The sequence below is a fragment of the Pantherophis guttatus genome, chromosome 1, assembly GCF_059756535.1.
Source record: "Pantherophis guttatus breed Tessera chromosome 1, ASM5975653v1, whole genome shotgun sequence".
NCBI lineage: Eukaryota > Metazoa > Chordata > Lepidosauria > Squamata > Colubridae > Pantherophis > Pantherophis guttatus.
Genome location: NC_142063.1, coordinates 303307355 through 303559759, shown reverse-complemented (window position 1 = coordinate 303559759; position 252405 = coordinate 303307355). Strand labels below are relative to the sequence as shown.

General features: G+C 37.1%; 4 protein-coding genes and 1 long non-coding RNA gene across 7 annotated transcripts; 3 read left to right on the top strand and 2 right to left on the bottom strand.

The window, feature by feature from the left end:
• Positions 1-11635: 11635 nt before the first annotated feature.
• On the bottom strand, positions 11636-38637 carry DYNC2LI1 (dynein cytoplasmic 2 light intermediate chain 1). Its single transcript, XM_034427673.3, has 13 exons — positions 38536-38637; positions 34991-35108; positions 33827-33861; positions 32860-32929; positions 29020-29108; positions 28248-28434; positions 26342-26410; positions 23152-23229; positions 20824-20900; positions 20312-20382; positions 18656-18753; positions 17118-17210; positions 11636-12381 (listed from the first exon to the last, which is right to left on the bottom strand). Exons 1-13 carry the CDS (start codon positions 38547-38549, stop codon positions 12319-12321), a joined length of 1062 nt encoding a protein of 353 aa, XP_034283564.1. The 5' UTR covers positions 38550-38637; the 3' UTR covers positions 11636-12318.
• Positions 38638-43381: 4744 nt separating this feature from the next.
• PLEKHH2 (pleckstrin homology, MyTH4 and FERM domain containing H2) lies at positions 43382-104115 on the bottom strand. Of its 2 annotated transcripts, XM_034427675.3 has the most exons (31): positions 103829-104010; positions 102852-102982; positions 99275-99404; positions 87330-87392; positions 83942-84091; positions 81920-82003; positions 80942-81023; positions 79468-79650; positions 77163-78130; positions 76422-76497; positions 75537-75631; positions 74468-74609; positions 72690-72826; positions 72124-72234; positions 68492-68578; positions 66538-66696; positions 64591-64671; positions 63419-63598; positions 62172-62280; positions 58364-58476; positions 56804-56983; positions 55929-56026; positions 54768-54945; positions 52159-52314; positions 51616-51713; positions 50709-50850; positions 48756-48901; positions 47987-48116; positions 46574-46660; positions 45384-45521; positions 43382-43748 (listed from the first exon to the last, which is right to left on the bottom strand). In XM_034427675.3, the coding sequence occupies exons 3-31, from the start codon at positions 99395-99397 to the stop codon at positions 43578-43580; spliced, it is 4467 nt and encodes a 1488-aa protein (XP_034283566.1). In that variant the 5' UTR covers positions 99398-99404; positions 102852-102982; positions 103829-104010; the 3' UTR covers positions 43382-43577. The 2 variants fall into 2 exon arrangements, with proteins under 2 accessions (XP_034283566.1, XP_034283565.1); XM_034427674.3 differs by lacking the exon at positions 102852-102982 and having other exon boundaries at positions 103829-104115.
• A 6696-nt stretch (positions 104116-110811) lies between these two features.
• On the top strand, positions 110812-225875 carry THADA (THADA armadillo repeat containing). 2 transcript variants are annotated; one of them, XM_034427676.3, is made up of 38 exons: positions 110812-111028; positions 114923-115019; positions 115772-115866; positions 117704-117834; positions 118637-118785; positions 118878-118910; positions 119878-119926; positions 120367-120557; positions 121570-121664; positions 122355-122575; positions 124708-125399; positions 126056-126207; positions 126290-126445; positions 126951-127073; positions 127981-128104; positions 129700-129851; positions 130109-130322; positions 131633-131762; positions 132771-132907; positions 134182-134328; positions 139481-139638; positions 144096-144205; positions 147085-147217; positions 148198-148311; positions 148632-148754; positions 154917-155008; positions 176031-176120; positions 179352-179483; positions 189970-190138; positions 196526-196641; positions 199384-199469; positions 207050-207465; positions 207716-207837; positions 208235-208307; positions 210363-210507; positions 212283-212414; positions 222521-222687; positions 225106-225875. In XM_034427676.3, the coding sequence occupies exons 2-38, from the start codon at positions 114944-114946 to the stop codon at positions 225430-225432; spliced, it is 5772 nt and encodes a 1923-aa protein (XP_034283567.2). In that variant the 5' UTR covers positions 110812-111028; positions 114923-114943; the 3' UTR covers positions 225433-225875. The 2 variants fall into 2 exon arrangements, with proteins under 2 accessions (XP_034283567.2, XP_087739356.1); XM_087883230.1 differs by lacking the exons at positions 176031-176120; positions 179352-179483.
• A 4558-nt stretch (positions 225876-230433) lies between these two features.
• ZFP36L2 (ZFP36 like 2 zinc finger CCCH-type) lies at positions 230434-237231 on the top strand. The gene is made up of 2 exons (XM_034427681.3): positions 230434-233123; positions 233710-237231. The coding sequence occupies exons 1-2, from the start codon at positions 233073-233075 to the stop codon at positions 235219-235221; spliced, it is 1563 nt and encodes a 520-aa protein (XP_034283572.1). The 5' UTR covers positions 230434-233072; the 3' UTR covers positions 235222-237231.
• A 925-nt stretch (positions 237232-238156) lies between these two features.
• On the top strand, positions 238157-240689 carry LOC148116922 (uncharacterized). Its single transcript, XR_015731551.1, has 2 exons — positions 238157-238219; positions 240439-240689. It is a non-coding gene; the product is annotated as an uncharacterized LOC148116922 (long non-coding RNA).
• The last annotated feature ends 11716 nt before the right edge of the window (positions 240690-252405 follow it).

The following is a 252405-nucleotide window of genomic DNA, read 5'->3' as shown; positions in this document are numbered from 1 at the left end:
GAACATATAAAACTACACCTTAGAAGTTTAATTTTGCAAAGATCTATTTAGAATGCATATTATAATTTACTTTAAGTTTTTAAGGGAGGAACTGCACTATTCCACATCCAGATGGTCCTAGTTTTATGCTTATGGGGAAGACCATCTAATAGATTGTACTTGATTCCTTTTTGCAGTAGCATAATTCAGAATTTTTTATAATCATGCTTGAGAAAAAAGGAATGTCCTATAACAGAGAAATATTGTCAAGATTATTAATATGCAATGCCTTGACCAGTAAATGGTAAGTTAACGTTTGTATGATGGAACCATGGAACATATGATTTGGAAGAGACTGTATACATAATTTAGATCAACCCTTTCCTCAGTGCAGAAATCCACGAAAGCATCTCCAAGTGGCCATCCAACTTGCATCTGAAAACATTCAGAAACGGCCCATCCCCACCCACTAGCTATCTGTAACTCCAGCATGACTATAATGCCCTCTCCTAAATGCCTGACATTTTCAATCCATCAAACAGTTCTTGTTGGATATTCAAAGTTAGATCCAGAATACCGTGTCTCCCCAAAAATAAGACCCTGTCTTATTTTTTTTTAACCCCAAAATAAGCGCTTGGGTTATTTTTGGGGAAGTCTTATTATTTTGGGGCACATGGAGCAAGATGGGCTCCTCTTGCCGTCTTATCTGATTTCCAGCTTTGTATTTAAATATTTTTGGGGAGGGCTTATTTTTGGGGGGAGGTTTATTTTAGCGCATGCGCTTAAAAGCCTGATTGGGCTTATTATCAGGGGATGTCTTATTTTCGGGAAAACAGGGTACTTGATATGCTTGTTTCTTTTTCCTTCTGATAACTGCCATTATCAACAAAAGATAATAATTAACAATCAATATCAGTGGTGGGTTTCAAAATTTGTTACTACTGGTTCTGTGGGTGTGGTTTGGTGGGCATGGCATGGCTTGGTGGGTGTGGCTTAGTGGGCGTGGCAGGGGAAGGATACTGTAAAAACTCCATTCCCACCCCATTCCAGGGGAAGGTTACCCCAAAATCCCCATTTCCCTGATCAGCTGGAACTTGGGAGGCAGAGAATAGATGGGGGCGGGGCCAGTCAGAATTTTTACTACCAGTTCTCTGAACTACTCAAAATTTCCGCTACTGGTTCTCCGGAACTGATCAGAACCTGCTGAAACCCACTTCTGATCAATACCCTTCCCTGTCAAGAAACAAACTCAATTATATTTATAAATCTAAGATCCATTATGGTTTTCATATATGAGTAGGATATCATCAGAGGTGGTATTCAGCTGGTTTGTACCAGTTCAGGCAAATTGGTAGCAGAGATCGTGCCCACCTGCCCCAGCGCTATGCCATCTTATTTAGGCATGTTTTTGAGGCCAGGTGCATGGGTGGAAGGTGCGTGCACACGCGAAGTGAGTGTGCACGCACGGAGTGAACCGGTAGTAACAAAATGTGAAACCCACTGCTGGTTATCATCTGTCACAACCAACTGGAACACTGTGAGTCAAGTAGTACTAGTGACCATGAGGCAAACATGGTTGTGTATGCTTTGGGGAGATGTAAGTCAAGAACTGAAAATGTGTTCTTTCTTTGATCTTTCTGGTTGTCTCTTATACCCTGCTCTATTGACTTTTGGTAGAATAGTGTCTCCAATAGATATATCTCAGCATAAAAAAAAATGCTCAACTTGGATCAGCTCCTTAAATTATATCACTGGTGTTTGATTTCTTCAATATGTTCTACTCTGATATGCAAATAGAACAGTTGAAAGCTTATGATCATGATATTTTCTCCAGGTATTGCTCTCAAATCACTCTTGAAAACTTGAAAAAACCTTTCATCCATTCCATTTGCTGATGTAATATACTGATTCCATGGTGCTGATCAGGGGAGGGTTCTACTTACCTTTACTACTGGTTCGCAGCAGGGCCACACACGTGCTTGCTTCGCTCGCATGTGCGCACGCTCTTCTGCGCAAACCGTAGAAGCTTCTGCACATGCACAGAAGCATTTTTATGATGTCGGGGTCGGTGGGCGGAGCCTCCCACCAGTTTTACTACTGGTTCTATAGAACCGGTGCAAACCGGGGGCAACCTACCACTGGTGCTGATGCAATATATCTGATGTAATATACACGATTCCATTCTTTTTTGGAAATTTCTGAAACTTCAGCTACAAAATATTATCTATGCATTATCTATCACTGATAGTTGTGGAAAACCTGCTCAAAAGAACTTATCAATGCATCTATGGTTTATGTGGTGGTTATTGAGTTAATTGGAAACATTTCTGTCAACTTTGAACATATGTCCAAATTCTATATTAATTTTGTGTCACAGAAAAACAGGCTATTTCCATAAGTGAAGTGCATTTCTGTCACAACTCATTCCAAGCTGTTCAATTTATTGGTCTATTCATGAGTTATTTATTACTTTTATCTTTAGTACTCTAAGAAGTTCATGTTATGGCTGCTCCACACAAATCTATGTTCTCAGCTTTAATAGTATGACCTCCAATGCTTACATAATATAAGCACTACCTGGTGTAAATTCAATATTGGGCTAATAAAATTCTGTGGAACTTAAAAGTTAGATTTTTAATAAAGTAGATTTTCTTAGTTAAGATTTTAATTTTTGTGTTTAAGTCTTGTTTTTTCTGTGGAATTGGGCATTCTTTGACTTTGCAATTCAGTTTAAAGTGGCAAATAACAATAATCTTATCAAAATAGTAAAAGGAATGTCTATCATTTGGATTAAGAAATGTCTACTAGAGTTGACAATAAGACTATGGCAAAAGTCTCAAGGCTGGGTCTAGTTGGTTACTTTATTGCCAATACAGACTTGGCTTCTTTCCTGTCCATGTAATTTATTTAATTCTCCATGATTGTTGATGCACCTCTTTTATCTCTGATAGAAATGTTGGCCAGTTTATTGTTGGGATTCACTGACTTTGTTGATTGTGACCCGGGGACTCTCTTGTAGGATATATGAATTTAAAAAAAAAATTGTTTCAGATATCTATTTATTTTGTTACACACTTTAGTGAATTGCAACTTGTCTACAACTATTCCATAAATAGTTTCTATCCCAGAGTAGTAACTATATTGAATTCTAAGGTATAGTGTAATATTAATGTAGTATCAGGGTTTTTCAATTCAATTGTATAGAATGTGAAGGATGTGTGTTTTTGTTTTATTTTTATAGTTTTCTTATGTATGATGTACCCTGAAGATGGCATTTAATTTCGTTGTACGAGGTGCAGTGACAATAAAGTAAACTAAATTAAACAGATATTTTTGTGGTGCGCTGTCACCATCCTGTGTAGATTTGGGTTTTGACTTAGCTCTGATGAGGGAAGAGAGAGGAATCAAATCAAAGAAACTCCTCCAATGTGGATTTTTCAAACTTAGGGTTATTCTTCCTATGCAGGTCTTATGTTATAGATTCCTTGATTGTTTGTTGTCTTCTAGCACTTTGGTTTGTCATGACATGAATAAACAGGAAGAATAAACTTTGGTCATTCTTCCATCAAGTCCTTGCTATGGAATGAAGACAGCAAACTTTCAAAATAGCTTGCTTCTGCCCCACCAGCGGCACTCAGCTATTTATGAAGAAGCATTGGCATCTCCCCATAATTGTCCATGGTTCTCTTTTAATTTTCCCATTGCTGAAAAATAAAGCAAATAATCCGTACAAATAAAAGTACAACAAATAATCATTGTCAGGCTCTCTGCTGCATTTGATTTTATTTAAGACATGCATTTGTAAGACAACATTTAATTACACAATCACAATTTTCTGAGGTAAATCTAGGTTGTATGGATCCAACCATGAGTATAACTTTGCACTAAAGTCTTGGGGTGATAAATCTGGTTTCTTTCATCAAGTACCAGAGGGTGTGCCAAACGCAGGAATATGGCTTTCTATTGGTGGTGGTTTGCTGCCATCTAGTGGCTGATTCAAATCATGACAGCAATGAATGTGATATTTATCTTTGTTAAAGGTAGATCTCTTGACACTTGATAACTCCATAGATTGTCTTGGCAACAGTATGGAAGTGGCTTGCCCTTGTCTTTTCCCAGAGAGTTTTTCTGACTTCCCTGTCTAGTTTAGAATTTATGGATGAACCAGGTCCAAACCTGTAGCTTTGTTGAGATCTGCCATAGCTAACAAGGTCATCTGCCGTTACGGTACATTTCTTACTTTGTTATATTTTCAGAAACAGTGATCAGAGTTTTTTAAACATTTTAAAGATTTATTTATGGTAAGGATTAGATATAACATTTAATCTGCCAATGCACAAGCTTGTCTTTTCATACCAGTTGTGAATATATGGCATATATTTCCTGGCATTCACAAGATTGACAGATTATCTCATCTCCCATTTCAAGCAAGAGCTGTCTGAGGAAAAATGCCCCCATCTCTCCCTCCCTGTCCAAGTATAAAGTGTTTAGGTAGAATGGAGACATACTGAGGTAAGTTAGGGTTAGAGAGAAAGAAGGCCTTAAGATTCTAACCTCAGACCAAACTTTACAAAAAGAAGGATTTTCTACTTAACAAAGGTTGCTTCTGGGCCCAGTTCAAGGTGTTGGTTATTATCTTTAAAGTTCTATATGGCATGAGTCCTGTATCCGAGGAGCCCCAAGGAACTAGCGTGCCTCATTTGCACCAGAAGAAGAGGCTGCTACAGACCCCATCTGCTAAGGAATTCAGCAGGCAGGGTCAAGGAGAAGAACCTTTTCTGCTATGGCCTTGGCTCTACCAACAGAGGTGGGAACTGCCCCTATCTTTTTAAGCTTCTGGAAGGGTATGAAAACTTGGTTCTGCCCAGTGGTGGGATGCTGCCGGTTTAACAACTGGTTTGTAAAGCTGCATGCACAGATACTAATCTTCTGTGTTACCACTTGGGAGTAACACAGCTGAGGTGCGGCAATCCACTCTGCCGTGCCAATCAGCTGAGAAGATAAAGGTACTGTGTTTTCCTGAAAATAAGACATGTCCAGATAATAAGCCCAATCGGGCTTTTCAGTGCATGCGATAATATAAGCCACCCCCACAAAATAAGCCTCCCCACCAACTACTTACACGTATGTGCAGCCGGTCCCACCATTTCCTCTGGTTGCTTGCCGCGCAACCAAAATGAGTTGAGGAGGCAAGGCTGGAGGGGGGGAGAAGAGGGGGGACATGCCCTCCCCTCCCTGTTCTTCATGCCAGCCAAGCGGCCCAACATGTCCCACCCCACCCCAATGGCAACAGCAACCTGGCTGTTTCCCTTCCTCGCTGTCTCTTTATCGAGAGGGGTGGCAGGTGGGGCGTGGGAGAAACAAGACATTTGGAGTGAGACATGGCTCCCTTTCCCGTCTCTTCTTCCCCCCCTCACCGGGCATGGCAGGGCTCCTCCTCCTTGCTTAGCCACCCACCCCTTTTAGGGATGCAATTTGGGGGTGGCAGGTGGGGCGGGCAAGAAGCAGGACATAGGTCTTACCTTTCAAGTTCCGTTGCTTTCCTCGCCATTGTGTCCAGGGAAACACGTTGTAAAAGAAAACCTCGCAAGTTCAGGAAGTTTGATTGAACTCATGAGGTTTTCTTTTACAGCGTGTTTCCCTGGACACAATGGTGAGGAAGGTAGATGTTTATCCTGCCTTTGCTTCAGGAAGTCAGTTATCTCACTGAAGCTTCAGGGGATGGGTTACATGTCACAAAGGTTGGAAAAAAGGTTTAGCCAAAGCATGGCACTGTTGACCAAAAGAGCTGTGATATGAATCCTGGATGCAGGATAAGATTGGTGCTACCATCTTGACATTTCTAGTCATATCCTATAGACACCCCTGATTCATACAGTCAGATTCATACAGCAGCTTGGAGCACCATTGGACCACTGCGACTAGCTCTTGCCAAGCTTTTTGCCTCAACTGCAGTTATTCTTTTCAAAATGTTCTACTTAAAAAAGAATCTGATACTTTGCAAGAAAAAGGGCCAAATTTTAAATATTCTTCTTTCCAAGAAAGCAGTCATTCTTAGTGCTTTGAAGAACAAATGATGTAAGTTGGGGGTGGGATAGATGTATCCTGCTTGGTGCTTGGTGAGAAACGTTGCGGTAAACTTTGGAGTTGCAGTGCTTTCAAAAAGTTGATTTGGACAAATGTGTTTATGAATGTCTTATGGAATCTCTGTGTATATCTGCACCTATAGAGTTTGGGCATATTGGAGAGAAGAAGTGTTATTACTGAAGTTCAGATTGCTTTTTTATAGGATATAAAATACAAAATCGCATCCAGACCATCTTGTTACAAACTTCTATTTTTCTGACAAGCATCTATATTTACATCTAGTTCATCTATGAGACAGAAAGGAAAAAGGCACCAGAGCATCCTGTATTTGCTGGCCATCAGTAAAGGCAGCCATTAAGAGCTTATAGCCTATGATTTAGTTTCCATGACAACATGTCACCTGTAATTTATCTAACAATAGATGTGCATTGACAGTAGGATTCAAGCCCATTAAACATTTTTAGAATTTCTGAGTTAGAAGGGTTCCCAAATGTCATTTAGTCCGGCTCCAAATCTCATAATATTATGTTATTAAACTTTATTCATAAAGTAGTTTAACATTGTGCTTAAAAGGACATTTATTTGGAAGTAAATCTTGCTGAATGTCCTAAGTAAGAGTTGTATAGGAATGCAGCATCAGGTGCAGATAGGTAAGTATGAAATGCATCACCATATTTCTTAAGTGTATAACTTATAATTTAGCTAGGAAATTAGGGGAAGGGACAAGAGGAGGCAAATATATAATGGTGTTAACCTGCTATGGGTGTCTCAGAGAAATTCCTGAACATGGCACTTGTGTGCTGAGGTCATTGCAGGTGTATACTTATTGTCATGGTATCACAGTTTATTATAGATGCCACTGAAGATGTGGCTTCACATGTTGTCAAGGGATTGCCAGAAATCTATGCTCTAAATCTGCGATAATCTTTCAAGCCCCAGTTGAATTAGAAAGCCACACTGGAACAGGATAGGCAAAAGTAGACAAAGCATACAAACTATGAACTTTAGGACAGGGATGTCTACTTTCAGTGCAATGGTGAAGAACCTGTCAGGTGACTGTAGAAAAACAAGACTGCATAGAATTTCATGAGTCAAATGAAAGCTGGAAAATACTTGCTTATACAAGAGCTAATGAAATGGCAGAATGAGAAGCACACAGGTTCTTCTTAAATGTATTGTAATGTACTGTAGCTGAATTGAATAAGAATGTTCTCCAGAGATAACATTAATCTGATTTATAAAAACAAGGAAAGCCTAATTACTTGCTGACAGGGAGATGCAGTTATGTTGGCAACACCCATCCTCTGATCTTCATCCATATCTACAGTTTTATGGACTTATTTTCTGGAACAGAATTTAACTAATCGGGGGCATTGCATTCACATCCTAGAAACCCTGAAGAGTTAACTATAAATGTGCCCCCTTTAAAAGGAAGGATTTTTCATTGAAAATTTAGGCCTTTCAACTAAGAGGACTTACGATATTTACAATTAAAAATAATAAAAGAATCTTGGTCATAGAAAGACTTTGTTGGATAATATAGTGCCCTATTCAACACAATCTGGAAATGTTATTTTAAAGATTGGGAATCTTGGAGTGTACTGGATATGCTGATTTATACATAGAGGTACAAACTTAGAAATTGTTATGTTCAGCCTAGAATCCATGTGTTAATGAACAAGGGCAAACAAGTATACTGAATATCCTTATCTGTGAACTGGATTTGGACTAACAATGTTTAAAATATTGGATGACTTCAAATAGAAATGACTGATTTTAAGGATGGGAAACTGTCCAATCATTTAAATAGTGAGCATCAATAGTGGGGATTAGTTATCATTATGCTGACAAATCCTATGATTATGCTTAATTGTGCAAATTACCTCTCAGATATTATTGATATAAAAACTCTGAAAGTCAGATTACATTTATAGGTGAAAAGCTAAGGAAGAAGGTTTTATTTGAATATTTATTGTAGTGAATTTATAGCCAAAATAAACGGTGCCTTCATCACTCCAGAAAACCAAAGGATCGGATAATGATAATAGTGCTAACAGTTTAGTAATTTACTGAGTAATGTATTCAGTGATGAACTAAGTGTACACAGAAAAATGTCTAAAATAGCAAGCTGCTTCATTTTGAAATGTACAAAAATTGTACATTTCTAGGTCTCCTCTTCTCCAGGACATAGCAACTGGGCAAGTACGTAGTCTTTACTAAGGGTTGAGACTCAACCATGTAACTAAAGTGAAATTGGTCTCTGTATTTGAGGGGGGTTTCTGATGTGGAGAGATGCTGTGCTTTCAATCACAACAGATATTACAAGATCTGGGGGACTACAGTGACTAGCTTTTCAGCACAAAGTAAACACTCTGTCCTTTTTTATTAGACTGCCACCTGGTACACATACCTACCACCTACCTCTAGCCAACATTTTTCAATCATACTTTTCATCTGTCGCAGAGGTGCAATCTAACAAGCTTCATTAACTTCAAGAGGAGCTCAACATGCCCTCCCCCACCTGGCAGAAATTTAGCAAAAGCTGCATTGGAGCTCAGCTTGGGTTTGATGGGATTTGAGATTACAGCCTCCCCATTCCCTCCCACCACCACCACTCCAGTTTGGTTTAGGCGTTACTTACAATAGCCCATATCTCTACATAGCATGGGACCCTGGTACCAAATATAAGAAACTGCTTTACAGCTCAGTGAGAGTTTCAGGGTGGGTTCAAACTGATAGATCAGAGAAATGGATTGAAAATGGCAGAAAGGAATTTAACAGAGAATTATGGAAGTTCTTCACTTACAAAGAAATAATAATTAAAAAAGACAAGTATAGAGAGGGGAAATATTTGTTTTGGCCATAAGTACTAACAAAAAGGATGCCCAACTGATTTTTCCCCTAACTTGCTAGAGTGTTAGAGTGCCTTAGTGGGTTGCATTGTCATGTAGCATGCACGGATGATGGTGCTGATGTTTCAGTTTTCCTCCCAAATATGAACCACTGCAGAGGAACTTCATCAATGCCCTAATGGGCATTGGCTCTGGTCCTCCGGATGCCGCTAAGACTCATATCTTCCCAACAGCATATTCAACATCCAGCATGTCCAGCATGCAATCAGCAGGCACTCCATTTCACTAGCCCTTAGTGTAGATTTCAAAGAATGGGAAAGCAAAGGCCTCCATTTCAATCATCAGGAGTTACAAAATACCAGATATTTTAATGATTAAAAAAAAAACCTTGGCCAGATGAAGCTTTTAAGGATATATCTGGAAAAAATAATGTACAGTAACCCCATTTTAATGTCCAGGCAGAAGTGGGTCTTTTTATAGTATTCCTTCTACTTGAAGCTCAATTAGCTTTAACTTTTAGTGTAAAATGAAGAAATGTTCCAGCATTCACATTTTATTTATTTGATGCTATGACTGGATCCAACTTATTTAAAATATACATTACTTTTTTCTTGTGTATTAAAATGTGTGCTTTTGGTTTTTTTTATTTTAACTTGTTAGCTCCTCTGATTGCTTAAAAAAAAAAGTGGGATGAAGATATTTTAAATAAATACATTTAAATAAATCTTCAGTCTGTAACCCAAGCCTTACAAAAACAGATTGAACCTGTTTAACTTGTGAAAAGAAGATTGAGGATATATGTTAGCACTTTTAAAATAGCTGAAGAAGGGGCCCACTTTCTTTTGGAGAAGTTAGGAAGGTACTGTAAATTCCAATTGAATCATAGAAAAAACATGATTAGAATAGTTTACCTTTTAAACCAACCAGTCTTTCCCCAGTATAATATACCTGAGATGTTTGGAGAATATGACCCCCAGAATTCCCTAGCTTTATCAATCTGCTGCATATCTGGACAACAAAACAGCTGTTCAGATTTATTGCTGATTCCAGAACTTGTTCATAAGAGCAATGTAAGGATTTTTACAGTTCATCAGCTGCTATTAGAACTTTTAAAAGTTTAAGAATATCAAAGTTTGGTCTTGAAATTGTTATATGAGGTTTGCCCTCTCCTACAAATTTGGCATTTTTTAATACTGCACCTGCTCAAAGTCAATGAATACCACCCCACTCAGCAATTAACACTGAGCTGAGAAGGACATGCTTTATCTATATATAACTTTCTCAGCAGCATGTTAATTGTAAGGCATGAAAGTCACCCAGCTAAAGCAAGCAGGAGCCTGTATCACACTGCAGTGCTTTGGAAGATGCTGAATGAGAACAGCAAGGCATCAATTCACACTGTGCGGGGAAAGGCAATGGTTAACCAGGCTTGTATTTTACTAAAGTAAGCACATGGTTAGACAAGGTAAAGCAATGATCTTGTGTTAGGAGATGTGTTCTTTAGGTCAGATGGCACAATATGCAAGGGAGGAAGAGTTTAAAATGTTTTGGAGGATTAAAGATCTTTATACTGTGGCTAAATTAACCCATTCAGGACATTTACTTGCTGATGCTGCCAGGCAAGAAGAAACTTAACAAAAGGAGCTGTTAGAACTGCAAGATGCAGCATTACAATATCTATAAAGATACTGATGATGAAACTGGCTGGAAAAACAAGAAAAATCTTCCAAATGATCACAGAACTCAGGAGATTCCAAACTCAAATGTACTAGAAGATGAAATTTGATTGGTAATCTGGTCATTACCAAATCTCAAGGTTATGAGAACTGATGAATATCTAAAGAACTATGGCAAGTAACAAAAGAAGAATCTGTAAAGATTCTAACTAAACTATGCCAGTCAATCAGGAAAACAACACAGAGGATAACAGATTGGAAGTGGTCAGTCTACATACAATAGCAAAGAAAGGACATTTAACAGAGTGCAGACACTTACATTATATCCTTAAGTTACATGCTAGCAAAATAATGTTTAGGATCATTCAATACAGATTTGATCCCTAAATGGAAAGGGAGATGCCAGATATTGAAGCTGGATTTTCAGAATTGGTTGAGAAACAACAAAGCTTTTTGATGTAGACTGGATAATTGAGAAAGCTAAAGAATACAATATGGGCTCTACAGATTATAGCAAAACCTTTAATTGTGTTAACCATAATAAACTGTGGAATTCCCTTCAAAAAATGGAAATGGAAAAACCTGCTGTATATCAGCACACTCACTTATAACAACAGGTCCAGTTGAGGTTGTTAAGCAAATCCTGTGTGGTCATTAGGTGTCATGTCATATGATTGCTATTTGTGACCTCCTGCTGGCTTTCTCATTGGCTTTGCTTGTTAAAAGCTGCCAGGGAAGGTCACAAATAATTATCATGTGACTGCAAGATGCTGCAACGGTCATAATTGTGAGCTAGTTGCCAAGTGCCTGAATTGTGATCATGTGACTATGATGACTGCAATTTCAAGGACGAGCTGTAAATGTCTTCCTTCAGTACTGTCATAACTTGGTATGACAGTATGGTAGAATGGTAGCTGAACAAATAGTCACTAACAGAAGACTACTTGTATTGAAAAGACAAAGTGGATTGATGTAATTGATGCTAGTTGTATTTTACAAATCAGTTAGCCATAGACATAGATTATGCATGGACAAGTGAAATGAATTGGAGTTACTTTTTATTGAAATTGTTATATAAAAATGTCATATATATGCATTTATATATGCATGAGAAATCCTTATATATACAATTTATCTTTTACTGAAAACTTTATTTAAAATGTAAATATTTTTCAATGCAGTTTAAATTGGCTTAAACTATTGATGTCTGAAAACATAAAGATGAATTTCCTTATTTTCAAGTATACTTTCACTAAAATCAATAAAATCTGTGCATTCCTCAATTTAAACAAAAACAGTCTGTAAGAAACAGAACTAAATGTGTTAGTTCTGGACTACTCATTGTCCAATAGTTTAAAACGTATCATTTATTGCATGCGCTGATGTATGGAAAAGTTATGGATGCTTACGGCTGAAGTGATAAACAACATACCACAATGTTATACAATTGCAGGAATTATTTACTCAAACTTTTGCTTCAATGTAGCCAACAGATAATATATACGTATACAACTTTTCAATACAATGGCTGGCTATGCTAGCCATCTGGGCAGTAAGACATCAATTTGCTGTTGGTTGATTTTTCAGGTACCCTTTCAATTCTTCTTGAAACAACTGATCTCATGTCATATATTAAATAGCTCTTAAAACCTTATTTGAATCCACTTAAACATATGAAATATAGGTTTAAATTGAAAGCTGGATGAAAGGTAAATAATTCTCAGTCAAGAATCAAATTCTATTTCTTTCCAGGTTTTAGCAGCATTTCTTTTGTACTGTTCTAATTCCTGAAAGGGAAACGGATAGATTGAAACATTAAATCGCAAGATCTCAACGACTGCATTGTACTTTTCAGCTTGCGAATATTATGAATCCAACTGTGCATCTCATTTTATATTCTACTGCAAACATTCAATCATTGAACCTTTCCCTTTGTATCCTACAAATATCTACATACTATACTACTAAAACTCTTGGTCTGATTGTTTATAACCATCACTGGGCAAATTGGTGCATCAGTTTCATTTTTGAAACTGCAAGTGGTGCATAGAATAAGCCATGGTTAAAGAAGTTTTCAGGTACCTTTTTTACTTTAAGCAAACTGTAGTTTTATTTTTTAATTTCATATTGTTTCTGTTTGCCATTCAAATGCCAAGGTTTGCTAGAAAACTACTGAAGTATATTACTGTAAGAGCACTCATACCAACCACTTGCAGTTTCAAAGAGCCCTTACCCAGTGCTATACCGAGGCATAGAAATAGCTTTTTATTTAGTAACTCAAACAGTTCAAAAGTGAATTGATTTTGAATTTTCAAAATGGAAAAGTATAAATGTGGACTAGACGATTTATCATCATAATGAAATGAAAACATTTTTCTTATGGTGTAGGAAGTTAGCACCCACCCCTCTCCTGGAAGAGTGAAATATTTTAGGAAATATGAAAAAGGCAGAATATTATATTTCCCTGGGATAAGCATGTTTTGAAGCAGCTCCCATCTTCCTGCCCCCACCCTTTGTCAATGGGCCATTAAGGCCTGGGCCAGTCTATTCTACATAACAAAGATCTACCTCCTTCAGGCAGAGCCATAGTAGGAATTGCCAAAGATCCAACAAGGATTAGCCCTCTACACAATAGCAGCAGAAACTCACCACATGTGACCTGGGAAGCACATGTGACCGTCAGCCAGCAAGGCCCCCACCCCCTGGGAGTCTGACAACCAATCAGGGTACTCTTTTGGGGCCCCAAGAAATGCAGAGCCAGAGAGAGCATAAAAACCCGAGGATTTTCTGTATCTGCCCCTTTTCTGTTCAGGAACTCAAGCCATGTGATCCTGTCCACCATTAAACCATCTTTCCAAGCAGTCTCCATGTTTCCAGTGTCTGTTTCCCCACTTGGAGCAGAACCCAGAAGGATGTTTCTTCCAACAATGGCATTTCATAAATTATTTGTTTGTCACATATCTTTCTGCAAATTTTGCAAAATTGTTAATTAACTTCTCAAATTGAGTGCATACATTTTCAGCCCCTTCTTGTTCTCCAGATGCATATTTACTTATCTGATCAGATAAGTGGCTTGAATACTAACAACTGTGCAAACAACTTGAAAAATATCAACAATTGTACTAAGTACTAAACAACTGAGCTATAATTGGTTTTTAAAGTAGCCAGAAATTAAATCTAGTGTCATCCATTTCAGGATGTAGCACTAAGATTAGTTTGAATTCTTTTTCAAATGGAAAAGGATTATGTTGCAGCTGTGATCTCCACTGATCAAATAAGACTTAATTCTGAGTTAACTGATTGTGAACCATTCTGAAGAGTTAGGATTAGGAATAGGGAATTTCCTTATTTTAAGTAAAGGTTACCAAAATTACTTTCTAGTAGCAGTCTGATAATGATATAAATAAACATTAATTATTGCATAATACCTCTGAAGTGCATAACACTGACAATATAGGTTTATTCTATCAAATTAATTGTATTAAGAAAATCTAAAATAAACAGAATCTCAAATCCTGTGATTTTAAGTATCTTCTGATAGCAGAGCTTCTTCATTGTCACTACAAGTTAATTTCATTGAAATTTAATAATTAAATTTAATTTAATTATTGCATTCTAGAATAATGGTAGGCTTTTTCCATGGCAGCTGAGCATCAGTGCAAAAAAAAAAAAATCCAAACAGTTTCATTTTAGGACAGATTTTTCTTTGACTTTGAGAAAGATTTGGTTAGAAATAGAGATCCCTAGTACTGCTTCCAATCCGTGGTCCTTAATGTCAGCAGCAATATGAGAAGTATATAAAACTCTATAGATAGACATTCTGAGTCCAAAGAACAACATGAAATGATCAGGGAAAAATGCACGAACTAAAATGCTACCATGCATGAATACCTCCAAGAAACAGAATACAAAGCATTATATTTGACAGTATACCTTTAGCATAAATGCTCTTCTCTCTATAAATGCTTTATCTTTAAAAGAATGTATGGAACAAAGGACTAAAAAAAGGGGCGAAAAGATTAGCTTTCTGAAGCATTTAATACTTATTCTTAAGATAACAGCCATTTCACTCTCAATTTTCATATAATTATGGGAAATCCTAATGCATTTAAAAACTGAATGTAGCTAGGGAATTGTTTTCTTACAGATGTATTCAGGGTTATCTGGCAGCTTTTAAAATCAAATGAAATATAAAAATCCCAAAATGTTTTCATAAAAGCCAGTTCAAATGTTACAATAATCTTATAATAACTGAACTTCAAGTGGAAATTTTAGGGAAATAACTGCAGATAATTTTCTTTTGACAGAAACTTGTCTATTACCATATTTTTCCTGCAATAGTACCAGCAACAAAAGCTGTAGCAACATTCAATGGCATCAATAACGATAACAATCTTTCTAAAAGAAAAGAATGCTGCAACTAAGAAACTCCTAGAAAAAGATTAAATCATATTGAAAATTAATCTTACTGCTACCCTGTTTTTCCTATTTTGTTAATAAAAGCAGCACCCAATCACATTTTGAATGAATGAAAAGCAAGAATGTATATGACAAGCAATTAAACTGAATGCTCTATTCTAAGTGACAAAATAAATTCAGAAACATATCTGAGCTCTATGAAAGTCATAATCCAGTGGAATGTACACACATTCATATACAAATCAGGATCACAATTAATGACCTAAATCTGTCATTTCAAATTTATTTGTAATCTAGTGGAAGTACCCTAGAATATGTATTTAATTGCAGATGATTTCAGCTCCATAAACAAACATTGTATCAGTTAAGATAATAATTTGGTTCACTACTAATGATGTGATCCCTAAGATGCATTTATGTTAAACTAGGTCTTTAAATATAGTGTGGAAATTCAGAATTCAGAAAGTTTTATAGAAAATATGCAGATCTTTAAGATTTTAAAATATGTTATATGGACCTATTTTTACAAAACTAGCTTTTATTTAATGCTAATGCAGTCCAGGCAGTAGTGGGTTCCTCCCGGTTCGGTCCGGTTCGGCTGAGCCAGTAGCAGTGACAATATGACATCACCGAACCGGTTCTCCCCCCCGCCCTCCCCCCACGTTATTCTTACCTTTTATTTGGTCCCACCCCCAATCTATTGCTGCCTCCTGAGTCCCAGCTGATGACTAGAGGGAAAAAAACTGTTTAAACTCTTGCTGCGGGGCTTCCAAGGGCCGTCCTACAGCTGATCAGTGTTAAAAGCAAACAAATGTGTCGGGTCGTAAGTGTGAGGACTGGTCGTAAGTGCGAGGACCTTCCAGAAATGACTCTGACCAGCTACCCACGCCCACCTAGTCACATGACCTCCAAGCCACACCCACAAAATAAGCCACGCCCACAGAACCAGTAGTAAAAAAATATAGAGCCCACCCCTGAGTTCAGGATATTGATCTAGAAACAGTCAAATCAAGGCTAGGAGACTATAATAGTCCCTCAGAATAACTGAATTCAAATCTGACATTTGTTCATACAAACAGATACTCATACAGACATTCTTATTTCATACAAATAAGCACACACCTTTAAAACAATTGTTCATTGTAGAGCCTCCTTAACAACATTGATGAAACATATACTGTATACATTAATGAAAATGTCTCAAATTAATAAAGAGAAAACTTAGATGTTGTTATGGAGTTTGACAGAAGGTGAAAAGCAATTTGTGAATTGGCTAATTGGCATTGAGTTTACTGCTAAATATTTAGGAATCTTTTCAAAAATTATTATTTCCCAATTCGGAAACATATAATACTCAATATTTCTAGATAGGAGAAATAAAATTTGTCTTGGTTACAAAGAAGTACAGCAGTTTACCAAGACTAAAATTTCTATTTCAAATTATTTTAATCTCTATTGAGAATAAGATACTGAACGAATGGCATAGACAAATAATGGCAGTCTAACAAAACATCAAGAAACAAATTCAAGAATTTGCAAGATTCGGAAGAAAGGTATGGCCTAGCAATTCTAAATGTCAGACTGTACTATCATACCAGTTACCCAATGTGGATTTCAGAATAGACTATTCTTATTTATGATTCTATCACCCTAATGGAAAGGACAGACTTTTCACAGGGATTACGTAGATGTATTTGGGTTAATATACATATAAATAAACAATTTTCTAGAAACTAATATTAAACTATCCAATGATAAATATATCTCAGAGAGATTTCGCGGGTCTGGTCTCCTTGCTGGTCCTTCAGTTGTGACATTGAATTTTTTGCTGCTCCTTTGGAGACATGCTAGCTCACAAATCCTCATGTAGAAGTCTTTATCTGTTTTCTTTCTATAGTAACTCAATTGTTGTGTGTTATGTTAGGAAATTATTATTCACAGTGATTTGGAAAAAAAAATTCCTTTGTGATTAAAAGAGGATCTCTCACCAGAAAAGCTCAACTTTACTGGTTGTGGACATATTTATAGCAGCTGAGGACCACCAGATAAATTATCCAGGTTTTATTATAGAAAATATGGCCACAATAGTAGCATAACAACATACCTCATTTTTTTGACTTCGCATAGCATCAACTTCATATTCAGCATATTGTGGATCCTGAGCTGGATCCCTAGCTTCTTTAAAAATGTCTACTTTCTGAAAATATAAAGTAAAAAGTAGAAAAAGTAATTCTATTTACTTGCTTAACTTAAGTGTGCCTTGAAATGTCCCTTAACAAGCGTAGAAAAACATTGTCAGCCCAAGAATCCCTTTTTCCTCTGTTAATTATTTGTTGTGGACTTTTTAGTTGAAAGGCTCTTTATTTGATATTATATTATGATTAATTATATTTATTATTATTAAATATTTAAGTATTTAGTATTATTATTTAGTATTAGTATTTTAGTATTATTTTATTATTATTATTATTATTTTCATTATTATTATTTTATTACCAATCTATTTGATATCCTAATTGGAACTATCTAATGCTGTGAAGGAAGTTACCATTTTTTGCTGCTAAAATAATCAAATTAGAGCCTGCTCCCCTTTCCCTTCACCTCTGAATACAGATTTGTCCATCAAGGACACCAGAACTGTAACACCTCTGGGTTGTTTCAGGCAACTCTTATTAGTAGAGCTAGGTGGCTTGGATGCACCACGTGTGATTTATGCAGTAATAGGCAGAAAAGCAGCTTTGTCTCCACAATATTTAAAGCAAAATGCAAGAAGGTATTCAGTCCACAGTGAAGTTAATACTCCTATAGGAGTATCTGTTTTTTTCCTTTGCAGTTCATTCATATATAGGGCAATTTATGATGAAGGCCCTAGGCCCGTGATGGCGAACCTATGGCACATGTGGCACGTGTAGCCATATCAGTGGGCACACGAACTCAGCTCTGGGGTACGCAGTTGATTTTTGGGTCTTCTGGGCCCACCTCCGGAGGGCCTGGGGGGTTGGGGTGGGGAAGGCCCATTTTTCTTTCTCAACTGGTTCCAGGGCCTCTCTAGGAGTCTGGAGAGGGCAAAAACGGTCTTTCCCATCCCCCCAGAGGTCCTCTGGAGGCCGAAAATGGCCCGTTTAACAACTTCTGGTGGGACCAGAAGGCCCATTTTTGCTGTCCCCAGCCTCCAGGGCCTCTCTAGGAGTCTGGGGAGGGCGAAAATGGCCTTCCCCACCCCCCCGGAGGTCTTCTGGAGACCGAAAATGGGCCATTTGACAACTTCCCAGCCAAGAGGGGGGGTCATGTGCGCATGCGCGGGGCACATAGAATTATGGATGTGGGAACGCATGTATGTGACCCTCCTGCCCTCCCCCCGGCATGCCATGGCAAAAAGGTTAGCCATCACTGCCCTAGCCTATGATGGCTGTGGCCAACTAGGCAGTACTGACTGCTAATAGAACATCAGCTAAAAGACTGGGTTTCCATAGGGATTCTTAAATTCCTTTATTCTTAATGGGATTCAGTTATATTTTATTGGTCCAAACTGTGGTGAACAGAACTAATAATTTGGGTTAATTAGAGGTAATTTAATATATCATTAATAATTATTAATAAAAAAATTATTTATTCTAATATATAAATTAGAAATAAGCCTACCTTTGGGGGAAATATCTTTCCAAAAACCTTTTTCCATAAATCCAAAGGTGTTTGTGCATGCAACTTTCCGATGTCACTATCAGAAACAGGAGGCGGTCCTGACAATTATTAAAAATATTTGTAATAATATTCACTCAACAGTTTAAAAGAGAAGTAAGCCATCTGCCATCTGCTGCCTCTTCCCATTTTCTCCAGGATACCCCTGCCCATCTGAATGTTCACTGGATGATTTGAATCAGTTACTTTGTCTCAGCCCAGCCTACCACGTTTCCCCAAAAATAAGACCCAATCAGAAAATAAGCCCTGGCATGATTTCTCAGGATGCTTGTAATAATAAACCGTACCCCAAAAATAAGTCCCAGTTAAAATTGTCAGTTAGACAGATGCATTTAGTGCCATATTTCCTTGAAAATAAGACCTAACTAACAAATAAGCCCTAAAGTGTCTTTTGGAGCAAAAATTAATATAAGACCCGGTCTTATTTTCCGGAAAACACAGTAGGCTGGGCTAAGAGACAGTAACTGATTCAAATCACCTGGTGAACATTCAGATGGCTGAGGCAACTCAGAACATTAAAACTGCTGTACCACAGCTAACATCTGTTACCCATCTGACTGAGTGTAATTCTTATTGAACTCAATAAGACTTACTGCTGACTAGATAGCTGTAGGATTACATTGTAATTTTTATAATTAGAGTAGTATTGAAGATGTTTGAATCTTTCAAAAAAAATTTGCAAGCTATTTCAATGATATTATACATAAATGCAGTCTTTGATGTTTCAGAACCACTTTTATTTTGTCTGTTTCATCCCTGTACCCCAGGGTGTCAAACTTGATTTCATTGAGGGCCGCATCAGGGTTGTGTTTGACATCAGAGGGCCAGGTTGCGGTGGCTGGAGTTGGGTATGGTCATGGTGATCATGGTCATGGTCATGGTGGGTGTTTGACACAGACTCAAGATGCATTTTTCCTCCTTCTCTTCTTTCTTTCCACAGTTCTTTACTATAACTATTTTCCTATCTCTTCTACCAGATATTACTGGCAAACATTTATTACTTATTCTTCATATTCCACTAAACTTTTTATTTCTAAATTTATACCCCATTGTTAATAATAAATTGCTTTTCCAGGCAGAAAAGCTATTTATACTATTGTATTTTATTATTCAACTAATAATAAAAATACAATAGCATAAATAACATGATAATACAAGATCTAACAGCAGAGGTAAATTTCCAGGAAAGTAAATAGAAATGGCTGTCAATTATACATTGCTGATTGTAGATTAAATGGACTAAAGTATGCAAAATCTGACATTAAACTTCAGTATTAACATAGGATGTTGCTTGATTTCTGTCCATATCAGGCACTTACTTGAGGGCACATAATTGTAATCCAGTCTAATTCAGTCCTCCTGCAGCACTCTGCCAGCCAAAAACGGGCTGCAAGGGGCTGCCTGTGGCCCCCTCCCGGCCCATTTTGGCCAGCTGAGGCACCACGGGCTGGTTCATTGATATTTCCAGGCTGGCTCTGTAGCCAGATCTAAGCATCACGCGGGCCTTGATTTTGACACGCCTGCTGTACTCTCTATATTTTTAAATCTGCATGGGCAATAACTAAATTATAGTCAACCAAATTAAAAAAGATTACCAACCTATTTGACTAAGGGAGTCCATTCCTGCTGGAATAAAAAGTGGTTTACTTGGATCCACTGACATGGATTTGCTTTAAAAATATGAATAGAATAAATTAGTTATAAACATTGTTCAAGAGTTTAATTTGCAACATGTATGAGCAGGACTACGCAATTCTTCATATTCAGTTCCAAAAAGCACTCTGAAGTATGTGAAGGCATAAATGAAACTCCTGCTACAACTCTTTAAATAAATGTGGTTTTCCTGGGATTGCACAATGCAACAAATGCCCACTTGTTACAAATGCTTTGCTCATTTAAAGGAGGAAAATATTCTCTAGACAAAACCTAATTTAAAAACATTTTCAGCACTTGCAACTTTGCTTATTTCATAAATCTTAATTGGGTGGCCAATACAGTATTTGAGAGCAAGGGTCCTTGAACATATAGAAGAGTTGCCTTAAAATCTATTTGCATTTATTTACTGAACATTTTGGACAGGATTGCCATTTGTATAAAATCATATAACTTACCTTCTATCAAAACCAAAGGCCAAATGGTTAATAAGTGCACGTGTTTTCAGCCACAGAGCTTCTGATTTGCTAGTAAACTGAGAGAAGAACATAACAAATTATATTCTTCACATAGTAAAATGTCATACCCAGCCCATTCAAAACTTGCCCCTCTTTTAACATGAATACACTGATTTCTATGACCCATACAGGTAGTCCTTGACTTACAACAGTTCGTTTAGTGACCATTCAAAGTTACAATGGCACTGAAAAAAGTAAGTTATAACAGTATTTTACACTTATGTCCGTTATAACATTCCCATGGTCATGTGATTTACATTCAGATGCAACTGACTCATATTTATGATCGTTGCAATGTCCTGGGATCATGTGATCACCTTTTGTGACCTTCTGACAAGCAGTCAACGGGGAAGCCAGATTCACTTAACAACCGTGTTTCTAATTTAACAACTATAGTAATTCACTTAATAAATATGGCAAGAAAAGCTGTAAAATGGGGCAAAACTCACTTAACAAATTTCTAATTTAGCAACATTAATTCTGGGCTAAATTGTGGTCGTTGAGGAATATCTGTACTTTGATGTAGACATAATATTTCTAAGATTTTAAGAATTCATTTATTCTTAACACAAATAAGATTTAAAGTCTAGTTCACCTCTATCTCCTTTAAAGAGTTAAATATTATCCCTTTTTAAGATACATATTAATTTCTAAAAATCATTATTATCCTAATGTTAATATTTTAAAATAATATAGCATATGTGACAGGTTCCCTTGAAAATAACAGAAAATGTACGGGAAGAGGATTTGGGATCTGAATTCTATAAATGAGCTTGCATTTCTTTATAGCATAAATCTGTCATCCATTTATTTTGGAGAATTGATCATAAAAATCAATTATGATAGTACATTTGTAATTTGCAATGGCTAAAAAAAATAACATGGTGGTAAAATATTTTGAAGAACAATTGCAGCTTGCTTTAATGAAATCTATTTTACATTTTTAACTATATTTTCCAATATACCTAAAAATGTGTTCTAATGTCTTCATTTATATAAAATCATTTTGAGTAGACAGCTGGGTATGGAAAAGGTCCAATCTGAATCTTTTTAATAGAAAACTTTAAAATATATCCATTTTAAACGAATATATTTATCTTTGTACTTCTTAATATTATATAATCGTTTACATACAAATACACAATGGTATCAATGTTGCCAAATGTATACATTTGTTTCTTTTTATTTATTTTTCCTTTTCTACTCTTGTAGTTTTATATTTCTGTATTAATATGTGTCTGTTTCAATAGTAACTTTTAACCTTGAAGGGACCTCTGAAATATACTTAAAGGTGACATCAGAGAGAAGGGAATCCTACTGACCAGCGGTGGGTTTCACATATTCTTACCACCAGTTTACCATGCACGCTGGCTTTGCGCCTTCTGCGCGTGTGCACCCAGCATTCCGTGCATGCGCCCAGCATTCCGCACATGCTTTTTGCTCACACGCGTGCACCTTCCATGCATGCTCTGAGCCTTGAAAATGTGGCTAAATAGGACAGCATTATGCCAGGGCGGACGGGCGGGGGTGGCCCACCCGCAGTTGCTGCTACTGGTTCGCCCGAACCGATCCAAACCGGCTAAATACCACCTCTGCTACTGAGGATCTGCTGGGAAAATATTGATTCTGAAGCATGTCATGAATAAAGTATCTATGCCAACAGATTGATACACTTCACTGAGATTGGTTGGTCAATTAAATATCAATTAGATCCAAACACAATAATGTAATTCCAACTACAACCCAGTAATTTAATTCAGAAGCTATTAAGTGTCCACACAGAAAAAACTAATTCATTGCAACATAAAAATAATGATTTTTTAAAAAATACATTAGAATTTTCTTTATTGAAGAATACTTGAAATAACCATAACCTTTCTACACTTTAGATTTAGACCCATACTATTCATAGTGTTACAAACTTATTTTTGTATTTATTTTGATTGTATTATATTTTATAAATAAAATGTGCCAGTTTTTTCCATCTGGCAAATAATTGAACTTTTCATTCATTTATGTTCCCTTACAGCATATCTTTTTCAAACCTGGCAGGCTCAATATTAAGCAGCATTCTATATGTACCAGTAATTGTATTTGACATTTATATACATATATTTTATAGGACTGTTTTAAAATATATATTTTGTAAGATGAGATTTGCTTTTTTCATTCCTGCTACACAGTAAGTTTTTATTTTCAGTGAAACCAACAGACTCAAAAAGATTAAATAACAGTTGGATTGTACTTCTGAAATACAATCATACATACCGCTAAAGATGCACCATAATAATGAGCAACAAATCGAAGTGTCTTGTATATTATTTTTTTCATCTCAGAGTCAAATTCCTAAAAAAAATAAATAGCATCCTAGGAATTTTACAGTATATAATAGTGTTACATTACATATTTTTAAACTAAGAGGTAACTATTTAAAAATTATATCAAATGTTAACTTTCATCTCAGTATCAGCAAAACTGTATTATTATTTCTCTGAAAGGTAGCAAGTAACCATGGTGTTGTTATTAAATTATCAACATATCTGAAAGCAGAATTATAGAGATGGATTATTTTTATCAACTTTTGGTATAATAAATTGAAAATGATCCTAAGCATATATGGACATGTTTAAATGTATTATTATTACTAGAAATAAATTAACGTAATGAATATGCCAATGTATATGGTGAACTTTTCCAATAATGGCCAATTATTCAAACTATAGCTAAATAATAGAGACAGTTTCCAAGCATTAACTAAGATCTGATCTACATATAATTGTTCTAGTCCAATAAGTCTTGATTTATTAGGCTATGAATAAATATCTGTACTGCTTGAGGGACTCCCAAGCAAGCAATGTAGGAGGGCTGCAGGAAGGTGGGAGACCCCATGCAGGCCATGCACAAGTTGGGGGAGGAAATGTTGTGGTATGAGCACAGGGAAACTGGGGAAGGAGGGCATGGGGTGCATGTGAGGGCAGAAAGGCAAGGGAAGGAGGGCACAGATGTGGGCAAGCGTAGAGATGCCAGGGAAGAAAGGTAGGGATTATGTGTAAGTAATGGAAAACTGGGGAAAGAGGGTGTGGGGTACATACAATTTGGAGAATAGTGTGAGTGGCCGTGGGAAGGCCAGTAGCTGCCTCACATAAGGCCAGGCTGGGCAAGCCTCATCGCAGTGGAAGACAGTAAAGGTTGGGTGGGTGTGGCAGAGCCTGCAGAGTGCACAGTCGTGGTGGTCAGTGGTGGGTTCCTCCTGGTTCGGCCTGGTTCCCCCGAGCCGATAGTGGTGACGATATGATATCACCAAACCAGTTTTGCCCCTGCGCCCCCCCCGCGTTATTCTTACCTTTTATTTGGCCCCACCCCTAATCTATTCCTGCCTCCTGAGTCCCAGCTGATGGCTAGAGGAAAAAAAAACTGTTTAAACTTTTGCCGCGGGGCTTCAAAGGGCCGCCCTACAGCTGATCAGTGTTAAAAGAAAACAAATGAGTAGACCAGTGCCTGCAAAAGTACATGAGTAGATCAGTGCCTGCAAAAATAAATGGGTAGACCAGTGCCTGCCAAAATACATGAGTAGACCAGTGCCTGCCAAAATACATGAGTAGATCAGTGCCTGCAAAAATACACTGCTCAAAAAAATAAACGGAACACAAGCAGAAGACATCTGAGATCTGAATGAATGAAATAGCCTTATTAAATACTTTGTTCGTTACATACAGTAGTTTTGTGTTCCCTTTAGTTGTTTGAGCAGTGCATAAACTACTGTATGTAAAGAACAAAGTATTTAATAAGGCTATTTCATTCATTGAGATCTCGGATGTCTTCTGCTTGTGTTCCCTTTATTTTTTGAGCAGTATACATGAATAGATCAGTGCCTGCCAAAATACATGAGTAGATCAGTGCCTGCCAAAATAAATGGGTAGATCGGTACAGCTCTGCAAGCAGTTAAAAGCCTGGTAGACCAGTACCTCTGCTAAATCCTAAATAATTGTCAAATGACCATCAAGCCACGCCCACAAAACAAGCCACGCCCACAGAACCGGTAGTAAAAAAATTTAGAACCCACCCCTGGTCGTCGTGGCTGGGGCTTTGTGTTGTGATGCTGGGTGGCTGGCTGCGGTGTGAGGCTTAAGGTGCGAAGGAGTGATGTTATATACAGAGGCCGAAAGGGTAGAGATGGGGAGGCAATAGAGGTGAGGAGGATTTGAAGCACTCCTGTGGCTATGTGAATGGGCTGTCAAGCACCTGAATTTTGATCATATAACTGCAGAGGGGGTGCAACGGCCATAACCTTGGGGACCACGTGTAAATGCCATTTGTTCAGTATTGCTGTAACCTTGGTTGCTGAACGAATGGTCATAACTTCGAAGATTACTTGTATTAAATCATAAGATAAATAAGAATAAAAGAGGGATAGCATGGCTTCAAGATGATTGTGCTTTAACTAGCGTGTAAGTGGGTAAGTTATGGATATTTCACTAATGGACATTTGATCATAATTACACTATTTCTGCTGAAGTTATAATTCTGATCAACTTCAGCTGCCTGTCTATATATTTCAAACTTGTTTTAACTATATCTCATCAGGGCCTGTTCATTCTGTTTTTGGAATATGGCTGAATCATCTTGAAGGAATATGATTTCTAAAGCAAGCTATTGAAGGAACCTAGGTTTACAATGCTAGGAATTATGTATCGATTTGGTATGAATGTTTTATCTTGCTACCAAAGTACTAAGAATGAAAGCTTTCTAAAATATACCAAACCCTACCAAATAATGCTTAGAAATTGCATAACATTTAAGAATGCAAAAGGAATGTGTTTATTTTTGTTTTTAAATGCATTAAAATGAGATCGTGAAAGGAATATGTGTTGATGGTAAGCTATATAATATTAAAAGTTTAAGGAACACACAAATTATGAATCATATTGAGGCTTAAAAGATTTCTTTAGGAGGGAATTCGTAGAGAACAGGTCTTTGTTACTAATTTATCTCATTTATCTCATTTTAAGTCTTATCTTGTTACTAATGTATCTCATTTTCCAGGGCTTCTTAAGCTGATCAAGATGGTCCTTCAAAAAAAATCATGGCTTCAAAAACTTATTTTATAAATCAATGCCAGGACTTTAGAAAGTGAAGCTATCATTCAATTCTGATCAGAGGAACACATCAATTGTTAAGTGATAAAAGTGTACATTTGCTACAGAAAGAAGAATATACTAATGATTCACTCTTTTTAAAACAGATACTATACTGTTTGCCAGAAACTTCACTGTTACATAAGTAACTTATTCATTTCCAATGGTAACCATACTTATTACATTCCTTGGCATCAATAAACTAAAGGGAAAATAATATTTATCACAAAAAAACATATATAATGAAATTATTTTAAAAAATAAAAATCCAAACTCACCAAATTGTACATAATAGAAAAAAAACTTAAATGAGCATTACTTACATGAAATAGATCATATTTGCTTCCAATTAGAACTAGTGGAATTGGAAATGGGTCAATTAGCTCACGATCCTAATAAGAAACAACAGTACTGTTATCATCAATTGCAAATGTAATGACAATTTGCTGAAAAAATAAAGCTCCATATTATATAGACAACTATCATTTCTCAATATAAGCTTTGAATAAATAAAATTTAAGACTGCACAGCAATTAACCTGTGTGATCAAATGGGGATGGCTATAACTCACTAGTGGCTTAAGCTACTGCTTTGAAATGTGAAGGAAGTTACACAGTAGCAGAAGCTGGACAGGAAGAAACTGACTAGGTTCTGAGATTGGTGGGAATGGTTTCCTCTTGTCCAGGACACCTTACCTTTGCACTTACTGTATATGTGTGATTTTCATAACAGAAAAAGTGGGAAGGTGCTGGGGCTCTTCCTACTCCAGAGTGTTAGTGAATTGGAATCAATGTAATAAATGAAGCAAGACAGGAAATATATTTGTCATAAGAACATATATAGTACTGTGATGGATAGATCTTTAGTTCATCTAGTCCAGCACTATCCTCACAGTGGCCAGTCAGTTGCTCAAGGAAGCCTAATAGTTTCGCAGCAGATGAAGTCATACTTCCATCAAGCTAACAGCCATTGATCTCCATCACTTCCATGAAATGAACTGGTCCGTACCTTATTTTTTGAATCCAGCTAACCTTATAGCCAGCACCACATTTCATGATAGTAAATTCCAAGGTTCAATTACTTGTATAAAAGAAATATTTGATTTTGTCTGTCCCAAATCGTCCAGAATTAAGTAAATCTGGTTCTAGTAATTCAGGAATAGGAAAATAGCTTCTTCTTGTCTACTTTATTCACACCATGCATTCTTTGTATACCTCAAAATATTCCCTCTCATTTGTCTCCTTTCAGCCCTAAAGGTCCTAAAAGTCATAATCTTCCCCAATAGGGAAGTTGCCCTAATCCCTTGATCATCTTAATTACCCTCTTCTGAATCTTCTGTAGTTCCACTACATACTTTTTGAGATGCAGTTACCAGGACTATTTCAGATGTGGCTCCACCATTGATTTATAAGTGCATTATGACACTAAAATCTCTATTTTCACTGCCAGAGTCAAAACTGGTTCTTCCCCATCTAGACCCACACATTCTCTAGGCACTGAGAAAACACTTTGACAACATTACTTAAATGGCCTGGGGCAGAGATGTACAAGGGAGTATCATCAGTGTCATCAGCATAGTAATGATACTTAATCCCACACTGAGGAATGACCTCACTCAGCATATAGAATATGCAAAACTTCTATACAAGACAAAAGCACCAGGTATATTTTCAATGACAGCTTTGGCAATCTATTTTACTTTCTTCAAGAGAGCAAATTACCAATTGAGTGTCAAGGGCTGGTATTAACTTCCCTAAAAATTCATATTTAATTAGTTGTCATGTTATCAAAAGACACTGACTTTGTGATAGACACTTGAATAAGTGCAAAGTATAGAGTTGTATTGAAGGTTGTTGGAACTACATTTTTTCCTTAAAACTATAGCTTCCTTGAGTTGCCTTGCCAGGTAACAAAAATGTATAGAAGTTATTACCCTCATTTGAAAAGGAGATTATAAAACCAATATCAAAGTGCTTCTGTAAAATCGTATCTCCTGATTGTTGTAACATGCCATAACAATAGCATTAGATGTCTAACTCATAAGAAACCTTATCTCCTTTCTGCTCCTGCTAAATTTTCATTAAATTGCTATAATTTTCCATTGAACAACTTCTTTTATATCTAATAAATTTTCACTCATGCGTGAAAATATAAAAGAATTGTTTATGATTCTCAAAACAATTAACTTTGTATGAGATTGTGACATATGAATAAAATACTAGTTCTTACAGGATGATCCTTTGGCACATTGTTCCACATCTTCCGCTTAATTTCAGTAGCTATTTTGGAATTGTTTTGTCCCAGTTTTGATATAATTCTGTCTACATGCTTTCTAGTGACTTGTAGAAGACTCTCCATGGTTGGCCAGAGTTCATTTGGTTTGGAAAGATCCAAGACAAGAATAATAGCAAATGTCCTATAAAAAGAAGCCTTATTTTTTTAAGATATCACCTTAATATTTCACTCATGAGAACTTCAATATGAATCAAAACATCCCTTCCCAAAGTCTTAGCAAATTTACCTAAACATTAAAGAAATACATTTTCCCTTGAAAATGGCTTAAACTTTACAGAATCTTTTACTATGCTGTTTTATTAGTTGGATTAATAAAACCTGTTACTATGGATTAGCAAATGGTCCAAGAGTATCTGAAATAGCAGTACTGGCAAAGATAAAAAGACAAAAATTAGATTCTTTCCAATTTAAGAATATAAATCATACTACATTTTTAATTACTCCCACAAATAGCTAAAACTAGCATAGTTAGCTGTATTATAATAAAAATTGATGACTCCTTGGATGATGTTAGAATCGCACTATTTAGACAGGATTGATTATACAAATCTCCAATTCTAACATTGGCAGAAAACTTTCATGTAACTAAATCCAAACTACTATCTACAAGAAAAATTACTGAGCACTTAAATACAAATAAATTTAAATTTGAAATACTTTCTGTAAAATGAAATTACTTTTGATAATTAAGCCTTTCATTACTTACCTTATGTTAACTGCCATTATTGGTATAGGGATTAAATCCAACAACGAAGTTCCACCACCTAATTCCCAAAAGTGAGCAATATCTTTAGGCTGAAAATGTAATAGGAAAAAACCCTCACATTGTAATGTCTTGATGCATTAGTAGCATTTAAAAAATTTATATAGCTGTGTTTTCAATTACATAATTTCTCAGGTGTCAAAAATGCTAAGATACCAGTAGGATTATTACATAAAATCTAAGGCATTTTTGGTTCTATCTAAATAGACTTCAATTAAATATAAATATTATTTATGTATTTATTTTATTTTATTTTAATTTATTTATTTGTCAAGCATATATAAGATAACAGGTAAAAGTATAAACTTAATTTGAATACATGAAAACAGTAAGGGTAAAAAGAATATTAGGACAGGGATGGTAGGCACGCTGGTGCACTGATGCACGCCCCTTACAGACCTCTTAGGAATGGGGTGAGGTCAACAGTAGACAGTTTAAGGTTAAAGTTTGGGGGGTTTGGGAAAGAAACTAGAATCAGGTAGTGCATTCCAGGCATTGACCACTCTGTTACTGAAGTCATATTTTCTGCAATCGAGTTTGGAGCGGTTTACCTTGAGTTTGTATATATTATTTGCTCGTGTATTGTTGTGGTTGAAGCTGAAGTAGTCATTGACAGGTAGGACATTGTGGCAGATAATTTTATGAACTACACTTAGATCAGACAGAAGTCGGTGTAGTTCTAAGTTGTCTAAGTCCAAAATTTGAAGTCTGGTGCATAAGGTATTTTATTGCGGGTAGAGGAATGGAGGACTCTTCTCGTAAAATATCTCTGGACTCTCTCAATTGTATTTATGTCTGATATGCAGTGCGGGTTCCAGACAGATGAGCTGTATTTGAGAATTGATCTAGCAAATGTTTTGTATGCTCTAGTTAGTAGTACAATATTACCAGAGAAGAAGCTATGCAAGATTAGGTTAACAACTCTTAATGCCTTTTTGGCAATGTTTTTAGAGTGGGCTTTGGCACTTAGATTTTTAGAAATGAGTACTCCAAGGTCCTTGACAGAGTGAGGGTCATCTACAATGTCATGTCCATCTAATTTGTATTTTATCTTTTGTTTTGTTTTGCCAATGTGCAAGACAGAACATTTGTTGGTTGGGATTTGAAGTTGCCACTTGTTAGACCAATCTGACACATAGGTCTTTTTGAAGGGTAGTTGAATTGTCAGTGGTGTTGCACAGTTTAACATCATCAGCGAAGAGAACACAGTTTTTTTTAATATGATCGCAAAGGTCATTTATGTAAAGTATGAAGAGTGTTGGACCTAAAACACTGCCTTGGGGAACACCACTATTAACAGGTACAGGATTTGATAGAGCGCTTCCTATTTTGACCACTTGTTGTCTGTTTGACAGGAAGGCAGCTATCCATTCATGTAGGAGTCCAGAAATGCCATAGGATTTTAGTTTTAGAAATAATTTTGTTGTGTACCACTGAATCAAAAGCTTTACAGAAGTCTATGTAAATTGTGTCTATTGCTTTGACCTGATCAAGATGTGTAGTCCATATGTTTTTGCAATGTAGTAGTTATAGATTACAGGATAATTTTTTTCTGATACCAAATTGTTTGTTGGAGAGTAGGTTGTTTGTCTCTAGGTGGAGTGTAATAGATTGGTTAATGATTGATTCCATGACTTTGCAGGTGATACAACATAAAGAGATTGGTCTGTAATTTTCAACTAGGCTAGGGTCTCCCTTTTTGAAGATAGGGATGACCGTGGCTTGTGACCATTGGTAGGGCAAGGAGCTGGTACTGAAAGATTTTTCAAAAATTATGCTTAGAGGTACTGCAATTGCAGTGGAAAGCTTTTTTAAGAAGTATGCACATAGTCCATCAGGTCCAATAGATAGAGATGGTTTTAGATTGCATAGTGCCTTTTCAACGTTGTCTTCTGTAAAATCGATATGTATAAGATCACCGTAATCGTTGTAATTGTCTGTATTACGACTGGGAAATATTGGGTATGTGTTGTTGCTGTTTACAAAGACTGAGACGAAGAATGTGTTAAAGAGATTGGCTTTAACGATTTCGTCAATACAGTCTTCGTCATTTGGTCCTTTTAGGGGTGGGATGGATCTCGAGTCTTTAAGTTTGTTGTTTACAAAATTATAGGAGGCACGTGTGTATTTTGTGCGAAGAAAGTTTTCCTCTAGCTTTATGTGATAATTGGTGCATTCAGTCTTTATTAGTTGGCATAAGATTTGTAGCGGTTTTTACCATACCAAAACCTATGATTAGCAGATATAGATTGCAATGTACTTTACAAACAAATAACACTATGAATAAGTATAAAAAACACTACCATTCTTGCTGGAGTCAACATAAAGAAACTGCTTTATTGCCAAGAAAGACAGAGAATATGTCCAGCTAACCTTACACTACCTAAGCTCATCTGGAACCTACTTAACAGAAAACATATTGTTGCTGGCACCTGTAGCATTAGGAAGTAGAGGAAGTGAAGTCAAAAGTATATTCCTTTTTCATATGTAGCTAATATGAGGATCAGGGAGCTAAAATATTACTTCACTAGTCCTATGAGAAGACTTTGTTCTCATATTAGCAGACTTTCATCTGATTCCTGAGGTGGCTGGATATGTTTATCATATTATAATAGATGACAAGGATGACACTGGCATCTTTTCTTTGGAGATTTGCTGAAATTGAAAATTGTGCAACTATATATTTTGTGATGTTGATGAGAAAGAGAACTGCCAGAACAGCAATCAGGGTTTGTCAAATAACAAATCTACTGCACAGACTTAAAAATAGAAGAAGGCAAAACTGAAACACTAGATTAAGTGAACTACAACTGAAAATGTGACTTATAAATGCAGATAATAGATGAGACAAAAACAAGAAGAAACTAATATGGGCAGATGAATACAAGAAATATAATATAAAAGTGGGAATCAATTTATTTACTTTATTGGAGATAACTATATTTTTGTTGAGAGATGATATAGATACATTGCAATCTATATAGCAGTGATGGAGCTGCGATATCCTTTTCCGGACTGAATGCCCAAAGTGTGTGTGCACAAATGCGCATGCGTGCAGCCGCTCCCCCAAAATGCAATGCACGTGCAACCCCCCCGCATGTGTCCCAGCCCCCACACATGCACGTGCAGCCACCTGCATGCGCCCCACCCCATGCATGCATGCATGGTGCCCCGCATGCACCCCGCTCTCCCGCGGATGCGCGCACCACCCTTGCATGCGTGGCAGAGACCCGAAGACCAGCTGGCTGGCAGGGTGTGCACACGCATGCGCAGCGGAGCTGAACTGGGATGACTGCTCATGTGCCATCAGAGAGGGCGCTGTGTGCCACCTCTAGCACACGTGCCATAGGTTCTTCATCCTGGCTATATAGTATATTCATTTACTCATAAGGCAGAAAGAAACCACTCTAAATCTGCATTGAGGCAATACTTTCCAGACCTGGGAACCTCACATGATTATATCAGACAATAACTGTCAATTTTCACTAGTTTGATGTCAATTGAAATATGGTCAAAAAGAAAACTACAAATTTACGAAGACTTACGATGCAAATACATAATACTGTTTCCAACACTGCAAAGTAATTTACTGAAAATACAAGTTTTTCAAAGCTCATTATAATATTAATGTAAAGTGGCCAAAGGCTTTTACTAGATAGTGCTCAAGATTTTTGTGATATGAGATGTAATGCACTGCTCACTATACATCATGCTGCAATTCTCAAACCCTAAAGATTAATACAATAGCATTCACAGACAACTTTACCAAATCAATATACTTACTGTATTATGCCCCTTTGCTCTTCTTCCAAAAGTATATTCCAAAGCTAGGGTTGGTTTTGGAACTTCATCTCTAAAAGATTAGAATATCCCACCCACCAAATTTGCAAAATTACTGACAGGCTAAGAAAAATTATATTATAATGTTAAATATTATAAAAACAAGTAGTTTGCACAAAACTTTCCACTTACATTCCACAGAAGAAAAACTGGCTGGGGAAAATTATTTCTAATGACTACATTGGAATGAAATCTCTATGTAATAATTAAATTTAAAACTATTACAATTTCCAGTAGATTATTTCTAATAACTATGCAGTTAAGAACAAAAATCTAATAAAGCCGAATAGAAACTTAAGGAATCATAAAGAGTTAAATATGTATATTTAGGAATGTTTACTCTTTATATTTGGAGTTTTAAAAAAAAGAAAATTTGGCAAAATGAATATACAGCAGAAATAGAATTTGCCAATACAATGTCTCTAGCCGCTAAAGAACTAATAGTACTACTTAATGACTACCAACAATTTAATAATAAAAAAGCAACATTTCAAACAAGAGTCAAATATCTTATGGTTCTTGCAAGATATATTGATTTCATAAATATGTTGGTGCTTAAACTGCCACAAAAGCTATTGGTTATTTTAAAGCACATAGCTAGTTTGCTAGAAATCAGAAAAGATAAGGTTCAAAGCAAGTGGGAAATGGGAATACATTCTGAGTTTTTGATAAACTCTGAGGGACCCAAAACAAACCGTAACACTGAAGTATCACTTGTTGAAAGGTAGGTGCATGTTAAATCCTATAACACTTCTGCACAAACACATTTAATCTGATATTAACTATACAGTGCTCTTTATATAGTTTCTTCTAGACTGTTTGAAAATAATTTATTATATTGTATTCCTATGAAGATATTGTTGATAAATACTTTGAAAATATAAAATACTTTCAAAGTTTAAACACATACCTGTCAAGGCACCTCAATATAATACTAGTCTTACCCTAGAAATTAAAAACAAAGAATGCTACTGAAATGTCAGTGATTCATACATATTGTATCATTCTACATGCTGTAAAGTATTCTTTAAAATAATTTCTAAGAAAATATTTGAAAATTACAAACATAGCCAATTATACATCATATGATTATTGGAAAGTTAGCTTCTACTTTTTATCAGAATGTAGCTGTGCTGGTATTATTACTATTAATTATTCAAAGTATTGGAAATGACATTATTAATAATAACAACAGGACACTTAAATGCAAGAATGACAGTAGCTATCTGTCTACCAATTACATTCATATGAGGAATCATTGGTAATTGTATATAGAAGGTTAATCAAATAATGTGTTTCTACAGGAAGTGGTTTTAACTGATGAGATGGAAATAAAAAACAATGCATGTAATATACATAACCTTCAATATATAATTTATTACTTTATGCTATAAGGATTAAACTGTTGGAGAAAACAGTCTATTTATGATGTGTTGTTCTTGCATTTCTATAAAAATAAATACATGATTGCTTAGGTTTTAGAATGACTTTTATTTTTAAAATGCTGATTCCATTCATTTTGGGTATTCTCATTTAAAAAATAAGGCCCACTGAGATTGGTTATACTGAGATATAGCAGAATATGTCAGCAGTTCAAGTTTAAGTTTGTTCACTAAGCCAGCCTTCTTCAACTTGATGTCTATCAAACTGACTCAGACACCTCCCACAACGTAAAATATTAAAAACTGGGAACTGAATCCCAAAATATTTGCAGATATGGGCTGGATAAAGTTACAGGAGGCAATCATTGTCACTAGAACACACAAGTAAGAAATACACTTAGTACAGATAGTCTTTGTTTTGCAACCACAATTGAGACTGGCAACTTAGTTGTTAAGCAAATTGATCACTAAGCAAAACATCACAATTTTACAATTTTATTTCAGCTTCCCTTTGCTTTATGAACTTACATTAAGCAAAATGCAAAAATTAGTCACAAGGTTACTTTTTCATCACGGTGGTAACTGTGAAAGATTGCTAAACAAGTTGACTGCTAAAGGAGGACAACTTATTTTATTATATATTTAAAACACAAAGTATTCTGCTTAAATAAAAGTCAAATACAGATCATTACCCCATTTTTATTTCCTAAAAAGAATAACGATCTTTCACAACATTCCAGAATGTCTCTGCCATCTTCACTGTTTTCTCTTTTCTCAACTTCCGCTTTAGCAATATCCCATATAGTGTCACTAGTAAAGAAAACAAAATACAAATATCTTCAAACAGAATATGTCCCAATAAGTGCAGTTAAAGAAGCCAGTTCTGAATTAGTAGTTAAGCATTGGACTAGAAACCAGGAGACTGTGAATTCTAATTCCACCTTAGGCACGAAGCCAACTGGTGATCTTGAGCCAGTCACTCTCTCTCAGCCCTAGAAATGAGGCAATGACAAACCTCTTCCAAAAAACTTTGCCAAGAAAACTTTGTCAAGCAGTCACCAGATGTTAATACTGATTCAAAGGCACACACACAAAAACAAAAAATTCATTTAAGAAGCTTCTTTGACAAACATTTCTTTTCTTTCTTCACTGAAATTGGGAACACTAATAAATACCAAATACTAGCATATTTTTAAACTAAAATTATTTATCTTAATTGGCTATGATATGAATTACTGGCTACAAATATGTACTTATTAAAATCAGAATAGCACTGAGAATCATTAAAATCATTAAAATGCATGAGAGTAGTTTGTGAAACTTGAATTCTAAACTGTACAGACTGGCATTCAGTTTTGCTCTGTTTTCACATTAATACATTTTTCCTTTATTGTAGGATAAAGGCAGGAATGCCTCTTTTTACTGATCGCTAACTCACAAGGGGTTACTGGCTAATTGACGTTTATAAATGATAAATGACTATACATTATAGTTTTTCTCAGTAAATAAAAGAACAAGAAGAATGCTTTTGACTCATTTGTTTAATTGGATTCTTTATCTAGTTTTAGGCCTTGTGTGGAGAACAGATTACGTTTTGGGTCAATTTAGAGTTCACAAACAATAACATGGTTGCGTTAAGATGCACACTTAAACTAATACTCTGTTGAAGCACTTGTTGTTTTTATAACAGCATTCAGTCTTTTGGGGTAGAAGCCTATCAGCATGGCACATCTTGCCTTGGGAATCACTATAAATGAGACTTAATTCAGTAGGACTTCATTCTAAGAAGTATGCACTGATCTGTACTCTACCATGGTAGTCATAAAAGTAAACACTCTTTTAATCATTACTCCTTCATGGATGCAGTGGATATACAAAGTCTACACACCCCTGTTAAAATGCCAGCTTTTTGAGATGTAAAAAAAGCCCAAACCTGAATCCTATAGAACAGGGGTGTCAAACTGGCAACCCGCAGGCAGGATGCATCATGTGCAAGCCACGCCCACCCTAGCTCCATGACGAGGAAAAACGTCACAATATGTCACATGACGGCAACGTGACGCGGCGAGTTTGACACCTGTGCTATAGAAAGTCTGTGGGGATAACCTGAAGAAGGCTGTGCACAGGAGATGACCTTGCAATTTGGAGCACTTCTGGAACGATTCCCAAGGCAACATATTCTATGTGCCAGGCTTCTACCCCAAAATACTGAATGCTGTCATAAAAACAAGTGCTTCAACAAAATATTAATTTAACGGTATGCATTTTAATGCAACCATGTTAATATATGTTTTTTTATTTTTATTTTTGCTACCTAAATGATTTGTTTGTTTTTCAATTGAATTGTACAGCTTATGTGTTATATTAGCATGGAGAGCACTTGCCTATAAAGTCACTAAGAATCAGACACATGCTATGATAAAGGTAGAAAAAATGCAGAATTGGTCTGATTTTTTTAAAATGGAAAAACCTAACATTTTAACAGGGGTGTGTAGACTTTCTATTTACACTGTATGTCCAGGTAGTTTCTTTGGCAACAGCATGGAACTGGTTTGCCATTGATTTCCACGGGAACTTCTTCATCTCATTAGCAGATACAGGTAGTCCTTGATTTACGACCACAATTGAGCCTGAAATTTATGTTGCTAAACAAGACATTTGTTAAGTAAATTTTGTTGCATTGATGACTTTTCTTGCCATAATTGTTAAGTGAATCTGGATTACTCATTGACTTTGCTTGTCAAAATGTTTCAAAATGTGATCACATGACCTCAGGACACTGCAAGCGTCATAAATACGAGTCAGTTGCCAAGTGCCTGAATTTTCACATGATCATGGAGATGCTGCAGTGGTCGTAAGGGTGAACCTTGATCATGTCACTTTTTTCAGCGCCGTTGTAACTTTGAACGGTGACTCAATGAACTGCTGCAATCGAGGACTATCTGTAATTCCGGCTAATAAGATCATATTTGAGTTTCATTAAATTTCAAGTGCGTGTGTGCTTGTCCCAAATTCCCTGACAGCATATCCTGTTCCCATCCCATAGGTCTTTTCAATTGCCAAAAGCACAGTGACCACTTGACTAACAAAGCCATGTATGGTGATGATGGCAGAATCTGCAAGGAGAAGCGGACTTCTACTTAGTTGTTATTACAGGTAGTCCTCAATTTACAACAGTTCACTTAGTGACCGTTCAAAGTTACAACAGCACTGAAAAAAAGTGACTTGTGACCATTTTCCAGAGTTACGACCTTTGAAGCATCCCCATGATCATGTGATCAAAATTCGGATGCTTCGCAACTTGCATGTATTCATGACCGTGGCTGTGTTCCAAGGCCATGTGATCCCCTTTTGCGACCTTCTGACCAGCAAAGTCAATGGGGAAGTCTGTTTCACTTAACAACCGGGTTACTAAATTATCAGCTGCAATGATTCACTTACCAGCTGTGGGAAGAAAGGTTGTAAAATGGGGCAAAACTCACTTAACAAATGTCTCTCTTAGAAATGTTGGGCTCAATTGTGGTCCTAAATCAAGGATTACATGTACAGCAGGTGGTGGTGGTGGTGGGGAACCTGGATCCGATCACAACAGATCGCCGAGCTGGCTTGTCGCCTGTGCGAGTCAGCATCTTCTGAGCAGCGCAGCGGGAAGGCAGACCGCACTGCTCCCGGTCGCTTCCATTTTCACCCTTTGCGCCTCTGACCGTTTGAATCAACTTGTTCGCCCGCTTTAGATCCAGAGGGTGGGATCCCACTCAGTGATCGCGCGACACCGTCGCTGCTCGTTCGCCACTTTTAGGGCGGAAAAGTATGGAAAAATGCATTTGTGGCTCCTGCCGCCGCCCCGAGACAAGAGTTGTGTGCCGTCAAGATGCCCCTTTTGGCAACAGCACCCTTCTCCGCCGGCGAAGGGACGAACAGCGGCCCAGCGAGCTTCACTCTCCCTCCGAGAAAGAAAGCGAGCGAAAAGTGGCAACTTGGGCAACAAACGGCGGGGATTTTAGGCCGCGATCTACTCCCCGATAACCATGGCAACGGCGCCTCAGAATCCCACTTGCCGTCGCTTTCTCTCTCGCTGGGGCAGCGAGGAGGGATGGGGTTCCGGAATGCAAAATAGTCCGGCCGATTATTGATATAAGGCACAGGACGCACAAGTCTCCCCAGAGCAGGAATAGCCCGTGTAACACGTCACGGGTCCCCACTAAGGCAAACCCAACCCGAAAGGTCTTCTCTTTACCTGGCCCCAGGCATCTCTTCTCAACTTCGTCAAAAACGGCACCGACAATTGTAGGCCTTGATCTACTCCCAGATCGCCATGGCAACAGCGCCTAACCTGCGAGCGGAGCTTTATGGGAATTGCAGTTCTTGATGGGAATTGTCAGAGAAATCTTTCTGGTCGCCACCAGAGAAACCGCGGGGCTTACTTTTTCTCTATGCGTAGCTCTTAATCCTGCCTGCTCACTCGCCCAAAGTTGTTAACGTGCTAGAATCGGTACTACCGGACTGAAGGGCTTGTAAAACGCGGGTCATTAAAAGTTTGGTTAGCGTAGAATTTAAGATCGTTAGGGGAAAATGTTTCCATAACACGTGCAGCAGAAATTTTTCTTCAGTCAGAATCAATCAGAATAGACCTGGAAGGGACTTTGAAGGTCTTCTAGTCAACCTTCCTGCTCAAGCAGGAGACTCTATATTGCTCCAGACAAGTGACTGTCCAGTCTCTTCTTAAAAATCTCCAGTGATGAAGCACCCACAACTTCTGAAGGCAAGCTGTTCCACTGGTTAATTGTCCTCACTGTTAGGAAGTTTCTCCTTAATTCCAGGTTGCTTCTCTCTCTGATCAGTTTCCAACCATTGTTTCTTGTCCTGCCCTCTGATGCTTTGGAAAATAAGTTGACCGCCTCTTCTTTTTGGCAGCCTCTCAAATACTGGAATAATACTGGAATATTGCATGTTCTGCTTTCAGGATTATTCCATTTTACTAAATTTCTGGACCTCTGAAAGCCGGTCAAGCAAGCCCCTCCCTAGAAACTGTTATACCTGGTTGATTGTTGCGAGTTTTTAAAGTTGTGCAGTGCAGCACTCTGCAATCAATCTGGAAGCAAACCTTTTGGATTTACTTGCTCAAATGAGCAGAACCAATTACCCCTAAAGCCAATCTGTGAAATATTTAGGCTGGACAGTACATTGATGAAGATTCTCAGTCGTCCAGGTAAAGTTGTCTGGAAGCTGAGTCATGGCAACAGGACTGCTTTTCTTTTTGGTTTGAAACATTTCGCTGCTTATCCAAAGAAGCCACTTGGTTAAGCAGCAAAATGTTTCAAATAAAAAAAAAGTTCAGTCGCTGGACAGCATGGTTTAAATGCTTTGAATAAGTAAAAGGGGAAAGAGCAATGAGAGCAAGAATATTTTGACTAAATAATGCTCTAAAGCAGTGCTTCTCAAACTTGGCAACTTTAATGGACATCAACTCCCAGAATTTCTCAGCTGGTCATGGAATTGAAATCCACATATCTTAAAAGTTGCCAAGTTTGAAAAACGCTGCTCTAAAATATGGCATGCTATCTAACCCTGAATCTATATGACAAAATACAGACTACTTCTTCATTTATTTTATTTGTTAAAATGGTTTACAATTATATAAAAATACTTTATACAAAAGCATAACTAGATTAAATAAATATAAATATTCTAATATACATTAACATTTTGTTAATTTTAAGGACAATTTGAAATAACAGAGCCATTAAAGTATTTCTTGATTACATTTATATAAATTGCATATATTTTCAGTTTTCATTATTTTGGGATGGGGCCCATATTTAACATTTGAAGATAAATGTTACGTATGGCTAGTTGTACCAGTATACATATAGATAGGATGCATCTAGAACAATACAAAGGGACAGATGTACATTCAGATGTGCAATCCAGTTTAAACTTAGTTTATTACAGTAGTGAACATTGCAAACAGTAAGCTGTTTATGCATACACATATCTTTTACAGAATCACAGTAAGAATAATGGTTGCAAACATGTCTCTTTTTAATAAAAATGTACAGTAATTGAAATATGATTATACATAGCCTCTATAAGAGTATCAGGGTACCACTATTAATTTTACATGGAGACAGCAGCAAATATAGAGCTATGTTGGGCTCTTGCCCAAGTACCTTGAAAATTTTAAAAAAAAACCACAGGTAAAAAATTCAAGGTGATAGAATTTTATGCAGTTTTTATTTTCCAGCATGAAAATGGATCTGCTAATTAAATGTAATGAACTTGCTTTGGAAAATGCTGATCCCACTTCTAAAGTCTAAAAAGTCTTCAAAAATAAATTTCCCAAAATTTGTCCTAATTAGCAGCATAGTATATCAGAAACCCTACATATACAGATTTGCAGAAATTTATTTATAGACGTGCTAGTTGGTTATGCAACCATAGTTTCTTTTAAATCAGTACTTTCTTTTTTAACAAAGGGAGAAATTTTGCATAGGTGACAAACTGTGGGAGGTGAGAAATAGTTCCTAGGCTGTAATCATTTGTAGTATCCTCTAGAGAATGTCTGTCCAAACTTTTGGCTTGCCTGGGCAACACTGAGTGAAGAGGAATTGTCTTGGACAGCATATAAAGTATATAATGTAGTTAATATATAAAAATGCATATGATAATTTTCAAAGTTTACAATCTTGTGGGGCTGCATTGCTATCTGTCCAGCCAGGGCCAGATGTGGCCCATGGTACCAGGCTTGGACACATCTGCTCTAGAGTCAACCATTATTGTGCTGATGAAACTAAAGAAGAAAAGCTTTATTGAGCTTTTATTCTTTCATTCAGCTTCAGCATAGCTTAAGGGTGATACTCTAAGATGCTCCAAGGCACCATAAGAGAGGGGGTGAAAATGACTACATCTATCAACATAAGAATTATGAGAAATAGTTTTTCTCTGCTAAACAACCAGGTTGTTTTTTTAACCTCTAGATGCTCAGAACAATGCAAACAAGATGATGAAGCAGGACAATATTAAAGTACAGCATGATTGATGGACTACATCTGGCTGAGATATTCAGTTCCTCTTTTTTCTGAATTTCCTTTTTATTTTAGTGGAAGAAAAATCAGCATTACTAATTCCGTGCTGGGATAGTAACAGCTTTTATAATACTCAAATTGTCTGTACTTGTTTTTAGTGCATATTTTATCCTGTCCTATTCGTAAAGCTCCTTTCCACCAGCAGGATACTTCCTTCATAGCCCAAATAATTCCAGCAAGTATTGAAAGTATAGAAGTTGTGTCTATCTACTGTATACCAGGGCATTATGGCAGGCTTAGCCACTAAGACACATTAAAAAAAAGTTGAGAGCAACCATGTGATTCTCTGTGCCACGGAATTCTTTAGTAAAATCTATTAAAATTATTCTTTCTGTAAATTTTACCACATATTTTAAAACTGAAGAATGGCAAGTTTTGCTCAGAGTTTTGATATATATTTATCAACATTCAGACACTGCACTCATATATATGAGAATATAAGTGGGTAAAATTATTTTAATAAATAATAAACAATAGTGATAAAATGGTTTTGTAAACTTGTAAAAAATAAATGACAGATCTGTGAATTGCCTTAGGAGTCAATAATTAAATCAATTTGGCCAGGTGTACATTGACTAGTAGATCTAACAGCCAGCTTTTTGAGTGAGTGAAGTAGATTGGCAAAGATTTAAAATAATCTCTCCCTTCCCTATGCTACAACTCTTCAATCGATTATCTACTACACAAATGGAAAATAGAAATGGTAATAATAATCAAAAATTGATATTTTTAATCAGATATCTTGAATTCAAAGTGTACTTTTTTGCATTGCTGATTTAAGTTGTTAATAATTGTACATGTAGTCTTGTACTGTTAACTAATATTATGCCACTCAGAGAGAGTTGTCTTTTGTTTAAACAGTATTGCTTATAAATTCAATTAGAATTAATTTATGAGCAACACTGTTTTAAAAAAACTAAAACTACCTTCATACATGTATGCTTATCATTAAATGATATAACATTATGCTAACTTGCATGTGTAACAATTGAATAGTATTTCACAGTACCAACAACAGATATTGTCCCTAAAGCAAAATTTCTATCCTGAGAGTTGCAAGCCAATAAAATAGAGCAGAAGAAAAAAATGATGGATAGAGATCTGTTTGAAAGTACCAGAATGAAAAGATTTTTATGAAGTTTTATCAGGTATTTAAATGCAAAACAGTTTTCTCAATAAGTAGTTTATAAGGTTATGTCTAGATCAATTAAGACTGAAAGCACATATCTTTATGACGGAGCACTCTTTCAACCTAAATGAGTTATTGTATATATACTATATTCACATATCATTCCAAGATGTAATTACTTGTTTTTAGCTTAAAGTGATATGCAAATAGGATCAGCGAATAAACCATTAACTTGTTTTAGAGAAGTAAACTACAGATTGAAACAACTATTTGCTATTGGCTTAATCATTATAACTATGAGTCATGGAAGGCTTCTCGCAATCTGGGTTATTCCTAATATATTTTCTGCCTTGCCAAACGCTTAACTTATCAACATAGATCTAATATAAGTGCAGTTAAATGAGAAGAAACAAACAATGACCTGGTCAAAGAATTATAATTACTATCCTCATTGCAAGAATTCTGTCATATTTTACAAGAGATGGTTTAGCATGATAAGTGGATGCAGTCACATTTTTTAGAAGTTCTAAGTCTAGGAGCTATTTAGAAAAAACTGAAAGAGTTTAGAAGAAAAGGAGGAAAGAGAGCCTTTGGATGAATCTTTGTATATAAAGATTATTATTATTTCTCCAATGTTTTCATTATTATTTCTCCAACTTCTGATTATTTTTAGTTACCCAATTCACAGTGTTTACTCAGAATAATTCTATTTGGATTACCATATATACTATATATATTATTTTGTACTTTGTACATTATAATAATTATGAAGAAAAATGCAATTTCTTGTGTACCACAGCTTTCAGCTTGAGTAGGACTATTACTTCTAGGATGCAAAAATCCAGATAGTTATCAACGCAAAAAAAATAATTCTTCTATATTTTTATTGTCATCCAGAGGTCACCTGGATTTTTACAGTTCACATCTGAGAGTCCCAAGCTTGGTAGAAGAATAAACGTGCAAGAGTTATTCTTAATTTCTAATTTACAACACTGTCCTTTCAAAATAATAACCTAATATAAATGACATACATTTAGCCTCACTATTCATAGATACTTGAATTTTTCATAATAAAGTAGGTCCCTTGGTTGGTCTGTTTTGCAGTAAAAATGAATGACATTCTATATCATTAGATTTTGGATTTCTTGATTGTGGAGCAGAAAATTCATGAATTGTCTTCTTCTGTTGATGAAAATTGTTAATATAGCTGGCAATAAGTAGAGTAATCTCAAGGATCTGAAACAAAATGCATGCAGTTAATAGTAATTATACATTTAGAACACCTTTAATATATCTTAATTGTCTAACTGGACTACACAGAATGGGGAGCAAAAAGTAGAGTGTGTCTTAAAGTTCCAATTCAACACTTTCTCCAATGCACTGATAATATTGTTATCAAAGTGTATCCATCAATCAAAGGATATGAAGGAGGGGATATGGTGCCTTTGTACCAGTTGATGTAACTAGCTACAGAAATTGTATCAGCTTTTCTTGTTGGAAATGCCTCCACCCATTTGGAAAACATAATTTTGCATTTTGAAAATGATACTTCAATAAAGATCAGGAAACACTATTATAGGTCAAAAATATTTTTACAACAAATACTGTAAGGGACAAGACAACTCAGAATCTGACTGTTTGAGGATATTTTCCTAAACATTCTTGGTTCTATCTTCTTCTCATTTATTTCATATATTGCTTTCATAACGATTGTTGTTGTTGCTAGTTCCAAAGTCATGTCTGACCCATCGTGACAACGTCCTCCAGGCCTTCCTGTCCTCTACTATCCTCTGGAGTCCATTTAAGCTCATGCCTACTGCTTCAGTGACTCCATCCAGCCACCTTGTTCTCTGTTGTCCCCTTCTTCTTTTGCCCTCAATCTTTCCCAGCATTAGGCTCTTCTCCAGTGAGTCCTTCCTTCTCATTAGGTGGCCAAAGTATTTGAGTTTCATTTTCAGGATCTGGCCTTCTAAAGAACAGTCAGGGTTGATCTCCTCTAGGACTGACTGGTTTGATCACCTTGCAGTCCAAATGAGTCTTCTCTAGCACCATAGTTCAGCCTTTCTAATGGTCCAACTTTCACAACCATACATTGCAACTGGGAAAACCATAGCCTTGACTATACACACTTTTGTTGGCAGGGTGATGCCTCTGCTTTTTAGTATGCTGTCTAGATTTGCCATAGCTTTCCTCCCCAGGAGCAAGCGTCTTTTAATTTCTTGGCTGCAGTCCCCATCTGTGGTGATCTTGGAGCCCAGGAAAATAAAATCTGTCACTACCTCCATTTCTTCTCCATCTATTTGCCAAGAATTGAGACGGCCGGATGCCATGATCTTAGTTTTCTTACTGTTGAGTTTCAAGCCAACTTTTGCACTCTCCTTCTTCACCCACATCAAGAGGCTCTTTAGTTCCTCTTCACTTTCTGCCATTAGAGTGGTATCATCTTCATATCTGAGGTTGTTGATATTTCTCCCAGCAATCTTAATTCCAACTTTTGATTCATCTAGCAATTGTAGCCAATCACAAAATACACATATAATAAAAGGCCAGTCCTAGTCCTTCCTGCATGCTTTTTGCAACCCTTCCACTTACCTTTACATTTTGTTTAGGTTTAAGCAAAGGATTAGTTACAGCCATCTAAATACCTATGAGACCCATCTGAAAACTAGAGATGTTTTTTAAAATAAAAATGGTGCCAATCGTTTGTTTTGAATCATGCCAACCTTACATATTAGATGAAAAGCATTTTTTTTAAAAAAAACTTAAAAGTCAATTAAGCAGGGAGATTTCTATGAGTGTTAGATGTCTACTTTTGTTCTACATATGCAATATCATTTAAAGTTGGTAAACAATTTTGGTTAATATACTAACCTTTGGTTTGGCAAAAGTAAACAAGAATTTTTCAGTATGCTTCTCTTCTGTACTCATGTTGTTTACCACCAGCATAAAGTCTTCTTGATAACCTCCAAAGGTCACTAGGTTCTTATATAAATATGTCAGTATTAACCGCTTAGAAGTCCAATAGAAATGATGTTCCATGAAAGAGAGGGAAAAGAAATAAAGAGAAAAAATAATGTCTATTTATTTTCATAGGCATGGCTTTGAACTCAGGAATTACGTAGCGTTTAGAATGGATCATAAGGGAATGTTTCATTTCAGTAATAATCTGTCAGGACTGCATTCTAAATCTTTGTTACGAAAGTGACCGACACAGAATCAATTCAACCAAAATACTGTGCAACATGCTCACTACATATTATCTCACATAGACATAGAATACATTTATAAATAAACCAGCATATATTCACAATCATAATGTTTATTGAATTATATGTACCGGTGGATTGGATCCTGACTAAATCATACTTCAAGAATATCCTATAAAAGCAGAGGGGCAATATCTAATTAAATTCAGCCCTTTTGATTTTAATTAACTATATTAAATATGATTAACTCTGAATCCATTCCAATGAGATTTATTTTTTAGAACAAGTATTTGGCATTATGGTCTAAGACATACTTTCTAAGAAATAATCCTTTGTAATGGGGTGTGAGAATAACCTTGAAGAATAGGAGGAAGAGCCATAGCCAAAACAATGGTTAGATAAGACCAATCTTAGTCCAAAGCAGAAATATAATTTGAGAAAACATCTCAGACTTAACCCTGAGTTCTCTGTAGGGTAAAGGGAGGTGGGTGGTCATGTTCATACTTGCAACATATTGTAATACTGTATATATTAGCATTCATATATTAGGGTTTCTTGTCTGGTCTACCTCAAAGGACTGACAACAATATTGCAAGTCTGAATATACCTCCCCCTTTATATTAAAAATTGTAATTGCCATATTAGTACTAGTTAAAAAAAATTTCAACACTATTTTCTAATAGTGACAATTTAAATCAACAATAACCAGTTGTACAGGATCCTTTAGCGCACAGTTATAAGTGTGCTGAATTCTGATTTTATATAAGCTGGTCTAATACTGTAAATAACCTTTGCAGGTATAAATACCATTCATTTACAGGTACGTATAAAGCATTCAAACTACTTTCTCCTTACCATGGAGTTGTATTCAAGAATATTAATACCATTTTCAGAAACAGCAAGCCATATCAATTTGCTCTCTGGTGTGGATGCTGTCAAAAGCTAAAAACAAACAAAACAACACAATAAATATACATATGGTACCTACGTAACTGTAGTTATGACATTATATATAATAACAAACTGTTTTACATTTTAAATTAATAACTGAAACAATGAATAATTCCATAAAAAGAAACTACCTGAAGGTAAGCAACAAAATTTATTGGTGTTTCCTCTGGAACCACAAACAATATTACAGAGACATGGGTTCCCCTTTTCTAAATGTATTCAGGCAGAGACTAGATAATCACTTGTCATAAATGCTCAAATTTGGATTCTTGCCTAGTAACCTCATTCCAACTCTGCTTTTATTATAATCAATTTTTCCTGCTTTTGGACTACTCTATTATGCTCAAACATAAAGTGATATCAAAACAACCATACACACATACAATTTATATAGTTCAGGTAAGAAAGCCAGTGCAATGTATTAATTTAAAAGTAGGCCAGAAACTGGGAGACTATAGCTTCCATTCCAATCTTAGGTACAAAGATAATTGGGTGACATTTGACCAGTCACTCTCTCTTAGCCATAGGAAGGAAGAAATGGCAAACCTCTTCTGAAAAACCTTGGTAAGAAAACTGAAGAATTGGGCAGATAATGCAGGATGCAATCAGTTTTGTCTATAGCTATATCACTCAGCAGCCTTAGAAGATCATGGGAGCAACTGTACCAGTGATGAATTCAATTTTTTTTACTACCGGTTCTGTGGGCGTGGCTTGGTGGGTGTGGTGTGGCTTGGTGGGCGTGGCAAGGGAAGGATAAAGCATAATCTCCATTCCCACCCCATTCCAGGAGAAGGATACTGCAAAATCCCCATTCCCTTCCCACTCCTGGGGGAAGGATATTGCAAAATCTCCATTCCCACCCCACTCTGGGGCCAGCCAGAGGTGGTATTTGCTGGTTCTCCGAACTACTCAAAATTTCCACTACCGGTTCTCCGAGCTGCTCAAAATTTCCACTATCGGTTCTCCAGAACCTGTCAGAACCTGCTGAAATTCGCCCCTGAATTGTACTCTACACTGGTTAGATTGAATTTTGCAATTAAATAGTTTTCCTAGAATAATGATGGAGTCACCCTCACTGGAAATTTTCAAATGTGGATGGCCATTCCTGAATTGATTAAAGTGTTGATGCTATGATCATGATCCTTACCCATTGAATATTTCCTGCTCTATTCAATACATTTATAAAACACACATAAGATATTAATTACTAAATACTTTAATTATTTTTAATGGCAAGGGTAGAAAGTGCAAGGAAACAGTATACAGGCAAAAAATTTTTTCCTGCTAAAGAAGAAAGTGAAAAACTATTTTTCTTACTTTTGCTGCAAACAGCTTGGCACCAAAGAGAGGCCACTTCCGTACCACAGCAAGGTAAATGCGCACACAATCTACAGCAGTATGCCCACGAAGAGCCATCCATTTGGTTGATAATCTCTGGTAAAGCTGTCTTTTAACATGAAGCATAAGGATAAAAATATAAAATAAAACAATATGGGATAAAATGAATTATTATTTGACTTTTATGAAGCAAAATATGTATATGTATATACAGTCTCTCTCTCTCTCTCTCTCTCTCTCTCTCTCTCTCTCTCTCTCTCTCTCTCTCTCTCTCTCTCTCTCTATATATATATATATATATATATGAAATGAGGTAGCATTGTTCTGTAACTTTTTAAATTTTGGATTTAGTTAATATGATTGTGATATGAGATAATTTCCAGTTTACTGACAATAGAAATGAAAAAAAATCTGTATGATGAGAAAATGGAGCAGATAGTCACATGTACAGTACTCTTCCAGTTTACAATGTATGTTTTACCTTTTGTTGCACATTATTTCTTTTACCATCGTATATTCAGAAAACTGCAACTACAATAATTTTCATAATAAATATAAAAAATGAAACTATTAAATATTAAAAAAAACAATAGTGTACATTTAATTTGGGTGTTAATCACATGTTTTGAAATAATTATCCAACTTGCCTAGTCTCTGTCTAAGAAATGAAAATTACTGAAACATTTAACAGGACCTTTATGTAGTTCTATTTGCAGCTTTTTAAAAAATATAAGTATTAGTAACATACCTTAATTGTTCTTCTGAACAATTATCTCTGTATCTTTTGGGGTAAAATTTCTCTACAACTTGTTTTAAAGTTTGATTAGATTTTGACAGGGAAGTTACTTGACCTGCTGGAGTTGAGAAAGGTCTTTCAAAATCTCCTATTTCCACCTTGTGAATAAGCAGCATAAGGAAAAAATAGTGAACAAAAAAATGATTACAAAAGCATTTTAGTACCTCAGCATACTTAAGCATCTATAATCTAATATCTATAATGTACTGTGTATGTTCTCGGTAATCTTTTAAATAATCCTAATAAATCTAATTGTTGTAAACTTACTTTTAGAAGCTAAAAGTTTTTGATGCAGAAATTAGGAAATAGGTGTGTTGGATATGTTTGCTGCCTTGCATTATTTGTAAAAATAATAAAGGTGAGATACAATACAAATAGAAATAAATAAAAACAGTCAATGAAATCATATACCGTATTTTTCCGACTATAAGGTGCGCTGGTGCATAAGATGCATCAAGATTTTGAAGAGATAAGCAAGAAAAAAAAAGTTTTTTCCCTCCCCAGCCCACAGGAGCACTCTGCAGGCCTCCCAAAGCCTCTGTGTGCCCTGTTTTTGCAAAAAACGGATCCGTTTTTAGTAAAAATGGGACACATGGGGCGGGGCTTTGGGAGGCCAAAAATGGCTGCATTCAGTGTATAGGACACACCAATATCTAAATGCCAGTAGAATTAACTATAAACATTTGGTGTTTGTGGTATTGTGGTGTTTTGTGTGAAGAATAACCATCATTTTCTTTAAGTAGACTTAAACTCAGATGAAGTCACTATAGTATTTTTCTGCTCTTGGACTATATAAGGCAGAATGTTGCTTTCAAACCCAACAAACACTGAATTTGTGATATGGATCACTAGATGTTGATATATTGCATATCCATAGAGAAACACTGCCAGGCCATTTATATTGTGACCATATAGGTCAAACTCTATCAGCAATCAAGAGATACTGGTCTGGATATGGACTGAAAAATACTTCTATTCATACCAATGTTCTGTCTGGATCATCTCTACCACTCCAGTTATTTATGAAATAAAAAATTTCCCTTTAAGGCAAATTATGTCTGTTTTTAAGCCATTTTCCTGTATTTCATAAGACATTGATATATTTCATCATTATTAAATGGGATTCAAATGCATCACAAAAAGTTAATTTATGGCATGTTAATGTTTCTGCATTAAAAGTATTCTGTGGAAAAACACTTTTTCTTCCTAATCACAGTATTTTGCTATTCGGAAAATGCCATTTCCCCCCCTGTTTGAAAAAGCCTAAAAGGTTTAGTACTTCCCATAGACTACTCAAGCACTCCTTAAAATAATAAAAAGGAACTTGTTTTTCTTATCAAACTGTCCTTCGCATTTCTTGAACCTTTTTCTTTTTGTTTGGCTAACGTATTTTTCTAATGTATACCTCTCAACTTTGCTAGAATTGACACATTCCCTAAACATTAACAACTAAATTAACAAAAAATATACATAAAGCATACTTTATAAAAAGCAAGGTGTCAATAGAGTCTCTAGAATTGGAGTAGCATATAAACCAGTAATAAAATATATATATATTAAATCCTCCTATACATTATGTGGGCCTGGACAACTCTTATTATAGGTAGCAAATTTCGAAAATGTTACTTAGCATTAACATTAAAACTTATCATTTGGAAAGATATTTAAAGATCAATTCTCCAGCATCACTGTTTTACTTTCACAGTTTGGCTATTACCAGAAAATAAAATGTTGAATTTTACCGATTTGATAAGGCTTTGGGTTCAGATAAAAAAAGAATTATTCCAAGCATAAGGCCTAACATTCCAGAACATAAGAGTAACTGATTTATCTATGCTTTATTATATCATCATAAAAGAAATCTACATTAAAGGCAGACAACTGGAAAATCAGAAACATAATTACCTGGGCCAGAAGTGCTGCCAATTCTAGTGCCAGATCTTTATTTACAGGGAAGAACCCATTTATAATTTGATCATTTGTCTGATACATTAACAGTAGCTTTTCTCTTTCTGTCTCTCCCCGGATTTGTACTGAAAAATAGAGCCTGTAAAAGAAAACAGTGATATGTTAAATGCTGATAATCACATAGTATGTGCAGTATGTGCAGGGAATAAATTATAAGGTACTGAAATATATATAAAGTCAGTTCTAGTAATACACATTTTAAAGACTACTAAAAAGAAATCTGATCATTTTAAAACTGAATTCATGGAAAATTATGCCCTCTGTAGAAATATCAAAAGAGAGAAATTTTAAGACTACAGTGGCACAATGCAATAAAAGAAACATTTTTAATGTGATATTCACATAGGCTCTAGCTAAATGTCAGTATTATAAACCTTTTATAGGAAAAGAAAATATAAGGTAGCCATGCAGCAGGAAAATCACAAGAAATAAGGCAAGGAGATAAAAAAGGCAACCAAGACAAGGCTAAAATAATAATCTGAATTTCGATGTTCAGCAGGAAATCTCCTTTCTCAGAACAGAAGACTGTAGACAGGAGGACCAGTTTCTACTTGTTTCTCCTTGGTGCACTACCATCTTTGTTTACAAGTTGCTTTCAATATGGAAATGACTTTCTCCGATGGAATCCAATTAAGCCGGTAACTTTAGTTTCCTCTCTCTGAATTTTTGCACATTCTTATTAGGAGATATGCAAGCTAAGAAAGGAAGTTTCTGGTGGATCCTCCTAGATCTTTTGTCCTTAAATCTTAAAAAGTAGCTTCATGCAGAAAACAAGATATAAATCTATTCTAAAGTGCAAAGTTTTATAGTGATAGTAGATAGATAGAAATTCATTATTTTATACCTATTTTTGTAGGTAAGCCTAACTGTTCTTGTGCCTTCACATTTTCCTGGATGCTGCTCTTTAGAGGCTTGCTCCCATCTAGAAATAATGTCACAGATCTAAAAGGAAAGCCATGAAGAACAGGTTTATTCCATGAATTGCCCTATATTGTACATTTTGGTTAAAAATTCTTTTATTGTGCTGAAAGGATATTTGCTTAAACTTATTTTGGAATAAAGTAAGAACAAGGGGGGCATTGTTTTACTGGCTCTTAACAATGTCATGCAAATCAGCTGTGATAGAGTTATTACACTCATATTAGACCGAAAGCACTGAACATTTTTACAGTTATTCTTTTCCAGTTATATTTTAATGAATGTTATGAAAATTATGAACAAAATTTAACAAATGTTGACAATTTAACAAATACAAAAATCTTCACCATTTATTATACTACTTTGTTTGCATCTAGAAAAAAATTAACACATTATAGTTAAGAGAATCTTAATTCTCTTATCTGTAATATATATATAAAGTAGCTAAACTATTAAAATAGTTGCTCACTTTGATGTTTCCTTGAAGACAATGTTCAATATCCTTGCCGGAAGGATCATCAGTAAATAGGGCAAATCCTGACTGTGCAGGTTTTCTCATTCCTGTATCCTGATTAAGTGTGCTCAAAAATTCTTCAACAGTGGTAGAAGCATCAAATCCAACAACCTGTGCAGACCACATAAATTTTACATCAATTAATTTTGCACCAAACTTGAATATTAGATTTTAAAGTAACAACTATCATGCTGAAAGTACAAAAGTAACATGTAGAGGACTGGATTCAAGGATGTTCTATCTCCTTCGTGGGATTCAATTTTTTTAACAACCGGTTCTATGATGTTATTTGGGTGGGCGTGGCTTGGTGGTCATGTGACTGGGTGGGCATGGCTATGTGTATAGGGACTACTCAGAGGGCTGAAAAAGTCATTTCTGACCGGTCCTCGCCCTTTTGACTGGTCCTCATACTTATGACCATCCTCACATTTATGCCCATTGCAGCATTCTTAACAACAGTGTCACTCATTTCACAACTGCTTCTCTTCATCATGGTGACAAGATAGAGCACAAAACATAAAATGTGAGGACAGTCGTAAGTGCGAGGACCGGTCAAAAGTGTAAGGACCGGTCAAAAATAACTTTTTCAGCCCTCTGAGTAGTCCATATGCACAAAAGGACTACTCAGAGGGCTGAAAAAAGTGATTTCTGACAGGTCCTCGCACTTTTGACCAGTCCTTGCACTTATGACTGGTCATCATTTACGCCCGTTGCAGCATTCTTAACAACTGTGTCACTCATTTCACAACTGCGGTGGTTCATGTGACCTGGTGGCCATGGCCAAGTGGTCATGTGGCATCGCTCCTTTGCCCTAATGACAGTTTGCTGCAATGGTCATAAGTGTGAAAAACGGTCATAAGTCACTTTTTCCAGTGCCATTGTAACTATTGTAAGTCAAGGATTATCTGTACAAAAATACAAAAAGCTTCTTTGCTTGCAAAAAGCTGCCCTAAATACCAATTATTAGATTAGAAATACCTGCAAACTGGAGTTGCAAATCAGGGAGGGTGCCAGAGCACCTTGAGGGATTAAAATAGTTAAAATGCAATGATACTATCAGCAGCCAATTCTTGCTCATAAAGTGAAACCCTTTAGCAGAGAGATCATTTAAGCTCTTCAGAATGAAGCAAAGGAGCAAACAGAGTATCTGTTGCTTGTTAAACCAATTGCCAGAACAAATAGACACAGAACTAGTCAGATTTCCAAAGCTGCTTTTTTTCAGGAACAGAGATTAACATTTTTCCTTCCAAACAAAGCTGAATAGGGAAAATTATCTCATCACTAAACACAGGATTAAAGATCACCAAGCACAGAATTAAACTTCACCAAAAACCAGTTTTAGAGCAAAAGTCAGAAAGGGTATGTAAACTCACGTTGAATGTCAGTCTTTCTAGCTAGCCAATAAGCCTTGCTTAATGTCACTCATCTTAGTTCCTTGTCATTAAAAGCTTCTGCTTCGTTATTCAATTATTTCTTCAAAGTGCTGATCATTGCACCCTGGCTGGAAGAACTCCAACAGGGGAGTATTTTCTCCCAACAGCGGTGTAAAAACCCTTCCCCTTTAAGAAAGTCAAGCAAAAAAAAAAACTCTGAGAACCTCCGGAACCTGAAGCGACAGTAAGTCTAGGCATACTGCCGGAGAGGCAGTTTCTGTAAGCAGGGCAATAAAGATTAGGCTAGGAAACAACACCGAATGTTGTAATTCCTTACAGGATTAACCCTGTAAAGTGGAAAAAAACAAAAGGAGATTTCTTTTAACAACCGGTTCTCCTAACTACTTAACAACCGGTTCTACCGAACCAGTGCGAACCGGTAGAATCCCACCACTGCATCTATGTATCCAAATCAGACTGAAAATACAAATATATGATATAAACCTAAGGAAAATTATACAATGTAAAAATAAAAATATGGGTAGAATCAAAGAGATATATTTTCCAAAATAGCACCACCTGAGTCCTACAATTACAATTACATATATATGTTCCATTGTAAAGCCATAGACAATGAACCAATGAATAATAAGCTTTTGAGTCTACAGTAATTGAAAGATATATTACTGAGCCTGTGGGCACTCTCTTCCTCCTGTAGATATACCCTATATTTGCTTCTTATTGTACTTGCTTGGTTGCAATGGATTTATTTTGGCTAGATGAAATCACCAATGCTCTGATTGGAAACTTTAGAAGAAAGAAATTATGTCTACTACAAGCACCACACAAAATCACTAGAGCTAATTATCTCTTCTGAAGACCACACCAGCCTCCATGGTAATATTCAGAAATCTTCAATACTATAAAACAACTGCACATAACACCAAAACCAGCATGAATAATTTATTATAAATTGCTACAAATTGTTTTTCTAATTAAAATGTATATTCATTTTATCTGGTCAAATTGTATTTATTGAATAAAAATGTGCACACATAAACTTGCATTCAGATTGAAAACTATCTGTTTATCAGTAAGGGGGCAATTAAGCCTTGAAATCTTTAAATATCTGTGGCATTTGTGATTTTATCTTCCCATTATAATTTTACATTATTTTAAGCTTAATTCTACCTGGTATATGCCATTCATGAAATGTACTGGAATGCTAAAAGGCAAGGAGTGATGGTAGGGATTTCTTAGAAGTGTTGAAAGAATTTCCATTCTCGATGGTCTGGCTTCTCTGTCACCATTCTGTTGTGTTCTTTCTACACATCGTTGACAGTAAATTGCGTATTTTCCAAATTCAGTCCTGTAAACACAAAGCTAGTCTTTATGGCTTCATATTTTAAAACAGATTTCAAATGGTCATGTTAATGTTTAAAAGTGTTTAATATGTCATAGTACAGATCTGTGGATTATATACATCATCATACCAGACAAATACAGTAAAAGAAATGCATACTTAATAATACATGTGTTAACAGCGGCCGGAATCATGTTCACACATTGGAAGGGCGAGGAGATCCCCACAGAAAATAAGATAATAACAAAAATGTTAGAATGTGCAGAAATGAATAAACTAACTTTTGAAATTAAAGAAAAGGAAGAATATTTTGAGGTATGGGATCTGTTCTATTGGTGGTTGGATGAGAGAAACGAGTTAGAACTTCGAAAAATACAAGAGAAAGATTAATTTTATTATTAGGATTGTTTTCTGTAACTTATTAATTTTGATTAGTATTAACAATTAATATATTATGAGGGAAAAGCACTGTTATTATGAGATTACTATTGGAGAATGCTATTATTGTTACTATGATGAATGTTACTCAAAAGAATTGTAACCATACAACACGCTGTTTATATGGATTTTGAACATGTTGCTCTTTTAATCTATATCAATATATATATATATATTAAAAAAAACATAAAGGCTAGAAGGCAGGACAAAAGATAGAGCTAAACTGGGAAATCTAGCCTGGGTTCATAGCCTTAACCAAAATATGAATGCAATAACTTCATCTTTCTTGTGAACTATGGATGTTAGCCTTAGCCTTAGCCATTAGCTGGTCCTTCCTCAACAAGTCTACTAAGTTTCCAATTTGGAGCCCAAGTTGGATTTTAAATGTGAAAAAAAGAATGCTGAAATGATAGCATCCGAGGTTATTTCACTGAGGTCACAATAATAATTAAACTGCTATATGTGATAATGTTTTATGTTTCTATGTTACATTCCATTCCAATATTTCAGTAATAAAAAGCAATTTTTATTTTATTTTTCATAATATATACCTGGAATCTGCATTCTTCTTCAAATGAAGTTTGATGACCCAAAGGAATGGGTGTTGTGGGAGGAAGAGTCCAACACAGAGTGCTAAAAGCTGCCAGGCCTAGTCAAGAAAGAAAAGCAGAATCATCGCCTCAAGTTTCTTTCAGGATCAAATTGTCTTCAAGCAAAGCCTATGATAATAACAGACACCAACCTCTGAGAATTCAGTTTAAAGCCATTAGTTTTGTGTATACTTTTGTAAGATTAGAGTGAAGATAAACAAAATCAGACAATAGACAGGAGAATACAATAGAAAGGAAAAGGGAAAATTGGTAGATACATAAAACTCAGATAATGCAAACTCTCAAGTCTAGTATTAGAAATATAATATGTATTTGTTTTAACAGTTGGCTTGACAATCCAAAACTATTTGTTACATATTATATAGTAGTATAATTCATCACAAATTCACAGTGTAATTACATTCTTCAAATGAATGTAATATATGTTGAATTAATATAGCCAAGACTCAGTCAAAACAATTTTTAAATGGCAATATTGCATTCACACAGTATGTTTGTGCCCAGTTCACTTTGCTATTTCATAGGTTTTCTATACTTCAGCTTAATGACAGATAATAGAGAAAACAGTATATAACAACTGGAAAGGAAAGTGACATTAAGGAATTATCTGGAATGAAACATCTTTGGAGATGAAACAAGGTTAGTTACTATTTAAGAGAAGAAGTGATACAATTAAGAAAGTAAAAGCAAACTATTTTTATCACAGTCTATTGTATATTTTTAGTGTTCTTATTGCACACTCTTTTAATAAAAAAACCTATACCATCCATCCTCAGTACAGGAGTGACTGATATTTGCTATAATATGTTTAGCACCTGAACTGGTCCTATTTGATTTGGTGGCTGCCGTCTCCTTGTTTGCTTTATCAACTGACAACATATTTCATTCTGAAGCTCTGGATGTGTGAGACAGACTTGCAATGCACTTTGGGCCAAAGACACATGGTAGTCAATAGCCGGGGAATCCACAGCAGCATTGATAAACAACTGGCATGTCTAGAAAAAAGCATAACACAGAGGAAATTCAGTTGTGTATTTTAAATTTCAAAGTGCTACATCAACTCTGATTTCATCACATTAAGAAACCACTTTGAATAACAAATCCATATCAGCGGTAGATAAAGAAAAAAGAAAAACCAGTTCCTTGTTTTTTACTGTCATGGTGGCTAGCAGCTAATGTTACCCTTTCTTCTTATTCCCACCAGACTCAGAGAATGGTGAGAAATAGTGAGAAAACAAATCCATTTCTACTGGCTCAACTAAGATCAGTTGCTATTTAAACTCCTCTCACCTCCCTGGATCATACAATTACCTTATGCAATATTATCATATTTGTTCATTGAGAATCATATTGTCTATCCTGATTGACAGTGACTGAGCCTTTTCATATTATTACGTCCTAATCTGTTTGTCACAAATATAATAACTGAAATACACTCTTATTAAATATTGATTATATTCCGTTCATAATAAGGGAAACAGTTTGGTGCAGTGGTTAATGTGCTAGCCTAAAAATGAGGAGACTGTGAGTTCTAGTTCCATCTTAAGCATGAAAGCTGTTGGGCTAGTAACACTCTCTCGGCCTTCCCCACCCTCCACACACAGGGTTGTTGTGGGGCAATAGAGGAAGAGGAAAGGGTATTATGAATGTTTGCTACTTTAAGTTACTTATAAAGTACTAAAGGTGGGATAAAAATAAAATAAATAAAATAAACCATATTCAGCAGTTGCATTAGTTACAGTGCAGTCTGTAAATACTTATTCAAATTAAGTACAACACTTATTCAAAACCAAAGCTTGGCCTTTAGTAACTATCCTTTCATTGTCTTGAATATGACAAATAATTGCCAAAGGAGAATTTCCTTTGTGGACATGGAGCACTCTCACTGTGGAAAGTTGTCAAAAATTATCTTTAGAAATACAGGAATGATCATCTTTCAGCATTTAAAAGCCAGAGTTGAATTTTATGGTGGAACTCTGAACCTTTGCTTAAAACAGATCTTCCCTTATGCAATTGCTAGTACATGCATTCTGGACGGTTTCTTCAAAAAGATTTGGATTTTTATAATTTAAGCTTCTTTACACAGTTATCTTTTGATGTATTACACATCTAACGTTTGCAAAACAGCCTGAACTGTAACTTCCAATAAGTTAAAATTACCTAATTTGATATTTTAATTATAAGTAAAGGTAAAAGGAAATGTTGGAAGCAAGAGTTAAGGATTTTTTAAAAAAAATTATATATTTTTACAAGGCTTATAAATCATTCTAGTCACAACTTACTATGATTAAGTGGCTGAATATTTAAACAGGATATTTTAAGGGAAAAATTCTGAAAAAGTTATTATTGAAAAGGAAAAGTTGCATCATGCTTACCTTGAATAATTTTATGGCTTCTGTTTGCAGCGCCTCTGATGGAAGGGTTGTAAGAGGAGAAGTAATTCCATCTTTGTTATGACAAAGAGTGGGATGCCTCCAGATCTGAGAAGCTGGAAATTAAAAAGGGAGCCAGAACAAATTACTACACATACCCATGTACTACTTACAAGTCCTCAGTAAAGGTGTAATAGTAGATTGACCTAATAAAATATTCTGGCTCAAAACTTTGCAAACTCTTAGTGTCATTTTGGTTGATCCTATTGACACAATTGCCTTATAGAAGAAATTGGATTTTCTTCCTCTACATCAATGCTATGCGTGCTTTAGAGAAGCTGATCTCCTACAACAGTGCTTCAAATTAATTAATACATAAATATATATTGAAATCAAGAAATATCACAAGATTTTAGGGATTCACCCTGGAATCTTGCAAGAGTTTAGGCAAGATTTTATATGAGAGAATGTTGTCATAATCTGCATGATTTGCAATTTCATGGAATAATGACCATTTTAAATAACTATAACTACATACACTGAGAGTTAACTGGCTATAGATCACCAACAGTAACTAGCTACAGATTATGAAGAACTGAATTAAGAAAATCACAAATTACTTGGGATATTATAACATGCTGATATGTTATACAAGTCTGTGGATAAACTTCAGCATATATATGTATTTTTATGAAAATACTTATAGTCTAGTATATCAATACAGACTATTATGAAGCACACAAAATTAATTTCCATGTTTTTGTCATATTATTTCAGTATTGTATTTCAGTATTTCAGTATTGTTTAATACTTTACATTTCTTGCAAATGAGTACTGCCCACAAAAAATATGCTTATTTGGATTGCAAAGTAGATAAAACTTCAATATGCACTTTAAAGTTCCAGAGAGCAATATATCACTCTTACTGAAAATGTTAATATGCTCCTGCTGCACTCCTGTCTAGTAAATATCACGATGCTACTGACAATGTCAAAAGTTTAAAGATTTGATTAGTTAATTGGGTTGTCTACTAAGTCACACTATGACAGCTAACTTGAAAGGCAGTTTAAATAACCCTAATATGGCTATGTGAAAACTAAAAGAAAAGTACTGACAGCATTCCATATATATATATTTTAAGTATTCATTTAGAAATATTAGTCTAGTGCTTCCACTGTTACTCTAATAAATGATTTATAGATGAGAATAATGCATTATTTCCCAATCTGCATGCATCTGAACAATTAGAGATCAAGAATAAAATTTGTTGAATTACCCAGATGTGTAAGTTTCTAGCTATAGTATTTTATGCTATGTAACATTTATAATATTTACAATAACTGAAAAATTAATATACTGTTATAAATACATACCATGTTTTCCTGAAAATATGACATGTCCTGAAAATAGGGCCAAGCCTGATTTATGGGGTGGGTGTAAATATACGCCCTCTCCCAAAAATAAGCCCTAGTGAAGGGATGGGTGTGGGCAGCACAGGAGGCAGCCCTTCCCTTCCCTGGTCACCTTATGGAAGCTCAGCACCTTAATTGCAGCCTGCGGATCAGCTGAGCCAGCAAGGGCCAGGAGCTGCCTCTCTGTCTCTCTGCAGAGGCCTCCCATTTCAATGCTCTGCCACAGCTTTGGAGCAAACTTCTGCCTTCCCTGTGCAGGATTGCAAGGCTGAAGGCTTCAGAGGGAGAATTTTTGGGATGTGTGTCTGTGCAGAACTCTCCAAGGATAGAACGATTGGCAAGGAAATGGTGGGGTGGGGATTTTCCTGCTGATTGGAGCAAGGCGAAGCCTCCAGCCTTGTAATCCTCTGTAGGGAAGGCAGAGATTTGCTCCGAAGCTGTGGCAAAGCATTGCACTGGGAGGCCTCCGCAGAGAGACAGAATGAGAGGCAGCTCCTGGCCTGTGCTGGCTCAGCTGATGGAGGCTCCCTCGTGGGGTGCAATCGAACTTCCAATCCCATTGGACCCGGTGGGCACGAGCTACCCCAACTCAGAAAGGGGAAGGAGCTGATGGGGGTGGGGGGGGGCTGTGGTAAGTTCTGGGAGTTGAAATCCTCAAGACTTTAAATGGCCAAGCGGCTGCCCATGCTGCTGCTGGCCTCTTCACCCTCTTGGCAGCGCACTGCGGGACTGCTCCTGCCTGGCCGGGTTGAATCATCCCAGACTGAAAACCTCCGAAAACGTCCTGAGCACCACCAGCCTGCCCGGGCCCCTTCGGAAGTGGCTGCCTGTGTCGCCTTGCCCGCCGTCGCCTTTGGGCTGCACACCTATTTGGTGCTGCCATCCTGCACACCTATTTGGTGCTGCAGACACTGGGCTTTCCGTACATCTACACTGAGCCCAATGGTCTTCAGACCCTGGTGGGCGCTGCAGCTCTCTTACCAGCTGTGCAAGGTGACACAAGCAGCACGGCTCCACCTGCGACACCAGCAGCATGGGGCCTGCCGCAGCCGAGAAGTATCCCAGCAACAGCTGGGCCAGCAGGCAGGGTGGGTAAGAAGCTTCCGGCCGGCCAGGCACTGAAGCTCTGCCACTGCTGCTGGGGGGGCGGGGGGGAGAGATCTCCTTTCCGGCAAAGAGACTAAAGAGGGCCAGGTGTGGGGGAGGGGGCGGCGAGGGGGGAGCGAGAGCGAAGGCGAGGAGCTGCATGTTAACCTGGCAGGAGGTGGAAAAGTTTTTGCGGGCACAGCACATGGCTCTGCCCTCGTCTTCCTGGCCGGGCTCAACAGCTGAGGGACGATGGAGCAAACTGTGCACAGACTTTTGCCCGTCTCTTTCTGGGCGTGGCGCTTATGCTTGTTGGGCTGCTTCCTGAAGCTGTTAGCTCCGTGACCAGCCACTTTGCTTTTTCCCCATGGGGTGCTTGCGGGAGGCACTGGCAGCAGGTGGAGGCAGAAGCAATCCCAACCCGCTGCCCAGTCTGTCCCTCTGTCTCTCGGCTTGCCTGCAGCTGCACTGAACAAGCAACACCATAGAGTGTCTGGATTACCTGCCTCCCCCATGCTTCTGCCTCCATCTGCTGCGGATGTGACCGTGCAAGCCTCCTGCAAGGCAGCTAGGATCGCTTCTTTCCCTCCTCCCCCCTCTTTCCCTTCCACTGCTGCTTCTGGGGAGCAGATAGCATGACGGAGAGAGCAGGGCCAGCGGTAGCACTTTAAAAAAGTAAGATCTCCCTGAAAATAAGCCCAAGTGCTTATTTTGAAGCCCAAAAGAAAATAAGACCCTATCTTATTTTCAGGGAAACACGGTATTTAGATATATCCCATATTCATTCTAATGAAAAGAACAGTTAAGAAAATGGCTGCCACATGCAAGGGGGCAGGTAAAGAGAGTAAATGATGCAATAAATAACATGATGCCACAAATTCTATTCCTTTCCTCCATGTGCCATAGTGTCACATGCATATAGATAACAATGTGGAATTTGCATTACAATTTGATTCTATGGACTCTGAGATACCATTAGCTGATAGCCATTGATGTTTCCTAAAGAAATAGCTAAGGATTATGCAGTTTGACAAAAATTCCAGTCAAATTTGTTGCTTATAAACTATATTGTAGAGGCTTTGAATAGTATTCTTGTATTTGTGATTTTAAAAAAATAGCTAATGGGACTGCACATACTTTGCAACTGATTTTAAAAAGAGTTTAGGAAACTCATACAAGTATTTCTTTGCTCTTCATTTAATCAGCCTGAAAAAATGATTCTGCTACTTTCAAGGAATCCGTTCACTCTTAAAGCAGCAGCAATTGTACATCCTGATAAATAAGGATCGATAGCAGAAAATATATTGGCTTACTGGGTTCTCCTTCAATATTTAACAGTTTGCAGACAAGCTGTTCAAACTCTGTCCCAACATTTATATTTGTGCTTCCAGCAGCAATAGTGAGATAATAAAGCCAAGTATCCTAGGAAATCAAACATAATTTGTTTCACTTAAAGGTCTTTTTTAAAAAAAATATATGAAAAACTGATCAAAACATTTATACATAACTTTAATTGAAAAAATATATTATTGTTCTACAATTCAATTTAATCAAAGTATTAATTATGTTTATTTCCACCCGGAACATCAACTGAGATCATCCAATTCAAATTTACATCACAAAATGCAAAATAAAGTACATTTTCTTAATTAAATTACATCATGATTAGTCTTTCAATATACAATTTATATAGAAATAAATTAAACTAAATGGAATCTTCTTCTCAACAGTGAAATTTTCTCAACGAATATTCCATTATCATCAATTAGACAAGTGGTAGTGCAAACAAATTGGCAACAATGAAGAAAGTATAAAACTGAGTGAAAGTTAAGAAAATATTACTGTACCTCTCACTCCAAATAGCAATTTAATTATCAACTCTTAAGTATGTGTATGTGGACAAAATATAAAATGGCAGAAGAAAGGAAATATTAGATAGAGATATATGCATCAAGTGTGTTGCTGAAAATGAAAAAAACTAAAAAATTAATTTCAGAAAGTCTTAAAAACCTATTGGTGAGTAATCATATCATTGTACATCTTCCTGACACATAACTTTTCAATGTACTTTATGGCATACTTTAGTCAATTATCCAAATAGAAAAAAGTTTAAATTCATTTTAAGGTAATTTAGCAAGTTTACTATCTCACATAGTCATTCTGTTCATATGTAAAGGGATATACAGTTACAAAAAGGAACTTGTCTTCCTCTGGTCATGTATACCACTCCCAAGTATAAATTCTACTTCTACTTTAGCCAAAGTAGCTTAGTTATGAATTATACAAGCTATCTTCATAAATGATAGTTTATCTATCTTTCTGCAACTTTCAACTTCTCCTTGCAGCTAATGAAGGGAAAGCTCAATGCTCATTGGAACCAATTCCTGCTATTGTAAATTATTAAGTAGAATTATTCTAAATCTGTTAAATTCCACTTTATTTATTAGCTTTGTCCAGATGTTACTTTACCCCTGAATATACAGGTTTTTAGTTTTTTTTTTCCTGTAAGTAAGTGATGAAAGCTGGCTGCAAAATCTTGGGACAATGGAACATTTGCTACCTTCTCATACTTGGATCCTATTAGAAGATACGTAGGTGCTTGTTCCTTAGGATGGATGACAATGGTAAAATGTGTTGATAATAAGCTACGACCACTGGCTTCATAATCTTCATCTGAATCACAGGATCGATCAACTTCTTCAACTTTAGCTTCTAATAACTTTATCTGGCCCAAGGGAAACTAGAAGTAAAGGCATTAATATTAGGACAGAACTGTATTAAAATCTAGTTCATATATCTTGCTATGATCAAGTTGAGCATACTTCTCATTCCATGACTGAAACTGGACAGACTTCGTTGAAAACGTGATTTGTATTTATTCTGCTTATTTTAGTTACAACTGTGCATAATTAATGGGATGGGGAAAGTATTAAGAAATGATGAACTTCTTTTTTCAGTGTTCAGCTGGCAAAAGTGGTTGCAAATATGTGTCCATGGCTCCATTTATTTATTTTTGTTTTGTTTTCACTCCTCATGGAGGAGTGAAACCAAAAAACAGAGGGAAAATTAGCCTCTTCTTCTCCCATTGGAATCTATATAGTTCAGATCGCTATCAGCTTACCTACCTAGAAACCAAGAGAAATTATGGCTGGCTGATCACCACAAAATAGCTGAGAAAGATACTCTGAACTTCTACCTCCAGAAGCTAGTAAACCAATACATCTCTACTCTGCTATATGTAAACAAGATAATTCTCTTTAGTTCCGCTATGGCATTCAGAAGAACACTGAGGATCATTGCTCAATATTTCAAAGAAAATCACCTAAAAAAAATTATTATAAATCCAAAATAATGGTCTCTGCCAGGAGATCTAACATACATTTATGGCATATAAATGGGAATACAATTGAGTAGCTCTCATAGCAGGATGTAATCTTGCAGGTATTGACTATATGAAGTTTCATGGATGCTTTGTGACTCCAAATGATTTTTTTTTTTTGGTGGGGGAATTTATAGTAGATTGAAAACAAGTGAATCTGAATAGATGTCTGGATATATGTTCTTACACATATAGACTGCATGTGTGCATGGGAATTTGTTTAAAACACACTTAAATACAAAGTACACAGTATACAGAACTAAAGGAAGTCTCTGGAAAAAAACAGGTTAAGAAATAACCTGATATAAAATCATAACTCTAACTTATAATTTCTTAATACATTAAAAAAATACCTTGTCTTCATGACTGCGGAAATAATATAATATTTTCCCAACTAGTATACACCACACTGTTTTGGAATATCCATGTTTCACCTGCAAAAAATGAAATATTTTATGCAAAAGGGCAATGAAAGATTCTTTTTTTATCCTGTATTTAAAAGCATTATAGTACTGGGCTACAGTACAGTAACAACAAAGCTGCAATTCTTCAGCAAAGTACTGTATTTCTAAAAATTTTGATGAAAGAATGAAAAAATAGACACACAGGTATATAACTGAGTTACTTTTATACCTGAACTTTCATATACAGTTCATATAAAACTGATATGAAATATAAATAGTGTAGCTGCACTTGAACATATAAGAAATAAGCTCCTTAGCCTCTTTCTGGATTGTTTTTCTGCCTAGACATAATTCAAACCAGTAGTTTTCAGTTCTATTTTAAATTAATCTTCAGGAAAGTTTTTTCTTATGAAACGCTGGATTTGGAAGACACAGGACAGAAAGAGTGTCAATGCACTTGAACTTCATGTACTAAAGAAATTTTTAAGGGTATCATGGGCAGCCAGGAAATCAAACAAATGGGTTGAAGAATAAATCAAACTGGAATTCTCATACATAGTATTAATGGCCAGACTTAATGACTATCATTTTGGACATATCATGTGGAGACCCAATTACCTTTAGAACTTTTCATGTTGAAAAAGTTGAAGAAAAAAAAATGGGGAATAGCCAGTGCCAATGTAGCAAACCTAAGCAATCTAAATTTAATTATGGTCACTTGAAAATAGATAACCTTGTTAATAGAGGCATTACATCAGTTCTTTTCAACAACTACCGGTATGCTTTTTCCAAGTTCAAATGAAATGGCAAAAAGTTTCCGAACATAGTTGCAACAGAAGAGGAAGAAAGATCATGGGAATTTAGGTTTCATTTAGGTTATACTTGGGGAGCCTTATAAAAAGGAGATTGTCATTACAATGCTTTTGAGTGTATTTTTTTAAATCCTATCTCCCTGGTAATGTTTTACTCCTATTTTTTGCAAGTCTGCTTGGAACACAAAGAGGGATTTCAAGTGCTAGGTTAATCTTAAAACTTTTCCAAAAACTGGCATTTTATTAGCTAACTTTTAAAACTAATTAAAGAGTAATAGCTAACTAAAAAGAGCAATGAATTCTTAATACCAAACCAATGGATACTTTCCCCCAGAAATAAATAGCATTAGAAGTTTTCTTCATAAAGGCAGAAAAAGAAGCATTACATTTTGTACCCATGCTTGCTGATATCCCAATACCTAGCTGATATTATCTGTATTTTAAAAAGGTTCCTGATTAAATGCAAAGACATATTAAATGGTACCAAATTTAGCCTCCAGAATGATCAGGAAAAACCTTAAGTATTCCAAACTTATCCAAGTGTAATGAAAAACAAAGCTAATCCCCAGCATTATGGGGATTGTTTATGTATCTATTAAAAAAAAACTATTTTACCATTTTCTGTATCAAAGCAATATTGTGAAACAGAATAGGAAAGTTATTACCACCAGAGGAGCCATATATAGTACTGTAGTTTCTGAATGTTCTATTCATTACATTTAAGAAATATGGGGACCAAAAATCCCACACATACTGGTAGCAAAGAACATAAATAAAATTAAATCCTATAAGGTTTTGCTGTCCGAAACAAAAAATCCCCAAACGCACCCAAACCTGCATATTTCTTTAGCGCCCTTCTACTCCCTTGAGAGTAGTGAAACTTTCATGAGACATAGGCCTATAAACACACACACCCCTTTTTAAACCATCCCTATTTTTGGATTACTAATCTACCAATTTAATAGTAATTTAGAATTTTTTTGATGTAATTAATAAAATTAAAATACCCAGTTTTCTAAACGAAAACTCTTGAAACATAAAAACAAAATAGAAATATCAAGAAAAAAGTAAAGTTGTCTTTTACCTTAGTAAGCAAGCCTTTCATTGCTGGTTTAACATCTGGTTGAATAAAAAGTGGGCTTGCAGCTTGTACTTTAAGGACATTTTGTAATACTTTGATCCATTCTTCTAAGATATTTGGGGAATCTGCAGTCATGTAATAAGTTCGTTTTTCTGTAGTCAGCTGAGGAGCAACAGAAACAAAACATTTTGACTGAAGATAACTGAAACGTTTTTACTGTTAAGCTCCTGATTGGTACCAATACAAGATATTATAATAAATATAGTCTAAAGGTTATTAATGTATTTATAACTAAATCTTTGATGGGAATTCAAGATGACATTGATATTTCTCAACAATATTTTATCCTCGTTAAAACCATGAGATACAAGCTAGTCCTTGACTTATAACCATTCATTTTGACATTCAAAGTTACAACGGTGCTAAGAAAAATGACTTATGACTTAACACAGCATCTTTGCAGTCACATGATCATGTCTATGGAGATTCTCAGTCATCCAGGTCATGGTTGTCCCAAAGGTGCTTTTTAAGAGGCAACTGGACTTTCTAGTTTTTCTTTGAAGACCTTTCGCTTCTCAACCAAGACGTTTCTTGCATGAGAAGCGAAATGTCTTCAGAGAAAAACCAGAAAGTCCAGCTGCCTCTTGAAAAAGTAACATGTTCGTGATTTTGGTGCTTTGCTACCAACATGTATTTGCAACGGTTGCATTTGTCCAATGTCATATTATTGCCATTTGTGTTCTCCAGGTGGCTTTCAAAAAACAAAGTTATTAGGGAAGTCAGATTCACTTAATGGCTGCATGATTGGTTTAATGACTTTGGCAAAAAAATAGTAAAAACAGATGCAACTCATCTAATGATTGCATCACTTAGTGTCAATAGTTCCAGTCCCAATTGTAGTCATAAGTTGAGGACTACTTATAATTAAGGCTGGTGTGAATCATCAGGATCCTGCTATAAACTTCACCGCTGAGTGAGATTTGAATTTGGGTCTACCTAGTCCTAGTCCAAAATTCTAATCCATAGGCAATTGGTAGGAATTTAAACTTATCAAAACCATTTATTATGGATGTCTTAATAATGGTTTTAGATCATAAATTTATGATTTGTCTTCAAAATTGCCATAGATGCCTAACCAGGACAGGAACTCATTCAGGTACTTTGAAAGCATTAAGGGTCAGATTCAGAGGAAAGATCTTCACTGGTTCTTTTTTGAGTATAGAGGTAGGGGGATACATTTGGAAAAGGAGATCAGTCTATTTTCATCCCTTGTGCCAAATGGTCAATACTCTCAAAGATAAACTTCTGGAAGAACGTGACAGACAGTGGAAACAGAGTTGCCCACCTTCTCTTTATTCACAACCTCATTTTGAAATGAAAATGTTTTCCACATAAACAGAAAATTTATTCAATAATTCCAAGAGTATATATGTCCTAACGGTGCTTTTTCAAAAGGCAAGTAGATTGCCCCATCTTTGCACAGCAAATTATTTCTTCCTAAAGTTAAGGAAGGAAAATAGATGCTATTCAAGTCCAAGACCCCATCCAAATACCTTATCTCTTTACCTCCTTTTTCCTCAGCATAGTTCCTACCTATTACTGATTCCTTTAATTTGTCTGAGAAATCACAGTTGGTGCAGATTTCAACTTCATTAAGCAGCAGCTTTAATGAAGCGCTATCCATATAAATACTGTACATATATGTTGTGTATCCCAATGGGTTGCTCAGGGAGCACTGCTAATGGGGAGGCTTGTATCAGTCAAACCTTACTTTCCTACAAGCACAAATGAAATCTGGAAGCTTGTAACTGCCCAAGTGTCTGCCACTATCTATTTCTTCATGAAGAGTTTGTAATATGATCACAAGTCAGTAGGAAGAAAAAGGGAAAACTACATCCTGGTGTACACATGACTGCTATTCTGTTGCCCCATGAAACCTCATAAATTAAGGAAATACCTGAACTGTTTGCTTTCCATCACCTCTTACAATATGGCTGGATGCACTTAATTCAATTTGACCTTGGGGTTTTCTTATTACATCACTCTATGGGACAAAAATGTAATAAGTAAATTTTCATGTGTAGTATCAGTAATCATCAACCACATATCAGAGCAAAAAACTGAAATTCACTTTCAGATGGTTGGACATCATAACCCCTTTTGGACTGATGGATACATTTAGAATGCTTTATATTTTGCATATTTTTGATATATAAAAATAATATAAGCTTATAATGATTTATAATTATACAGGGGAACCAGTGGCTCAGTGGCTGACACTGAGCTTGTCGATCGAAAGGTCAGCAGTTTAGTGGTTCGAATCCCTAGTGCCGAGTAACAGGGTGAGCTCCCGTTACCGTATTTTCCGGCGTATAAGACGACTTTTAAACACATGAAAATCTTCTCAAAAGTCGGGGGTCGTCTTATACGCTGGGTGTAGTTCTCCTGTAACCAGGCAGACCAGCCCGAAAGGCTCTGACGAGCCTTAAATGGCTCTGGCGATCCCAGCTCTGGCGATCCCAGCTGAGTTCCCTGCAACTCAGCTGGGATCGCCAGAAACCACGTAGAAGGAAAAAAGTTTTTTACCTTTTACTCTGAGGATCCCAGCTCTGACGATCCCAGCTGAGTTCCCTGCAACTCAGCTGGGATCGCCAGAAACCACCTAAAAGGAAAAAAGTTTTTTACCTTTTACTCTGAGGATCCCAGCTCTGACGATCCCAGCTGAGTTAACTGCAACTCAGCTGGGATCGCCAGAAACCACCTAAAAAGAAAAAAGTTTTTTACCTTTTACTCTGAGGATCCCAGCTCTGATGATCCCAGCTGAGTTCCCTGCAACTCAGCTGGGATGGCCAGAGCCATGTAAAAGGGAAAAAGTTTTTCCCCTCCAGCTTGCTTACCTCAGCTGCTAGTCGCAACGCTTGCCTTGCTTTGCTTGCCTGAATCTATTCAGGCAAGCAAGCAACTCCCTGCCTGCAATCAAGCAAGGAGTTAGTTGTGGACTTCAACTCCCAGAATTCCTCAGCCAGCAAAGCAAAGCTGGCTGAGGAATTCTGGGAGTTGAAGTCTACAAGTCTTAAAGTTGCCAAGGTTGGAGACCCCTGTTCTATTGGGTAAGGTTTTTTCCCCTTTGGGAGCTTTAAAAAAAATAGTCAATTGGGGTTTTTTTAGTTGTTCTTTTTTAGACCTAGCCATTTAAAGTTTAGGAAGTTTTAAATTTAGCTTTCATATAAAAATAAAAATAAAATAAAATAAAACAATATTTGTGCAGCTTTCTGAGATTTAGTGTGTTTCTGTAGTGTTTCACTCCAACTACACAAACACACAAAATCTCACAAAGCTGTATGTGGAATTTTGTGTGTGTAAAGTGTGAAAGTTGGTTTTTTGGACTTTTTGTGGCTGTGTGAGGTTCCTGCTTGTTGCAGGGGCCATTTTGGGTCTAGCACAGCTGCTTTTACATTGTGGGTGAGCCAGTTGTGTTGTGTTGTGTGTGTTTAGAGTGTGAAAGTTTTTTGGGGGGGCTTTTTGTGGCTGTGTGAGGTTCCTGCTTGTTGCAGGGGCCATTTTAGGTCTAGCACAGCTGCTTTTACATTGTGGGTGAGCCAGTTGTGTTGTGTTGTGTGTGTTTAGAGTGTGAAAGTTTTTTGGGGGGGCTTTTTGTGGCTGTGTGAGGTTCCTGCTTGTTGCAGGGGCCATTTTAGGTCTAGCACAGCTGCTTTTACATTGTGGGTGAGCCAGTTGTGTTGTGTTGTGTGTGTTTAGAGTGTGAAAGTTTTTTGGGGGGGCTTTTTGTGGCTGTGTGAGGTTCCTGCTTGTTACAGGGGCCATTTTGGGTCTAGCACAGCTGCTTTTACATTGTAGGTGAGCCAGTTGATGTTTTTTAATTTTTATTTGGTGTGCATTGGAAGAGGGGCAGTCTTATATGGCGAGTATAGCCCAAACCCTATATTTTAACAGGAAAAGTTGGGGGTCGTCTTATACGCCCAGTCGTCTTATACGCCGGAAAATACGGTACTTGTCCCAGCTTCTGCCAACCTAGCTGATCGAAAGCATGTAAAAAATGCAAGTAGAAAAATAGGGGCCACCTTTGGTGGGAAGGTAACAGCGTTCCGTACGCTTTTGGCATTTAGTCATGCTGGCCACATGACCACGGAGGCGTCTTTGGACAGCGCTGGTTCTTTGGCTTTGAAACAGAGATGATCACAGCGGTAAAATGTAAAATTTGTTACTACCGGTTCTGTGTGCGTGACTTGGTGAGGGGGTAATATGACTGAGTGGGTGTGGCCAACTTTTTTTTTTTACTTTTTACTTTTAAAACCATTTTTTCTATAACCTCTTCGGCCGAAGTTGTAAAAAAATGCTTTTAAAAGCCTCTGACGATCCCAGCTGACTTGCCTGATCTGCAGAGGCTTTTTCTTTTTTTTTAAGCCTCTGCCGATCGCAGCTGACTTGCCTGATCGGCAGAGGCTTTTTCTTTTCTTTTTAAGTCTCTGCCGATCGCAGCTGACTTGCCTGATCGGCAGAGGCTTTTTCTTTTTTTTTTAAGCCTCTGATGGTCGCGTGGCTCAGCTGGGCATGGGGGAGGGGGTGCAGGGATTTTTTTCTCTGAACCACCCACTGCCATCGCTACCGGATCGGTGATCTGGTCTGAACCGGTAGCATTTCACCCCTGGGTGATCACTACCCCCTAGAGTCGGGAACGACTAGCACATATGTGCGAGGGGAACCTTTACCTTTACCTTTATAATTATTTATAAGGAATTTTTGGAGGTTTAAACATAATCCCTTTCTTTCCAACCTGCATTTACAACAACCTTTTGAAGTAACTGAGAAGACTGAGAAGTAACTATGTAGTGGCATAGCTCTCATTTTCTCAGAGCATACAAGTCCCACAACCACATCAAGGTAAGGGATATTATTATTATTCCACAATAATTATCGTGATTCATAACAATCACTGCTCACTGATTCCTAGGCAGCTTGGATAAATGGAAAAATAGGGGGAGAAAAGGAGAGTTCCATACTTGATTGAAGAATACCACAAAAAGAATGGAGAAGGGGATAACTGGACAAAAAAAAATAAGATGGTGTGGAAGAAATATGATAATCTAAATGTAGTTAGTGAATGTCCTAAGATCATCCATGAGTGTGTGAAGATTACAACCCTGGTTTCTTAAACATCCCTGGATTCCAAAGTCATCAGAGGGCAGAGTCCAGAGGAAATTATACTGAATTGGTTCTAAGAGCATTGAGAGTCACTAAAGTTTCATATACTATATTAAAGCATTGACTAGCAACAAGATTTCTAGAACTCAAAACTGCTAGATCAGACTTCTGCTGTAAATGTTTGGATTGCAAGAATTATTTCTATGCAGCTCACAGAATTAAAAACACTGCCTTGTTTACTACTCTGATCAAATTAAAATTTATCACATATATTGTCTCATAAACATGGCAGAGAAAAGAGATTTCAGATAATCCATTATTATACTTCAGATCAATTCAAAAACAAATTGTTGCATAATAATTCAGTAAAGAAACACAGACAAACACAATCTTAATGATCTAATCTTATAATTTGCACTTGCTTACCGGAGATTTATAATAAAGCAATTCACCCCCTTTGAGTACAAACCATCGTCGTTTCCATGTTTTTACTTTACCACTCATTTTTAACAAATATCCAGATTTCTCTAGCAGTTCCTATAGTTTATAAGAAAAAAAAATGCTAAAATTATTTGAGTAATACCCTATGAATTGATACACAGTATTTCTAACCAAAATGATGTTTTAGGTCCTAATACAAAATTAGGAAAATTACTCATAGACACATAACATGTTTTCAAGTAAAAACAATTAAGAACCAGAATTAAAAAGGCAGCACACCCCAATGGTCTCAAAAACTACTGACAGGACCACTGGAACCAACAGACATATAACCTCTGTCCAGTTCTTTATGCATAGATTCATACATAGATTCATATATTGTATATGATTAACAGCATGAGAAAGGAAAAGAAATGTTAAGATATAACATAAGTAAAACGTAATCATGCCATACACAAAATAACCGGCACCATCTTCTAAAAGAAGGATCAGCCCTATAGTTCTAATGCTTGAAGCCAGATTGAAATAGAAAGATGTTATAGCTTACTTACATTTTTTCCATTATCACTAGATGATGAACAGGTTTTAGGCAATTTTTGTTCTGGTTCTGAGTAATCTGTATCAGTTGAATAGGCATCAGGAGGAATGGCATAGTCACCTTCTGAAGTCATTGAAGACAGAGAGACCCCTGAGTACAAGACAAATGAATATTAATATGATTAAGATCCTAACTGATGGATTGCATGGATAAGCTTCATTGCATTATGAAATACAGAAGAAATTAGAGTTTCACAATACGCATTCCTGAGGAAAAGGAAAACATAAGAAGAAACTCAAAATAACACTACTCTGACTGTGTTTGGCTCAAGATAAGGCTGAGAGCAACTATGACAGGATTTCAAGTTTCTGTTATGCTATCTACAACAATGAAGTTCTGTGCCTTTCTTAAGTGGTGGAGAATATTCTGCTTCTGCCACCTATTTTCCAGGTGGTGCCGGTCCTGGAGTCTTTCCCCTATCCCAACATGTGTGGCATTCTCCTGCTGGCTGTGGGATTCTGGGAGTTGGTCCACACCAGGGGTGGGTTCTACTTACCTTTACTACCAGTTCACAACGGGGCTACGCATGCACACTATCCTGCGCAAGCGCAGAAATTTATGCGCAGGGTCAGTGGGCGGAGCCTCCCACTGGTTTTACCACCGGTTCTATAAAACCGGTGCGAACCGGGGGCAACCCACCACTGGTCCACACATCTTCAAGCTGCCAAGGTTGCATAATACTGGCTTAGAAGTTTCAGCCCTCCTTAGTAAACTGATCTTCACAAGAGATAAAATTAAATTCATTTTTTTCAAAACAATAAAGCATATGAAGCATATTTTATTTTTAAACACATTTACAAAGGTACAGGCAGGGTTCCAGGCAGACCCTGTGGATGATGTTAGTCTGCTACCAATGAATGTTTTCTCCCTGTGAGATGGAAATCGTTATAATGTGTCAAATGAAAAGAAGAATATATATAAAATCAGTACCTTCCTGTCAAACCTAAAGAAGCAAATGAAAGGCTGAAATACGCGTTCAATTTTTTAAATTATACAGAAAAATAAAAACATTAGATTGCATAACAGAAAATTAAATTAACAATAACTGATTTTTTGAAAATTTGAAACTATATTTATATAGATAGCATTTTTCAGATGGAAAAGTTCTGCTTATTTATCTCTTAGATTCCTAGAAAATTCAAACTTTAATCATAGGCTGTTTGTTGCAATGTTGAATCTTCTTGTCTTCCTTTGTTCTCTTAGAGTTCTGTCTTTGCCTTTGCCTGTGTTTATGGAAGAGAGAGAATCTCTTCCTCGTGAGCGTGTGGTTTCTATAATTGGCAAGCAGCCTTATGAATGTCTAGCATAAGAGGCTAGCTACATTAACATCTCTCCTATGAACAGCAGTACTGTGAGTTGGGAAATATTGCTGTGGATTTGTTGATCACCTCGGTACTTTTGTAATATTATTTTCTAAAAAAGGAAAGATTCATCAAGTATTTCTAATTTTTAAAAAAATGAGAGTCAGCATGGTGTTGTAAGTAAATTTTGAACTGGCACCAAGTTCCCACACAGCCGTGGAAGCTCATTGGTACCTTGTGTCAGTGACAGTCTCTCTACATCACAAGATTGGTATTAGAAATTCATCTTGCAAGGTAGCAATTTAAATGAAATTTTCCTTTTCTCAATCTCTAATAAAAACTATTTAATGTATTCTGTTAATAATAGCACCATTTTAACTTTATCTGTCCTAAAGGTTAAAATAGTTGTTTTGTTATAAATTCTGCCCACCTCGTTTCATAGCCCGTGGGCTACCAGGACCACTTCTGCTTCGAGAGTCTGATTCAGATGTCCGTGAACTGGATTGGGAACCATCTTCTTCAGATCCAGAGGAGTCATCTAAGAATGGGTTGTTACTGATTTGTGTTGCTTTCTGATAAAATCAACAAGCCATTATTTAAAACTGTTTACTGCAATAGTCAAAAAAAGACAGCATAATAATAATGATATATATAGTATTCATATTTCTTTTTAGATGAGAGGTTGCTTAGAGTAGACTATGGTTATGTAAATAATTTTTGATCATTAACATACTGTTTTAAAAATATGTTATAGGTAGATTAGATTTGCTGCTGTATTAAAAAAAACCCATCTATTTCATGTCTTAATTATATTTGCTAGATACAGTCATAGCCTAAAGAAATCTACACCGAGAGTTGCATTTTCATTGGTATACAGGCGGTTCCACATTGTTAACGGATGTCACATAATATTGTGCTGTATGATAATATTTGGAACTTGGCTCCTTCTCATCTCTGTCCAAAAAGAGACATGGAAAGACATTAACTCCCTGCATTGCTAGATAAAAGTTTTTTTGAACCTAAGCACACTATTGAAGATTGGTATCCAATATCAGTTTCTTTGCATTTCTATTCTTTTAGTCAATATTTCTGTCTCTGAAATGTCATTCTACTTCAGGTTTCATATTTGGCATATTAACTAAAACATGCATTCTGATTGCATGTCAGCTCTCTGTAGGTACCTCCAAGTTAGTGGAATGTAGACAAGAGTATGTTGTACCACTGCAAGATAGTTTTTAGATCACAGAGATTAAAATTTAGAGTTAGAAGTGCTTGCAACTAAAATACACCATGTGTGAGCAACAGAAACACATTTTGGTTATTATTAAGGTAGCTACTTTATTACTCTTTCAAAGGAACAAGAATTATTTTTCCAGTTTAAGGAGGGGAGGAGGGAAGGAAGCAGAATATTTTGAGTAAACATAAACAGAAGAAGCCACATTTTTAAAGTGGACCTAACATAATATTTCTCCAAGCATAATTGTAAAAAAATGATTTACCCCTTTAAGAGTGGTATAAACTGGTGTAGTCATGTTCTTATATATTAATGATGTGTAGAGTCCTGATGGAGAATATGAAGATGAAGAAGAGGAATCTGAAACAAAGTTTTTAAAAAAATAAATTCAGAGAATACTGGGTGTATATTTCTTTTTTAATTTAAAAAGATCAGTTAATTTGCTGAATAGGTAGACTGGGAAAAACTTATATAAGATTAATTTATATCTTTTATTTAAATATACATATTTAAGATAGAAAATTCAAATAGTGTGTGTGTGTGTGTGTATATATATATATATATTTGTTTTCTTCTCTTATCGTAGGCCCTTTATGTGTATTTCTCCTCAGCCGGGTATTTTCCTACATAAACTAAGATTTTAAAATGCAGCCATAGCTCAGTGAAATCACATTTCAATTCCAAAATTTATATTTTGCTGATAAAGAAATAAAGGGAGACTAGTATAGATCTATTTCAAGCTTTTTAGCTTTCATCAGCTAGCCATACCCTTACTCGGATTCAAACTTGGCCTTCCTGCATGTTAGGCAGTTGAATTAACCTTCTGAGCCACAAGTTCTCCTCCCTTCACCAGCTTGAGCCAGGAGAAAGATTAAGTGTTTTTTGTATCGAGACACCTGGTCTACCCCAACATGTGGGAGGGAGCATTTTGCTCCCTTTTGCCTTTCAGCTGCAATCCAGGAGCCCTCAAGCAGTCACATACACAACAAACCATTTTATACCAAATTTATATTTTGCTGATAAAGAAATAAAGGGATTAAAACACTTAAGAAATTCTCAAAGAGAGAAACCCCAAAGTTTTTTCTTCCTTACAGTATTCAAAGAGATTTGCCTCAGCAATTCAGTTTAAGTAACTATTCTAATAACTTACTTTTATTGAAAGAGTCCATATTGAAGACCTCAGAAAAGCACAGACCTGATTTGGCTACAGCATAAATTCTGTTTTCCTGAAGAACAAAACGGAGCTGTTATTATATTAAATTTATATTTCTATTGTAAGCAGTGTGTTTCTCTCTAAGCTGTTTACAGAGTTAGCAATCTGGCTTCTCATTTTACCAACCTCAGAAGGATGGAAGGCTGAGTCAACCTTGAGCCAGTTACAATCAAACTGCTGGCAGTTGGCAGAATTAGTCTGCACTGTGCCACCATGACTCTGTAAATTAAGCTTGTAAATTAAGGACTCTATGTAAGGGTAAAAATTATCTTTTGTCAAGCTTGATTCCTGATAATTACATGGACATGCCTATACAGTTTTTTTTGGCAATGACATAAAAATGATCTGCCTTTGTCATCTTCTTAGATGGTTTTTATAAATCCAAGTGCTGGGATTTCCTGATAACATCCCATTCAAGTATTAACCAGGTTGACCCGTTTAGTTTTTCTGAGAACAGCCAAAGTCAAGTAGACACTGCCATCTACTATTTGAAGTTGATTTTAATAAATGAATTGCCACTAAGCTTTTCAAAACAAACTGTGAGAAAAATTATCTGCCACGGTGGTTAAAAAAAGGAAAAATCACACTTATAAAACAAAATAACAGAGGAATATGAGTAATCTGAAGTTGAATTGACAATCTGGAATATTATTATTTTATTATACCTATTTCACTTACCCAAGAAGGGAATCGATGTAGTGGAGGAGTGGGAGGTTTACTGTTAATCATCTTCCCTGAATCGCTCAAATCCACAGTTTCTGTATCTTTAATTTCACAGCAATCATAAGTAAATGATTCCTCATTACAACTAATCTCCATCTTCTCAAAAACCTCTGCATCATCTCCATCTACCTGATCGATGTCTGTTTCCTGAGGCTTAAAAGGACGTATCATGCTTATAGCATTCCTGTTTTTGCCAAACAGTTTATCTGAACACAAGGAAGGCTGGCTAAAATGTTTTTTTGCCAACGCTGTACTTAGAATAAAAGCACTAGGAGTCCTCAGTTTGGGTGGTGGCAGATTAGATGAAGAATCAAGCTGTTTGCCTGACTGACAGCTGGCTGCCAGCATCACTGATGGATGCTTAGGAGCCAAAGATGGGGTCAAAATTGGACTTGGAGTATTTGCTTCACTAGAAGAGGATGAATAATCTAGCCGGTGGGATTGAAATCTCTTATTCAGTTCATCCGAAAAGCTATCGTGACTTTTTTTTTCACTGAACGATTCCAAGTTGCTCTTTCCAATTAGATGGTTCTGATTTTTCCATGAAGACTCTTGTTGCCAGGAATACAGTTTATGTACTTTTCCCTGAGCTTGAAAACTTTCTTCTTCCAACATGGAACTACTGTCATCTGATGCTGTCAAATACATTTCGCTCCCTATTCTGCTGTACCCTGTGCCTTCTTCAGATGTGTGGCTTGAAAAAGTAGATACACATCTGGATTTCGATCTTCCTTTGCTTCCTTCTTCATCAGAGCTCCAGTCACTTACTGTAATGCAAGAATTCTTTGATATGTTATTATCTATATCTTTTGACTTTGCTGCCATCCTTTGTTCAGGAATGCAAGTGTTTTGTTGCAATGGTTTCAGACTTCTATTATTTCCATGTATTTGGCCAGCAAGGGATGTTTCCTGAATTTCATTCTCTAGACACCAGGAGACAGTAACAGCATTGAACAAAATTGTAACAAACATCTACAAATAATAAACATTAAAATCCATTTTGTTTTCAGACAAAGAAATAATAATAGTGTATGCAAATAACATATGGGATTATATAATATTAACCTCTATTAGGTTAATAGAGACAAATATTCCCCATACCAGTAGAACTTAGCCCAGAGTGGGAAAAGCCAGATTTTTTTCCCAGATATAAGTATAACCTTTTCTTAGTTTCTATTTTAAATGAGAAAATGTTCTAAATTCTACTCTGTAGGTGATGTGTTACAATCCACTCTGCTACATTATTTTCTACATTATGAAGACTAGTCCTGCTTTCACATAATACTGTAACAACTTTCATGTTATAGCCATGAAAATCATTTTTGATGAATGATGAAAAGTAATTAATTACATGATACCTGCCATGGAAGAATATCTTCTGTGCTTGCGTTAAGAATAAACATTGGAAACATAGTTTATCAGTAACTAGTGAAGATGTAATATTTTAAATACTAATTGACCTACTCAATGCTCCTGAACAGGAGTAAGGACGCTGATTGTAACACTGGTTTTATTATTTTAAATGGTTCAGTAATTAGAATCTATTTCTAGATCTGCAGCAGACCTAGAGAACATGGTCTTGTTCCCTTGTTTAGAGAACATTGATAATTATACTAGCACAATGTTGCAAAATAAGACATTTTCCCAGTGTTGTGGACAATATAATTATTTAGTAGGCTGTTTTTCCTGTCAACATAAGGCTTTTTAGTATAATTGATACAAATAAGAAAGCCAAATTAGAAGTATTAAAGTGTTGGACTAAGGGACAAGGAGACTCAGATTCTAGTACAGCCATGTTCTTTAGTAATAGAGGTTCACTGGTAACCTTGGACTGGTAACCTTCTCAGCCCAGCCTACTTCACAGGTTTTATTGTGAGGAAAAATAGGCTGGAGTGCTGTATAAGCTATACTGAACAATCAAATCAATGATAGGCTATGAATTAAATGTTTAAATAACCTAGTAAGCATTCCTGCTTTTAATAAAATACTGCATATCACTCTTTTTGCCCAACCAATTCCCCTAGAAACTGAGGGATCTTACTTTTTTCCCCTAGGCATAGGTTTTCCAGTGGAAAACCCTTAATTTGCAGGATTAATATAGATTCATTCTGGAGAAAAAGGAATTTTACATATTCAAATCCTAAGCATTTAGGATGAGGATTGTAATCCAAATAGGAATTCTCTTAGAAGCAAGTTCCATTTAAATAAATGGAAAGTATTTTTTAGCACACCTAGAATTGCATTCTAGAACTTAAAATACCTTGACTTTTATGGTTTTCATTAAGATCAACTTGTTTTGAGGTAGAACTGCTTGCATCTTCAGGTTTAGGAACTTGTTGAGGACTTCTTGCTCTGTTCAAGAAGCATCCAAAAGTCAAACTGCTTAGTCGTTGGCCTTCTCCAGGTTTTTGTGATGAAGAAACAGACTTCTTTCCCTGAAGCTCTGTTTAAGTAATAATTTATGTAACAACATTTAATGTGTTGATAACATTAGATTATTTATTTTAAAAGCTGAGAGGCTGAATTTTTGATATTACAAGTAGTTCTCAATTTATGATGGGAATTGAGACCAGAACTGCTAAATGATGTGGTTGTAAAGCATGATGTCACATGATCATGTCATTTGCTCATGTCACTTAGTGACAGCAATCCCTGCAGTTCTAATTGCTGTTATTAATTGAAACCCACAGTTGTTAGGGGAGGCAGCTTCCTCCTTGCTTCTCACAACCAGTCAGTTAGGAAGCCAGCAGAAAGTTGCAAGTCCCAGGCCTGCAGGTGAGTAAAGGGATGTCTGGGTGGGTGGGTGGGTGGAAGAACATGGGGAGGATTGAGGAGGATATGCAAGAGTGATAGGGGGTACAACAGGAGTTGGAGAGGGGGTGCAGGAGTGCGGCTTGGGTCAGGGAATGTATGTACAGATATGATGTGAGTCAGGGTGGATGTAGTAGTAGGGCGATATGAGTGGCAAGCCCAGCGAAGCACAGAGGGGGTTGTAGGCAGGTGTGTGGGTGGAGACTTACCCAGCAATTTATTATTTTCTTTGCCAGATTCCCCATTGACTTTCCCCCTAAATCAATGAGTAGACCAGCAGGGAAGGTTGAACATGGCGATCACGTGATTGTGGGGCACTGCAACCGACTGTAAGTGTAAACTGGTTGTTGAGCACTCTGATCGCAATCATGTGATTGTGGCAACTTTGGTCATTGAACAAATGGTCATGGGTTGAGAACTATTTGTAGACAACCCTATATTTATGATATTTCTGTTTAATACAATGTATCTTCTTAAATTTAATATTGGTTTCACAGTGTACTTTACCATAGTTTTAGAGAAAAGAGGTAATTCAGAAATAAAGATTGGGTTCACCATAATCTGTAGTTTAGAAACCACAATGACTGGGTCACATAATACATCAATCCAAAAACAAACAAAACTCAGTGGAGTAAACCCAAACACTGTAAATTATTTCAAATGGAAATAAAAAAGGCAATTTTATTATCCCTTCATCCTCTAGCACATTGTAGACCTCTAGACCACCCTTTAGAAAAACCTTTACAAAGTTATGGATGGTGATACTGTGGAATAATGTTAGATTTAGGAATTTCTGGGCACAACTGTTTTCTCTGCCTGCTGTGGTATTGGATACAATCTACAATAAAGACATACTCAAAGAGTTAACCCCAAGTTCTTTAATTATGGAACACAGCTGTATTTTGAGAATTTGTACCCCCTACCTTGTAATTTAGTCTGCAACAGTTTAATCTCTTCAGTTTGGTTTTGATTGATCGTACGGAGGTTCTGATTCTCTGTTTCTAGCTGAAAACATAGATAAATGCCCCATTCATAAGTACAGTATTGAAAAAGATTGCATCCAAAGGAAAGCTATACTTTACTTACATCTTATATGGTATTATTTCCAATCTCACATCCATTTTCCTGGCAATAAGTTCACCAACTTGATTGGGCTTAGATTTAAGTATATTTACAAATGATTGCAGTGTTAAGCAGTATATTTAACTCAAATGGTTTTGCTATATTTCGGCATAAGACTATAGAACTCAACCTCAGATCCTATTTCAAAGATCTTCTATTTTAAGTAGTTTTTATATGTTATGGCTATTTTTAAAAAATAGAGAAAGTTATCAGAATATTTTTCTTCCACAGAAACAAAATAAAATTTATTATGCTTTGTAGACACAATCAACAGAAAAAAATTACTTGAAAAAATTGAAAGCACAAATAATAAACCCTGATTATAGGCAACTTTGCATATTTCAAAGCAAGGCATGTAGGAATTCACAGCCTTAGTCTTGTGAACAACTCCACAAATTTTTTTAAATGAATTATTGACCAGATAACATAGAACTGGAAATTATCCACTAATAGATACTAATGAAATGAACTTGTCTTGAGCTTTAAGGTATTATTTTGTTAGCAAAGGAACTGTGCATTTTAGGGTGAAGGAACCCTCACTGTTACAGCAGTTTGTAAAAGGAAGGCTTACTTACATATTTTATTTACTTCCTACCTCAATGACAAAGCTGAGAATTCTGTTGTTCATTTACAATCTACAGTAATATGTATAAATGTCGGTCATGTTGTCTAGGGCTGTTGAATGTTGTTGTTCAGCACATGGGGTGACGTTATTTCCACATCATTCTTACACTAGAAGAGTTCCATTGAGTTTAAGAGTTGTTACTTATGAAACTTACCTCATGAAGCTTGATAGTCACCCATTCCTTAATCTTAGCTGCTTTTTCTTCTATAATTTTAGCTTCTTGTATTCTGATTTCCTTCTGAAAAAAGAAGATGGGCTTTTGTGTAATTTGCATTCTTGTTCCTAACAATGCACTTTATTCACTTAAAACAGAAGGCACAACCTTTTTCAGGCTAAGGACTGTACTTAGGCTTTAATTTATTAGTGATTACCGTATTTTTTGAAGTATAAGACGCACCGGAGTATAACATGCACCTTAGTTTTGGGGAAGGAAAATAAGAAAAAAGCTGATTGGCAGGTGGCTCAGCCTCCAGGAATACGCCCAATCAGTTGTTCCAAGAGGTGAATTTTAGCAACAGGTTCCTTGGTTGTGAGTTCTGTGCCTTGCTTTTTTTTCTGCCTCTGAAACTTCTGAAACTGTTTCAGAAAAAACTTTTTTTCCTGCCTCTGAAAGCCTCTGAAACAGCTTCAGAAAAGAAGCCTCTGAAGCTCTGTTTGGGGGCTTTTTTTCTGAAGCTCTGTTTGGGGGCTTCTTTTCTGAAGCTCTGTTTGGGGGCTTCTTTTCTGAAGCTTCATTTCTGATGCTTTTTTCAGCCTCTGAAAACTCCGTTTGAGAAGCTGGGTGGGGCTACATTCGGAGTATAAGACGCACCCAGATTTTCACCCTCTTTTTTGGGGGAAAAAGATGCGTCTTATACTCCGAAAAACACGGTATGTTGCCTCTTCTTGCAAGTAAACAGCTTACAGTAAAAGTGATAAAATAACCCTAAAATTCATATCAATCATGCAAAGTTAAAAACCATGGGTAGTATTAATAAAACGAGTAAAAATACTGCAGTAAAATTGTTATTACTGATGGACTGATCTTCATTGAAAGGCCTCTTGAAATTCATGTCTGAGTTAAAAATAAGTCATAATGAATATTTCTCTCTCTCCATAATCATATAACAAATATACTTATCCATCTAGTACAATGTGATGAGATACCTATTTATGGCATCTTGGAAAAAAGTTATCTAAACTTCAGTATATACTCTAGAGCAAGTGGTTCCCAATCTTTTTTGGCCATGCACCACCTAAGCATCTCTAAAATCCTGATGCCCCCCCACCAGCCCGGGTGACATATAATTCTTACTATTCAAAAACTGAACTACTCATGCGGAGGAAGCCTAAAAGGCCATTAACTTGGTTTAAACAAGGTTCCAAATTGCCCCTATTAAAAATCAAATTGACCCCTATGGGGCGTAGGCCCCATGTTGGGAACCACTGCTCTAGAGCATAATTTTAAGCATTAAAAGATGAAGCTAAATATTAAAAATGGTTCAACAAATTAGTTTTGACAGTGCTAGGTGATTTTAAAAAAGGCAAAGCCTTCCTGAAAATAAAAGAAAGTCTGAATAAAAAGAGAGAACGAGAGACACAGCAGCAAAAAACAACAGCAATGTGTTACCTTTACAATTTCTAATACAAAATATTTTGCATTGCTCTGTGAAACAGCTAATATGAGTGCCTCCAGATCAAAGAAATATAACAATAAATAGACAGTAGAAAGTAATGGGTTTAGGCTCATGTTCAGAGAAGCAGTTCTTGATGGTGTAGCTGGAGGATTTTTCAGAACACAACTTGCAGCATCTGTGATTTGGCGGTTCCAATTTAGGGGTGGGGGGAATATTTTATGGCAGCAGCTCTTCTCCAAAACATGAGAAAATATGAGTTTTCATGATTTTAAATAGTTTGCTTAATTATACAATTATGGGTTGTCCGTTTCAGGAATCTTCATATTTTTTCAGATAAATGGCTGTATGGTATATATAAACAATTTATACATTTTACCAAGATTTGCTATGATATTAATAGATACCTTCACAAAATCTGTTTTTTTCCCCTCAACAAGAGTTTTGCTGCACAAAAATCTAGGGATATTACTTTTTTGTAGGCTCCTTCTTTCACTCTTTATCTCTTGTACATACTAATAAACATATTGATAATTGGGTAAGAAAAATGTTATTTTCCCGACCTGCTCTACAAGCTGTTGTTCCAGATTCTGGATAGCATCATCTTTCTCTTGAACCAGAATCTCCAGATCTTGACATCTCTTATATAAGCGTGTTTCTGACTCACTTGTTTGGACATTAGCAGCTTTCAGTTTCTCCTCCATAATCTGCACCTAGAAATTAAAACACAGCTGTGTACACAAAGTCTGTAAAACTCCAAAATTAAATACATAATTCAGAATGCTGTAATGTTTTATTCTTCTGAGATTAGTTAAAGCATATATACATTCCTCAACCAGTTTACTGATATCTCTGGCAATCTGCGATTTTGCTCATATCTTTCATATGAATCTGTTATTCCCAGCTGAACAATTGTTCAACCCTATAATTCAAACAACCAGATTTAATGACAAACAAACTGCAGTAAAGACAGTGGCTTGGATCCAGAGAGTTCTATTTATACAAGGAAATGTCAAAAAACCCTCATTATCTGTCCATTCTCCTGCTTTTGAGTTTGTTACCCATCATTTCAAGGATCACTTAACCTTCAAGGGCTGTTTTGGGCAGGACGCTGTACTACAAGAGTAGAAAAAAGTCAGAAAAACCCCAGCCAAAATGATTTCATACTAAAATTATTTTAAATGCAATACAATATGTAAACACAATAGAATAACATAAATTACAAAACCCTGTAAGTCATACTGATGTCTAATGCAGAATGTTTTTTCTTTTGCACATTTACCCAGGCATTAAGATTAAATAAAATGTTATTTTAAAGTGATGACACAAGAAATCTTAAGAAAGAAACTCATGTATTGCATTTTTTACTTGCGGGTGATAAGTCTTAATTGTTTTTGGAAAACAATGCAAAACTTACAATAGTTCATTTAGTGATCATTGGAAGTTACAATGGTGCTAAAAAAAGTAACATAACCATTTTTCACACTTAGGATTGTTGCGGCATTCCCATGGTCATATGATCAAAATTCAGATGCTGGCAACTGATTCATATTTATGACGATTGCAGTGTGCTGGGGTCATGTGATCCCCTTTTGCAAACCTTTGACAAGCAACATCAATGGGGAAGCCAGATTCACCTAACAACTATGTTACTAACTTAACAACTGCAATGATTCACTTAACAATTATGGCAAGAAAGGTCAAAAAATGGGGCAAAATTCACTTAACAACTGTCTCACTTAGCAATAGAAATTTTGGGTTCACCTGTGGTCATAGGTTGAGGACTACCTGTGTAATATAAACTGTTTTTGAAGTATTATATCTTACTCTGAATTCTCATAGCAGTGCTAAAAGCAGGACAGAGAAAAATCAAAACTTACCTGAGTCTCATTGAACTTATGCAACATCTTCCCCGCCACTTGTACACCCTTCCTGAGCCCTGCTGCGCTTGTGCTACACTATTCCAGTCACTCGTGCACATTTATGCATCCACTTCTACCTGGAAACACCCACTCCAAGCCCCGCCATGTTCACACGATGTCTCGTCTGCCACTTGCACACCTACCCTGGGCCTTGCTGCACTCACACCACACCTCCCCAGCCACCACATACACTTACACACCCACTCCCATCCGGCAGCAGCTACCCTATGCTCATGCCACACCTACCTGCCACTACACACGCTACAAAATGTGATTGTACTACATGTCCTTCATCACTTGCGCATCTCCCCCAGTCACTCGCACAACCTTGTGCACCCTCCCCCACTCAGCAATAGTCATCCCAAGCCCCACCACACTCATGCAGTGCCTCACCAGGTGCACCTCTTTGCTTTCCCTTCTACCCAGCAGCATCCACTTACCTGCCTGACAGGTGTGCTTGTGAGCTGCCTAGGTCTCCTGTTGTCTTCCCCAATGGTTTTGATTGTTAGACATCCCAGGACATTGTGAAAAGGTGCTCGTTTAATGACTTTTGTTAAAGTATAGCACCAGGGACTGCAGGGATTCTGTCACTAAGCTATGTGGTCATGTGATTACATGCTTTATAACCAAATTGCTTAGCAATGGAAATTCTGGAACCAATTGCCATCATAATTCAAAGACTACCTGAGTTGTGCACAAACAACACATAAGGCAACCTTAATCTATAAATAAATTCTGCTACAATTTAAAACATAGAAAAAGAAAAGGGACTGGCAGAGAATGAGGTGGCTGGATGGAGTCACTGAAGCAGTTGGCGTGAGCTTAAATGGACTCCGGGGCATGGTAGAGGACAGGAAGTCCTGGAGGAACGTTGTCCATGGAGTCGCGATGGGTTGGACACGACTTCGCGACTAACAACAACACATTGGAAAATATGTTTTGAATTAATGCTGTACTGATTTTTTTTAAGTGTTCAGCAATTTTGGAGAATTATGAAATTGCATTAATCATTCACACATGCAAAGGTGTTCTTACATCTATATGGCACCTTAAGACTATTCTCAAAATTAATTCAATAATCAATAATTAGCAAAAGAGACAATATATTAAGAATAACCAATCAGAAATAACTATTATTAGGAGTTTCTATCCAATCTGAGAAAAACCTGTTTTTTTTCTATAACAAATCAGGCAAAATCTAATATTTTATAGTTGTGTTAAACCTTATGTAAGAAAATATGGTACAAGTACATGTACAGAGTTATCATCCAAAGGTAATTACGATCATAATTGAGCCTAAATTTATAGTTGTAAGTCATACCGGTTGTTAAGTGGGTCATCATGTGGCCAATCTGATTTTACTATATTTTTTCCCCAATGATCATTAAATGAAAACACTATCTGTCATCTGTAAGGTTTTTTTGCTAGAAACCAAAAGTAAACACTGTTTCTGACAAAAGAAGTAAATCACTGTAATATAGTTCCTGTAAATGTGGATGTTTGCCAACACCCAAAATGTAATCACATGACTGGGAGGGTCATTGACATTTTGAAACAGGATAATAAGTACTTTTTTGTACTTTTTTGGAGTCAGTTGTAATTTTGAATTGCTGCTAAGTGATCAGTTACACATCAAAGATTACCTGTATGGCAGTGGTGGGTTGCTACCAGTTCGTCCCGGATCGGGTGAACCGGTAGTAGTGGCGGGAGGCTCCGCCCACCCACCCGGACGCTTCTGCACATGTGTAGAAGTGTCACATGCACGCATGAGTGAGCGCACGCCCACAAGCAAAACGGTAGCGACGGGATTTAAAACGCACTACTGCTGTATGGCCATAAAAGCATTATAAACCTGAGACATCAAGATAGTTCATTGTTAATATTATTTTTTTTAAATTCCTGTGAAACTTTCCTGAAAAAACAGTTTCTGATACTTTCTATTTGAAGATCCATCTATCTGGAGTACCCCATACTTTATACATACAGCTTCAGAACATTGCTACTACATATCTCCTTATTACAGTCATACCTGCTGAAAAGCCTTTTCTGCTTGATGATCTGCATCAATAACTTGTTTTTCAAGTTGCTGCATCTATATAAAGATATAAAATATGAGATGCAATCTTTTGTGACAGTTCTCAGTGAAAGTATTAATAATCATAAATAGGTTTTGTATGGAGTTGAAGATGTCCAAGGGGTTAAACTACATTGCCTAAATAATCCTTAAAACAATATTATATAAAGTATTTGTTACCAACGTATATAGGTAGATGAAAGTATACATCAAGGTCACCCAGAGGGTAGAATCCAATTCTCACTGCCAAGGGGAGGCTCCTATTAAGGAGCAAACTTAATTTTTAGGAAAGTCCCCCTCTCTGTTTTGTTTATGGAAGCTTTCCAGTGGATTAGACAATTAGTTGAATTCCTTTCAAAAAAGGCTGAGAGAGCTAAGCAACATACGGCACTAAAACTGTCTGTTTAATTTAATAGTGGATGGGGAGAGGGAGAATTCCAGCAGAATTACATTGTGAAAACTTTGTCACAGTTCTGTGAAAGATCACTCCTTTGTGTTCCTCAAAGCTTTAGGGAAAAAAGTGCTGTTGACAATGGAGGTTCTTAAGAGCATTTGTGCAAAGACATTGAGGACATCGGTACTTACTGCACCTAGTATTTACATCCTGAAATGCTTCCATATTTTTGTCCTTAGCTCAGATTTTAACAAATTTCTTTATTTGGAATCTGGAAGTTGCAGGAGGTCAATGGCACTTATTTCTGATATACACAGAGCATGCATAGGCCTACTGGCATACATAGAGTTTTGCTATTATATTTTCAATAATAATCTACAATTACTTGAAATGCATCAAGGGATTCTGGGTACAATTCAATCCTGGTGCTGACCAGTTAAGTTTTATATGGCTTGGGTCCTGGTTACCTAAGGGACTATCTCCTCTGGATAGAACTGGAGCATATTCTATAAACTGAGAGGAATGCCTCATCACTTTGGAACAGTTTGTCATTTGTTTAGTTTTTTATTTTAGCTGCTGATTAAATTTGTATTTGTAGAGGGTAAAGGAAGATGACCTTGACAGAACTATGCTGGCTATGTTGCTTAGGCAGTCCATGAGATAACATTTCAAAGTAGCTCAGAGAAGTACTGAACGATAAGAAGGAGGACAAGGAGGTAAAGTACAATCAGACTTGCAAGATTCTTTTATGTAGCTGTGTGCAGCTGATTTTCTGGTCTGGACTACAACTGAGGCTGAGAGTAATACTGTTATTGTTGTACGTTATCGTATTTTAAATTGCTGTAAGCTGCCCAGAGTCATGAATTTGAGATAGGCAGCCATACAATATAAATGGAAATAAATAAATAAATAATCTCAGAGAATCTGGAGATCATGTGTTTCTCGTCCTTACATTAGATTTCCCATGGTCACTCTGCATGATTCAGCTTTCCCATCCAAGGTTTCAATGTAATCCCAAATTTTGTTATAGAAAAAAAATCACTCTAGTGCGTGTATTTCTGTGAGAATGAGTCATGCAGTTAAACTGCACATTTAGAGTTTAAGGTGGAGAAAAAAAAAATGTCCAAAACAGGATCCAGCTAAAACACTGAACAAGGTACATAGTCAGATAATAGACCTCAACTAGTTAATAAAAGAAACATGAGATTAAAGAGTGATTGTGTCAAGTAAATATGTTAAGTAGTTTTGCAGGAGCTCAAAGTATGCTTTCCTTAAGTCAGCTTTCTGGCAGACTGCATAAAATGTTTTGTGTAGACTAGAAATATACTTGAGTACACACAGATCTGTCTATGCCTCCTTGTAAAAATAATAAAACATACAAAGTGTTCAAACTGTGTACCTCCCAAAAACTCTGACAAAAGTTTTATTATGGATAGTTGCCCTGTCATAGGAACTGACGAATGGGTCTGAACAGGCAGACTTAAAAATTGTTAAGGCTTCTGAGAAAGAGACTTTTGAAATAGTCTGCTGATTCTATTAGAGTAGCTTAATGCCAACAGGTGGATGAAAGTATTTCAAGCTCAAATCCATTTGTGTTCTTTTTGCTTTATGCCTCTTCAGTTAATGGATCAAATAAAATCATTGCTGAGTATTATTCTTTAAGTCATGTAATTAACTTCCTAAGCAGAGTTATAAACAGTATCAAGATTTCCAGTTCTGGCCCACCCACCTGATAAATATAATTATTCTATATTTGTGGTCTCTGGCTTTAGCCCCTTGCACAAAGGAAAACAATAAAAATACCGGTAGACTGCTAAATAATAACTGTTTTTAATCACCAGAGACAGGTATTAAATGTACCTCCCTAAATGGAATTGTTTATATATCAGTTAGATCAGAAATACCTGCTTTTGAATGGTAATTCCTATGTGGAAAATTGTATATTTTTATTAAGTCTTTCTTGACCATCTTTTTCTACTCATCCTCCTGTGTAATTACCACACGTTATGATTTGGGCTTCTTTTTATTAGTCTGCTTCTAATAATTTCCCAATTACATTTTCATTTTTAATCTTCTCTTATTTATATTCTTGCTGGGTTTCTTTTTCACCAAACCAGCCACATAATCATCTTCCATTTTAAACAAGGTAAACTTTTATTCCTATCATTCTCCATTACTTGTTCTTTTATGTCTATGTTTTTTCACCTGGAGAGAACAGAGACATTTACAATCTAAAACCACTTCAAAACAGACAAGAAAAGAAAAGAAAATTGGATTGTGATCAGCTAACAGTCAAATAGCCAATTCACAAAGGTGGGCAGACTATATGTGGCACATAAAATTCTACAACATTAAATGTGATGAAGTCATTTTTGTCTGACAGCAGTACAGAAACATAAAATTGCTCAGATTGATCTGAAAACACAACAGGAAAGGTGTGATGCATTTGTAATATACATCTAGAAGAGGTACATCAGAGGAAACCACAAGCAGCTTCTTTTTGTTTCCTAATCAACAATTATAGATACATTTCCTACATAAAATGATTTTAAATCTGCCCTGTAGGTCTGCTGAAGGAAGCACATTACATCTCATTTTGTAAACGCTCTGCGTTTTAGGAAATAGAAAAGATGGAAGATCATTTCCAAGTGTGCTTAGAGACTTATAAACTGTTCTCTAGTTTCCTGAAGACGGGCTATGTTTTCATTTGCTATAGGCTGCTTAAAATCAGAAAGATTTGGGTAGCACCTTTTAAAAACCCTTTAAAGCAATAAGTATCACCACAGGCATGGAATGATTTGCTTATAACACAACAAAAATAATATTTAATTTGGGAAGAGACCAAGAAAAAAACCTCTAGACGTACAGCCTCATTCCACCTTGCCTAAAACTACCAAAGAGTATGTGTGAAATCAAACTGGGGGAAAGAATTTATTCTTCAACAAATAGTTGGCAAAAAGTTTTTTATTTAAGTTTTTCTTCTGTTTGAATATTTATAGCAATAACAATAGCACTTATACTTATATACCGCTTCACAGTGCTTTGCAGCCCTCTCTATAAGCAGTTTACAGAGTTAGCATATTGCCCCAAACATCTGAGTCCATTTTACCGACCTCGGAAGGATGGAAGACTGAGTCAACCTAGAGCTGATAAGGATTGAACTCCTGGAAGTGTTGAATTAGCCTGCAGTACTGCATTCTAACCACTGGGCCACCACGGCTCTAATTGAAAATATATTGTTGTCAAACTAAGAGCCAGCATGTTATAGTGTTTAAGGCTTTCTTAAATATTTTATTTATCTTATCAAATTTTACAGTACAGTAGACTGGGGATGCTACAATGGCAGCAATTTTCAGAAGCGGATGTAAATCTCCCTTTTCAGTGCCATCATAATTTTAAATAATCGTTGAATATGTAGTCAGTACATGTGTAGGTAAAGTGAGGACTTACTGTTGAATATGTAGTCGGTAAGTGAGGACTAAAAGTGGATTTTAGTTTAGGGTGCTAGATTAGGAGGAAGGACATATAGGTCCTAGCCTACTAGGTAACATTGGGCAAGTCACCAGCTCTCAGCCCAAAAATAGGACTGGGCTCTATAACAAGTTGGCTGAAGAACGAAGTCCCTGATGTACCATGCATTATTGGTTTCACTGTGTAAACTAAGCATAATATAATCAAATACTAAGAATAAATACTAAGAAATAGAAAAAGACAGTGTGTCAAAGCAAAATTTGCTAGGTCATTATACTCCAAGTGCACTAGGAGTAAGTTTTGCTAAGACGTAACTATGTCCATTATACCATCTGGAATAGTTCCTAAGACTATAGGCATGCCATAGTCTTGTGTGTAGTGGTTAAGGTGCTGGCCTAGACATTAGGAGAAAGTGAGTTCTAGTCCCACCTTAGGCATGAAAGCTGGCTGGGTGTCTTTGCACCAGTCACATTCTTTCAGCCTAAATCACCTTATAGGATTATTGTTGTGGGGAAAATAAGGAGTATTAGGTATGTATACCACACTGAATTATTTATAAAAATAATAAAGGTGGAATAATCTCTATATATAAAAGCGAAAACCACTCACACATTAATCACGAAATCTCCAGAACCGTAAAGCCTACAAACTTGAAATTTGCCACGTATGTTCTTCTTGGCTTCTAGGTGCTCACTAAGAAAGGATTTTTTGGAATGACCATCAGAGCATTAGTATTTCCGATATTATTATAACACGCTCTGATGCTAATTAGTTAGACATTCTACTCCCCTTCCCAACTTGAAAATAACTCTGGAGAGAATGGGATAGCATAGGACAGGCTTCTGTGGGGCAAGCCTCATGGAGAGAAGAGGCTAGAAAGCTTGAGGGAGAGAAGGGGCTAGGATAGGAGATGTTTCTGTGGGACAAGGCTGAGGGAAAGAAGGGGAGAGGAGAGGCTTCTGTGGGGCCAGCCTGAGGGAGAGAAGGGGAGAGGCTTCTATGGGGCCAGCCTGAGGGAGAGAAGGGAAGAGGCTTTTGTGGGGCCAGCCTGAGGGAGAGAAGGGGAGAGGAGAGGAGAGGCTTCTGTGGGGCTAGCTTGAGAGAGAGAAGGGGAGAAGAGAGGCCGATTGTAACTACTAATTAATTTTCAAACTCTGTCGATTTATCAAGCCCAATCACATAGTTTCGTAGCGGAGCACGGGTATTCAGCTAAATAAATAAATAAAATTGCAGGAAGAAATATCAATAACGTACGCCAGGGGTGTCAAACTCGTGATGTCATGTTGTCATCATGTGACGTATTGCAATTTCCCTTCGCTAAAACGGGGTGGGTGTGGCCAATGCATGACACATCCAGCCCACAGGCAGCGAGTTTTATACCCCTGATGTAAGCTATGATGATGACACTACTCTGAAAATACAAAGCATGTTCAAAGTCTAGTATAGGGGTGTCAAACTTGTGGTGTCACATTGTCACCACGTGATGTATCACAACTTTTCCCCCTTTCGCTAAACTGGGGTGGGCGTGGGCAGCACGTGATGCATTCGGCCCATGGGCCACGAATTTAACACCCCTGGTCTAGTAATAAGAGTCAAGGAGCATAGTGAAAAAAATGGATTAAAACTAAATATAAAAAAGATCAGACTAAAGACAACAGGTACAACAACCAGTCTTAGAATTGATAATCAAGATAACAGAGTTATAGATAGCTTCTGCCTTTTAGGATCAACCATCAACAGTAAAGGAAAAAAGAGTCAAGAAATAGACAGAAACTGAATTTTTTGAGCTTGTAAAAAAAAAACTTTAAATATTAATTATGTTGTAGCTTTTTAAAAGCCACTGAGATAGTAATGCTTTGCATGTGCACAGGTTTGTTAATTTAATGATTTAAAAGTATGATGTGTAAATCCATAATTTTAGTTAATAAGAAAAATGAATTAAAAGAAAATTCTTTTGATAAAATGTACAGGTCAAGTTATAATAGGTTCATTTCATGTAGACATTATGGTTTATAAACCATGCTTTATGACAGAATGGCAATCTTTAAAATATGATTATAAAATATATGTTTATAAAAAAATGATTATAAAAGTCCAATCCAGCTCAATACCACTGAAAAAGAAAAATAAGAAACCCAGCATGGTTTCACAAAGAACTCTCTGACAAACTGAAAGATAAAAAAAAAAATACCAACAAATAGCTCAAACCTGCAAAGATGAAATCAGGAAAACTAAGGCACAGAACGAAGTAAGATTTGCAACAAATATCAAAAATAATTTTTAAAAAGTCTCTTTCAACGCATAAAAAGAAAAAAGTCAAGGAAACAATCAGTTCACTAATGGAAGAAGATGACAAGGTAATAATGGGCAGTAGAGAGAAAGTAGAACTGCTTAATTCATTCTTTGCATCTGTTATCCATAACCCAATCTACCAAAAACACACACACATCCCTCCCAAGCTCTGTTCTCGTCAGCAAAGTTTTTTTGCAAAAATGACCGAAGCCTATAGGGATGCGATCTCTCAAACCTGTAGGCCTCGGGGTAAAACTACAGCAGAAAGGCTGGAGAGGAGACAGCTCCATTGATCATCGAGATCTACATAAGGTAAGTGACCTGGTCGGGCAGGATGTGGGGTGTCGGGGGGAAAGCATGAGATATCTCAGTAGGTCGGGGAAAGCACTAGGCCCTCCATGGCTTTCCCCACCCTCAGAAAGCTGATACACTTACTGACCTGCGCATTCAATTAGCAAATGCATGGACGAAAGCAGGGAGTGATCATGTTTAAGTTACGTGACTCACTCCTACGAATCCTTGGGTTATGAAAGTAATTGGCAGGCTCCATTACTGCCATCTTCCATTAACTCGAGGGTCTATTCTATTCTATTCTATTCTATTCTATTCTATTCTATTCTATTCTATTCTATTCTATTCTATTCTATTCTATTCTATTCTATTCCTACACCATGCCACGCCACGCCACAACTGTTACAATAGTTACAATATAATAATGAACTGGGATTCTGTGAAAACAAATTAAACACTGAGAAGTTATCCTCTTTATTGCCCACTGCACTAAATCAATTATCAGTATTATATGTGAATTGAGCCAATGAGTTATTAGAGTATTTTCATATAGGACTGTGCCATGATTGAGAAATATTTGGAAAATGTGCTTCAGAGCATGTGGGATTACAAATGTAGCATCTGTCTACAAGGTGTTGGCATCTTGTCCAAGGACTACATTTCTTACCCTCTGCACCTGCAATAGAATCCCGGGAAAAGACGCAGCTGCTTTAAAGAGTTTCAGATAGGAGGTATATTCATGCTTCCACATGCTCCAAAACACTTTTTTGCAATCAATCTGAAGCACTGGGCAACTTTATTTTGTATATTTTTACTTGACTGGAAAGCAGTAGAATATTATAAAATCAGCCAAAATATTCTTGGCCAAGGAAATATTTTTTACATTTCTCTATTGTGATCTATAACAATTCTTGCCAATTTGTTTTCCTAAGCTTTGCAATAATGTCCCTGATCACAATACAAAAATTACAATAGAAAATACTAAGTGTATGGCTATTATCAATCATTTATGACCCAAAAGAATTGAACCGATAAACTTCCCTGCCTAACTGATGGATGGAAATCCATACAAATCAAGGGCAGTCAAGTAGGCAGTAATTTACAAGTCCTGCAGAGGACTTAAGGTAGAATAAAATTTGAATGTCCAATAGCATATTTTTATAACGTGTCCTTAAATTGGTTTAAAGACTTATGAAATAAAATTAGTTAGAGACAGGCAGGATGTGACATTAGTGTTGTGCACAGACTTGATCATTAACAGCTAAAGCAGCAGAATGTAAGTGGGTTCAGCTATTTATGTTTATGGACAATGCATGTACAGTATTAAACACGTAAAACAGATTTCCAAAAAGTAGAGGAAAATATGCCAAAGTTCAACTATTCCAGCACAGCCGCTAATTATTAAGCAAACATTTTTTCTCTAAATTTAGACATAAGTTCTTTCCTATAGCTAGCAATATAGTATAAACATGTCCATTCTCTCACTTGTCTTCCAACCCCTGCCTTACAACAGATGCCTTTTTTCTGTCATTTTGAGTCTTCTCCTTTAAAAGACAGAAATATTATTTTAACCCACCACTTTTCCAATTTTCATGTAGTGAATAAGTGATATTGTTCTCCTTCAATGCCAAATTGTTCTCAATGAGAAAAGATAATCTAATGCTAACTAAAACAAACTGCAAGAAAATATGGAGAGTAAGTTTGAGGGAGAAGGAATGCTGAGATGCTGTCTTTTTGATTGCATCCATATTTGTTATTTATATCATAAGTCATCAAAGTAAATGTTATTCTAAAACAATGAAACAAAATTATACAAAAATCAACTGAGAAATAAATTTAACATATCCAACCCAGCTGATACACATTAATATTACTAGCAGTTTAAAACCAAAGTCCATGAAAGTCACATATGCAAGTTATTTTCATCCCTGAATATGGTTGTTAAAAGAATTATTCCTAAAGGCCGTTCTTTTCTGCTGTTTACTAATTTATTTTAATTCATACAAGCATTATACAATGCAAAACAAAATCATAATCTAATCTTTAGCTTTACATTTTTAGCTATTAGGGTATGGCCAGTAACATATGGGTAGCTTTCATTTAGTGGCCATAATTTTGATGTACTATTAAATACCTCACATGTGAAAAGCATAATACATATCTTGCCAAGTGGAAAAAGAGACAAGAAGAGAGTGCTTGTGTCATAAGGCATTCACTTAATTTTTATACCTTTCCAGATTATCAGATGTTCATGATCCATTCCTGACAATTTAGGAAAACATATGTATTAAACTGTTTAATAAGATTCACCTGGATAGCATAAACATAAATTATATGAAGGAAATAAATAAATGGAGAATATTACCTTTCTTTCAAAGAAAACAAAGTTATTGTGCAAAAATTTGACTGCAAATTATTGATAAAAATGACCAAAAAAAAAAAAAAAAAGGCAACAGAGAGAAACCATAAGAATTTTGTTTTAATGTGTATGTTTATTTTGTGGAAGCTCTCATTAATGTTTTTTATGTCTGTTTGTCCTGAATTAAGAAAAAAATAACATTCTAAAGCTTACACTGTGTCTGATTTAGATTTGACTAAATGTAAAGTGATTCCCTTTGATGTATTTTTACAGCCTTAATCTGCTTATTCAGTTTAATGAGTATCCAACAAAAGGCTTATTTTCTCAATACTTTTTAAAAGAATAATTTTAATCTATATGTGAACAGAATCATGATTTTCTTTAATCTTGTAATAAATATTTAGAATATTTTTGAAGTTATATGGAAGCTTTATTACTTTCTTTGTAATCTTTTGCTGCTTTTCTATGGCACATTGTTACAGCAGCAATTCTCTCCAATAATCCCATCAGACGGCAACAGTAATAGACCACCACTGTAGTTCAAATGACTACATAAAATCCTTTCTATGGAACAGGATATATTGAACAAATCCTAATGAACAACTACACTGTTCATGAATAAGTAAACTATTTGAAACTTTTTATTGTTTCAAACGAATCACATTTATTACAAATTGATGCTCCCCACTTATCTCAATTCTGTAGCAGCACCCCTACAACTAATTCAATTGATGGCATTACCTCAGATGAAAAAAATCTCGCCGATCCTCTGGTAGTCTCTGTATTGCTTTCATTGGAGGATAGAGTTCTGTTAACATATATGTCCTCCCAGTGGTGGAATTCAATTTTTTTTACTATGGTTCTGTGGGCATGGCTTGGTGGGCGTGGTGCGGCTTGGTGGGCGTGGTGTGGCTTGGTGGGGGTGGCAGGCGAAGGATACTGCAAAATCTCCATTCCCACCCTACTCTGGGGCCAGCCAGAGGTTGTATTTGCCGGTTCCCCGAATTACTCAAAATTTCCACTACCGGTTCTCCAAAACCTATCACAATCTGCTGAATTCCACCTCTGGTCCTGCCCCCTAAACAAGGATGCTGTCTGAAGTAATGGATACTATGCTATCACCAACATTGAATAACATTCAATGTTAATTCAGCAAAGTTCTGTAGATAGAATACAAATGTGGTACATCTTCTTTTTCTCCTTTCACACCTAATCGTTCGATGCTTGACCTGCAGCTTTCTTCCTTCCTTCCTTTCCTTCCTTTTTTCTTAATGTATACATTTATTCACAAGAATAACCTTATTTCATTTCATATTAGAACCTAATGTTTACACTTATCTTACAGCAATACATATTTTCCAGGCATTTTTTCAAGACAAGTTATTGCAAATGCATGCCCCTTTCTCTATAAAAAGTTGCTTTAAAGTAAATATAGTGATTTTTTGCAAACATATAACATATATTTTAAGCATGCCCTGTCAGGGCAACCAGATATATATATATATATATAATAATCCAATCCAACTCAAGCTATACTGAAAATGTAGGCATAACCAGTTGTGCCAGAATGTGCTCTGCATTTTTTTGTGCATCTTCTTAAAATAAAGTCTTTACACACACTGATGTTCTCTGTTCCTGCTATATATGTAACTGATGAGTCAGATTTATCATTTGCATATATTCCATCTCCATAATATCCATATTCCACAGAAAAGAAAAATACTGCAGGTACTACAAAAGGGCCATGAATCATCAATCTCTTTGCTTTCAAGATCACTGACTCACCAACCATATGTCCAGACTCCTTGATTTAATAAACAACATATGTAACTGCTACAAACATCAGGGGTGGGTTCTACTTACCTTTACTACTGCTTCTGTGCATGCACAGATCACCTATGATGATGTCCGGGTCAGTGGGTGGAGCCTCCCACCCATTTTACTACCGGTTCTTGAGAACTGGTCCAAACCGAGGGCAACCCACCACTGACAAACGTGTATCCCAATTAATATTTGGCTATTCAAAAGGACGCAGGGGGAGCATGTTCAAACACTATTCTTTAGTGAAGAAGGCAATCTATTTGCCTTCCAATAATAATTATTTTGAAATAAGGAAATGACATATTTTTATATTGAGAATTACCTTGGATTCTTTTATCCACCCTTACATGTACTGCATGTACAAATGTATAGGGGCATATAAATATTGCTGGGGAATGTTATTTTCCCCCAGATTTTGAGTTTTGAAGAGTTGCTGACTTTCATCTAAACAGCACTTATCTGGGGTTGGCTGGGCAAAACGTAATTAAGCAGGGATGAACTATCACAACATTAGTTTTCTGGGCATGTGTGGCAGTGGTGGGTTTCTCCTGGTTCCGCCCAGTTCCGCCGAGCCGGTAGCAGTGATGATATGATGTCACCAAACCGGTTCTGTCCCCCCTGCCCCCCCTGCATTATTCTTACCTTTTATTTGGCCCCACCCCCAATCTATTACTGCCTCCTGAGTCCCAGCTGATTGGCTAGAGGGGAAAAAACTGTTTAAACTCTTGCCGCGGGCTTCAAAGGGCCGCCCTACAGCTGATCAGTGTTAAAAGAAAACAAATGAGTAGACCGGTGCCTGAAAAAATAAATGGGTAGACCAGTGCCTCCAAAAACAAATGAGTAAACCGGTACAGCTCTACAAGCAGTTAAAAGCCTGGTAGACCAGTACCTCTGCTAAATCCTAAAGAATTGTCACATGACCATCAAGCCACCCCCACAAAATAAGCCACGCCCACAGAACTGGTAGTAAAAAATTTTAGAACCCACCCCTGATGTGTGGGTATTTCAAGAAAACCTTGGCTTAGTACCTTTTGAGTGGTTGTGGCAGTTCATAACTTTGAAGAATAGATTTGAGAAGCATTTTTAGACACATGTATATTTTCCTACAATGGGTAAAAGCATACATACATTTCTAGTGATCACTATGGCAAGATTAAGCTAATTAATCAAAAGGTATCTATTTAAGCAAATGTAATTAATCAATAGGTATCTATTAAGCAATCTATATTGCTGAACTATACAATAAATTACATTGGACTTTCTAAGACTTACCTTCTCTGCAAGCAGTTCTCTAATTTTGCTGGCTTGAAGGCGAAACTTCATTAGTTGAGATTCCATAACCATGCATCTTTCCTTCCAGTTTATTATCCTTTCTGGCTCTAGGAAGTCTGCCATATTTAGGCTTTGAAAAAAAAGGAAATATTCAATAAGATTTTAACTGTTAATATACATACATTTACATGTATTGTACAAATTAAAAGTATTTTAATTGTCAAATAAGTATGCTTTGATTACTTTAATACTTAGCATAAGATTATGTCTTTATGCATATTACAAATTTATGATGAGTGCAATATTTGCCAAATTGTACATTCATGATATCAAGAAAAAATTAATTCCAATTCTGATTCTAAAATGTCAACATGAACTCATTTATATTGCAATAATACAGCAATTCATGGATGAAGATTAAATATATACCATACTGTTTAAATGCAAATCATCTTTCCTTTTTTTGAATTAGGAAATCTGTTATAGGAACAATTCATAGAACATCTCAGTGACTCAGAAGCTTAAGAAGTTAAGAAATAAGTTAAAGATATAAGGTAGCAATCATACACACTTACTGGGTTCAAGCCAGATAAATGGGCTTTATTTAATTAGAAATGTATAGAATTATATCATAAAGCATTATGTTTCTCGTTCAACTAATATTTTTTAAAAAAATGCATTTCTACTTTATCTGGCAAATCACACAATATTAAAACACATTTTATATAATTTAAAACAAAGCACAGAAGCTGAAATTTATAAGCTATTTTAATATATGATATATAATTTTATAATTTCATATTTTATAAATAATTTTTAATAAATTTTAAAGTTAAGATATTAAAATGTATATTAAATCAAATAATTGACCACAAATAATATAGCAAAATCTTTCTGAAATGTTATAGTCCATGATGATTAAAAATAAAATATAAAATTATTTTGCTGATTCAACTTAAAAATGATCAATTCTCTCTTCTCAATTTTTGTTGTTATCCTTTTGAATAATCATTTGTTTTATTATTTTTAGAATGTAATATAATGTAAAAATGTCAATTGCTTAATAACAAAATTACCAGTGACTTTCAGTTTCTGTGTAGATAACCACTATTGTATTGGTCATACAACATTCTGATTTCCATTATTGTAAAGGTTTGTTTTTTAAGTTATAATTCCCGAAAATCATTTGCTTTACATTTTTGCAGAAGGCAAAGGACTACAGAAATATTTGCTGGCACAATACATGCTGTTTACATTTGTGGAATGAATGATCTTATTTATGAGTCAATGACTTCCCGTCTCTTATTTGATTCCTCAAGGGAAAAATAAATGAGTTCATCACTTTGGCTTGCTTGTGTTCTGATTCAGCATTATGAACCTACACACATTTTCCCTCCTGTGCCTTTTTTTGTTTCTTTCATTTTAAAGTATAAAGTAACAGCACAATCCCATTGAGGCTTATTGAATTTATTTTGAATTAAACTTGTATCTTTGCTTAGAATGCACAATTGTATGTTTAGATTTATTAATACCCCACAGAGTATTAAACTTCACAAGTCTGATAAAATTCTTTTTTGTTTACATGTAAATAAAGTTTATTTCCATTTGATAGGTAGTAGTTTAGCTGTTTTTATTTAAAGAGATTAATTCCCATACTTTAACATCATGATACAGGATCTAATGTTTCACTGTTGAATATATTAACTGATATAAGGCCCTTATGAAATAATTCAAAATATCAGTGAAATTAACAGTGTCTTTTCAGATAAAGTTTACATTGTACATTCAAGTGAATAAAAACTTGTTCTTTTTAAATTGCAAGAAACACCCACAAAGTTCAGGGAGGTTAGGTTTTGCCCAAAATACTTTCCCAACACGTAAAGTAAACAAGCATAAAAAGGAAGAACTTTGTTTCTTTTCTCTATAGCCAATTATTTCCCCCTTTTACAGTATCTGATACAAAAAGAAATCACCTTTTTAAAATGATGTGTTAGCTGCAGGTTTAGTTGTTACTTTTAAAAACTGGAAAGGAAGATTTTAATTTTCAACCAGCACTACAGAAGGTGAGGCAACCCTGGGCAGAGTTACCAATGGAGGGAAATGTTGAAAGGTGTGGTACAGCCATCACAGGAGAGCATCTGCAGGTCTGAATAATTTACTTGAATTTGGGAAATTCAGATTGAAAGCAAGGTTTACATTATATGGTAAGCCAAAGCAATATAAAACAAACAAACCAAGATGTCCTACACATTATGGCTTAGCACCCTATAAACCCAGCCATTACGTCCCACATTAATCTGGTCTTTAGGTTTAATATAGGGATAATATAAAGGTAAAGGAAAGAATGATTTAAGCTACCTTTAACTGTTGGATGAAGCACAAGATATACTTGTAATAAATCAGTAAATACAGTATTCCGTAGAAACATTTCTGGTGTAAAAAATATTGGCTATTGTATTTCCTATACTGCAAATAATGTTTACGTATCATACTATGTTGCAGGGTGTTGAATAAAGTTAGTTTGCCCAGAGTTGTTCTGTGAGATTGGTAGTTTTTAAATTTGATTGATAAACAAACAAAGAAACAAATAAACAAACTACCTGGGTTCATACATTGCATTAATGAATGTTGTAAATGTAAACCATTCTTTATTATCCAGAATTGACAGTTTCATATATCATACTAAGCCAATAGCAAACAAATGATGTAATGGTTTAGCACTATACCATACATAAACCCAACCATTGTCTCATAGAAGGCTGCCAAATAAGCTGCAATACAATTACTGATTGGTGGCTATTATCTAATTCCATTATTTGTGCAATGATGTATTATTATTTATTTGTATTTGAGCACATTTAAACAACATTGCAGCCACTTTTAGGGACATTAGGCTTATGGTATTAGGCTTGCCATGTTTCCTTCATCATCAGAATATATACTGTAATGCATTACTATTTGTATTGCAATATTTTTATCCAGCAAGATGTTGGCAAGATATGTTACTTTATAAATTTGTATTGAAACCTTCTCATTCCACTACTGTACACTCATTAGAAAGGCCTATTTCAGAGAATGATCCTTCTGGAACATGCTGTTCATTTCCTATAGTGAGCTTCTTTTAAAAAAAAATTGCAGTCCAAGGCTTTTCCACTTATCACAAGGGAAAAGATTACTGACCATATTTCCAGCTCAAAAACAATTTAGCATTCTGGGAGCCTGGCCAGAATGAAGAGCAAAAGAATTTCAAAGTGGTTTTCAGGATATGGAGCAAGAGTGGGTAGGCCTCAAGGGCAAGGGGCTTTTTAAAAAAAGAGAAAAAAGAAAAATTACTCCCAATTATTCACAGCCAGGTATAAAAGGCACACCTTGAGAACTATGAATTCTTAGCCCAGGGATTTATTTTGTGTACCAGTTCTGAATGGAGCTCATAGTTTTTCAGTAAATTCCATTCCTGGCTATTCTATGCTTGTTATATTTCTGTAGGACAATGTATGGCAAGGAGGAAGAATGTAATATTGTTGATACTATTGTTAAAACAGTCTGATGTCAGAAAACTTTCCTGATTTAGCATTACCATTCAATTCCAGTTCAATTCAGTTCATGCAATTCAGTTGTTGTTATTGTTGATGTTATTATTTTTTAGCTTCTGTCCGTTCCTGGTAAGTAGATATTCCCATGTATGCCACATTTCCCTTCACTCTTCTCCTATTTGTAGGATAGTGACAGATGAGACAGAGAGAGAAAAACCACTTGCAATTCAAAAAGTATAAAACTTCAGAACAGTACTTTTTCTAACTCTGGGTCTAAAGCCTCAGAAGAATTTAGTTCTTGCATGGTGGTGAGGAATGATAACACTGAACATACACCTTTTCCTCAGGACAGCTAGTACTCAAGTTTTTGGTTCTTGCAATGTAAAAACGTCATTTCATGGAACTTAGATCTGAACCCAACATATCTCATGGCATCAAATTTAAGATGTTGATTTCCCTTTCATTCAATTACGGGACACCTTGGAGAATTTATAACCATACCAAATATATGTAACTTGACATATAAGTAAGCCCCATTACCTGTAATGTGTAAAAAAAAAAGAAAAGAAAAGAAAGAAGTACCCCTTTTCTTCTCAGAGGTCTGTTAACAAGATTTGATAAAAAGAAAGAAACATAGGGAGAAAAACACTCCTATATCTGATAATCTCTCATTCCTTCAGATACAGTACTCTACTTAGTGGAAGCCCTGGGGTAGACGACACTTTGTGACTCAAAAGCACGGTATGACTAGCAGCATTAAGAACTTTGGACATCTCTGGGATGACAATTGCTTCCCATCCTTCATCAAGTAATCCCCCCCCAATTTTTTTTTTTTTTTTGCTGAGCCAAAGAAGGAAAAGGGCAAAGACGAGGCAGGACTAGGGGAAAGACGGCTCCTGCTTTCCCTGCTCCTATGGCTCCTCGTCGCGCCGTCTCAAGCTCGCTCAGTGTCTCTCCCCGAAGAGAAAAAAACCGAGGGTCCCGCACACTCTCCCCCACCGCCCCCAAACTTAAGGCACACCTGCGGACGTCGTCATGAAGTTTCCGGCTCTTCAATGACTCCACTGACGGGCCCGCGCCCCACTCCCCAAGATCTCAGCGCCTCTCCCGGGCAGCCCGCTCTGCGCTAAAGGCTTCGGCGGCACCATCTCCTCGCTCGCCAGGACAGGCGGCGAGGGGCCCGGGCTGAGCGGCACTTCCCCTGGCCATTCAAACAGCCGCTTAGGCGGGACTTGCGGTCCACTCCGGCCTCTCCGCAGTGGGGGTGGCGTTTAGGCTTGCAGGCTCGGTGTGTGTATATATGTGGGGAGGAGTGGGGCGGGTGTGTGTGTTTGTGTTTGCATCCATCGCCCAGAGAAACGAGTGAAATCAAGTTGTGGGGCAAGAATACCATCGGGCCTCCCAGTATGTTGAAATCGTAGAGGCAGAATTGGATGCCCCTGGCTGAAAAGTACTGTGCTATGAAAAAGCAGCCTGCTTAAAAAGCCCATTGCCCTCGACTTACATAGATGTGGAGGTGTCAAATTAAATCCCTCGGTCCTTGGTCTTCATTTCCGAAAAAGCAAAAGGTTTCAAGTTTTCAGAAATCTCAGCTCAAGCATGGGAACGAGGGAAGTGCCAATCATAGATTGTTTAGCAAGCTACCAGGGTGGTATACAATTAAACAAGAATAACATGCACATAGAGTAAAGAACAAATAACATCGATCAATACAGACACGCCAAACAACCGTAAAACAATTAATTATAACCATCAAAACCAGTTATTAACAACTGATAGAATACCTGAAAAACTGAAAAGTCTCATTTGCTAGAAACATACCAACATGTTAAATTGGGGACTGTGCTGTCAGTAACACATCTCCAACAGAATAGAGTATTTGTAGCTCAAGGATTGAGTGGTGGAGCCTTTGATGCTCTCTGAGCTTGACTGTTTGTTTGCAGACATTTCATTACCCAACTAGGTAATGTCATCAGTGCAACTTACAGGGAACAAATCCTATATTCACTTGATGGGTAATGAAATGTCTGCAAAAAAAATCCCACAAAAAGCTCGAGAGCATCAAGGACTCCACAATTAAACACCTGCTTAACTGTAAGGAAAATCCTCCAACAAAGGTGGCATGATTGGGCAGATTGGGAGGGTGAGAAAGAGAACTCTGTCCAGGTTCAGAGGTTGGTCTTACTCTTCCTTCATCAAAATGTTACTGCTCAGATAAGGGCCCTTCTGCACAAAAGGGATCCTTAAGATTCTGTGCTGCTTATGTGGTGCTACAGAGACTCCCCGTCCTGTCATCTTGCCTCTTGGGACACTCCAGGTACCAGGCCCACTCCTTCCCAGTTTTTCTCAGGAGCAGCCAAATGGCCAATTCCCCCCCCCCTTCTCCTCTTTTCCATCCTTTAATTGGCTTTCTGGGGAGAGAGAGCACTACCTAATTCAATGAAGCAATAAAGTACCTTAGTGGGGACACTAACTTGGTAGTATAAATTATGTTCCAAGGATTTTAGAGCTGAGTATGATATCTGTGTGGAACTTAGAAGTCCTAAGCAGGGGTATCTGTAAAAAACAGAGCTTTTTGGCAAAATATGTGCATCGTTCTGCCCATACACAATTGCATACTTTTCCTTTGATCTTAAGACACAACCCACTGAGGAAGAATTATTTGTTGTTTCACTTCTTTCGGTAAAATGTCATAAATTGTCCCCACCACCCACTAATCTGCCGCTCCCCCCCCCAAACCCTGATAACTCCTTCATATACTTGCCCCTTTTAAAATGTTGCATTTTTGTACTGGTTCTAATACTGGTTGTGATTACATTGTCTAATTTAATAATGGCTTGCTGAATAAGACACTACTAGTTAGATTTATATATTGCACTAAACCATGAATCAGTGTTTAAAATAAAATTCCCCTGCCAGCTGGCAGGACTCAAAACATTCTCAGTTATACATCTTCTCAGGCAGACTTCCTCAAATCTTTGTGAGAGTTGTTTACTTAGTATGTAGCAAAAGCCTTTTACAATCTCTCTCTTTTTAAAAAAGTCTTGTTTTATCTCTTGGAAGACCAGTCTGATTCTCCACATAGGAAGGGGGATGGGCTGATTCTGCTAGTTATACATTTTGAGCTTATAAAGCCAGGTCTAGGATGTGACACTACAGCATTTATTTCATTTATTCTCATTTTCCTCATTTTAAATTGTGAGAAAGTTACCCAGCTTGTTCTGTTAACCGAAGTTAGAATGTTCTGTGAAGATAATCAATACTAAATAGACAATTCTGTAAGCAAGTCCCTTGTGAATGTTGTTATGAGATAGAAAGCATAGTATTTATATATAACAGATTAAAGAATGTTTTGTATTGCCACCTTCTGTTATCCAATTGCAAAATCTATATACAACGAACAAATTATCTTCCACTTTAACTTCCACATTGCAAGCATTTATATGTGCAATAAATAGTGTGAAAGGCTCAAATGGATTGTGCAGATGCCTGAAGATAACAGTTTTAAAATTGAATATACATTTGTTGCTATTGTGATTAAATAAATACCATAGGCTTGGGGAATTCAAAAGAGCTTTTAGGGCATTTTTTCCACAAATAACATTTAATTGTATCTTTTCCTGTTTGTGTCAATTGGACAATTGTTCATGAAGGACAGAATGCAGAAGAAAAACCTGAATACACATGATTCCCAATGCTGCCTTTAAACTGCTGCTGCAAACCAATTTAAGCAAATAATTAAATATTTAAAATATTTTAACTTGCTTTTCAGTAGGTGTCTAGGGAAAGCAATTAAAAAATCAAGATGGCAGCCATTCATGAGATCAACCCTGATTATATGTACATTTAATTATCATGCAGTAAAGTAACATTGACTGATATATTATCTGAACATAATGGGGGTAAAGGGGATATTTCTGCAGTACAATTGCTGTTTGTTTTCCTTTATTTAAAAAAAAGCTATAGAAAGGCTACCTTAAAGTGGAAAATTAAAATTCTACAGAATCACAAAGGATGACATTTTTATTGTGTCATTTAATTATTTAGAATGATTTTTGTATCACCCTATCCAAAGAATTTGAGTGGTAGACAATAAAACATGAGTATAAAAGAACCATTATAATACCCCATAATTAAAACATTAAAACACTAATTAAAACACACAGATCAAACACTAATGAAAATGATCATCCAAGAATTGCAACTGGATATCAAAATAGCTGGTTTTTTTTTTCAAAAAATGTATTCAGCTCCTGAACATTTGAAGTGCTGTACAAATCTATTGCCCCTAATCTGCCATTTATTTATACTAAGGATTTATTAATAGAATACTTGTTAGGTATAATGACATATTGAAATTATACAAATTAATAGAAAAGAGTGGAACAATTGTTCTCAACTTGACTTCTCATAATGTGGTATTTTGGATATTTAACAAAAAGATAAGTAAATAAATGACACCTACACAAAAACTCAAAAGGAATTATCAATTTGGCAGTTTAATTGCTTAATATAGTACTTTGGCGCCACACAGTGGAGAAATCCTGAAATCGTAAAATTAATTATAAAAAATACTCATTTCGTGCAAGTTTTTTTTACAAAGTGTTTTTCCTACTTTGAAAAAGTGAGTATCTCAATGGATTTCAATGCATATTAAAAATGAAATAAACAGCCCCTGAAACACATAATAAAATGAATAATCTTACAAAATGCACCTATTTAAATGGTCTTATAATGCTCTATTTTAAATCAGAAATCAGAATGCTATTTTAGGAGTTGAACTGTAAAACTATCCTTGAAAAATTTATAAACATTTATTAACTTGTCTGTCGGTTGTAATAAAGCAAGAAATGAATCTTTCGAATGAGAATGTTGAAAAGATTGTTTTTCTCCCACATCATTTTTTAAGGTTTCTTAAATCCTACCTTTATTGTTTTTATAAGTAACTCAAGGCAGCAAACCTTATACTTCTAATTTCTCCACAAACACAATGAGTTGGGCTGAAAGAGAGTGACTAGTTCAAAGTCTTTTACGCCTAAAGCAGGATCAGAATAATGCAATAATACAAACTATTACTGTGACATTTGAATAATGGTAAGTAAAGAATACTTGACATAGGCATTTGAAGAGTTGTGTGAAGGTTCTGTTCCATTTCAGCAGTACTTCTTGCATCTTAATTAAGCATCACTCCCTTAAATAAGTTGTAAATAAGTTGGCTTAAAATTTGTATCTTAAAGTAATGGATGGCTAAAATGAAAAACAAAATATACACCTCATTAAAAGGGAGCTCTAATATCTATTAAGTACAAGCGAACAAAGGGGATTACAAGAATCTTATCCAGAACACCAAAACTAATTGAAAACAAGTCTCTTATGGATTTATAGTACTTACAGTAGGTCTTACTATATTAAGTCCAGGATCTGATCTGAGGTTTGTTACAAACTCAACACCCTTCCAGCAATCACAGAATTAAATTCTCAGTTCTATTAACAGAACTAAACCAGATATTAACTGGAACAGATGAAAAACTGATAAAGAAATTATATTGGTATTTATTAAGTATTAAACTTGAAAGTGAGCAGGTAAAGGAGACAATGATCCCTTGGGCTAAAAACTTTGGATATGCAATAGAATTAGATAAATGGCAGAAACTATGGGATAGAAATATTAAATTGACTATGTCAACTGCATATAAAGAAAATTTGTATAAAATGTTTTATAGATGGCATTTTGTACCGGCAAGACTGGCAAAAATATATAAAGATAGATCTGCTAAATGCTGGAAGTGTAATCAATCATCTGGTTCATATTACCATATGTGGTGGACATGCCCAAAAGCTAAAAAGTATTGGACAAAAATATACTTGGTTGGAAAAAATGATAAAGCAGCATATAGACTTGAAACCAGAGACATTTTTGTTGGGCATCCTACTGGAAAAATATGATAAATATATCTGGTTTTACATATACTAATTGCAGCCAGAATTGTATTTGCACAGCAATGGAAAAAGGATGAGATTCTGTCAGATGAGAATGTAATTAATACTAGAATGCACAGAAATGGATACATTAACCCTTACTATTAAGAATATAGAAGAAACTGAATATTTTTTGATATGGAACATATTTTACCAATGGCTAGACAATAGAAACAGAAGTTAGAAAAGAGGAAACATAAAAAGAAGAAATGTTAAAGAGTTGTTAAAGAAGATAATGTTAAGTATTATTGTTATTATATTATTATTATTAATAATAATAATAATTTTATTTCTATACCGCCCTTCTCCCGAAGGACTCAGGGCGGTGTACAGCCTAATTAAAAAACAGAATAAACATCAATTTAAAATAATTTAAAAATATTAAATAAATTTGGCTTAATTTAAAACCCCAAAAATTTAAAACATCCAATTTAAAATTATATTATATTATATTATCAATATTATTGTGAAGAATACTATAACAAATATGTGGATTATAACTGTTTAAAAACAACTGTACTCAGATCACATTGTTTGATGGGAATTGAATTTTTATGTTATATAAATAAAATAAATAAAACATGAAAAAAATTAATATTCTCAATCACAGCATTAATATTATACCAATAAAATTTATTTATTAGTTAGACTTCTAAGAGAATAGAAGAGAATATTTGTAGCTCAGGGTTGAAATGAGGGGTCCTTGGTGCTCTCTGAGCTTGGTTGTTTTCTTGCAGATCGTTCCAAAGGTGCTTTTTCAAGACTTTGTTTTTTCTTTGAAGAAGTTTCAAAGTCTTAGAATAGAAAAGAATAAGAGTTGGAAGGGACCTTAAGGTCTTCTTGTCCAACTCCCTGCTTAGGCAGGAAACCCTACACCACTTCAGACAAATGGTTGTCCAACATCTTAAAAACTTCCAGTGTTACAGCATTCACAACTTCTGGAGGTAAGTTGTTCTACTGATTAATTGTTCTAACTGTTAATTGTTCTAATTGTCAGGAAATTTTTCCTTAGTTCTAAGTTGCTTCTCTCCTTGATTAGTTTCCACCCATTGCTTCTTGTCCTACCCTCAGGTGCTTTAGAGAATAGCTTGACTCCCTCTTCTTTGTGGCAGCCCCTGAGATATTGGAACACTGCTATCATGTCTCCCCTAGTCCTTCTTTTCATTAAACTATACACACCCAGTTCCTGCAACCGTTCTTCATATGTTTTAGCCTCCAGTCCCCTAATCATCTTTGTTGCTCTTCTCTGCACTCTTTCTAGAGTCTCGACAACTTTTTTACATCATGGCGACCAACACTGGATGCAGTATTCCAAGTGTGGCCTTACCAAGGCGTTATAAAGTGGTATTAACACTCCACATGATCTTGATTCTATCCCTGTTTATGCAGCCTAGAACTGTGTTCTTCAAGAAGCTTCTTCAGCTCTGCCTGGATGGTGGGCAATGGAAGGATTTATGGTACACCTTGCAGGCAGCTGGTCATTTGCATTCTTTTAGCGAGTCGTTAAGCACGTTAAAAGTATGCAAATGACCAGCTGTCCACAAGGAGTATACTCCACCATCCAGTCAGAGCTGAAGAAGCTTCTTGGATGAGAAGCGAAACGTCTTCAAAGAAAAAACCAGAAAGTCCAGTCGCCTCTTGAAAGAGAACCTTTGGGACAACCTGGAGGGCTAAGAATCTCCATAGACATTTTCTTGCAGATGTTTCAATACCCAAACGAGGTAACATCATCAATGACTTGGTACTAATGATGTCACCTAGTGCGGATCATGAAAAGTCTGGCAAGAAAACAACCAAGGTCAGACAAGATCAAGGACCCCTCAATATTCTAGCAAGGCATCCTAAATCCCACTGAGGTTTATTGCGCGTGCGCGTGTTTGCGTGAGATAGGCAAGCGCTGGACCCCAGCAAAGCAACCTCCGACAGCAGAGCGGCCGGCAAATCCCGCCCCTTCTTCGAATCCCTACCGCGAGAGCCGCTCTCTCGCTCTCTTTCCTGATTGGCGGCCGAAGCCGTCAGAGAGCCGTGGAGGCTGGACGAGCCCAAACAGAAGAGTCGCGTGGCTCGTGGCGGCGTTGAACGCCGCCCTTTCTCTCGTCTCAAGAAAAAGACGTAGCCGGGTGGGCTTGCCCGTTCTTCAAGCTCCGCCCTTTTCGGCGGAGAGGCGGAGTTAGCAACCGGCTGGAGAGAGAGAGAGAGAGAGGGAGAGGGAAGAAGGTCGTGGTAAGGCCTCTCTGGAGGGGTAAGTGTTGGGAGCGCTTGCTGAGTGTAAGCAAACAACGCGGTGTGAGGAAAAACACGCCTTTCCTTTATAATCGGCTGTGTGTTCTCAGCGAGGGTCCGCAGGATGCACTGGGCTGCGAAGTAGCTCCTTCCCGGGGAAGCGTGTGAGGTTCTCGAGCTCTGGATCAGTGAAGCGTGCAGACTGTGCCTGGCTGAAACAGGGCGCCTGAACCTAACCTTTGCCTTTGGAAGAGTCAAGTCTACGACGGGATGCGGAGCTCTTTCACCGTCAGATCTGTAGCGGCGGGACATCTTTGGTATAGCCTGGAGCCAATACATCAGAGGTCTTCAAACTTGGCAGCTTTAAGACTTGTGGACTTCAACTCCCAGAATTCTCCAGCCAGCTATGCTGGCTGGAGAATTCTGGGAGTTGAAGTCCACAAGTCTTAAAGCTGCCAAGTTTGAGGACCCCTGCAATACACCCTCAACAAAAAAAAAAGAAAGAAATGCAGGCAGATTTGGAGCCACGAAGTGTAAATCAGCGCTGTCCTTTTCGGGATAATGTAGCTTACAAACCAAAGCAAAGTATTTACTTTCAAAAGAAACGATGATAAGGGGCGTGCATAAGTGCACCAGCGTGCCTACCATCCCTGTCCTAATATTCCTTTTTACTTACTCTTTTCATGTATTCAAATTATGTTTATACTTTTACCTGTTATCTTATATAGGCTTGACAAAATAAATTTATGACTATGACTTATGACTTATGATGAGGTTTCTGATAGACTAGTGTGAGAAACAAAAAGTTTTTTTTCCAAATGGAAAAAGGGGCTTCTAACACACAACCTGTCCACACACCATATCTCAAATCTGTAAGAATGGGATCAGGAAGATTAAAGGTTTAGAATGAGTTTTTTGCCTTGTACTGAGTGCCAGAAATATCAAACGCTTTAAAGATACATATGAAACAATTGGAAAATAGCTGAACTGCTTAATTCCTACTTTGCATCTGGCTGTTTTGCAAAGGGAAAAAGTGGCCCAACTTGTCAGAAAGGATGCCATTTGGGGTGGGGAAAAGAAATGTGGCTCAAAATAAGCAAAAACGTGGTGAGAGAACTCCAAGCTGCTTTGAATAACTTCAAATCACTTGGTCACTAAGTGAACTATTGTAAGTCAAGGACTACCTGTATTTGTGTTGTTATTTGCAACCAAGATTCTGATTCCACCGTCTTGGTCGGAGGCTTTAGCATTAGTATACAAACCAAATATTGAATGTTTGTCAGGTTCTTTTATCATCTGTCTGAAACGCAATATTTATTTTTCCAAATCAAATTCTCACAATAGCAAATTTTATTATGGATGGAATTACAAGAATTTATATCTACATCCAGTAAACCCAAAATATGTTAGGCTGGAGTCTCCTAATTTTCTTTTTACTGCCTTTCTGTGAACTTGCCAACTATTTACAAAATCATTTTCTGAATTGCTACCATTGAAACAGATAGTTACAGGTACCTTTCTCAAAGAAATTTAAAGTTTTAAATTTCTGGGCATTTATATCTCGAAGGATCTCTCATGGACTATGAATGTTAACATGCTTGTGAAGAAGGCACAGAAGAGGCTGTATACTTCCTGAGAATGCTCAGGAAGATAAATCTGTCTCAGCATCTACTTCTGTCCTACTATCGCAGCACCGTTGAGAGTGTCCTGACATACGACATTCTTGCATGGTATGGGAGCAGCTCTGTATTGGACAAAAAAGCTCTACAGAGAATCATTAAAACTGCCCAGAATATCATCGGGCTCCAGCTACCAGCCCTGGATGACATATTCGAATCTTGCTGTTTGAGGAAGTTGCATAACATTCTCAGAGACTCTTCCCATCCTGCTTACAATTTTTTTGGACTGTTGCCTTCTGGCAGAAGATACAGAACAATTAAAACTCGGACCACACATTTTCTGAATAGTTTTTATCCCAGAGCTATAATTGCACTCAACAATGAACTAAAGGGCCACCATCAATGAACTGTTGGACAGCATTACTTGGTCTGTTGTGTGGATGTTTGGTTGGTTTAGGGGTGGGGAATTGTGGGTGGGAGTGTGTTTGGGGATTGTTATGTGTATTGGACCTGGTCTTTGGGTGTTAAGTGAATTTTGTTGTATGGGTATACTGTGTATACACGTACAATGACAATAAAGTTATTATTATTATTATTATTAAATGATGGCTTGAGATATTTTCAAAGCTTTTTTGTCTCTTCACTTATCATATCCTACTTCTAACATTAGCTTTATTTCATATATCCCTGGAGAGAAGTTGTCAGGTGCTAGTCAACATGGTGCCTTGCTAGCTTCTGGTTAAGGTCAGCAGCCTTCAGGAGTGGGTTCCACTTACCTTTACTACCGGTTTACTACTCCCTTCGCTTGCGCGCACGCACACTCTTCTGCGCATGGGCAGTAGCTTCTGCGCATGTGCAGATCACCAATTATGACGTTGTGCCGGATGGGTGGAGCCTCCTGCCAGTTATACTACCGGTTCTATAGAACTGGACAGAACCGGGAGCAACCCCCCACTGGCAGCCTTGCTCCAATTTGTTTCAAGTAGAGTTTGTGTCTCTTGTACAGCTCTCATGAATTCAAGAATGTTTGATAAATAACCTTGGGAGGCTATAAGAATAGAATTCTTATGTTTGCTGCATTTCAAGCACAATAGCCACAACAGAAATAATATCTACTTTTTTTTGCAACTCTTTCTGGTACCTGCTTTATGTATCAATGTTACTTGAAGAGAAACTAGTTTCTTTTTATCGCTTGGTTTTACAATGATCATGATTATATTATTTTTTTCATTATTTTTGTAAGAACTAACCCATGTATTTTGTGCATGCATTTTGGGACTTTCTCAGCTAGTACAGGTAGTCTTTGCATAATGATGACTTGTGATGGCTTTGAATGAATGGTACTTATGACTGGCAATCGGCTCACATTTAATAATGGTTGCAGTATTCTGCAGTCATGTGACCATTTGTGACCTTCCCTGCTGGTTTCTCACAAGCAAAGTCAATAGGGAAGCCAGCAGGGAAAATCACATTCCAGTAAGCCATTCACACTTTTTCCTGCCCAATAGCAGCCACTCCCAATGTTGCTATTCCTTGTAGGCTACCATACCCCCTTCTCTGGCTGGCAGCCTCCACCTACTTGCCTGACAGCCTGCTTGTAAAACATGTTAATGACCAACAATTTTAGTTTAGTGTTAATCTTTGTTTATAGGCAGCAGGGAGTGCTGGTATTGCCTTTGCTAACCTATGCAGTCATGTGATGTCATGCTGTATAACTGTTTCACTTAGCAATGGAAACTCTGGTCCCAATTATTCCCATTAAATGAGGACTATCTTAGTCTCAACCACATGAAACAGGAAGAAATAGTAATGTAAACCAAAGGTAGAAATGGAATGCTATGGCATAAATCAGAAAATATGATACTTCCAAACAGCGTACATAGAGAAATAAAACAGGATAACGTGTAGGCTTTCATTTTAGCAGAAGCTTGTTAATAAGTGTTTGTTAAACCTAAAAATTAGGTAATCTGTATTGATTAGTTTTGTATTATATTGCTCAGGTGGATTTACTCTTAGGAATACGTTTCAGAGGTAAGATGCTGATATCCCTATCTGGAGTCTTGGCTCGAAACTTCTGACTGCAGGACTTTTGTGGATTTTTCTTGATTGAGTTTGTGTATTTCAGGTGAAATAGTTGCTAATGAAGTCTGAATGAAAACCTTGCTTAAACCTTTTTCTCCAGAGTATATAGAAAAAAGGTAGACAAAGTACAAGTCTGAATTAAACAGACCTCATTTTAAAATTTTGTATTTAAAACAATGTTCTAATATATCAAATATATTATTCTTTAATAGGTAATTCTTTAATCTACCAAAATGGTTTTAAAGAAGAAGAAAGAAATTCAGGTTGATAGCTTTGTTCTTGAATACCAACAGCTTGAAAGACTTCGTTGTAAGTATAATTAAGTTGCTTAATTTGTCTCTGTAGATATATTTTAGTAGTGCCATAATGATTTTTTAAAACTAATTTCCCTTGAGGTACATTTTGAATTACAGACAAGAATATCAGCCCTTTCATGTCTACATGTCTATATGTTTTTTCTACTTCAATTTGAAAAAAAGTTTTTCCTTTGTGAAAAGCAAATTAGAGAAATTACAAAATGTTTGATGTTAAAAAAATGATTATACATTAAAGATGTGCTTGAAATATCCCTTTGACTTTCTGGTTTTCTGAAGCAAGTTGGTCGTTCAGCTTTGAATGGGCTCTTTATATTAGTAAGGAACAAGTCTTACTCAATATTGTGTTGCGCTTAAGTTCTATTTCTTAAGGGTAAAATTTGGGCAATCAATTCTGTCTATCTGAACTGAAGTGTTGTTTGCAGAGCAGTGATTTCACAAGGGCATACATGCCCAACAATACCTATGGTGGTGTTTTCTGGATCACTTCTATCTTTTAAGTGGTTTTCAAGTACACCCTGAACATTAACAGCAGTGATAATTTAGTTAGTTGATTTGTGTTGAATTCTACACTGTTCTGATGGGTTTATTCTCAGGAAAAATTTCAGGAAAATAAGGTGATGAAAAGGTGTACTGTGTGAATGCAGCCCTGTATAAGGGAGGAGGTTGGAAATAGCTTTTGTCATGTGTACTATTGGACTATTAAATATTGGACCATTAACATATTTTTGCTTTCTAAATGTGCAGCTTTTGCAGACGTTGAAGGACAAAACCTGGCTTCTCTATTATTGCGGTGTGCACAGTTGACGGATGGCATTCAGCAAATTAATTTGATCAAACAGGTTTGATTTTAGTTATACTAGTAAAAAGAGTAATATGGAATAGTCTTATTTATATACCGTGTTTCCCCGAAAATAAGACCCTGTCTTATATTTTTTTGAACCGTGAAATAAGCGCTTGGCCTTATTTTCAAGGAGGTCTTATTATTTTGGGGCGCGTGGAGCAAGGCGAGGCTCCTCTTGCCATCTTACCTGATCTCCAGCTCTGTCTCCCTAACCAGAGGAAATGGCGGGAACTGGCTGCACATGTGGTTAAATATTTTCGGGGAGGGCTTATTTTCAAGGGAAGCCTTATTTTCGGGGAAGGGATTATTTTCAGGGAAGGGTTTATTTTCAGGGGATGGCTTATTATCCGGGGAGGTCTTATTTTTGGGGAAACATGGTACAAATAAAAAATGAGCACAGTTGTGCATGGAAATTTTACTTTGGCCATATTCGTTGTCTTTCCTACAAATGAGAAAATCAGATTGTTATTCCTTAACATTTATTTGATGCTTTATTTATTAAACATGTATTTGTTTAATTTGAGGGCTACATCCAGCATTGCATGAGTAGACTTTACTGATGACATAGAGCAGGGGTGTCAAACTCAAGGCCCGTGGGGTGCTTAGATTTGGCCCGCGGGGCTGCCCTGGAAACGGCGAAGGACTGGCCTGTAGCCATCCCGAGCTCTGTTTTTGCTGGTAGAGGGTTGCAGGAGGCTGTCCCAGCCGAAAACAGAGTTCGTGAGGAATCTGCTTTTTATTCTTTGTTGGACAGCAATGTTGGATGCAATTATTACTTCACAATTTAAAATTGAATGATGGATACAAATGTTACTTTTAGTCTCCCATCTAAAATTCAGGGGGACCCTTCCCTCTTAGCTTTCTGGAAGGCCATGAAGACCTTGGCTTTTATACTAAACATGGTCTACGATAGGTTTGAGTCAAGTGGTTAACAGTATGGTTGGTTCTGTTTCCTTGGTAGACAGTATGATGTATTTTAATATTATTGTTTGCTGTGAATATGAGATAGACAGCCATATAAGCCAAGTAAGTAAGTAAATAAGTAAGTAAGTAAGTACATACGTACGTACGTAGGTAAGTAAGTATATTTTCTATACTGGTTAGCAGCTAGGTTCATATTACAGATGTTTCATATAATGCCTGAAATGCAAGACATTTGATTCATGAATTGCAAGAATAAAAGTCAAGAAGGATCAGTATCTTATCTTTTAAGTTTATCCAAATCATTATGTAGTCTGGCCTTCCCCAGCCTGGCATTTGCAGGTGTGTTGGAAATATTGCTTCCATATTTGTGACTGTTGAAATTGTTGCTTCAGCAAAGTTGAAGGATATCTATTAGGAAAAGGCTGATAAATATGAATAGCAAAATTGAATTTGTTAATTTGCTAAAACTAATAAGAGACAGAAAGTTATTTCCTTGCTTGGAAGAAATCTGATACAAGTGTTAAATTAATATTAAGAATGTAAAAAGTAAAAGATTACATCCTCTCCTGAAATGTTCAATGAAGATTAAGAATGCTCAGTGGTATCCAAGGGATTGGGAGACAGATGGAAATTTATGCAGAAGGAATTAGAAATAAATATTCTGAAAATAAGCTGATTGGTTAGAACAGTGACCTGGAGTTTCCATACTCTTAAGATTTTGTGGCAGGTTATGTTTCTATTATACACTCTGTTATGCATTATGTTATACATACTGTGCTTCTTACTGACTTTTATATAAACCTGATATATACATTACGCACAACACACGAACACCTATGTATATTTTAGTCTGTTTGTTTGAAAAAAAAAATGCAAGTTACCTTGTTTTTTTTATTTTTTGTCATCTGCAGATTGTGCCTTTACTGGAGAAGATGGACTGCAAGTCTTCATGTAATGACATCATTAAAAGTTGTTTAGATATTTTGGGGATAGTGTTCTTATCTCTGGATATAAAGAACCCTTTGAAAAAAGTCCTAGCAAGGTACTAGTCAAATGTGCTTAATGTTTCTTGGATGGTCTGCAGGGGAACATGGATATTGAGAAAATGAATGATACAAATGGTAGTGGACTTTGTATGATATAAAATATTTTATATGTGATATAAATTTTAAAATGATTCTTTTCTAAGTATTCTTGACTTTATAATCCTATTCTTTACTTTCAGTATTTATATGTATTGTACTCACTATATCTTAAAGGTAGAGATATTACGTGTGGTATAGTAATATAAACCTTAGTTAAATTTTTTTGTGATATCCAGAACATTATGAATGAAGGCAAATATATGTGGATATCCCAGGATAATGTTGCAGGATCCAATCTGGGTCAGTCACTGGGACCAGAGGTTTTGTCTTTCAAGCTTTCGGACTCGTGCTGGAGCCCATCTTCGGGGAATTCTTCTCTAGCTAGCAAATTGCTTGTCTTCAGATAAACTGCTGATTGTAGTTCCAAATCCTGTAATATTTATGTTTGGGGGCGAAAGTGTAATGGACCGTGTTATTTCAGAGATGCAAGACAGTAAACATTTTGCTGTGAGCAATTGGCTGTCTCTTTCTTCTTACAATCCATTCTTTCTTCTCCCAGAAATAATGAAATGTTTAATTGAAGATCTGCTCTGTAGATGTTCCATTTTCCTTTGATTTCTTTTGAAGCCTCGTATCAAAATGAATACAACAGAATAGTGATGAGAGATTGTGGTGCTCAAAAAGATCCATTTATGTGGTTTTTAACTTAAACCTTTTAGTATTTATATTTTTATTTGGCAATGCTTTTTTTGTCTACAGTTGCCTGAATGACCTTCCAGAACTACTTATAGCAGAAGCTACAGACAGTTTTGTTGTCTGCCTTAAAGAAGAATTAGCAAATACAAACTTCTCCCACATTAGAAAAACTATAGATAATCTTGCTTCTTGTGTGGAATTTATACATATAGGTATGATTTATTTTAAAAATACATTATACATTAAAAATATATTTTTTGATTATTCAGTATAAGATGCTAAAAGGTATACTTGAATTTTTCAGGTAAATCAAGCGTGACTATACTATTCAAAGAAGGTAAATGCTTTGTACCTCTTCTTGGGTTGGAATGAGAGAAGAATGTGAGATGAAAATATTTCATACCAGTCTATAGGAAGCATATTTTTGTTGCTAAGTAGGTCTATAATTAAAAGCATTTTCTATATTTTGAGATATTACAGTTTTTAAATAGAGACAGGTGCTTGACTGGAAGGGTTTTCTTTCTGAAAATCGGCTGTCTGTGTTCCTTCAGCCAGTTCTAGAATTCTCAAATTCTGTAGGGAGGTTCAGGTGTGGATTATGGGTGCAAAGAAAAGACGTATAAGAGGAAATGCTATTGCATGACCTATGTCTGCTTATATAACATTGGATTTTATCTGTTCATAATGGGTAGATTTATAGCAGCAGGCAGTCTTTCAGATATTCAGATGTTGTATAACTGCTCTACTACAGGTAGTCCTTGCTTAACAACCATTTGTTTAATGACTGTTCAAAGTTAAGACGGCACTAAGAAAAGAGACTTATGACTGCTCCTTGAAATTGTGGTTGTTGCAGCATCTCTGCAGTCACATGATTGTAATCTGGGCACTTGGCAACCAGCACACATTTACAGTGGTTGCAACATCCCATACTCACTTGATCACCTTTTGCAGGCTTCACAGCTGGCTTCTGACAAACAAAGTCAATGGAGAAGCTGGCAGGAGTTGCAAGTCATGAACACATGATGTTAACGCTTGATGAACTACGATGATTTGCATAACCGCTGCAGGTGGAACTGATGTTGTAAATTGGCACAGTCCTGTGATGTTTTCCATGACCGTGCTGCATAGCAACAGAGTTCTAGGTCCCAATTGCCGTTGGTAATTGAAGATTATCTGTATATACAGTACTTGAGCAATGAGTTCTGTATGAATATGAGGCTATTACTGTTGAAGGTTAAGGATTAGGATATTGAAAGCTCTCTCAATTCTCAATTATATTGTTTTTTTAAACTTTATTTCCATAGCTCTTCAATTTCTGTTGAAATCTGTGCTTAAAATAGAAGAAGAAAACCGGTAAGTGCCAGTACTCAAGATACAATGTGGAGGCTGATTGACTCTTTTAACAGCAAATAATTGTTTTCATACATTCAAAAGTTTTCTTCTATTGTCTAGAATAGATCTATGGGTAAACAGCATTTGCCAAATCAATACTTTTAATCAGAACTTAAGTACCATGTGAATATATAATAGTTTTTAATTTTAAGAATTTTAAGAAATTTTAAGATACTGGAAAACATAATGTTCATGAAATATACAAAAAGAGTGTCACAGTATTTGTAATGTGTTCTTATTGATTAAGTAATTTAAATTTATTTGTAATGTACATATATGAATCTGTATCCATTGGTCTACTACATGTACATATATATGCATGTAGATATTGTTATGATATATAAAAGATCCTCACAAACAGATTTGAAACAGTAATTTGTCTTATTTATATCTTTTTAAAGGAAATTCAGTGGAAATCACATTGCTCAAACTCGGCTGATGCATGATTTGCTTATGGGAATTAAAGTTTCCATGACATTGATCCAAAAGGTTCTAGAAAATATACAGGGATGTTTTTGGAAAAAATTGGATTCTCCCATTTGGCAATATATGTGTGGGCTTCTGAACTGCTTTATATGCTGCTTAAATAATGGTAAATACTGCTAATAATTTTAATTTTAAATTTTTCTCCCAACAGTTTATTTCAAAAGAGAGAAAGCTAAAATAATGTCACTCTTGCATATTTTTTTTAAAATGTGGATTGGATTTAAAAATTTCTATGAATGCAATTCTGCTTGCAAAAGGGATACAGGTATTGCTTACCAACTATCTTTTTAGTGACTGCTCAAAGTTATATGTGACTGTTCAAAGTTATAATGGTTATAACAAAAAACAGCTTTGAGACCAATCTTTATAACAAGCAGAATTAATAGAGAATGCAGATGTAAAATTGCACATCTCTGTCATGCAATGTCTCGTTTAACGACCATTGTGATTGCTTAACAATGGAAGTCAAAGTGATGTCATACGTCTGGCACAGTCATGTGCTTGTTTGCTTAGTGACTACAACGCTTAGTGACAGAATTGCCAATCTGAATTGTGATCAGTAAATAAGGAGTACCTGTAATTATTTCCTCCAGCTTATATAAAACCCTGTGAAAATCTGCGCTCTGTGTTTGGTTGTTTGCCATAGGCATTAAGTTGAATGAATGAATGATTTAGAGCAGCACAAAAGATGGTTTGGGGAGTTGCAGGAGAGTGAGTAATTGTTAAAAACTCTCTCTTTCTGTACACAGCAGCATATTCTGATTGGTATTATGAAAATGGAACAGCTATTCCATTTATGGGAAGGCTACTTTTGGTCCTAGTTGATATTCAATCAAGGGTAATATTAGTGGTTAGGTTCATGCATCATATACAGTTACAATTTTGACCATATTTCTACAACATTAGGAACAAATAATAATCTGGCATAATTTTATGGACAATTGAGGCCACTGTATGTAATAATGTTGATGATTTCTTTGGTATGATTGTGAGAATTAGTATGTTAAATGCAATAGAAAAAATATAGTAGGAATTACCTTATTATTTCAGAAAAGCAGAATGGTGCTCAAGTACTTTAAATGCCATTTATAATTCTAGTATCTTTTTCTTTTATTTAGAAGACCTTCTACAAACTGTCCAGACTTCAGCAGGATTGGCTGTTGTTCTTTTTATTAAGACAATGTTTCAACCTGTTGAGAAGTTACCTTGTTTGGTAAGTGTGTTTCTTTTGAAAAAAGTAAAAATATGTATACAATTAAGGAGAAGGGCGGTATAAAAATCTAATAAAATAAATAAAATAAATAAATAAATTTTGAATGTGTATTTGAAATATCAAGCTAATTTAAGAAAGAGAAGTAACTGAAAAAGTAGCCATTTCAATATTAATTACAACTTTCATGTTTTATGTAAATTCTATTACAGGAAATATTGCCACTTTACAGTGCAATAAAATAACATTTAACTATAAGCAACTTTGGGACAAGATAACATTTACTTGGAAGTTAATCCCATTGAATTCACAGGGACAATTATCAGGTGATTTTTAAAAGATTGCAATTATAATCTTGGTCCCACAGATTTACTCAACCTATAAATCTGAATTTTTGACTGAGTAAATACAATCCTATAAGGATTTGGGGATAGCCTATAATGCATCTTGATAAAGCATGTGTTTTGGATGGTAAAAATGGAGATAAATAGCAATCTTAAATACCTTTGGAAACATACAGTATGTACTATTTGAAGTTTAGCTCTCATAATTTCCATTTGGTGACAGCTGTAAAAGAAATAACCATTGCATTTTGCCAGTTTTGTTGTAATGTCTTGCCTTCCAGTGATCTAGTAAACCATACTTTTTGATTTTTTTCTCTTATATTAGTTATATTACATTTCTTCTTTGCAGATCAGTGACTTGATTTGTGGCTTATTGAACTGTTCTGATGTGCCAAAGTGGTTCATGGACAGCTGTGGTGGTCTCTGTACTGCTGAACTTTCTGACTCGGTCCTCCTTTTTCTTTGCCATGGAACACTTGCTATGTTAGATTGGAAAGATCACAGCATGAGAGAGAATGCAGAGAAGCTACTCTTGGATATAGCCTCTGTTTTGTTGATCTTAAGCACACGGTAAAAATCTGTTTTTATTTTTTATAGTTTTAATAATATAAATGAAACTCAGATTCTTGATTGACAAGGCTCAACCTGCACTGTAAATCTTGTGAGTATTGAAATACAGCATTAAATAGAACATTTAGAGCCAGTGTGAATTTAGTAGTTAAAGTTCTGGCCTATAAACCAGAACTCTGTGGGTTCTAGACTGCCTTTGGCTTGAAATGTCACATTCTCTCAGTCCAATCCACCTCATAAAGTTGTTATTGCAGAGAAAATGGAGACGTATTATTTATAAATGCCTCTCCATGGCTACAGTCTTGTGTCTGCTTCTCTGGAACTAGGCACTGTTAACTTCATGGGAAAATGATTCTGTCTAAAACAATGAGGCCGATTTCACCTATTGTTTTTCTTTCTACCACTTCTTTTCTACAAGGTTCCCTAATCTTCTGAAGTACTTTAAGCAGTCAGAGAGTAAGGGAGGAGGGAGGGAGAGCTGTATCTATGCATTCATATTTTTCATTAGCAGCTGTGCACAACTGAATACCCAGCCATGATAGAACTTGTAGGAAAGAGACTTGCATAAGCATTTTTAAATTTCATCTTCAGCCAGAGTTGGACTTGAAACTAGTCTGAATAGCAGTAGCAACAGCACTTAGACTTATATACCACTTCACAGTGCTTTACAGCCCTCTCTAAGCGGTTCACAGAGTCAGCATATTGCCCCCAACCATCTGGGTCCTCATTTTACTGACCTTGGAAGGATGGGGTCAACCTTGAGCCAGTCAGGATCGAACTCCTGGAGTGAGCAATGAGTTAGCCTTGCAGTACTGCATTCTAACTACTGCACCACCATGGCTCTGAAACCAATCTGAAGTTATTTATAGACTGGATTGTTTGCTAACCTGGGAGAATTTTACAAATATGTGGAATCATATGCTAAAGGGAAACCTTAGAAAAATATATACACCATTTATTATATTTTTTCAAACATATTTGTCTGATCTTCTGTTAGAAAAGCTGTCAGAATATGGGTGTCTACATTGAGGGTAGGGGAGGGATCAATTGATCTTCCAGGTTTCAGCTCTTATTTTAAAAAGTGCCGAATTCTAGTCCTAGACAAGGTATGAAGACGGCAAATGGTAGGTTATGTCAATAAAGCAGTAGTGCAGTATTATGCAATCTCCTGCCAGATGAATTTTTAAATGGAAATGTGAGTGGGCAGACAGGTTAAAGCTGACTGCTAACAAAGCAATACATTAAGGACTTGGGGAGTTTTGTTTATGTATACATAATATTGTATATATACAATATTAAGCAAAACAAACTGCATTTTGTTTCTTTCTGGTGGGGCCCTTTTTTAACATTCGAAGCTGGGTTCTGCACTAGTGATCAACAGTGTCTTCATAGAATCACCCAGCTATTGTTGTAGTGCCATAAAAACTGTCTTTGTTACTGTTACATGAGCACAGTGATATTGGATTTTTGTAGAAAATACCATGTGGTTGGTCAGAAGTTATTTTTTTCTCAAGCTGTGTAAAGGACTTTATAGTGAATATTTCAAAGTCACTTTTGTTTCACCTGCAAAACATAAAATGGGTGGTAGTGTATAGTTAAATGAAATCAGGAAGTATTTTCATTAGCTTTATTAATTGTCTCTTACTTTGTAGTGGCACTTAAGATTGTTCAGCAATTGTTTGAATTCCCTTTTTTTTACTTACAAGGAGCACCTTTACCAACTTACGTTAAGCATCAATTTGTTTTCCTTCATCCGGTCTGTAGAAAAAGTTTTTAGGTTTTTAATAATGTAAATTAGATTCACATCTCCCATTACAGTTTTCCCTACCATTTAGAAATATTTCTGCATCAAAAAGAGCAGCTTGCATATATTCTAAAATATATAGCCCAGAAAGAGAAATTGTGATGAAAAGAGGAAAAAAAGAACAGACATTGAGCACAGCTAAAAAATAAAGTATGAAGAAATAGTTTTATTATAAATCAAAAGCATTCAAATAAATGTAAATAAGAGGTGGAAGAAGAAAAAAAAATCTACATCTGTGACACTTGACAAACATTTCAGCATTGATATTCAGTTTGTTTTAAAATATGCTCATGTATTTTTTTTTCTTACTTTACACTGTTTCTCCAAGGTTAAAAGATTCTGTAATGGCAGCATCTCTATCCAGAATTCTAGCTATTTGGACCAATGTAGCAATGGATTGTCTTCAATCAAGTTCTAGAAATCTGAAATTCAATCTCAATGGAAACTCGGAAACCATTGGTAAAATGTTGGATTATGTGTATGCACATTGGGAACATCCACTAGATGCAGTTAGGCACCAGACCAAGCTAATATTTAAAAATCTTCTTCAAATACATCAGACTGCTGTGAAAGAATCCATAATAAAACCAGACCCTTTCTTCTCAGAATTAACTGAAAGCCTGCTAGGTTTAGAATGGCATGTTAAAGGCAAATACTCATCACTTGGATATCTTGTGGAGTGTATTGGCATTGACCATCTTTTGGAAATTGACAGAACAATTCCTGTACAAATCTTGGGTGTAATGAATGATCAGTCTTTTGCACCTTACGCAAGTGATTTATTGGAAATCATGTTTGTGAATCACAAGAGGCATCTTATATCCACTTTGGAAAGAAGCACTTGGATTGATAATTGGCATGAGACATGGGTTTCTCCTCTGCTTTTGATTTTATGTGATGGAAATCCAGAACAAGCCACCTATGTAACAGATTATTACTTACCAAAATTGCTAAAATGTAGCCCAGAAAGTTTGAACTACATGATTAAAATTCTTCAGATTTCAACAGAGTCTAATGTTGGTAAGATTTTTTTAATTTTATACTTAACATGCTGAGTTTGTGGGTGGTGATGTTGTTTATTTATTTATTTATTTTGAAATGAATTTGTTTGAGGGGAAGGATAGAATTCCATGTTCTCAGTTACTTGAAGGATAAGTAAAGACTGGGAACAAACTTTAGAATTTCTATTCTGAAGCTTTCTTTCAATTAATAATACAAATTTTATTTTCTTTATTACAAACTACGTAAAGTTGGTCATTTCCCCCTTGTATTAGTTTTCTTCATAAACATTATTAAAGGTAACCATTTTCCTCAACTTTAATTCCTGCCACAAAAGGTCACATTTTTATTGAAAGTTTGGCTTTCATATTATGAAGGACTTTCAAATTATTTCATAGAAAGTTTTCCAGCCATTAGAGTAGCCATGTCATTGGTCAAGTTCAAATGGTTGCTTTATAAGCTATTTGTTTCCAACAAAGCGTTTTTATATTTATATGGCCTTAATATTTAAATGCCATGATAGTGCTTGTAATATAGAGTCACATCTGTGTGTATCATAAAAATTATGCTGCACTAATCTGTTTGGTGGATATGATTTTTATGGACATGTTGAGCTGAGAAGGAAATGAGTGACTAACCACTAACTTTGTTAATTAAAATTTATGTATTTTATTAAGGATCTTTCAAAACCAGAGGAGCTCTTGGAGCCCTGATGGCATGCTTGAGAACGGCCAGGTCTCATGGGCACTTGCAGTTTGCAGTCATAATACAAGATGGCCTTGTGCCTGTGAGCTGTATAAAACAAGGTTTGGTTCACCAACATGATGAGGTACATGTCTCAATGTTTTAAACATTAGAGTAAGTATTTCAGAGAGAAACCAGATAATTAAAACTTGCTTCTAATTTTAAAGGTCCGAATAGATGCTTTGGGTTTACTGTGTGAAAGTCACCGCAGCACAGAAGTAATTTCCATCGAAGAAATGCAACTGATACAGTTTTTTATTAGATATAACTTGAACAACCAATCAGCAGCAGTGAGGCAACAGATTTGTTCCTTACTGAAAAAGGTAATTTCAAAATGTGAATGTAAAACATGCCCTTGTTTCTCAAAGTGCTATAAGGAAATACAATACAAATGAAATTTCATAAAGTCTTTATGGATTTTTAAAATATGTAAACTACTGTATTTTTCACTTCATAAGACTCACCTGACCATAAAATGCACCTAGGTTTAGAAGAAGAAAACAAGAAAAAAAAATCAGGTGGAGCCTGAGAGGACCACAGATAGGTATCCTCTCATGTGCCAGCTCTGCCTATTGACTCCTGCACTGTGGAAAAGAGATAGAAGAGGCGGGCAATGACAAAGACAGAAGAGGCGGGGTTCAGCACTGTAAAAGGAACCCATCGCCGCGCCCTGGCCTGTGATGCAATATTCGTTCCATAAGACGCACAGACATTTTCACCCACTTTGGGGGGAAAAAAGTGTGTTTTATGGAGCGAAAAATATGGTAATTTGTAATGCCATTTTTTAATCTTTTTAATTGAATTCTATTTTGCTCTTTTTTCCAAAAGCTGTTCTGCCGGATATATGAAAGCTCCCAGACAATTCATAAAATGGAGCAATTGAAATCTAAACAAGGTCTAATTAATCAGTCACTTATATGGGATCCATTAACAAGTTTGCAACAGTATAAGGTAGGTTTTGTAAATTGCTTTAATCTAAGAATTAGATTAAAGAATTAGATTAAAGAATTAATATTTTTGTGTAAATTTCAAATAATTCAGTTACCACAGAAGAGGAAAGTAAAATAAACAGTTGATTTTTGGTGATTTATAAAATTGAGGTATGAGATAGAAAAAAAGCATGTAAAATTATCTAACTCTTAACATAAAGGAAATGATGTATGATTCCTCCAAGAAAAAGTGATGGACTTGTGGAATTTCTAAAAGAGTAGGGCACTGCACTGAAGAACTTACATAATTTGGCAGCTGCAGAACATACCTCTCAAACTCTAACGGGATGGGATGCCTTGACTGCGCCTAATATTGCCTGCTTTGCCTGATGAAGACTTGTCCATATTCTGGTCACACAAAGGCTGATAAGAACCATGCAAAACTCATGATTTGTATTCCCCAGAATGGCAGCCATTCACCTAGTTATTGTGTTACAGGTTCAGAGGATAAGGAGGGATGATTTGGTTGATGTGTAGTTGATATGAATCAGGATAAGAATTTTTCAAGCATAGATTTCAAATGTATGGTGTTATTTGGCGCAAACAACCAGATCCACTCGCGAATAGCCTCAGTCTGAAACTTTATCATTCGTCACCTATGTTTCAAGAATCTCAGCAGACTGCTTGCCTTCTCATGGGAACATCCAGATAAGACTTTTAAAATTTTTTTGGGAAGTCATGCATATGCCATTTGCAGTTCTACGGTAACTCCAACCTTAGCTCATTTGGCCCCTCTCTCCAGCTATCTTGACAGTTTCACCACAATAATCTATGTATATGCATAAATTAAAAAAATGTACTCTATACAAAGTAAAATAGTATTTGATCATTATCGCAAGTAAAAATGTAGTTGCTGTTTTTATCTTTAGGATTTCATCTCTTCCATCTGCAGTATACTTTTTGAATCCTTGTTTCCTGGCTCATCCCATCCAAGCAGATTTACTGCACTGACTCTTTTGGGAACAATAGCTGACATATTTCCTAATTCAGAAGGTAGGTTACCTTAAAGAACAGAATTATATTAAAATGATTTTCCAGGAAATACTAAAATGAATTTAACAGTTTTAAAATATTTTTTCATCCCAAAAGTAAAATGGTTAAAGGATATGAACATGTTTATATTATATGGTAAGAACTGTATTTGGATGATATAATGTTACCACCTGGAGGGTCTCTTCCGTAAATAGCATAGCTGCTATGGTTTAAGTCGCCCTTTTATCCACTCAAAAGTGATGACTGCTTTCATCAGAAACAAATCTGAGCAAGAAGCTATTGTTTGTTTTATAGTTTTCTTTTTGAGTTGACATGCTTCAGTTAAAGAAACAAAGTGCGTGCTGAGATCGATTCAGATCAAGGAGTTGATATATTTCCCACTAAAATATATGGGTCATCCTTGGCTTACATTCATTCATTCAGTGACTGTTCAAAGCTCCAATGGTGCTGAAAAAAATGGATGTATGATCTATCTTTGAAGTTCAGTTATTACAGCATGTGATCATGATCCAGGTGGCCTTATGCCCAGATCACAATTATGATTTTGCAGAGAGGTACAATCACATGAGACAGCCATTTCTGGCCTTCCCTGATTGAGAGATAACCATCTATCTTCCTCATCCATAGTTTGAGATGGCTTGAGAGAGGCGTGAAGGAATCCATTTATGCCAAAGTGGAAAATCCCCCACTCTCAGTTAAGTGGAGTCTTCAGACACAATCTTTTCCCCCTTTTTGATGTTGCTCATGCATCATCCCCAGGAAGATAAAGACCACTTCACAGGTTCATCAGGGAGGCCACACTTTTGTCCTACTTGGAGAAAGGATTTAGGAGCAACTACTCTTAATAACTCATCTAATGAACCTATTCAAATAAATTGAGAAATGAAAACCACCCTGGAGGCTATATATGAATTCCCCTAACCAATTTACTCAAACTGAAGAAACTACTTGGATAAGCAGCAAACAATTTCAAACCAAAAAAAAAAAAAAAAGTCCAGTTGCCATGACTCAACTTCTAGACAATTCTAGTGAATGACTGAGAATCTTCATCGACAGCCTAGTTTTATGCTTTCCCCTAACTATTAGTTAGGCATTTACCTGGAAGAGGAAAACAGATGGCTTCATAAAGGCTAAGATCCTTCTGCAATAAATACATATTGATTTCAGTATCAGCAGCTGATATTAAAAAAATCATTTGAACATGCAAGTCTGAATGTGCATATCCATATGTTATTGTAGCGGTGGTTACGGATGTCAAATAAGCAACACTAATACTGGTGAAGTGTACATGGAAAGACTCTGAAGATTGTTGTAATTCTCATATTAGGTCCTTTGAAACCAGAGATGGTATAACAATGAGATATTGTTTTCCTGTTGCTATTATTGATAATGATACCATGTGGCATTTCCTTACTGCATAAGAAAGCTTTTTCACAGCATTGTCTAACATATAATATAGTAAATTTAGGTTTTTAATATGATAAGTAATTCCAGGTAATAAGATGCATTAGAAAGGGTATTGTTCATGGTTGGTTGTTGTTTTTTTCCAGTCATGCTCCAAATCAGCTGTCTATAAATATTTCCATTTTTAATAGGCCAAAGCCAAGAGTTATTCCAAATAGCCCAAGAGGTTGATTGTTCTCGTGCCGAAAGTTTGTTGCGCTGTTTTGCCAGCACTTTTGAGGAAGTAAAGATCTTGGCATTTGATCTTTTAATGAAGCTTCATCCTTTCTTACCTTATTTTCAGGTACAGGCACAGCTTACAGATTTATTTATTATTATTTATTAATGACATTTATATAATCACTCAACTTACTCATGGTGACTAGATATTGACAGTTTCAAAATTACCAGATATAAATTCCTCTAGCACTGATTAGATATTGATTAACTATGCTAATCATAAGCCAATATTTCTGCTTGGATATTCAGATGACTGAGCATGTTACAGTTTGTACCCATCAGCTAACATTTAAAACTTTATTTTTTTCCTGCATATTTCAGGATCCTGAAAAACTGCAACCATTGTTTCAGGTAGCTATGCAGCTCAGCCGAAGTTCCAAGCCATATGACTGCGTGACTGCTTCCTATTTACTGAACTTCTTAATACATCAGAAGGGATTGTTGAATATTTGTTCAGAAAGTTATCAACTTCTGGGCATGTCTCAGCCAAATGAAGATCTACCTGCTGACTCTTTAGAGAAGAACACTTTATCTGGTCATTATTTTACATTCTCTAGTTTAAAATTTCCATTCTGTATTGAAAAATGATGCCATTATGTCCAGAGAAATTACATCATGTTCAGATGTAATAGCTTTCTGTTTTTTATAATAATTTAACAAAGTTGGAAGGTACCTTGGAGTCCAATCCTCTGCTTAGGCAGGAAACCCTACACCACTTCAGACAAATGGTTATATAATTTCTTCTTCAAAACTTCCAGTGTTGGAACATTTACAACTTCTGGAGGCAAGTTGTTCCACTGATTAATTGTTCTAACTGTCAGGAAGTTTCTCCTTAGTTCTAAATTGCTTCTCTCCTTGATTAGTTTCCACCCATTGCTTCTTTTTTTACCCTCATGTGCTTTGGAAAATAGTTTGACTCCCTCTTCTTTGTGGCAACCCCTGAGATATCGAAACACTGCTATCATGTCGCCCCTAGTCCTTCTTTCCATAAGACTAGACTAGTTTTAATCTAAACTTTGTGTTTTCAGTCTTAGAAATTAATTCATGTAATGAGTGCTTAAAAGTTTTCTGTGTTTACTTTTTTGAAATTTTTATTGACCTGGGAATTTTCTTTGAAACTTATAAGACATAAAAATATCTGCAACAATCTGTCTCTCTAATTCTCTGGGCTTCATAACTAACCTGATATGTGTGCCGCTTTACATATTTTGACTTTGAAAACCTGCCACAGCAAATTTCATTGATTTTACTGATATTTTGCCTGCACAACATGCATCTTTAACCTTTTTTTCATTTTTATTTTCTGTCTGTATACTTTCCAGTCAATCTATATACTATTAAAACTCTGATTCCTGTAACCTATAATTGGGCAAATCGGTGCACCATAGGGCAAAGCTTTTAAACAAGGTACCTCAAATAGGCTATTTTACAGAGTGCGACTGAATCTGGCATCCATGACTCCAATGGAATTGAAATCTGTCAAATTTTATAAAACATTTTACAACATAAACATCATAAAACAGATTATGACATAATACAAAATGTCATTAAATATTTCCTGTGCTGATGTTTGATTGTGCTATACTGTTCAGCATGGGCTGTTTTCAAGGCAGATACGTCTCTGAATGAATCCCAGCTTTTCTAGTGAAGGCTGTACATTAGAAGTTCTGTCATTGTTGACCCAAAACTAGACCTATGGTGGTCTAGTTTTATCTCTATAAGTGGCTCTGTCATCAATTTGTTGCTTTTTTGTGATTTGCTTGTCTATTTAATATAAAGGTAGGATTTGGTAAGGAATGGTATTTACAAAGACTTATACCCTTCTGTCTTTTTATTTACATATAGTTGTCAAGTACTTGTTGGAAAATCTTGAAAGAGAAATATTGCAAGCCGAGAAGTCTTTACTTCATGCAGCTGCTTCATTCCCAATGTATGGCCGAGTACACTGTATAACTGGGGCTTTGTGTCAATTAAAGTGAGTAATATTGAATATTGATGTGAATTGCAATGACTTTCATTGATTTCTTTGTTGCTGTAGAGTAAGCTGAAGAAGTACTTGGTCTTGAAATGGTGGGCTGGCAATTGTCCTTGAAAAAATAAGGGGAACCAAAACAAATGCTGCATGAAATTAAATTTTAATTAGAATGTAAGTCACTTTCATTCAGTGTAATTATTTTCCACATGTTATGCATTTTGCCTTTTTGCCACAATAAGTAATCTTCGTTGGTAAAACTTGTGGGCAGATCTAGAATTTGTAGGGCCTGTATAGCCTCTCAGTGAATCCTGTAATAGTTTGCTTGGGAAAACTAATAAAAATGTGCTCTTAATTTGGACTCAGATATGCTCTTGACTTGAGCTCAGTTCCATTGAGTACGTGGTTTTCATGGCAACACTGTGTAAATAGTTTGTATTGCCTTTTGGAGTGCTTTCCAATTTTCCAATTGGGACTACAGCCTGGATTCTATGGTGCTCTTGTATCAAAGGCATAAGCAGACTGAACTACCTGAATCTTTTGAAGAATATTCTGTGTTGCTTCCTCAGTGAAAAACAATTGCTCCTAATCAGATTAATCCTGTCATACAGCAGGATGTAACCATTAGTTTCAATAGTGCCAGAAGGAAATATAGATGAAGGATGGAAATGCTTTACTAGGAGGAGAAATTTAGATTGTACTTCAGACAGCAAGACACCTTGAATAGATACTGAGAAGTATCCTTTTCAGTATATCATTCTGTGTTTTGGGATTCCAGTGATGTGTTTGTTTATATATCCTCCTTCATTGAGAGGAAATATGACATGTAATAAATTATAAGAATAATCTTGCATGCAGTAAAATAATTCTGTAGTTTTAAACTGTAATTTTCTGTGTGATGAATTTATATTGAATAAGCATTAATTTCTCATACTTTATTTTATTTTTAAACTTTTAATTAATTTTAGGGTGATTTGATTCACAGTGAATTTCTTGATTTATTTGTTACAGTCATATGACGCTGACCAGTGAATGGAAAGAAGTAGTGAGAAAACTTATTCTGATGTCCTATAAACTTTCTGCTGTAGTATCTCCAGTAGTTCAGAGTTCATCTCCAGAAGGCCTTATTCCAATGGATACTGACTTGGGTAATGCAGGAATTCCTAAAATTCCTGACTTTTTTGATGCACTAACCTCAATACATTTTATGTATTTTGTTTATCAAAGTAGATGTCTCTTTGCTGAATCAAATAGTTTCCTTTTCTAAGCCCCCAAGAACCGTGCATTCCAGTATTCCTCTCTCTCTCTCTCTATGTAGTATTTGATGCTGAAAATGCTGTATTTTCAGTGTCAGTGTAAAATTGAGGTATGAGTGTTTATAATTTATCAAGAACATGCAGCTATTGATTATAGGCCAGTAATGTTTACTTGGTATTGTCAATGCCTTGATCAAATTTAAGCATGGCCAAGATAGAGAGTTGATAAGCCCCCATATGGTTGATATTCAGATTTCCAAACATATACGGAAGACGAGGAATGGAAACCAGGACTGGCAAATTCCTTCCAGTTTTTCTCTTACGCATTTATTTTTTAAATTATTTCTGCCCCTAACATGACTGAGAGGCCATTCCTTCCTTAAAGTTGCTATGACTTTTCTTTGATGAAGTAAGCAATGGATACGGACACACCAATTTTTAGTTAGTTTGGGAACGGGACAAATGGTTCTCACTTAAAGACTGTACTGAACTTTTATGTGAAGTTTTTAAAATTAAGCAGAAGGCTGCCAAAAATTAGTCGCAGGGCTATCTATAAACCTATGGCTCCAAATAGTCTGCCCTGTATTAAGACATACAGACAAAGCCTATGTAAAGTGCAATCTGCTGGTGGTGCATATAAATAACAATAACATGCTGTTTTTAACTAGAAAAATGGGTTTGGCCTTGAGAAAATTTAATTAAAACCAAGAGAGAGAAAGGGTGACAAAACCAGGGAAGAATTTGGAGTATATCATCCTATGGATTTAGAGTGGGATCACAGAGTGCAAGGTTACATGGCCTGTAGTTTCCAGGTCTTTCATATTACATTCCTACAGTTTCTTCCATCAATCAAGCTGGCTGTTTCTGAAGGAGTAGAAGTGTAACATGTCGGGAGGAGCATAACACTTCCATTTGAAGTGTAAATAAATTATGGCTAGATGAAGGTAAAAAAAATTGACTGATCATTAGGATCAAAGGAGAGAGTGGCAATGTTTAGAGCAAAAGAATAAAGAGATCAGGAACTTTAAGGAAACTGCATTGATTGAATTGGAAGAGTTATATTACATAACCCTAACAAGAACTTCACACCGTAGTGAGGCAATCCTGATATTTTGATTTTGTGTAGTCATTATATATTTTAAAGTAAATTTTCTATTTGCTCACAGAAACATCAGAGAGATTGCAGTCTATTCTACTTGAGATACAGCCATGTGATACAAATGATTACTTCACAGAAACAAAATTGTTAAAAGAATATTACAGACCAGACTGTGGTGATGGGAGAGCTCCAAGTGTTTCTACTGAAATTAAAGGTAATTAAGGATGAAATAAGTTTGTGTCAGGGAAGACTATGATGAAGATTAGAGAATATCAGAAACTTATTCCAATAACTGTTATTCACAAAAGCCAAGGGTAGCTTTCTCATTTATTTATTTGAATTCAACTGATCTTCTTTAATCTGATCCTAGTCTGTTGCCATAGCTATTCCAGAGAAATTTCATTGGGGACTGCTGGTTACTTGCTGCTTCTCCTATTCTCTTTCCTCCCCAGCATAATTGTAAACTGTTTGAATCTGGGACTTGCAACTTCCTAACATTAAAAACATTAGAACTATCAACATCAAGGTCCTTGCTTAACAATACATGAATCTTGCTAAGTGACAGTAACAGGGACTGCCATTGCTAAGCAGTGCAATCTTGTGAGTTTGTGCCTTGTGAAAACATTGCTTAGCAATGAAAATGCTGATCCCAATTGCCACTAATATCTGAGGAATATTTGTATAGAGATTGCAAGTTAATTTAGGGACCCAATCCTGAACTTTGGTTCAGCTTGTAGTATTCTAGAGGTAATTCAGTCTAAATCTATGACCTGTTTAAAAATAATATTTTGGAAAAAAGCCTTCTTCCATAAGGGAAAAATACTGTTTCAATTTTTAAAATTATTAGTTTCAATTACAATGGATGTGATTTGTAGGAAAGCTTGATTGTTATGAGGAGAAGCATGGTACTTTCCTGGGGTGCAAATCACTCTCCTTTCCATGTGCTAATGTTTCTGAGACATATCTAATGCCCCCACTTTCTACTTTCACATTAACAATGCATGTATTTATCTTTTTTGCATTATTTTGGATCTTCATGGTATTAGATTGGTGTTGGAATTTTATAGAGTCTCAGAATTTGAACAAAACAGATTCGAATGCATCCACTCTATTCTGGAGAAGTGACAATCAGTCCCAAATGTTATATTTTATTGCACAGACTAGCTGATGCATATCGATTATTGCTATATTAAATAAAATTGTAAACTTTTTTCAAGTGTTTTCTGAAAGTTTAGATAAGATTGTGAAATAGATTTTTTTTCCAGTTATTGGTGTTCTGGTGATTCTAATTTTTTAGCATTCAGATACTCTGAACTTATTGTATATCTCACCTTTATTTCTGTTTTGAATAAAGAGTAGAACGTCATCTTATTTCTACTAAGTTTACTATTTATAAGAAGCCACTGACAATGAATATCCAGAGATTTGAGGCATTTTGTCAATAATATTATGATGGGAACAAATGTGAGAGACCTAAAAACACTGTCTAATACAATTGTTTGATGTTTTCTTCCCCGTAAATAAAAAGTTGGAATCTAGTGCCCTGCAAACTGCAGCCAAAAAAATTATAGATCTAGTATGCATAATACTCTGAGCTCCATGTCAATATTAGTCAGAATAGTGACATGGAACAGCCAAACTGTTTAATGAACTATATTCTTGTGCAGAGGTTTAACTAAAACACACGCTGCTGAATGTTTCCAGTGGAAATGAATATTTGAATATTGGGGAGCTTCTCGGTGAATAAGGACTGTTTGAAGAGGTATCCATGAACAGTGGAGACAACAACTGTTGTAAAGAATCTATTCCGAGAAAGCGAGATTACATTCTGAACAACAGCTCCTCATGAAAGAAAAAACAATGATCTCCCATGGATTTGAGTGCCAGAAGCCAATTGAGCAGCAGCGAACCTTTTATCAAGAAACTAAACCAGCTAAAATCACTTCCTAATCCCATTCAGAAATGTTCAATTTAATACTTTATATATATTAGAGACTTTTAAAATGTTGAGCTTAACTTGGCACCTGGTGAGTTTTATTTCTTCAAATTTAAGGAATTTTAAACAGAGAATATACCATTGGGAAAAAAGCAAAAAAAAAAAAAAGGTTTTGATTTCAGATTCAGAAAGCTTTAAATGGACCAGGAGACTAGAGGGATTGGGAATATTGGCTATTTTTGCTGTAAGATTTACTTTGCTGTAAGATTTGCTGTAACGAGTACATAATATACCATGGGAAGCAGAACTAAACTTATTTTAAGAACTGAGGCTTGTTGAAGGTAGCAAATGGACACTAGAGGGAACTAAAGCACCAGGTAGAAAGAGTAAACTAGTTATAACTTTTATAGTCTTAAAAGACTCCTTCAGAATGGACTGAGGCATTAATAATATCTCAGAAGTGGTACAGATGCCAATGGTTAAACTTCTAGACGTCGTTGAGCAAATGTGGATAGTTAAAGTGACCTGAGTGTGTGTGAGACCTGAGTGGGTTGTAATGGTAGTTAATTCTTTGAGTGAGGGGATTGTTTTTTTTAACCTCTTACAGAGGCCTTGGTTCACCCCCTTTTCAAGAAGCCATTGTTGGACCCCAGTATACTGGACAACTTTCATCCAGTAATTAAACTTTCCTTTTTGGGAAGGTGGTTGAGAAGGTGGTTATGCAATAGCTTCAAAAGGCCTTGATGAAGCAGATTAGCTATTTTTTTTTGCAATCAAGATTCAGGCCCAGATGTTTGATTGCACTTTGGATGATTCTTGGTATGTGAGATGGGGTGGTTCATCCATCCTTGCCATGTTTGACCTCTCAGCAGCTTGTGATACCGTCAAACAAGATATCCTTGATTGATTTGGAGGATTAGGGGTGGGTGGCATAGTGTTGTGTTGGAGTGCTTCCTTTTTTCAGGGTTGATTCAGTCAGTGGTGATTGAGGAGAGGTCCCGCCCTCAGTCCCAACTGTGGGGTGCCACAGGTGCTCCTCTCTCCTATTTGGTTCACATTTGCTGTTCACATTAAGAACATTTGATGGAATAGTTGAATTTCATGGATTTATCAGAATCTGCATTTCAAACAAATAAAACAGTAAAGAGAGGGAACTTTGTGTGAAAGGTTTCAATTTTGCTATCTTCCCGGTTTGATCATAGGGATTCATGTTTATACATGTAGATTTTAACAGATATTAATATGGTAATAAAAATAATGATCTTTCAGTTCTTGAAAATCATGAGTTTGATAGTACCTTTTTTTGATAAATTTACAAATTAAAAAGGTCTAAGGTTATAATATTATGAATCTGACAAAGTAAGCTGCAGCTCACAAAAACTTACACTTTAAAATAAAACTTGTTAGAAAAGGTGCTACCATAAACTAACAGGGCTGTCCTACAGAACTAGTCGTTTTTGTCATTTGTATACAGTGGGTCAATATATTTCTCCTAATTAAACATGAGACTTCCTACATTAGGAATGTCTTTATACATTGCAGATTTTTGCCACAATGTGCTGATGCACAACAGATGTGACACACTTTTGGTAAGGAAAGAGGAGAGAGTGTTTTTGATCAGGGTAGTCCAGGTTTGCAGATGTTTGATTTACAGAGATAAGTTGAGTGGTGGTGGTGGGTATTTCTTTAGCTTATGCTGCTGATCCATATGAGTCAGTTCCAAAGTGAAAACAAGATTTTATGATTTCATTGCTATTTTGGGTACATGGATGTTGAAGAAAATGAAAACTCTATATTTAGTATCAGGACTTTATCCATGTAATACCAAATAGATCAAAATAATTTTACATCTAGGAAATTCTGATTACCTGTTCAAAGGAATCTGTCTTGAGGAAGCATAGGTCACTCATCTGGTCAAAGCTAACATTTGAGCAGCATAACAACCAATACATAATGAGCTTTTGCAGTGTGAAATCATATACCATCAAAAAATGAATTACATTTCATAACTTGACACTATTCGGAAGATGTTGCTTGATGTTAATGTGCATTCACTTGAGATGGTTGTAAATCCTGTTTCTTGAAAATATGCCTGGATTTTGAAACACAGAAGCTATCTTATACCCACCTTATATTCACCTAACAGAAATATCTACACCAGTATTTTATTTATTTATTAAATTTATATCCCGCCCTTCTCCCCGAAGGGACTCAGGGCGGTGAACAGCCGAGAATTAAAATAACATACAATATAAAAGTTAAGATAATTAAAAATAAATTAAATTAAACGGCCTCCCCAATTTAAAATCCCTAGCTATACAATTAAAAAACTAACCCATAAAACCTATTCAGGCCAGGCCAGCTTGCTGAAATAAAAACGTCTTCAGGGCCTTACGGAAAGTGCGGAGATCCGGAATCAGTTGTATTCCGGGAGGTAGCTCGTTCCAGAGGGCGGGTGCTCCCACAGAGAAGGCTCTCCCCCTGGGGGCCGCCAGCCGACATTGCTTGACTGACGGCACCCTGAGGAGGCCCTCTCTGTGAAAGCGTATTGGCCGGTGGGAGGTTATTGGTAGCAGAAGGCAGTCTCATAAATATTCTGGCCCTAAGCCATGGAGCGCTTTAAAGGTGAGAACCAACACCTTGAAGCACACCCGGAAGACCACCGGGAGCCAGTGCAGCTTGCGCAGGAGAGGTGTTATATGGGAGCGCCATGTCGGTTCCGTAATCACCTGTGCGGCCACATTCTGGATCACTTGGAGCCTCCGGGTGCTCCTCAAGGGGAGCCCCATGTAGAGAGCGTTGGCGTAGTCCAGGCGAGAAGTGACGAGAGCATGAGTGACTGTGCATAAGGAATCCCGACTCAGAAAGGAATCCCGACTCAATTAATGAAATTAATTTCATTAATTGGTATCTTAAACTTTTCTAATTTAGCCCTGTGCTTAGGAATTTTGAGAAATGAAGCTTAAAATGTCTGAAGACCACTGGATTAGTTGTTTTAAGGGCCAACAATTTTGCAAGATTTAAGATGGCAGCATTTTCCTAACAGTTGTGGAATCCTTGCAAGGCTGGTATATGTACAGTACTGCTTTTGAGCTACAGCCCAAGCTCTAATCTCTTAATTGTTTTCCAGGCTAGTTAGTTTGCTATCTCTTGCATTTTCAAACCTAACATCTAATTCTAATACCTACTTGTCTGGTTTTGTCAAATGCCAAGACTGAGTTTGTTGCGTGCAAACTTACATTTCATTATTTGATTGAATTAAATTATTTAGTTGTCTTGACAATGTATTTAATCTTATATATTTCATGAATAGTGTTAATTTACCATTATTGCTCAAAGATTGCATTGCTAAATAATCCTGGTGAAATCATTTCTAAAAGATTGTTAGAGCTGTTGTAAGAAGTTTTGCTTTGTGTTTTATTTTTTTAAGGTAAAGAACAAAATACAAGTGATGTCACAGCTCAAATGGTGTTGGTATGTTGCTGGCGAAGCATGAAGGAGGTTTCATTACTTTTAGGGAAGTTATGTCAACTTCTGCCTGTACAGATGCTTCCTAGTTGTTCAGATGCACTGATAACAGTGGACCAGGTAGGGTATCTAAAATGTTATGATTTGTTCATCCAGAGAATTTCAGTATTTACTGGATGAATTATTGGAATCATTTTATTCTGTCACAGTTCTGTAGTTCCCTGTCTGGTGTATTCCAAATAATAGCAAAATAGATAGGAATAATTTTTGAGGAAGATATTAACAGCAGTGCGCTTATTTTAAAATGGGGATCTTATTAATTGTTCCCTTTCTCTTCATTTGACTTTCTTAATTAGTTCAAACAACTTATTTAAGCAATGTTCTAGGGCAGCTCATGAATACTTAACATTAACAGAAATAGTGTTGAAGTAAAGAATATTATAACACTGCAAATTCTGACATTTCTATTTCAGTATATCTTACTTTATTACCAGATATGGAATTGTCTTGGAAGAGTTTCCTTTAAAACTAATAACCCATGCCCTATTGCAGTGATGATTAACCTTTTCTGGACCGAGCGCCCAAAGCATGTGTGTGTGAATGCGCGCCCGAACCCCCCAAGTGCAATGCGTGTGCGGCCCCTCACATGTGCCCCGCCTTCCCACGCATGCACGCATGGCCCCCTACATATACCCCCCCACGCATACACGTGCACTTTCCCCAATGCGCCCCACCCCTGCATATGCATGCACCCCCCCTGCATGCCTCCCACGCATGCGCAGCAGAGACCTGAAGACCAGCTGGCTGGTAGGCGTGCATGCATATGCAGCAGAGCTGAACAGGGGCAATGGCTCACGTGCCATCAGAGAGGGTGCTGCGTGCCACCTCTGGCATGTGTGCCATAGGTTCGCCATTACGGCCCTATTGGGTCATCATTTCAGAGATTTTTTTTTTCTTAATAGAGAAAGAGAATGACCATGATAAGCAAAGAGGCAGTGGGAGCAAAAACAATTTCCAACTTCCTACCTGCTCCCCCATTGAATTTCATTGTAGGAAGCGAGCAGGGGGCCTTTGAAATCCTGCCTATTTTCTACATGCAACATAAATTGGTGAAGTGTGCAGAGGGGTGATATGGACCGGGAAGGATGCAAAGGTGTCCCCTTCCCTTCCCTTCCCTTCCCTTCCCACCCCTCTCCTCCCCACTAGTAAGTGGTTGATGCTGAATTGGAGAGGAAAAGAGAGATTGCAAGACTATTTTGGAAAACTGTCACTTAACGTTGAAAATATAGATGCTTTCCTCTGTATTCCAGCCATATGGGCTTAGGAATCTTCTATTTAGGACAGTGCTTATATATGTATATATTAAAGTTCATTTACTGACTTCCACATTTATGTTTTCCATTTGGCAAGCAGCAAGGTGAGATTTGATGAAATATGGTCTGTAATTTTGGATAACAAACACATTGATTGATTGAGGATATCATATTCTCTGTAGGCTAGATGACAGAATTATGCTCACTCAGACCTGTTTTTAAACCTTTCCCCTCCCATTTTTTTTAAGACCATGAAGGCAAGCACACCATCTGGGACTGTTCAAGAGAATGGACTGCAGTGTTTACAAGAAATTAGCTTACCACAAGTATTTCATTTGGAAATATTTTGGATTTATTAGATTTCTGTTTTTAATTGATGACCTTTTCCCTTTCCCATATGGTTTTAACGAAGTCAGTTTCCAGCCTATACGTGATATAGACTTTTTTATCTTTTTCTGGGGAAAGTTTATGATGAAAGTTCAAAAATAAAACTCTAATTTTTCAAAATTATGATACCATTTTAGACTGAAGAAGTATTGATGTCGTGCTGAATATAGAGTTTTGGAAATAATTCTAACATGTTTATTTACATGTCTCAAACAGATGTTTTCAGCTGGCTCACAGCTGTGTGCGCAGTCTTGCAACGTTTTGGAAGTGCACAGAAATGACCACCAATATACCATTAAGCTCCTTTTCTGTTCCAAGTCAAACAGGATTTGGTTTTAAAGACTTACGTTCACCTTTTAAAGCCAATGTCATGCATTTTGCCTGAAAACATAGCTATAAATATTGGCTGTTTGGTCAATAGCATTTTTAAAAAAATCTCTTACATTTCCTCACACTTTATCATGCTATAACCTTGATTCCTGTTTGAAGATAATAAATCTGAGTAATTATAGATAAAATAATCCTAATAATGTTGATTTTTTTTTTTGTCCATTCAATTATATGCATTGAATGTATGGCTTCATGAATCTTATTTAACTCTGTTCCCGAGTTCATTCCACAAGACAACTGCATGTGCAAATTTTTCTGGTATAGAAAAGCAGGCATAGTTACTTGGCATGAGTGGTCAGAAAAGAGAAAATATTAAAATTTGATAATTTGAATGTTCAGATATTTGAAATTCTCTATAAGGTTACAATGTTTGTATATATATATAGTAATGATTCTTGAAATACATTTAGTATGTTGTGAACTTTTCAGAGTGCATATTAATCCCCTGGACAGCTTCTTCCCAACTCTTCCCATCTTGCCTTCATGTGTACCACATTATACTTAGTTTTCTATCCAGTATGTGATCTCTAGAGAAGTTTTATATTTTGGAATTGTGGCTCATACTACTAAGCTTAAGGATGACTATGGAGGTAGAAATGCAATCATCAGCGTTCCAAAACCCCCCAACTCCATGTAAAACTCTGAAGCAAGCATTTTTCAAAGTTCTGTTTACTAGAATAGGTAAACTGGCACATCTGGGAAAACCCAAATCTGAGAGGTCTGTGTTTTCCCTCAGTAAATTAAAACCTCCAAAACTATCCCCTCACTCCTCAGATGATCACATGCTCTAATCACCAGCCACCCCATCTCAAGACATCACTCTGACCACTCCTTCTCCAGATGCAGGATTGGGCTGACCTTGACCAACAGGAAGAATGCTATTATGTCTAAAGACAACCCCTCTACTAAACCCCCCCTCCTACTTTCCCACACATGAGAAGGTGGCAGCATGAAAACTTCCGGCCTATATGGCTTCCAAAGCTGACACTTAATTTACTTGCTGTAAATATTCTTTAGAGCAGCGCCCCCCAATCTTTTGGGCACCAGGAATTGGTTCTGTGGAGAAAGGTTTCCATGGATTGGAGGGGTGTGTGGTTTTGCATGCTGCCTGCATCCTGCGAATGGGGCTTTATTTTTTTGTGCAGACTGGTTGCATCCCTGGTTTAGAGCTAGTTTGATGTAGTGGTACCTTAACCAGCACCAATTAGCACTGGGCTAGAATCCAAGAGACTGTGAGGTTTTTTACAGTGTTCTCTAAAGGGAATCAATCAATAGAGTGATAATCAAAGTAATATTCTGAAATAAACCTTATTTATTTGATTAAGGCTTCATTTGTTAGAACCAATTTGGTGTTTTGATTAAGGCATCAGGTTAGAAACCTGTGAGTTCTAGTCCCAACTGTAAGCACAAAATCTACTGGAAGACCCTGAATCAGTCAGCCCTGGAAAGAAGGCAGTGGCAAACCACTTCTGAAAACCTCACTGAGAAAACTGCAGGGATCTATCCAGTAGTCATTGGATGTCAAAAACTAACTCAAAGGAACACATTTACACAAATATTGTTTATATCAGGCTCTACCTATATTGCATCTATGCATATCATGTTGCTGCTGATTGCAGCAAGAGTACTAAGAGACATTGAAAGGAAAAACTTCAGTGAACTCATGTAATGATTTAAGATTCCTAAAGTCCATTCCTAAATTATTACATATTCAATTGCATTACAATTATTGCATTTCTAAATTATTGCATTTCATTACAATATCCATTTAACAGTTACAGTATTACTACTGCTACCATTATGTTTTTAAAATTCAAATTATTTATAATCCAATTTCCCTTAAAACAATTGTTAATGTAATTAATTTAAAATGAATGGAAATAACATTATTAAGATAGAGGTATACAAATTCATCATATTTGTTAGCTGAGGTACTTTACACTGAAGAAAAGTGACAAACATGTAAGGCTACTCTTTGTAGAGTATTTAGAACATTTATAAAATAAGCCTGTTCAAGGAGGATTTAAGGCAAGAACATTTTTTTCCCAGTGCATGTTCATTTGTGAAGGAATGTTTAATTTTTGTTGTTTTGATGTGGAGAAACATCAAATTTGATCTCACGCCTGTCTGAAGTGGCACATTTTAGCCATAGAGATCATGTGGGCATTTGTCAGCATAGTTCTGTATTTCTTCCATGAGCTAACCTAAATGTGGTTTTGAAAAGTTCAGTTCTGAACTGAAGAAGCTTCTTGGATGAGAAGCAAAATATTTTCAAGGAAAAAACAAAGTCCAGTTGCCTTTTTGAAAAACACTTTTGCAACAATCATGACCTGGATGATTGAGCATCTCCATAGACATTCTTCCATGAACTATATTCTTTTATATATATGCAGAAGATTCTCTATATGAACTTTTATCATTCACAGTTTGTCAGAAGTGTTTCTGTGTACATGGCATAATTTTTCTCATTCTTTTTCCTTCTGCCAGGTAAAAGATATTGGGGAATATTTCAAGAATCATCTCCTAAAGTCACGACATAGAGGAGCATTTGAGCTAGCTTATGCTGGCTTTGTAAAACTTACTGAAGTATTCTCAAGGTAAATTGTTCTGTTATGAACGCCTTTACTTTTAATCCGTATCTGAAAGTAGTCATTGCTTATTTGGATTTATTGTCCTCGTTTGCAGAAATACTGAGCAAAAATATTACTGCATTTTACCTGCACCAAAAACTTCTTTCACCAAAATACTTCCCCCCCTCCCTGTATACTTGTATCTTCTCTAAGGTAAATGCCATCTGTAAGGCCAGTCAAGTCTTCACAGCGATGGCTTTTCTCCCATGGAACAGGTTGTCCCCTGATATCTAGGCTGTTCCCCCATTGTTGTGCTTCCAAAGACTTTGAAGAGATAGTCCTCATCTGAGAACAAAGAGGATTGAGCTTCCTCAACTGGGCAGTGCTATTTGGAAATGTTGTTTCAAATACTATGACTTTATTTTAATGTTTTTGTTGCTTGTTGCAAATCACTTAGAGCCATTTTCAATTCTGTGGCCTTCAGCTTATTGTAAGTGAAAGAATAAATGATAATTGAAGCAAAAAGCAAGTGGTCTTTTTGTATAGGTTTGAAAGCCAAAAATATATCTATAAGGGGCAGATTTTAACTCCATTATGAATTAAATTTAATAGCTTACTGCCGCATTTTATACTAGTTGTATCTTCCAAGATAAACTCACCTAAGTCACTGAAATACTGTAACTGAGATATAACTATGGCATATGTAACTAGATGGCTTCTGAACGGACACAAGTCACAATTGTGCAAAAAATGGAGAGCCAATTTGTATAGTGATTAAAGTGTTGGTCTAGGAACCAGGAGACTGAATTCTAGCTGGCTGGGTGACCATGGGCCGGTCACACTCTCTCAACATACCACACAGAGTTGTTGTGGGTGGAAAGTAGCAGGACTGAGTATTATGAATGTTTGTCTCCTTGAGTTACTTAGTAAGTAATAAAGGTGGGATAAATAAATACATTTTATTTATTTATTTAATTTAAAAATAAATGTTCTCGGTCATCACTGCAACTTAGCCGTCAGGGACAGCCATTGATCAAGAACCCCTATTATAAATTTGCTCTGTCAGGAAGTGGAGCTGGAGACATAATTATTTATTGGCTCAAGATGGAATTAGAAAGGGGGCATTTGTGTCTTTGTACTCTGCAAAAAGGGGAAGATAGCATTAAAGGATATAAATTTAAATATATGAGGTGTTGCAGAAGGAGATTATTGTTGGTGTAGAATTAGACTTCGGTATTTCTTTGGTTAACCATTATATTTCAGATGTAATTTGAATTTGTCATTCAAATGTAATTTCAGTATGTACCATTATATTTCAAATAATTACACAGCAAAGTTTAAATTGAAGCAAGGAGTCTAGTAAATTATTTTTAGCCTGCTATACGGGTGGGGTGGAAGGATGCAGATTGTGTGGAACATTTATTGTATTCATTGAAAATGATCAGAGAAAGTATTTTGAATATGTAGGCAACTGAATTTTCCTCTTGCCAGTTAAAATAGCCTGAGAAACCACAATGAGTATTTGCTGAATTGGAACCACAATGATTTATACATCAGCTAACTATGTTTTCAAGTGAGGTTTTGCAGATTATATAAATGAGTTGCTTATTAAATCTGATATGGACTTGGACTCTTAAATTGGGTAAAATCATGCTTGGATCTGTGACTAGCATGTTATTTTTAAAGCTCAATTTTCCTTTCATATTTTTAGGGAAACTTGTTTCCCATGGAAATAATTTTTCAGCCAGTCTAGAGTGTTGCACAGTTGCCAAATTAAAGGGAGTAGTCTTTTTTGTTTTTAAAGTCAATAGTTCTTAATGTTTTTATTACTTCAGGACAACCAAAATTTTGCTTGCCCCAAAATGTGCAAGTTAGTGGATAACTGAAGAAGATTAAATTACTTCTGGCATTATCAAAACAGTACCATGTTATAATGTTAGGGGTCTGTCAGATTTCATTTCAGCATATTTTTGTCTTTCTGTTAATCTTAGCAGGAGTTAAAATGTTTGTTCAAAGATAACTCCAGCAATTTATTTTCAACTGTGTGGTAGCTTGGATGTATTTTCTTTGATGTTATATTCTTCGTGAATTCTAGTTGCCATTCCTGCAGTTTTTTCAAAGAAACAGTTGAAATGTAAAGTCTCAGGATAGAGGAAACTCAGCAGGAGTGTTAGTAGAAAGTTAGTTGATGTCACATAGTTCTGGTTTATATAAATCCAGATAAATTTCTCATGTATCTTTCTAGATTAAAAGTCCAAGTCCAAGTCCATATCAAATTTAATGAGCAACTTATTTCTATACTATCTGAAAAACTTCATTTTAGTGATGAAGAAGAAGCTATATATGTTCTATAAGTAGATAAACAAATGGCAAATTATAAAAGAGAGATTCAGAGATGTTCAGTTGAAAGATTTCCATTGGAAGGAAACATAGAAGCAGTTAAACTTTAGAGAATAAGGCATATTTTCAGTGTGATTCTGTGTTGCTGCATATTAGAGTGCAATTTGTTATGAGAGGCTCCCTTAATTTGTATCAGGAAAAGGATGATATTTGGCCATTCCAAAATATACTGCCTTGAATTTTTAGATTTTACCGGTTAGCTATTAAAGAAAAATATATATTGTAAGAGAATAGCAACTGTGGGAACAAAATTGATGTCACCTGATGTTCTTTAATAATGCGGATTTGTAAATATAAGAAACATGTTGGGCAATGCCAAAGGAATTCTTGTCTGGTGTATTTGAAATACTTATTTTTGAAACCTAATGACTTTCTTTCACTTATCCAATTCTTCCAAAATATTAGGTCTTCTACATCAAAATTTTAAGCATTTTGTAGCACATTTCTTCAGTTTTGATTTCTAGCATTCCCTACTCTTAATAGGTTTGTTTTCCTATTCTTAATAGGTGTAATAATGAAGATCTACACAAATTGCCACAGCAATGGTTATACAATATCCTGGAAGAAATTAAATGTAGTGATCATTCATCTAAACTGTGTGTCACTAGACGCAGTGCTGGAATTCCTTTCTATATACAGGTACCTAATATATTTGATCTTGATATGGCCATAGTTTCTGGACTGAATCATTTGAGAAGTGCACATTTTTAGTTAAATAGTAATAAATTTTTGGTTGGATTATTCTAATGGTATTAGAATTTCTTCTAATTGTGTTGTTCTGTTAGAACTTTGCAGAGCTGTAAATCTTAACTGGATTAGCAAGGCTTTTTGAGTTGTTATTAGTAATATTTTAGATGAAATACAATTATATCTTTCTGCCCACAAAATGGCATCTTTTATCAAATACTGTACTTGCTTTGAAGTCCTACATATTGTTTACAAATATGATTTAGAAGAATGACTTGCATTCAAGACTATTTCTTAATACAATTCTACTGGGGATCTTTTAAACAATAGCAAATATACATCTTGATAACTACATACATATCATTTACTTCCAATTAAAGATCTTTGAAACACAAATAAAATTTAAAAAGTCTTCAGAGAACACAAAACTATAATTGATTCTGACAATTATAGTTATAGACTTAGGTCATCTATATGGAGTCTAAAGAATCAAATGCAAATTAAATGAAATATAAAATACTATATATGCTACAATACAAAATAAAAGAACAAGAAATTTAGAAGGAAAGCTTGGTCATGATGAGAAGATACTTTTAATATTCAACCCTCACACTTCAGTTAAATCCAACACATACGTATATGCAAATATACTGCAGTGTCCAAAAGGGAGGTGTTTCCCCAAAGCTGTTGCTATAGGATTATGGCCCTTTTAAATTTTTAATGAATTGCTTCAATTTCCCAAAAATATACTATATAAGAATTCTGCATAAGCATGACACCAAAATGCAAATCACAATTCTGCATTTTGCTTGATTGAAATGTTCTTTTGCTGCTTCTTGATATCAAGTTTATATTTGGTGTTTTCAATTTGTCATGTTTAAATGTAATAAAAGTATATTATATAACTTTATTTTATTTCTTTTTTATTCCAGGCCTTGCTAGCTTCAGAACCAAAGAAAGGTAAAGCAAGCCTACTAAAAATGACCATGAAAAGTTTGATAAACTTAGCTTTACCTTCAGATATGCCTTCAAGTATAATTTCTCTGGTAAGGCATCTCTCTATCTTTATATCTCTCTGTTAATTCAGAGGAGAAAGTCTGTAAACAGAATTTAAATTTAAGGATTTCCTCCTTCTGTGCTTAAAATTTCTCATCTTCTATCTTTAATTTTAATTAAAATGAGGGCAGGCCAAATCTAAATATCAAAGGCCTTAAGTTACATGTCCTGTGGAATGATTGTGAGATGTAGGAGGATACTGATTAGGATTTGTACCCCATTTGTATTGTGTTTTTTTGGTAAAGAAGTTGACATGGATAACTTTGTGATTCATTTCAACTAAAGTTATTTTGTTAACTTTCCTCCCCAGGTTCATGCATTAAATATCTTAAGAGCTTTATTCAAAGATACCCGCTTAGGTGAAAATATCATTCCTTATGTGGCAGATGGAATGCAAGCAGCAATATTAGGTTTTACTTCTTCTGTCTGGGCAGTAAGTTGATATACTTATAGCATATTAAGTTTGAAAGTGTTACGTTAATAGCGACCATATCAGGGATTATGGTTTTCTTTTTTTTTTTATTGAAAAGTTTTATAGAAGATACAAACATTTTCTCCCCCACTCCCACCCCTCCACCCTCACCCCATCCCACCCCCCTTGCCCCCCCACCCCCCCTTCCCCCCCACCCCCCTCCCTCGACTTCCCAGAACAAGCACAGGGTATAGCATTCACAAACATAAAACTAAAATATGCTAACAATTTGTTGACTTCAAATTCTCCCTATGTCTTTAAGTCCTTATAACTCAAACCACTGTAAACATAAACTAAAGATTAACAATGTTTCATTCATAAGCTATATGAAACTTCTTAGTCTGATACTTGTTTTGAATATAATCAATCCATCTTCTCCATTCCGATATGTATCTTTCGTTTGAGTGATCTTTAAGATATGATGAGATTTTCGCCATCTCTGCCAAATGCGCAACTTTTAGTGTCCATTCCTCAATAGTAGGTGGATCTTTTTTCTTCCAATACTGTGCCACCAGTAACCTGGCTGCTGTTATTAAATTTAAGACCAACTTAGTCTCTGTCACAATACAGTCCGTAACTATTCCCAACAAAAAAAACCTGTGGTGTAAATTTGATCTTTTTCTTTAAAATATTTTGAATAATCCACCATATTTTTATCCAAAAAGCCTTAATTTTTTTACATGTCCACCATATATGAAAATATGTAGCATCTTCACACTCACATCGCCAACATTTAGGTTGTAAATTTGGATACATACAGGCTAGTCTTTTTGGATCTAAATGCTATCTATAAAACATTTTATAATAGTTCTCTCTTAAATTTTGGGCTTGTAAAAATCTTACATTTCTAACCCATATCTTTTCCCATGTTTCCATCATTATTGGTTCTCCTATATTTTGTGCCCATTTTATCATACAATCCTTGACTAGCTCTGTTTCTGAATCTATTTCCACTAATACATTATACAACCTTTTTATATGCATTTGACTTTTATCTCTTATTTGTTTTATCAAATTCTCATCCTGTTGCAAAATACCAGTTTTCTGATCTTCTCCCCATCTGGCCTGCAGCTGTCCATACTGAAACCAAGTTCTAATTATTCCTTCTTCTCTTAATTGTTCCATAGATTTTAGTTGTAATCTAACTCCTTCTTTATAAAGGAGTTCCTTATATGTAATCTTACCTTGTTTTTGCTCCACATTTATATTTTCTATCGCGTGTCTGGGTACTGTTCATATTGATAGCTTATCGTTTAGTTTGTATTGATACTTCTTCCAGACACGCAATAAAGCATTCCTTAATATATGACTTTTAAAAGTCTTATCTACTTTCTTATCATACAATAAATAAGCATGCCAGCCGTAGACAGGGCCGGATTTAGATGAAAAGAGGCCCTAGGCTATTCCATTTATGAGGCCCTTTCACCTATAGTGAAAGTGTAATTTTAATTTTGCTAACAATTTGAATGTAGGTCCCTCTTGATCTTGAGGCCCTAGGCTGAAGCCTAGTTAGCCTATAGGAAAATCCGGCCCTGGCCGTAGACCAGACCATATCCTTCAATGTTTAATATCCTTTCCTCCGTTAAGTTTATCCAGTCAGTAACTGCTGAGAGGGCAGTGGCTTCATAATACAATCTTAAATTGGACATTTTAAGACCTCCTCTTTCTCGTGTATCTTGCATTATCTTTTGATTTACTCTCGGTTTCTTCCCTGCCCACACAACTTATTTATGCCCTTCTGCCATTCCTTCAAATTTTCATCTTTTTTAAGTATAGGTATCATTTTAAAAAAAAAATAAAAACCTTGGTAAGACATTCATTTTTACTGCCGCTATCCTTCCCAGCAAAGACAATTGTAATTTTTTCCACTTTTCCATTTCTTTCTGTATTTTTTGCCACAACAGTTCATAATTGTGCTGATATAGTTTCATATTTGTGGTCATAATATAAACCCCTAAATATTTAACCTTCTTTACTATCTCAAATCCTGTTACCTTGACTACTGCAACGCTCTCTACATGGGGCTCCCCTTGAGGAGCACCCGGAGGCTCCAACTGGTCCAGAACGCAGCAGCGCGGGTAGTGACGGGAGCAGCATGGCGCTCCCATGTAACACCGCTCCTGCGCGAGCTGCACTGGCTCCCAGTTGTCTTCCGGGTGCGCTTCAAGGTGTTGGTTATCACCTTTAAAGCGCTCCATGGCATAGGGCCTAGCTATCTGCGAGACCGCCTGCTGCTACCGACGACCTCCCAGCGACCCGTGCGCTCCCACAGAGAGGGCCTCCTCGGGGTGCCATCAGCCAAACAATGCAGGCTGGTGACCCCCAGGGGGAGGGCCTTCTCTGTGGGGGCACCCACCCTCTGGAATCAGCTCCCCCCAGAGATAAGGAGAATCCAAGACCTCAGTGCCTTCCGTCGCGCCCTTAAAACCCATTTATTTAAACAAGCCGGGCTGGCTTAAGATGAAATTTTTAACTGTTTTTAAATGTTTTAAACGTTTTTAATTGGTAAATGAGTTTTAATTGGGCCAAATTTATATATCTTTTAATTGTTTTTAATATTTGTTCTGCATGTTTTTTTTAATCTGGCTGTACACCGCCCTGAGTCCTTAGAGAGAAGGGCGGTATAGAAATCCAATATAAAATAAATAAAATAAATAAATAAATAAATACCCTTTCTATCTCTTCTTTTTGGCTTCTAGTCATATTTTTAGCTATTATCTTTGTTTTAGCTGTATTTATTTTAAAACCAGATACTTGTCCATATGGGTTAATTATATCCATCAAGGCTGTATGGCTCATGGTTTTCTTTATAATGTCTGATTTTTTTAAATAAATCATGCTGGTCTTCGGGTTTCTGGTGCTCCGGTGTGTGCACATTTCTGGTTTTGGCACTCAGTGCTGAAAAGGTTCACCATCACTGGATGAGAAGTATGCCTATTTCAGAATAGAGAGAAGAAGGTGATGTATTAGAATTGGTCTTAACTATTTATTTCAAGGGAGTCCTTGTCAATGAGATATGCATATCCCAACTTTTAGTGCTATACAGAAATGGAGGGCCAATCTTGCTTCAATTATTGAAGGAATTGCATTTGATAACTGCTTTATGAGCAACATCATTTACCTTCAAAGTTTTATATTGAGCGAACTGCCTGCCTGATGAGGCAAATAATACACATAGATAACAATATGTTGGCATTTGTTCAATGAATGAGTCAGTTTCCCTTTTATCTTTAGTTTGTAACTTTGTAAGATTTAGTTTTCATATTTAGTTACTTTCCTTCACAGTAATTATCCAAGGCCAGTTATAAACTACTGATGTCAATCTGACTGAGTGGAAAAAGAATCACATTACCAGTATTAAGCAATTAAGTCATCTTTCACATACTTGAGATACAGAGTGTGGCTTTCTTGTCCCTTCTAAAACAGTATCATTTACAGTACATCAGATATTGATTGATACTACAAGTAACTGGGATATTGACAGATAGAAAACCACTTCACAAAAATTTTTGCATGCATATTAGAATTTTATTGTAATCAAATATTGCTGAATCAACAGTCCCAAAAGTAAATAAATGTGACATATAGTTTGGTTTTATTTTGTGCTATATATTTATTAATTTGGCCTATAGTAAACAGTGAAGAAGTTTGAATATCCAGGTCTAATATCAGTTAATTGTACTTTTCTATGAACTTAAAGCATCTATATAATTTCTTTTGTCATTGCCCCAAAAGTTTGTAGCATTGTTAAAAGGTCCTTAAATTCTTATTCAATGGGATTTTTTAAGGAGATCATAACTAAATTTTACTGCTTTGATTTGCTATTTAAATGGGAAAAAATCCATATTTTTTTCTCCCAAAATCCTTTGATTAATCAGTGCCTTGACATTTTCCCTAGTTATCACCTGAACATTCAACTGAATTGGTGTATTTTTCCCATTTTATTTGGGATTGAACAAAATAAATCCACAGGGTTTAAAGTTAACATTTACAAGTTAATTTATCTGAAACCTTCCTGACACATTAGAAACCAGAGGATCATTCCAGGGCATCAAAAACAGATTTTCTTTTTTTGATGGTCCCAAAACTTTGATCTTTTAACTACAGGGAAAGAGAAGCTTGTGATTCTGGATTGCATATGTACTTTGATGTAAAAACCTCAATTCCCTTTTATAAAGATTTAATCTCTTATTATTCACAATGAGTTGTAATGAGCAAACTGAGAGAGATGTATCTAGATGAATTATAACAGTGATGGCGAACCTATGGCACGGGTGCCACAGGTGGCACGTGGAGCCATGTTGCCTGGCATGCCAGCTCAGCTCCAGCGCGCATGTGCGCACCGGCCAACTGATTTTCGGGCCTTCTGGGTCCACCAGAAGTAGGGAAACAGGCTGTTTCCTGCGTCCGGAGGGCCTGGGGGAGGGGTGTGGAAGGCCCGTTTTTCTTTTTCATTCCAGATCCTCCAGATCCTCTCTATGCATCTGGGGAGGGTGAAAACAGCCTTCCCCACCCCCTCGGAGGCCCTCCGGAGGCCCGAAACAGCCCGTTTTCCAACTCCACAGATGCATAGAGAGGATCTGGAGCCAGGTGAGAAAGAAAAACGAGCCTACTGGGCTATCGCATGCCAGGAGCGGGGGCGAGGGGGGGTCGCGTGTGCATGCGCGGGGCACATAGAATTATGGGTGTGGGCACGCACACGCACGAACCTTCCCCGCCCCCCGCCCCTTCCTGGCACACGATGGCAAAAAGGTTAGCCATCACTGTATTATAAAGTACTGATAAAGTTAGAACACTTAAATTGTAATATAAAACATAGTATAAAATATAAATATTGTATTTATTTCTGTATAAAATATTATATTTTGTGGTAAAACCATGCTCCAAATATTACAAAATCCTGTGTAGTAAGTAAAGAAATAAGACAACAGGAAATGTCTTTAGATAGCTAAGAACCCACAGGACAAAAAATTGTATACTATTCTTATTAGGCTCCTTCCTTCCTTCCTTCCTTCCTTCCTTCCTTCCTTCCTTCCTTCCTTCCTTCCTTCCTTCCTTCCTCCCTCCCTCCCTCCCTCCCTCCCTCCCTCCCTCCCTCCCCCGAATGAATGAATGAACGAATGAATGAATGAATGAATGAATCAATCAATCAATCATATTTCTGAACTAGGCTCTGGTCGATGAACAGCATAATCAATATATAATCAATATATAAAATTAACATTAAAATATTAAAATTAATTTAAGATTTAACAATTTAAAATTATAACATAAAATTTCAAAAAAGTTAAAAGATTCAAAATGGGCATTTAGCATTAATTAACACAGGTGGAGGGTTTCTCATGAGGCCAGCCAGCCCCACAGTTGTGTGACTCTTTGTGCCCCCCCCCCCAATGCAAAGCCACAATGCCAAGTTTTGACTCCTTTGCAGAAGGCCAGGAGACTGTACATCTAAAATCTAGCATATATTTAAAGAATAGTACTGAAAGGTAGGAGAATCATAGGATATGCTATGACAGCTGGTCCAGATTAAGTAATCCCCCTTTCCCCACTTGGAATCTGCAAATTGCATCTTGAATTGTAATGTAAGTATATATTCAGCATGATATTACTTCTCCTACATGCTGATTCTAATAAAAAATGGGGATAAAAACCATCTCCCTTGGTTTCTCAATATCCATCATCTAGGAAAGTGGATGATAATGATATTCTTAAAAATGTGTAGGGAATGGGGGTTTCTTCTCCCTTGTTTCTCAAAATATGTTATTAGGGGTAGGAAGAAAGCAGGGAATCATTACTGCATTGCTTGTTTATCAAGAATGTCAGGTGCAAGAAATCAGGAACCAAGGTTGTTCGAAAGAGTACAGGTTTAATTCATGCTAGCTCACTATAAGAATCTGAACTATTAACAGTTAAGGCAAATTGAGGGTTGATAAGAATGGAATTCAAGGAGGGCTGGACTCTTGTGGGCACAAAGTACTCCAAACTGATGACACGTTTGACCCCTCCTTTGAGCCACTCTTCAGGATAAGATGGAGTGGCATATAAATTTAATAAATAAACAATCCTGTTAGAAACTGGATACAAATATCTTAATATTTGCTGTGTTGCTTAATATATTAGGTGAGAAATTCATCTACGCTTCTCTTTAGCACTCTCATTACAAGAATATTTGGAGTGAAGAGAGCAAAGGATGAGAGCTCAAAGAAAAACAGGTATGTTCATTTCAGTAAGAAATACTTCTGTAAAATGTATCATAGTCGAGAACAAATTTATAAAGTTTGATTACATGTATATGTGAAAGATAATTTTACCAAATGATATGGAGCCTTTTTAAAAAAACAATCCCAAGAATTACATACATTCTGATGCATTGATTATACCTTTTAATTACATCGGACATAATTTTTTTCCAAAAGTTTTTCTTTCTCAAAAACATTTGGTGAGTATGATAGATCCTTTCAAACTTAACACAAGTATAATTTCAGAATGTCTGTGTCACGTAGGTATCCTGAGAAATATGAAATTAACTTTTAATAGCTATAATATATATGATTGCATAAAGTTTTCAAAATATGCATGAATTCAACAGAGCTAAAAGTGATCTTAGTTTGTACTCGCTGTCTGATGTACATTGCTGTATCCAGCAATAGTCAGTCAGTGTTGATGGATTTCAGTTGTCCCATTACTGTTTTTCCATTCTAGCAATATCCTGGTGAAACTTTTGGCCATGTTTGTCACTGATTGCATCTACATTATTGAGAAAAAAATCCAAGTGTGAATGCAGAAAATGAACCTTCAATGAGAGATTGCACTTTATGATCTTTTATGCTGTAAGAAGTTTGTCAATCAGCTAAATGTAGTTTGGTGCTCTGTAGTTGCCAAGAAAATTCTCAACAACATCCTTGAATTGCTTTCCAGGCAATTCTCTCTGGCTCCACTAACAGACCTTCAAACCACTTGTCTAGATGACATATCTGATCTGTGGACCAACAAACCTTCCTTAATCTTGACATTATTCTTGGAAGCACTTGTCTCAAAACCCCCGAAACCTTCATCTTTCTGGTTCATCACTTTTACAAAATTTTTCATCAGTCCAAGTTTTATGTGAAGTGGAGGCAAAAATACCTTCGTTGGATCAACAACTGGTTCATGCACCATATTTTTCTGTCCAGCCTCAAATTCTTTAAGAGTGGCCATTTGTTTTTAATCTAATACAATTCTCTTGCATGGCTGCCTCATTCGCATATGTAACAATAGTACTTGGTATATCCAGGCTGCATTGCAAGCAGCAGAGCTGCTACTATTAGATCTCCAGAGATATTCCAATTGAACCTTTCTTGCAAAAGACCACATACCAACTGTTACTTTTTTTCAGGCATCTGCACATCTTAAAATTTCTCTCTCCATTTCCCTATTGTTAGCAAACATTCAATCAATCAAAGAATATAAGTTCATATACTACTTCTAGTTTTTCATCATTTATGCATTATTTGCAATCATTCCTCTGTTTTTCTCATCAAACACAACCTTCTTGGTCTTTGACATGTTAACCATCAGAGCCACACTGTTCCTTGTATCATATAGTCTAACACAGACCTGGGCATTTTATAGCCCATGGGCCACATCAGCCAATGGGCAGTCCCAGTCCAGCCTGTGGCAGCAGCGGCATAGGGCAAGACATTGGCAGTGGTAGGGACTGTGGGGTGTGGGGCATTGGCGTGATGGTGGCATCAGTGGTGGGGTGATGGTACAGCTTGGTGGGGGCCAGGGTGGTGGCAGCATCAGGGCTGGGGTGGCGGCGGCTGGATGATGGCTGCCTTTCACAACATTCTCCTATTGGCTGTCACGGCAGTCATGCATGGGTGTTGCTACGGTGCTGATTGGTAGGACCGAGCCCACTGAAAACCTTAGGCCCGCCTCTTCCTGCCTCTTCCCCAGTTTTTCGGCTCAGTCTGTCAGGACAGAGTCGTGTCTATAGCTCCTCTTCAAAATTTCACTTATACTTGGTTATTTGGACTCGGATCGGACTGTTTTATTCTTTTGCTTGCTCCCCTGGCTTTGTTTGCTTCGGATTCAAACCGCTGGCGGCTAAATAGGCGCGGGCGCGAGTTCGCTCCGCCGCGCTTCCCGGCTTTCCCGCAGCCTAACATCACTGCGGAGGACCATCTTACAGACCCCTCAACGGCCATCGGGGTCTCTCCCGGGTATTTTGAATTGTCTAAGGGCGGCAGCGCGCAACGCGGAGCTCAGACGACACCATCTAGGCGCGACTCGCTCCGCCTTTCCAAACAGGCTTTTGGCGCTCGCCCTCTTCAGCCACAGGTCGCGTTTGCAGCCATCTGGCTAGCGACTTCTCCTACTCCTCCTACGACCCGTTTTAAGCTCGGAGGCCTAACCGCAAGTATTGGGGTTATCTGTAACATCCATAGTTGGCCTTATTAACCGCGTGGCGTCCAATTCAAGATGGCGGACGCATCTAAACCACACCATTCCCGCCAGGCCCGCGGTAAGGGGAAGAGGCCCCGGGAGGAGGATCCCGAGGAGGGAACTTCAAAGGGGCGGCCTTCCAAATCCAGGGCTGTTAGGGCCGGTTCTTCTTCTCGCCCTCCCTCAACTAAGCAGTCTCGAGAGGAGGAGAGGAGACATAAGGCTATTGAACGAGCCTTTCACAAGGCCCAAGCTGCTGTCATCCTGCAGGCAACTCCTAGGCAGGCTAAGGCCCTCCCTACTGGCCCTCCCCCTGAGGAGACTCCTTCTCATCCATCTATACAGAGGCCTACTCCTGCTTTGTCACCTGATAGATCAGTCGTTGGAGAAATTGTTTGTGATTCAGAGGCAGCCTCTGTTTTTCCTGGCACTCAGGAGGCCCCTGCATCTGCTGTTTCAGCCATCCAGGCCTCTCCTACTCCTCCTACTATGACTTCTGACAAGGCTTCTCAACCTCTTCCTGAGATTACCCCTGCATTAGCTGCCCTTATTGCTGAGGCCATTCGCCAGGGTATCTCCCAGGGACTTCAACAAAAATCTGTCCCACCGTCTGAGGCTTCTGCCCATTCCAGCCAGCAGCGCCACTCTGGGGGTCTTCCCTCACAATATGATGCAGAGCCAGTCCCTGAAGCCGATGGCCCGGATGATTCGGCCAGCCAAGGTTCCATTTCAGAGGGCGAAATTGTGGCAGACCAGGACCTGTCAGAAGATGATGGCCTGGAACCCGACCAACCTGCATTTATAGGCCTTTTTCGGCCACACATGTTTCGTTCGCTACTTCACAAAGCTCAAATGGTCACTGGTCTTGGGCTATCTTCCTCTTCAACTTCTTCTTCCGCTGCAGACGCTACTGCCTCCACCTCTGGGGATCCAGTCAATGCTCTTTTCCAGGAACCTTCAGTCCAGAAGGAAGTGGTCCCTGCTCCAAAGTTATTTTCGGATGTGGTAGTCAGACAATGGTCTCTTCCAGGGTCTGGTCCGGCCCCCAATAATTTGGATAAACGCCTTTTCAATGTGGCTCCTGAATTTTCTCAGCTATTGCAGGTCCCTTCAATCGACCCTCCTGTTTTGGCATTGTCTTCTGCTTCTCCTTTCACAGGTCCCCCTGAGGAGTGCCTGAGGCCCGAGGAAAAGAAGGCTGAGCGAACCTTGGTAAAAGGGCACCAGGCCTCGGCTTGGTCGGTGCAGGCCTCTTCGGCTGCATCGTTTTTTAACAGAGCTACCATTCTCTGGCTGAGACAACTACAAGCTCGACTACCTGCTTCAGATCACCGTTCTCATCAGGACCTGATTAAGATCCTAGCAGCGGTAGAGTTCTCTGCCGACGCAACGCTTAGCGCAGCCCGCTTTTCAGCCAAGGCCATCGGATCTACAGTCACTTCACGTCGCCTTTTATGGCTTCGTAACTGGCAAGCTGATATCCGAAGCAAGTGGCGATTGGCTTCCTCTCCGTTCGCTGGCGAGAAGCTGTTTGGCTCTCAACTGGACCCGCTCCTCGTGGAAACCAAGGACCACCGCAAGGTACTTCCTTCCCTGAATCGTCGCCCGGACAACAGGGCTCAACCCTATTTTCGTCCCTCTCATTCCTTTCGCAATTCAGATCCCTCCTTCTCAAACCAGCGGTCTCAACGTGCCTTTTCGTCCAGGGCCTCCTCCCACCAAGACAACCAGGTTAGACAGGGGTCTAGGTTTGGGTTTAAGCGGTCATTCCGAGGGGGTAGGGGCCGTCCCTTCCGCAGAGCCCGTTAGGTCCCATCTAAACCCTTCAATAGGGGGCCGGCTCTCCCGATTTGCTGACATATGGGACATCTCCGTCTCAGATGCCTGGGTCAGGTCCACCATTCGTTTCGGTCTCTCCTTGGAGTTCCGTTCTACTCCCCCAAAATGTTTCTTGCAATGTCCTCCCTCCCGGGATCACATCAAGAGCGCTCGTATCAATTCGGCTATTCAACACCTATTGGACATTGAGGCTATTGAGCCTGTCCCTTCTGCAGAACAGTCACAAGGCTTCTACTCCCGACTATTTCTAGTTCCCAAATCATCTGGAGGTTGGCGGGCCATATTAGACTTAAAGTCCTTAAACCGGCACATTGTATATCGCCGGTTTAAGATGCAGTCGCTGCAAACTATCCTACTGGGGATTAGACTGGGCGACTTCATGACATCCATAGACTTAACGGAGGCCTACCTCCACATCCCAATTAGGCCGGCTCACCGCAAATTCCTCCGGTTTTGTCACAACGGGCGCCATTTTCAATACACGGCTCTACCCTTTGGCTTATCTTCCGCCCCTAGGGTGTTCACCAAGGTGATGGCGGCCCTTATGGCACATATTACTTCCATCCCTATCAGAGCCATGTTCTATTTGGATGACATTCTCATCCTTTCTCGCTCTCCTGATCAAGCTAAGTTGGATGTCACACGTACGGCCCACATATTGCAATCTCATGGCTTTTCTGTAAACTGGGCTAAAAGCCATATAGCGCCAACTACCCGCATTCAACATTTAGGGGCAGTCATTGACTCAATTTCTGTGGAGGTATACTTGTCCCAGGACAGGCAGGCCAGCCTGTCTTCCCTAGCATCCAGGATCCGCCGTCGTAAATTAGCTTCCTTAGCGGATCTCTCCACCCTACTGGGAAAGATGGTGTCTGCTTACGGGATCGTTCCTTGGTCTCGTCTCCACAGCAGGGACCTCCAGTGGCTGATCCTCCCCTTTCAACGGAATCCTCACATTCTGCCATCGCGATCTATCCAGCTCCCTCCTCCCGTGGTCACTTCCCTGCTTTGGTGGACTTCACCAGCGATAGCCAAGGGCTGCAAGTTCCACGAACCCCGGAGAATAGTCTTAACGACCGACGCAAGTCTCACCGGCTGGGGGGCTCACCTCGAGTCTCTCTCGACACAAGGTCTGTGGTCAGCGAGCGAACGACGTCTTTCCATCAACGTCCTCGAACTACGAGCGGTGTACCTAGCACTCCGGAAATTTCTGCCACAAGTCCGAGGCCGAGATGTGTTGGTCCTCACGGACAACATCTCGGCCAAGGCACATATCAACAAGCTGGGCGGAACTCGCTCACGGTCTCTGATGAAGGAGGCTCTCCGCCTGGGATTGTGGGCCGAGGCTCACCTATCATCTCTTCGGGCGGATTACATTGCCGGGAAAGACAATCTCCAGGCCGACTCGCTCAGTCGCTACCGGGTAGACCACACGGAATGGAGCATTCCTCCTCATCTATTCGAACAGCTGTCTCGTCGGTACGGCAGACCTCAGATAGACCTATTTGCCTCCAACAACAACCATCTTCTGCCTCGTTTCTACTCCCGGTTTCCGTCGGAAGGAGCAGAAGCGGTGGATGCACTTCGCAGCCCTTGGCCTCACGACCTACTCCTTTATGCCTTTCCTCCATTTCCTCTGGTGGCCAAGGTGATTCGCAAGTTGTTGCAAGAACGGGCGGAACTCATCCTCCTGGCTCCTCGCTGGCCCCGCAGGCCATGGTTTGCAGACCTTGTGTCACTCTCAGTGGCACCTCCATGGCAAATCCCGGACGATCAAATCGTGCTGCAGCAGGGCGACCTCGTGCACCCGGAACCCCAGGCCTTTCATCTAACCGCCTGGAGGTTGAGCGGCAACGTTTGATAAACGCCAATGTTTCACCTGCGGCCATTCCTATCATCCTAGCAGCTCGTAGACCCTCAACCACTCGTATTTATGATTCCACGTGGAAAGCCTTCATCCGCTGGTGTGCCAAACATTGCCGGGAACCATCTTCTATCTCTGTGCCCCAACTTATTGATTTTCTACAGGAAGGCTTTGCCGCGGGTCTTTCACCCAACACGCTACGACGCCAAATTGCAGCCTTGTCATCGGTTCTCTCCCTTGGGCCTGACCTCCCTCTCTCGAAAGACCCTCTCATCCGGGCATTTTTACGAGGTGCCACTAATCTACGACCCCCGGTGATCCACAGGTTCCCTACCTGGGACCTCAACAAGGTCCTCACTGCTCTCACTAAACCGCCCTTCGAGCCCCTTCGGGAGGTCAACTTGAAATACTTATCCCTGAAAGTCTCCTTTTTGGTGGCTATCACCTCCGCTCGCAGGATATCGGAACTTGCTTCCCTTTCGGTTCGATCTGATCTCTGCATCTTTCACACGGACAGGGTAGTACTTCGCTTGGACCCAGCCTTCATCCCGAAGATTAATTCCACCTTTCATCGGTCCCAAGAACTCATCCTGCCAAATTTTTGTCCTCAACCTAAACACCATTTGGAGAAAGTCTGGCACACCCTGGATGTGCGCAGGGCTCTAAAGATATACTTATCCCGCACTTCGTCCTTCCGAAGAACCGAAGCTCTCTTCATCTCCTTCCAGCCATCCAACATGGGTGCTAAGATTTCTGCTTCCATCGTCGGCCGTTGGCTGCGGGCTACCATTTCCACAGCATATGAGTCTCAGGCCTTGCCTGTCCCTCGACGTATCACGGCGCATTCCACCAGAAGTGCCGCCACTTCAGCGGCTTGGGCCACCCAGGCTCCACTAGAGGAGGTCTGCTGGGCGGCTACGTGGACTTCAGTGACCCCGTTTATCCGGCACTACCGTCTCGACTCTTACGCCTCCGCTGACGCTGCCTTCGGCAGGAGAGTGCTCCAAAGAGTCCGACTGGAACCCACCCTATAGGACAAAGAGCTTTGGTATGTCCCATGCATGACTGCCGTGACAGCCAATAGGAGAATGGGCGTTGTACTTACCTGATACGCCCCTTCTCTGTGCTGCTGTCACGGCAGTCAGCCCCACCCTGGTCGGTACGGACGGGTTCTGGGGGCGGGAGGCATTTTCACCTTTCTCATTTTATCTCTATAGACACGTCAGCCTACTGAATACCTTCGCCTCAAAACTGAGGAAGAGGCAGGAAGAGGCGGGCCTAAGGTTTTCAGTGGGCTCGGTCCTACCAATCAGCACCGTAGCAACACCCATGCATGACTGCCGTGACAGCAGCACAGAGAAGGGGCGTATCAGGTAAGTACAACGCCCAATCTCAGTTTGTCACATGGCCCCTTGGGAAAATTAATTGCCCACCCCTGGTCTAACATTTGCTGCGATTCATTCATGTTTTTAGCCTCAAATGCAACATGTTGTCACATCTCCAACAGATACATTTCTAATAACATCACAAACATTTTGCTTACCTTGTATATAATGCATTAAAATTATTATCTGAATCATTATCTGAAAAAAATCCTCTGAATCACCATCTGAAATATATGACTTTTTGATCAGTCTCGAACTTTTCACTAAGTTCAAGACTATCACACATGTTTTACTTCCATTATATATAGCATTTATGTGACTAGCAATTGATCTTCAACTCCACATTTTTGGAAAACATTGTTTAGTTTAAGCCTATTCACTTTATCATTTGCTTTTTCTGATGCAAGAAAAGTACAATATATTTTGTTATTTTTATACATTTCTCAGTGTCTTGATGAAGATCAGAAATCTCAGCTGCTTATTTCTTGTCTGGCATATAGCCACACTATACATTTCAGATTTGGCTCATTGTTATCTCTCATTCAGAATTGTGCCAAACATCTTCCCTTGCACACTTAACAAATTCAGAATGTTTTTGAGAAATAACCAGAATCTACTGGAATGTACGAGTTCTTTATGTAACACAAATGCATTGACACTATTTTAAATTGATCTTTGAGAACCAATTATTTCCTAAAATTGCTGCTGAAGAAAACTTTTATTGTTTTTCACCTCTATTTCAAAACCACTAGGTGTCCCCCTTGATACATTTTTTAAATAAAATAAATGCAGTGCACCTACAGTGAGTATGTTTTGTTTGGTTTCCTTGGACAGCCTTTGTTTTCAACTTGATCTTGAATTTGGATTACATTTTCTATAACTAGTTTGGTCACTTAAATATGACAATAGTTTTGAATTGTGAAATTTGCAAGTAGGGACTGATTCATAAAAGTCAAATTTTATTTCTGTAAATTAACAGTACATGCATCTCCATACATTTTTTCTTAACTAACAGCAACGGCTTTCATCATCCAAATGAATGGAAACATCCAGGCTGTCTAAAAGAGGAAGTCTTATTCAAGTAGATGTGGCTTATTTCAGAATATCACTTTGATTATCATTCCATTAAGTGGAATGTTTTTTAAGTTTAAATCAAATGCTGGAAAATATATTTGTATCCAAATATCTTCCACTCCGTTCTCTTCTATTTGCTCTACCATATTTTTATAATTAATTACTTTCCTCAAACTCATTACCCCTGCACTCCTATTGGTCTTTTTTTAACTCTTTCAACTTTGGATGGAGTTGAACATACTTACTGGTAATTCCTAATACACAGAACTTTCCTCCTTGTTTTTAAAGTGTGTTAGAGAATATAAAGAGTAAATAAGTTTGCTTGCCAGACACCAGCCAAAACAATAACTAGTATTTTCTAAAGCTTAGGAATCACCAAATCAGGTTGATGTCTGGTAACAGTTTCACATCTAATACGATGAAGAAAGTCTCATCAATTTAGAAATTCATTTATTTCATCTCTTTTGAATCTTCATTTCCAAGCACTTATTTTGATACATATATGTAAATGAAATCCATATTCTTAACTTTATGAATCACTGGCAGTGCTATGTTGAAAAGATACAGAAGTTGAGGTTTAATCAAAAAATATCCCCATTTATTTCCCTAGTTGTTCTAAGAAAGCATCAGCTAGTCCAGTCCAGCTAGTTCAGTAAACTAAGCTGCTGCATTCTGCGTCAGTTACTAAATCAAATGCAAGGGCAGATCCACACACAGTAGTACATTACAGTAATGTAAATATGAGTTGTCTTTTATGAGAACATCTCTGTCCAGGAAGGGTTGTAGTTGGTACGCCAGTTACTTTAAAAGTTGGGTTGAGCTTAATTTAAAATGATTATCCAGCAGCAGCTGGATATATATTGTATATATATATTGTTTCTCAGACAGTGCAACACACTGAGAGCCAGAGTAATAAAACAGTTAAAGTACTGGACATGGAGCAGGAAAATCAGGTTTTAGTTCATCCTTCACTTTGGAAGCTGTTGGTAACTTTGCGCCAGTCATTCTGTCTCAACCCAACCTACATCACTGTGGGGAAAAATAGGAGAAATGCTATATATCCCCTTCCTTGAGCTCTTGAATGAAAGGTGGGATATAAATTAAATTCCATACAGAATAGGCACTTTCCCCAAATTCCATCCCTGAGAACTATCCAACTCAGATTGGTTTACATCTTAATGGCCTTATTAATGTTCAGTTCAGTTAGCTTTTAATTCAGATGTTATGGAGAAATAGGTATGTTATTGTGCTCGCTTCGACAGCACATATACTAAAATTGGAACGATATAGAGGAGAAATAGGTATGTTATCATTGTTTTGATGACATCTAGCTGTACAACTCTTATAGCCATCCATGGTGCCTTCTTTTAGATGTTACATTGTTTTGTGGATAAAACTGGGCTTTTGCACTAATTTGCAGAATGCCGAATTACTAATATTATTATTTCAGCTATCAAATATTACTTTTTGAGCATATCCTTGCAAGCAGGTACAGAACAATTGTCACATAGTGTCACTGCAGCAATTTATAGAAACAATCCAGGAAAAGATTGTCTAAAAATTTCTAAAAGATAAACATCATTTTTCTGTCCCTTGGAAGATATAATTTGCCAAATGTCCCCAAACTCTGAAAACTTGTTTTTTTTTCAAGTGCACCACCCTCTTTATACCTTCAGGCTCAGTAGTTAAAAAGTGTCCCATTCAGTTAGAACAGCTGGTGCACAGGGCACCTTAGTAGGTGCTGTTATTAAAAATAGTATTCACATTCTCATAAAGATAAGCAACTTTATCCTCCTAATGCCTAATACATTTGTCATAGCACAGAGAACTTTGAAAGTTCACGTAGTACTAAAATCAGCCATTGGTATTTAGAGTGGTGTTAGAGAAAAGCAAATCAGTAGGTCAGAGCTTATTTCTGTTCACATTATTGAAAGAGTTTTATTTATTCTTTGGCATATATATTTTCTATATATTTATTTATTTAATTTATACCCCACCTTTATTATTTTTATAGACAACTCAAGGCAGAGACCATATCTAATATTCCTTCCTCCTATTTTCCCACAACAACAATCCTGTGAGGTGAGGTGAACTCAGAGAGAGTGACTGACCAGGGAATGGGATATATTCTTATATAGACCTAGTTTTGGATCCTTGTGAAGTTCTAGGCAGAGAATTTGTGTTTATATCTTTCTTTCTTCAAAAGGATCTATAACTATAACCTTGATGGACGGGAGGTCTAGAAACATGAAATATCATACATACATACAGACACACAGACACACACACATACATAAATCTCCTGGAATGATAATCAGCTTCCTTTTCAGTTCTTGTCTAGTTTTCCCAATGATAGTATCACAGGAATGTTGTCTAATTGATGCATCTTTAATCATGTGTTGAGTCAACAAGGAGCTTTTCTCCTTTGTTTTTCTTGAGTTTGAACCAATCTTTCTCATTGTATTTTCTAATTTGCTGCTCAATTCTCTGTAGTGCAGTGGGTCTTCTTTCAAAATTGCCTTTTTTGCAGAGGCAAATTTTTGACCTTTAGGTATAACTGTTACATATAATCCCCCTTAAAAAGGTGCAGAACAGAAACTTATATATCTTTAGTAACATTGTCACAAGAACAAGTGGCAATTGTTCCTTACCTAGAAGGAAATCTTTTTAAGAATGCTAACCACAATGTTGTTCCAAAATGGGGCTGTTTGGTAGCAAAGCTGTGATATTCTACCATGGCTGCAGTCACAATTGTAAGTCAGCCGAAATTAGTTTTGATATCCTGGGAACGTCTTAGACAGTAAATGCAAGATGTGGAATGTTTCTACAACTACAAAGCTAGTACATGCTTAAATAACACTACTAAGCGTTATTTTTTTAACATTAGAAAAGCAATGCTATCAGTCTCCTGCATTAACAAATGACTGTATTTGGAGGGTTTTTTTTTTAATCCTTTGCACTACCTTATGTATTTACCTCCTTCATCATTAAGAATTGCTGGCTTTTCACAGTGGCTTTACTTATGCCTAAATACACAAAGGTATCATAAATAGCAAACTAACAGATACTGGGAGAGTAGAGTATAAAAGAGATCAAAGCCAACAGACCATGGAGTCATTTCAGAATCTTGGCTGCCTGCTCTTGTAAATAGGAGAGCTTCTAAAGCAGAAAGCATTACTGTATTTATATATGCCTTGACTGACAGCTCAGTTATTAACTTTATAGAAACACAGGCAAGGTAAGCCCTCAGGAATGTTTGCTCTATCGGTTTCTGTCTGAAAGAAAATGGAAGCCAAGGTACAATAGCTTGTTCTCTGTTTCCCCAAAGTATTTATTTTAGAACCATGCAGTATAAAAGAGTGTTTTCTCAAGTCAATGAACTTAAGCAGTGTTGTTTGCTTTCTGGTATTTAAGCATGTTGCCTTGCTGTTCCTTGAAAAACAAACACCACATTCATCAATCTTTTATTTTATTTTTTTCATTTTACTGATATTGAATTATTCTACATTCTTGGACATTCTTTTCCTTGGCTTAATAAATTTGAATTGTATCTGTGAATAATTCACAAAAATAATTTGTAACCAAAGTGACAATATAGAAATGGTGTCTAAATTGTTTTCTCTATTGTCCTACAATAGAATCCTAACTATTACAGATAGTGCTTGACTTACAACCATTCATTTAGTGACTGTTCAAGGTTACAACTGCATTGAAAAAAGTGATTTATGACCAGTTTACCCACTTATAACCGTCGCAGCATCCTCATGGTCATGCGTTCAAATTTGGTCGCTTGGCAACTGGTGTGTATTTATGACAGTTGCACTGCTCTGATGTCATGTGATCACCATTTAGTGGTGGCACAGTGGTTAGAGTGCAGTACTGCAGGCTACTTCTGCTGACTGCCGGCTGCCTGCAATTTGGCAATTCGAATCTCACCAGCTCAAGGTTGATTCCAGCCTTCTGAGGTTGGTAAAATGAGGACCCAGATTGTTGGGGGCAATATGCTGACTCTGTAAATATGCTTAGAGAGGGCTGAAAAAACACTGTGAAGTGGTATATAAGTCTAAGTGCTATTGCTATTTATAACCTCCTCAGCTGGCTTTTCTGGCCAGTAAAGTCAATTGGGAAGGCAGATTTGTTTAACAACCACATAATTCACTTAACAACTGCAGTGATTTGTTTAACAACTGTAGCAAAAAAAGGTTGTAAAATGGGGCACAACTCACTTAACAATTGTCTTGCTTAGTAATGGAAATTTTGGGCTCAATTGTGGTCATAAATTGAGGACTACTTGCCATACTGGATTACTGCCAGATTGCAGTCCCTCTCAAATCTTTGTTATTTTTAAAATTGTGCTTAAATTGATATGGACTAGAATATCTCCTACAATCACTAATCTTTGCAAAGGTATAACTGATAATTTTTTTTTGCAATATCTATTTAAACAATTCAGCTGGTTATATTGTTCCACAATAAGGTCCTATCTTTGTATCAGCATTTCATTTTAACTTGTACTTGAATGCTTTTAAAATATATATTTTTACATTCCCTGTACATATTTATTTATTATATTTAATCCTACTTTTGTTACTTTATAATTAATTCAAGATGGTGAATACTTCCTGTTTCCTCCCCAACAACAGCCCTGTGAAATAGTTGAGCTGAGAGTAAGTGACTAGTCCAAAATCACCCAGCTGGCTTTTCTGCTTAAGATGGGACTAGAACTCACAGTCTCCTGGTTTCTAGGCTAGTATCTTGAGTCCTACACCAATCTGGCTTCTTTCAGAAATATAATGTTTTTAAAAATAAAAATGTTGTATGCTTGTTTGTTAAAGTATAATTCTCTTAACTACTTGAAAAAATTTTCTGGTAGAATACCTGCTGAGAATGCTTTTCCATGGAAAACTTGTGTAGACTAGCACCAAAGAAAGATTGTTTCCCAACTTCCTTTAAGATGTCTGAGTGGTTCATATTACCCGCTACTTGGAGTGTCCCCCCCATTCTGCTAGTTACCTTATGACTTTTATTGTTCCATGTAGACTATAAATAAAACATTAGTATAAGAGCAGGATAAAATAATTTATAAAATATAGGTGAAAACTCACGTGGACCTTCATTTTAGGTCTTGCATTTTCAGAGAAGGCAGGTTATATTTTTGTTTGGTCAAATTAATATTAATGATTAATTTTGGTCTACCGTATTTTCCGGCGTATAAGACGACTGGGCGTATAAGATGACCCCCGACTTTTCCTGTTATAATATAGGGTTTGGGCTATACTCGCCATATAAGACTACCCCTCTTCCAACGCACACCAAATAAAAATTAAAAAACCTCAACTGGCTCACCCACAATGTAAAAGCAGCTGTGCTAGACCCAAAATGGCCCCTGCAACAAGCAGGAACCTCACACAGCCACAAAAAGCCCCCAAAAAACAACTTTCACACTTTACACACACAAAATTCCACATACAGCTTTGTGAGATTTTGTGTGTTTGTGTAGTTAGAGTGAAACACTACAGAAACACACTAAATCTCAGAAAGCTGCACAAATATTATTTGATTTTAATTTATTTTTATTTTTATATAAAAGCAGCTAAATTTAAAACTTCCTAAACTTTAAATGGCTAGGTCTAAAAAAGAACAACTAAAAAAAACCCCCAATTAACTATTTTTTTTAAAGCTCCCAAAGGGGAAAAAAACTTACCCAATAGAACAGGGGTCTCCAACCTTGGCAACTTTAAGATTTGTAGACTTCAACTCCCAGAATTCCTCAGCCAGCTTTGATTTGCTGGCTGAGGAATTCTGGGAGTTGAAGTCCACAACTTGCTGATGGAATGGATTCAGGCAAGCGAAGCAAGGCAAGTGTTGCGACTAGCAGTTAAGGTAAGCAAGCTGGAGGGGGAAAACTTTTTTCCTTTTACATGGCTCTGGCGATCCCAGCTGCGTTGCCTGATTAGCATCTGATTAGGATCGTCAGAGCTTGGATTGCCAGAGCCATGTAAAAGGAAAAAAGTTTTTCCCTTTACATGGCTCTGACGATCCCAGCTGAGTTGCCTGATTAGCAGGCAAAGCTGGGATCGTCAGAGCTTGGATCGCCAGAGCCATTTATGGCTCATCAGAGCCTTTTGGGCTGGTCTGCCTGGTTACAGGAGAACGACACCCGGCGTATATGACGACCCCCGACTTTTGAGAAGATTTTCATGTGTTAAAAAGTCGTCTTATATGCCGGAAAATACGGTATTTGTAGTTGTACTTTTGTAATCCAGTAAATCATAAAATAAAACACAGATATTAAATACCAAATATTCAAAGTTGCAAATATTTATTGGTGTGTCATATCTTAAAAATAGTATTTATATAGATACAAAATATTTGAAAACACACAAATGTATTTAAGATATACTACAAATTATTACACATGTAGAAAAAGTAAAATAAAATAATAAAAGGTATTTTTTAGTGACTATCGATTTTTAAGCACATCTGATACTAGCATTTGCTAAAACAACTTGAGTATTTTTAAATTTATGATTGTTTCTACTTTGATATCTGAATAAATATATTTTATTCTTAAAATTCAGCAAAATTCCAGACAGGTTACATAAAGTTGGAACTTTCCATAGTTATTGTTTATTGCAATTTATTATCACTGTTCCAGAGGTTCTACCGTTCCATTATTCCTTGGGTCTAGTTGGGGCAGATTAAAAGGAATTTCCTTGGATTTTCATGTTCCATAAAGAAGCTTGCAATTTAGAAAATACTTTTCTTTCTTCAGAGGTTTTGCCACTAAATTCTTACGAGAAGATACTTTTACCTTTACTTTTGCATTAAAACCATGTTTCAGCTTTCCATTACATTTTCAAAACTTCATTCCCTTCCTTTTTAGTAAAAAAATATGCTTTTATTAAAACATTGATAGGTAATGACCTACAGATTCTATGGAGAGTAATATTTCTGAAGAAAACACCTTTTGTAATTTTCTTCTCTAATATGATTTTTTAATGCACTGCTTTCAAAATACAATATTTTTTTCGAGAGAACTCTGGTTTCTTAATTCCTGACATTTATTTATTTATTATGTTTATATGGCCACCAATGCATGACTCCGGATGACTAACAGTTAAAAACAGAATAAAAATACAGTAAAAAAACCAACAACTTTAAAAACAATAAAATAATTTGGCTGCTATGTTATTTTATGTTAACACAAACAAGACCCAGAAACAGACTTGTTCTTTACTATTAGGGTCTGGAGCTTGATGGCAAAGCCAAGTTTTGAATGCCCTGCAAAAGGCTAACAGGATTGGGGCAAATCTCTAGGGCAGGGGTGTCAAACTCGATTTCATTGAGGGCCACATCAGGGTTGTGCTTGACCTTGGGGGGGGGCGCTAGGGGCTGTGGCCAGCTCAACATCACTCGTGTTGGGGGCGCCTGTGGTGGCCTGAGCACTCTGCCAGTGAAAACGAGCTTCTGATCTCTGTTTTTGGCTGCGATGGCCTCATGCAACCCTCTGCCAACAAAAACAGAGCTTGAGAGCTCCGGTTTTGCTGGCAGAGCCACTGCAGGCTGGTCCTTCACTATTCCAGGGCAGCTCTGTGGGCCAAATCTAAGCATACTGCGGGCTGGATCTGGCCCCCGGGCCTTGCGTTTGACACCCCTACTCTAAGGAAATGATTTTCTGGAGAGGAGCACCAGATCACGTTTTGTTGCATTCCTTAGAAGTAATAGATGTTTTACTGTGAAAATGCAACTCTTCAGAAAAGAAGTAGTTTTAATTTTAGTGAATATGGCACAAAACATGTAAAAGTCTGAATTCATTTTAATTTTTCAAGTTTGTGTAAAATATAAATATAAATATATTTATATTGGTTTCACGCTGGCTAGGAAGATAACCAAAATAATTCAAAATAGTACTATTCTTTGTTTTTTTGTGAAATCAAACTTTATTCCCTTTGTTAAGTATGGTAATTTTTGTAACGAGTAAGTTGGATTAGAATTTTAAAGGTTGCACATGCAAGCAGCAAATATTGATGTTGGCATAAAAAGTACATGCTGATTTTTTTCCTTATAGCAACATATCGTATCATACATCATACATCATACATCATGTATCATATCACATATCATATCATATCATATCATATCATATCATATCATATCATATCAAGTATAATATGGTAGGTTTATCCTGCCCAGTTTTCTTTTGTCAGAGTTTCTTTTAATTAAAGACTTTAAAGATTGAAATGAGGTTTTTCATAAGAAAGTAATGTGCCCTACCATTGAGCTATGGTTATAAAGTTGAACCCTAGTTTAGGTAGAATTTTGTTTAATAAATTAAACGTCTTCAGACTTTTTCTTTTATTCCAGCCCTTTACCACTGATGCCATTTCAGATTTCCATATGTTTGAACGCTTTCCTAATTGTAGCTCTTGCTGCTGTTCACCACTAATGCCTGGATTTCCCCCCCATTTTTTCTGTTCTTGAAGCCTGCTTGAATTTAAACCAGATATTGTCAGTTGAGAGGTAGTTAAATATAATGATCAGGAACATTACACTCCCTATGTAATCAGCCATGAAATTGCTAGATGCCAAGCAATTTGAAAAGATCTATATAAGTATCTATATAAGTAAATATACAGTGTTTGTTCATGCTTTTCTTAACTAAATTTCCATAAATTCAATACAAAATGGAATAATAAATTAATGTATAATTCTTTGAGCTTTATCTTGGGCAGTGGGGGAACCTAATTGAATGAAAATAAGAATTTCCTGCTGCTGGTATACCAATGAAGAATTTCACTTGAAAGTTTAATTTTTCTGTTTTAAATGCATTATTTAAAATACTATATTAAAGCTCCTTTCATTTTTCCTTATTAGAAAGACACTCATAATTATCTTTCTAATTTTACTTTAAAACACTGAGAGCTAATGAAAGTATAGATTTGATATGCTAATATACTGAGCATGTGGTTATTATTGTTAAGCAAACACCAATGTTAGGTCATTATAACTAATGTGTTAAACAGTTAAGTTTTGCAGTCTGATTCACACCCACATAGAGCACCCACTGCCCACCTGCCCACACTTGTACCTGCCTATAGCACCCAACTACATGCCTGCCTGCCTGCCTGCCAACCTCTAGAACCCATCTGCATGCCTGCTCATAGTACCCACCCACCACAGTCTCACCCACCTGCATTGCATAGCAATTAACTGCCCACTTGTAGCTCTTGTCCACTAGCCAACTTATGAGCCACCTAAAAAGGAAAGACTTCTAGTGATTGGGATTAGTGACTTCCTGCCGGCTTCCCCATGACTTTGCTTTTTGGAAGCCCACAGGAAATAGCAAGTTGTGATTACATTTGGTCCTTGCTTCATGATGCATTGTCCTCATTTAATGACAGCAACGGGGGCTGCCAGGATTGTCATCTCTAAACCTCATGGTCATGTGATGTTATGTTTTACAATTGCATTGCTTAGCAATAGAAATTCACTTAATTACATCTTTGCTTATCCCAAGGAGTTGCTTTTCCCAATTAAAGTTGTTAAGTGAGAGCTTCCTATAATGTCTTTCAGCTGTTCGTGCATTTTCAAATGTCGCTATCCATTTTGCCCTTTTTTTGTAACCCTCTTCCCAAGGCACACAGATTCAATTCCTTTGTTCCAATTTTTTGCCATGAGTCTCTCTGTTTTCCTATCAGACACAGCTATCTTCATCTTTGGATATATTCATTTTTCAGAACTATACTATTCATTGTATCATAATCTTTCATTTGCTGCAAACTATTTAGTTCACAGCCAACACAGAATCGCTTTCATACAAATGTACATTCACATTTCAAATTAAGCAACACACTTCTAACGCAATCATAAACATTATAAGAGGAGCCCGAAACTCTTTGTCTTTCTGCTTTCCCAATATATAAACAGTGTCTAAGTGTTCCATTTATCCTCTTGAATGCTTTACTTCCATTATGCTCCTACTCCATTCAGCAATAAACTTTTATCTTCATATTTGAAAGTATGTGTAATTCAAGCCTATTCACTTTCTTTAAATCAACAAACAATTAACTTTCCTTTTCATTGATATATATTATTCAATGACCTGCTGAAAAACCACAATTTGACTTGTACACCTCTTGCTGGGCACAAAGTTTCAGCGTGCTTCTGAAATTTGTTTATTGTTATTTCTCATGCACTTTCAATCAAAAAATTGTATTCTCCCCAGGCACAGTTAACAAATTAATCTCTTTCTAGTTTTCATTCATTCTTTTACTACAGTGTTCATCCAGTTCTCAAGCACAGATGGAGTGTTCACACACACATTAAACAAGTTGCACAACTATTACATTTTTCCAGTAACACCATCTACACCAGCGATCATCAACTGGTGGTCTGTGGACCACTGGTGGTCCACGAGAAAATTTTGGTGGTCCTCAGAAAAATTATTTGCATTTTTTATATTGGACTAAATCAGGGGTCCTCAAACTACGGCCCCTAGGACAAATATATGCAGTGAACGTTTGTGTTGCTGTGGAAAGGCTCCCCCTTCGGGGAGCTTGTGCGGGTTGGAGGGGGGCAGAAATTCTGACATGGGGTCTGCTTTGGCCTCCTGGTGCAGGGCTTTGGGCAAAAACTGGAGGGAAGCACCGCTGGTGGTGAAGAGCCAGAGACCTTGTTCCAGTGGGACTGCATCATGGCCTGGAACTGGCTGACCATCTCAGCCTGCTGAGCCTCTAGGTGCCGGTACTTGGCCTTGCACTTCCGCAGTCTTCCCTCTGCTTGGAAAGCCTATACTCCTAGTCCTCAATGGGGTCCTTCTGCTGAGTCTCCTTTTCAGCCAGATCCAATTTGAACTGAGCCAGCTGTTTTGCCAACTCTTTCTCATGGTGGCTGCTTAGCTCCAACAACTGCTTCCTGTTGGGGCCCTAAGGAGCCCGGGCAGGAAGGCGAGGGGCTGGGTGGGGAGGGGCGAGTAGAGGCTGGCGAGGTGCCCCTAGATGCAAGTGACATTGAGTTGGCCATGCCCACCCAATCGCATGCCCACTTACCCACGCCCACCCAGCCATCATTAGGCAGATCATATTAGTGGCCTGCGGGATTTAAAATTATGAATGTAGTGCTCCCTGAGGTCCAAAAGGTTGAGGACCCCGGAGATACACTGTAGCTCAGTGTTTTTCAACCTTGGCAACTTTTAAGATGTGTGGATTTCAACTCCTAGAATTTCCCAGCCGCTATGCTACAACTTTTTCTTTTTTATGAAACAATTTAGATTTATTAAGTTTTAAATCTCAGATGGTGTAGTTGTTCTAAAGTATTATATACCAAGGAATAAAGAAATGTACTTTACATATGTAAAATTATACCGAAAGAAAGATTTCTCCTGTACCTGGACTTGAATTTCTGTCTGTATACAGGAAGCTTTTATATGGGGGAAATATTCAGTCCTGCCATATTCCATTTGCTATCAATTATTTTCAATCCAATAACAGTTCTGCTCCTTTGTTCTAGCACTTCAACTGCTACTTTATTAAACTTAGTAGTGGGGGAGTTTCCTCTAAAAGCTGAAGCATTAAAATCATAAACTCTGATCAAAGTACATTACATTGCTGGCTGCAGATTCCCTTATTCTAGATTGCTGTAACTCAGGGGTGTCAAAACCCGATTTCATTGAGGGCTGCATCAGAGTTGTGTTTGACCTTGGGCGTGGCTGGGGTAGGCATGGCCAGAGTGGCGTGGCCAGCTCAATGTCATTCATGTCGGGGGCACCTGTGGTGGCCAAGAGCTAAGGCAGGACTTCCCTCAGTTCCTCCTTCTCATTATAATCTCCTCCCTTCCTCCCTTTTCTTTTTTCCTTCCCTCTTCATTCTCTTTTCTTCTTCCCTCCCGTTTCCTTATTTTTCCTTCCTTGCTGTCTTCCCATCTTTCCTTCTTTTTCTTTATCTTTCCTCTTTCCTGTCCCTTCTTGCATGCTCAAATGCAAAAGGGGAAACATTTCTCCTTTTGTTTTGTTTTTAGTTTGTTTTGCTAGCCCTCTGCCAGTGAAAATGGAGATCGGTGGGGGCATGCGCGCACCCCTGGACCCCATTCTTGGCTGCAACAGCCTTCTGCAGCCCTCTGCCAGTGAAAACAGAGCTCAGTGGGCCACACATGGTCCTCCCGAGCTCCGTTTTTGCTGACAGAGTCATCCCAGGCCGGTCCTTTGCTGTTTCCAGGGTGGCCCCATGGGCCAGATCCAAGCACCCCACAGGCCAGATTTGGCCCACAGGCCTTGAGTTTGACACCCCTGCCATAACTCATCAATAGGTGAGATGATTTGGAATGATGGAATGACATTCCACAATTGTGTTAAATGAGTTTTTCAATGAAATAAATGCCTAATGTAACAAATTCTTCAATGTTACTTTTTAAATATAATTAAAAATGAAATATAGAAAATTATAATTAAATTATTTCTTAAGAAATAATTATTTCATAGAATATTGTTAATTGTTTATACATATTTTATAGTGTCTTTCACATGTTTTGATTAACATGAACTATTGAATTGTTTAGATTGTGCCCAATTAACTATAAATCTAAAGGACAAAGTCTTGAAAACAGTGCATTGTCATAAACTACTAATTTTCTTATATTCTTCTACAGAATGACAGGAAGGGAGTTCTTTACTCGATTTCCAAGTCTTTATCCATTTTTGCTCAGTCAATTAGAACAAATAACCAGTACAGCAGACAGGTAAGAGAACTCATTGTTATGTATCACAACAAACTGTTAGAGAAGCAGAAAATAGGTTGGTAGGATAAAATTAGTTGGACATTCTTCAAAAATTATTTGGAAAAAGTACTTCAGACCTGGCATGACCATGTTATTTCTCTGCTGTTCATAAAAAATACTAACTTTTTGTTTTTTTAGGCATCCATGTCAGCCTGAATAAAAGTGTGGTTTCTTTAAGTAGTATTTATTAGAGTTTATGGTATTTTTGCCTGGAAGCCTGAAAAATGTAGGTTGCCTTAATGATTAGTTCTGAAGTACTTTTCCTTGATAAATTTTTAAATTACTCACAACTCTTTTGAACACTTTTTAAAATCAATTAATTATTCTCTTCATTCATTCTTTTTTTTAAAGACAAGTTTTATTAAATTTTTCTTTTACATACATATTTTATGAATAGAGTATTGACCGGATCACATCTTTTACAACTTATAACAATTATATATTGATTTTTATAATCTATTCCAATCGTTTTTTGTTTGTTCCAGATACAATTTATATATTTCATTTTCTGCCATAATATTCTTTTTTCTCTATTTTTTTTATCTTATCTTAATCTTTTCTTAATACTTAATATATAAACAGTATCACCATCCGCCCTTCAAATCCTAATTTCTTAGCATTGCTTCAATTAATTATTTTATTTCTCCATTTATAAAATATATTTCTTATAATCCCCATCACATTTTTTGGTTATAAACAATAAACTTCATTTTATTCAATTCTTACATTGAAACCCTTTAACTTAATTGATCTTCCACATCTTATCTTATCTCTTCTTAATACATAATAAGCAATATCACTCTCCACCCTTAATTCCTGACTTCTATTATAGCATCCATTAATTATTTTATTTCCTCATTTGCAACATATTATTTCAAAATCCCCATCACACTTTTTTTTACATTTAAATTTTGTATCTTTAATTTCAATTATTTTCATAATTAAACCTAATTACCACTTCATATTTCATCTGTTGTTCCATTTTACAATACACAATAAACATCATATTTACTTTTTACATTCACAATTACTATTATTAATACAGTTTCCTTAGATCTACTAATATATATCTTAATTCCCTTCTTCCTTTCCACTGTTTTTCCCCTTTTAGCCATTTTCTCCTGGTCTCACCAGAATTCCATTTCTTAATGATTTTCTCCTTTCATCCCATTTTCTTTTCTTCTTCTTCTTTTTTATATTTATATTTATTATATCTTTTCTCCTAAATCCTTTCTCTAACTTTTGAGTCCGTCACTTGCATAATTTGCCCTCTGCTGTTACCCAATCTTTTCCCATTTCCTTCTCTTCCCTTAGATTGTTTTTTTTGGGGGGGGGGAAATATGCCCCCCTGTCCATTCTTTTGTTGCCACTGTAAATCCCAGTGTAATCATCTAACATTTTGCCTTCAATTCTTTTTCCTTCAATATCATTTTCTTGTTTCTCATTTATATTCTTTTTCCTGTTTTGTGTGCTCTAGCAAAATTTCTGACTTTTTACTGCCCTTTATTGATTCATGCACGTTTTTAAGCATCTCAATTAATTCCTCACACATCCAAGCCTCCATATTATTAGTTTAAAAGATTATTAGTATTTCCACTTATATTTAATTAAAATTTTAGTCCATATAGTTTCTTTTTTTTTAAAGATAATATCCAGTACAAATGTTTGTCCAATCCACTCCAACTTAAAGCTTTATTATTGTCCACCTCCTTTAGAAGTCGAGACCAAGCAGCTTAGAACAAAACAAATACTCCTTAAAATTTCTCACAGCTCTTGTAGTGATCAAGGTCACTGTAATAATTTCCTTGAATTTTCAAGTCAATCATTGTAGTGCTTTCTTTCCACCAGCAGATGTCTCTCTCCAATTCACAGTTCTCAGAATAACAAAGTATCCAGTTTACAAAAGTATTTTAAATCCACGTAGAAAATACTTTCTCTCAAATTGCTTTTCCTTTTATTGTTTTTAATTTCTCCAAATTCAGTTCTAAAATTTCAGTTGTAAAATTTCCTTTCTTGGGCTTTAATATGTTAACCTCCTCTTTGTTCTTCCTTCATACTTCAAAACTGTCAAAATTCTTTCAAATCTTCATTAAAAAATACTTTCCCTCGGGTTTCCTTTTCTTATATTGGTTTTAATTTCTCCAAGTCCAATTTTAAATCCAAATATAAAGTTTTCTTTTCTGGGCTTTAATACATTGGCTTCATTTTTGTTCTTTTCCCTCCATTAAAATTCCCAAGTGCCAATTAGCCGCTTGTTTCCTTGCCGGGATCTTTTAAAGTTTTTTTTTTAAAAAGAAATTTCCTTTTTTACCTGTGAGTTGGCCAATCACTTACCCAGGACCAGTACTCCGTCCAAACACTGCTCCTGCACAAAATCTTATTCTGGTTGCCCCAGCTTCAAAGCAGTCATTTTTAATGGCCGCCACCCCCACTGCCAGATTGAAGAGCTGCCTCCGTCCTTCCGAGGAACTTGCCTGTTCCTCTTAGTCATCCGAGGCTCCTCTCCTTCTTCACCGTCCCTACAAGACGGTTCCAGTCCGAAGACCCCCTTAACAGCGGTTTGTCTGGCTGGATTTTCGCCGGGCTCATTGGAGCCCGCTAATTTCCAGCCAGTCTCGCCATGATGTTTCTGGTTTCCATTCTCTTCATTCTTATGTATTTTTTGAACATAAAAAGATGACATTCTGCATTAAAATGATTCTAAGATTTATTTTAAATTCAGTTTTATTTTCAAATTTTAAGACAAAATTCACATTGATATATTTTTTTACTGGTGGTTTTGATACTCAACTTTCCTATAGAGAAAAAAATAGTTTTTAAAATATGTTTAGTTTAGTTTACTTTATTGTCATTGCACCTCGTACAATGAAATTAAATGCCATCTATAGTGTAGACACAAACACATATCCTTCATATTCTATACCATTGAATTGAAAACCTAATATTGCATTAATATTGCACTATACAGTAGAATTCAATATAGTTACTGCCCTTTATTCTTTATTCTTTATGTTCTTTTATTGCAATGTATTTGGGTTGTATGCTTGTGTGCATTATAAAACATGTAAAAGTAAATAAATTTGGTCCATTACTATGAAACTCTATTCTTAACATTTGGCCCTTTATCTATATGAACATTCAATTGAGAAAGCAATATTATAATTCAGACAAACTTTGTATATTTTTATGTAGTAAAACTAAAGAGTTGAAGCTTCATCCAGGCTTATTTCTCTTGCTCTTGGTCTTGAGTAAGCTGTATCCCTCACCAATGGATGGCACATATTCTGCCCTTAGCATGGCTTCCTTTGTTCCTCTTATTTTGAGGTAAGTTGCGTTTTTAATGCTTAGTTTTCCTTGAGAAAGTTCGTAGTTAATTTTCTTATGCAAAGTATTATTAGTTTAAAATACCATTTTCATTCATTCATTTACAACATTTATTTTTTTTTAGCAAATATAAATATAATGTAGCATGTCTATGGAGATTCTCAGATATCCAGGTCATGATTGTCCCAAAAGTACTTTTTCAAAAGGCAAAAGTGAGAGAGAAGATTAATTTTCTTGAGAGGCTAAACAAAATGATTTTGCAGTAAAGTACCTACGGCACTGCAGTTATTTTTCTGCCTGTTTGATTACTTTATGGACAGCAATGATGGGTATGAAGATCCAGTTGTGTGGTCTTCCCATTGCCTTTCAAGAAAAGAAATGGCCAAGATCTAGCTTGGTTCATTAGGAAACCTTGAATACTTTAATTTCTCCACATGGAATTTTTCATTTAATAAAAATTGAATTAAAATTTGCTGTGTTCTAAATGAATTATGCATAAATCATTTTAGTCACAAATCTCGGTAATTTGTGTGGTAAAATTACTTGGTTCTCCTTATTAAATGAGACAACTCTTATTCATTATGATATTAAAATTGCATTTTAATCTAGTAGATACTACATGTAAGCATGGTTACCATAACGTAAATACCACATGGTTGGTTCTTCCTACTTTTCTGTCTCTAGCACATGGAACACTATATGCCCTTATTTGTCTTTGTTAGCAGTTTTGGTCTGTTTTTACTACATGTGGATTTCTATCTTCTCTTTTAAATGCTGGTTAATTCTGATTTACCATGCATTTATTTTGATTGATTCATTGTTTGCTGTAGGTTTTGCTACAGGCATTATGCTTTCAACATGGTCTTAGTTCCATTGCATGATGGGCTGTAGTTCTTAAATAGGGCTCAACTTCAATTGGTTTTAAAAGCAAACATTTAAATTAATTTATTGGTTATTGCTAATTTTAATCAATAGAAGGAAGAGTCAAAGGCACTTATTAATTGCATATTAGAAAAAAATTCCCAACAATAAGAGCGACCCAGAATGATGTTGGCTCCTATTTGTTGGATGGTGTTCAAATGGGGCTTCATTAGCCATCTATTGTGATTACTTTAATTTGAAATCCTGTATAGAGCAGAGTGTTTAAATGGCCCCTTTGAATTCCATGAAGCAATAATTTCATTCAATTCTTCATTTGTTCATTTATTGAATTAATTTCTGATTAATTTCAATCCCAGAGTAATTTGGGGCAATGTACAAAGAGATTGAAAACATATCAAAATAACAAGGAAGACCCAAAAGATCAAGCAATTGCTTAAGAGAGAAAGAATGTCAAATAAAGAATGGCAATTAGAAATATAGAATGGCAGAAACAATCGGGAATAAACGATATTTAAAAAATACTGTACCCACTGAATACTATGAATCATTGAATCCTAGAGTTGGAAGGGACCGAGAAGGGCTTCTAGTTCAATATCTTGCCCAGGGTAAGAATCTTCAGACCATTCCAGACAAATTGCTGTCTAATCATTTCTTGAAAACCTCCCGTGATGGAGCTGTTCCATCGTTTAATATCTCTTGTAGTCAGGAAATTTCTCCTTATTTCAAGATTGTGTCTCTCCCTTTTGACTTCCTCTCACGAGCTTTGTCTTTCCTACACGTGCTATCGATAATTTTTCCATCTCCTCGACCCTGTAATACATTCCATCATATATTGGAAGACTGCTATCATGTCTCTGCTTAGCTTTTCTATTCTTTAAGCTAAACTTATCAGGTTCCTTTAAGTGATCTTTGTATAATATTTTATACAAACTACAGTTCCTCAGTGTTCTTTTACTGTGTTGTCAAGAACTAGACACAGAAGTGCAACATAGAGTGGTCATATCACTTCCCATTATCTTGATATTGTGTTTCTCATCCTGTATATGAGAATCCTAATGGTCCCAAATGTTTAGGGTAGTCTGTATGGCTGTCAGAGGGAGTACCTGCTAATATATTTTTTTGGGCGTAATGGTAGCATTGGGCAAAGGGGCTAAAATATACTTTTTCCTGTCAAAAGGCAGATGACGTGCATCACTAAATCATAATCTATAGCTTATGCCACACACTAGCTCATTCATAAATTGCATTAAGAAAGAATGGAAAAATATTTTGATAGGGCAACTTGGCATTAGTTCTAATATGCAATATTTGATTAAAAGTAATGCAAAAGCTGTTAATTTTCAGCCTTGTGATGTTATAAAATTTGTAAAGGAAATAATTAATGTTAATAAATGCTTAGTAAGTTGTCAAGTTAAAACCATGACTTTTTGCTTTTAAAGCAAGTTAACATGTTTTATCTAAATAGTTTTTAGGGGTGGCAGAGCCAATATTTAATGAAGGGGCTTGAAACTAGATGATGTTATGCTTCAAACATGGGGTTTTCATCTTTTCAACTTGGTCAATATTGATAGAAATATAAATATGGACTGTGGATTTGGATGTTGTAACTTGATTAGCTATTTGTTTGCTGAGGCAAGTCGTATCTCACCTTGAGAAATGTGCAAATAGCATCGCCCTTGACTTCTGTTTTATTTTGTTTAAAAATAGAAAGTAAATTAAGATTGTGCCAGGTAGAATAGATAATATGTTTCTGAGTCAACTATACATAATATAGTTCTGAGGGCAACTTTATGTATGTATGTGTGTGTGTATGCTTGTATACAAAATATTCCAATGGTAATTTTGTGACTTTGTAATCTGTTGCATTTTGTTTTAGCTCATTATGGGAGTCAGAAATGAGTGATCCCATTTAAGATTGACTTGAATACTAATGGGGTTAGTTAGTTCAGTTTGAATGTCTATGGTTCAATGGTTCATATATTTGTCTTGAATATTTGCATAATCCTATTTTTATTTGCCTCCAAGATAAACCTTCTTATGTAGTGGAAGGGGAAAGTTATAACAGTGGAGAGTGCCAAGTCAGATTCCTTGAAATTTAATCTTAAAAAAAATGGATCTGTTTGCAGGCTCCATGTTCTCTTAACAAAATGTGCTACACATGTTTAAGATTCTCAGTCAGTAAGAGCAATTACAAGGCTCTTAATCAGGAGTAAATAACATGTTCTTTATGTTTGTTGCTTAAAATTCTTATGAGCTAATGGAAACAAAATGTAGACTATGTGATCTTCCACTGAGGAAGAGTCAACCTCATCTAGTCCATTCCACTATTTATTAAACCTTAGTTTCTATTGGGAAAAGTGAATAATCACTTTCAAACTTGACTATTCTGTTGAATCAACTTCACTGTTGCTCATTGCTTTAGATCTGTATATTTGGGGTTTTCCTCAGTGGAAAACATTGGTCACCCTAAATAATGTTTTTCCTAAAGTCACCACTGAGTGAGGTTCTCATGATCTTCATATTTCTATTGTTGACATCAGTAAGATAACTACAATATAACAAAAAAACAATTGCTTTCATTTGCTTTATATTAGTTTTGAAATAGCCTCAAGTTGGCAGAATTATCCTTTATTGTGAAGAAAACCAATGAAATAGTTAAAAAAGAAAAAAATGTAATAAATTCCATATGGCTTTAACAAATTGCCAAACAAAGGTAATTGAACTCATATTGGTATGAAGAAATGAGCTCTGTGAAATGCAATAAATATCTAGTTCAGTGTTTCCCAACTTGAACAACTTTAAGGTAGATAGACCAACTGCCAGAATTCCACAGCCACAACTTGCTTTTTTGTAGCTCTTCAAGCTAAGAATAGAATGGTGGGTGGGCAGCAGATAGTCAGGCCCAAGCCACAGCTGAGTTCCTGGAGCAAGGAATGGGACTGAGGGGTGGGGGCAGAGTGTTTGGAATGGCAGTGGCGGCAGACTATTAGTGGCATCTTTGCTTGTGAACTGGCACCATCCTCCTTGGCTTGCAGACCTGCCAGTCATGCTTGCAGAGTCAGAGAGAGCGAGATCTGGCCCCTTAGAGAAAAAGCCTTTACCAAGGAGATTGTATTGGCTCTAGCTTTACTAAATGAGATATTGAAGCGGTGGTGTGTCCCAGCAGTTTTCTAGGTTCAAAGGCAGTTAGAAATTCAGTTCTGCCTTTTCTCTCTTTTTCTCTCTTTAATAGACTCTGTACCCTATTACAGATTCCTGAATTATAAATTTATACTATCTAAATAAGAAAGATAGAGATAATTTTGATCAAAGGATTTCCTCATCTGGACTAGGACTCTCCAGTTAGTTGGAAGACCATAAGTAAGACTTCTAGATTCAGGGAGCTTTACAAATTAGATAGGTAAGCAAAATACACTGCTCAAAAAAATAAAGGGAAAAATAAGACATCCTAGATCTGAATGAATGAAATATTCTTAGTAAATACTTTGTTCATTACATAGTTGAATGTGCTGACAACAAAATCACACAAAAATTATCAATGGAAATCAAATTTATCAACCCATGGAGGTCTGAATGTGGAGTTATACTCAAAATTAAAGTGGAAAAAAACACTACAGGCTGATCCAACTTTGATGTAATGTCCTTAAAACAAATCAAAATGAGGCTCAGTAGTGTGTGTGGCCTCCACGTGCCTGTATGACCTCCCTACAACGCCTGGGCATGCTCCTGAGGAGGTGGCGGATGATCATAGCTCTCCTGAGGGATCTCCTCCCACACCTGGACTAAAGCATCCCCCAACTCCTGGATAGTCTGTGGTGCAACGTGGCGTTGGTGGCTGGAGTGAGACATGATGTCCCAGATGTGCCCAATTGGATTCAGGTCTGGGGAACGGGCGGGCCAGTCCATAGCATCAATGCCTTCGTCTTGCAGGAATTGTAGACGCACTCCAGCCACATGAGGTCTAGCATTGTCGTGCATTAGGAGAAACCCAGGGCCAACCGCACCAGCATATGGTCTCACAAGGGGTCTGAGGATCTCATCTCGGTACCTAATGGCAGTCAGGCTACCTCTGGCGAGCACATGGAGGGCTGTGCGGCCCCCCAAAGAAATGCCATCCCACACCATTACTGACCCACTGCCAAACTGGTCATGCTGGAGGCAGCAGAACGTTCTCTACGGCGTCTCCAGACCCTGTCATGTCTGTCACATGTGCTCAGTTTGAACCTGTTTTCATCTGTGAAGTGCACAGGGCGCCAGTGGCGAAGTTGCCAATCTTGGTGTTCTCTGGCAAATGCCAAACATCCTGCACGGTGTTGGGCTATAAGCACAACCCCCACCTGTAGACGTCAGGCCCTCATACCACCCTCATGGAGTCTATTTCTGACCGTTTGAGCAGCCACATGCACATTTGTGGCCCGCTGGAGGTCATTTTGCAGGGCTCTGGCAATGCTCCTCCTGTTCCTCCTTGCACAAAGGCGGAGGTAGCGGTCCTGATGCTGGGTTGTTGCCCTCCTACAGCTTCCTCCACATCTCCTGATGTACTGGCCTGTCTCCTGGTAGCGCCTCCATGCTCTGGACACTACGCTGACGGACACAGCAAACCTTCTTGCCACAGCTTGCATTGATGTGCCATCCTGGATGAGCTCTACTACCTGAGCCACTTGTGTGGGTTGTAGACTCCGTCTCATACTACCACTAGAGTGACAGCACCGCCAGCATTCAAAAGTGTCCAAACCATCAGCCAGAAAGCATAGGAACTGAGAAGTGGTCTGTGGTCACCACCTGCAGAACCACTCCTTTATTGGGGATGTCTTGCTAACTGCCTATGCTTTCCACCTGTTGTCTATTCCATTTGCACAACAGCATGTGAAATTGATTGTCAATCAGTGTTGCTACCTAAGTGGACAGTTTGATTTCACAGAAGTGTGATTGACTTGGAGTTACATTGTGTTGTTTAACACACTGCCCTTTATTTTTTTGAGCAGTGTAGTATTTTCCCATTTGTGTTGTCCAGCAGCAAATATGGAGACACCTACAGCTTCTGAAAGTAGAGTCTATATCCCAATCAGCCTTTAAAGGAGTAGTTAATTATTACATGACGTTCACCTGATTTTTATCAGGTTGATAGTATATTCTGAATATTGTAAATTACAGAGATATGAATAGAGAAAATTGCTTGGTGTGCATTTCATCTACATAGTGTATTGTATTACGTAGACATCTTAGGAGAAGCAACATTTCTTCAGCCAACAGAAGGATTCTTCAGGGCTACCAGGATTTCAGGGAAGTCTTATGTGGGCAATATGTTTATTTTTTTTCATGCTTAGGCATGACATACTTTAAAGTTTTTTCTGAGAAAGCAAAGGTTAAATGCAGACAACACAAACAGAGCATTTACTTCATTACAACATTTATGCTTTTACCTCAAGAATTTACAGGTGTTGCATGATAAAGCCTGTCTGATTTTCTTTGTTTATTCACTTTAAAAAGACAAGTCCCTTCAGAGCAATTTTAAGGGGAAATGAAAAACCTTCCAAGTCAGTTTCAGTGAGAAGAAAGATCATAGAGAGATTTCATTGTAATCCAATCTTGTTAAGTCTAGATTTATTGTTGGTATTTTTTAACATGAAGGAATCATGGTTGCTACTAGCACCTTTTATTCTTGGGAGACTTTATTTGACAATTCAAACAATTTCCTATGTTTACTGTGAACTGCCAGAAGGAAATAGTATGTTTTACAGACAGGAACTCCAGAATCAGATACACTGTTGTTGAATGACTTCTTTGTGACTTTAATAACAAGGAAGCAAAAATAGGCAACCCAACCTGAAGTTTTATGACTTGTTTACATCTGCTGGACTATTATGCAGTGACGCCTTTTTTTCTTTCTACTTTTGCTCAATAAATTTATGTCTGGTAATTTCTCACAAAGAATAATTGAATGGAATACAGGAGCAATCAAAAGGTGGAATTCTTTGCTGGTAAATAATGAAATGTATTTCTCCAGTCCACTTCACTAGAGACTTGTATCTAGACAGCTATATCCTTCCTCCCTTCCTTCCCCTGTAAGTTATTGAAACCAATATTCTAGTACAGATGAAACAATTATGCTTTAAGATTAATGAGTCTTTTTTGATCAGATAATACAATACAGATAAAAAAAATCCAGGATAGTTTTGCTACAGGTTGTGTCCTGATTAGTGCTGTATGCAATTGACTTTGCTTTTTGCTTATGCTGTTCTTGGTTTCTGTACTTTTTTGGGGCTCCAACTTTCATTTCATAGTCTCACTGCCAACAATTCATGCTTGTTTCTTGAAATTTGGTACACTTCATCTTTTAATAATAATCCATCTTCCCTCTAAATTTCATTCAAATCAGTGAGAAAGAGAGACCACCCCCAAGAAGTTATGAATACTTTAAAAATAAATCCAAGCAAATTTTAAATGTGTTTAGTAAGAATAACCCACATTCAATTTTTTTATTTGTCATTTAACTCTTGGGAAAAGATAAAGCTGCTTTAGATAGTTGCGTAGGGGCTTTTTGTTCACAATCTTGTATGCCTGGAATCTCATTTTGGGAAATAAATCCAAAAGATTGTACAGCCTATATCTTCCTCTGTCTGACACAAAGAAGCAATTATTATTGTAAGCTGTTCAGAGTCACTGTATCCATGAGATGGGTGGCATAATAAACAAACAATATAAATGAGTACTTGATTGTGTCTAAAACAATTTCTAATAAGTTACAAATTTGTCTCTAGGTGTACAGGACCTGTTCATATGTCTGGGGCAGGGGTGTCAAACTGGATTTCTTTGAGGGTTGGATCAGCATTGTAGTTCTCCTCTGCGGGCTGGCCAGGGGTGTGTGGAGACTGGACTGATGACCTCCTACAGCACCCTGCCGGCCAAAATGGGGTACGGGGGGGCTGCGCATGGCCCCCTGCATCCCATTTTGGCTGGCAGGGTGCTACAAGAAGCCGTGCAGACCGAAAAGGGGGCTCATGGGGGCTGTTGTGGGGGCCACGCGCAGCCTCCCCACGTATCATTTTCGGCCTGCACGGCCTATTGTAGTACCCTGTTTTGGCTGCCAGATGCACTGTGGGCCAGTCCTTTGCTATTTCCAGGTCGGCCCCGCAGGCCACATTTAAGCACCCTTGGCGTTTGACACCAAAGAGAAGGGTAACTTCTTCTCTTGGAGGAAAGGCAAAATACATGCATGGAAAAAGAAGGTTTCTGGCTTCTTGGCTTGGTTATTTGTAGTTCCAGAAGAAAAATAGTTTATAATCAATAAACTCAGTAAATTGAGCTTGGGAATAGAACTGAATGAGAAAGAAGTGGCATAGGAAAAAAAAGGAAAAATATTCAGACAACGCCACCTATTCTTTAATTTGATATTTGTGAGAGGCATTTCATGACATGGAATAAAGACCTGTTTTATATAGCTCTGTGTTTGCAATATTAAGCACTTAATTTGAAATTATTTTAGTTTTTCCTTAATGCATTACACTGTTATACTCACACCTGTATTTAATTTGCCATTATGTAATAAATAATTTTAGATTTCTGAATGCTTATGCTTCTGTTTAAAAATGTCTTTAATAAAACACACTAAATTAAGTTACTTGACCCTATGGTGTGTATTTGATTATGTTAGTGAAATGAGACTAATGCAATTAAATACAGTGGAATGTAGCTCTAGAGTGGTTATGAAAAAAAAGCTCTCTGAATCATGCTTTTGGAAAGTACCTTTTGACAAAATATTTGGCAGTCACAAACACTGGCACTGTTCCCATTTTCCATTCTTTCTCCTGAACTGAAGCCAGATTCCTTTGGGAAATCATCATTTGTAAATGATTGTGAAGAGAAAAAATGGCATTCTTGAGTGTACAGTTACTGCTAATTAGAAACTAAACATTAGCAATCATGTCAGAGTTAATTGTATTTGAAAAGAAACATCTACAAAAACCTGTTAATATAAATAGGGATAATATAGCTTAAATATGGAAGCATTTTAAGATAAATTGTATTGCACTGTTGTGGTAAAATGCTATTCATTTTAATTAATCCTTTTGTTAAGCTGCTCATTTTCTTTCCACATGATATGTCCTTCTACAAATAAGCCAATAAATGAAATGGAAGAACGCCTACATTAAAGCAAGTGCAATATTGTGTTAGCATTGTAATATATACCTCATACTTTAGTGACTATTTTCTAATGTGTTTGTGGTGTAAGCAGAATTTCTTTTTTCTGCTAATATCAGGAGCATATGTATTTCATACCAGTAAGGACCATATTTTCAAAAGTTGTATTGTACTGAACCTATAAATCTGCTGATTTTAAAATATGTACAAAATAATGAGGTCCTCTGAATGAAATATGGTCCAACAATTAAAATGAAGATTGTCCATACTGTATTAGTTCTCGACTTATGACTACAACTGAGCCCCAAATTTATGTTGCTAAGTGAGAAATCTGTTAAGTGAATTTTGCCCCATTTTATGATCTTTCTTGTCAAGTTTGTTAAGTGAATCACTTCAGTTGTTAAATTAGTAACACAGTTGTTAAGTGAATCTGGCTTTTCCATTGACTTTGCTTGTCAGAAGGTCACAAAAAATGATCACATGATCCCGGGACATTGTAACCATCATAAATATGAACCACTTGTCAAGCATCCGAATGTAAATCACATGATCATGGAAATGCTGCAACGGTCACAAGTGTGAAAAATGGTCATGCCATTTTTTTTCGTTGCTGTTGTAACTTCAAATGGTTAGTAAATGAACTGTTGTAAATCGAGGACTACCTGTATTATAAACAAATTATTATATGGCAGAAGATAGGCTTCATGTAGAATGATAATAGTTGTTTTTTGTTCTATGCAGTCCAACACAGGAAATTGGTAGCAACTCAAAGCAACCTCAAAGACTACGGGGATTCTTGTTCTGTATCCATTTCACAGGAAACAAAATTATTTTGGCTGTAAGGGCATCTTTATCTTATATTACTTTTACCGGTATAATAAAAAATATCCCTTAAAAGGGAGTTTTGTCTCTCCTGACCTCTAACTGGTATCATCTGCCTAGCTGAACTTAGGCCAGCTGCCATGCCTTTTTAGAACTTGTCTTTATCATGGTGTCGTCTATTTATTGCTAGGTGGGATTTGTGATATAAACATTTTTTTTAAGTTGACACCTTGAGTGGGATTCATTATATATTAATCACCAGTATATCTCTGTGGTGAAAAGCATAGGTTTCAGGTGAGTATAATTCATATAAATAAAATACACAATTAAAATACAATTCAAGTAGTGCCATCTTGTGGCACGCTAGAAGTATGCAAACTGAAATCAACGCAAAACTCCAGTCAGTTCAAAACAAAGCTATTATTATCATCCCCATATCTGATAAGGTTTATCAAAGATGGTAAGTGCTATGTATATAAACCATTTACGCATTTCACAAATCATTTTCGGATGGAATGTATGCATTTGTAAGGATTGCATAAATATTTTCTTGAATATTTCATTATAAATACTGTTCTTGACATACCTTCCGTATGCATGAGATCTGAAAAATTCTGCCTTTCTGTCTCCTGACTTCTAGATGTGGTAACTCTCCTGTGTACCGTTCACGTGAACTAGCTGGAAGAGCCCTTGTTCCCTTTGTTATGCTAAATGTGGTGCCACAGACAGTATCTTCTTTGTTAGCCAGCCTTCCAGATAACACTGATCCTTGTATACGACAGAATGCAGTTCATGGAACGCTGTTACAAGTGAGTTTTGCCTTTTTGCATACTGTAGCATCAGTGAAGTAAACACATATTCACAAAAAAGTAATATCCAAATTGATAAAAACAGGAAGACTTATGATTAACTGTTAAAAATCAAGATGATTCCCATAATCAAGATATTAAAAATGGGATACAAACTTTATTTCAATAATTGAGCTTGCAAATAATCCCAGAGATCATTCATGATCATTCTCAAAATGATCCTCAAAGCAGGAAAGCACTTGATCATTTAGTAGATTAGACCAACTACTTGACTCTATCTCCCCCAGTACTTTCTGCGCCCCCTTCGCTCATCTTTTTAATTTCACATTATTGTACTTCTACTGTTAATTTTCATTATTTTATTCCTTTACTATTGTTATTTTTACATTTTTAAACAAATTTTTGAAATAAATATGCATGAACTGTAACTTAATAAGTAAATACCTCATTTTAAAGGCATATGTTTTATACCAAAGTGACAATATAAGTATAAGATTACTTTTAAGAAAAATAACTACAGCGTACATAATGAGTCATTTCAGTTGTTGCATCTTTTGCTAAGTCAAGGATAAGGGAAATCTCAGCTTTCATTTTTACTGAACAGTAATCCCTAGTACCCCAAACCAGCATAGCCAATTGGGTGGGATACTGGGATCTGTATTTCAGCAACCTCTGGAAGGCCATTGCTAAGTGATTATTTCAGGCTAACTCTGCCCACATCCTGGAGTTCGATCCTGATTGATTCAGGATTCAGGTTGATTCAGCCTTCCATCCTTGATGGAAGGTTGATTCAGCCTTCCATCCTTCCGAGGTCAGTAAAATGACATGACCCTGGACACTTTATATTACCTTTTTCTGAATTTCCTGAAGGTATATATTCTGAATCTTTTCAGACACTCTGAAAATATTGCTTTGCTCTACATCGTAGAGTTGCATGAAGTATGATTGCAAAGTGTATAGAGGCTTATATAATTTGGAGATAGGATGGAATGCACATTAATGGTAGGGTTTTTCCTTGAAATTGTAATGGAGTTAAGCCTAGATTTTATTTGTATTATATGATTATTTAAATTCCTTCTTGGCTCCGTATGCTTTTCCTGCATTTTCCTGTCTTTTGAAATTTTGCTTTCTATTTTTTGGCAGTAGCTTAGGAAAGCAGCAGCATTTTATGGTGTGTGTCTGTTCATATGGATTATTTTTCCCACGATAGTAAGGAATGGTTCTCATAGGAAACTTAATGTGTGAGGGCATGGAGTAAAACAGATAAGTTCAACTTTAATATATAACGTTACTATTACAGCTTAGTTTGGGATCTGCAGAGCTACACTTGGACATTGAAGGGGCCCAGTCTAAAAAATGGGTCAGAACCAGGGCTATGACTGCTTTTGAAAAAATTAACAACTAAAAGTATGGAAAAATCAAATCACAATAATTAATTTCCTTCACTGCCCTGTTGGTAGGAAATCGTTTTACAGGCAAAACAATTTTTAAAAGTGACATGCAAAAATAGCCAATTATACATGAAGACTACTCAGTATCTTATGGTATCTGGGTGCATCTTCTGTGGACATATTCCCCATAATAATATGTATTTCAACTAATAGGTTGTGTAGTAGAATTTTCAGTTAATTTCCTTGACCTTTTGAAATAAGAATATTGCTAATCATGTATTTTTATTATTTGACTTGGCAAGAGTATTTGACCTGTACTTCTTCATAGCTGATTTATAAAGGCTGCTATTATGAATGAATGTTATAATATCTAGACATCAAAGCAGAAAAACCACTATCATTAAATATTTTTCATTGCACCTTCCTTGCAGCTGCTCTTTTTTATAGTTCAGTTTTATTGACCAAGATAAACTTTCCTTTGAAGCTGGGAAAAAAAAGAGTACTAATGTCAAGTGGAGAAGAAAACATATTATGGCGATGTACCCTTTTATTGTCTTCGTTGTTAAATTTTTACATGCAGTCGTGTATCATTAGGGAGGTAAATTTTATATGTTGTCAGGTATTCTACGTCATTAATATTTAAGCAGCTACTGCACAAAAAGAATCAATGAATCATCCATTTTATGAATAAATCAAACTGGAGTATGCATATATTGATGATGGTGTATAAATAATGTCATGATTATGTCCTAGGACAGTGATGGCTAACTTTTTGCCATCGCGTGCCAGAAAGGGGGGGAGGTTTGCATGCACGTGCCCACACTCATAATTCTATGCTCCCTGTCCCGCGCATGTGCATATGACCCCCCTCCCCCATCCTCCTGGCATGTGATGGCCCGGTAGGCCTGTTTTTCTTTCTCACCTGGCTCCAGATCCTCTCTATGCATCTGGAGAGGGCGAAAACAGCCATCCCCACCCCCTTGGAGGCCCTCCGGAGACCGGAATTGGCTCGTTTCCCAACTTCCGGTTGGACAGGAAGTGACTTTTTTGCTGTCCCCAGCCTCCAGAGACTCCTAGAGAGGCCTTTTTCAAGTTTGAAAGCCTTGGAAGCTCTCCTCCCCACCTTTCTGTTTTGTATTAGATGCATGCAATATATGTGCCACTTATCAAATGTAGTCACCTGTGGTGAGATTACTTGATTTTCAGGTAGTTCTGGAAATGTAATAAAAATGCTGTGGAAATTTTAAAACAAACTGTTATGTTCTACAGTTAGTTTTAATATTTATTTCACCGTATTAGCACAATACTCATTAAGGCTGGTTTTGATTATGTAGTTAGCTTTCAGTTTGCCCTTAGATTTACCTTGGCTGAGGCATTTGCAGTTTAAAGGCCACTGTGAAAATGATTGGAAAACATTAACATTAATATGTTATTACAAGCTGACATGCTTAGCCTGATGGGAAATAAAATTTATAAATAGACTTGTTCATATCCATATGGTAAAAATCTGATGAGTTATAGTAAATGTTATTATGTGGCTCATTTGTTTCCCAGGGTTTGAATTTCATTACAGTAGAGGCTTTCTTTCTAGTAAGTTTATAATTTGAAAAGAAATGCATTAATAAATAACTGCAGAAGAACGGACATTAATTATTTGTTCAGACTGCAAACTTTGGTACAAGGATTATTTCCAGATGGACCATCAATAAAAATCTGGTGAGATTGTTCATGCTGTTTCTAGAAGTGAGAAACAACAGAATTATCAATTCAATAAGCGTCAGATATGAAAATGCTTACAAACAAAAGTCTGCCAAATTAGACAATGTGTTGAAGCTCATCACTCTCCTTTAGCCAGTTCAAGGAGGTATTCCATTTATTTATATGTTTCTTGTTTACATCAAATTCAACATTTGATCAGATCCTGAACATGAGCTAAATGCAACTATTGGGATTTTGTTAGAAAAATATATTACGTAGTACTATCAGCCTGCCTGAATTCAAAATAAAACATAAAACTATGTTGTTTTGGTTTCACCTTTACTAGTGCTGCATTTTTGTTCTGCAGCTTACTTTTTATATGATATCCATTTCAGTTGCTAAAGCATATGGAATTCTTCAGTGTGTTAAAATTGTGTATTGAAATTGTGTAACAGAGTGATCTTAGTTTATTCACAAACATTTTTTTCAATAATCACTGAGCTGAACAGAATTGCTTCAATCTTTAAGTTAGAAATTTGGATATTTATATTTGACTCGACTGTTAGTAAACGAGCTAATGACATGCAAGCAGAGGTTTCACAAGTATAGTGGAACAGTATGTACCAGTAACTTTTGTCTGATTTATAGAAAGGTCAGTTTTTACATGTCATAAATTTCATCTGAAGTGTTAGTTGCTGCTTGGAATAGGAGGGCAGACTAAAGATTTGGATCAGATTTTTGCCCATTCAGCTTCTCTCCTCTGATGGATCCCTTCATTCCCTGTGGTTCATGAAGGAGCTGAGGGAGATAAAAGGAGAGAAGAGACATCTAGACTAGTGGTTCTCAATCTTTTCTTTATCATAGACCTCCTTTAAATACATTTTGTGGCTGTGGACCCCCAAGATTTAACACAATATTTAAATCATAACATTTCTTCAAATCTTTGTGGATTCCCTGTGACATCGCTGCACTTGTTAAGTTAGTAACATGGTTGTTAGGTGAATCTGGCTTCCCCATTGACTTTGCTTGTCAGAAAATTGCAAAAGGTGATCGCTGTGATCCCAGGACATTGCAGCCGTCATAAATCTGAGTTAGTTGCCAAATGTCTGATCAAAATAAGAATTCGGATCATGTGACCATGGGAATGCTGCAACAATCGTATGAAAAACAGTCATAAATCACTTTTCTCATTGGCGTAACTTTGAACAGACACTAAATGAACTGTTGTAAGTGGAGGACTACCTGTATTAAGGCCTTCCTTATGGTGATAAGGGCAATAAAACAGCAATTTTACATTTTGTACATTTTGTACATTTTTTAAAAGTACAAATTTTATTTCATTAATATGCTGAGACTACGCTTTGTGCTTCCAATACATTTTTTGTTCGTTATCTCTCATACATGTTTTGAAATAGTTTGTTATGGATTTTAAGAAAGCAAAAAGACACTTCTTCCACATCATATAGATATAGATGTAGCTCTTTTTGGACTTAAAATGTCTGTGTGCATTTATCTATTTTAGAAATACGGCCACCCAACTCTACAATAATGCTGGGCACATGCAATAATAAAAAAATTATACTATTAAACTAAAGCAAAACATCCCAAATCTCTAAGAAAAACAACCATTAAAGATAGTCACACATGTCCAGCCACCCACTTGAACCCAAGAGCCAAGTTTTTAGAGCTCTTTTGAACACAGCCAAGGTGGGGGCTTGATGCACCTGGGGCCGGGGATGTTTCAGGGGGGATGTGCTGCAACAGAGAAGGTTCATTTTCTGGCTTTCCTCAGAGGCTACTGCTTCCTTAAAGGGTCAAAGTCAGCTTTTAGCAGAGCTATCTTCAGTTTCCCATCTCTTCCCCTGAATCCCCAGAAAAGGGGTTGTTGTTATTGAATACTTCATTCATTTGTGTACTGTTTCCTTGTATTTAGCCATTTGAATTTTTCAACCTTTCATGAGAAACTACAAATCCAAATTTTAAAGTGGCCTTTTCTGTTTTTTCAGAAGATGATGATGCAGTCTAGATGGTGTAACAGTAAGACAACATTGTTGTTTTAAAAGTCAAATCATAGTTTACTATAATTCAGGAAAACATATTTGCTCTTTTTCCAAGTATACTGAACAAACATGAATCTTACTTACACATCTAACAACTTGGCATTTTGTCTAAACATTTTTTAAAAAGTGCCTAGGTAACATTGCTCTTGAAAACAGTTGCATTACAAAGAAAGTTTATGAGGTTTTTAATTTTGTGTGAACTCTTATGTTTCATAACTTTGAAATGAACTTTGAATCTTGTAGAATCACGTACTTGTGATGGATAGCCATATAAACTAAATAAATAAAAAATAAAAGTAAATAAATAAGTTTGAAATAATGCAGCCACAGAGGAGACAGAAGTTTAACAATAAGCCCTTATCTTGGATGTGATTTCTGCAATTCTCTCTCTAACCAATGTATGGTATTATAACTCAGGATTACTAAAATCAAATATATGCTTATGCTTTCTTTAAAAATCTGCAGATGGGAGCAGATAACTTCCATTCTTACATTATGCTCACATGTTTGAAAATTATTAACATTGCTGACTTTTAATATAGAGAGGACAACTAATTTCTTTTTTCTTTATTCTTTTGTACTAAGATATTATATTCCTTTAAGCACATGTGCAGATGTACCACATACTGTACATAGAGAGGATGGTAAAAAAAAAAGGATGTCCCATATGCTTAATTGAATGCACTTGTATTTTTTATTTAGTTATGCACTTGCATACCAAGCATGAGATTCAAGTGACGGTCATAGAAGAGATCAGTTATGTCTGTATACGACTCCTATTATTTCCATTGGAAAAAAGGCATAGTAATTAGAAATATTACAGTGCATATACAGTACCAAATAATGTTATATTTTTTTCCTAAAATAGCTTACACAAATTATACATGCATGCTGCCTCTCTGATATAGTTTAATATAGGTTTTTCCTCCTTTTCCTTGCTACCATTATAACCCCTTTAAGGTAAATGACAAGGTGATGAAAAATAATTCGTTTAGTGAGAAATGGAGTACTATAGAATACAGCACTATATATAACACATACAGGGATGAAAGAAATATCTTTATATTTAACCAGTGTCAACTTGTTTCTGTAGATGTTTGGGAGGTTATTCTCCTAGTGGCAAAGTTCTTCTCCCTAAACAGGTGTGTGTTTTTTTTTTTAGCAAAACCCAAATCAGGAGGAGATATTTGAAAAATATTCCAACAGTAGTCTGCAACTTCTTTTTCTTTTTAATATAGGTCCTTCATTTGCTACAGTCTTATTTGGAATCTAAACAGAGGGCTAATTCAGATTTTCATCAGAGTTTGAGCAACATTATCACTAATGTATGTGGCAAGCTATGGTTGGCAAATAGGTAAGTCAGAAATGGAATACATTTATTTATAGTCACAACTCAATAAAAATAAAAGCAAATATGAAATGCACAGTAAGACAAATAGTAATAAAATGAGGGTACCACATAATTGCTAATAACTTGGCAATGTTTTCATTCATGCCCTGGTCATCTCCTGTTTGGATTATTGCAATGCACTCCACATGGCGCTACCCTTGGGAAGCTTCATCTGGTATAGAATGTGGTCACATGAGCAATCTCGGGTATCCAAGGAATGATGCGTGTAAAACCTCTGCTACGTGAGCTGCATTGGGTGCCAGTTTGCTTCCAGGTCTAATTCAAGGTGCTGGGTATGATCTTTAAAGCCCTACATGGCATGGTTACCTATGGAACCAGCTTAACCCCATAACATCAGCCCTTACCACCCAGTCAGGCAGGGAGGATATGATAACAGAACCCATCAGTTAAATTCCAACTAGTGGGGTCCAGGAAGAGAGCCTCCTCTGCTGTTGCTCTTGCCTTTTGGAACATTCCCCCCAAGAGGGGTGTGTGTGGACCCTTTCCAGAAATGTCCTGGTTCTGGCATATTACTAGGGACTCACAGATGAGTATAATCTGAAGGCCCTTACCTGGCCTTTTAATTAACTTTGAATGTTGAACTTTAATGATCTTTACCTCTGATGTAAATTTTATATACAGTTTTTATGTTTTAATATTGTACTTGTACACTGCCTAGAGTCCTTCTATGAGGAAGATGAGTGGTTTTTAAATATGATGAATAAATAAAAAATAAATAAATCTTCTTAGTGGTTGCCTCTATTGGATTTTGTACCAGGAAGCCTGTAGCCTCTTGGTGAGACAATTAACATTTCTGATAAATGAGTCATTCTATGTTGCTAGTTATGTGGAATTACACTGGTGTTGATATTGGTCTTTTATTTTAATAAGAGGAAAACCATCACTTAGAATATATATCTATGATGCTTTACCTCAACACAGTAAATTAGAACAGCACATTTCAACCTATTTTTAGTCCAAATATATTTTTCACTGGAAAGAGCTCTTTTTAAAAAAAGTTTCTATTTTTATCAATAAGAGAGACCACTTTCTCGGAGGAATAAAACTAACAGTAATACCAGCTGTGTAGACAAAATATATGTCTTTAATCCCAAGGTATTTGAAGCCTAAATCCTTCCAAGAGAAAATTTGCTTCATAAATTTAAAATCAGTACATAAACATTAGTCAGACTTTATGTATTTCCAAGAACTAAATCAACATTTCCTTATATACTTAAGACAATAAAAAATGAACAAAAGCTGATAGTTTTTCAAAAATCATTATAAAAATTTACATTCTTACAATCAGTTTCCATAAATAATTAAAATTTATTTGTATACTTGTCCTGTCACTTTTCATTAAAAGCAAGAAATTCAAAGTAATATTCAAATACATATACATATAGGACAATCAGATTGAGGCAGTGTGGTTTTATAAATGATATAGTCCAAAAAGGTTTTCATCAGTGTGAAAATATCATCACTGTAACAGGGTTACACTGATTTAATAGCAATTGCACTTAGATTTATATACCGCTTTACAGCCCTCTCTAAGTGGTTTACAGAGTCAGCATATTGCTCCCAACAATCTGGGTCTTCATTTTACCCACCTAGGAAGGATGGAAGACTGAGTCAACCTGAGCCTGGTGAGATTCGAACTGCCAAATTGCAGGCAGCCGGCGTCAGTAGAAGTAGCCTGCACTCTAACCATTGTGCTACCTTGGCTCTTAACAAAAATGTATTCTATATTTGGAGTGATTTGGGGTTTGCTTGGAGTCCATTGTTCAGCCAGTTGCCCACATTTTACTCCATTGCTGTCTTTATAACTAATGTATAGCCCTACTTCTTACTGACCACACTAGAAGGCCAGAAATTCATTTTTTATTCAAATTTTCTTCATTCTGCTCCATTCCTGTTGTCATTAGAAAGTTTTGGACTTTAAAGGATAATTCAATTGTACTAGAGCAATTTATCCAGTCTCTTTTTGTTATATTGTTTAATTTATTTGCATTATATGGTTTCTTCTGATTTTGGGGCTGGTGGTGGTTGTCTTTGATTATAAATCTATGAAGAAAGGAAAGGTAGTCCTTGACTTACAACCACAATTGAGCCCAAAATTTCTGTTGCTAAGCATCACAGTTGTTAAATGAGGTTTTCCCCATTGTACGACTTTTCTTGCCACAGATGTTAAGTGAATCACTGCAGTTATTAAGTTAGTAATACATTTGTTAAATTAATCTGGCTTCCCCATTGACTTGGTTCAGTAAAGCCATACTGAACCAAATACTTGATGCCTTCAAATTAGTCACACAGCTCCACAAGAATACCAAAATTGGATCCTCTGAATACAACTGTGATCTAATCCTGACTTATATGTATATCTGATACTTTGCTCCACTTACAGGGTAATCTTGCATTGTAATGATAAATAAGAATAAAGGAATGTTGCAGGAGGGTTGTTGGAAGGAACTGTGCTTTAAGCAGAGGTTTTTGTTTATCTTAGATGTTTAGACATATATTTCTTAATTTTGTAATAAAAATAAAACCAAAAACATAGTAGCATATAAAAGTAATCCTTGCCCACCTCACATATACTTGTTTAAGCATTAAGTACTGGGGCCAGACAGGACCAAAGAAAGCAAGTAGAAGAAAAATAAAATGTTAAAGTGTAAGTCATTTAAATTTTGCTATTGATTTTGTTTTTAGGCAAAATCCTTGTCTGGTGACTAGAGCAGCATATCTTGATGTCCTTGTTCTGTTGAATAATTATGTGGGGAAGGCAAAAATTAAAGGTAAGGTTGAGGTAATGCATCACCTTCCTGCCAGTAAAAAAAACAAAAACAGAAACTACAATCTTTAAGACTGAACTGAGAATGAAGGAATAGATTTTATGATGCTTGTCAGGCTTAAAAACCCCAGCAGTCTCCTTCTAATGTCTTCTAAGGTTTAATAGAGGTAAAGCATTCCAAGGCTCAAATTACTGTAAAATGGGGATGAAGAGATAAATATGCTTAAGTAGTTGTGTTAGAAAAATATCCACATTTTGCACTCATTTCACTTATTTAAAGGGTACTATTTTTCCTGTAGTACCCCTTACTCTTTATATAGATGATCCAGATAATAGACCATCTATCAGCTAGAACATGCTATGATAGTAGGGAAACTTCAACAACTGTTGATAGGGATGAGACTTCTTTGCACTTTGTATCAAGTTTCTATTTGTTTGTTTTCCAATGGCATTTCTTTTTCATATCATTTGGCTCTTAATGACTTGGTTGCTTCTTATCTATTTTTTCAAAAGCCTCTTTTGACAACATTTCTGGCTTTGTCATCTCTGTTTATGTGATTAATTCATTTTAAGCTATGTCCACAGTTGTCAGTTTTAGCTTCATTTCACAGTTCATGAATAATTACATAAATAACTTTATAAATAACTGGGATACTAGGTATATCCCACTGTTTTCTTCATTCTACTCTACCACATTGGACCCCTGTTCTTGTTCATCAGGGAATAGATGACTGTTATAGAAGTAGTCTTCTACGGAATATACTATAACTTGTGATCTCTGAAATGAATTCTTCTATTTCAAAAAAAAAGACATTATCAACCTAGAACCATTATTCCATTAGGTTTATTTTTTGTGTAGAGCGAACCAAACAATTGAAAACAAATCTTCTGAAGATTGTCTTTTGTCCTATATGCTTTGCATATTCACTATAATGTATCAGTGATCCTCCTAGTATATAACTAGCATGGAAAAGACTTTTTAAGAAATAAAATGAGAAGTCTTTCTTGTTGGGACAGATATTCCCTATTACTTGAATTAGCTTAATCAGCACAAAATAAAATACAGCGTAACAGTTCTATAGCTGATTAAACATGAACAATTTTTAATTAGTTACAATGTTCATAGATAACCCACAAGCTGCCATATTACTTTTTCCAGAATATGACTCCCTTGCTTTTGTATCTTTCTATCATTGGCTGTTGCTGAATATTTTACTTTAAGTTCTAACATAGCAAATATATTTTACAATGTTTGATCAGTACTAAAATTTTTTTGTGGCATGATTAAATTTAGGCCAGTTTGGAATCTTGTGATTATAACTACACTGCAATTCCCAGTGGCAAGTATGCTGTCCATAAATAGTGTGCACAGGTGGTTATGGAAAGGCACAGCTTATAACCCTTTTAGAAATAAATGCTACTCAAGAAATCAAGAGATAATTGTTAATACACAAAACCTGAAGCAGTATTATACTATTAGACTATCTAGCTTAATAATGTATCCATTAACAGATGGCAGTGTGCCCAGTTGAAGTGATGAAGGAGAACTCGCTGGCTCATATTTCCTTAAGATGCAGCTGTGGGTAGCTATGGAGACAGTTTGGGTAATGGTAGACTGCAGTTCCATCAAAATGGTCCCAGCCAACATGATACCTCTAATTGGACATTATTTTAATTATATCAATACAAGGAGCATCATTTGTATATTTTTTCTGTTAGTGTAATGCCTAATGCATTTTAGAAATGTTAAAAAAAATACTTCAGTGTGTGTTATGAGAACCAGAGCAGGATTTTAAAATGTATTCCCTTCCCTTGTTTATATAGCATTAAACAATGGTGGTGTTAGGGGATAACCGCTATCAAAATGCTAGGTTCAATGGGCTGTTTCTCCTCTGCCATGCTCTGAATCTGACTTTTAAAACAAATACCTTTTAAGTAGGATATTACAATTCTTTTTCCACTGTAGACAACTATGAAGGTAATAGGAAAGACTACATTTACTAAATTTCACCCCTCGGTCATAATCTTTAGATCAAAGAAGATTGAATAAGCCAAAACAACTGTTAATGTCAAAATAGCCCAGAGATTCTTGTGGAATGGAATAAGAGTTATTTCCAGTGATTTTCAGTTTTTAGCCAATAAAGAATGGTCATTTTTAAATAATGAATAGTAACTAATATTTAGCAATATTCAGTGGATTACACCTATCTACACTATATTTGTGTGGTGTGTTTTAACTGTATTTATTAGCCAGCCAACCAAATCCCCTATAATGTCCTTTGAAATACTCAATTTTCAAATGTTTCCAGATGCATTGTCTTCATCAGTATCCCAGTGGCAAGCATGATGTGCATAAATAGTGTGCAGAGGTGGTTGTCAGACAAAGTCTTTGATGAAATCTCTTATTTATTGAAGAATAACGATCTAGTCCTGAACTCATTTGCAGCCGAAACTGATCCTCTGATCCCAAACCCCTCCCTTTCCGTTCCTCAAATCTCAGTGTCTCATTGGCCATCTTCCAAATCCATCTTTCATCTCAGTTACTTCAAGTCACAGGAATTTCCCCCTCCTCCCATCACCTAGGTGACGTTATCTGCCGGGGGAAAGAACTGGGTGAAAAGTTAAGCTACTACTTCTAACAGGCTCTTTCCCACTCATTCATGTCAGCGCTGGGGAAATCATAGTTTGGAGCGCTGACATCGGTTATGTAAAGTCACAGTTTATAATTCTTTTAGAAATAAACACACACACACCTACAGGTAATCCTCAATTTACGACCACAATTGAGCCCAAAATTTCTGTTGCTAAGTGAGACATTTATTAGGTGAATTTTGTCCCATTTTACAACTTTTCTTGCCATTGTTAAATGAATTATTGCAGTTGTTAAGTTAGTAACATACCGGTAGTTGTTAAGTGAATCTGGCTTCCCCATTGACTTTGCTTATCAGAAGTACACAAGAGGTGATCACATGACCTCGGGACACTTGATTCAGTTGCCAAGCATCTGCACTGTGATCATGTGACCATAGAGATGCTGCAACGGTTGTAAGTGTGAAAAAGGGTCATAACTCACTTTTTTCAGAACTGATGTAAGTTTGAATAGTCACTAAATAAACTGTTGTAAATCGAGTACCTGTATATAATATACATATGCATATGTATATACATACACAAGAATATATATATAATATTTATTGTAATATTTAAGCTATGTATTTTAATGTATATATATATATATATATATATATATATATATATATATATATATATATATATATATATATGTGTGTGTGTGTGTGTGTGTGTGTGTGTGTGTGTGTGTATACTTTAAATAAAATGCATAGCTTTTAATGTTATTTTCTGTCGAGCATAATAAATATTTTTATCTTAACCCCAAATATGTTTTACGCCAGCGGCCCCCAACCTTTTGGGTATCAGGGACCGGTTCCATGGAGAGAGGTTTTTCCGCCGACCAGAGGGTGTGTGGTTTCATATGCTGCCTGCATCCCACGGATGGGGCTTCTTTTCTTTGCATGGCCCAGGTTCTGGCATGCTGCTGACGGCGCCAGTCCAGGGACTGGGAGTTGGAGACCCTATTTTAGGCCCTTTGGTTGAAAATGAGAGTGAACAAAGAAACAATCAGCTGAAAGTTCAAAAGCTACATCAGCCTGACTTGTAGATCATTTTAATAATATATTTGTATTTTTTGCTGCAAAAAGAAGCCATTGTAGATTCAGTTGAATTGACATACTTACAAAAAATAATTAAAAGAGCTGGTGTATAAATCTTTAATTGTAACTACGTGACTTAAATAAATATTACAGTTAATAGAATGAAATATGTAACTTCCTTTTCTAAAATCTATTTAAAAGTTGTCTAAAAATATTATAAAAATGTTTACATTGTAGAATAGTTTATATTATGTGACCTGTGATTAAATTTAACAAAATTATGGAACGTAGATCTACTCTAAATATCTAGTTTTTTTTAAAAAATGATCTTTGAAAAGAGGCACAAACCTAATGCATTCAAATGCTTCTCATACCTAAAGCTTATTGTAAAGTTTTATTTTCTAAGCTCTACCTTGTGCAATCCTTTTATGTGTCCTATTTACAAAGAACCTTTGTACACAACTGCACACTTCTGTTGTTTCTCAAAAACTATCTAAATGTATAATACTGTTTTAGTACTTGAACAGGAACCAAATTCAGAAGTTTGGGTCTCTTTTCTTTCAAAGTTTAAAAGGAATTGCAAAGTGAATGTAACTTAAGGTGAAATAATAGTGTGGCAGGAAGTTGTTAAACGAAGCCCCTATTCCTTTTTTTTCTGAGATCAAAATGCTCCTTTTCCAAAGAAGTTTAAACCCACTAGAAGAGAAACTAGTAGCCATATTTTCCCAAATAGCGCTAATAAGAACAAAGACAGAAAAATAGTTTTTAGGAAACTATGGATAAGTGATTGTCCCAAATTAGTTTGGAGCTAGTGTCCTTTTAACCTCTGAGGAAAAATACAGTAAAAGTTACGGTACTTATAGACCTTAATACATTCCATATAGTTGGCTTTTAGATAGCTTTGAAAAATAGGAAAGGCGGAAGACGAGATAGGAGGAGTTGTGGTAGACAGATGTCCCCATACATTCCTCATCTCAGCAGTTCCAAACTATGAAAATTATATATTTGTCCCATTAGCTGAGGAGGTAGTACCTAAACTTTAATCTTGTTTGCCATCTTTCAATGTCTGGAATTTCTTTGGCTTGGATCCTTTTTAAAGGAAATTGAATGTCTTGCAGCTCCTTCTTTAATGGGAGTTTCGTGTTGTCTGATGTCATACTTTTAAATCCCTCTAGCCTTTTGGCACCAAAGAAAAGATGTAGAAAAAGATATGGAGAATATTTTATTAAAGAGCCCACATACTCTTGGCCACTAAAAGAAAGGATGACAGTAGTATATATTTCATCTATTTATAACTTCATTTCTATGTGAAAATACAGCAAATACTGTGGCGCTGCTCAGCTTCTTGTGATTCATTATATTTTGTCTCTAAGAATAGTCAGTGGTTCTATCAGGTTCAAAGTTTTCTGCTCATTTTAATAGTGCTTCAGTGATGTTGATATATTTTGCTGCTACTACTAGCAAGGTGTTTTTATACTGCAAGCACTTTGGACATAATTGGTCTATTTAGGACTATATGCTATTCATTTTGGCAACTTGCATGTTTAGGGCTGTGATAATTTCCAGTAAGCGTCAGCATTTGATTCTTTATTTATGCACAGTTGGAGGTTTAGGTGTAAATGAACCAATTGTTACATCATGAGTCTTAAAATTCAGATTTTCTTTTAGTGATTTGTAATTGGAAAGGGCTTCTTAAATCTTTAATCAAATCTTTATTTTTTCCTTGGTTTCCTATTACATTGTTCAGAGGGTCTCATAGTATAGTCTAGCAACCTCTAGATTTGGTCTTAGGAACCAACATAAAATACTATTTTATATTAGCTACTATTCTCTGGTATTATTTGGGCAGATTTATTCAGACAGGTAAGCAGATACTGTTTACTGGTTACCTAGTTTGGGTAATGAAATGTCTGCAGGAAAACAACCAAGCTTAGAGAGCACTAAGGACCCCTCATTTCAACCGTGAGTTACAAATATTCTTCTTTATTTGTGAGTGTGTGTGTGTCAGAAATATTCTCCTTTATTGGTGTGTGTGTGTGTGTGTGTGTGTGTGTGTGTGTGTGTCAGAGAAAGAGAGAAGCATTCATCTTCTCTCTTTTCCCCTATCTTGGGAAAGAACCAATTTCCAAGGCACGACCCAGATTCTTGGAAAGTAATTGGCGGAGCTCAAGTTATGAGAGGTTGAGAACATATCAGCATATATTACTGGATACTTTTGCTGGTTTCCATGTTGTGATTTGCTTGCTAGAAATATCATAATCCCATCAGAAGTTCAAAGATCAGATAGCTGTTGCAGTGGATATGAAAAATAGTTCATCTGTCTAGAGTGATACTTATACTAAATGGCTTGATTGTTTTTAATTTTAAAATTTATCTGTGTTTCACTGAAGGAGAAAAGATAATAGATAAAAAACATGGTCTCCGATCAAAGTATTTTTTTCAACAGAAAATGTTTCATTTACCACAACTAAAAATAACCAGGCACAAATATCTTTGTTTAGTATCAAAGCTTCTTCCAAGTACTCTAGAATGCTAAATTAAGAATAATAGTTCTTAATTTTTGATAACAAAGATCACTGGCATTCTTATGCAACCACAATGGATTTTCTTTTGAAAAAAGAATATACTGTTTATGTGAATTTAAATGTCATGCTTTAAATAATTACGTTTCACAATATATATGCTCATTTTCTTTTCCTATTTATTTTTTAATATTCTTTTCCTATTTTCCTATTTATTTTCCCCCTCCCCTACAACCTTAACTTTTACAATATATATGTGGTTTGTTTAATAAAACTATAAAATAGCAATGTGCTGTACAGTGTTGTATCAAACTCTGTAAGTCCTGCTCAGTTTAATTGGTTGTATTTTCAGGTAAGTATGTATGATACTATAATTTTGGTCTAAATACATTAAGTTAGCCTTAGGCAGCATGGTCCCCTTAGATATGTTTGGACTACAACTCATGAGATTCTTTACCATAATGGCCAATTGTGGACCACTTGATTGGATTGTTAAAGTGGTAGGCAGTGCAGGCGATAGTGTGGGTTTGTTCTTGTAAAATGTGGCCCTACCACTGTAGGCATGTTTCCCATATTTTCTCTATTATTGATGCAACACCCATCAGCTGCTAGATTGTATCATAGATAGAAGCAAAATACCTAATGACCAATGGAGCATGCACATCCCCATGGCATGTAAAGAGCACTCAGCAGTTTTGATGGTTGGCCAGCACTCGGTGCCATATAGTTCATCATTTTATACACATTATACACTTTTGATCTTAGGTGAATTGGTATACGCCTAACGCAAAGCATTCCAATGATCTCCTTCTACCTCAGCTATGTTGCAGTTACTCTTGTACATTTATTACTGCTGCCATTACTTTACAGATGGGATCCTAAGTAATGGAAGAAGTTTGTCTTCGCTAGATCTTCACTGCTGACATAGATGGTGGAGATGTTTAGTCTCCAGATTCTTCTTGATATCGAGGCACAAACAGAATTGGCTAAGATGACTTGTCTAAAGTCATTCAATAAGATTCTGAGACTAAAGGTAGACTAGGATCTGGGTCTTCTCACACTTAGTCTAGTACCTTGAGCATTACAACATCCTGGCTTTCATAAATTTCTCAGCAACTGACCAGATATTGCAAGTAGGACTTTACAGATGCATGCTCATTCAGGACACCAAACTAAAGATGATCAATTATTATTTGTATACAGCCAATGATACAGCGCTGTAAACAGACTATGCTAGCCATTTCCTTTCCTTACAATGGTGGCTGCATTCTGATGGGAACAATGAATACCAACTAAGGCTCACAGTCATTTCATTGGCTAAATTTATTCTATGTGTTACTTCCCTTCCTGTATCCTTTCTCATTCTACCACCCTATCTCATTTCATTTCAGAAACAGATATGAACACATTTTGGGGAGAAATTACCACTATTATCTTGGAGTCTGAACTAGCAACAGGTATCAAGCATTCTCCTACAGCCCCAGGACTTGCTCAGTTTCTCCAGAGTATCACCAGACTCTTCACCTCTATGTGTTCAGTGATGGCAGAACCTAGATTTGCGAACAGGAATTTACTTATTAAAAATAATACAATGAAAACAGGTTTATCAGTTGAATACCTCCTACATTCAGACTTTTGTGAAGTACGTTTATTGGTCTTAGAAACAATCCTGCTATGGTTGAATCAAGTGAATGCAAAACATGTGATGGAAGAAAAAGGAAACGTTCTGTTGAATCTACTGTCTGGCTTGGAGGACACACTTATTAAGATAGCTGTTAAGGAAAAGCATCCTGAATGTTTTTGCAAGGTGACACCCTATTTTTTTCTTTTTCTTTAGTGCAAATAAGTTTCATATAATAAAATAAGAATTTAAAATTAAATTAAATTTTGTGCTGGTCTATGCCTGAATAGGGACTACAGGGCTGTAAAGGGGAGGGTTTTTTAATGAGCATAATAAGCCATTCTCTTTTTTGCTCCCTTAAATTAAATTCCAGTTATATATTCCAATTAGGCTCAGAACAGTATTTCCTATAGCTAATTTTTTTTTCCTGTAACAGATATTAGAGGCTCTATATAAAATGGATCTCAGAAATGTGCTTGCAAAGATGGAAGATGCTATAAAGATGAATCCAAGAGAGTTCTTGCATTGGATTATGAATATTGCAAATACTTCTGGCAGGTATACTGTCTTGTCTTTTTGTGTTTGGTTAATCTATATTTACTGGTTGCAGACTGCCTAATGAAAATGAACTTTGATATAGAAAGAGAAAACATTATTTCAAAATCTTAATGTAATCTTATACAGGTAGTTCTCCACTTAAAATGATGATTGAGCCTGGAATTACAGTTGTAAGCCACCCCAATTTTTAAGTAAGACATCGTGTAACCGCATCTGATTTTATGGCCTTTTTTTTCAGGTGTGTGTGTGTGTTAAAATATTAAATATTTAATAGATAAGGCTTTTAAAGCAAATTAGCAAGAACTACTATATTTTTAGCCAGATTGCCTGTTGATTGTGACATTGTTCTTATTAAAGATTTAATTTGGTATATCTCTGTTAACATTTATTTTTACAGCATTGAAATTCAAAGCATATCCCTTAAATTTGCCTCAGAGTTGCTCGTACATCTTATACAAAACTGGCAAGAGGTAAGGAAAATTATTTACCAACTGTTTGTTCAGTTTTACTGTGATTAAAAAACAGTCATAATAAGTACAAAAGTACTATCTGTAGAAACTTTAAACATTATATTTGGTTTTTTTGGGAGCATTTAAGTTAATTGATTCATGTATAAACAGCCTGACATTAGGAATTCAATCCTAACACACAGAAACAATACATCGAGGAAGGTTTCTGGATTATTCTAATGTATATTTTCATAAAACTTTAGAAAATAGTTTGTCTTGCTTTTATCTTTTACAATTGAATTTTTGATTGCTGATATGATTAAATTTAATTTTTTATGGACACTAAAGTGGTTTTGGATTTTTTGCACAGAATCCTTTTTCTAATCTAATAATTATAATATAATTAATATAATATAATATAATAAATATAAAAATAATAATTGGAAAAGCTGAATATTCATTATTGGTTATTTATAGAAAACACAATATTTTTATTAGTTACACAAAAGCGGTTATATAAATGTTTTGAATTAAATAAATAACTTTTAAAACAAAAATATATAAAAGTATATCAAAAATCATAAATACATACAACTGACAGCTGAGCTAACCCCATTCATCAAAAGAATCAGTTCAATTACTGCACCAGTTCCACCACATTCCCCTGTACCTGTTAGAAAAATCATGTCTTCAGGGCCTTGCAAAAAGTCAGGAAGGTCAGAGTCAATCTGATCCCTGTGGTGGTAATTTTGGGGGATGGTGGTGTATGGGTGGGGGAGAGATGATTTTCCATGGGATGGTTGCCAGGGCACAAAACGCTTTCTTTCTGATTCCTGCCAGATGAAATTTCCTGACTGGCAGGACCTGCAACATGCCCCTCTTGCCAGACCTGATGGGATGATTAGATGTAATGGAGGAGAAGCAATCGCTCAAGTAACCTGCTCCTTATAGTGCTTTATAGTTAGCACTATAGTTATAGTTATACTTTATTATTAGCATCTTAAATTGAACCTGGAAGCAAACTAGCAGCCAATGCAGCTCACAGACCAAAAGCACAATACGCACAGACTGCAGAACATGCATAACTAATTGCTCGCACAGCTACATTTTGAACCAGTTAAAGCTTCTGCACACTCTTCAAGGACAGCTCCATGTTTAGTCAGTGTTCAAAGTACTAGCAACCCTTCCCCAAACCCACTAAGCCCTAGTATATTTATATTTATTGATACTTTTAAACAAGAAGATAGAAACTAACACAAATTAATATAAAGTAAGGAAAATAAAAAAAAGCAAAAAGAAGCAAAAATTGCAAGAAAGCAAAAGTTGAAGAAAAATAGAAAAGAAAAAAGATATAAGAAGTGGCCTTTAATATTTTTTATTAATATTCTTCAGAACAGTTATAAGAAGAAATTTTAAACTCTTTCTAAAGTCACATCAGATTACACTTTTTGTGTATAATATCTTATCTAATCATCAAAACCATAAATCACAAGCTCATTTTTTTTAATTTTTGCACAAAAAGTCTACAAGAAGTTTCCAGTCATCAGATAAGGTAGATAATGTCTTTTCTCTAATCAAAGAAGTCAATTTATCCATTTCAGCACCATCTGTCAACTTTACCTATTCATTTCTCCTTAATGGGTAGTGTTGAATCTTTCCATCTCTGTGTATACAGTAATCGTACATTGAAATAATCTTCCATTTTTCCTTGTATATAATGTAAATGTTGTAAACTCTTAGCATATTTTTAAAGAGGTATTTTAAGTCGGTAGTGATTTCTAGATACTGTGGTTTTCTTGGCAAGGATTTCAGAAATGGTTTGCCATTACCTTTTTCTTAGGGTTGAGAGATAGTGACCGGCCTTAAATCATTCTGCTGGTTGTTAAGATGAACCAAGAACTCTTGGTTTTATGCTTTCTAGTCCAGGATCTTTAATCAATACATCAGCTGACTCTTAGTTAATTTACACGACCATTAATTTGGGTGTTAGAAATGGTCCAGTGCACAAAGTTCTGATTTTGCAGAATATTGATGGCTATTGCAGTAGTTTTAATGGCAGTACCAATTGTTTTGTAGGACTTGGAGTCAGAGACAAAACAATGGCTTGAATTAGTTAGTTATTGCTGTGAAGATGAACAACAAACAGATCGGAGATTGGCTGCTGCAGAGATTCTTGTGAGCATTACACCATTTTTCCTGACTGATCAGAAGCTTCCCTTGGGTAAGTAATTAGGCAAACCAAATAAGCAAAAGTTATTTATTTTTCACTCTCATTAAATACAACATAACAATAAAACACACACTGAAATTTGTACAGTCAAGTCTTATAGTTTGTGCTTACTTCTTGGTTCAGCTGCTTCTGTATTATTTAAGGTTGTGGTAATCACTTTTAGAGTTCTCCATGATTTTGGGGGTAATTTTTTGTGCGACTGCTTACTCCAAGTAGTTTGCGCAAGATAAGTTTGCCAAGGGTTCCCATTCCATACGAGATGCAATGAGGAGATTCATAGGTGGATATTTTCTGCAGGAGCTCCATCCTTCAGGAATGCTGTCAGCCCTGGAGGCCATCTTTTCTTTTGGATCTTCAGGGCTGCCACACTTAGTCTGTGGCAAACTGGGATGGGGGGTTGCATGGAGTTGGTAGAAGTATTTAGCCATAACAACATTCTTTTCTCTGAGAGTCAAGGATGTTCAGTCTGTACCTGGAGTGGCATGCCTAGGAGGCATCTCCAGTTGATGTGGCTGCAGGGGAAAGGACTTTGACTTTCCTTTGGGTGGGGAAAACCTGAGAGCTTTTAGATTCAGGTTTTCCCAGATGTGCCAATATGACATCTCTAATAAAATGGAACTTTGAGGAACTGCTGGCCTTGGAGTCCTTATTGATTGGGGGTGTTACTTCGAACCCTGACATATGCCTTATCACCATACAGAAGAGCTGGGCCTTTACTCATGATATTTAGGAAATTATTTAAAATAACAGACCTTTCTAAAGGACATTTGGAACCATGTACCTGAGATGATTGGTGGTGCTACTAATATCATTCTGGATGGATGAAGAGGAGGTGTTTGAGATGATGTTATTCTTGATTATTGATGTTATTTATTAATTCATGTATTGTTGATATTCTTGATGTTTTACAGTGCACTCTTTATATTTCTTTTGATTTGGTATAAAAACCAGAGTCATAAATAAATAAATAAATATGCAGGCAAAATTTACACACATACTTTAGATTTAGAGTAATGTTGTTTTACAATACAGGTAGACTTTGACTTACAATAATTCATTCAGCAACTGTTCAAAAATAAAGCAATGAAGAAAGGGGATGTGCGTCTGTGAAGTTGTGATCAGCAAAGTGTCCCGATGTTCAAGTAATTGTGATATGGGCACATGAGCACCTGGCTCATGGTTATGACATTGCTGCAAATGGCAGATATGTGATACTTACAAGTCGCTCCAGTTAAGTCAGTTATGCCACTTCTTCTCCCTAAGGAACTCCAGTAACCCAATCATCCCCAAATTCACCCACACTTCTCAGCACCCATTGCTGCCCATGCCAGCCCGCCCGCAGCATAATTTATTCCTCTGTGCACCTTTCCTGGGACTCTTGCCTCTTCAATTTAATGACTTTCATGATCCTAGAGTTACAACAGCAACAGAAACTTCCAGAATTGTCATTGGTAAATGTTGAAGTCATGTGGTATAATGATTTACAAGTCCATCACTTTGCAATAGAAATCCCAGTCCCAATTGCCATTATAACCCAAGGATTACCTGTATTGGGATATACTGTATTTAATAGAAGCCTGCCTTTAACCAGTTGCGTATAGCTTGGACTGCATGGCTATTAGGATAAAAGTCAAAAGGGAAAATAACACATGATATTATGAAAATATGTCTGTTTAGCTTCAATATGTAATGGTTTTAAAAATTATGTTTGCTTTATAAACATGTATTTAAATCCAACTCTAACATGTCTTTCTACAAATATTCAGGTCTGTCTGACACATTGTTCCTTTGGAGATGTGTTGTTCAGCTATTGCAGAGCGAAGAACAGATAGTCAGGGATACAGCTGTTGGAGTTATAAGACTAGCTCTGTCTCAAGAAAATACACTTAGGAAAACAGGTAAGAAATTATTTTCCAGGGATCAATAATTATGCGACTGACTTCAGTAAAAGTGCTAGTTTTCTCTTCTTTGTGGGTTGCAGCCAGTCATACCCACAATATATTTGATCACAGGTGTCCCCCATTGTGGCCAATCTCTACATGGAAGAAGTAGAAACCAGAGCACTAAACTCCTTCACAAGAACTCCACCAACCCACTGGTAGAGATACATAGATGATGCTTGGCCAAACCACTGGAAGTGGAAGCCTTCACTAAACACATAAATACTTTGGATAGCAACATGGGAGGATGTTAGGGAAAATAGACTGACCTTCCTGGACTGTGCATACACATTAAAGAAGACAGAAGCCTTAATATTGAAGTAAGCAGGAAACCCCCATACACAAATCAGTATTTTACCTTTTGGCTCTCACCATCCACTGGAACACAAACTGGGAGTAATCAGAACCTTACGTCATTGGGCTGTAAGTTTGCCTACCAGCAAGGAGAAAAAAAAAAGAGAGAAAGAATAAAAATAAGGAAGCACTCGAATACTCCCAACTGGCCCTTCATCAAATCCACAAAAAGATCCAGTAGGAACACTTCCACAGCAGTCAGAGAGGAATAGAATAGCAAACGGTGCAACATTGTCATTCCATACCTTGCAGGAATATAAGCCACAGATTCACCCCAGGTGGTTTCAAGGACCATCAGAGTGTTAACAACTGGCTGACTAAAAAAGAGTATAAATCCTTTCCATTCCCCACCAGTTAGTTAAAATCGAAGAAGCTTCTTGGATAAGAAGTGAAATGTCTTCAACAAAAAAGAAAGTCCAGTTCCCTTTTTAAAAGCACCTTTGGGACAACCATGACCTGGATGACTGAGAACCTCCACAGACAGCCAATCATACATGTAAAATCCTTTTTTACTTAGTTGATTTTATTGTAATTCCTTTATTTGATTGTTGTGAGCTGTCCAGAATCATTTGGGGGGTGGGTGAATGGCTTTCTTATCTCCTCCTCCTCCTCCTCCAACTGCCTCCTGCATGCCCAAAGCCTCTTATCCAGAATTTCAAGGACCCATCCAGAACATCTGAAATTGGGCAAGAATATCTTGTGCCACAAGGCCTCCTTTAGGAACAAGATTCCTCTGCCTGATTCCAATCTATTTTTCTTGCACTATGGAAGCCTTTGCATTTGCAAAGAGCAGTAGTTGCAAAGGGAGAGGAAAGGGAAAGAGAGAGATTGACTACAAAACTTACCTTCACTTGTGTAGCCACTGGACCCAATCCTCCATTTTAACATGATGATGATGCTATATGATGATGATGCTACAAAAAATGTCATTTTAAGTACACATCTTGTTTTTCTTTCTTTCTTTTACTTTACATCTGGGGAAAGAGAAAGCTAGAAACAACAACAACAACAATAATGCCAATTAAGGAAAAAGAAAAGGGAATGCTTACCATTCACATGTCATTTACTCTTCCTTGTCAATTAGTTCATTAAGAGAGCCTAGGAATATATTTGGTAGAATTCTTAGTGAAAGTATAAAGATGATAATGAACAAAATTTGAAAAGTGCAATATGATCAGTGTAATCAATGTGATCAGATAAGCAGTGTCCAGGGCAGGTTCTTACTTTACAGCTAGTCACGAAGAATTGAATGAATACAAGGAAGCTGATGTATTATATGTGGGAAATCATACAATAAAATGAAATGCACTGAAATGCAGGACATTTTCTGCTAATATGAAATGGAAGATTACGTTGCAGTCTCTGTTAATCAAACTGGTAGGATCCAGGAAAAGAGCCTTCTCTGCTGTTGCCGCCGCCCTTTGGAACATTCTTCTCCCAGAGGGGAGGCCATCCCCCCCCCCCCATGGCCTTTCAGAAATGGATTACATGGACAGTGCTTGGTTCTTTTTGTGAATAAATCCAAGGAAAATAGTTTATTGGTGACAATATTGTAGAAATTGCCACCCCCTCCTTGTTTTTTATTCAAATTTTTGTCAGTTGATTCCTGCAGTAAATGTTCTTAACAGCATAAAAATTATTAAGGTGGTACAGAGAATTCATAAATCTCTTTCACTTTAGCAAATAGCTTGTCCTGCTGTTACAATAGATCCTATGCTCATTTTTGATATGCTATTCAGAATAAGAGAATGTTAAAAGCAAGCATCAGCTACAAGGATGAAACAACATGATAAACTAAAAAGTTGTTGCAATTAAGTTGCTTTTTCTGATAGTTTTTTTTTTTTTTAAAAAAGCATTAGCTAGGTGTATGGAAATCACACTTGCAACTCATGACTTGATAACATCCACTGTAGTTGGCAGTGATGAATTCAAGGGCCTATGTCTAACATCAGAGATTTTCCTATCTTTCTTTTAAGTGATTTACTAGAACTTTGAAGGGTGTGTAAGTGTGAAAACTCTCTGCTCAAATAGACATTAAGACTAAATAAGAATTTAAAAGGGGAATTGAAATAGATGTATAAGTTAAGGGTTAGAGAACTTGAAAAGATAGTCAGTGCTCTTCTTTTGTATTCTTTAACTATTATCAGACTATTAGGTCAAATCTATCAAGGCATGAATCTGATGTCAGAAGAAGCTTGACCAAAGAAGTTTTTATGGAGTCCTTGATGTTCTCTGAGCTTGGATGTTTGGTTGTAGACATTTTATTACCCTACTAGGTAACGTCATCAGTGCTGATGACTGTGAGGTTTGCTTCCTGTATAGTAGCTTACCTTGCCAGTATTAGAGGCAATATAGTTTTTTCTTAGGAGTTCCTTAATTGGATATTGTTTTCAGGCTGATTGTCTAGTGTTAATCCCTACCGTGTTTTCCCAAAAATAAGACCTGTCTTATATTTTTTTGAAGCCTGAAATAAGCGCTTGGCCTTATTGCCATGAGCTCAAAAGCCCGACTGGGCTTATTATCAGGGGATATCTTATTTTGGGGAAAACAGGGTATTTATTTGGGTGTGGGCTAGCTTTTTTTTTTAAAAAATTTGTTTTTATTATGCATTTTTCACCTTTAAAAAAAAAAACCCAAAAAAGAAAAACAAATGATACAAAAAACAAGACAAACATAACAATATACTGTATAATATGTTTACAGCCTTCTGCGTCGGCATTCGTATTCTTTTATAATTATCTCTTCTATTATACCTTTCTATCCTTTATACTCTATACTTTAACCACTATTATAACCATACTAACTACGTATATTTACATTATATTTACATAGTCAATGAGTTAACTTTAACAGTTTATTTAAAATGTCTATGTCTTATTTTTTTTTCTGTTTTCTAGCCACTTATACAATCTATTCCACACTTTATAGTAATTCGAATCTTCTCTTTCTTTTATTTCCATAGTCATTTTGTCCATTTCTGCACATTCAAGTATCTTTCTGATCACTAATTCTTCTGCTGGTATATTAACCTGTTTCCAATTTTGTGTGAGAGTAATCCTAGCCGCCGTTAATATATGTAATATTATGTATTGCAGATTTTTTTCCATTTTTGGGGCTAATATTCCTAATAAAAACAACTCCAGTTTAAGTTCTATCTTTTGTTGCGTAATTTCTTCCAGCCATCTTTTAATTTTACACCAGTATTTTTTTGTATTGGGACAGGTCAACCACATATGGAAGTATGTTCCCAATTTATGGCAACATCTTCAACATTCGGGGGATAAATTTGGATACATTTTGGCCAATCTCGCTGGGGGTAAATGCCACCTATAAAACATTTTATAACGATTTTCTTTGTATCTACTGCCATCGTAAGTTTGTAGTTCCTTTCCATTAATTTATCCCATTGTTCTAATTTTAAATTGTTTCTGAAATTTCTGGCCCAACTAATCATTGTCTCCTTAACCGTCTCTTCTTCCATTTTATATCTTAACAAAAAATTGTAGATTTTTGTAATCATTTTTTCCCCTGTTCCTTGAAGTAATTTATCTATTTCCAATTGTTCCTCATTGATACCATATTGTTCCCGGTCTTTTTAAAATCTTGTTTTGATTTGAAGATAAGGCCACCATTCCATATTTATTCCTTGCGGTTTCAAATCCTGAACGATTTTAATTCTCCTTTTTCATCTAATAATTCTGCATAACTCACCATTTTACTCAAATCTGTAGTATTTGAATGTATCATTGCTTCCGTCGTTGATAACCAAAGTGGGACTTTCCTATAATGATCCTTTTTTATTTTTTCCCATACTTTTAACAGAAGGTCTGTTAATATATGCCTCTGTTTCCTCAGCTTTTTAATTATCTCTTTTGACTAGTGTGTAAATGACAAACAATCAAGCAGAAAATAGTATCCTAATCAAGAAATTAATTAAGATCATTAGTACTAATCAAAATCATGAATAACCTAATGAGTATTTCAAAAGTTAACCAATGGGCAGTAAACCTGTACTTTATCCTTGTCCAAATAAGCTTTCGTTGCCATGAGGAACTATTGAGGAATTAATAGTAGATGCTGCTCAACTAAATTGGAAGCAGCATTTTTGTGAGTTACTTCACCGTTAATACAAGATGGTTGTCAAGACACATTGGAGTGTTAAAAGCTCTGTTGAGTACTTCAGATAAAAAAGTCTGAGGACAAATGAAAGTAAGGATTGGAAAATCTGTATTGATATTTTTAGTCACACTTAAAGAGCATAAAAATAAAATGGCATCCCTTAAAAATGACAGCTGGTTAAATAAAAGATCCTTATCCTAAGGCAGATCCATCATAAACACTTTGTGTAAGAAATGTAATTCAGGCAAGCTGAATGAATTTTTGGTTTCATATTGAAGTTAACATGGTTAAGAAATGGAGTGTCCCACCTAGCTACTATATCAACCCTGTTAGGAAATGCAAATACTGATGTCCATTTTTATATTTTTTTCAAAGCAAAATGGAAATAATGCTATTTTACAGCCTCAATAAGCTCAACATTCCAAAGTAGTGAATGACTGCATAAATGTATCTCTTACAGAATTAATACTATCTATGCATGATGTTATACATTATTGGATTTATATTGAGATTTCAGAAAATTATATTAGTAAGATTTCTGATTTAATATTTGGTTCATATTACAGATAGTCTTTGGTTTACAATCCCAATTGGGACCAGAATTTCCATTGTAGGTCATTGGGATCGTAAGTCGAGTCAGACTTGATTTCACAACCATTTCTATGATAGTCATTAAGTGAATCACTGTGGTCATTAAACAAATCCGTAGTTGTAAGTGCAAACCAGCTTTTCCAAATGTGCTGGTTCCAGAACCAAGCAAAAAAAAAAAATGGTTGCAAATCGCAAACATGTGACCATTGGACACTGCGATCAGTTGAAAATGCAAGATGGTTGCCAAGCATCTGAATTGCAATCATGTGAATATGTGGGTTGTGTGAAAATGTGAGGATCAGTTAATAAGAACCAGGTTTTTTTTTAGCACTTGTCATAATTTTGAATGATCACATTCATTCATTATTGAATGAATAAACAAATGGTTGTATGTTGACAACTACCTGTATAGTGTTCTTGGCAAACCAGATCAAGCTGTAATGTCAGTTTTAAGAGAACTAAATGGGACAGAGCAGGCAGACTGCAAAATTAGATGCTTCGCTTGTAAATTATATTGGAATTAATGGATTGTCATTCCTTATATTGTACATTTGTAGCTTTGTGGTAATTGTGGGCTACTATCTAGAAGATAGTCAATTATTTAGTGATTGTTAGCATGCCTAATTGTTAAAATTTGTGTTTATGTGCTTGTTTTCTGATATTTGGGGTGTGTTTGGGGGGCATTATTTGTATCTAGGAAAGTTAATTTTATGGTGTCGCCTACTAGGAAGTCCTGTTTTAGGACTAAAATTGCTAAGAAATCTCTCATTCTATCCAGCTTTTTTCTACTGGTGTCAGTTTTCTGCAAGGCAGTATTTTTCGATCCAAATATTCAGGCCTGTTGATGTTACTATTCACAGCAATCCTACTTTATTTCGTTGATTATTTTTAATCCACCATGAACCTGAATTCTCTAATAAGTAGTTATTTGGAAGTACGTTACATCATAGAACATAGAATAATAGAGCTGGAAGGGACCTTGGAAGTATTCTAGTCCAATTCCCTGCTCAAACAGGAGACCTTATACCATTACGTACAAATGATTGTCCAATCTCCTCTCAAAAGCCTCCAGTGATGGGCCATCCACAGGTTCTCGAGGCAAGCCATTGAACTGATTAATTGTTCTCACTGTCAGGAAATTTCTCAATTCTAGGTTGGATCTAACAATCTTTCATCCATTACTTCTTGTCCTGCCTTCAGGACATCAAATAGAGTTGGAAATTATTACAGTACAGGTAGTCCTCAACTTATGTCTGGTTGTTTTAGTGACTGTTTGATGCACTCTCCAAACTACCTATGATCTGGTTTCAAAGTTAGAGCTGCTGCAGACCCCACATGGTCATTCTCCTTACAAACTGACTGTAGTGCCCCCCTCCCCCATCTCCTCCCCATCCCATTCTGCTGAGTCACTGCAGTCCTTGGGTCTACTCTCAACCCAGCCATTTATCCACCCAAGGGAGCCTAGGCTGGGTCAGAGGCTATTAGAGCACAAGAAGCTGTGGCAGCTGTCATAAACCAGTTCCAGAACCCAATTTATCTTTCTGTTTTTCTGCAGCTTCTGAAAGAACTGCTCAGCCAATGCAAGGGTCAGCTTTCCAACAGAGGCAGCCTGATTCCATAGGGCATCTGATTCCTTCAGTTTACACTATTTTCCCCCGTTGATGGTGAGGGTGACACATTTGTCCAGTCCAAACTCAACTGCAATATCTCGGCTTGAATATATGGACAGCATGAGCAGTGGTTTTACTATCATTTACAACAGTGTGAAATCACAGCTGTCAGTTCTTTAGCTGGTGTTGGCCTTCATACACATCAAGTTTTTCCCAATCTTGTAATGGCCTTTTTAAATTGTCAGATGGCAATTTTGTGCAGATTTTCTAAGTGCTGTCCAAGCCTTTTGGTATGGCACTCAGCTGGAACCACTGCTGCCAGATTATGCCATAATCTTTCAAGTTTGACTTTGAGTTCTTGCTACTTTGTGATTTCCAATTCTATGTCTTCTGTTCTTCTATCCCCTGATATTCCCACATCAGTTATCCACATGTTCTTCATGTGAACTAGTTAAATCTGGTGTGTTATGAGCTAAGATTTTATCAGTGTGTATCTGAAATCCCACAGTATTTTAAACCTGCTCATGTTTTATTTCTTTTTTAACTATATGTTCCCATCAATTTTTCATCATTGGCACATGATAATTTTTACAGATGATGTTCTTCCAGTGAATGATTTTGGTGACTGAACTATGATATTGTTGCTTGTAGTCAGTTTGTGTGACCCTCATATACATGCTAGATTTATGACTGACTATTTCTTCTGCTTCTTTGCACAATCTGCTCTTTGAATCATTTGATGATTTTTTAATTCTGGTCTTGATTGCTTTATTGATATTTTATTATGTGTAGGTAATCTACAATTAGATTCACAGTCTAAGACTGGTGGAAACAATAATTCAAGACCTAACCAAGAATTATTAAGCTAGCCTTTAAGAATAAAGGTAAATCAGAACAGCGTATTTTGTTTTAGATTATTTTTATTATATAGATAGGTGCAGAAACATGTACACAAAGCTCTTGTGTATCATGACATTTTTAACTACTCAATTTGATTATCACTTGCAGGCTTGTATTTTTAATACTTCTATCATAGCTACCCAGCAGTGTGTACTTCGGGTATAGGTGAGACAATAACAAACAATATTTCTATTATCTATAAGATTGGAAGTTTGTTTCTACTACAAGTTTGTGCTTATTCAATAGGCAGAACATTCTATCTTTGTGGAAGTGACTTGGACATCACCAACTGGATCCCTTCCAGCTCTTTTGATTTATGATATAAAAAGCTACTGAGTTGGAATATAGAAAGTTCTTCAGCATATCTATATATATTTCCCCTTTGACTGCTGTGGTGTTAATGAAATGATATTGGAGCTTGAATTTACAAATGTTACTGACCTTTGATCAGAGTAGCATCAAAGTTAAAGAAGCAAACTGGTAACTAAATTCTTGACCACAAAAAGTGTTCTTTGTTTTAAACATTATTGTTGACCAACATTTCTTAGAGTTAGCAAACCATAGTAAAGTACTTCCTCCTGATGTAATTTTCAATGAACACTTCAGAAGGAAGCAAGTTGAACAAACAAGATCTGCAGAAATTCCTTTCCAGTGAAATTTAATAAATATTTTAACAGCTAGTCAAACATAGAAGAAATATTTTTCTTCTGCTGCTAACTAGGCAGGCTTTATATACAGTTATAAAAGAAGTGACTGATAAATATCCTTAGCATATCCTCTGGGAATTCCTGCTGACTTCAGTGTATTGAGTAACAGGGCCATTCAAGAAAAGAACTAAGTTGCTTATTGCTTCTCAGAAAGCTTTGTTATAATGAGGACAGCATTGGTAAGCAACATTTCTGGGAAAGCATAAAACTGCTTCAATCATTGGAAGGCAAGTTGGTGAAAATGGTGAAATACCTAAGATGTCTGTAATGGTGCAAGTACTGAAAATATCAGTTTTAGGTTTTGAATCTGGTAAGATTCTACTCTAGATAACTTGGATACAGTCTTAAATACTTGTCAGTACCAGAATTAGGCAAGTACTTTCCTTTATATATAGGAGAAGGCCAAAGAAGAATTTTCCTTTCCTGAACTTGGGTTTCGGACACCAACTAGCCTAATTAAATCACAGCACAACTTTATGTTGACTCTACTTAGACCACTTAGATTACTGACCCCTTGATGTCAATGAGGAAATATTTCATCCTCTCATCACCAAATACAGTGGGCTTCTTTAATAATGGAGCAACTAACTAGACTTGGAGAAATTACCATAATTGAATTTGTTTATACTTACATTAAATTTAGAATATCAGCACTCAACACTAACCTTTGTGTCAAGTTCAATTTAGTTCCTCATAGTCTACAAACAAAAGTTTATCTGCCATATAGAATGTTTTTGTTTTCATTAATAATACCCAATTCTTAGCACTACAGATTGTGTATTTTAATGTTTATATATGACCAGTCAGTAAAATTGGAAGTAAATTTTTCATATATTCATGAAAAATAAAGGATTTGTGTACAATAGCATACAAGAGAAATATTTATATCTGGCATATTAAAGGCCTTCTTGTAAATGAGTACATGTGTGGGAGGGTAGATGTACAGTAAATAGATTAAAAAGGATGACTCAGAACACTTTAGTTCCTATCTTTTTAAAAAAGCACTTGTTCTGAAACTTAAAATACTTTGAAAAGAATAATAATATTCAAATAAAATCAGTAAGCATAAAATATATATTCTTAAGACTGTCTATGTAATTCCTGTTTAAAGAAGTAAAATGTACCTGCTAGGTTAACTAATTAAATGTTAGAATTCAACCAGGATTTTCTCACTGATTATGCAAACAAACATAGCACTACTGCATGCAGGGAGATACACAATTTCTGTCAGCTTGAGAAGCACTTCACACTTTTCTTGATGTGATGAGGGACTATATTCCAGAAGGAGGCAAGATTTGTTCAGGGAATTTAATGCGTGCTGGGGGTACATATCTGTACAAAAAAGGAAATTGATTCCCCAGTTTAAATAGATAAATCATGCATTTTTAAACCTATGAATTCTGAAATGTATGTATATAGCTAGCATTCAGATGGTGTATTGTAAACAGTACCAACATTTGTGTGGATTGACGTTAGATAAGAAAAAGAGCCAAGGTAGATGGTCAGACATTTATCAGTTGGATCCAAACATGTTATAGAAATGTTAATGATATAAGCCAGGGTTATCCAACCATGGCAACTTTTAAGACTTGTGAACTTCAACTCCCAGAATTCTCTAGAAATCCAGAAGTCTTAAAGTTGCCAAGAATGGATACCCCTGATATAAACCATGATTTAACATTGATTCAGAATAAATAGATGTCTATTGCATTTGCAATTTTAATAATTATACTGTACTATTTAAAAAATATACAGTTCACAATTTGTCTTTAATTTCCCTCAGGAGAACTTGATTTCCATGTAGTAAATGCAGCCTTAGCTTTGGATTTAGCATTCTCCTTACTTTGTGAACTGCTACAGCTATGGGGACAGACGGGTGCTGGAGTCACAGTCTTATTGGAGTGGCTGCTAAAAGATGATGACTTGAAAGATCTAAAATCTACAATTGTGGTAAGTCTGTCAACCAGTTTTTCTGTACTGCATAGTTCACAGATGTTTTATCATATTTTATATATTTTAGATGTGGTGTTTCAGTGGCTAAGATGCTGAGCTTGTCGATCAGAAAGGTCGGCAGTTCGAATCCCTAGGGCCGCATAATGGAGTGAGCTCCCATTACTTGCCCCAGCTTCTGCCAACCTAGCAGTTCAAAAGCATGTAAAAATGCAAGTAGAAAAATAGGGACAACCTTGGTGGGAAGGTAACAGCATTCTGTGCACCTTTGGCGTTTAGTTATGCCGGCCAAATGACCATGGAATTGTCTTCAAACAGTGCTGGCTCTTTGGCTTAGAAACGGAGATGAGCACCGTCCCCTAGAGTTGGAAACGACTAGCATGTATGTGCGAGGGGAACCTTTACCTTTTATACTAAATTACTCAAGATATGTTATTTTAAAATATGAAAGTAGTTTAGAATCAATATTGACAATGAAAACTTTTTTCCATTGAAAATTCACTTTCATCATTAGCACAGTACAATTTTAATTAGTAATTTGGATTTGGATGATCAAAGTTTATAATATCAAACTGTTGATGATTCTTCTATTCTGACTTATCAAATAATATTGGATTAAACTAATTTAGTAGGGCTATGTATGTCATATTCTGTAAATTTGGTCAAAATCCAGAGATTTTTTGAATTAGTTGAGTATTTAAAAGCCTACTACATCAGTAAGCCAAGAAAAAAAATGCTGGTAGCTTTCTTTTTCAAATGAATCTGATACAGTATATGGTTATAGGAATGCACAGGTCGTCCTCGATCTATGACCATAATGAAGCCTGCTCATTATGGACATAAGTGGTGACAACTGTTAAAATCAGAGAGCCTCGCTTAATGACCACCCCATGCTCTCTCTGATGCCACTGTTAATTAAATGCATAGGTCCTTAAATGAGCATAGGATACCTCATGGGGGGTGTGTGGGAGGCCTGCTGTTAGGAAATGGCTATTGCCTAACTAGTTGGTCAGGCAATACATAAACTATCAATACGTTTGTCAAAAGGTATTATATTGCTTTAAGACTGTATTGCATCATCCTGTATCCTGATTGGCTAAGCTCTGTAGCCAATGTACTTAAGGGGAAGTCTGAATCATGGCTTGTAGAACACTACACCATTTTATCTGCTTATTTGCTGTTACTTTCTACCCGATCTCTCTGCATGATCACTGTTTGATCATTGCTACTTGTTGCTTTCTACTATTTATTGAATGTTGTAATACTGTTTAACAGTAATGTTAAAATACTGTTTAATAATGTTTTAAACTCAAGAAGAACTGTTTTATTGTGTAATGACAACAACTGGTAAGAAGACTTTGTACTTGGAATATCCCTGAATTGATATTTTAACTATTGCCTTATCTGTGTATGACTTGGATTGTTATTGGACTTAGCTTTACTTTTTTCTAAAAGACTACCACAACTCAGTGTGTCAGTATAATAACTGTGGTTATTCACTCTCAGCCGTTTCCATGTGCATACTCAAGGGGTACTCTGCTCAATAACCCATAACATCAGTTATGAGTCAAGAATATCCTTAATACCTGCCACCCAGCTCAGTCCAAAGCAAGGACGCAAATAAGCAGCAAGGAAGCAAATAAGCAGCAAAACGCCTTGCAAAACCAAAACAGCCTACCAGAAGGAAGGGCCCAGCTAGATTAGGGCCACCCACTGTATTCCTATGCTGGAGAGGCTTCCAATCAAGCCTCTGTGTTTGGCCGATGGCGATGAAGCTGCACTTGTGGACTGGGCCTCTGCCCCAATCAGCTGGCTATCTGGAAACCGCAAGCCACTCCTGGCTGTTGTTAGGCTTTGGGGAAGGCAGCTACCTGTATGCAAAGGTGGCAGTTTCAGGACGAGTTTTTCCAAAACCTTTTCCTTGCTTAATCCCCTCCCCCACCAAGAAAGCCACATTTTTTTTTTCAAAGCTGGAAGGGGCAGACTTGTTGACCCCCCCCCCACACACACACATATTAGATGCTGAAACTAAACTCCACCTCCGCCCTCCATTTAACCATCTCACGTGCTAAGTTTACTGCATGCCTGGAAAGAGGGTGACAAAATCTGTAAGTTACTTACTTTGATGAGTGACTGCCAGGCTGAAGAGTAGAGGGAAGGAAGGAAGGAAACAAAAAAATCCTTGTGGTCGGTCATAAGGGCAGGAATGGGTATCATTCTTTTCTCATGAACAATAGGGTGCTTGATGTTATTCTGTTGTTCAAACGTGATACGAATTTTATTGATTTGACTACAGTATATTTGGATTGTACTATACATTTAACACTGCTTTGTTTCCTTTTATATCATATGGGCATTTATTCTTGCATGTTTATGTGATCTAGGCAATTGTAAACATTTTTTTTTCTTTTTCTGAAGATGGGAAATGACTACCTGTTTGACAAAGGACAAACAAATTTTTGGGCTGAGAAGTTAACGGAGGTACGTCAGCTCAGTAAACATCTCCTTCTGCTCATACCAGTGACTCATGTTAGTTCATGTGAGCAAAGAAAGCTCTATCAGTTGGCAAGATTAGCATCAGATCAGGCCCAACTTGTGAGACAGCTTCTTAAAGAAATGCCTCCAACTCCAGAATTTTCTCAGTCTGTAGAATTTACAAAGTTGGCTATTCAGAATGAAAGAATATCACTTTGCCTTAAGATACTAAATTTGCTTGAAGTTGGAAATGGAATTTGCAAAAGTTAGGAAAAACCTGAAACAGAGTTTATTAATTGTCAGTTACCAAATGTAATTGCTTTGTGAACATGAGAATGAGTGGAGTTATTTTTGTGTCATACAAATACAAAGAACTTTTTTGTAGAAATGTTACATATTTCTTGTACATAAATCCATGGAAATTTTCATTCAAATTAACAGACAGGGACCATCTTGTGAAAATATGTAATTTTTATTTGGGGCAAGAAAATTTTTATCGCTACTGCAAGAAGTGAAATGATTTAACTTTGCACAGATGCTGGCCACCTGTGAAAATGATTTTATTCTGTAAGTTGTTCTTCCTGTTTTTATGTGTAGAAATATGTCTGATTGAATTGCTTCTTTTAATTGTATACCACAGTCTATGAAATCGTCTATAACAATTGCATCAGAGTTGTAAAAGAATCCTAAAATAAAGCTGAATGTTATCAGTATCAAAGCAGACTGATTTTTTTAAAAAACTTGTTTTTAATCATGATCGATTTTTAAGACTTGATTTTGGGGTGGAGGGGTAAATACAGAGTGGCAGTCAAATATTCTTTATTTTCATCCAGCTGGGTATAAGCAATTTAAAAAAAATTTTTTTTATTAAATTTGTATACCGCCCTACTCCCGAAGGACTCAGGGCGGTGAACAGCCATAAAATAAAACATATAAATACAAAATTTAAAATAGAGATAAAACAAATTAAATAAATTTGGCTGAACCATTTAAAAACCCCAATTTAAAACCAAATTTAAAATTCCCATTTAAAAAGAGGAAAAGTTTAGGTCAGGCCAGCTTGATGGAATAGGAATGTCTTAAGCGTGCGGCGGAAGGTACGCAGATCCGGAATCCTCCGTATCTCAGGGGGGAGCTCGTTCCAGATTGTAGGTGCCCCCATAGAGAAGGCTCTCCCCCTGGGGGCCGCCAGTCGACATTGTTTGGCCGACGGCACCCGGAGGAGCCCCTCTCTATGGGAGCGTACTGGTCGGTGGGAGGCTATTGGTGGTAGCAGGCGGTCCCGCAAATAGCCAGGTCCTAAGCCATGGAGCGCTCTGAAGGTGATAACCAAAACCTTGAAGCGCACTCGGAAGACCACCGGGAGCCAGTGCAGCTCGCACAGGAGAGGCGTTACATGGGAGCGCCATGTCGCTCCCATCACCACCCGCGTGGCCGCACTCTGCGCCAGTTGGAGCCTCCGAGTGCTCCTCAAGGGGAGCCCCATGTAGAGAGCGTTACAATAGTCCAGACGGGAGGTGACGAGGGCATGAGTGACCATGCGTAACGAGTCCCGATCCAGAAAGGGACGCAACTGGCGGATCAGGCGGACCTGATGAAAAATCCTCCCGGTCACGGCCGTCAAGTGCTCTTCTAAAGACAGCCGTGAATCCAGGAGGACACTCAAGTTGCGAGCCCTTTCCGTGGGGGCCAATGCTTCGCCCCCAATAGTCAGCGATGGCACCAGCTGACTATATCGGGACGTCGGAAACCACAGCCACTCGGTCTTGGATGGGTTGAGCCTGAGCCTGTTTCTCCCCATCCAGATCCGTACGGCTTCCAGGCACCGGGACATCACTTCAAGGGCATCGTTGGGGTGGTCTGGGGTGGAGATGTACAGCTGGGTGTCGTCAGCGTACTGATGGTACTCCACCCCGAAACCACGGATGATCTCGCCCAGCGGCTTCACATAAATGTTGAACAAAAGGGGCGAGAGGACCGATCCTTGTGGCACCCCACATATAAGGGGCCTTGGGGTTGACCTCTGCCCCCCTGTCAACACAGACTGTGACCTGTCGGAGAGAAAGGAGAACCACCGTAATATGGTGCCTCCCACCCCCAACTCTTCCAACCGGTGCAGCATGATACCATGGTCGATGGTATCAAAAGCCGCTGAGAGATCTAATAGGACCATGACAGAGGAACAACCTCTGTCCCGAGCCCTCCAGAGATCATCCACCAACGCGACCAATGCCGTTTCCGTGCTGTACCCAGGCCTGAAACCCGACTGGAACGGATCTAGATACGTCGTTTCATCCAGGTATTGGGGAAACTGTCGTGCCACCACACTCTCAACAACCTTCGCCACAAAGCGAAGGTTGGAGACTGGATGATAATTAGCCAATATTGCCAGGTCCAGGGAAGGCTTCTTGAGGAGAGGTCTCACCACCGCCTCTTTCAAGGCGGCGGGAAAGACACCCTCGCCCAATGAAGCATTTATAATCCCCTGGAGCCAGCCTCGCGTCACCTCCCGGGAAGCCAGCACTAACCAGGAGGGGCACGGGTCCAACAAACATGTGGTCGCATTCAGTCTACCCAGAATCCTGTCCACGTTCTCAGGGGTCACAGAATCAAACTCATCCCAGATAACATTCTCAGGACCTGCTTCCGTCATCCCCGCTGGATCTACCCAGTCGGAGTCCAGATCTTCCCGAATCTGAGTGATTTTGTCATACAGATACTGAACAAAATCCTTGGCTCTTCCCTCCAAGGGGTCTTCCCTCGCTTCCTGGTGGAGCAGGGAGAGGGTCACCCTAAACAGGGCGGCCGGGCGGTTATCTGATGACGCAATAAGAGCAGCAAGATAAGTGCATTTCGCTGCTTTTATCGCCACTAGGTAATTCTTAATATGAGATCTTACCAGTGTCCGGTCAGATTCAGTACGACTGGCCCTCCAACTACTCTCTAGGCGTCTTTTCCGGCGCTTCATCTCCCTCAGCTCCTCAGTAAACCAAGGAGCCAGGTGAGATCGGCGCCGGGTCAGAGGCCGCAAAGGCATGACTTGATCCAGAGCTCCAGCGGCCGCCCTATCCCAGGCGGCCACTAGGTCTCCAGTCGAGGCGTGAGCCAGGATCTCAGGGATTGGCCCAAGCTCCATCTGGAACCTATCACGTTCCATCAGGCGCCTGGGGCGGTACCATCTTATCGGTACTTATTGTGTACTAGAATGCTATAATATAGGGTTGTTAGTCACCTATAGTTCTCAAAATATAACTTTCCATTTTTCCTAATTATTCAATGAGTAAATTTCATACTTTGCAGAATAATTCAGCTCTAATTTATTATAGCAGTTTGTTTTGCAGACTAATGTTTCCATTTTTTCAGGAACTGTATGTGTTAGAAGTTTTCTTTAGAGAGTAACCCAAGCTTCACTTTGAAAATGTTCTATACCCTTTTTACATTGCTTAACTGAAATTATTGATATTTCTATATAACAACTTTCTGCATTTTAAGTACAACATAGTATTTTGTTTTATATAAATACTTGAAATAGGCCATTAGGTGGTGCTATAATACTGTTTTGCCACACAGCCACCTACTAGACTTGAAGTTGTTTCCTTAAATTCAAAATAATACTGGAAAACTGGAATATTGTGTGAGTAAATGCATCGTCATTCGACTAATATGCATCTGAACAATTGTTTTACACACACACTCTTCTGACTCACAACATCATGGCTAAAAAATCAGGTTTGTGAAGAACAGATTTATTTATTTAGAAAATTTATATAGCTCACAGTGCTCACAGCGACTCTAGGCGGCTTACAAACAATAAAAACACAGAATAAAAAAAAATAAAAAAAATAAAACAATACATTCCAGTGACATCACATAGTCAAATAAGCCATTTCATGGCCTCCATCCCATTCTGGGTTTCCCAGGCCCGCTGGCAAAACCAAGTCTTCATAGCCTTATCTGAATCATCAGTACTATTTTCCTAAGAGTTAGTTCCTAAGTTAATGGACCTATAGACTTTTTTAACTATGTTTAGCAACAAGTATCTCCAGCTGGTTGTCAATGATAGGAGTAAAAGAAAAGATATTGTATTAAATGTGCTTAGACAAAATAAAAAGGAAACTAAGTATATTCAGATTTTTATAGGATTTACCTGAAAGCATATACAGTTTAACAAAAGATAATGAGCCATTGTTATACATCATACACTCTTTTCAGTTATATTCAAATTATGTAACTTTGATTCCCTGAATGTGAATTTTCTAAGCTTTAAACTTTCATATAATTGGCAATCCCTGCATGGACTTGGCATTGTAGATATTGACAAAGCAGGAAAGAGCACAATGGTTCAAACTTAAGTGGCATTAGCAACTTCAAGTCTTGGTTAATTAGTAAACAAAAATAATGTTAAGAACCATCCTTATCACTGGATTTAAAGTATGTTTTAAACCATCTAATATCCCTTTAGTTTATGAATAGCAAATCATTGTACACAATTCTATACGCATTTCATCATACTATGAGTTACTGTATAACTTTTCAATCAGAAACCTTTAAACCTTAAACAACAGCTGTAAAAGAACAAAAGTCTTATTATTGAATGGTTTCTGTGTAAAGTATTTATTCAGAATGTGTTATCTTACATATTGATTGTTCAAGTGTTGATTATACGTCTATTCACTGCAACTCTTAAAACTGAAAAGGGAAGGGGGCATTCCCCAATAAGAAGTAACAACTTTGAATGTAACTATTTTGTCTCCCCAGATCCACAAAATATCTGATATATTTAATAAATGTTTTAGGAAAATCGTTTCAAGACTGCAATTTTATATAGTGAATTGCATGTAGCTGAGTTCCATAGCCTTTTACGTCAAAGTAGACAGCAAAAGACTGCTGTTGAATAACCACTGGGTGGGGACAGAAAACAACATTGCCGCGGTGTTATTACCGAAAATCAAAGAATTATTTTAAACAGGGGGGACCTTCCCATTTCTGCTGTTTTGCAACCTTGGATGTAAAACTCGCCACTTCCTCGATTTAGGAAGCTTGCTTTCACTTTACAGGATGCAAACACTAGGAGGCATCCGATCCACACCTTCCATAACTACTCCTCGTCGGTACGCGAATCTGTCACGTCCACAGCTTGTTAGCAGCGCAATTTCGAAACCTCCGCCTGCTAACTGGCGAGGCGTTTGGCTCAAAGGTTAACTCGGGCTTTTTCCCCCCCCCCCTCCATACTTGCTGCGCTTTAGTGGCCGCCCGCTGGGGAACGCTCGCACTTCGGCTAGCGTAGCTCTCCGAGACTGACCTTTCACTTGCCTCGGAGACGGCTCGGTGGACATTTCTCTGCGCAGCCATTTAGCAGCAGGAGTTACTTGAAAGGCACCCTCGCCTCCCTCCCGACAAGAAGGACGCGCGGCTGGCGGGTTAGCGCCTGCTTGGCCCAAGGGAGAATCCAAGCCGGGAGAGGACCGGGGCGAGGCGGGAAGGAAGAGAAGCTGGGCACCTAATGGTCGTGGTAGGAGAGGCGACAATGCAAAGCCCAGATCCAGGGGACTCTTGAAGTCGGCACGGCTTTGCCGCCGAGAAGCCCTGGATTTGGAGGGACTGGCCCTCTTTTCTCCAAAAGGACCATCTAACGGCTGCATTTGTAAACTGGAGGGGCTCCCCTTACTGATACCAGCAGCCCGCCCGCCCGCCATTTAGTAAAACGCAGGGCTGTCATGTGTATGTGGCTCTGCGCTGATCAGTTCGATCGAGGGTAGAAAGGGGGTGGTGGTGAAGGAAGAATAAGCCCTATATTCCTTCCGGCGTTTTAGGCTAGTCGAACTATGTTTAGTTTCTATATATATTTGCTTAGGATAGGCTAATTATACAAAGGTGGGAATTGGAAGATGGATGTTAGTTTTCCGGCAAGAAAGGGGCGCTTTGCTTTCACGGATGTTAAAAGAATCACAACGACCCGGGGGCGTACGAATACCAGCTCCCATAAGGCACGGCAGATAGGCTGATTCAGGAGTTCGCCGTTTTACCGGGTTTACGCTTGGAAAGAGAAGCTGCAAAAGAAATTATGTCTCTTAACTCAGTGCAAATCTCCCCAGCGCTGCTCCTCCGTTTAAAGCTACCGCTTTTATTCGTTTGTCTGATAAACAAGCACAGGTTTCCACCGGCAGCCCGCGTGCATCCATTATTGGGTCAAGAGACCAGAGAAATGAATTTGGGAGAGGAATAAAAAGACCAACCTCCTAAGGCTCAGCCCTTCTCCCTGGCGGACGCTCAACTCTCAAAGGGGCGGGGCTTGACGGCAGCGAGCGGCCGAACGTGGCTCCGCAGCTGTATGGCGTCAGGCCGCCCCACCTCCCTGATCTTTGCCAGGCTCAGCAGCGGCGGCCTTTGTCGGGCTGAGCGCAGAGCTTGAGGCTGTGTGTCAAAGGAGAGAGAGCTGGCTTGGCCAATCGCATCACAAGACCTTGAGTGGCTGCCAAGCCTGCCAAGTAAACGGCTGTGGGGCGGTTGCAGGGAGAGGGAGCGGGGGGAGGGGGGATCCCCTTTTCAGAAGGGAAGGCGAGTCCAGCGGAGGGGAAGGGAGCGCTCTCTTCGCCCATCTAACCTTAACACGCTTGCGGGCAGCAATGGAACTCCTGCCCCACCGGTTGGCCCGAAAGGATTCGTTTCCAAAACCCGTCGCGTGGCACAAAGCTCGGAGGGAGGAAGAGGAGGAGTTGCGGGGCGTCCCGTTTGACTCGCAGGAGCCTTGAAGTTTGTCCTGCTTCCCTGCGATCTTCCCAAGCGACCCACCAGGGATGTGAAACGGGCTGCAAATCCCCGCGCCGGCCTGTATTTATTTGAGAACTTTCGAGCTGTGCAAGGAGAGGCGGACTTCGGGCAGAGAGAAAAGTGTTGAATAATGATGGGTTTCTTTGTACGTCAACCGCCCATCTCCCCACATTAAACGACGTAACAAGACAGTTGTGCTACAGTACTGGGTGCAGTTATCGAACCTAGATTGTTATTCATAGATCTCTTATTTCTTTGCTAACTTGGATTTAAAGACTAATTCGTAGAAATATTCACAAGATTGTACCTCAGTCAAGTCCTGCCCTATAGCTTTTCCCCCACCGACCCACCCACTTTCTGCCCTGTCTGGCTTAGCAGGTGCAACAGCCACGCTATATTCTTGTACGCCGCGTTTGTACTTTGCCAGTGGTTAACCTCATGGGAGTTTCCTGAGCACATGGCGTTATTACAGTTCTTGTGGGAACCAGCCGCCAATTATATTAAGCCTTTTGTATGCTGAGGTCCACTGTGCAAAAGTAAGTCGGCTTCACACGATGTCTACCCTAAAACATTTTCTGTCGAGAGAAGGAGCTACACGCTGTACGTTGACAGCATGCATTTGCAGTGCATAGAGAACAGAGCTTTCTCTATGCGAGTCAACAAGCTTTCAGCGCGTGCCTAGTACAGCAAGGACTGAAGGGGGGGCAAGTTGCTCCGCTCAGCCTTCGTACGCGGTAACCGTACAGGCCTTCTCCCACCCCCACCCCCCGCCTCACGGAGGTACTTCAAGAAATTGGCGGCGCCCAATGAGAGAGCGAAGTCTATAAGGGGCGGAGCTAAGCTGGGAGGGAGGAGAATCGTTGGGTGGTGTTGCTGGGAGACCCCGGCCGGGTCAGTGTTCCGTCCCTCCCCGCTGTTATCCCGGCATTTATATATATATGGGGCGTGTGCAGCTGCTGCGAAGTTCCAGCAGTCTAGATAGCTGTGGCTTTGGTTGAGTCTGTCTGGGAAACTGATGAGATTAATTCCGATCTCAAGCAGTTAGCCCTTTCCTATTCAGTCGTGGCGCATCCAAAGCTTCCGAGGAAAGTGGGATCTTTCGGTCCTTCCTGCATTTCCGACCATTACAGGATCTAGAAATGTCTACAACACTTTTATCTGCCTTCTACGACATCGACTTTTTCTGCAAGGTAAGAGATGAGTTCGTGGGTGTTGTTTTTTTTTTTTTAAGGAGGCGGTCGGAATAGTTCTTAAAACTTCTTGCAAAGAATTTTCCAAGCCTAGGACTGAGATCGTTTGAATTCGGGACTATACTTTTTAGCGATCTTGTAGAGAGACAAGCTGCAAGATCTGTTGGCGTTTTGCAAGATATTTCGAGGGAAGGTAAAACTTTGACGGGCGCCAAGCAACTTTTTTGCTTACTAAAGCGTGCGTGTAGTGGGTGTGTTTTAAAATAAAACGAGATACAGCGAGCCTCATACTTGGTACGGCAGGCTCCAGCTGTATGTATTGAATCGGAACTTTTAAAGTGCATTGATTCGAGTGGGTGGGGCTACAGACCACCCCTCGAAAAGTTTTAAATTGTTTGCAGTGGGAGGGTGTCTTGACAACTAGACTCATGGATCAGCGGCTGAAGCTAGTGGGAAAGGGTCCTGATGGCTCGAGCGCTCATTAGGGCGTAGTGAAAATTGCTAAGTCCTCTTCCAAGATTTGGGAATCACGATGCACGTTTTTCCGTTCTAATTTTCCGCCTCCCTTTTTTTCCCCGGTTCCCAGACCGAAAAATCCTTAAGCAACATGCTGGACAAGAAGGCAGTGGGGAGCCCTGTGGGCACCTCTCCCAGCTCCAATTTCACGCCGGGCTTTCTGCGAAGGCACTCGACCAGCAATCTTCAGGCTCTGGCTAACGGCAACATCAAGTTTCCTAGTGCCTCGCTGTCCGCGCCCTCTAACTTCGGCAGCCTTAAGGAGCCTGGCACCGGGGCAGGCGGCAGCAGCAGCAGCTCCACCACCGCCTTGCTGAACAAGGAGAACAAGTTTCGAGACCGGTCTCTCAGCGAGAATGGCGAACGAAGCCAACACCTCATGCAACAGCTGCACCAGCAGCAAGTGGTGGTTGTGGCAGCGACTTCGGCGGGAAAGGGCGGCGGCGGAGGCGGCGGCAATGGGGGAGGAGGCGGAGGGAACGGCGGAGGGGGAGCGCCGATCAACTCCACACGTTACAAGACGGAGCTCTGTCGGCCGTTCGAAGAGAGCGGTTCCTGCAAGTACGGCGAAAAGTGCCAGTTCGCTCACGGCTTCCACGAGCTCCGCAGCCTGACCCGCCACCCCAAATACAAGACGGAGTTGTGCCGCACTTTCCACACCATCGGCTTCTGCCCCTATGGGCCTCGCTGCCATTTCATCCACAACGCGGACGAGCGCCGCCCAGCGCCCGCCAACGGCAGTGCTAACCCGCCAGCGGCCCAGCAGCAACCGCCCCCGCCGCCTCCTCCCCCGCTCCAGCCCAACCCTCCGCCTCACAGCAGCCATCCCTCGCACCACCATCACCACCACCACCCTTCCCTGCACCCCCCGCACGCGGGCAGCACCGGCGACCTCCGCGCCTTCGCCCCCTCCGCCCGAGACCACCCGTTGGGGCCTGGCGGCACTAACGGCACCAACTTCGGCATCCCGCACCCCCGAGGGGGAGGAGAGAGGCCCAAACTCCACCACAGCCTCAGCTTCTCTGGTTTCTCCGCCCACCAGCACCATCACCACGGCGGGGCTGTGGCGCAGGGCGGGCTGGAAGCGGCGGCTCTGCTCCTGGAAAGCCCCGGTGGGTCCCGCACCCCGCCGCCACCTTCGAGCGGCTCCTACTGTGACGACTTGGTCGCCTCCTGCGCCAACAACGCCTTCGCCTTCTCGGCCGGCCAGGAGCTGGGCAGCCTCATCGCTCCTCTCACCCTCCACCCGCCGCCGCCTTCCGCGCCTCAGCAGGGCTGCTTCGCCAACGCGGCGACTTTCTACCGCTGCCATCAGCAGCAGAGCGCTGCAGGGGGAGGAGGGAGCTGCTGCCCCCCGCCTGGCCCTCCCTCCTCTCCGCCTTTCAGCTTCCAGCCTTTGCGCCGCCTCTCCGAGTCGCCCGTCTTCGACGCCCCTCCAAGCCCTCCGGATTCTCTCTCCGACCGAGAGAGTTACCTGAGCGGTTCCCTCAGTTCCGGCAGTCTCAGCGGATCCGAGTCCCCCGGCCTGGACTCGGGTAGGCGTCTGCCGATTTTCAGCCGCCTCTCGATCTCCGATGATTAAGGAGGGGGAGAGGCCCTTGGAAGCTCCCGTTTTTTTAGGGGATTCTGTTCCCCTGGGCAATCCTAGTTAGGGTAGTTACTCGCTGCCCTTTCTTTCCCGTCTTACTTCCCATTCTATTCATCAGGAGTGGAAACTAGCCAAGTTCGCACAGACATATTTTTGTTGCTCGTTTCTTTTTCAGTGTGTGCTTTCCTTTTTTTTGTGTGTGTGTGTGTTAAAAAAAAAATCCTTTGATTGCTGAGCAAATTCAGAAAGGAGAAAGCAAAAGAAACTTTTTTTTCTTTTTATCAAGATGAACAAAAATCAATTTGCAGAAGAGCAAATGGTGTCATCAAGAACAATTTTTTTTAATCTAAAGACTTTGGAAGGATGGGATTTCCTTTTTTTTCTCCCCTGCACCCCTCCCTGACTAGTTTAATGTGCATCACCAGCAACAGCCATTCCATTTTCAAGTGTTTGTGGGGAGGATACAAAGGGTAAAGAGTATTTAGCAAACAAATCTATCCAATCATACTCCCTGAGGAATCAGCAATCAATCTGGAGGCCCATGAACTCTGCATTCCAGGTCCTTTCAGATCTATATGCAACAAAAAAGAATAAAAGAAGAGTGGAATTTGTTGCCTTTCAATCAGATTTAAAGTAAATATACTAAACCTATAAGCTTTTTTTAAAAAAATCCAACATCCTGCCAAGAATATGCCTTGATAACACTCTAGTTTTTTATGTATCTATATATATTATAACATGCTAAAACTTCCATTCCAAAGTTTAATATTGGTTCCATTGCCACCACTTAGTGGATGTTTGGCTTAGAACAATTTTTGTTGCTTTATTTGGAAGCATTCAACTGAGTTTAGTTTGTAATTGTTGATGAATAACTGCTGATTTTTTAATTTTTTTTAGCTGAGTTTGCGCAAGTCACTGCACAACTCAATATGAACCTATTTAACTTATTTATTATCTTGTGAAAAGTATACATTGGTAATTTGTTCATACTGTATTTATCGGGTATGATGAAAAGCAATAGATATATATTCTTTTATTATGTTTAAATTATGATTGCCATTATTAATCGGCAAAATGTGGAGTGTGTTCTTTTCACAGTAATATATGCCTTTTTGTAACTTCACTTGGTTATTTTATTGTAAATGAGTAAAATTCTTAATTTAAGAGATTGTATGTAATATTTATTTCATTAATTTCTTTCCTTGTTTACGTAAATTGAAAAATTGCATTGGCTTTTTTTTTATAGAAATCTGACTCAATGCTGTGGAAGTAGTTTGAGAAATTTCAGTGGTTTTTTAAGAATGTACAATGGTTGTAACCCGTCCAAGCTTAAACTTACTTCACAATCAATCCAAATTTAAAGTGGCAAACCTACTTCTTAAAATTAACCAAAATGTATTTCTGTTGCCTAACTTCACCAATCACACTGTGATAGTTTCAGAGTATGTAGCAATAAAAGGGGTGGGGTGGGGGGTCCCAGTATTACGTTTCACAGTGCCTTTTGTAAGGGTCCATGCTTGCCTTAAAAAATCTTCCTCAACCAAACGAGTATTTTTTTCTTAATGCTTGAGAATTTGAATGTAGGGCTGGGTTTTTAACTACAAGAAATTGTACCACTCATTTTTATTATGGAGGCCACCTTTTGGATCTGAACCTCTTTTTGTGTACAAGATTATATCTTTATTAAGATTCCAACACATGTAACTTTTTGTTGTGTAGGAAATCAGGAGTTATCCAAATCTTTTCTCTGGGTGATGAATGAATGAGCAGTATCTTTTTTTAAAATGTACATAGGTACAGGTTCAGCACTATGTACTCTTTGGACTACTTTAACAGAAGTATGTTTTGAATGTAACTAGAAGATAAGTCAACTTGAGTTGTAATATATTTTGGAGAGTCAGTTCACTACAAATTCGAAGTGTGAGACTGTAAACTTTGTACTGTAAATGTTTCGTAGTTCTCCCAATAAAACTTTTGAGGAAAAAAAATTCCCAAGCTATTAAAGCCATGTCTACAAGGTGTTGCTTCTTTATTAGTTTTCCCCTGCCAATATGGTATCTAGCTACAGATTAATCTAATTTTGAACTGCAGAATTGCTCTATTTCAACTGGAAGCCTGCCAAAGGCAATAAGCTGTTCCAGAAGGTTCCAAAGTACTGCTGCAAAAAGACACACAATCCTATACACACCAGGGAGGGAGGGAGGGAGAAAAGAAGATAGCATTTCTTTGTAGATACAATCATTTCTCCAGAGATTTGTCATGTTTACAGACTATCAGGAAATAGTAAAGAAGGGTAATACAAAAACAAATGGCAGGTCCTAGCTTTTTAAAAAAACAATGGACTGCAACATCTGTTGCATCAGAGGGTGGTTCTTGCTACATATCTACAGTGTTTTTCAAACTTGGCAACTTTTTTAGATGTGAGGAGTTTAATCTCCCAGAATTCCCCTGCCAGTATACAGGAATTGAAGTCCATACATCTGTTGCCAAATTTCAAAATTTGGTTGATCCACATACATTTATACATAATGCCAGGAACCTGGTGCCATCTGCTCACCATTGCTCATCCTCTGGAACAGTCCTACAGATTACATTATTTGTGCCCCATCTATGGTTGCCTTTTCCCTTCATAATCCTAACTTATTTTTCTCATTGGTGTAGAGCAGGGTTATCAAACTCCTGTGGGCCGGATGTGTCACCCACTGGCCACGCTCACCCCTGGTTTAGCAAAAGGGAAAAAAGTTGCGATACATCATGTGATGACGCTGTGTTGAAGTTTGACACCCCTGGTATAAAGAAATCACCCAATCTCTTAGCTACATAATTCTTAGGTATAGAACCCTGTAAACCCCCCCCCTCCCGAGGGTCGATAGGAATATTATAGTACTATTACTTAAGTAGTATTAATTATTTTTATATGTGTTTGGTAGTTGAACAATCTGAAACTTCATGAAGAACCCATGATGAGCTGAAGAGTTTGCTTTAAGAAGAGGTTTGGATCTCTGTTTTAAAGGTTTTTACCTTAAAATTAAGTCCCATATATAAAAAGGAATATATGTAACACATTGAATGTCTTATGTACTTTTTAAAATTCAAATTGAAAGTAAGAGAATGTGAGTTCAAGTCCTGCCCTAGCCCTGAATGTCAGCTGGGTGACCTTGGTTAGTCATTCTTCACCCAATTCACCTTACAGGGTGGTTGTGAGAAAATAGGAGGAATGTGTGTTGTATATATTCGCTGCCTTGATTTATTTGTAAAAAATGACAAGAGGCAGGATATAAAAAAATATTGAAGTAATACTAAATAGAATTAACTTGTTCTGAGGAACTGGTAGCCTCTCTAATATTAGTGTCAAGAAGTTTATAAATGTCCATCAATCTTTTGTCAAGATAAGTATTTAAATGATTATTTCAAAACAATCAGATGTTTTTTGTTTTGATTATACACAAAGTTATGATTAATACAACTTATTTGAGCTGTGAGGTTGACTTCTACAAATACTAGCTAGAATGCAGCCCTCCTGCCACATGCTCCTTAGTTTTTATAAGTACGTGTTTGGAGACTGACTAATCAATGGTTTTTATGTTAACCTTTGTTGGGAAAGAAAAACCTGAGAAAGAAAGGACTTTAAGTATAACCTGATGTGTTGGTAGTATTTGTCAGCTAGAAGTGGCTGTCCTTGTTTGTACCTTTGAACATTCTCAAACATGCATTATTTGCAAAACTGGTGTAGTCATTCTTACAGGCCTACGTGACCTGTGGCCTACCATTCTGGAACATAGTCAGCCATGCTTTGAGATTGGTTTGCTGCTGCTATGTGACCATACTTTGATTCTGATTTTCACAACTATTTTAAATGAGCAAAGTGATACCTTTCTTACTTGCCCAGTGTGCTAAGTTTCTTCAATTAATTTTTAGCTTATGTTTCTCTCATATTAAATGTATATTTTCAAAAGCCTTCCCTAACCTAGATATGCTGATTCCAGTTCCTATAATACTAAGTTATTTGACCTTGTTAATGAGCTTATGGGAATCAAGGATGGGCCAAATTGGGGAAGGCTGCTTTACCACAACCATGCAAGATTATTGTAACATAAACAGAGGATGAAAAATCAGGAAGTAACAAGGCTTAACACTAACTGGAAGTCTGGCAAGAATGAAAGTTTTGATTTGATACCAGGCTGGTACATTAAGTATACTTAAAAACATCTTTAAACATTTTTAACTTTTGTTTCCACCACCACCCCTCTTAAAAAAAAAGAGAGACAGTCAAATAATGTTGAAATATATTATCTCTCTCTTTCATTCCTTTCTTGTCTTTTTACTGATGAATTGGCTTTGGGTGTGAATCATAGCAGTATAGTTTAGCATTTCCTGGTTGTGATACAAAGCCTGAGAAGCAGCTGTTTCATATTACATTCTAGCTTTCAGCTATTTTCATTCTGTGCTAAAACAAATCTAACGGGTCAGCAGCTTAAAGTATCTTTAGAACCAATTCTATTTTAAATAATTTTTTGTATAAATCCTTTCTCATTTATTCTCTCTCTCTCTCTCTCTCTCTCTCTCTCTCTCTCTCTCTCTCTCTCTCTCTCACACACACACACACACACACACACACACACACACAGCCATATAAAATCTCAGAATGTGTGTCAATAGACATTCCTGAAAATAAATGTTTTGCTTTGCGTGTTTAGTTTTTCTATTTCCTATTACAAAACATTAATGATGGAGCTGGATCATATTAATATCTGAATAACAGCCTGCCCCATTATACGTAGAAAACATGTAATTCCTGAAGAACAGTATGATAGTTTGTTCTTATAGGTAGAACTATAAGAAATGAGGTAAAATTAAGAGTATCCATCTATTGGATCAGACATTGGAGCTAACTCCTCCACTAAGCCTGTAAAACTAGCACTATTTGGACTGAAGTTCTGTCTTTAAAACCAAAGGATTGTCCCAGCTTGAGTATATAAAACTCATTGGAGAGGCACTAAAAATACTAGATCTCTTTTATAATTTGCCTTACTTTCCAAAGCCTAGAAGTGGTTATTGTACTCTGTTCCAGTTTCCACTTTTTTCACATGAATGTAAGTAGTTTAAAGGATTCAGGTCTTGGAAAAGCATGTTCAACTTTCTTTTTCAAGCAAGCATGAAAAGGAAACACAACTATAATCGGATACTATATGTTTTTCTCCCTGCTTTTAGACTTCTTCAAAGAAAGAAAGAAGAAGAAAAACAACTCAATGCAGCCAAACCTCATTTCGTGGAAAGTCTTTTTGCTTTGTGTTTTGGCTAATTGCTCACATTGGCCAGACTTTGTGCTGAAGTTATATTAGTTTGTTCTGTCTTAAGTGCTGAAAACTTGGAATGCAGCAGCTGTGTTGGATCTTGGCTAACTATTTGTGAGTTGCAGAACTGGATTTAAAAAACAATACTAAAATCCATCTCTATCAAAGTTTCGGAGTAGAAAGTTTATAGTAGATAGAAAGCAAATGTTCTCTTGCCTTCAGTTATAAGAGGATGGCCTGTTTATTTCTGGACCAAAGCAGCCGTGGGCCTTAAAACTATTTCCTTTTAGCTAGTATTTTAAATAGTGAATTATAGACTCAGCATTCAATCTGAAAAAAACCCAGCCTGTTTTATCCTAACAGGTCTATGTACTTTCCTCTTTTAATCATATTAAAATACAAAACATATTTTTTTCTATAATCTTATTAGTTAACACCATAAAATTGCCATATACTGATTCAAAGTATTAACCTGTATGACAACAAAGCTCTGATTAAATGGATGCAATGCTCTTGTTTTTATTCCATAAAAGATCATAGATGATCCTTGGGCTTGTCTACTTTTGCTCTTTAGTCTAGCTCGGTTGCTTCCATTTTAAGTGTTAATAGTTTAGTGCTATTTAATTCTGGCCTTTGTAATTTTACCTCATTGATTGTTGAATCTAAACACATTTTAATATTTGAGCATTTATTCAGTATTTGAGAGTCAGTTTGGTTTAGTGGTTAAGGCACCAGGCTAGAAAGTGGGAGACCATGATTTAAGGCCCTAACCCTAACCCTAACCCTGCCTTCTGCGCATGCACAGAGCATCTGGGATGACGTTCGGGTGGGTGGGCGGAGCCTCCCTCCGCCGCTGCTACCGGTTCGCCCAAACTGGGGCGAACTGGTAGAAACCCACTACTGTTTCTCAGCCCAACCTACCTCATAGGGTTGTTGTTGTTACAGGGAAAATAGGAGGAGGAAGGCATGTTGGATATGTTTCCCACCTTGAATTATTTGTAAAAATAATAAAGACAGTATACAAATTATTAAATTATATATATAGATAAATAAAATAATGCAAATGGTACATGAGCATTCAGAGAAATTATTTAAGGGGAGGGAAAAGCTACTATACAGGTAGTCCTCAATTTATGGCCACAGTTGGGCCCAAACTTTCTGTTGTTAAGTGAGTTTTGCCCTATTTTATGACTTTTCTTGTCACAGTTGCTAAGTGAATCACTGCAGGTGTTAAATTAGTAACATAGTTATTAACTGAATCTGGCTTCCCCATTGACTTGGCTTGGCAGAAGTTCACAAACATGACTCCAGGACACTGCAACTGTCATAAATAGGAGTCAGTGGCCAAGTGTCTGAATTTTGATTACATGACCATCGGGATGCCGATGGCCATAAGTCACATTTTTCATTGCTGTTGTAACTTTGAACAGTCACTAAATGAACTGTTGTAAGTGGAGAATTATCTGTATAGGATATGATGACTTGTGGATTGTTTCCCTGCTATTTATGCTTTCTTGCTAAGTGTCATATTCCATGAAATAAATACTGTGCATCGTTATTATATTTGATCCTATCTTTTATATAAACTTAATAAATTTACCCTGTTGGCAAATGAGCTCTTCAGTCCATCTGAACTAATGTTGAAGAAATAGCTAGAAGTAGTTGTTTAGGATTTCCCACTGGACTCTTTTTCAGTTCCACAAGGGATTGATTGATTGATTGATTGATTATGTCCCATCAAGTTTTCAGTTCCTAGCAACCACATAGATATTTTTCATGATGATCTGTCCCTAACCTGTTTTTTTACATCTTCCAGTGGTACACTCATCACTACTGTAACTGAGTTCATCCACCTTTCTATAGGTCATTCTTTCATTCTCTTTACTTTCACCTTTCCCAGTGTCATAGATGTCTGGTAACTGAGCAGCCAGAGCACAAGATCTTCCAACATGGCTATAGCTGATGTTGTTGAGAAATTGAAATACATATGTTTCAGTGGATAAATCTGAGAACTCTAGGTCCAATAACCTTGGCCTGCTCAACCTTGGTTGACCTCCAAAAAAAGCAAAGTAAGGTTAGCTATGGTTAATACCTCAGTGGACAGCACCAGGTAATACTTATACACTAGATGGTTTAATACACTAGGTGGAGAAGTTTGGTGGGGGGAGGAAATCCTGAAAGAGGACCGTGGCAAACTGCTTCCATATTGTTGTAAAATGTGTCCAAGTAGTCACTAACAATAGACATCAACACAAGCTCTTTCTTTGGAATCCAAATCCATTTTAATATTTTAACTAAACTATTCAGGAGATGAATTCAACAGAGGTATTTAAGATCTCAAATGTAGTTTGATATTAGTTATGGACTACAGGAAAAAAAAAACCAGTGAATGCTTAATGCAGATTAAATAGAATTGCTTCTTGTTGGTCAAAACAAGATGCATTGAAAGAACTATTAACTACAATTTGTTCCTCCCACATTTCTTTTAAAAAAATCTAATATGCCAGCAGATTGCTAACAACCCTTGACTACTCTGCAGCTTACAATTCATCATTCTTCTCAGCTTCTACATCAAATGGGCATAACAGTATTGGATAACTTCCAGGCCTACATCATTCACAGTGTCTTAGCCATTGGTTTGATTTTTGAACCATGAATATATTAATATACATGAATATAGCTACAATATCTAAACATTGGCACAAAAACATAAAGGTATTTAGAAACTCAGAAAAATCATCCATTAAAAAAAAAAGATTTGTGTTAATACTGTGAAGTCCTGTGTTGTGTTTTAAGAAAACTCATCACTGCTCAGTCATGGCTGCAAACTTCTCAGGAGATTCCTTCTCTAGACAATCTACATGCCCACCATTGCTAAAATAGTTCATTCAAATAATTTGTATAAAACAAAAGGGGCAGAAAAGAGAATGCAAGTTCTCTCTCTCTCTCTGTCTCTCTCTCCCTCCCTCCCAATTTTATGACTAACCCAGGGAAGATGGAAGCAACTGTGGTGCTCTGCTTAAAACTGTGTTTAGCTGCCTGGCAAAAGAACAGGAGTAGTAGGTATTGTCTTGAAAAGTGCAAAAGGAGAGGTATAGAAAAGGTGATAAATAGTATTAATTGATAAATTGGTGCTTTGTAATAATTATTATCTACTTAATTAGAAGTTATTTTGTGAAAAGGTCAGTCCTTTCTGGTAGGCATTTGGGACAGCTCCTATAACATTTTTAATCTGCTCCCAAGGGGTGGGTCTCTCCCTCCCTCTCTCTTTCCCTCTCTCTTTCTCTTTCTCTCTCACACACTTATTAAGATAATAGAAATACTATACCACTGAGGATTGAAAAATTCGGCTTGGGGAAATGCTGAAGGCCTCCGATTAAGCCCAGCCGGAGGTAATTCCTTCACGTCATTGTCATTCACAAGCCATCAAAAAGTTTTTCTACCCATTGAGATGACTGCAATTAAACTTGATAATTTACATTTGTGTACAGGTAGCAATGATCAGCTTTTTCCCTGGTCAAGGAAATTCTACTTGCCCCCTAATATACATGGATGGTAGAATTACTCAGTGCAGATAAATCATGGAAAGAGCGGCTTATTAGTACTCCATATTGTGCTCCTGTTTTGCAGTTCACAGAATCCAGAATGCTTAAAGAGCTACAGTTATGTTTTGGTCATTCTATGTTGCCTTGTGCCTTTGTCATTTTAATTCAGGCGCATTATATTTCACCAAGAACCTTGATATGTGCACATTTTTAGTTCCCAAGAAACAATGACTGGGTTGACATTTTGCATTTGTTAACTGTGGTTTGTTGAATAAATTACAGTACAGTTGGCTAGATTGAGACTAATTCTTAGCTTAAATCATTATTCAAGACCACAGTGAATAGCATTTGGAAGCTCCAGCTGCTCCAGGCTACAGAGGCCTAAGTAGTTATGGGCACTTCTCATGTTAGCTACAAGTATAACATTCCTGCTAAAGTTGGTTGGCTTTCAGGTACAATTGATTACAAATACTGGTTGCCTTTAAAGCCTTTCATAGTTCAGGGTGTATCTGCCTGTCGGATAAGGTCAAGGAGCACCATTTGAAGAGGCTGCATAAATACATTTTCTCTGTTTCATGTGTCTCCCATCCTATGAAGCAGCCTTGAATGACCCCTTCCTTTTTGGCTATATTAAAATCTGGTTATTTAAACATACCCTGAGGCAGCAGGGATTGTTTTGTTTTCCTATTTCCACCTTAAACTACTGGACATTATTACTTGAGTCTTGCCTATTGTGTTTTGTTCCAGGACTTATATAAGTGATGTTATTATGTTCTGTGGCAGCGTCTTGTCTTGGTTACATTTCCAATTTATGGAGAGGGAGTTGTAGGCTGCATTCTAATTGGACGGGCTTGTAAACTGTATAAGTTTAATTGAATGAAAATATGTATGCATGAATAATTTTTAAAAAGACTTAATAAATTAGACTTATGCACAATTTAGATCATTTGAAACTATTTTAATTAATGTAATTTTAATTTCTGATATTAGTAAAGGCCTATCAACTTAATAAATGGCATTTCTTTTGTTTAAAAAATATAGAAAGAAGCTTAGTTGTCAAAGGAAAAAAAACTAGAATAGACTTCTCTCTAACATGCCATTTTCTAATATTTCTTTCTTTAAGAACCGTGTTTGTTTTGCCCCTGCAATTTGGCAGTTCCAATCTCACCAGGCTCAAGATTGACTCAGCTTTCCATCCTTCTGAGGTTGGTAAAAGGAGGACCCAAATTGTTGGGGCAATAGGCTGACTCTAAACTGCTTAGAGAGGGCTGTAAAGCACTGTGAAGCAGTATATAAGTCTAGATGCTATTGCTATTAACTCTCTTGAGAATTTTAAGAAATGTTTGAAACTATTCAGCTTCTGTGAGAGAAGAAAAAGATCAGTTTGGTTGTAGTAGAACATATCTATATTTAAGACCATATGATATGAGGAGCTGCATTAAGCTATTCTAGCTTTAATAGTTGGAGAACACTTCAGTAAGGAATAAAGCAATGAAGGGCTGAATTTCAGAATAAACTCAGACTGTGTTCTGTTGCAGGGAGTCTAAGTAAAAGAATACAGTGAAATAGGTCAGGGTAATATCTGAGTTACTTTCTTTACAAAGTATAGTGTGATTCCTGCAATTTACTTGGATACATCAATATAGTTTTCTTGCATTCTATAGTTTCTTCCATTATGTTTTTCAATTTCCTGGGCTAGTCTGCAGCCCTGGGCTTTTGAAATAGTCTCCATCCATGTACTAACTAAGCTCAGCTTTCTAGAGCTGGACAGTCTAGCTACTATTACCTGCGTAGGCAAAGGCAGAATATTTCAACAGTAGGCCAAAGTCCACTTTTCTAAAATTTGAAAGATGGAGTTCAATGATGAGCCCTAAACATAACCAAAATCTAAGAGTAAGCTGCATTAGACAAAGTGGATCATAGATTCCTAAATTGGCATAAACATTAAAGGATCTGTAGCGAGGGCGGGTTTCAAAACCCGTCGCTACCGGTTTGCTTGTGGGCGTGCTCGTGCCCGCGTGTGATGTTTCTGCGCATGCGGAGAAGCGCCCGGGTGGGTGGACTCTCCCGCTGCCGTCGCTACCACTGACCTGTAGTCTGGTGTTGCTCAATCCAAATGACTTTAAGATGTGTGGACCAACTTCCAGAATTCCTCAGTCATTGAAGCTGAGAAACACTGCTCTAAACCAATGCTTTGTTCAGGGCAGAATCAACTACAATGTCTCATCCAGGCTGTTTGAAAACCGCCATCTAAGCAGAATTGACCACTTTATGTGGTAAAATATTCCTTGGCTGAGAACTTTGTTCAGTCAGGAAGTTCTTTCTGAAATCTAGTCTAAATCTAGACTAATTTTGTGGTTATAAACCATTGGTTCTGGTCCTGCCCTCTGTTGCAACAGAGAGTATGTCCACACCTTTTATGCCAGATTTGTCCTGCAATAGAAATTATTTAAAACACTTGAGTTTTTCAATACTCCCAGCTAATGGTGCATTAGTTTTGCTCGGAATGCAGGGTTACATAAAGAAATATTTCCATCACAAAGGAGGCCGTTATATTTCCAACAGCTCTTCCCTACAATGTGATGCTTCTACGTCTTTCCCTGCACCATTATTTGATTCTGCATTCCTGTAGGCTTTCAAAGATAAGCCTGGGACTCTGAATCTGGAGAAAGAAACCCTGGGTTTCCACGGGTTGGCTCTCCCTTCCCTAGTCACCATGCTGGTGACTTTTTTTTTTATTAAAAAGTTTTACAGAAGGTTTACATATTTATTCCCCCCCTTCCCTACCACCCCACCCCCTCCCCTCCCTTAGCCCCCCCACCCCTCCCCCCACCCCTTCCCCTTCGCCCCCCTTCCCCCCCTTCCCAGAACAAATTACAGGGTATAACATTCAACAAACATAATCCATCCTAATCTAAGTAATTATAACATTCAGCATCTCTTATTCCTTCAATTCCCTAATTACCCTGCTAACTTAATTACCTAAAAACATACCAAATATCTACATATTTATTCATAACCTATCTGCAGCTTCTTATTCCGATGTTTACTTTGGATATAATCTATCCATCTTCTCCAGTCCCTTAAGTATCTTTCATTTGAATGTTCCTTCAAGTACGCCGAGATTTTTGCCATCTCCGCTAGGTTTGTTACTTTCATTGTCCATTCTTGGATTGTAGGTAAATCTTGCTTCTTCCAATATTGTGCCACCAACAATCTTGCTGCAATTATTAAATTCAAAATCATATTAGTCTCTATAACCGTACAATCCGTAACTATACCCAGCAGAAACAACTGTTGTGTAAATTTTAACCTCTTTTAAAGAATATTTTGTAAAATCCACCAATTTTTTATCCAGAACGCTTTAACCTTTTTACATGTCCACCAAATATGAAAGTATGTAGCATCCTCACAATCACATCTCCAACATTTTGGTTGTACATTTGGATACATACAAGATAGTTTTTTTGGATCTAGATGCCATCTATAAAACATTTTATACATGCTGGTGACTTTTTGTCTTCACAGTGGCTTCCACACTACTAGTACTCCTATTTCTTCTTTCAAGGCTAATTCATTGAGGTGACTGTGATATATTGGATCCCTAAGGCTTCTCCCAATTCAAATGATGTAACATTTTCAACCCTTTTCCTCACTAGTAACAAAAATCAGGTTCAAAAACACAAAGAATGCCAATGCAGTTGGGTAGAATATCCCCAGAACTATTGCCATCTAACAAGGCAAAGTAAGTTTTTTGTCTTCCTTCCTACTGCAGGAATCATCCCTTAGAGAGAATCTATATTGTTATTTGCTAGTACAACCAAAAGATCACCATGCTGGAGTTCTAAGAAGTTAGCATCCCTTTTCTCATTTCTCCATCTAAGTGGCCTCCTTTGTTTGTGGCCATGCTTTTAGCAGCAGCTCAGCACCTCATTGATTAGTAAATATTTGTCCAATGCTTTGACCTTGCACAGGCCAATGTAATGACTGAGGATTAGTTAACAGCTGAACTCCATCCCAACTGTATATTAGATCCAAATATTTTTAAATATTTGTAGGGAAAAGAATTCAGAGCTTGATTGGAGAATAAATCATATACCACTCTCTCCTTTTGCTCCCAGCTTCCTGGTTTTAACTGATTTGTCTTTTCCCCCCAGTCTCTTAAATTAATTTATCCAAGGCATAATTGCTGAGAGAGTTTGGGCATACTGATAGTGTTATACTTGCACAAAACATTTTTTAAAATATGCTAAGGTTATAGATACAGCTGGTAACAATCAACACCATCCATGATAATACAGGTATTCCTCGACTTATGACCATTCAGCAACCATTTGAAATTATGACAGTATTGAACAAAGGGATTTACCCTGCCTGAATCATGCAGGTGCCTTACATAAAGAACATCATGACTTGTGACCATAATGGGCAGGCTCCATTATGGTCATAAGTCAAGCACTACCTGTATGCTTTTTTCAAATATGACTGGCTAGTCTACTAGAACTGATGTCCTCCAGGTCATACAGAATGGGATGATGGGGCATGTTGTCCAATGAATTCTAGCAGCCTCACATAAGGCAGGCTGCAATTGGGAAGCAAAATCAAGATGTACTAACATAGAAGTATATATTTTAAAACAAATGAATATCTTTGACCACTGAACTGGAGTATCTTGAATAGGTCACATACATGTTTGAGTTTTGGAGAAATTATAAGGAAAGAAACAATGAAGATCAGTGCATATTTATCTTTTTGATTAATCAAACCTTCAAGAACTCTGTAGGTGAACTATGTTCTGGTTGAGATTGTACACAAAAAAGGACGAGAAAGTATCAGAAATGAAAGAATAAAAATGAAATCAGACGCTGTAGTTATGAATTGTTTGTAGCTATGAATTCTGACCACAAGTGGGTCTGCCTGAATTTTCATCACTAAGTTGGGTAGTCATGTGACATTATGCTTAAGGACCACTTCGCTGGCCCCAATTAGGGTTGTTAAGTGAGGACTACTTGTATCCTTGTATTTGAGACCATAGTAAGTGAAATGAACTAATATTTCAACTACATACTGTATATGTGGCATAACAGAATCTTATTAAGTAGTCTGGATTTTTACTGGGAGAATTGGGGAAAATGTGATCCTAGTGCATGATTCAGCAATAGTAAAGAGAAGTATATCCTTAATGATGGAATTAAATTAGAAGGCCACTGCATTTTGCAACAATTTTCTTGTGCAAAGGAGAAGGCAGAAGTTTTCTGTTTAGCTTGCACTGCTTTGCAGCCAGATGCTGGTCCCTGTGTGTGATCAGCTGCATTACAACTACACTTCAACATGGCATGATTGTACTACTCTCCGGAACTCCTCCAGAGAAAAGCGTTTTTGCTGGCTGATTTCAGCATTCTTTCCTCCTGAGCTCATAGACAAGTATCTTCTGAACATTTTGCTTGCTTAAATGAAATAGTTTTGGCAGCTAGTGATTGGGGTGAGGGGCAGCAACAAAATGCTTAACAGGCTGTCTTGAGAAATATTTCACTTTAGTACAAAATTAATTATTGTAAAAGCTTATGAGAAAATGGTTGCCATTTGAACATTTTGGGTGATGTTCATAACTAGATTTTTTTCTTATTTTACAAAGGTTTGTAGAAAACATTTATTCCCATTGGGACCCAATTTAGGCCAGTATTCTTTGCTTCCAAATTCCGCCTTCATCCATCCTATAAGACTGGCTGTAGCATTAAGCAAATGCCAGAGAGAAGAGGCTGGCTCTTAGGACATTGCCCTACCTCAGAACTTTGGCAGTGGTATTGTGTTGTTGGGTTAGGGCCTTCCTTCCCTGGGCAATGCTTCCTTTCAGGGAGCCAGCAGAATTCCTTCCAGAGGGCTAATGGGAGGATTCAAACCAACCAGACATTGTGTTCGAGGAGCAGCAAGCCACTCCTTGGCAAGATTGGAACAAGACTTCTATTTACAAATTATCCGAGGGAAGAAGCTGGGAGGCAGGATAATGTGAGTTCCTGTCAGTGGGAAACACCTGCCCCATAGTACTAATGGAAATGCTGCCAAGCTAACTTTGTACTGTTTGCTCTGGAGCAAGACCTATGACATCATGAGTACACAGAATAAGGGCACCTGTTTGATTGTAACTGCCTTTTGTGTCCATCACCTTGACATTGTCACTTTGCAGTAAGTGCCACTAGGGTGCATAGAACTAATCCTGCTGATTCTTAATATTCTTTGCCTGGTGTTGAAGGGACATAAAAGTAAGCAACATGAAGGCATCATTTCACATGTGAGGAGCGATAAACCAAGAGGATCCATTATCTCTAGCTGTGACTTATTTGATCTCAAATGATAAAATCAGCTGGACCTAATCACTCTGTATACAAGTTAGGAGTTCTGTAGATAGCCAGATTCATGTATAGCTTCAAAAATACACAAGCACGTCTTAAAAATATACAATATTGTACCAGGAAACAGACCAGAAACCAGTAAAACTGGCAAAACATGTTTCCTGGGAGAAGCAGCAATTGTGTTCTGACTATATTGGTTTCTAGGAAAACATGCAATACACTAGGATTGAGGAATCTGTGGCCATTCAGATGCTGCTGAACTAAAGTTTTCAGGAACCCCAGAACCAGCCCTTCAGTGGTGGGGGAAGCTAAGAACGGTGGTCCAGCAGTATCCGGTAACCTATCGAAGCTCCTTTCAGAGGGTTCTCGACTAGAAATAATTGTGACAGTGCCAATTCTTTCCTCCTTGCCTACTTTATCCTTATAACAGTTCTGAGCATTAGGATAGCAAGAGCAATAGCACTTAGACTTATATACCACTTCACAGCCCTCTCTAAGTGGTTTATAGAGCCAGCATCAGGGGTGAAATCTAAATTTTTTTTGCTACCGGTTCTGTGGGCGTGGCTTAATTAGTGGGCAGGGCTTGGTAAGGTGACTGGGTGGGCGTGGCCAAGTCAATGTCACTTCTTTGCCCTTTTTTAACCTACAAAACACAACACAACACAACTGGCTCACCCACAATGTAAAAGCAGCTGTGCTAGACCCAAAATGGCCCCTGCAACAAGCAGGAACCTCACACAGCCACAAAAAGCACAAAAAACCAACTTTCACAATTTATACACACAAAATTCCACATTCAGCTTTGTGAGATTTTGTGTGTTTGTGTAGTTAGAGTGAAACACTACAGAAACACACTAAATCTCAGAAAGCTGCACAAATATTATTTGATTTTAATTTATTTTTATTTTTATATAAAAGCAGCTAAATTTAAAACTTCTTAAACTTTAAATGGCTAGGTCTAACAAAAGAACAACTAAAAAAAACCCCAATTAACTATTTTTTTTAAAGCTCCCAAAGGGGGAAAAAACTTACCCAATAGAACAGAGGTCTCCAACCTTGGCAACTTTAAGACTTGTGGACTTCAACTCCCAGAATTCCTCAGCTAGCTTTGCTGGGAGTTGAAGTCCACAAGTCTTAAAGTTGCCGAGGTTGGAGACCCCTGCAAGGCAGGCAGGAAGGCATGTAGAGCTGCTCACTGATGAGCTTGATTGCAGGCAGGAAGATTCAGTTGCTTGCTGATGCAATGGATTGCAGGGATTACAGCAAGCGAAGCAAGGCAGGCGTTACGACCAGCAGCTAAGGTAAGCAAGCTGGAGGCTGGGGGAGGGGGAGGGATTTTTGCTACCGGTTAGCAGGCAACTCAGCTGGGATCATCAGAGCTTGGCTCGTCAGAGCCATTTAAAAGAAAAAGAAAAGGCTCTGATGATTGCGCGGATCAGCTGGGCATGGGGGGCGGGGGCAGGGATTTTTGCTACCGGTTCTCCGAACTGCCCGCCACCATCACTACCTACTCGCCCGAGCCGGTCCGAACCGGGAGCATTTCACCCCTGGTCAGCATAATAATGACCCCAACAATCTGGGTCTTCATTTTACCGACCTTGGAAGGCTGGAAGGCTGAGTCAACCTTGAGCCTGGTGAGATTCGAACTGCCAAACTGCTGGCAGCTGTCAGTCAGCAGAAGTAGCCTGTAGTACTGTATTCTAACCACTGTGCCACCATGGCTCAAGGTTATGCTGAAATGAAGTACAAGTGCTCTGCTGGATCAAGCGTGTGACTCAACTAGTCACACGGTAGAATCAAGATCACGTGAAGTGTTAATATCACTTTATAATGCCTTGGTAAGGCCATACTTGGAATATTGCATTCAGTTTTGGTCGCCACGATGTAAAAAAGATGTTGAGACTTAGAAAGTGTGCAGAGAAGAGCAACAAAGATGATTAGGGGACTGGAGGCTAAAACATATGAAGAACAGTTGCAGAAACTGGGTAC

What these genes read in the sequence shown, in the direction of transcription:
- DYNC2LI1 (XM_034427673.3), bottom strand. An exon ending in ATGTGCCAAAGGATCATCCT is followed by an intron (nt 26,411 to 28,247) that starts GTAAGAACTAGT and finishes GTTTCTTATTAG; the next exon opens with GATCGTGAGCTAATTGACCC. An exon ending in GAAAGATATTTCCCCCAAAG is followed by an intron (nt 17,211 to 18,655) that starts GTAGGCTTATTT and finishes TTATATTTTCAG; the next exon opens with AAAGTAGACATTTTTAAAGA.
- PLEKHH2 (XM_034427674.3), bottom strand. Translation starts at nt 99,397, where the DNA reads ATGGCAGACTTCCTAGAGCCAGAAAGGATAATAAACTGGAAGGAAAGA. An exon ending in TGAAAACCATAAAAGTCAAG is followed by an intron (nt 78,131 to 79,467) that starts GTATTTTAAGTT and finishes CCTGGTGTCTAG; the next exon opens with AGAATGAAATTCAGGAAACA. An exon ending in AAATATTGAAGGAGAACCCA is followed by an intron (nt 58,477 to 62,171) that starts GTAAGCCAATAT and finishes TTTAATTTCCAG; the next exon opens with CTTCTCAGATCTGGAGGCAT.
- THADA (XM_034427676.3), top strand. Translation starts at nt 114,944, where the DNA reads ATGGTTTTAAAGAAGAAGAAAGAAATTCAGGTTGATAGCTTTGTTCTT. An exon ending in GAGAGCTCAAAGAAAAACAG is followed by an intron (nt 155,009 to 176,030) that starts GTATGTTCATTT and finishes ATTCTTCTACAG; the next exon opens with AATGACAGGAAGGGAGTTCT. An exon ending in ATAACCAGTACAGCAGACAG is followed by an intron (nt 176,121 to 179,351) that starts GTAAGAGAACTC and finishes ATTTTTATGTAG; the next exon opens with TAAAACTAAAGAGTTGAAGC.
- ZFP36L2 (XM_034427681.3), top strand. Translation starts at nt 233,073, where the DNA reads ATGTCTACAACACTTTTATCTGCCTTCTACGACATCGACTTTTTCTGC. An exon ending in ACATCGACTTTTTCTGCAAG is followed by an intron (nt 233,124 to 233,709) that starts GTAAGAGATGAG and finishes CCCGGTTCCCAG; the next exon opens with ACCGAAAAATCCTTAAGCAA.